Below are 216,308 nucleotides of genomic sequence, written 5' to 3'. Positions count from 1 at the left end.
GATTAGAGGGATCCATGTTTCGCAAACATGATGGGTGGACTCGAAGACCCAAAGTTTTGTGTGGAGCGGCAGACCAGGTGTAGCTTCCACACTGCGTTACTAGGCCAATGAAAAGTTAATGCCGTGTCCAAGCAAGACCATCTTTGTCCGTCTTGGGGACTTCTCAGCCACCTCTTTAGTATCACCCGTTGGTAAAATGACGGTGTTCGGCAAACGTGAGATGGTTGATATTGCATCCATGAGATTAATGACTTCACTAATGAACATTATGGCGGGACCCCGGGGTCCCATAAGCCCCCGGCTCTCGCATAAACTGCGTTGCGACGTCATTTTATGTCTGTTGAAGGCGAACGATACGACAATCTATTCCTCTCGACGAGCTCTACACGATGCGCTAATCAACGTTTCAAAGTTTTGTTTATTCTGCTCATTCGTCCTCGCTGCTGCGCTTGGACACGACACGACAACAGAACGATCCGCGCCAGGCGGGTCGCGGCGTTTATGTGCGTGGTGGGACGGAGTCGCTAAAAATAAATAAATTTATTACGATTTTGACTTTCGTTAATACTGGTAGGAACCACCTGGTTCCACCAGCCCACAGGGGATTATTGTGTCCGTCCGTTCGTCGTGCATCCAAAAATGGGAGGGGTGGGGCTGGGTGGAGAAGGGAGGGTAGGGAGGGGCTGGGTGGAGAGGGGCTGGGTAGGGTGGGGAGGGGCTGGGTGGGGGGTGGGAGGGGTAGGGCTGGGTGGGGAGGGGCTAGTCACCCCGTGGTGCCCTTATAAAACTCAACGTTTAACCTACTCACGCCGGCTTGTGCCCGCCCTCACAGTCGGCCATATTTGCGGAATACACCACGCCGCCGTTGACCCTGACCATTGACCGAGCAACCCAACGTTCCTACTAGCTCCCTCCGCAGGAATGTGTTTCGGGATCCCGGTGTCCCGCCATGAGATTCGTTTTTTCTCCAACCCAATATTCAGAAAACCTCAAAGGTCCCCGTGAATTAGTTTGGTGAAAGCGTGTCTGACTCGATGCAATCTCACTGAGGCCAGGGCAGTTGTAATGCTGTCCTTTTAAGGTTTCACTGAGACCTCAACCCAATATTATTTAATCTTTATATCTATATATTTTTATCGACATCAATAATAACTCGAATAAATGTAAGATTACTCTGGTGTGCTGAAGCGGTGATATCTCGGCCCCGTTTGTTCACGTGACGACTTTATTGACTGACTGTGTTGGGTGGAGGAGGGTGTACGACACACATTTTACTCACGCTATTATGACCCAATGCATCAATTCTGAATCATAACATTGATCACGAAAGCCTGCTACACGTGTTAAAACTCGTCATATCCGCCATATGTATATGTACTCATGTTGGCTGTAATAACTCAACTTTGTGGACTTACTACTTCGTATAAATATATTATTTTATTCTAAGGTTGCCTCTATCATTTAATTATTCATACAAATATAAACCCCCCACTTGTGTCTCTTGTCCGTCATGAACAAATATTGACTGTAATCCTGTAACTCGCTTGTTTACCTACTCTCTTACAGCTTATTGTGAGCGGAGGAGGGCTGTTAAGCCATAAAAACACGTTCCTTCGGAGTGGGCAGGTAGGAACTTGGTTGGACAACGCATTCGTGCACGACAGACAAATATGCACGACAGACAGACAAATCATCCCTGGTGGGCAGTGTGGAACCTGTTGTTCCTACCTGTAAAACGCCTCAATATTCAGCGACGCACAGGACCTGCTGGATTGATTTCAAGGCCACGTTGGCTCGCCACGTCAACCGCTGCTCCTCGTCTAAATCGCAGCAGAAACCTCCTCATATGGCTCCTCCCTCGTTTTAGTTGCCTGGATAGCTGGGACTCGTGGTGTATGGCCTTCATTATGATGAACGCTGCTCTACGTATTAATAGCCCTCAAACTCCACACGAATACAAATAAGACATCATGTGTTACTTGTATTAACCCCAAACTCCACTGGAGCTCGGAGCCATTGCATCTTCACCATAACCACTCTCTGCAATACGATTGAAATGATTCCTTATCCAAGTACTGTTACCTTGTCATCTTGGCTCGATTCCCATCTCAACTTCAAACCTCATATCGACAATTTGAATGCAAAATTAATCATGAAGATGGGGACTTTGTATGGAAACAAACACTCTTTCTGATCCTCTGTACGGGAACATGTGATAGCTGCTACCTTTTCGGCTCTCTTAGACGATGCTGAAATAATTTTACTAATATAACGAGCCAAGAATGTCTATGTGTAACGCGCGTGACGTCACTCCACGTCGAACAGGTGGGGTCCTCCACATGGACCCCCCCCCCCCCATCATTAATAATCATGAACGGGTGACGTCACTCCGCATGAAGAAGGTGGAGCGGAAACGGAAATGTGTTTAAGCAAATTAGCTTTCATTTTTACTGGTTTTTCCCTGGATTTTCAGTTTGCACATAGTCACTTTAAGATGTGTTCTTGTTCATGTTTTTGTTTGTTGTTTGTTGCGGTTGCACCCGATTCAAGAGCCGAATGGCTCACAGGGCTATATCTAAAAAAATAACTTGAACTTGAATTTTTACCTTTCTTTATGGAAAGTAAAGCTAATAAAGAAATCAACGCAGCAACTAAAATAACGAGCCAAAAATGGCTGTGTGTGTGTGTCCCGCGCGTGACGTCACTCCACATGCCCCCCCCCCCTCCCTCATTATTATTCGCGTGTGCCTCGATTTTTTGACGGACGCAGAAGGTCGAGCGGCTCCGGTAATTGTTTCACGCATCTATATATATAAAATCGTTCATGTCTGTGTGTCTGTGTGTGTGTGTGTGTACTGCACTTTCATTGGACGGCGGTTGCCCCTGGCAACGGCTAGCCACGCCTTCGCCGCTTTCATTGGACGGCGGTTGCCCCTGGCAACGAGTAGCAACTTTTCTCCGCGGGGTGGACGCCATTTTTAATAGCGCGGGGGGGGGGGGGGGGGGGACCGGCACCCGTACCCAGCGTTCGCCGGGTGGGAAAATCAGGCAAGGCGGGAGGCTCTGCACGGTGCTAGGCCTCGACACCCAACACGCCACTCTGCGGTAAATTCATACAAATTTCACGTCCTCTACAGAGTGGCGAGGGAGGCAGAGTGGCGAGGGAGGCAGAGTGGCGAGGGAGGGACTCAGCCTCAAAACGAGTAACTGGTGTGGCGTATTAACATCGCCACTGGGGAGACAAAGGCGGCCGGGCGTGGTGGATACAAGTCCCGGGCAAAGCCGGGTCATGACTATGTGTGTATGTGTTTATGTGTATGTCTGTGTGTCTGTATGTATGTGTGTATGTATGTGTCTGTATGTGTTTGTGTGTATGTATGTGTGTGTCTGTATGTATGTGTGTGTGTATTGTGTATGTGTTTGTGTGTATGTATGTGTGTGTTTGTATGTATGTGTATGTTTGTGTGTATGCATGTGTGTGTATGTGTTTGTGTGTATGTGCGGTTATGTATGTGTGTGTATGTGTGTGTCTGCAGCAAGCGCGTGTATGTGTACCTATGGACGCGCGCGCGTGTGTTGTGTAGGGGGAACGGTAGTGTAGTGCTTAGCGTACTGCCTGTGTCTATGTGTGTGTGTGTGTGTCTGTGTGTGTGTCTGTGTGTGTGTGTCTGTGTGTGTGTGTCTGTGTGTGTGTGTCTGTGTGTGTGTGTCTGTGTGTGTGCGTGTGTGGTGTGTAGGAGGAACGGTAGTGTAGTGCTTAGCGTGCTGCCTGTGTGTGTCTGTGTGTGTGTGTGTCTGTGTGTGTGTGTCTGTGTGTGTGTGTCTGTGTGTGTGTCTGTGTGTGTGTCTGTGTGTGTGCGTGTGTGGTGTGTGGGGAGCGGTAGTGTAGTGGTTAGCGTGCTGTCTGTGTGTCTGTGTGTGTGTCTGTCTGTGTGTTCTGTGTGTGTGTCTGCGTGTGTGGTGTGTGGGGAGCGGTAGTGTAGTGGTTAGCGTGCTGTCTTTGTGTCTGTCTGTGTCTGTCTGTGTGTTTCTGCGTGTGTCTGTGTGTGTGTGCGTCTGTGTGTGTGAGGAGCGGTGGGTGTAGTGGTTAACGCTACGCTGCGCTACCAACCCGGCGAACCGAGTTAGATTCCCGCTCATGGCCACCACCGATCAAGATTATTTGAACCTCACATAGGTCGACTCAGCCTCAAACGAGTAACTGGTGTGGCGTATTAACATCGCCACTGGGGAGACAAAGGCGGCCGGCCGTGGTGGATACAAGTCCCGGGCGAAGCCGGGTAGTACAGCTAGTCTTTGTAGAAAGTGAAGGCATCACGGTGACATTTGGTGCCTTTATTTCTTTCTTCGGCACGTCCAACAAAAGGTAAGTCGACTTTACGCTTCCAAATTATGCCACGATAAACATTTCTCTGCTACTTTGCAGACATTGTGTAGAATTCCAATTGTTTTCAACCGCAGCGAGCGAAAGCAGAAGATAAGTAAGTATCAGAGCAGTGAATTTCAGGTACTCTTTGGTTTTTTCGGTAAAGTCACGTAGGTAACAAATAAAATAAAATAAATGAAAACAACATTTCAAGTAATTGAACGTCCGCTAAATGCATTGCTACTGTGACATTACGTCAGGTTTTTATGACTTAGTTGCGTGCAACAACCACTGCCATTAATGCAGTGCTGCGGTCAAATGCTGCGAGGTGTTTTATGACTTCCTTTTGTGCAACATTCACTGCCATTAATAGTGATACAGTGAAATGCAGTGAAGTGTTTGATGACATTCTTTTTTTTATATTCCCTGCCATTAGATTAAGACAAGATACAATTATACTCAGATCAATTTATTCGTAACTCTAATGCTTCATTTTGCTCTTCGTTATTTGCTAAGTTACTTCAGACAGTATCACCACTCTACTTTCTTCGCTCTTCGCTATCAAGCGTCCATCGGTAAAGATACATTTGTCAGTTAACAGCTTCAGGTTATTTGAAAACAGTGCTAAAGTGAAGTTACGGGGTTTTTGTTCAAATTATACAGCCACAGAGATTGTTGTTCGCTTTTGCAACCGAGGCTAAATCGTCTTCATCCCAAGAATCGACCTCGTTCCAAGTGATGTCACTCTTCCTTTCGTATTGAAACGACGACAAATTCCCATAATTCCTGCGTATGCGATGACGATCAACAAGTCGCAGGGTCAGACTTTTGAAAATGTGGGTATTTATCTCAATGGACCCGTATTTTCCCATGGCCAGTTGTACGTGGCTCTGTCGAGATCTAAATATCCTCAACGGATCAAAGTGTTCATCGAGGAGAGCCAACTGCAGGGAAACCTTTGGAACAGTGATAAGAGATTCACACAAAATATCGTATTACCGAGAAGTCTTCCAAAGTCCTTAATTTCATTTAATAAGTTATGAAAATTTTATTATTCTGCTACATTTCCTAATAAAATTTACAATCACACAATAAAACGTTAATTTACATATTTTAATGTTACAGCTTCCGTTCAAGGACGGGCTTACAAGCTAGTACACGAATACCAATCTCAACACACTTTGGATTAGCTACATTCTCTTTTTAAATTTCGACTTACGTTACATCTTACAAACAATTCCACTCGTGACTGTGATCTTTGCGACAACACTGGTTATCATCTCCTGTCAAATCAGAGGGAGATTCATTGGGCAAAGTTCATCGTTAATGCACTCACACACAACTCAATCGGTGTTTATTCAGGATCCAAAACACGCGAGGTCCTAGCGGCTCCACTACACGGGAGTGCATTGTGCCTAGGACAAAACAACTCACAGGGCTCTCACTCATTCTCTATGAATGCCACCAACACCTGGAAATCGCTTAAAAAATGTTGATCACTCTCCCATCCTAAGGTCGCAATGTCATGCTGAGCTGTCGATTATTTGTGAACTTCACTTGCGATTGCATTTGACGTCGTCGTGTCCTCGTCGGCTGGTTGGTGTTATGTCTGTCACGGAAACGCGGTGTTGTTATTGATGAAAACCGACTCAAGAGCGTCTTAGCTCACAGAGTACTTCAAAATGAACTGAAACTGAACTGGAACTGGCACTCGGGCTCAGGTGACACTATTTAGTGGCAGGATCCAGATGTGGCGATCGCAGACTCCAGGGTTCAGGCTATATTTTTGCACGTGGTATTCACGTGCCAAACACAGGTCCTGCAATTTTCATATCGGGGCTTTGGGGCCGTCCATAAATGACGTCACGTACCTGGGGGGGGGAGGGATTTAGACAACACGTTCTACTTAATTAAATAGACTTTTTAATAAATGTTTTCACCTACAATATCAGAGTGCAGCGCCACATTAAATACGCACTACAATGACAATAGTTTAAATCGATTTTAAGCATGTTTTATTTTTAGGGGGGGGGGGCAGAGCTTTGTGACGTTATATTTTTGTGACGCCGTGTGACGAGGGAGGGGGGGGTCAAAAATCGTCCAAAATCGCGTGACGTCATTTATGGACGGCCCCTTTAGAACACATTCGGCCACTGTTAAGTCGTGACACAGCCAACGCGGCGGCGTGTAAGCATCGTGAAGTGACGACTACGACGCAACTTGTCCAGGAAGGATTCTTTATTTAAGGAGCTACGTGCTCTCCCTCGAACCGACAAAGACCCCACACGCGCATCTGCCTTATATACGGTGCGTGCCCCCCCCCCATCCCGTGACCACGCCCCTATTCCCGATCCTTCTCATTGACCCCAGTCCACTCGCTCTGCAGGTTGACTCTACTGTGCCATTGCATCACATGGCCACGCCCCTATTCTCGGTCATTCTCGTAGCCACTAGCCCACTCGCACTACAGGTTAGCTCTACTCTCATTACAATAGTATTGACAAGGCTCGAAAATTGCAACTCGCTACTATACGGAACGTCTGACAAAAACGCGAGTAAGCTGCTGCGTGTGCAACATTTATCTGGCACGTGTCGTGACGGCTCCTACAAGATCCGACGGTTTCCATCCGGTGCTCGCCGAGCTTGATCGCCTTGCGGTTGCTGACCGAATACGTTAGAAGGTGGCGCTTATTACACACAAAAATGCTTCTAACAGATGAATCACAATACTTTGGCCGATCTCGTCAAGCAGCCTAAGCCATCACGCGAACTCCGGTCATCCTCGCAGCGGATTTTTGCTAAACATTGAACAAAGACGGTCACTGCGTTGCGCGCTTTCAACTGCACTCATGTGGCCGTCTGGAACGCTCTTCCTTCCGATGTTAGGAAGCCACTGGAGCTATGCACTTTTAAATCTACATTTAAAACTAATTTCTTGAGCAATGCTTTTTTTTGTGGATAGTTTGCTATCCTTCCCCCGCACCTCCGATAAGCACGGTCGGCTACGTACGGTGCGATAGAAGTTCAACGTACATATGTTTGCCAATAAATTACATTTCTTGCGTTACCGTTGTGTTTTGCTTTGATTTCTGATCGCTTCATTGCTGTACTTCATTTGCTTTTGTTATTTCGATGACCCGGGTAACTCTTCAAATGCGACTGCCCCCTGGTCTCTTGAGTTCTCAGCTGGTTATACAAACTCAAGATCTCAACCTGGAATTCTAGGCTAGCTCCAGTCGGAGTCTATTATCGTGACCTCCACTCAGAGGCTCACACACACACGACACACCCATCATGCCCCTACACACTCCCTCATGCCCCTACACACACTACACTCCCACCATGGCACGACACACACTACACACCCACCATTCCCCTACACACACTACACACCCACCATGCCCCTACACACACGACACTCCCACCATGGCACGACACACACTACACACCCATCATGCCCCTACACACACACTACACACCCATCATGCCCCTACACACACACTACACACCCATCATGCCCCTACACACACTACACACCCATCATGCCCCTACACACACTACACACCCATCATGCCCCTACACACACTACACACCCATCATGCCCCTACACACACTACACACCCATCATGCCCCTACACACTACACTCCCCCATGCTGCTACACTTGACCAGCGTTCTCTTATAGCCCGCGAGACAACTGCTGCTCAGGCGACCCTATTGAGACTAACGACACGACATCCAGTAGCTGGGTGAGGCCAGAATTGCCATCTCCTCCCTCAATGCCGATGTTGAGATTCGGCACCAGGCCCCCAATTCTCAGCGCCGGTTTTCGTTCCAGCTACACGTGCGCAGCACCAGGGCCCCAAACTCTTTCCCGACGACGCACGCACACACACTGGCACCGAGACGTTTTAGCCTGGATTGACCCTTGGGGAAAAGTGATGTTATGCGAGCACGATGTAGGTCGGCATGTGGCACACGAGGCGCGCGTGGGGACAATGGCCGCCTATGACATCGTTCGCTATACGGGTGGCCCGGGGGCTAAGGCGAGCAAGAATGTTGAACCAGCAATGCAGTTTACACCGAGTGGATCTAGATTGTGGCCTGGATGTTAACTCGGATAGCGAAAACCAGTGGTGTACATTGGCAGGAAGCGAACCTGTAACGCTGAGATCACAGGACAGAGCACAATCCCACTCGCAACGCAAGCACGCACACGCCACCAACCCACACATATTTCCACTCGCCACACACAAACCCAATCAGACAGACGCGTGAACCGCCTCGGGCACACAAAAGCAGGTCTGGTAATGTGTTGCACTAAGTTGAAACATAAACCGCAGGTTACATTCTTTCTCATGCTTTGCACTAAAGCAGCAAACAAAGTATGAACATGATTTGGACTGTGAAATCCACAGCAAGAACATTTGAAAAAAATATTTCACACCTGATGATGATTGCTTGTGTTGCAGTCGAAACGTCGTGAACATTTTATTGTTTTATATTTTTATTATTATATTGTTTCCCTTCTACGTGACTTTACCGAAAGAACCAAGAATATGAATCCCTGCAGTCGAAAGCTCTAAATCTAAAAATGATTTGGACTGTGAAACTATTCTATGTTTTATTACACGAGGTAGACATTATGATGACGACGACGAGATTGGAAAGAGTAAAAATATACAACGCATTTATTGGTCCCAATAAATGAACTCCTCATCGCAACCCTGCCCCTTCACACCACCACCACCATCATCATCCTATCCCATAATCACAGTGAATTCCCCCACCCCACCGCGCCCAGCAAACATTTTCCTTTTAAACGTCATACGAGACAGCACACATTAGTGAATCAACTGTTAAACATGTGTATATATACACCCATTGTAAGTGTGTATAATGTATTCACTGCATTATTTGTCATAATCGAAAAGGCACTGAATATCAAAACGTGAAGTCCCCTCTGATACAAGGCACACTTGAGTAAGAATTCCATATAAAAGGATGACGTTAAAAACCCAGTAAGTCGCTCTGTCTAGAGAGGACATTGACAGTCAAGTTCCAGTGTTCGTGGGTGACAAGATGACTGCATCGATTTGAAATTAGAAGACGCGGTACGGCGAGAAAACCAGATCAATGCTATAGTTGGTACCCTGCCTTTAGAATGGGAACCCTTCATATAAGGAGGGCGTATCGTGAGGTAAATGTTAGTTCTGGGGGTTATGCCTGGTTAGGGGCCGTCCATAAATGACGTCACGCGATTTTGGAAGATTTTTTACCCCCCCCACCCCCACCGTCGTCACACGGAGTCACAAAAAGTCAGACCCCCCCCCCCTCAAATATGACGTCACAAAGCTCTGCCCCCCCCCAAAAAAACATGCTTCAAATCGCTTTAAACTACTGTCATTGTAGTGCGTGTTTAATGTGGCGCTGCACTCTGATGTTGTATGAGAAAACATTGATTAAAAAGTCTATTTAATTAAGCAGAACGTGTTGTCTATATTTATTTAAAGTTGCGCATTTTGATGTGACGTCACATTTCTCACCCCCCCCCCCCCCAGGTGCGTGACGTCATTTATGGACGTCCCCTTAGGTTCGTGGTAACGCTAAGGTTACGTTTTAAGACTTGTGGTCTTTTCGTGTCAGGATCATAATGGTTGTCTCAACATCGACATTTATTCATCATCATCAGCAGCAGCCATGATTTATTCACAGCTGGCTGAAGGCCTCCCCAATTCATCTCTCTTAGTCCCACAATGCAACAATCCCACACTCCTCCAATCATTCCCCTCTTACTTCTTTGGCCGCTACGGTCCTCGCTCCTAACAACATCGCCACCATCGCTGCGAGTGGTGTGTCTCCTGCCCAAGCCCACTTCGTTGTTAGAAGTTAGAATTATGTCCAACTTGCGCGATTTATCCGATCCGTGTGATCCTCAGTGAATTTCCCAGCATGCACCGCTCCACGCTTGTGTGTGTGCATTTTTGCTCTTTTTAGATATTGCCAGTGTCATTTTTAAGTACTGTAATGCCATACAAGGTATTACTTAGAAGATATTACATACAAGGTACAGTATTACATTGAATTTCCAACAGTGCTGCAACCTGCTCTCGTTCACCTCTTTATTTCACAGTTTTGATCCCAGTCCGACTCAATAGCTGTCCTCGGTACCGAGGCATACAACCTCTGGATGCGTTTCCCCTCTGACAGACATCTTCGCTGCTTAGCAAAGATTAAGCAAACGTTCGTTTTTCTCGTATTAATCTTGAGTGCGGCTTTTCAGTTTTCTTCATTCAACTATTTAATCATCGTTACACGTTCGTTTATGATTTCATCAAGTTAAATTCAAGGTCACGGTGAGAAATGCTGCCCAAGGGTATTACTATTAGGAGCTATTTCCAGGGCTCTGTTCGAGCTTGGGCCCCTCTTGTGAGCATAGTTGCGATCGCGTAATCACATTAACATGCCACTGCACCATCGCAGTCCATACCAAAAGCAGTGAGGGGGTTACAGAAAGCTTGCACAATCAGAGCGGGGTAATCGAAGAAACACAAAGTACACCATGCTCTAGGCAATAACTTTGTCCAGAATTGTGTCCGAGCCAGAACCACGCCACTCCGTGGACTCTCTCAGCTCCAGGAGCCGAGCTCGCTCAGGAGAATTTTGGGGGGCTTTTAAATTACGCCACTATTTCCAAACCCCTGCTTTTATCTCAATATTGAGTACAACATTTACAGGCAACTGCAATTATCCTCTCGCCAAACATATGATTCTGCTCTTGAGCTGACCATGTGTTATATTTGCCTTGCCGATGCTTTACACACGTATTTAACAGGTCACGAAAGTGCATCGAATGCACAGGAATCACGCGTAACTTTAAACGTGTGTACGGCACATTTTTACGGAGCAAAATTACTTTAAAATACCCATCTAATATTTAGAAAGCTGATATTCATAATCTTGTTTAATGGGGTAGCTTGATTCAAGCCCCACCATCAACAACCGTTTGGTCCACTTAAACTTTCAACCACCTACGGTACACAATCAACGCAAGCAGTGGATGGTACACGTACACAAAAACACAGGCAATTAGGCGATGTTTCAAATATCACAAATTCAGCGAGTGACCCTGATACGAAGACTAGCAGATATAAAACCCCACATGATGCCATTCACATCATTGCTTTTCAAAGTGATTCGATTACAAAAGGACACTCATGAGAAGAGCAGCCCGGCTGCCGCATTAAAACGAGGACATGTATGGTTGTGTGTTCATTGATTGTTAAAGCTCAAGTGCATATACTCCATTGATATGGCTCAGGGATGGGTGGTCCATGCAAGGCTGGACTGATTCTGCATGCATGCAAGGCTGCGGTTTTGTAACCAAGGGCTGGAGGAGCAGTCACACAGGCGAGCGGTATTTTGCGAGGGCTCTCTCACCGCTTGCCGTCCATGGCTTGAATGCATCTCTCGCAGCCAGTTTGAGAAACGCAGCGCTCTGCTGGGTTTGCCATCGCAATGCGAAGTCCATCGTGTCACACAACATGGCTGATTTACCGTCAGAAAGCCGGCGTGAATTCATATTATGTAAGCTAATTGTGGAACGTTAATCATGCCCATGTCATTGGGAGCGAATTAGAGTTCCGTGCACTCCAAAGCAAATTGAGAAGGCAGCCGTTTCATCAGACCAACGTCTCACTTTGACGATCGATTCGCGTCATCTAAAATGACCCGACTTTTAATTCCTACGTATTAAAAATATATTTTAAAACATGTACCGTGCATGTAAAACATCTACTGTTATAAAACACGTACTGTGATAAGAAATGGACGGCTGTTAAGGTAACTGTGGGTGCAGAGTTCGTTAAAATAAAATGGCTGCTGCTCCTGGCAGTATTTTAAGAAAAGACGATCGTGCCTGTACATTATTAACGATGTGCTACTTGAACTCGTGAACATGTCAACTTCGTGGTGCCAATTAGCACGAGGATGTGGAACTTAGGCATGGCAGATTAAGCTCACGTGCAGTACCACAGTTTTTATCTAAAACTACAAAAGCAACTGACAAAGTACCGAGTATTGCGTCCGATTCCTTACTGCCAAGAAACCTGTCCCAGGTGAAGTGTTTGGTGTTGGCACGTGTAGGTGGCAGCTACACTCGCTGTCACCGGCACCACGTGACGGCCGTCATGGCGACGGGTGGGGGGAGATCTTGCAATGAACTTGGCAGCAAACGCCGGTAGCCTTAGGCACGGACACAACTCTCACTTGAAACAATATTCGCTCAAGTCTCATCTTGAAATTAAAAAAATTAACAAATGGCATTGTTCATCGCCATTTATTACAGCACCATCCTACGTGTACATGCCTACATGAAATAAGGTATGGTATCCTGTTAAACTTCATGTGATCACTTGCAGGGAATCATGACGCATCCACACGGGAATATTGCCAAAAGTCTACAAGGCTTGGTTGGCGCTAGTAGTGCGTGCTGCTTCCTACAACACTAAGCATTGCAGCGGATAAGCAGATCTTTACTCATCCGATTCTCATTTCCTTGTTGTTTGGGTGCACACACTCAAGACTTTTTTTCTGTATACAGTGCTGCTTGGCACTACGCCAAAGTCTGCAGTGGACAAACAGACACGTGGACATATTTCATTCAAATATCTTGATTGTTGTGTGCATTCTTAAACCATCAATTTAAACAAACACGTGGGGCTCATTGTAAACAATGAGCAAACCACACAGGCATGCCTCCTCTCCCCGTGGCCTGATCTCACTCGGCCCCCCCTCGTCATAGGCTCGGAGGCCCAGCATCGCCAAAGCAAAACCCCTCCACACAGCTCTGCGCAGCCTCAGATGCAATCTTGTTCGCCCATGCGCCACGTTCACGACCAATGTGGCAAACGCCCTTGACAAGTTTGTTTGGCAAGGATTGAGACTCTACGACAGGACCACATTACACACACAGAGGAGAGGGGGGAAACCATTTATCATTTTTAGCATGGCTATTTGTCTCCCAAGCAACAGTCTGGTCCCCTTTGTGATTTGTGCACAAACTAAGAATAATGTACGGCCCCTCATTAATGTGCTGCTGAATTAAGGCCTTTCCATGCCATGTCGTCACGGGGTTTGTTTGACCATACTTCACCATACTGATCAGTGGACTGGTTAAGGGGGGTAACCCACAATCAGTTCCGATATCGCTCACCACTGACGTCAGCTGTGGCTGAGGATTGGGTTAATAGCACAGTGCGCTAACCACTATCAGTGCAACACTTTTATACACAGCACTATATATACATTTGTGTATTCATGTATTTTAAGAGTAGTGATCATTAAGGTAAGTCAATTGAAAGTTTAAATATAGGTTTAACTTTAGTGATTAAAGATTTTCAGTCATTTACACCTGCTATTTTGTTTCCCAGCTACTCAATGTATTCTAGTCATACACAGAGAATATAATAAGTTGATGCTTTAGTGACTTCACGAAAAGAAAACTCGTTCATCGGTTTTTGCATTGCGTGGCCACCCGCACACGTGGATGCAGCTTTGAACGTTGCGCATTAGACCACGACCCGGGTGTGCTAGCACTGTGGTAACAACACAGGCAAAGGGGACACACACCGGTGATAGACATTGGGAGTTTGGCAGAGGGGCCGACGTGGCAGGCCAAGTTGACCGTCAACAAGAGCTCAGCTTGAGCTCCCCCTCGGCGATGAGTTTGGATCGTAGAGACTGGTCGTAGCCCCTGGCATCCAAGCCGCCCGCATCATCGTCGTCGTCCTCGTCGCTGGAGATGTCCGAGTTGCCCATCAGCAGACTCGGCTGCAGGGACCTCTTCTGCCTGCGAATGGAGAGCGGCCAAGCGTGACGCGGTGCATAACAAGACAAGAGCGGCCACGCACGATGCCATGCGTGACCTGAAAAGCATTCACTCATGGACACCTGTGAGCGTCGACACTGAATTTTAATTTACTTATTTTGTCTGATGGATAATTGTAGTGCACTTGATAGGAGTAGAAAGGTCCATTTCTTGAAACCAAATACCAAATGGACGTGATGTTGCCACCTCACTCAACGTGTTTGCCTGTAATTATTTAAAATGCGAATACATTTTACGTCGATATGCAAATATACACAAGACGCTGAGCTGTGGCGGGTACACACGTGGAAAGTGCAACAGACTTCAATGATTGTCTACAAAAACTACTGAGTGGAATTGTATTGAAATGCAACTGCCAACTGCGTTGCAAGGAAAGAGAATGTTTCCGAATGTATATACTTAATTACTTAACAAATTTGGTTTGTTAGGTAAAGTAACACAGCTTCAAAATAAACGTTCTAAAGATATAATTTCAGCGTGCAACTTTATTGATGTCATTCACATCATGGGAATCCATCTACCCCTGGTGGGAGATCCCCGAGGGCCGAGGTGCAGCAAACACAGTAGACTCGGCATCTTTATTTAGACCGGACGAATCTGATGAGCTGTGAAGCTCTTTTTCACAGATGTCCAGTAGAGGCGGGTCAAAAAAGTTACAACAACAACAAACAATAGGAGTGCAAAAAAAACTGTCAAAGTGCAAATTAATTATCGGAAAGGCAGGCAAGTCACTTAACATAAATAAATCCTGCCGATTTTTTACACTAAATGCAGGCTTGGGCAAGGTCAGCAAAACCCACAACCAAAACACAGTCCGAGACCCCACCAAGAAAACATGCAGTCCGTCAGCCTCCACACAATGTTTGACAATCATTGTCACGCTCTAGAGACACACACACACAATGCACCTTTGGGATTCACGGCAGAGTGAGTGAATGTCCCAGTGCATTAGCACAAGACTGAAGTAGTGCATGGCCTTGAGAGGCACGAGCACCAACCCACTGGCTTCTGGCATCGTCATCGTTGTTGTCAAAGCCTGCCCTTGCCGATTGCTTAGAACCATCCATAAGATCGAAACGTCGTGATATTGTTATTATTTTTATTATTTTTTTCTATCTACGTGGCTTTTCCGAAAGACCCAAAGAATATTAATTCCTGCAGTCAAGAAAGCTTTAAGTTAAGATTCATCCCTAACAGGCTTTTTTTGGGTTAGATCGCGTAAATATATAAATGTGTCGTTAAAACCCGCCACCACCCGACACGGCCAACTAGTAAGGGTTGTCACGTAAACAGAAAGTGGCCAATTCGTCACGAGTACCACTTTCACTAGTACCACTTTTGCCGGATATGCTAAGTCTGCTCTAAATCTGGGGATGGGAACGATGCCTGTGAAAAATCTACCAGTTAAAAGGCAAAATTATTTACAAGATTTAAAACAAAATAAATTATATCTACGTGACTTTACCGAAAGAACCAAAAAGTATGGATCCCTGCAATAACGAAAACTTCAAATCTAGAGTTCATTTACAAGACTCTGCCAGAAACACGCCCAAAAAATGCTAACGGCTCCCCCCGTCTCTGCAACTGCAAGAGTCTGGCACCATAGCCCATCCTCCCCTCCAGGTATTCGAATGCATATAAATGATTCTAAACAGTCATATATCTCCTAAACACGTGATGAAAAGTACCGCTCTCCATTACCTATGGTAACCCTCGTTTCCTTTGAAAAATTGACGATGCAGCACAATGGGCTCTCACTTTGTTGAATAAAGGTCAAGTAACTTGTTGGAATACCATTCCAGATTATAGAAATAAACGCCTGATGAAGTTTGAAGATTGTACAAAAGTTACAACTGAATGAGATGTCATTAAAACTACACCGCCACCTACAATAACCCAATTCTTAATTTCAAATCGTAATCATGCTACGTACAATTGTATAATTTCTGTATAGCGCCTCGGAAAAGGCACTTTATAAATCTAGACAAGATTAGGTGAGTGGGCTATTTAACAAAAGGGTAGCATGCTAGTGCCAACAGATTAGTACAACAATCTTGCCGCAGCATTTTTAGAAACTTGCTAAAATCTACGTTGACATATTGCTCGGAAACTGTGATAATAGCCCACTCAGGCAAGCAAGAAAAACTTAACAAACACAGACGCTCGCAGCGAGCAATCAGGAGTTGCAACCTTAACTCCAACAACAAGATGGCTTCTTATTCCCTTGAAAGGGTGTGGCGACTTGGCAGGTACAATCCAGACAATGTTTCTCTGACACAAGTACATTAAGTGGGTGACAGCTCTTCATGCTCAGTCATGCACGCGCGCACCCCTCCCCAGATGCGGCGCAGCCAATAACCATGAAAGGGCCCCCTTTATGCTGAAGTGTTCGGCAGCCTCGCAACTCGCATGGCACGTATGTCCATATGGACCGTTTGCCTTTGAAGTCACCTCTGGTTTGGATTTAGACGGAGGGGGGGAAATATAATGTGTGTGTTCAGCAAAGTCCTGAACACTAATTGGAAAAGTCACGTAGGTGAAAATAAAAATAACTAAATTAAATCACGACGTTTCGGGCGCAACACAAGCTTCCGTCATCAGGTGGGACAACCACAGCAAAAAAAAAAACTGAATTACTACAGTATAAAAACAGAATTGATACAGTAATTCTGTTTTTTTGTTGCTGTGGTTGTCCCACCTGATGACGGAAGCTTGTGTTGCCTCCGAAACGTCGTGATTTAATTTAGTTATTTTTATTTTCACCTACGTGACTTTACCGAAAGAACCAAAGAGTATGGATTCTTGCAGTCACGAAAACTTCAAATCTAGAACTAATTGGAAACGCTCCTTTTAATGAGATCGGAGTACACTGGGCAGCTGGAACGGGAATAATTCACCATTAGTTTTAAAATGAAACCCTAGCTTTTAATGCACAAAGGTGTGCCGAGTGGCTAAACGTGGTAATGCTGTTCTGATTCCGTGAACTACACCCATTTATAATTCAGTACCTCGCAGTACTGTTAGATTATTCTGTGCAGTATTGTTATATTATTACGTGCAGTATTGTTATATTATATTGTGCAGTATTGTTATATTATATTGTGCAGTATTGTTATATTATATTGTGCAGTATTGTTATATTATTCTGTGTAGTATTGTTATATTATTACGTGCAGTATTGTTATATTATATTTAGCTTTTCAATATTAATCACAATACACCCCTTTCAGCACTTCAAGTACTGTAATCGTAATATGGGGTGCGGCGGTGACACAATGGAGAACGCGCTGCGCTATGAGCCCAGAAACCTGAGTTCGATTCCTGGCCACTGATAACGTCAGTGGTGAGTGTGGTCTAAACCAGTCCTGGGCCCCGCCGACTTCTCCACCCGGCACAGAGCACCGCGGCGAAGTACACTTACCAAAACCCCCATTGCCGGTGCGGCATGGGGAGGCCTTCATCCAGCAGTGGATTTATAAAGGCCCGGATATAAAATTATATTTATTACTCTGCAGTACAAAGCCATCGGCAACAGCGGGTGCGCACGTGCGAGCACTCAAACGGTCGGGCAACGTCGGTGAGCTCCGACCGTGGGCGATCGGGTCGGGGTGGTCGCGGCAAAGCGGAGTGTGGCGGTGCACGCCCGGCAACAAAGTCTCAAGGGAGACCTGGGTAACAAAAAATGAGCATGCAATATACGAGCTCAAGACAAAGCGCAAGAAAGAAGCAATGTCGTGCAAAATGAAGACATTTCCATATGAACAGAGCTCCATTGATAGGTAAATGTATGTCAACCGTGATTATAATTTCGTCCACAGATATCGGAATTTGAAACGTACAGTAAAATTGCGGCCAGCTGGAGTAATAGAGGACAGCCCTGGTTCGGATAGCTGAACCATTTGGTTAGCTCCAAACTAAATGAAAATTTATTAGATAAGTCTTTAACAATCCTATGAACCATATCCAGTATTAAAAACACAGCAAATTAATGTAACGCAGATGCGCTCGTGTTCCACGTGTTATGGGCAACAAATATTTTCCAAAATTAATAATGATTTTTCGAACATGGCTTAAAAGTTTAGAAGGTTTGCTTGTGGAGGATTTTGTTTTTCAACAGAGCTGAGATCCTGGCATTGAATCTCAGGTTCCCACCCAAGGCAATCCCATGTTATCAAGTGTCTCAGGTTCGATAGATGCAGTGCAGTCACAAATGGTGACCCCCACTCTTGCCAGCTCTGAGGAAATTAAGACATACATTTTGAAATGTGAGCTATTCTTTGGTTGTAATTTTTTTTTATTCAGTATGTTAATTGCAAGCCTGTGACATCACTTCTGGGGTTGTTCTGTAATGGAACATTAAGCTTAGGTATTTTTGAATCAACGTTCAAATGTCTTCAATTTCAAATGTGCATTCTGGTGGTGTACATCTCCATCACTGGTCCCTGAGTTGGTGATGGAAATTCCACATTCCAATGGTAAGGACCAGCCTCTATATGGGACAAATCTTGTTTATTTTATTGCGCCCGTTTAAAGGTGCAGAAAAGATGATGGGCGGAGTTGAGATCTCACCAGTATCTGAACTTCCAATGAGGCTCGTCCATAGGGGGGTACCGGGCCCAGGGTAAATCACACTCTGCGCTCCAACTTCGACGCCTTCAAACTAAAGCGGCAGTAATTACATCTGACACCGAGACGTCGAAGCGCCGGGCCCCCCAAAAACGCGGGGCCCGGGGCAGTCGTCCCGATTCGCCGCATCCTCAGGACGGGTCTGCTTCCAATTGTCAGTCACATGTTCTTCCATTCTCATCACCTGGACATTATTGGAGCATCCTAAATACGTTTAGCCCTGCATATGGATGCCAAAGGCAATATATAATGCAGACACATTTAGAAAGGGGTCATTTCATTAATTTAACTGAACATATAATTTACGTCGTGTGTCATGCCTCCCAAAGAGGACTCAAGAATGACTCAATCTTGGACTGCCTCTCAGAGAAAATGATCCACGTATCCCTCCCATCTCAAAAATCTCAACTGAGTTCACACCCAGACGCTGGCATGAGTGTTCTCCTCACAGTGGTCTGTGCGCAGTTTCAATTTGGCAAGACTGTGGAAACCTCAATGATGGCGAGGTGTGGCTACGGAGCGCTCTGTGGGGACATGCAGTTTGACGGTCGATGTGGAGACTCATACACAGTCTTATTCAGTTGGCTACACGTGGCAGCGCTCAAGTGTACTACAACGCTTTCGATGTAGGTTGATGGAGCACACAACCATCACCGTGTGTGTGAGAATCATTGCATCCTGCAGAGCTGTAATGCAGCCAGTGGATGGTAGCACCACACAAATAATCTAGAACTAAGCATGTGTTATTTTGAAATGACGGAGGGAAAAACCGGAGGACCAGGAGAAAAATACATATGACCACCACAGAGAGAGAGAGAGAACATCCGAACTTCAAATATACAAGCATCAGGGTCGGGATTGCACTCACAACCTCCTGCATAGTAGGCGAGAGAGAGATCATCTCGCCACAGCGACTTGGATATTAAACTTTTAATTGAATTGTATTTTTAATTGATGGGGTGTGTGGATAACACAGCGATTGATATACGTCGCCAATGAGCCAGGTTTTCCCAGAATTAGTCACCGCGCACCTGAAGCCGCCTTGTAATTATCTGGGCATCACACTTAGCGCTCCCGTCGGCGATGTGCCAGCCAGGTGCGGAATACTCCACTCGCCAGCCGAGCGAGCGAGGGACGGGACACAAGGTGCGCCTCTGCGTCGCGACGCCAACTCCCGCCACGGCGCGCAGTCCGCGAATTCTTGTCGCGTCTCCCAGGCCCTTCAACGTGCACCATCTACCGCTGGCAGATGCTGGAATCCTTCCCTTTGTTCACTCAGAAGGTGAAGAGGGACACCCCCCCCCACCCAATACTTGCATTTCTCGTGAACTTTGGGTCACGCCAAAGATTGTAAACAACTTAGAAAAACCTTCCTGTAATGCTATACTGACCTAGTGATCCTGGAAGTACTGATACCATAACTGGGCTATAGACTACATGGTAATGCAAATCGATTCTGACACCGTGACACGTTGAGACAGCCGATATCATAAAGTATCACTCAATATCGAGGGACAGCCCAGGGGGGTACATATTGTTGACACCTTGGCATTGGACAACACATACAGGAGATCTCCGCTTATCCGTGGTGATATGGGGGCCTAATATGGTGGATACTATTATATGTGAGGTTATCTGCCATGTTACTCTCATGTGGGCTAAAACATGCGTAGATAACCCATGGGCAAAACGAAGAATTCGCCACAGATGCCTCTTATCCACTTTATAGCAAAGCAGGGGTGCTTTAAAGACACGTGTCTCTGAAATCCCACGTGAGAAACAAATATTCCCGAAGAGCCTTAACAGACTGTTGGGGCAAGTGCTATTGGCGAGTAGCACCGATGAAGGCCGGCACGGCACGCGAGAGGATGGGTGGCCAGCAGTAGGCCCCCGCGTGAGCAAGAGACATACACACACACACAGGTAGATAAGGAGACACAATAACAGAGACATACGAAGGTGTAGATGTTTCAGTTCACAATTCTCTAAACTCGTGTAGGCGTTAGTTGGCTAGTGTCATGTCCTGCCTAAGCCCACTTACAGAAAAGGGTGTTTCCCTGTATCTCTCTGTCTCTTTCTTTCTGTCTTTGTGTGTATCCATGTCTGTTTCTGTGCGTCTTTTCTCCGTTGTCTCCATGTCTCTGCTGGTACATATTCCACCAAATTGTACAGCATCTTGACGAGTGGTTGCATTTAAACGGGCTGTAAGTCCGAATTGTATCGTATTGTATCTAAGGATTTGTATCGGTTCATTAACAAACTATGTATAATGAATAAAAAATAGGAGGCATGATATTTGGCGTGTCATTGAATATGCAAAGCATATTCATTTCACCACCAACTGATAAATCTGACAACGTGGCCATTACAAAAATCACGGTGGCATAGCAGCAAGGCGACAACAACAACAACAACGTTTCACCATAGGGACGCTCTTGGGCTGGAAAGGACGTCCCCTGGTTAACGACCATGGGCCCTAAACATCGCGATGTCAGCAGCTCACGGAGAGCATCAAAACTTCGCCGAGCCGTGCGGGAATTGCAGGCACGCACAACAACAACACCACCACCACCACAGGCGTTGTGGGCACAGGCATTGTGGCAAAGTCGGACGATCGCAGCGTGCGGAGGAGGAATGCCGCCTGCTGCACCGAGCGTCAGGTTACACGGGCGCACTGTGATGTGGATTATGAAACGGATAAAATGTGCTCGTGACTTTACAAACGAATGCTACCGAGCGCAAACACTTCTTTTCACGCCTTTTTTACAAAAGGACTCCAAAAACCTGGCCTCTCACTGCTGACGGGGCTCAGCTCATTTCACCAACAAACTTGAAATTGGGTTCGTCTCAGCTGGGAGCCCAAAGATTAACGCAGTGGTTGGTGCACTGCGCGATGAACCCCCGGCAACCCGAGTTGCATTGCCTGCCACGGCTGACATCAGCCTGCGCGCGATACGAACCGGTGCTGGGCCTCTTCCTTGGCCAACCCACGCAGATCATCGCGGTGGGGTACGGTCAAACAACTCGCGTAAAACCGGCACCATGTAGTGGGCGTGCAGGGAGCCTTCACCCAGCCAACGCTTTAGGGTGTCTATCAGAGGTCGCAATCGGGTACCCGATACCCGTACCCTACCCGATACCCGTACCCTACCCGATACCCGGGTACAGGTACGGGTACCCGTTTGCGACCCTGGTGCGGCCGGGTACGGGTAGGCCGTGAGTCACTGGTGAGTAACCGTTTGTCACTCATTTCCCAACGTCTTGTCTCTTCTCACAATTCAAGTTCCTAGAATCAACCCACCCGCGCCTGCAACATGGCTTCATCCCAGAGGTCGCAATCGGGTACCCGTACCCTACCCGATACCCGGCCGGGTACGGGTAGCCCGGTATCGGGTAGGGTACGGGTATCGGGTACCCGTTTGCGACCCTGGTGCGGCCCGGTACGGGTACGGGGGGTAAGGAATCAAAACCCGTTTGCGACCTCTGGTGTCTATCCACTAAACCAAAGTGGCGAGAGAAAACCCAAGCAACAGTTACTTGCCGGCCCAGTGCTCTTACATGGCTGTGGGGGTTTACAGTTTCTTGTAAAGCCTGCCGGGTCAACATTACCAAGACACCCACCCCCCTCCAGTCAATGTCGGCCAGCGTGCGGTGAACGTGAGTAGCGGGGGGGGTGTTGACCCGTGGATGTGCGGACCTCATCTCTTTGCGTAGGGTGTTGAGCTCGGCGCGAGTGCCCTCGTTCAGCTCCAGCTGCTCCTCCAGCTCCCGTTGCACCTTGCGCCGTTGCCCGTCCAGGCGATCGATCTCCTCCTCCGCCTCGTTCACCTGCCGCTTCAAAGCCTTGATGCGCAAGGACATCTGGGGGCACGCACGCAGGGTGCCGCTCCGTTAATCACGGGCGCTCTACCACACGCACTCGCGCACGGCCCTACGCAGCGACACGGAGACAAACACTCCCATCGCGGCCTCACCGTTGTTGCACGTGCCGTGAGCACGAACGGACGCGCACAGTCGTATGGAAACACACCATCACACAAATATGCACACACACAAAGCAATTAATCGCCTGACGCAAATGCAAAATGATGACATTTCTCTTTCACACACAGACACGCATTAAACTAGAACGTGCATCACAGCAACAACACGCGCTGAATAATAACTTGGGCCCATGCACACCCTCATTCACACGCTGTCAAAAACACAGACATACAATACTCTTATGTAACAAAACATCAAACACACCGTGAAAGAATGTCAAGCAGTTCAAACAAGCAACTCGCAGTCTTTGTTTCACATTTACGCAGGAGTCAAACACAACGGAAAATCTATCGCACCAACAAGCTCTGTAATGCACAGGGCCACACGGCAACACGACCACACGGCAACACGACCACACGGCAACACGACCACACGGCAAGCCTCGTAAAGCAACGATTCACACGTTCGTCTCTCCACATTTACCAATCCACATATTAGATTCTCCACTTTTTTTCAATGCTCAAGTGGTGTACCTATGGGGACCTTTTTTGGCAGTAACAAAATGATGAAACAAGAATAGGCTTTACCCTTTCTGGCAATAACACAGGTGTCAAGATGTTCAAACACCATGGCAAGAAATCAAGGTTGCATTAACCACACTTACTTGAAGTAAAACACACAAACATGCTCTGATAATATATGGCATTGTATTTGAAACTTATTGGCATAAACCAGAGACAGCTTTCTTTATGGCCGTGTCTCATCAGTGATAGACTGTGGAACGGCAAAAGGCAAACAGTTTTCAAGTCAATTGATTTCCTGTTCAAATGCTCATCTCCTGTTTACAGGCGGGAGCCAGGAGTGGAAATTCCACATTCCTGTGACAGGGGCGAGTACATTTCAAAGAGCGACTACTAGTTGAATTCCCCACACAGCGTACTAATTTTGTCAACCCCAGAGAGATTGTGGGTTGAGTCAATTCCCCTCTGATTGTGAGCCACAGTTCCTACTGATCACTGTTACATTGTTTTTGTGGCTTTATTTTGGTGATTTTGAGGACGGTTTGGTCTGGCCACGTTTGTTTGTTGCAGTACAGAGTTGGCCTGATAACTTTAATCTACATTGTCTTATGGTTGTTATTGTTTGACTTGCATCCCACTGGGATTTTTGCACGCAGCGTTGAAATGCGGTGTTTTATCTGGAAGACTTTGCTGTTTTTTCCAGGATTTTTCTGTTGCGTGTAGTCACTTTAAGATGTTTCTTGTTCATGTTTTTGTTTGTTGCGGTTGCACCCGAGTCAAGAGCCGCATGGCTCACAGGGTTATACCTAATACATGAAACTGAAAAACTGAAACTCGCTCTGCCACTGAGACACCAGGCCAACGTGCACAAGACACGTGACAACACCACCTCCTGGCAGGAGGCAAGATGCATGACAACAACACCACCTCCTGGAGGAGACAAATACCTTCCTGTAATAAGTACAAAGCACAGCCGAGGTGGACGTACCTCCAACACAAATTATTCCACTGTGTCCGAATTATAGGAAAGTTAGCTCTACGCCATAAACAGGACAGAACACTGACTGATGCTACCGAGCGCACACATCTACACAGCCGGCACATAACGTTCACGCCACGTTGCCCCCACCACAGCGACCGGCGCCGAAGGGTTCGCTCAATGAATCTATTGTTTTACTGTGAACATCTTGGGTGCAGAATCTGGTGCTTTGCAAGGTTTCTCTGAACCTGCTGAGTTGAATTCGACCGTTACCCATTCCTGATCTATCCACTGGGGGATGAAGGTCTCCTAACAAAGGCACAACGCCGCAGTTTTGTGATGCTTAGACTGCACAGGAGACAATCCCACCCATCCGTCTCTCAACACACAATACACAGAACATTATTAATTTAAAGTAAGCACTTATTGCACGTACAATTTGATATATAGATGGCAGGCTTAAGATTGTATTTTATATTGATTAGGCGATTGTTCAATGTCGAATTCTACACCTCAACCCAAGCTTACGGAGCACATACTCGTCACGCATCACTGCGACTGCTTATACAGCTGAAAACGTGCTGCTGGGTTTATCCCTACAGCTTGCACAGCAATCACAGCATCACAAAACAGTAGATCAAACCTCAGGTTCACAGCACGGACAGCACAGCATCATGGAACAGCAATCGCAGAAAACACAACATTACAACACAGCAGAGCATCACAGTGTAGCATGAAGAGCACACACACTGCATCACAGTGCTGTGTAACCCAGGGGAGCCCATTACTTTGCTCTATAACCCTCACTTCATGCAGTGACTATCGATTCAGCCGTCATTGTCGGAACACAGCTGATGATGATGATGATTATAACGAAGCCTCCAAGCCTGTGTGAGAGCCCACTGAGACAAGGTGGCACCTCTACGATGTGGACCTGAGGAAAGCGCACGTTTCTGTAACGTGAGAAGCGAGTCAAGATAACGGAGGGAAAACATTACATTAAAAAGGACGCAATGCAGAAAGACGATTGAATTGTGTTTAAACAGAAAGGAAATATAAACTGAAACAAATGTAATGGATTTCATAAATAAAATACTGTGGTAACTATACAAGCTGAATACCATATCGATGCGATCGTTAATCAATCTCTCAAAAAAACTGAAAATGATCCGTAACTTAATCGGTGCCATGACGTTTAATCGTCGGAAAGGCGGAGACAATACGGTGTGGGACTTCGTTGGTGAGAGACAACGCGGGGCCATTTAAAGATCGCAGAGCTCTCAGATGCCCACAACGGACACTCAAAAGTCCACGAAAACTCCTCACGAAATGTTGTACCCAACTCTTTTCACCAACAGAGGAGTGGACATTTCTCGAGGCCATTGCAGGATCGCTACTCCCCCCCCCCCGTCTTTCTCTCCTTCACAGGAACCCCCCCCAACTCCACCCCTTGCTCCCCGCCCCCCCACGGTCTGTGCAACACCCCCCCCCCACCCACCACTTCCTGCCCTCCTAGGGATTGCGTGGCTGCGAAAGCCGATAAGCGAATTAAAATAATCGATTTTACGCTCGCGTAGCCCCTCATTCCGTCAGGCCAAAGCCTGTCACAGTCTGGGGGGCGATCCGTGGTCCGTGTGACATCAGCACGGGCCTCAAGCATCGCAGCTGTGATGACAGAAATATTCTATTAAATCCCTCTTGTATGCGGATCATTACAAGTCACCAGACAATGGATATCATCACAAATCCCCATTTTCATAAATGACTGAGAGAAATTTAGTTACGCAATCTTTTACTCTTACCCATTGATGCTCCAGACACGCGCATGCACGCACAACAACAACCGCCATTCGCCACTAAGTGGCGGTGAAGTCACCACGACGCTTGTGCCAGGCCATGTGCACCTTGAGGCCAAGACAAAGACCCCCCGTATAGCCTTAACAGACTGTAGGGGCAAGTGCTGTTAGCGAGCACCTATGAAGGCCGGAAAGGTACACGAGGGGGTGGGTGGCCAGCACCACGCCCGACCGCCTTTGTCTCCCCAGTGGCGATGTTTACACACCACACCAGGTACTCATTTAAGGCTGAGTCGACCTAGGGGAGGCCCAGGACCGGTTCAGATAATCGTCACTGGTGTTAGCCGTGAGCGGGAATCGAACCCGGGTCGCCAGGTTCATAGCGCAGCGCGCTAACCGCTACACTACCGCACCTTGAGGCGCACAGGACACACACCCACACACTCAGCCACGGTCCCTTGCCTCTTCCTTCTGGTTGTCCGCCTGCTGGTGCTCCTCCTCCACCTGCATGAGCAGCTCCTTCAGCCTCTTCTCCAGCTTGCGCGAGTTGGCCTGCGCGTTGGCGCGCTCGCTGGTGCGCGCCAAGGGGGGCAAGGCGTACGTGTTAGGGAAAACCGCCGCTGGGGATGGCTCAACCAACACGCTCTACACGACCAATGAGAATAGCACCCTGTCAGCGATGATAACACACCAGCACACGTGTGTGTGTGTGTGTGTAAATAGGAATGTTGTCATGGTAATAGCAGCACTAAATATACTAGCACACAGTCCACATGACCTGAGCAACTGTGTGTATACCATATTCTTAGGTTTTTTCGGTAAAGTCACGTAGGTAAAAAATCAAAATTAATAAAAGTAAAATAAAATAAAAAATCACGACGTTTCGCAACACAAGCTTCCGTCTTCAGGTGGAACCGTCACAGCCACGACAGCTGTATCAAGTAAATGAGAGATTACAAGAGATACCACTCCGTATATATAATGGTTGAAGAGGGGAAGGGCCAAGTACGGCACACTTTTTATTGTGACTACGCCTAGCCTACATGTAGGCGAGGCGTAGTCACAAACCGCACCTCTCCATAACAAAGGCTCAGTCTTTTGTTATGCAGTCTATTCTTAGTCTCAAGCCTGACCTTACCATATTAATAAAAAGTGTGTCGTACTTGGCCCTTCCCCTCTTCAACCATTATATATACGGAGTGGTAGCTCTTGTAATCTCTCATTTACTTGATACAGCTCTCGTGGCTGTGACGGTTCCACCTGAAGACGGAAGCTTGTGTTGCCTCCGAAACGTCGTGATTTATATTTTATTTTACTTTTATTAATTTTAATTTTTTACCTACGTGACTTTACCGAAAAAACCTAAGAATATGAATCCTTGCAGTCACGAAAGCTTCAAATCTAGAATTAATGTGTGTATACCGCTTAACACGTTGGCTTTCGCGACGAGTGTTATCCATAATACAGGTTCTTTGGGTTAGATCGAGTAAATATAAATGTGTCGTTAAACCCGCAACTACCCAACACAGCCAATTAGTAAGGTTTGTTACGAAAACAGAACGTGCCAATTCGTTACTAGTACAGCACACCCTTGTGTTGGAGAATAAATCCAGACATTTACAATCTGGGTAGGATGTTTCGCAACTAATTACCACTAGCATCATCAGGCGACAGCCAGAAATCTGGCTGTGTCGGGTGGTGGCAGGTTAACGACACATTTATATTTACACGATATAACCCAATAAAAATAACCTGTATCATGTGTGTACACAATGTTCATTCTAACTTAGCTTTCCAAGCTCGATTCCCCATTTCACTACCTGATAAGAGATGAAAGCAGTTTGAGTGAAACGTCCAATGTGGATCTTAAGTTAAGTCATGGAAAGTCTTAGGCCACTGGTGAGCAGATGCATCGGTCAGAATGTGATCAATAAATTGGCACGTGTAAATGATAACTTTGCGAACGTGACAATTTGTTCGGGTGGTCGAGGGAACAACAAGAATTTTGGCATAAAACCACCACTTGGCCGAACCACACAACGAATATAGTTCAATGTTCAACCCTATTCCCGTCTGCATTACAAGCCTCTCTCCGTGCAGCGATCGGTACGTTTTGTGCGGTGTGCAACTTACCTCTCCTCCCTCTCCAGGGCCTCCTCCAGCTCGCGCACGCGCGCCTCCATCTGGGTCGCAAGGCCTTCGCGACCCCAGCGCTGGGAGCCCTCCAGGTCCGACACGCGGCCACGCATCTCCTTGATCTACACGTGCGCAGGCGTGCGTTCGTTCGTTCAGGCACGGGCAGGGAACACAGGCGGGTACGCACATACGGACGGACGCAAGCAGAGAGAGTCAGGGCGAGACGAAGCACTTGCTAGCACACTTGCCTGCACACAGAGGGCGTGGAGCCAACGTGAAGGGGCTAGGACGGTGCAATCTGGATGCATGAGCGTAGAGGGAGTCATGGAAATCACGGGTAGAAATCGAGGGACAAACGCAAATGATTACGGATGCAAGAGCTTGGCGCAGAGGTCATGATAGAGGAGACCAGGACGTGTGGGTGGGAGCTTGACAGTGGGGTCAGGTGCCTGAGGGGAGGTGGCCATGTCCGAGGGGGGCCGGGAATCACCTGCCGCTCCAGGGAAATCTTGTCGCACTCCAGATCCTGCCGCACCGCCTTCTCCTGCATGAGCTCCCCACGCAGCTGCTCCATCTGCAGGCACAGCAACCAGCACACACAGCTCCGGCAGTGCCCCCCCGCCCCAGGCTACCCATGCAGGCAATTACACACAGCCAAGGCAACAGTCCGCTGAGATTCAGAAGAAAGTTCCCTGTTAAGAGCCCATTAAAATCGAGCATACAAATGTTGTTTTGTCTAGGCGGGTGGCTCCTAACATTGTTAAACGAAGCACAAAGTATATTTCCATCCTGTTGCCAGTCTACTGCTGGATGAATACCTCCCCCACTCTGTGTCAGTCATGGGTTTTACTAACCATACTTCACTCGTGTGTGCAGGTTGGTGGCGGTGGGGGTTGCGTGGATTCCAGGACCGATTCTCATATATCACTTACCACTCAATCTAGATTTGAAGCTTTCGTGACTGCAGGGATCCATTCTCTTTGATTCTTTCGGTAAAGTCACGTAGGTAGAAATTAAAATAAATCACGACGTTTCGGGCGCAACACAAGCGTCCAGTCATCAGGTGGGAAAGCATGCTCTGCTGCTGAGGCAGACTGCTTTATAAGGTTTGAAATGGGTGTAGCTCAAGGGTCATAAGGAAGTGGCCGGGGCTAGTGATGTTATTGTGAGAAATTAGCATGTAACTGTGAGATAGGAGAGCGGCCTCCTCGACGAGGGCACCGGAAGTGGCCATGTTAATGTGAGAGATTGGCATGATGTTAATGTGAGAAATTAAACCCGTTGGGTTGCACTCCCTCGTCGACGAGGCCGCTCTTCTTCTCCTTATCTTCTACAGTTACATGCTAATCTCTCACATTAACATCGTGCTAATCTCTCACATTAACATAGCCACTTCGGTGCCCTCTAATTTCTCACACTTATCACTCGTGTTCGCCATGTTGGGGCCATCAAACGTAGGTCACCGGTTGAAAAGCCCAGCGTGCTTACCACTGTGCCACCGCTCCTCACTTTGGTGTTATTTAATCAGGTGATTGCTCATTGAGATTTATCGGCCAGGTATAATTTCATCAGGCATGAGCCCCACATTAAAATTATTTAACTCGCAGTTATTTAATCAGGCGAGGGCCACATCCATTATCTCCTGCCAGGGAGACTTTTGTAACTACAGTTACGCATGGACCGCTATTCTTTTTCCACCATTTAGTGGCAAGTAATTTCAAATATGACATTTGGGATACGACACTGGCACTTGATAGCCTATACCTCATAACCGATGGCGTCAGGTCTTGCAGGCTGCCTTTCTCGACACACAACTGCGCGCTGTTAATAACGCTGATCAACTGTGGGAATGGCTGTTGTCAACTCAAACTCTGGCCCGGGTACCATCATCATGATCATTATGATCATCATGATCATCATGATCAGCAGCAGCCATGCTCATTCTCATTGCAAGATGTCCTTGCAGCTAAGGCCAAACGGAGTCTATATTCACGCTATGATTGTATGACCCCCACCTCTGCGTAAGTTGTCCCCCTCATGCCATGATTGCCCTGCTGGTTGCCACTGTCGCTGCTTTGTGTCACGCTCGGTATTCGTTCCATGACATCACGGTCTGCTCAATCGGCCTCGTTTTTCATTAACAGTAACGCCTATAGCTTCTCCCACACACAACCACCACCGTAATCGATCGCACCCACAAGGGCTGCTTTATAGCTAGTTCTGATGGTTTGTGAGAAACAGCCGTGTAGTGTTGTCAATGTGACGTGCTGTTCACATGACAGCGACCAGCCTGGACAACGCTTGAACTATCAAGTGAGCCAAGTCAGGACCCTCCCTGCTCACACGAGCGTGGGGCACGGACCACGTTCTCACTGGTGGGCATTCCACATTTCTATGGCAGGGGTCAGTCCATCCATAGGACAACCACTCTGAACTCCTCACAGGGTGGTCGCGATTTTATTGAAGCTGGAAATATTATGGCCTTTATTTTAATTTCGAATATATTCAGGACCGATACGAGTGTTTAACAGACTGCGGATGGCCATGAACTGCCTCAGGCAAATGAAGCTGGAGTTATTGGCGACAGAGACTCAGGGCCAAGCTGTGGTGATCGTTTCACATGCACTTCCTAGAGAAGTGGAGGGACGTCCACAGTGGCGGGCTTGTTCCTTGATAGGGCAGCAAGCACAATGCCCAACCTATTCATTTCTTACTCGTATCTTCGGGCATTCCAGGAGGTCGTCTTCTCATTCATTACTCAAATCATTAGCTTTAGCATCTTGGGACTGTGAAATTATTGCGGCCAAACAATTAACAGCAGCAAGCCATGCCTGTACTGTGATTGATTGCCAATTAATGAGGGGAAGGGCTGTTCGCCGGGTTATTGTGCTCAGACACCGCACATTTTCCCAATTACAGCACTACCCAGCTGCTATTTGTGGTTTGCTCCACATCCAATTTATCGTGAACATAAACAGACTGCAACAAGACAAATTAAACAGAAAAAATGCATTCCGACCGCTACAAATTAAGAATATGTGTTTATCTGAAATCAATATTGCTTTCATTTGGACACATTACGTGTAACCTTAACAGGCTTTTGGGGCAAGTGCCGTTAAGCGAGCACCTGTGAAGGCCGGCACGGCACACGAGAGGGTGGGTGGCCAGCACCACGCCTGGCCGCCTTTGTCTCCTGAGTGGTGATGTTTACACACCGCACCAGGTACTCATTTGAGTCGACCGAGGGGAAGGCCCCAGGACTGGTTGATATAATCGTCACTGGTGGTGGCAGTGAATTAACCACTTCATCACTGCTCCCATACACAAACACATCCCCAGACAGCCGTGCACTGTACTTACTCGTATGAATATATATTTCATGATGTGCAGATGGATTATACGTGAAAAAAGACATTGTCTGCTTATAAATGTTTCTGTTTATATTCTCCACAACGAGGCTCACGAGAATTCCGAGTTACGTGCGATGGTGGAGGGGAAATGCTTGAGCAGATATGTAGGGCATGAGATAATGTTGGGCTATTTTTAGCATTGTGAACGATCGGTGGAATACCTGCGGGCTATTTTTTGGCGGGGGATATGCAGAATGTTTCCGCAAGGCTCGGCAGCACTCGCAGTGGACGGCATTTACCAGCCGACCGATTCGCACGGCCGCCGGGCGCCGCGCGATACCCGCGGCGGCGTTTCTACGAGCCAGACGTCCTCGTCCGCTCGCGAGGAGCACCTTCACGACCCCCCGTTCAGCCATTCTCGCGCGAGTAATGCATTGCGTCCCGTCGTCACCGCCAAAATCTCGTTTTGAAACCCACCCGCAAAATGATATCATTATAAAAGCTGTTAAAACACTGTCCCTACGGGCTCCCCTCGCACAAAACACGTCAATTCTCAATGGGTCCCCTATGAGTGGTTATTGCGAAATTATGCCAACGTTCAGACTAAAAGCCTCTCTGCTCAACAAGGAGCGTAATGGTTACACTGCATCAAATGGCATGTGTAAGAAGCAAACCCCGTGTTCGTATCCTCGCCCGGCACGCAGCAATCACCTTGACAGCCCTTGAGAGAGAGCAAACCCCTCCTTCGCTTTAGCACTGCTCAGTATTTCCCCACTTTCGTTGTAATGTTTAACCACTGAAATGGCCGAGTACAGTTGCAGACGCGGAATCCTAAGATCTTGGGTTCACGTCCAAGTCGGGGACATCGTGTAACGTTAATGTCATCACGTAATACGTATTAAATTAGCCGAAACCTCCCAGAGACAATGTCCTTGACTGACGGAGTTGCTCGTGCCTGCTGTTGCACGTATGATCCATCGTGCCTGAGTGAATCTCTGCGGGTGAGCGCTCCGAGATTTGCTTGGCAAATGGAAAGCTCTAAATCAATAAAAAATGCATGATGGTCATCCCTACAGAATTGGCGCGATGTACACGCCACTTCGTCAGCACATCTCGGTTTGAAACCAACATCGTAGGAGCTAATAATGGATTGATCCTAGATGCATCATTTACAGAGGTTAACCGCTGGCTCAAGCGCTTACGATCTCAATGAGCACCGCACAATTACTCGAAGGTGAGAGCAAGGGGGAGATTCCGTTTTATCAGAGCGAGTTCAGCTGAAGTGCACGCCCTGCCCATGGTGATTGCACCGGAGCCACCAACTGGTCTGTCTCCTCGCCGCGACGGCTGCTGACCTCACGGCTCTCGTGTCGGCACAGCGCTGCAGGGCAACCGCGAGCCATCCCCATTGATGGGCTACAAAGTGGGCTGCTCATCTCACGAGCAGTAAATGCCTGCCATAGCACGGCATCCTCCTGTTGTACGTGCTGAGCATTTCAAGTGTTCGATTGCAGCTTATATTCAAATTGCTGCGCTGCATATACTGCGCGCGTGTCTTCAGCAGAGACAGCGGTCTTCCATGAGGAGCGGTCAAATTATTTAAAGAAAAAAAACTTCTTTCAACACCACCGGCCTATGGGGCGAATCGATAAACTTAGTTAAAACTCACACGGACATTATTGTACTGGGCAAATAGCAAGGCAGGTCATTGCTTTTACTGATGAAGCAGTAAAAGCAATGATGGGCAGTGGTTCGCACACTGTGCTGTGGAACCTCGCTATGGCTAACATCAGTGGCAAGCGATCTCTAAACCAGCTTCCTGGGTCTCCCCACCTCACAAACCAAACCTGACCAGCGCGGCAAAGTATGAACAGACAACACACCCATGACCGACACGGCCGGAGGGGAGGGACGTTCATCCAGCAGCGGACCGTCACCGAGCTGTAGCTTGTATGTATTTGTTGCTACATAGAGTACACCCACGGATGTTGTACAATACACAAGAGGGAAGCCAACGATGGCAGAAAGAAGAGTCCGCCGTTTGTGGCGATGTGCAACCACGGTCAACGGTGGGGTGGGGGGGGGGCACGGAGACGGCACGCAGGTACCCCCCCATCTGCCCCTGGCACTCCCGAGCAAGCCAAAACGAACACATGGCTCCACTTCAAACGCAGCCACTCGAGTAGCGGTATATATATATATATAAAAATAAAGCAATATTTTTACAAAAACTTTTTTAAAAAACACGCTTTTATGAAATGTACTGGTAATGGCAGAACTCCACGACTCCAGGACTGGAAGTGGCCCCGAAGCTTGCCATAACGTAAGGGGGCCGTGGACAATTACAGCCAACGTCAGTTGAGCGTGGACAATTAGACCCAAGCCGAAATATAACATAAAAAAGATGGTTTATCTTTTTTATGCTTCAAAAGATAAGTGTGCAACTTGTTTACCTACGAATCACTTCACTGAGTGAATATCGCCACCTTCTGCACACATGAGGAAATTCAGCTTGAATTTTGGAAAATTGCGTTCATTCACTCCACAGGGTAACTAGTTAAGACATCGAGCAATGGAGCGGTAGAGAGGCAACGACACAGAGGGTCTCCCCGACTGCGAACACCGCGTGCCAGAGCACACATCAGATGAGCACGAAGTAGCCAGCCAGTCCATCGCCACGGCAACAGCAGTACACACGCAGTACAGGGGTCGCCAGGCAGTCCATCACCATGGCAACACACAGCACACACACAGTACAGGGGTCACCAGCCAGGTCCATCACCACGGCAACAGCAGTACACACGCAGTACAGGGGTCACCAGCCAGGTCCATCACCATGGCAACACACAGCACACACACAGTACAGGGGTCACCAGGCAGTCCATCACCATGGCAACAGCAGCACTCACACAGTACAGGGGTCGCCAGCCAGGTCCATCACCACGGAAACAGCAGTACACATGCAGTACAGGGGTCGCCAGGCAGTCCATCACCATGGCAACAGCAGTACACACACAGTACAGGGGTCACCAGCCAGTCCATCACCATGGCAACAGCAGCACACACACAGTACAGGGGTCACCAGCCAGGTCCATCACCACGGCAACCCCCAGCAGTGCAGTTGTAGATTTTACACTCCACAAACATCCCATCCCACATCGATGAGCTGTAGCGACACTCCCAGCACAGACACTCTGAGGCTGTACATGGGAGTAAAACCGAGCACCTTGCACAAACCCCACGTACATGATTGGAAAACACTCAAAGCCCTTCACAGATAGATTCAATAAACCATACCCGCACTGCCATCTCCTGGCCGCCTCGCATCACAGCGGGTTTGGGAGTTCCGAACATTTGTGAGATTCAACCGACTCTCACCTCCAAAGTGCTGGATAGAGGTGCGTGCCGCTGCTCCCAGAGATATTTTAGGCAGAATGGCCACTCTGCCAATATGGCGATATTCTCTATTTCTTCACTGTGTGAATGAGAAATCCATTTTTTTTTTACTTTCGTGGTCTGCACACTCGGTTCATCTGGCTGGACGCTGCTCTACCAGCGTTTGGCTCTGGTCAGGGGTCAACTAGGCATATGACCTCCCTGACGCCGATAGAAATGAGTCCCACATAGCGGGTCAGTAGTTGTCCAGTGGAGAAAATTGTGGATGTGGCAGTACAGCAAGTGGAATTTTAATTAATATGTTGTAGAACATTGAACGCCGATGTGCCAGCAGGAATGGGCCCTGCCAATTGCTCGAGTGAGTATGGATAAACTTCAGAGTTGCTACTCAACCCATACTCACTCTCATACATTACGTACGTAGAGAGCACACACGTAACAGTGCAAGAGGGATACGTTCACATAGAGGAGGCTCAGACACTAATTTACAATCTTTAAGTTCATAATGAACAGGTTAACAGCTAGAGAGAAAGAGTTCCAAGTGATGACACTCGGCGAGGTCTATGCCAGTTGAGCCGTTACCCTCGTGTAAACACATTCTGCCGGAACACATTAGCCAGGAAGCTTAATAATAATGATAACTTCAACTGGTACCACACGGCTCGGTATTTGCTCACTCTCGTAGAGAGCGAACGACTAGAGATGACAAGGAACCGCAGACAAGCTGGAAGGCCGCCACGCGGTGAGCCGGTGCCAACAACTAAGAAAGCTCCGTAGTCCTCGATACATTAAGGTACTATCGGCCAACTAATTAGGGTTTGCATGTGGGAGGAAATCCGATAAAAACCGCACGTGCGAGGGGGAAACACTTTCCCATACAGTCAGAATAGGTGGAGTTCCCATGTTTGCTATATTGTCTGCCCTCTCTTGGCAGAGCAAGGGTAAGGCACCTCAACGCCCACGGGAAATGAGTTATTGAATTTTGACCGATGGTCCAACCCCCACCTCCACAGCGCTGGATGACAGGCATGTGAAACAGATGCCCATCTTAATTCCTGTTGAAAATGTAACTGCCTAGGCATAGAAAATTCTGCCAAGTAATACTGTCCGTTCGCACAGATTAACGATCGTATCAGGGTTGTATACTCGATACAACAATCTCGGTTCACCCATAGTCGGCAAAAAATCCGACGAGGAGGCTGGTGGGTCAAATAAGGGCGCGTCCCAGCCCCGCGTGGAAGGTAGCAGGCAAGGTATTATAGCTCGCTGTCGACAAGCAGATCTGCGGCCAGACTCTGTAGTGCCCAGAGGCACACGTTATCGTGCATCTGACTCCGCGTGGCAGCTTTACCACCCTTGTCCAAATATCAGATCTTCACTGTACGCGCAGTGCGTGCAACGGCCAGTTGACAGGTACCCTCATTGAGATGACGAGATCATATCTGGGTTGACTCAGGCCCATCATATTCCTAGAGGCGATAGAAATATTGCGACTTTGTGGGACGTTAGCAGTGGCAGTTTTGCAGAATAAAACCTTCACAGCAGGGAGCTGGCAGCGTTTCCATCGCTCGCCAACGAAAATGTGCTCCCACTATCTCCCACCTCAATACAGGGACTCTACTATCTACGTACGTCATCAGCCGGTGGAAGGGAGGTCAAACCAAACATAATTTGCTGCTGTAACCTGCTGACCAGCACATACCGGAGATCTGGGGGAATGGGCTTTATAGTTCATCGGATTCCTCCAGTCTAAATAAAGATTCTGAGTCTGTTCTTGAATGGAGGCAGAAGAGGGAGAGTCCAAATTACGGATGGTCATGGGAAAGCCTTTCCAGAGGGGCTGAAGGGGTGACCTCTCATTGTGAAGACAAAGGCACATGACTGGGAAATAAGACATTATTTGAGACGAATCAATTATAGAAGGATCCTGTGCTAAATTAGGCTGGAAATAACTTCACCGTCATTGCCGACTCCATATGAAACCGAAAAACACATTCTCGGAAAGAGGGCATTGCTGGTGACGTTTTTTTTGGCGAAAAGGCAGCATTAGCAACGATTTTGGTGATGCAATCTCAGCCTCTCGCTATCCATCACTTCCCTAGGATTTATAAGGAGACACCAGATGAGAGAGGTGGGATGAACAGGCAGGCCCGGAGGGCAAGCAGCACACCGACGCGGCCACACACCCATGAATGCCAGCGCTCAGCAGCTATGATGAATCACAAGCACAGGCGGCTTACCGAGTGCACACCTCAGCCAAGCACCTGGCTCAAGGTCGCCGACTGGATTACCACACACATCGGCGACACGTTTCCATCAGCAGCCCGCAACCGCCTCAAGCCAAACAAGATGATTGATAACGGCACGAACACCGGAGCCTGCACGGAGATCAAGTATTCACAAAGTCGTTGCTCTCTCTTTACGATCTTAATCTTGGTAAACAATTTGACGATTGAAATTAAACCGATGTCCTTTATCAGCCGTGTTCTACAGCTGCAATCGTCAGCCCTGGAAAACTGTTAATAACACATTCCTGCGGAGGGAGCTGGTAGGAACGTTGGGTTGCTCGGTCAATGGCGAGGGTCAACGGCGGCGTGGTGTATTCCGCAAATATGGCCGACTGTGAGGGCGGGCACAAGCCGGCGTGAGTAGGTTAAACGTTGAGTTTTATAAGGGCTCCACGGGGTGACCAGCCCCCTCCCCACTTAGCCCCACCCCCCACCCAGCCCCTCCCCACCCAGCGCCTCCCCACCCCACCCAGCACCTCCCTCCCCACCCAGCACCTCCCTCTCCACCCAGCCCCTCCCTGCACGACGGCCACAATACTCCTCTGTGGGCTGGTGTAACCAGGAGGTTCCTACCAGTATCAGCAGGGTTTTTACCAATCCAAATGAACATGAGGGTCTGAATCTCGTTCCAACATCGACGAAGGGCAACCGGTGTGAAATGGGGTCCTGCCAGGTCACTTGAGGAAACATGTTGCCTGCAAAAGTTCTCAATCCCTGTTAAGCAGCATTGCTAACGTCGCCTGAACAAAGCATAATAATTGTCTTCGTACTATAAACGTCAGTAAAGCAATTATGCAAAAGGCGTTAAAATGATATCACTTGTGTCCTGGCACGCTTGCTAATACACTCGCAGATGTTCCCCGCACAACCCTACGACGATCAACACCATCAACACCATCACAACCACCGTCACCACCATCACTACCCGTATCACCACCACCATCACGACCATCAACACCCCCACCGTCACCACCACCATCACGACCATCATCACACTACCATCATCACCACCATCATCACCACCGTCACTACCACCATCACGACCATCATCACGCTACCATCACTACCCATATCACCACCACCATCACGACCATCAACACCATCATGACCATCAACACCACCATCATCACCACCGTCACCACCACCGTCACTACCACCATTACGACCACCATCACACTACCATCACTACCCGTCTCACCACCACCATCACGACCATCATCACACTACTTTCACTACCCATATCACCACCACCAACACCGTCTCCCAGCAGAGGGGGTACAGCGAGAGCAAAGCTGCACCTCCAGCACTGGACAAGCGAGGGCTCCCTTAGCGCATGCGGATCCGCTGCCGAGGGGGGACCCTTGCCAAAGGATCCGGCGTGCATCGATTTCAATTGAGTTGTGAGGATGAATAAGCAGCTCTTCACCTCTACCCCCAACAGCCGAGCTTTGCCCACAGTTTAAATTCACAATGCTTAGCGCTTCAGGCTGCGGATCCAGCGCCTGGCTGGCTCAGGGCATTCCCTGTGTAGTGACATAGAATCGGTCATGTAGCAGCACAGCGCTGGCTGCTGGCAGGGAAGGGGATCTGCAGCTCACAGCAGCCCCGACTGACAGCAGGTCACGTGATAGACCAGAGAAGGATGTAGGGGAAAGGTCACGGAAGGGGCACATCGAGAACCCGTTAGTAAGTTCCAGAAAGGGGACGTGGCCGGGGACGGAGCCAGGCCACGCTGACAGTATAAGAGGGGGCCCGGAAGGGGACCTCGGGGCTGTCGTTTGGAGTGGGGCCCCCGTCGTGCTGCTGCTGGAGTCTTCGCCGCCGTCTCCGTCTTCACCATCTCGGCGTCGCCAGTCAGGCAGTCTACCAGCTGCCCTGACTGGGAACCGTAGTTACTAAAGTGTGAACTGTTCAGAACCAAGAAGATGTTCAGGCCGTGTTAATAAAATACTCTCAGTGTCTCTGAGTCAGTCACTACACCTGCACGGAAGTTTATTTGGCAAAAAGGGAGCAGATTTTTCCTGACTGGGTCACATCCAGAAAGTATTTGTCTTCTCTCTTAACAACCAGCAATGAATGCCGCCTCTACACTGCGAGCCGCGTTCCTCTTCAGAGCTCGATTGTGAAGTCCACAGGGACTCAGAGGCCCAGGACTCGCTCCATCCTGCTTCACACAACACCTTTCTATTTGCCTTGAGAGAGGTAATGCGTGATGGTGGCCTGTATGTTTGTGTTAGACTTCTTTCGCACCGTACGTAGCAAACTGTGCTAATCAGAGGTGCGGGAGAAGGACAACCAACGAAACACAAAAAAAACCGTCTGAAAGAAATGAGTTTTCAATCTACATTTAAAAGTGCATAGCTCCAGTGGCTTGCTAATGTCGGAAGAGCGTTCCAGACGGCAGCAGAAGCTCATCTGAAAGCGCGCGATGCAGTGGCGGTCTTTGTTCGAGTAATTCTCAGGAGATCAAGGTTTCAAGCTGTTGAATGGGCAATACAGAGAAGTTTGGGTGACTGCATCCCAGCCAGTGAGAAGCCACAATGTTGTCACGAACATTCGCTCACTTTCCAGTGAAGTTTACGAACAGATTCGCATACACGCAACACACATTCAAAATGCACTCATCTACACTGCAACCACCGCCCTTTATCTGTGCGGCGGTGGCTACGCAAGTGGCATGTACGCCAGCACTGTGGAAGGAAGGGTTGGCGGACCACACAAGTGTTGTGACGCTTCCTTCCCGTGGGCGTCCAGGAGCCAAACAACACCCTGGCTCGCCAGGAGATGGCGGTACAGCAACAATGTGGACTTCATCTGTCCTTTCTGTATGGGACAGAGCAGCGGTCGGCAACTTTCGGGGCTCCAGAGCTTGGTGACGTTGTTTACGTATGTATGCATTCACGTGCATTGCGGCTCTTGAAGTAGAGTTATTTTTACTGAATTATAAAACAAGGCCATTTTTGTTATTTTGGTTGCCGACCCCGAGGCGAGTGTTGCCCCCTCGCCCGCGTGGGTTTTCTCTGGGTGCACCGGCTTCCTCCCACATGTAAATGCTCATTAAGTGGCCGATAACCCCTTGATATATAAAGTACCACAGAGCTTGCGCAGGGGGGGAATTTGGCGCAGGGTCAATGCGTGGGCTGCCTTCCCGCTCTCATCTGTGGTTCCTTCTCTGACCTCTGAGTCATTCTCTCTCTTCGAGATTATTATTCTTATTACACAATTAGATGAATACATTTATTGTATTGCTACCTACAAATAAGTTGCGCTGAATATAGTGTCTTATTATTATTATTTCCACAATGAGACGGGCAAATTAAGCAGGGAAAGTAGATCATTCTAAGAGTGACATCACTCCGTTTTGCTTTTCAAATTCGCAAGAAACCCAGTCGCCTCGTCTCATGGACAGTTTACGCCGAGTTGGTTTCTGTTCCTAGGCCTCAGAGGGTTGCCAACTCTCGTTCTCGAGCCTGCGCGCTACACGTCAGACCTTGAGACCAAGCCTCTTCTGCTGTGTTTTTTCAACATTATCTCGCTATATAAGTTATTCACCGTTATACACGGCCACTTCAAAAGTAAAACCACAAGGTACAGCTGCCAAACATCTCCGTGTCACAGATCCTGGGTGAACTCCCACAAGAAGAATTCTCAGCTTTGGTTATGCCAGCCGCGTTCGCTCGGCCCTGCACACTCTCAGACAGCTCCCACGATGTAACCTCGGGGCAACCTTCGGCCCGGGATGGTTATCTCGCACACATTCCTATCTCTACGGCCCTGCATACATTCCACTCATTCCCTCATCCAGCCTCCACCAACCCAGCCAGACCAGCAGCACAGCACAGGTCCCACTCTCCACAATGACCCCGCACTGTTGGTTGGTCACGTAATGAGCAGCTATTGTGAATGATATCCCAATAGATAACTGTACAAGCCTGCTGTATATCTATCTATCGGTGAACATGAAGTTGGTGGCAAACCTTAAATATTAACTGGGTCCGATTGAGAATTAGTCAGTGTTTGCTTTGACTAATTACAATGAACTCCCAGCAAATATTACGGGGCCAAATGCAACAGACCCTGACCGGGGGTACGGAACAGATCAGCCGACTCTTCAGCCATCACAAATCCGACTGCACCGTTTGTGGGTTGTATGTGTATGTGGGGATATTTGGCGCACATTTGTGTGTATATACATATAGATGTGTGGAGATCCGAGCTCAAAGCCAAAACCAGTGACAAATATCCGAACTGGTCCTGGGCCACCCAAAGGTCGACTCAGCCTTAAAGGAGTACATTTTATGCTGCGTCCACATGAGCACTGTGGAGACAGAACGGCCGGACGTGTTGCTGCCCACGCCACACTCTTGGCACGGTATGCCGGCGCTAACCGGCGCTCGCTAACAGGATCTTAACCGACCAGTCTGAGAGGGTAAAGGGCGAACTTTGTTTCTAGATTTGAAGTTTTCGTGACTGCAGGGATCCATACTCATTGGTTCTTTCGGTAAAGTCACGTAGGTATAAAATAAAATAAATCATAAATTAAATCACGACGTTTCGGGCACAACACCAGCGTCCGTCATCAGGTGGGACAACCACATCAAGAAACAATTGCTGAAGTGGGAAAAAGGGGCTGCCGTGACAAGAGGCCATATAGGCAAGAGAAGGGGGGAGGAGAGACAGGGAGGGTGGGGGTGTGGGGTAGGGGGAGTGGAGACTACAAAACTCAAGCACGGCAGAAAATGCCGGGGATGTGTTGCGCCCAAAACGTCGTAATCTAATGTATTTTATTTTATACCTACGTGACTTTACCGAAAGAACCAAAGAGTATGAACTTTGTTTCGTCTAAATGTGCGTGACGTTCACCCCAGCGTGCGGGGTTTCGGTGGTCAGCACACTGCACTCTGACCCCTGTGAGCCTCCTCTGAAGGTGGCCACACACACACAAAGTTACCCTATATAGCTAGTGCCGGATTAAGCTAGTGCGGGGCCTGTAGCATATGTTATAAAAGGGCCCTAAATAAAAAAAACATTAATATTAAAACAATTTTTTTACTTGCGTAGTAAAGTAATTGTATTTTTTCATTTGCTATACAGACAGATAACACGACAAATCGCTAACCTTAAACACCCAGTCGTTCATAAAAGTTGATGGCGGTATAGTGCTATAGTAATAGAGCAAGTGCAAAATCGCTGAACCGGAATTGATAGCTTGAAAGCATTTAGCGCAGGGCCCTTGAAAGTGCTGGGCCCGTAGCATTTGTAGCTACTTGTGCTACGAGGATAATCCAGCACTGCATGTAGCCTTAACAGACTGCTGGGGCAAGTACTGTTAGCGAGCACCTATGAGGGCCGACACGGCACACGAGGGGGTGGGTGACCAGTACGAAGCCCGGCCGCCTTTGCCTCCCAAGTGGCGATGTTTACACACCGCACAATTTAAGGCTGAGTCGACCTAGGTGAGGCGGGAATGGAAATGGGATCGCAGGGTTCGTTGCACGGTGAGCTCACGGCTACACTGCCGCTCCCCGCACACGCACGAGTGGCAACACGAACGTGAACCCGTCGTGGAGGTTCCACGGGTCACCCTCTCTGCCTAAAGCAAGCAGAGCGAGTGGCAGCTGCTCTGTCTGAAGCGTCGCAAGAAGGTGCCACTGAGCGGTGCTGCCAGCCCTACCACCGAGTGGTGCTGCACGCTGGACTCTCCAGGCTGTGTGTGCGTGTGAACGTGTAGGTGACTGTACATCCCATTCGCGTGTGTGTGTGCCTTGCGTGTGCCTTGCGTGTGCCTTGCGTGCGCCTGCGTGCGTCTGCGTGTGTCTGCGTGTGCCCTGCGTGTGCCTTGCGTGTGCCTTGCGTGTGCCTTGCATGTGCGTTTGAAAAAAACCACGAGCTCCCAAGCCGGAGCAGGGTGCATGCAACCTCAACAAGTCAGAGCTGACATGGGAACTGGCACACGCCATACTGTGCCAACATTCCTGAATAACAAATGTAACTTTAATGAGGACATTTCGCCATTATGTTTTTTTTAATCACATTTTGCCAACCCCCCCGACCCACTTCAATGCAACATCCTGGCATCGTGGCTGTCAGCGTCTACAACAACATTTGACGGCATGCTGACAAGAGTGATACCGTTTTCGAAGAAGGAGACAGAGCACGGGGCCGTGAACCCTGGCTGGACGTTCCCATGTGCTCCTGTGGGATCTTGTCGTGGGGATGGACATACGCTCACGCACTTACACGAGTGGGGACACACGAGTGGGGACACACGAGTGGGGACGCGCGAGTGCGTGCCGACACTCCCCGGTTCTCACATCAGCCGCGGGTGTTGAATGGCAAGCACAGTGGCTTTAGAGTTGGGAAAATATTAAATAGGACCTGCTGTTTTCAATGAAGGCATGGCCTGTAACCCAGATGGGAGTCTACTGAGATACAAGATTACGTTCACAAACAAAGACCGAGAAGATTGCAGTTATTCTTTGGTTCTTTTGGTAAAGTCACGTAGAGTATATAATTAATTAAATCGCGACATTACGGGCGCAACACAAGCGTCCGTCATCAGGTGGGACAACCACAGCAAGAAACAATTGTGCCCACTTCAGCAATTGTTTCTTGCTGTGGTTGTCCCACCTGATGACGGATGCTTGTGTTGAACCCGAAACGTCGTAATTTAATTTATTTTTTACCTACATGACTTTACCGAAAGAAGCAAAGAGTATGGATCCCTGCAGTCACGAAAACCTCGAATCTAGATTAAGAACTGTAGTTGCGTGAGCCCACATTTCGGTCTGGAGCATTCACTCGACAGCACGTGTGTGAGAACACCCGACAGTCGCTCGACAATACACAGAATACTTTCGTTATAACGCCGTACAGACAGCACCAGGCAGTTGTGGGATTTCACTGTGTGCCGACTGCGTCAGTGGTTACCCAGCCATCCATTTAGTCATGAAAATAAAATGGCTGAGACAGCGAATGAATCTCGCATGAAGGACGCTTACACGGGCATCTCGCCAAGACGTACGTGCGCACGTGTTGGTACGGCAGGATATGCAGCATGTTTGTTTTAACAGTTAGTGTGCGTTCAATGGCAATTGAGCAAAATGATAAATCTCTCCAGGGTGCTCGACACGCAGGCGAAGAGCTAAAGTCCCGGTCGGGGAGCGACTCGACCCATGGCCCTTCAGGCGTTATTAAAGCAGCTGTCGCATTGAGTAAAGTCAAAAGTTGACATCCTATTTAGGGAATTGCACCAACCACCATGGCACAGGGCCACCAGCTAACAAGAGCCCCCAGCCCAATGCTCGTTGGCGACCCGATTATTCCGCTTGCGTTTGCGGGGATGCAGCTCGGGATGGATGCGGACCATCACAACGCTTCTCTTGAACAACAACTGTCCAGGTGACCTGGAGGATCACGCATCGATCTGGAGGACCACACGGTGCATCTCGTGGCACTTTGACCCACGTGGGGTTTTCGTGTTCTGTCCTGGTATGTGAGTTTTCTCCAGGCACCAACGTCCTCACACGTGCATCCCGAGCATCACCCTCCTTCAAACGCAGCGTGCAACTCAGGAGGATTCCTGCACACGAGTGTTCTGTTTATATATGTCCGTACGACATCCGGCTTGTACAACTTCCCAAGGTCATTGAGGTACCGCTCTAAACCGGAAGGAGTGAAACACCTAGATTTGAAGTTTTCGTGACTGCAAGGATTCATACTCTTTTGTTTTTTTGGTAAAGTCACGTAGGTAAAAAATTAAAATAAATTAAATCACGTTTCCGGCGCAACACAAGAGTCCTTCTTCAGGTGGGGACAACTTAGCGAAATCACACCGCTTAAGCTTAAGAGCGGTGTGATTTAATTTATTTTAATTTTTTACCTACGTGACTTTTACCGAAAAAACCAAAGCGAATGAAACACCTGTTTTCACAAACAAAATAGCTTCCAGAGACGAAGTTGTGCCGCCACCGCCGCCGTGGCTTGGAATGGTTTGGTGCTCTTCACCGATGTGACGTCGTCTCACGATCGCGGGTTGAGACACGCACTTGTCCTTTCAAGCTGGATAGCATGGCGCGGAATACGCAAAGAACCAATCGACAAGTCCTGGGTAATGCAGGCAATCCCTTGACCAGATTGTGACACATTCTGAAACTTAGCGCGACACCTATTGGTGGTGTGGATATCGTGCGGGCAGTGGGCATCGCTTGGCAAACAATACCACGGTATTGCGATAAAAAAAGGTACTCAAAACACACCTATTAATAACATGGTGACGTTTCAGGCAATGGCTCTTCTTCATAGAGGTAAAGTTACTCAGGTTTGGAGACTGCACCAAACACCATGGGGCCTGATGAGAACCACGTAAAAAATATATTTTCTGATTACCAGTTTTTCAATATGCACATGAAGAGTTCCCTAATGCTAACCTTTGAGCACCAATAACTACTGAGTACCAGTAACTATTGAGTAAAAAGGTATATGGGTAACACCACATTTTGTCTTACACAGTGCTCAAAAATACCTTGGGATAGCCCACTGAGCTAAGACACTGGTAGACCTCACACCGAACTTAGGGAAACCTCCCCCTGGGTTTTACACAAAAGTCGAAATGTATCCCGCTTCTCAAATAAGCATGGGGTAATATTCAACTCCATTTGCAGTTTTGAGTCAGCGATAGAAATACCACATTCTTACGACAGGAAATACATTATTCAACAACTACGGACAACCCACAGAGGTGGGTACTCATTTACTAAAACCACAGGTGTGATGACTGGCCGAGTGAACTTCCAACAAGAATTTGAACTCACGACCCGCCAACTGTTAGTGGGTGTTCTTGTTCAAAACAAGTGAATAAATATTCCAAGTGCGTCAGTGTTTACATTAAACCCAGGCGCAAGGCTCCTAAAGTTGAAGTGCTCATATTCCATGAGCACTTCCAACGTAAATAAAGGTTAAATCTTGCACACTGCCTAAAATACTCTTTCCCTCGGAGGCGAGTGTGCAAGAGGCCATGCATCCAGAAGGTTTCAAACCGAATGTTGGGGCTGTCCGAGCGTTCGCCTGTCTCCTGTGTGGGTTCTCAGCCATTTCGTGGAATCAAAGCAAGTCCTCAATACATACCAAGCAAGGCCTCAATACATACCAAGCAAGGCCTCAATACATACCAGGCAAGGCCTCAATACATACCAAGCAAGGCCTCAATACATACCAAGCAAGGCCTCAATACATACCAAGCAAGGCCTCAATACATACCAAGGAAGGCCTCAATACATACCAAGCAGGGCCTCAATACATACCAAGCTGGGCCTCAATACATACCAGGCAAGGCCTCAATACATACCAAGCAAGGCCTCAATACATACCAATCAAGGCCTCAATACATACCAAGCAAGGCCTCAATACATACCAAGCAAGGCCTCAATACATACCAAGCAAGGCCTCAATACATACTAAGCAGAGCCTCAATACATACCAATCAAGGCCTCAATACATACCAAGCAAGGCCTCAATACATACCAAGCAAGGCCTCAATACATACCAGGCAAGGCCTCAATACATAACAAGCAAGGCCTCAATACATACCAAGCAAGGCCTCAATACATACCAAGCAAGGCCTCAATACATACCAAGCAAGGCCTCAATACATACCAAGCAAGGCCTCAATACATACCAAGCAAGGCCTCAATACATATCAAGCAAGGCCTCAATACATACCAAGCAAGGCCTCAATATATACCAAGCAAGGCCTCAATACATACCAAGCAAGTCCTCAATACATACCAAGCAAGGCCTCAATACATACCAAGCAAGGCCTCAATACATACCAGGCAAGGCCTCAATACATGCCAAGCAAGGCCTCAATACATACCAAGCAAGGCCTCAATACATGCCAAGCAAGGCCTCAATACATGCCAAGCAGAGCCTCAATACATACCAAGCAAGGCCTCAATACATACCAAGCTGGGCCCCAATACATAACAAGCAAGGCCCTCCTGAAGACGTGTCCAAGACGTCGTGGGAATTTTTAATTAAAGTTTTCAATCTTACAACTCTGGCCCTCACATTAAATCCTCTCCATAATCTAAGAACAAACAATAGCCATAGCCCTGGCACAAGGCCAATCTTTCAGCACGATCCCTTTTTACTAACCCGACCTCAGCCTCCTCGGCTAGACAACTCCGTTTCTCATCTTGAATCAACAGCCATTGACATTGAGACTGAACCTGCAGTCGTGATAAAGGATAGGGACATCAAACATGATATGAATGAATTTCTCCCCTCTATAATTTCTGTCATCAAAACATCACAGCTTTCCCCCTTGTATGTCCAATGCCCTGCCCCTAATACCCAGTCTTCCTGCAACAAAGTCTCAAGATACAGTGGCTATAAGTCTCCATAGTTGTTCAAAACCCATGGAGCTGAAGGCAATTAGCGGTGATGGAGTGAGATGTGGACAAAGCAATTGGCTTCCAGCTATGTCTGTGAGCGCCAGGGAAGGAATGCCATTCTGGGGCTTCAAATGCCAATTTTGAGACCTTTGACCTCATCACCAGGCTGGCCTGGAGGTCACAATTAAACTTGGCATAATACATCAGAGGGAAGCTGTTCTCAGTCACATTTTAATACGATATTTACCTACCCCAATCGTGAGTCATGGTTAGTTCTGTCAATTCCCACAAGTATTTACTTACGCACTACAATCTCACTCAATTGCAAGACTGCTTTGTAGGATGGTCCCGATTAGGATTTTTGCTCAACTTAGAGTATTTGGCAAGATGATGGCGCGCGCTCGGGGAAAACCACGAGGCGGGGAAGAGCACTCGGAGAGTGCACAGATATGCTCCTGGCTACAGCCTCCCACAGGCAGACCTCACGCTGCAAGCGGACGTCTCACAAGGGATACCGTTCCACCGATGGGCAATCCACAGACTCCTCTCCACCACCTCCACGTGGTGTTACGATACCACCAACATAATAGGACAAACTTGAACAATAACCCATAGATGGCATCACCACATAGCTGTGGCTTTTATTTGAATTAAATCAAATTTTGCTTTGAGAGATTTGCATTTAGTTTCAAATGTTTTAAACGGGCGCAAACACAAAAATGCACCAGGTATATTTCTACGAGAGGCACTATTGCTGAAGCACACAGTGTACACGAAAGCGGACATTAAAATCCTCGTGGCATCAGGTAATGCTTGACACTCGGTCAGCTGAAAGGTGACAACACCTGCATTTGCACATGGGCAGAGAGCTGGACCCAACGAGAGCAACGAGAAGGGAAGCGTTTCGTGTTAGCGAGGAAAGGCGCACGCAGATGGGGGCCAGGTATTGCACGGCAGGAGTGGGTTAGCAACTTCTAAAACTGGAATAGAACGAGGCAAGAACACACTGAAGACAAGTGAGGAAGAGGAAGAGGAGGCTGTGGTGAGTTGATACTTGTGCAGGGTGGAGGATGGAAGGCTGCCGACACTGGTGGGATGAGCAGCAGAACTATAGCCGGACGGGGCACGCGGTGAGATCCGGTGTGTGGGACTTGCGCGTGAGATGCTCATTGCACAACAGCTGCCGATCCAGCAGACGCAATGAAAGCAAACGTGACGTGTGGCGGCACCATTGGCCGTTGACCATGTGTCCAGCGACTTAGTACAAAATTATTAATTGTAAAAATGTGTTCATCATCCCAGCTGAAGTGACATGTTTTTATAAAAAACATTCCAGCATTTAAATCAAACGGACTGAACGTGGCGCTCACCCAACGTGCTGTGAGACAACGCAGAGAGCGCTCCTTGGGTGTAAAAAAAAACCATCCAAAACTACGCCGCGGCCAGCTCTCCACCGCAGGGCAGTGATGGCTGAGAGAGCGGCTCTGCGACCTCTGGGCGCACGGCACCCAGACCGATAGGGGACATTCGCCGCACCATCAACGTGGCAATTCTAACACAGCCACAGGTTTTGTCCTCATTACCCAAATCTAACATTTGAATCGGCGCCGCTTGAATGTTCAAGACACACACACACGCGCAAGTGAAGCTATAAATACTGTGACTAAACACCTGTAAAAGATTGGCAGGACACGCAAAAGCAGTTTTCATGCGAACATCATCTTTGCAGTCTCAGTGCCGAGTACGAGCAGCTGCGATGCACGAAGCAGCAGCTCGGTGCAGGCCAACTCAAGCAAGGGAAGGTTCCAGACCAGTGTCGGATACTAAACCGACACCGCCATGCACGCTGAGGAACTAAACCCATGTTTTTTTTTTACAGAAAAGTGACTAAATACTGCCCAATACATCACACACAGAGATCCCCGCCCCCCCCGCCCAAAGCCTTAACATGCTGTTGGGGCACATGCTGTTCGTGACCACCTATGAAGGGCTGGCACAACACGAAACGAGGTGGTGGAAAACACCGTTGCCTGGCCGCCTTTGTCTCCCCAGTGCTGATGTTCACACGCTGGACCGGCTATTCATTTAAGGCTGAGCCGACCTAGGTGAGGCCGGGGACCGGTTCAAATGTTCGCCACTGTTATTAGTCGTGAGCAGGAATCAGGGCTGTTGCACAATTTCCTCCCGATTAGTAAAATTAATGGAGATACACTAATACCATCAGTAATGATCAATTCAGATGATCATCGTCTAGCCCCTGGGTGAATGTATAATTGCTGCTGGTAAACCAATGATGGCGAGAAACTGTTTCATTTGCAAACAGGTGGGTGCCTATGTTTTATAGTGGAGACACAACAACAAAAATAATCATCAAGTGTCAACAAAGAGAAAATGTGAAATCTACCGCTGAATAATTATCATTATTGGCTAAATGTGGCAATGCCCAGCTGTAATTCAATGGGCCTGGCAACGAATTGGTAGATCACGCAGAGATGGAGTCATCATCTGCATTAAACACCCTTCCTCCAAGAGCAATGTACAGGGTGTTTCAAAAAGATAAACCAGATTTGAAATCGCCATATCTCTGCAACCACGAACCGCCCATGAATGAAACTCTTACCACTTGAAAGGGTGGGGCATAGTTTCCGCTCGATGCCTCTCACAGCGCACAAACAGCCCCTAGCCTCAATCATTCGGAAGATGGCGACCCCGCAACACAAAGCGTTTTGCGTTCTGCAGTTCAGCAAGACTGAATCCGTAATTGCGGTGCAGCGTGTGTTTCATCACACCCTGCGACTTTTTCTTGTGGGGATATGTCAATCTGGATGACCTCAAACACAGAATCAAGGCAGCGGTGACAACAGTGGAAGAAGACACTTTGAGAGGCATTTAGGACAAATTCGAACTATCGTCTCGATGTTGTCTGTACAGCAGGTGGAGGGCACATAGAGCATTTATAAAATGGTTAGTAAAACTTGATAACTCATTAAACCGTTTGTAACTTTTTGTGCAATTGTAACATATTGCTATCGTGAAATATACTGCTTTGAAATTGGGTCCATCTTTTTAAAACACCCTGTATTATGAGGATTGCTCAAGGTTAACTTCCACTTTGAGTTCTAGATAGCCGTAGTAGGAGAAGAAGAAGAGGCTGTTGAATGTGCGTGGAGTGGGCACGACAAACATTTGGCATATCTGTGCGGCGTCGCTTCACAGCAGCCTGTAGCAGTCTGGGTGTTTTCAAGATGGCAGCAAACAGGGTGTCGTGCGCTGCGGGAGAGTAGCCAAGGGCACTGACATTTACAGGATGTATCTGCTATGAAGAAGGGCCCATTGCCTGAAATGTCACCTATTAGATCTTGTTTTCCTTTTAAGGCCACAGTGTCGTTGATGAATGTGTTGAGGTTTCTTGTTAAGTGTGTTTGTGCACCACTCTCACAGCGAAATTCTTCAGAGGTGGGTAGTAAAGATCAGCGACGCGTGTCTCTCAAGCGGACGCGTGTCCGAGCGGCACACAAGGTTGTCACGTGGGTGCGAGTAGGTACAACGTGGTGAGAATGTGAAAGGAGATGCTTCTGAATTGGCAATGCGCCTGTTCTAAAGAATTTCACGATTCTGCCACCAGGCCATTTCATGACCAGTGGGAGAAATGTGTCCGCATTGTATATTCAAACCAACAGAGTAAGTTTAATAAACTTTAGTGTCATATATCCGTGAACCAAAAGCATAGGATAACAATTTTCAACGATTTTTTTTTACTTTACTAGGCAAGGCCTACTAAGCTCTACAGCTCTTTTTCAGAAGCAACCTGGTCACATGATAGCTCGACAAAGTGGCTTATCACGTGGAAATTACCGCAGAGAAATACTCTAAATGCATGTGTCTAAATGTGGAGGGAAAAAAACCCGGAGGATCCGGAGAAAAATCCATGCTACCACGGGCAGAACGTGCAGACTTCAAATATACAGGATTAAACCCACGGCTGCCTGCATGCCAGGTGAGGCACATAACATCTCACAACTGTGGCAGCCCTAGTTTATCTTTGAACCACACTCGTGCAACAACCACACAGGCATCAAATAATATCAAGTTAAACCAAGCGAGGACATTGCAGCAAATAGGAATTCTTTATGCCGACTCACAGGTAAGAGCTATCAGTTTAAGTTACTGAATACAATCGTGACAGAAGTGCAAACAACGGCAGATGAACCCTATCACACCTTCACCACGGTGCCACATTCAGTGACATGATGTCCAGTATCACCCTTGAGTTGCAAATGTTATTATTTAATACATTTCACAAATACATCTGCAAGTCATCAGGATGCTTATTCACAACTGTGCGGGCAAGTTGTAACTAAATGATCACGGATTTTTAAATATTTCCTCAGTAAAGTCTCCCTGGCTCTCTCCCAAGACTTTCAAGCAGGCTAACTGCTTGAGATGTTGGCAACTGGTTCTATCTGAGGATGTTTCGATGACACTGATGCAGTATTATTCTGGATAGATGAACGTTATATGGCCCCGTACACAAGGCTTCATTTATAACCGAATATTTTCGGGTTCGCTGGCAGACTGGAGTAGTAGGCACACGACGAGTTGGTCACAGCCATCGCAAGAGATATACTGGATGTGGTGTGCCGTGTGTAGAAATATTTTCCTGGACCGTTCCGGCTACAACTAAGCCCTCCCTATAACGTAATGAGGGGTGGTGGGGGTGCAATGGTTATGCACAGAGAACTCTGAACCCGGTGACCTCAGTTCAATTCCCAGCCATGGCTAAGACGAGTGGGGTGAGTGATAACCACACAGGTCCTGCCACCCCCCCACCGCCACACCCCCATCAATCCACAAACCCAGCATGGTGAAGTATGGCCAGACAACCCCCACGACCGACGTGGCGTGTGGAGGATTTCATCCAGCAGAGCATTGACAAAGGGCTGTAATTACACTGCTTTGCATGATCACTGAATGTAGAAGTTACTGTTCAAACGTAACAATAACTTACCTTAACTCTGTGAGCAACTGTGCATTGCAACAGACACATGACACGTGTGAAACACCCGTTCTCCTGCACTGTGCTAAAATAAACACATTTAATGCACCGATGGTGCACTCCTGAAGTACTGTAAATTAATAAAAGTGGCATTAGTACTGTAAGGGATTAGACATGGCGGGAGAGCACGGTGGGTAGAGCAGCAAGCTCCTGTTTGTTTAGATTCATGGTTCAACTCCTAGGCAGGGTCAGCTGAGTCACGTGGTGCTTTTGTGGGATTGTGGAACTTCCAGCACTGGCTCAGAACCAAGGACACAGATGAGTGCCACGGAACTCTGAGTAGCACAGCCAGATCCTGTACGCATGCTGTGTGTGCATGCTGTGTATGCATGCTGTGTGCGCATGCTGTGTGCGCATGCTGTGTGCGCATGCTGTGTGCGCATGCTGTGTGTGTGTGCTGTGTGTACATGCTGTGTGTGTGTGTCTGCTAGTGCACGCTCTGTGTGTGTCTATGTCTGCATGTGCTGTATGCACCCTGTGTGTGCTATGTGTGTGTGTGCACACTTTGTGTGTGTGCTATGTGCGTGTGTGTGCTATGTGTGCTGTGTGCATACTGTATGTGTGTGTGCTATGTATGCACACTGTGTGTGCTATGTGTGTGTGTGCACGCTGTGTGTGCGAGGAGATGGTACCTGATCCCTCGCCCACTCGGCTTTGTCTGTCAGGAGCTCCACGTTCTCCCTCTCCTCCTCCAGCTCGGCCTGCAGAGTGCTCACCCGCTCCTGCATGCGGCACACACCATGCGACCACCCGTTACACTCACCGCTCTGTGCCGATGAGTTACAGTCACCGCTCTGTGCCGATGAGTTACACTCACCGCGCTGTGCCGATGAGTTACGCTCACCGCGCTGTGCCGATGAGTTACACTCACCGCGCTGTGTTGATGACTCCCAACACCGCCGAAACCTGTATGGCACAGCCGGGCTTCTCTGCTGTCGCGATACGTGGCGGCGATCCCGACTGTAAGCAGCGATTTGGCCTAACGAGGCTATTTACCGCCAGTGCCTGTGGAGTTCCATAACGTTTTAGGAGCCTCAGGCCTTCTGTCTACAAAGGAGACTCCCAGTCCGTCTTGAATGTTGACCTCTGATGAAGTAAAAGTTTACCAAGTGATTCTCGGATCCTTTTCTATTCGGAGCATTACTATAAAAAGTGTGTTCTATTTACAACCCTTATTTTCTTCACATTTTTATGCTGGTTTGCAAAAAAAAGGTGAGCGAAAGTTGCCACGTTTGCACATATCCACAGCTGCTTTGGCCAATCCACTGCTGGATTAAGACCTTCCAAATCCGAGCGGGCCGTGGCGGTGATTTGCCAATACGTACTTCACCATGCGAGTTGGTGCTGGTGGGCAGAGGCAGGCAGCGTAGAATCTCAGTGCAACAATGGATTTTGCTACAGTGCCCTTTGCTAACCACACGTAGTACTGCCTCACTGCCATCTAGACAACGTAGCGTGCATGGCGATCACCCATCCAAGCACTATCCAAGCTCAACCCTGCTTAGCTTCTGCGATCAGTGCGTTCCGGGTGATTTGCTCAGATGCCATTGCCCATTTTTTCTGTACTCCCAGATTCTACCTTGCAGACTCTCACTGGATTCCCGCCAGCCTAGGGGGCCTCGGGGGCGCTGGGCCGAAGGGGCGCTGGGCCGGCAGGGACCACCATGGTGGTGCAGAGCGGATTGTGCGCTCAGTGCTGGGCCCTCTGCTCATGGGGTCGATGGGTAAATCTCAGTGGTGAGACGTACAGGGATGTGTTCAAGCAAGTCGCCTTGCTGCAGAGTGGATGATAATGACCCCCCCCCCTCCTGCAAATACGTGAGCATTTGCACGCACGCAGATTGCAACCCAAGCCTCAAGAGCGAAAAGTAAACATCACTCAGAGAACAGTGCAATATAACCACCCTTAAATAACTACGGTGACACGGACATAATTGGCAATTTATCTTAATGGACTTTAAACTGGTTACAAAACAGACATTGATCGATATATTCTGAAGGTCTCATTACCCTTCGCTGCAAGCCAGTCGCTTTGCCGACTTTACACGCACGATGTGTAATGGTCGAGCCTGGCACATTGTACAACACGGTAATATATTTTGAAATCATAAAATATCCTCATGGAGAAAATAAACTGGTCCGATACTGCTGTAGCTTACCCACATTGCCACACTGCACACGTGACCCGAGGGCAAACGACATCTTATGCTCCACACATGCAGGCAACGCGCCTTACCCCGTGCGAGCACAGATACAACACTGTGTTAGGCTGGGCTGTGGGAAATAAGCAAGGCGCTAATTTTTTTTTGTCGAGCGGTGCCGTTGAGGCTAAGAAATGTCCACACCCTGCAGCTTCAGAATAATGAGGTTCGATGTTTAACGGAAACCATTGAATGTGTTTAATCACAATATCGTCTTTCTTTTGATCAGATTGTGCAACACAGCAGAAGACAGAGAATGAAGCATTGCACACAAGCTCATAGTGCAGGGCGTGTAAACGAGGGTCGGTGGCTGTGCGTGGCCTGGTCCTCTCCAACAACCAACCCACACCGCTCCCTCTCCCTACACACTCGCTACCCCAAACCACTACCACTCCCTCTCCCTACCCCACACCACTCCCTCTCCCTACACATTCCCTACACACTCCACTCCCTACACACTCACTACCCACACCACTCCCTCTCCCTACACACTCACTACACACACCACTCCCTCTCCCTCCACAATCCACTCCCACTCCCTCTCCCTACACACTCCCTACCCACACCACTCCCTCTCACTAGACACTTCCACACTCCACACCACTCCCTCTCCCTACCCCACACCACTCCCTCTTCCTATACACTCCCTACACACACCACTCCCTCTCCCTACACAATCCACTCCCACTCCCTCTCCCTACACACTCCCTACCCACACCACTCCCTCTCCCTAGACACTCCCTACCCACACCCCTCTCTCTCCCTACCCACACCGCTCCCTCTCCCTCCACACTCACTACCCACACCACTCCCGCTCCCTACACACTCCCTACCCACGCCACTCCCTACACACTCACTACCCCACGCCCCTCTTTCTCCCTACACACTCCCTACCCACGCCCCTCTCTCTCCCTACACACTCCCTACCCTCTCTCCCTACGGGGACCGGGATGGGGAACTGGAACAGGGACACTGTGTTGATTGCGGTGGCGGCCGGGGGAGTCCCGAGCCGCGACGGTGCGCCACAGTGCGGTGCTGCGAGGTAGAATGCGAGGCTCGAGATTCGACCGTACGACAGCGGCCAAGTCTGGCAGAAGGGAAGAAGAGCGAGGAATGGTGGCATGACAGGCCGAGTGTGGCGAGTGATGCCCCAGCCCATGTTCAGCATGGGGCCAAGCACACCGAGGGCCCACAACACGGAAACGAGGCACCAGTTAATGAGGTCGTGGGTCAGACCCAGACGTGGACTAGTTTCGCCCCAGCGCAGCACCAGCCCGGCTCCGGTCTGCTGTACGGCGGCTGTGGCAACTTTACCTCGAGGGCCTTGACCTGCCGCGGGTTGTCCTTGCGCAGAGCGGCCGAGCTGAGTTCCAGGCGCATGTCCTGGAGGCTGCGGTCGAGGCGGCGGTTCTCCAGCTCGGCCGCCTCCCGCTCGCCACGCTCGCGCTCCACGTCCCGCTCGACCTTCTTGAGCTGCAGCCACGCACAGCACATGCAGCACACACACAGCAAATCAAGACACATATCATGCCCAGCACACACACACACAGCACATGCAGTACACATACAGCAAATCAAGACACACATCATGCCCAGCACACACACACACAGCACATGCAGTACACACACAGCAAATCAAGACACACATCATGCCCAGCACACACACACACAGCACATGCAGCACACACAGAGCAAATCAAGACACACATCATGCCCAGCACACACACACACACAGCACATGCAGTACACACACAGAAAATCAAGACACACATCATGCCCAGCACACACACACACAGCACATGCAGTACACAAACAGCAAATCAAGACACACATCATGCCCAGCACACACACACACACAGCACATGCAGCACACACACAGCAAATCAAGACACACATCATGCCCAGCACACACACAGCACATGCAGCACACACACAGTAAATCAAAACACACATCATGCCCAGCACACACACACAGCATCTCAATAACACAGCACATACAGCACATCAATACACATATCAAGGACCCAACACCCATAGAACATTCTGCATACAGCAATCATACACATCTAGCACATACAGCACATACGGACTCGCACAACTCAACAACACAAACAGCAATGAGCAAAGTCCAGCGAGGTCAGCATCACAAACACCGCAACAGGGAAACCACACAACACACACGACAAGGATAGAGCGCAGCAGGCCAGGGCACAGCCAGGATGCGGCCAGGACGCGGCACAGCAGGGCAGGACATGGCCAAGACACAGCGGGGCGGGATGCGGTCAGGACGTGGCCATAACACGGGACACACAGCGGGCCAGGATGCAGCCAGCACGCGGCACAGCAGCGAGGACACAGCGGGGCAGGACGCAGCCAGGAAGCTCTGGGCGCGGCGCCTCCGTTCCTCCCCAGTGGTACGAGCCATGGCACTCGTGCGACGCGAGACTGTTTCCCAAAGCGAGACACGCACGCCGATGTTTTTCCGCTCGAAGACTACACGACACTAAGCTGATAGGGACCGACGTGCACCGCATTGCTTGGTCGAGAATGAATACATTCACATTAAGATGGCTGGAGTCAAATTATGACATTTCTCGCCACTTAATAATTCACATTTATCAATGCCAGCGATGGCTGACATTCGTCGAGCAATGGTGCAGTGGTAAAGGTTGCTATAAAAGTGGTGATGGACGCATTTGTATTTTTCCCACTAAACACGTTTGCCAATGAAATCTACTACACGCGCGGCCGCCTCATTTATGCGGCTTCTCAAACGGACACGACCAGAAGACCGCACGCGTGTGAGTGGTCATCCCCTGCGATACATCCAAGTGTCTGAAACAACCATTAAGCTGTGCGCTCATCTTTGATGATGGCCCAAAGCCAGTGGTAGAAATTCCACATTTCTATGCTGGTGGCCAGTATATCATCCATCGGACATCGCTGTTGTGTTATCACGGAGCGGCACTCATTTCAGCAACTCTGGAAGGACGGTGGGCTGAGCATATTCCGAATTTTAGCTCACGACTCTCTCCTGCAGCTGCTGCAGATTAGTATTTATGAGGGACGTATTCATGATTTTCAGTTTGATCCAAAAACATCCAGAAATGGGGCCTAGATTACGACATTTTGGATTTTATTAATGTTTTGCTTTTGGATTCCTCCAAAAGGTGCCGTGACAGGGAGTAACGTCACTTCATTGGCGCCGATTTTCTTCTCTTCTCACCAAAAGTTCCACCACATAACGGCAATATGAGGACACGTGACATCTCTTTTGATGAAATGGTCACTCGGTACATCAGAAAAAAGTTTTCAGGCTGGATTCCTGCCTGGCTAATGCCAGGTGTGTGTGTATGTGCAGTGATGCCATTACCCGTAACACACAGCATTGAACCGGGTTCGTGCGTCGTGTCCACAGACAGACGGATGCGTTCAACGGCTGCTCGTTGCCGATGAAACTTTGCGAAAAAATTTAAAATACAATGACTAATATAGCAAAACATTGCAATGATTAGTTTATAAAGAATGCAAGTTAATACATGCGAATAAAAGTAAATCTAAAAAATATAAAATAGAATAAAATATATGAATAGATTTAACAGGAAACTCATTCCGAGTAGGCTTGGTGAGGCGCGCATGAAGCCACCGAGTTTCCCACAGTCCCGCGCGTTCCACATACCGCAGCACAGGCGAAGTGGCGCCACTGCCCAGTGTGCAGGCGGTGCAACTGCACTGCTGGGGCCCACGGGCAGGGGGAGAGCCCAGACGCTGGGCCACAATGAGGGGAAATTGAACAGGGGGCCTCATTTCATTCCCTGCACCAGGATGGAAGCCAACTGCTCGCAATCTGCTTCAAGCACGACTGCAATGCGTGTGCACGGCCGGGCGATGGAGGCTAAACAGACCGCCTCAGGCCGGGCCTCACCTCCTGCTGGAACCTCGTGTTGTGCTGGATCGACACCTCCAGGGCCTGGGCCTTCTCCTGCAGCAGCCTCTGCAGGTCGGCCGAGTCCCTCCGAGCCTTCTCCCTCAGCTCCTCAAACTCGGTGCGCAGCTTCACAGCCCTGGCCGATGTCTCGCTCGATTCGGAGAGCTAACCCACAGCACACGCACCCACACACACACCTTCGATTAGCACGGTTGGCTACGTATGGTGCGAAAGAAGTTCAGCATACACGCACACAACAAAATGACCACGTACACATAAAACACACACCACATACCACAAAGCAACCGACATGTGCCACAAGAGTGGCGATGACGACATCACCACAGTGCTTGTGCCAGTGTAGTTCTGGCATGTATCTGCTATTTATTTTAATCAGGTTAGACGCACCTTGAGGCCACGTGAAGTGTGTAAGGCTCTCTGCTGCTGGCAGGACGTCAAGGGACAGACCCAGGTGCCATGGGTTGACTAAATGAGATGGCTGGCAGGTGCATCAGCTGTGCTGCACCCACTGTGACACCTCGGTGCATTTTAACAACCCGGCTCACTTGCCGTGCAAAAAATCTTTGCATTATTGAGCCCCCCCCCAAAAAAAATACAAAAGTCTATTTTAATAATTTTTGTATGGTGTACAGTCTGGAACGTACCCACATGGCAAATTTCAAGTTTGTTGCATGTCGGGAAGTACGCTAAACATTTTGAACAGACACACATAATCACAACTTTGTCTTTTATATGTATGTAGATTATTATTGTTAATTTAACTAACATCATTGTTTTTTTATGTATGTTTGCGTCTTTCTCCGGCTGTGCCATTGGAGTGTGGTGCGCATTTGTACGTTAAATACAATATACTGTTTTGAAAAATAATTTCTTATTATAATACTTTCTTGTTTATGTTATTGGACTTTTAGACAATTCTATTGCGATTGCACAACACAGATCCAGCACGTATAGATGAAACATAAACATTATGCCATACAGTACTAAATTTAGATTGAAAGCTTTCGTGACTGCAGGGATTCATATTCTTGCTTCTTTCGGTAAAGTTACGTAGAAGGGAAACAACAAAATAATAAAAATAAAACGATACAATTTTCTTGCCGTGGTTTTCACACCTGATGATCATTGCTTGTGTTGCAATCGAAACGTCGTGAGAATTGTATCGTTTTATTATTTTATTATTTCCCTTCTACGTGACTTTACCGAGGAACCACAGTCAGGTCAAGGATTTTCTCTCATGCAGCACTCTCTGACAGCACAACCGCACGTCACAGGGAACCAGTAACAGCAGGCCGGGTCCGGGAGCATCTCAAGCAGCTCACAGGCGCTCATTTCAGCTGTGTGGGTGGTTGTTTTACGCCCCTGCTCAGCTGCAGCAAATACATTCTCTTCAGTCAGAACTCGTGACCGTACGAGGACCATCAGGCTTACTCGCCGTGGCCAAGGGTCTGGGAATTCACAAGCTGGAGCCAAACGTGGATGGTAGCCAGCCAAACGTGCTGCCTAAAAGCACTCACTTAGAGGGCAGTATTCGGGGGGTGAGGCCCGTAGTTTCCACCTATTTCATTGCGTGGCTTCTACCCTACACAACATTGTCATCGGTCCTGGAGACGCGCTTTGTCCTAGCCTCGAGACCACAAGCATCTGGCCATGAACGCAGAGATGAAGAGCTGCACGTCAAATCTAGGCACACGTGAACCTCGTATACAAAGACACATGGGACATAGCTACACAGATACACATCAAGTATCTCAACAGGCTTGGGTTTAAACCCGTTTAATGTTTCTCGCTGAATAGCGGCCACCAAACAAAACAATTGAAAAACGAGAATGGGTGCCGGCAGTATTGTACCCTTGCGTCTCCAGCCGGTAATGCGATCCGTTGAGGGATCACAGCAACCGTGTGTGACGTGTGTGGTTGTTGTGCGATTGGGGCTTGTGGCCGGCCTGCGTTAGGCTAAAACAATCGGCAATCAATTGGATTGTTTTTCCAAATCCTCCCAACACTCTCTGTGAATCTGCCCTCGTGTTCAAAAGCCTTCACGGACCTTGCCTCCTGTTACCTCTCGGCCCTTTCACCCGCTGCCTATTGGCAGGGACTCTGCTCCAGTGGCCACTGCGCAGACTGCAATGTCACCCACCCCAATTACCCTCCCTGCTCACCACCCCTTCCCCCCATCTGCACTGTCGACCTCCTGCCGTTCACGAGTCAAGTTTGGGACGTTCTGGGGAGTGAGGGTTCCTGGATTTCGAGCCCGCAAAGTCTCACGGAGACAAGGCTCTTGCTGAAGGCACACGTTGGGTGAATGCAAGTGAAACGCTTGCAAAAGCGGCACAACGGCGGAAGACGCACTGAATATCCACAACAGGAATTTGAGATATTTAGTGGATTTTATGACAGCGAGTGCAGAATGAGTGCTGAGTAAGGGGAGAGTGTGTAGAGAGTACAGAGCAAGCGCAGAGTGAGTGGAGAGTGTGTGGAGAGTGTGTGGAGAGAGGCGAGAGTGAGTGCTGAGTGAGTGGAGATTGAGTGGAGAGTGGGTGGAGATGGAGGGAGGGGAGAGTGGGTGGAGATTGAGTGGAGAGTGGGTGGAGATGGAGGGGAGAGTGGGTGGAGATTGAGTGGAGAGTGGGTGGAGAGTGAGTGGAGAGTGAGTGGAGAGTGAGTGCCGAGTGGGTGGAGAGTGAGTGGAGAGTGGGTGGAGAGTGAGTGGAGAGTGAGTGGAGAGTGAGTGCAGAGTGAGTGTAGAGTGAATGGAGAGTGAGTGGAGAGTGAGTGCCGAGTGAGTGGAGAGTGAGTGGAGAGTGGGTGCCGAGTGAGTGCCGAGTGAGGGGAGAGTGAGTGGAGAGTGAGTGCCGAGTGAGTGCCGAGTGAGTGGAGAGTGAGTGGAGAGTGAGTGCCGAGTGAGTGCCGAGTGAGTGGAGAGTGAGTGCCGAGTGAGTGCCGAGTGAGTGCCGAGTGAGTGCCGAGTGAGTGCCGAGTGAGTGGAGAGTGATTGGAGAGTGAGTGGAGAGTGAGTGCCGAGTGAGTGCCGAGTGAGTGCCGAGTGAGTGGAGAGTGAGTGCCGAGTGAGGGGAGAGTGATTGGAGAGTGAGTGCCGAGTGAGTGCCGAGTGAGTGCCGAGTGAGTGCCGAGTGAGTGCCGAGTGAGTGGAGAGTGAGTGGAGAGTGAGTGCCGAGTGAGTGCCGAGTGAGGGGAGAGTGAGTGGAGAGTGAGTGCCGAGTGAGTGCCGAGTGAGTGGAGAGTGAGTGGAGAGTGGGTGCCGAGTGAGTGCCGAGTGAGGGGAGAGTGAGTGGAGAGTGAGTGCCGAGTGAGTGCCGAGTGAGTGGAGAGTGAGTGGAGAGTGAGTGCCGAGTGAGTGCCGAGTGAGTGGAGAGTGAGTGCCGAGTGAGTGCCGAGTGAGTGCCGAGTGAGTGCCGAGTGAGTGCCGAGTGAGTGGAGAGTGATTGGAGAGTGATTGGAGAGTGAGTGCCGAGTGAGTGCCGAGTGAGTGGAGAGTGAGTGGAGAGTGAGTGCCGAGTGAGTGCCGAGTGAGTGGAGAGTGAGTGCCGAGTGAGTGCCGAGTGAGTGCCGAGTGAGTGCCGAGTGAGTGGAGAGTGATTGGAGAGTGATTGGAGAGTGAGTGCCGAGTGAGTGCCGAGTGAGTGCCGAGTGAGTGGAGAGTGAGTGCCGAGTGAGGGGAGAGTGATTGGAGAGTGAGTGCCGAGTGAGTGCCGAGTGAGTGCCGAGTGAGTGCCGAGTGAGTGCCGAGTGAGTGGAGAGTGAGTGCCGAGTGAGTGGAGAGTGAGTGGAGAGTGAGGGATTGGAGAGTGAGTGGAGAGTGGGTGCCGAGTGAGTGCCGAGTGAGGGGAGAGTGAGTGGAGAGTGAGTGCCGAGTGAGTGCCGAGTGAGTGGAGAGTGAGTGGAGAGTGAGTGCCGAGTGAGGGGAGAGTGAGTGGAGAGTGAGTGCCGAGTGAGGGGAGAGTGAGTGGAGAGTGAGTGCCGAGTGAGTGGAGAGTGGGTGCCGAGTGAGTGCCGAGTGAGGGGAGAGTGAGTGGAGAGTGAGTGCCGAGTGAGTGCCGAGTGAGTGGAGAGTGAGTGCCGAGTGAGTGCCGAGTGAGTGGAGAGTGAGTGGAGAGTGAGTGCCGAGTGAGTGCCGAGTGAGTGCCGAGTGAGTGGAGAGTGATTGGAGAGTGAGTGCCGAGTGAGTGCCGAGTGAGTGCCGAGTGAGTGCCGAGTGAGTGGAGAGTGAGTGCCGAGTGATTGCCGAGTGAGTGGAGAGTGAGTGGAGAGTGAGGGATTGGAGAGTGAGTGGAGAGTGAGTGGAGAGTGAGTGCCGAGTGAGTGCCGAGTGAGTGCCGAGTGAGTGCGGAGTGAGTGGAGAGTGATTGGAGAGTGAGTGCCGAGTGAGTGCCGAGTGAGTGCCGAGTGAGTGCCGAGTGAGTGGAGAGTGAGTGCCGAGTGAGTGCCGAGTGATTGGAGAGTGAGTGCCGAGTGAGTGCCGAGTGAGTGGAGAGTGATTGGAGAGTGAGTGCCGAGTGAGTGCCGAGTGAGTGGAGAGTGAGTGCCGAGTGAGTGGAGAGTGATTGGAGAGTGAGTGCCGAGTGAGTGCCGAGTGATTGGAGAGTGAGTGCCGAGTGAGTGCCGAGTGAGTGGAGAGTGAGTGCCGAGTGATTGCCGAGTGAGTGGAGAGTGAGTGGAGAGTGAGGGATTGGAGAGTGAGTGGAGAGTGAGTGCCGAGTGAGTGCCGAGTGAGTGCCGAGTGAGTGCCGAGTGATTGCCGAGTGAGTGGAGAGTGAGTGGAGAGTGAGGGATTGGAGAGTGAGTGGAGAGTGAGTGGACAGTGAGTGGAGAGTGAGTGGAGAGCGAGTGGAGAGCGAGTGGAGAGCGAGTGGAGAGCGAGTGCCGAGTGAGTGGGGGGCGGCACCTCGTTGCGGAGTCTCTCCAGGGCGCGCTCCTGCTGCTGGGCCTTCTCCCTCTCGTGCTCCAGCTCCTGCCTCAGCTCCTCCCGCTGGCGCTCCGAGCTCTGCCGCCGTGCAGTCAGCTCCTGCTGCTCAGCCTGCAGCCTGCTGCACTTGCGCTGCACATGCGCACACACGCACAAAAATATACACACACACACACAATGGAGTGCACACACACAACACATCACACTCAGATGGGTGCAAATTATTCTAGATTTGAAGCCTTCGTGACTGCAAGGATTCATACTCGTAGGTTTTTTTGGTAAAGTCACGTCGGGAAAAAATAAATAATAAAAAATTTATAGAAAAAATAATAGAAATAATAATGATTTATTATATTTCTATTATGTTTCTCAAATTTTTTTCTATTATAATGAAAAAATAATAGAAATAATAATGATTTATTATATTATTTCTATCATTTTTGAATATCTATTTTATTATTTATTTTTGGCCGACGTGACTTTACCGAAAAAACCTAAGAGTATGGGTGCGTACTATGTTTACAAAGACAAACATCCTCTCTCTAGCCTGCCTTATTGCGAGGGCGGGCGGTGCTTCCAGCAGGCACCTGCTCATGCCGGCATGGCACCAAGGGGTGGTGGCGGTGGTGGCGAGCGGCAACATGCCTGGCTGCCTTTGTCTCCATACGGAGAACGTTTACCGTGTAACAAGTGATCAATGTAGGCTCAGACCTTGCGAGCCCCAGGTCAGACTCGCAGCAATGAATGACTCGCACAACAACGGAGGGCCCCCCCCTCCCTGCGTGGCCTTGTCCATCCGTAGGGACAGGTGCTAAAAGTGGGCACGCCGCTGCACGAGGCAGCGCCGATGCCAGCACCACGCTCGTCTGGCTGCCAATACCACGGCAGGCTCATGCTGTACTCTTAGTTTTTTCGGTAAAGTCACGTAGGTAAAAAATGAAATTTAAATTAATGAAAGTAATAATAGAAGTGAAATAATAAAAAATCACGACGTTTCGGAGGCAACACAAGTCTCCGTCATCAGGTGGGACCGTCACAGCTAGATTTGCTGTATCAAGTGAGTGCCTTACTAATTTTCATTTCATTTTTTACCTACGTGACTTTACTGAAAAAACTAAGAGTATGAATCCTTGCAGTCACGAAAGCTTCAAATTTAGGCTCATGCTGACCACGGCACGGCAAGCACTGGTTTTAAACTCACCATTGGAACCTCCTTTTGCCAGTAGCGAAATCAGATAATTGGTTTTTTACCCTTTTATCTGCCAACAAAATTGATACTTTTTTTTAAACAAGGAGTCATATTTGCATTGACCACAATACCTGCGTTCGGAATGCAAACAAAAGTGCTATACATTATCAGAGTTGTGTTTTTTGTTTGCGTTCCGACCGCAGGTATTGTGGTCAATGCAAACATGACTCCTTGTAAAAAAGGTGTCAGTTTTGTTGCCAGATGAAAGGGTAAAAAAACAATTATCTGATTTTAAACTCTCGACCCACCTAGGGGTGTGCATGGCTTACGGTAAAACGTACGTCACTGGGATTTTACGTGAGGGCACTAAACAGGTGCTCATGAGTGTCAAGGGTCAGATGAGTTTGTGACTGGCGGGTGATGAAAGAAGTCTGATTAGGGTCTTCGTGCGAGTGCCACTTCAGCCTGTCCACGGGCCGGGCTGCCCTCTCGTGTCTCAGTAATCGATCATCTGAGATTGGAAGAAATCCGGTTAAATTGCTTCTAATTGCAGAACCGCACTTCGCCAACTTCTCAACGATGGGCTTCATCCATTCCAAGATGAGGAACTCACTGGCGGCGCCCACGATTGTGGAGGAGAAGCTCGTGTTCATCAAGACCAACCTGCCCGCCGCATTCTACGACTACCCCGTGCCCGACGACCCCGAGTACGATAGCAGCACCGACGAGGAAGCAGCCTAAGCCGAGATTCGTATTCATTAAACCAGGTTTTAATTCCCCGAAATCGGGTTTAATTGTATTAATGAAAAAACCCGATGCCTGCCGCTGGGAAAATCGAGTTTTTTCCACCCATGCGGTAATCCACTTGCGAAAAGATTCAGAAACAAGTTTGGGGCTACGCCTGCTGCCAGCGAGGCAGAACAACGGTGGCTTTCGCACCTCCAGTTCCTCCAGCTGAGTCTGTAGAGTCCGCTGGGCAGCCTCCATCTCCACCTCCAGGGCATCGGCCTTCTCCAGGGCTTCTGCCTTACGAGCTTGCTCCGCCTGCACACCGTACACACACACACGTGTCAGTGAGTACGCCCGCCACTCACAGAGAACACAATCAGCACCGCACTACTCACGTCTTGCGCAACACTCACAGACGACACCTGCACTACCGCACTACACAGTCTTACCCAACACTCACAGACAACACCCGCACTACACACGTCTTTCGCAACACTCACAGACGACACCCGCACTACCGCACTACTCGCGTCTTACCCAACACCCACAGACGACACCCGCACTACCGCACTACCGCACATCTTGCACAACACTCACAGACAACACCCGCACTACCGCACTACACACGTCTTGCACAACACCCACAGACGACACCCGCACTACCGCACTACACACGTCTTACGCAACACTCACAGACGACACCCGCACTACCGCACTACTCGCGTCTTACCAAACACCCACAGACGACACCCGCACTACCGCACTACCGCACGTCTTGCACAACACTCACAGACAACACCCGCACTACCGCACGTCTTGCACAACACCCACAGACGACACCCGCACTACCGCACTACTCACGTCTTGCACAACACTCAGACAACACCCGCACTACACACGTCTTGCGCAACACTCACAAACGACACCCGCACTACCGCACTACCACACGTCACACTCCAATCAGAGCGAGCATTCCTCAATAGCAACTGCACACATCGCGACACACTCCTAACACAGTGAACACTCCTCACTAAAACACCAGCACAGAAAGTTGTAACTGGCGTAACACCACGAGGAAATTTGTAATATTATTGTTGTCCATTCGTTGATTTTACCCTGTCCCAATATTTCACGTGACCACATGGTTACATCGTGGACAGTCTGGAGAAACACGCATTCAAAATGCTAACTAGTCCATGAAGGAAACATGACCACGGCCTGTGTAACTGTTCGCCAATCGACATTGGCCATCTGGAGGCAGGAGGCGATAAGCAGCAGGCAGGGATGTACACACGTAGGCTTTCGCGACCAATATTATTCATAATCAACGTTTTTGGGTTTAGATCGCGTTATTTATAAATGTGTCATAACCCTACTCACCATTCGGGCGAATTGCCCGATGATGCTGGATGCAATTACCAGCGAAACGTCGTACTCAAAAATTGTAAATGTTGTGGTTTCACGCTTCAACACACCGGTGGGCTAAAGCAGTGAACTATTTGTCTTTTGTCAACATGACACTTTTTTACTGATTGGCCGTGTCGGGTGGTGGAGGGTTACGACACATTTATAAATAACGCGATCTAACCCAAAAAGTTGATTATGAGGGATGGACACGTTTGCACAAAAATCAACAGGCCCCCCCCACGCCCCCCGTTCCCTTGCAAGCACTTGGCAGCGTCCGCTTGCGTGTGGCTATCCACGCGGGGGGGGGGGGGGGGGGGGGCGGACAGGGAACCAGCCCCGCGTGGTCAACGGCGTCCGAGCGAGGCGACGCTCTCACCTCGAGGCGGCCGAGCCGGCCCTTCCACGTGTCCTCGTCGCTGCGCGCCGCCTCCAGCGCCGGCCTCAGCTGCAGGAGCTCGGCCTGCAGCCTCTCGCGCTCCTGCCGCAGCTCCGACAGCTCCGCCTCGGCGCGCCGCGCCTGCTGCTCCGCCACGGAGCGGGCTCGGCCCGACTCCCCGGCACTCGCCTCCAGCTCCAGCACCCGCTACAAAGCAGGGACAAAGATCCTTGACGTGGCCCTTCAGCTGTTAGGGCACCTGTGACACGACGCACGAGGGGGTGTTGTGGCCAACATTGCGCCCGGCTGACTTTGTCTCGCCAGTGATGATATTTTCAGTCGACCTAGGGAAGGCCCAGGGTGCAGTTACAATATTTGCGACCGATTTGTCACGAGCGGGAATGGAACTCGTGATTTCCGGCTACACAGCACGTTGCGCTGACCACTACACACTACCAAAAACACAGCAACAAGAATAACAACAGGCGCCATTCGCCACTCAGTAGAGCTGACATCACCACGGCACTTGTGCCAGCCTAGGTGCACTTTGAGGACACGTGAAGTATCGAAGGTTTGCTGCTGGCAGGTCACGGGACAGACCCAGGTGCCATGGGTTGACTGACATGGCTGGCAGATGCACCACCTGTGCACTACTGTGCCAACTTGCTGCGTTTTTGCTGCCCGGCGCAACACACGCTAACCGAATATAGAACACTGTATTATGTGTAGACACGTGTAATACAGCACAAACTAAAACACAAAAACTACAAATCCCTTGGTTAGACTTTTGAAACATTAGCAGAAGTGCCATCAACAAACATCCAATAAAACCAGTGTACGTACGGCTCCACGCTCAGCTGCATCTCCCTCCCAATAGCTAGTGTAGGCCCACAACCACGGCTAATAAACTTCGGCCGAGTCAACCTAGAAGAGAACGAGGCCACGTTCGGACAACCGCCGTCGCCGCTGGGCACGGCCAGGAGGTGACGACTGCGGGTGGCCCGAACCGCAGAGCGGGACGCGAGGCCCCACCTGGGCGGAGGCCTCGAGCTTCTGCTGGGCCTTGCTGGCGGAGTCGGCGTGGCGCTGTCGCTGCTCGTCCATCTCGCGCTCGCGCGTCTCCACCTCCTGGCGCAGCACCGCGCGCAGCGCCGCCAGCTCGCGCTCGCGCCGCCGCAAGCTCTCCTCCACCTCGCCCAGCCGCTGCAACTCCTGCGAGCGGCGCACGCAGCAGTACGCGGCCTCATGCACACTCGCACGCAGCGCCACTCACACACAACGCCACTCATTCACATCCACACGCAGCAGCACACGATCTCATCCACACTCACAAGCAGGACCACTCTCACTCATATGCAGCATCACACACACACTCGGCACCACTCGCACTACTTATGCGCAGCACTGCTCTCACGCAGCACCGTGCATGTGCAGCAACACGTAGCAGCACACGATCTCATCTACACTCACAAGTAGCAGCACGCAGTCTCATTAAACCACTCATGCGCAGCACCACTCACACGCAGTACCGCTCACACGCAGTACCACTCAAACGCAGCAGTACAGTCTCATCCACACTAACGTGCGTGACGGATGCAGACCGATGCACCATCTACACTGCCCATTGTGCCAACTTGCTGCGCCGTAGCTGCTCCATGCGTTACGTGATGTGGTGAGCCCTCTATTTCTCACAGACGGCCACCAGCTGCCCCAGCAGCATCATTCACGAGCATCCTCCAGAGGCCTATTCCCCAGTACCACATCAGCCCATCTCCCGAACAAACTGCTCTCCAGTTGTGTTGTTTCCTAGTTAAACAAACTAAACTAAATGCCTGCACTTGCAACTAAAGTTATGAGCTGGTAATACGGCTAATAGATGTGACAATGCTTATACTAATAGGGGTTTTTCCACTTTCTTTTTTCTGGTGACAAAACTGAAACCTTTTGCAAGGAATCATGTTTACATTAACCACAATACTTGCAGTCAGAATTGCAAAAGAAAAACTCTGATAATTTATGCATTGTCCTTGAAACTGATTGGGCGTCATCTGGTCGAACACCCTATGAGACGAGGCTCGAAGGAAAGCCGTCTCTGGTGTGGACCAATCAGTTTCAAGGACAATGCATAAATGATCAAAGTGTTGGTTTGTGTTTGCATTCTGACTGCAAGTATTGTGGTTAATGTAAACATGATTCCTTGCAAAAGGTTTCAGTTTTGTCGTCAGAAAAAAGGGGAAAACCCCTATTATTATATTTTGGTGCTGGCAAAGGAGGCCTCATGATGTGGCGACAAAGCTTGTTTTACTTTTACACGCATGATCAATCTGGTCACACACACGTTAAATGATACCGCGCAAACGCACGTAAACAACAGCAAGCGTACAACACATCCAACCCTTGTGTAGTGCCCATGCGCACGCACACAGCGCGGTGCACGGCCACACACACTCTGGCCGTGTCGCCGCTCGCACGCCGTGGGATGGGGGCGGGCGCGTGCACGAGCACCTGCAGCAGCGTCTTCCTCTCCTCCTGCTCCGCCGCCGAGTGCTTGGCCTGGTCCAGCTCGTCGTGCATTTCCGACAGCTGGCTCTTCAGGTCCCGCATCTCGCGCTGCAGGGCCGAGCGCTCACCCTCCACCTCCTCCAGCCTGGGGCAACGTGGAGACCAACCGCACTCAGCCAACGCCAAACTCCACCTCACACTCGGGACCCACTTCAAACTCCCACTCAACCTCCCACTCTACCTACAATTTAACACCCAACACTACTCCCAACTCAGCACCCAAGTCAACCTCCCATTCAAATTCCAGTTCAACCTCTTACTAAACCTCCAACTCAACCCAACCACCAACTCAACTGCTGACAATGACCAGCTTTAACTATCACAAGCACCAACTCAACCTCCATTGCCACTCTCAACTTCCAACTCCACTTGCAATACACTCACCAACTCAACAAAACCTCCAAGTAAACCCCAAACTCAAAGATCCCCCGTTTAGCCTTAACAGACTGTAGGGGCAAGTGCTGTTAGCGAGCACCTATGAAGGCCAGCACGGCACACGAGGGGGTGGGTGGCCAACACCATGCCCGGCCGCCTTTGTCTCCCCAGTGGCGATGTTTATACATTGCACCAGGTACTCATTTGAGGCTGAGTCGACCTAGGGGAAGCCCAGGACCGGTTCAGATAATCGTCACTGGTGTTGGCTGTGAGCGGGAATCGAACCCAGGTCGCCAGGTTCGTAGGGCAGCGCGCTAACCGCTACACTACCGCTCCCACAAAACTCAACTACCAGCTCCACCAGCCTCCAAATGGACAATCAATAAACCCCCACCACACCCAATCTCAACTAAGCTACCAACTCAACCCACAATGCAACACTGCTGAATCGGCCATCATCTCGGCTCACCTCCAAGTCAACTGAAGTAAACTCAACCCACAACCCAACTGCAAACCTAATCCTCAATCCAACCGGCCTCACCCAACCGCCATCCGAACCCCACCTCAATAAACCCCACATTGCCAGGCTCCTCCGCTAGACAGCACTAAGCTCCAAGCACATGGATACAGCCTCATTGCTTCCTTTATCCTGGAGCACCCTGGGCAAGCTCACACCGAGTCTCCATACCCAGTCATCTTCCAGCTCGACCCTGGGCTGACCAGGACCTACAGCCGGGCCGTAGTGTACCCGTGGACTTGACCGTACGTGGACATCGCTTCGTATTGTGTAAGCTTTAATGTGACGCACATGCAGCGCCATGGCCAGGACACGTGTGTGTGGTGCGTGGGCTCTAGTGGTGTAGGACGAGTGTGAGTGCTGCACCAGTGTGGCCAGGGCACGTGTGTGCGGTGCGTGCGCTCTAGTGGTGTGGGACGAGTGTGAGTGCTGCACCAGTGTGGCCAGGGCACGTGTGTGCGGTGCGTGGGCTCTAGTGGTGTAGGACGAGTGTGAGTGCTGCACCAGTGTGGCCAGGGCACGTGTGTGCGGTGCGTGGGCTCTAGTGGTGTGGGACGAGTGTGAGTGCTGCACCAGTGTGGCCAGGGCACGTGTGTGCGGTGCGTGGGCTCTAGTGGTGTAGGACGAGTGTGAGTGCTGCACCAGTGTGGCCAGGGCACGTGTGTGCGGTGCGTGGGCTCTAGTGGTGTGGGACGAGTGTGAGTGCTGCACCAGTGTGGCCAGGGCACGTGTGTGCGGTGCGTGGGCTCTAGTGGTGCGGGACGAGTGTGAGTGCTGCACCAGTGTGGCCAGGGCACGTGTGTGCGGTGCGTGGGCTCTAGTGGTGTGGGACGAGTGTGAGTGCTGCACCAGTGTGGCCAGGGCACGTGTGTGCGGTGCGTGGGCTCTAGTGGTGCGGGACGAGTGTGAGTGCTGCACCAGTGTGGCCAGGGCACGTGTGTGCGGTGCGTGGGCTCTAGTGGTGCGGGACGACTGAGTGCTGGGCCGCCCCTGTTGCGAGCCGTACGAGTGCTGCGTTGTTGCGAGGCGGGCGTCCGCCCGCTCCAGCTGCTCACGCCAGCGCTGCACCTCCTGGGCTTTGTCGTCTGCGTCCCTCCGCGCCGCCGCCAGGCTCTCCTCCAGCTTGGCCAGCTCTGCTTGTGCATCCGCACGGCTCTGACACGTCGCAAACAACAACAACACATCACACACCACCCGCACCGTTACTACGTTTCACTTGCAGCCCTCGTATACAGCTGAGCGATGTGGCAGAGCAGGCAACTTGCCATCAGAAGGCTGCGAGTTTGAATCTGGGCTGGGGTTAACTCAGAACATCATCCCTCCAGAAATCAATCACGAGAGTTTTGGGAAGTTAACAGTGCTCGTGGTATGACTACTACCATAGAAATGTGGACATTCTACTTCTGATTCAAAACGACCCGGCACCCTTTCGGGATGCACTTTGACTCGTGACCCTGGCACCTGGGCAGTGGGCACACGCAGCAGCAAAGCATTCATTTGGATCCCTCACAACCCCCGAAAGGACAGCGCAGCCACACACTCCTGCGCTTCACCTACAAAGTCAAAGCACATCAGCAGAGGCCATGCATTACATCCCAAGTCCCCTTTAAGGGTCTATCTTATTACAACTGTTGTGGTGCAAATGATGACTCGGAGGCAGATCTTCATGTAAGGGCTTGCGCCGGATATTTATTAAGGGTTTAGATAACTCTTCCCCAGGGGTAAGGGGTCCTATACTGGGTCCCTCACACGACCCTGCACTCTGTCTGTTCCTAGCTTGGCGAGCTCCAGGGCTCTCTCCCTCGAGTCGGATCGGGGGTTCATCCAACACCGACCGACCGGGGAAAGCAGCACCTCCTATGACTACCACCGGCTTCTCTGCAGACTCCTTCATCTCTATCCCTGGCTGGCTCTTCAACCGTTCTCTATCCGGGGCTCCCAAAGTGACCCCGCTTTCATCACGGGGTCCCGCTTAAGCACCTAGAGGAGACATGACGTCATCGCCCCGCCCAGCACGCATGACGTCATGTCCCATGACGTCATCGCACTGGACAGCGCGCATGACGTCACGTCCCCATATTACTCCTCTACACAACCATGACACTTTACTGTAACCTCTGCTTTTTAAAAGATCATGATGACGTCACAAGTAATTGGGTGCGTGATATGTGCGACGTCATCGCCTTGGCCATGAAGAAGGCTTTTTCATTTAGATTGATATATTTTTTAACTTGATTTGAATCTTTCGTGACTGCAGGAATTACTCTTTGGTTCTTTCGGTAAAGTCACATAGAAAGTAAATTATTTATAATTTATTTTATTTTGTTTACCGACAGACCCAAAGAGTATTTTTTAACGGCCAAGTTTTGGCCAACTCTTTGGTCAATTTGGACATTTTCCAGATGACAAGGCTCTAATACGAACACAGCTTTGCAACTCAAATGTCACTAATATTGGATCACCTTTACGAGAGTTATCAAGACCCCCCCCATGCTACAGACAGATGGATGGAGATACAGAAAAACTGGCCACAGGTAATACGTGAATGCTTTCAATCGGAACGTGATACGAGCACATCAGCGACCAGGCTGAACGTGAGACTAGAGCCTCAGGGTGCAGGCTAAACGTGATACTAGAGATAAGTTCACCGTTGGCATGTGTCGACACATTAATCACGGTAAGAACCGATGCAAAAGCAACTTGTCGAGGAGGGTTCCAAAATGAACCGAAAGAAAATGGAACCAATCACACGGCACACCGACACACGGGGGGTGGAGGGCTCCGCGTTCGGAGTGGGGGGGTCACCGTGCATCTGCACTAGGCTTGCGCCTTGGTAACCTCTGCCTTTCGAGAACTCTGAGAGGGGGGCACATGGACACCGATATTCACTGCCGCTTCAAAGGCAGGGGGGGGGGCATCTGTGCACAGTCGGTCACGGCCATGTCTTTTTTTCAAATCCCTATACGTCCCCTCAAACAACACAAAAAAACAGCCGTCATTGTTTGAGGTCATGTTCGTGTGAGAGCTTTACAGTTCCCATTCACTCGCGGCGTGCGTAACAAAAGCCTTTTAAATCGTGGGGAACAGGCCGGACTGGATGTTCAAGCTGACATTGTTGTGGCCGGTGGTCATACCGAAAAGAATAACAGAAAACATCGCAGTTAACACAGCGCAGGATAGCAATGCTGAAAAGTGGAATAATTCACATTTGCTGGACCATAAACAATGTTGTTGATCTTACGTTTTAAAGTTTTCGTGACTGCAGGGATTCATATTCTTGGTTGTTTCGGTAAATTCACGTAGAAGGGAAATATAAAAAATATATATAAATAAAACAATAATTTTCTTGCTGTGGTTTTCACACCTGATGACGATTGCTTGTGTTGCAATCGAAACGCCGCGATAATTTTATTGTTTTATTTATTTTATTTTATTATTTCCCTTCTACGTGACTTCACCGAAAGAACCAAGAACAATAATGTTGTTGATCCATAAGGGCATCAACCAAAGTGCTATACGAACAAGGCCATCATCATCGGCCATGGTCCATCCACTGCTGGATGAAGGACTGTCCCACGATGCTACACAGTGCGCCGCCCTCCTACGGATCTCATCGTGTCGTCTCGGCAATGGTCGCCCTCTTGCTGTGACCGCTCCTTGGCTGCCATTCCGCCACAAGTCTCCTTCAGATGGCCGCAGAGTATCCTGCCCAAGGCCACTTGCTCTGCTGAACAGACTTTTATAAACGCACCGTCTCTAATTTGAATTTGCTCCCCGCTCCACGAGCTCTTATTTCTGTCGCTCGGTGCAAACGAAAGCACACGCCTCTCTATGCTTGCGCACACCTGGGTGACACACGTTTCCAGCTGGTGGAATTTCAGCTCATCGGAGTGAGGTGTGCGTTGTAACAGATAGAGGTGAACGACACCCTTTCAACGGTGATGTTAGCTTCCGTCTTCCTCTACAGGGCTACGCAGTGCACGTTTCTGGTCACGTCTACACTGCGCATGTACAGTGCTAAAGGCACACGCACTGCACCGTGTGCCGGGCATCCATCGTATACCCCACCACCTCTACTGCCAGTCCAAGCCAACAGGGTGGCGCCGTGGGTTCAGCACTCAACTCACAATGAGATGGTTGCAAAAGTTCAATCCCGGGTCGAGGTTGATGCAGCCTATCGTCCCTGAGAGGTAAATAACATACGTGCTCCTTCATGGGAAGTCATCAGCAGTCATCACTACGGATATAGTGGCCCCACACCATGGCAATGCCGAATTTCCATTACTCATCTGAACAGAGAAACACCTTCCATTTGACTGGATTCTTACCAAAACTGCCAACACATGCCTCCAGGAAACTTAAAGTGAGGCCTGTTTGTTTGACTTCTGGAACTTCACACGAAACAGAACTCTGCTGCTCGGCCCCTTCACTCGAATGAACGACAGTGAAACGTCACTCCCACTCCCACTCTCTGCACCGGATTCCAATCCCCTCCACAACTAAGAAATACCACCGCACTCCCACGGACACCGTCTGCTCTACCCAATCTCGTATGCTGCACTTACATTTCAAGAGTGATTCATTTTCTGTCTGTATTTCCAACTCCTTCCGCCTACGTTAAACCTATGTATGTTCAACTTATTTCTCACCGTATATAGCCAACCGTGCTAATAAAAGTTGCGGCGGAAAGACTACAAACTAAAAATAGTTTTGTTAATATTTAAAATAAAACCTATATCTTCTGTACAAGGGCATGTTTGTTGAATCTCTGGATATTAAATTCCGATATACAATATGCATACGGGTATTCATTAAAAACAATTAAAAGTGTCTCTCTGTCCCAACAAACACCGGAGTGGTGGTCAACCCTGCAAAAGGCCCTGAAGCTAGAAGTATAAACTCCACATTTCTATGACAAAGCCAGTCTATTAAAAGGGAAAAACACTGTTGGCTTCCCATTAGCGGCGTGCAGTCTATCAGGGCCTGCAGGAATGAAACTGAATAAGCAGCGGTGTAACGATTCGCCGAGTCATCAAGCTCACAAGTTGTGCCCCTAAGTGGGTGCTTAAGGGTCAATGATTCTCGAGACGTGTAAGTTGTTTTAAGGGGTTTCCTCCTTGGGTGCAACTCTATCGGGTTTACACAACACAAGGGGTGCCACCTGTGCATTACGAACAACGACCGATTTGCGATGTGTCCACACACACAACCACGATGCGCCTTTCACGAGCTTTGTAGCAGAGTGGAAGTGCCATCGCAGGTGGTCACAGAGTGTTGGCGCAGCAATCTCAAGCGTCTGCCGCGCGCGCACGCGCACGCACCGGCGCCGCCTGCTCTCACCTTCTCCTCGTGCGACGCGCGGCTGCCCACCTCTCGGAGTTGCTGCTGCAGCTGCGCTCGCTCCGCCTGCACGGTGTGCAGCTCCGCCACAGCCACGTACGCCTGGCAGGGGCACACAACAGCAGCAGCAGCAGCGGCACATGCGTACGGTCACGAAAGCACGCAGCAGACAATGACGAACAATATGCTAAACAAACGTTTTACTCTGTTTTCTGTTTGGGATAATCTTTTGTGATTGGGCTGAGACCGTCAAAAGCGATAAATATTACAACATAAATAGTTTATTTTGGGTTAGATCGTCGTGTACGTATAATGGCAATTTTTAGCTATATCCTCCCGACACGTGGGCAAATATGGCAACTGGTTTGGTTCCGGAAAAATCGGAACATTTAAAAGCGACCAAGATTTTGACAATGTTTTATTCAACGTTTCTGTGGCAGTTACATCGAGCATCATCGGGCCAAACCAACTGGCATATTTTCCCAAGTGATACATCGATTGATTTGCCGTGCCAGAGGGTATAGCTGAAAGTTGGCATTATACCTACACGATCTCACCCAAAAACAAACTAATCATAAATTATAAATTTGGTCGTGAAAACCTATGCATTAAATTAAATGACGTTTATCTTGACAAAGAGGACAGAATGTGCATTCATGACCTTTGAAACACAAAGTGCCCTGACACTGGCATAACATTACGATTATGCCACCCAAGACAGAGGGTCACTAATTATTAATAAATAAACAAGCCTCAGGCGCATCTACCCACGCAATGGCAACGCTGGCATGGAACATCTCACAGTCAGCCACCACTGACATTTGCCGCTCAGCTCCCACCAATCAGAAGACCTTGTGCGGAGGAGGTCAAGTAGGGACGTGGGAAACGGGAGCCCCTCTACCCACAATCGATCAATTACTGATGACACGGCACGGTGCGCTCGACGCTCAACCGCTGCCAATCCACTTGCGAGATGTTTACCTCGTTGATTAAATGAAGATTGCTATCGACAGTAAAGTGGCTGCACATAAAGCCGCACTCATGTTGAGCACACTAAGGGTCGGTCCATGCGTGCGGAAACCTCATCCAGTGATGAACACCGATTTAGGTTGTTGCTACTCGCTTACACGCACTCGGGGCACCCTGTAAGATGTCTCTCTCTACAAACAGACATCTCAAAAGAGAAACGTGCTCACAGGCTACCCACTGCCCTTGTTCAAACCCTTATCAAGGTTTACACAGCTAAAAGCTCAGCAAAGAAAAAATGCAAGTATAACTTATCATGTGCTCTGTACGTCCTGTACCTAAATCGAGCCATGCATGAGATAATGTGCTGTAGCAACACTTCCTATGGCAAGTGCCATTGCACTCAGCAGTGCTAAGTCTACTCTAAACGTGTTCACGATGTTAGTGTGTGTGAACACGGGGGAGGGTCTTCAAATCACTTGGGCTTCACTAGACGCGTACGCGGGAGCAGAGAGTGCGAGCGGCGACGCAACGCGCACCTCGCCTCCGCTGCTGTGCTCACCTGCTCGGTCTGCACGCTCACGCTCTGCGAGCGCTTCGAGCCCAGGGTCTGGATCTTCTCAAACACCAGGTTCACCTTGCGGTGGGTGCTCTCCGCGCTCTCGCTGTTCCTGTGAAGCACAACGTCCACGCAGACAACGAGCCCCGTGAGGCGGAGGGGATAGCATGCCGCGCTACCACCCTCCCAACACGCCCTTGCCTGCTGTGCAATGAAGCAAGATCCACTCGCTTTGTGGTAGCTGAACCTGGGCTTCCCCGAGGTCGACTCGGCCTTACATGAGTACTGCATGAACATGAATGGAGGGAAGACAAAGGAGGCTAGATCTAGCCGGTTCACTGTCTTGAGTGACACTCACTAATGTTCATACCCACATAAAGAGACCAAGACAAAGAACCCCCGTATAGTCTTTAACAGACTGTTGGGGCAAGTACTGTTTGCAAGCAGCTACGAAGGTCGTCACGGAACACGAGGGCAGTAGCGATGTTTACAGATCGCACCAGGTACTCATTTCAGGCCGAGTAAACCTTGGGGAGGCCCAGGACCGATGCAGCTAATCGTCACTGGTGTTGGCCGTGAGCGGGAATTGAACTTGGGTCGCAGAGTTCGTACCACAGCGCACGAACCGTTGCACTACCGCTAACTATTGAGTAGACATGCAATGGAACACGCGTACTAAAAAGATGTGCACATACCGCATAAAACTAAAACACACATACGCTTATGCAAATTATTGTAAGACGACATAGCAAACGTACATTGCGATGAATAAACGGAGTACTTGGGCCTTCAGAAAACACGTAAACTAACTTAAACAAATACCAGTAAGAAAACATTTATTCATGCACACTCAATGTAAAGCATTTGTTGTGAGCTTACTTGTTTAATTCATGCATCGTCACACCCCTACCCAAAGTTAGGTGGCACATCCCACACTTTGCTAAGTATGCCTGTGAATAGTTAGTTCCACCACCCAATGGGGCACTACGTACAGTGGGCAGAGTTGGCATGGCTCTGGGTGGCAGGCCCACGCCAGATCTTGGCTTCGGGAGCACGAGGCACTGAGCAGAGAAAGCCTGGGGGGGGGATGCTGTGCTCCCAGCCTCCCGGCCCGAGTGGGCAGGCTGCCCACTGCAGCTGTCATGAGCACTCAATTCAGCAATTAACCCCTCCAGCGCGATGGCACGCAGGCAGCGCCGGGGACGAGGCGTCCATCCCAAGCGAGGCCGCTCTGACCCGGCTCCAAGCTTCTGCTTGCTTCAGTGTTTCCTTTCGGCGCAGTCGTTTGTGCATCAAGAGGGATTGTGAGAATCTAAGAAATGGTGTAATAATTGTGCCTCTTATTCAAAGGGGTATAGCTGAACATTCCAAACGTCTATCTAGCCATGTGACTGATAGAGAAGTTACAGAGCACTGCTGCTGTGAGCAGAGTGAAAAGTCATCCAAGAATGAATGCACAGGAGAACAACAGAGTGAAGCCAAATGCGATTCAACACTGGTCTTTACAATCAGTAGGTATCATTATCCCGCGAGGGCCACTCTGGCAGAGGGCGCAGCTCGCTATTATGAAGGTACAAATTGAAATCCGGGTTGGCGGTTGACACAGCATATCATCCCTCGAGGTCAGGAGAAGCACATTCCTGCAGAGGGAGCTGGTAGGAACGTTGGGTTGCTCGGTCAATGGCCAGGGTCAACGGCGGCGTGGTGTATTCCGCAAATATGCCCAACTGTGAGGGCGGGCACAAGCCGGTGTGAGTAGGTTAAACGTTGAGTTCTATAACGGCACCACGGGGTGACCAGCCCCTCCCCACCCATCCCACCCCCCACCCTCCCCACCCAGCCCCTCCCCACCCTCTCCACCCAGCCCCTCCTCACCCAGCCCCACCCTCCCCACCCAGCCCCTCCCCACCCCCCCCTCCCCTCCCCACCCAGCCCCTCCCTGCACGACGGACACAATAATCCCCTGTGGGCTGGTGTAACCAGGAGGTTCCTACCAATATGAGTGCTACTGTGTGGACAGCCAATAGCAGTTGTCCCGAGGAGAGGCTGGCCACTGCCATACAACCGCGGGATCTCCTCCACGAGCACAGGTATTCGCCACGGAGATGAGTGTCAACCAAATGATAGAAACAAACCGACTATTTCCATTTTTTTTAAGTTAACAAACCGGAGGCAAATTATAATAATATTTTATACCTACGTGACTTTACCGAAAGAACCAAAGAGTATGGATTCCTGCAGTCACGAAAGCTTCAAATCAAGATTAAAATACAGTTCACGTTAGCTGGAGTTAAACATCTGAACACGAATAGTGCATTGAGCACTTTTGCAAATTGGAACACGACACACCACCCACTGGGAGTGTTGCCACTCACAGCATCAGCCCCACCGTGGCAGGCAACCTCCACGGCACGGCAGTTGTTGCGGGCAGAAATATCCACAACAATTTCTACTGCCAGCAACAACTCCACAGAAACTACAGAAAGTGCTGCCCCTCACACTCTAAATTTAATAATAATAATTACTTATTTATTTATCCAGGAAATCAGTCCAAGGGCTCTTTTTCAGGAGGGTCCTGCATTGGGTTTTTCTTCTTAGATGTTTCCACACCATAAATGATCATACAAGTGGGAGGAAATCGGGCACCTCGATAAAAATGCAATATATTATAGAAACAAAACAATTAGTAGTCATTGGTGACAATGCTAGCTGAGACCATTGGCTTACTGCACTTGAGAACGTGATTTCATCTCAAGAATCTGTCTCCTATCAAAGCCGACTACAGGTGCAGGCACGGTGCTTTCTATTGGACATTGACTCAACTGAACTACCCAGCCCCCCCACAGCCCTGAATCTGAGTTAACGGGGACAGCAGCGACGCTGCACCTGTGGCTTGCGTCTAAGAGTGCACGCGCGATGGCCGTATCGGTAATGACAGCAACATGATCCTGACAGCGCTATTTAAATCAATGCTTATTAAACCAAGGTACATTGTTAATATGAATACTAGGGTTGTTAAAATAGTTTTTTTCTTTCATAACCGGTAACCATATCATAAAAATTGGTTTGCCGCATCTACAGTAATGTAAACCGATGAAGATAAAAGTACAACCCTGTGAGTACTCTCTAGTTCTTTCGGGAAAAGTCACGTAGGTGAAAAAAAAACTAAGAAAAATAAATAAAATAAAAAAAATTGAAATAAATTAAGTCACGACGTTCCGGAAGCAACACAAGCTTCCGTCATCAGGTGGGACAGCCACAGCAAGAAACAAAATTACTGTAAATTACACCCTGTCAGTGTTTGTCATACTCCGTGTGGTGTACTGGTCGGCACACGTGACTTGCAATCCTGAGGGGGAGGGTTTGACGGAGCAGCCCTGTAACCAGTAACATAAACGGTTACCATTTTAACGGTTATCATTTAACGGCCCTAATAGATACCAATCACGTTCGTGTTGAATTTCCAATCTGGGATCTTCGCCATGTTCTTATCCAGCCGAGGTTTTGTTCAACATTTGTGACGCCATGCTGAAATGCAGTGCTTTCGAATTTTCATGCCATTCAAAACAGAGTAAGGGCTGTATCCATCTGGGGTTGAGTTACATTTCGCTAAACATTTGAACGACAACACCAGCGACGGATCCAAAGTAACTCTAGCAGACTAAACAATTAAACTACTTAAACTATTTTTTTTTATTTTACCAGGTAAGGCCCACTGAGCTATCTAGCTCTTTTTTCAGAAGCGACCTCGCCACAAATGATAGCTCAACCAACTGGTTTATCATGTGGACATTTATAGCAGCCAAATGCTCTTAACACGTGTTTATAAATGTGGAGCGAAAAACCGGAGGACACGGAGAAAAATCCATGCGACCACAGGGAGACCATGCAAACTCCAAATCTATAGGCGTCAGGGACGGGATGGAGCCAACGACTTCCTACCAGAGGTCGCAAACGGGTTTTGATTCCTTACCCGTACCCGGCCGCACCAGGGTCGCAAATGGGTACCCGTACCCTACCCGAAATGAGTGACAAACGGTGACTCACCAGTGACTCACGGCCTACCCGTACCCGTACTCGGCCGCACCAGGGTCGCAAACGGGTACCCGTACCCGGCCGGGTACAGGTAACCGGGTATCGGGTAGGGTACGGGTATCGGGTACCCGGTTGCGACCTCATTTTCCTACAGACCTCTCGCCACAGTGGTGGCCAGACAGCAGAAGGGTGGCAGCCCGACACCAACCACTCTCGCACAACTGGCATGCACCGCTAGAGTTCTCACGGTCCGCTCGCCGGGACGGCGAGAGGGCGCAGGAACGCGTGCGTGGAGCGCCGGGTGTCTGCGCGTGCGCACTCACCCCTCCCGCAGGACGCTGTACAGGAACTGCTTGGCGCTGGCCTCCTGGGAAACGTCGGTCTGGTCGCGCAACAGGTCCGGGGTGGTCACGAGCTGCACAGCCACAGAGGGGCACGCGACGGAGGCAGCCATGCGGGGGACGGGGCACAGCACCTCCGATTAGCACGGTTGGCTACGTACGGTGCGAAAGAAGTTCAACATTCGGCGACCGCGCCAGCCGACAGTGTTAAGTTCGCCGCCACCGCCTCCTTCATCCACGCGATCGCTAAATCTCTACGTCATCGACGACAAAATGTCCACATTTGTCTGCAATGTAACAAATGACAAATAACGCTCACATTTAGTATTACATCAGTTTCCTTCAAAACTATGGCATTGCTACTTTCCACTCCTCCTCAACTCGAATTTTAAACTTGCAAAAAGGTCACCTTTTTAGCAATGTCATGGAAACACATGGGTGACTCCGTAACGCTCTCTGGACATTTGATAGGCGAGTGGATTTCGACCGGGATCTGCCCTGGCCTAGCCCTCACTTCTCCCATCTGCCGTGCCCGTTTTTAAACCCCTCATGTTCCTCTCCCACCACGGCCCCTGCAGACTCGCACGGCCTCACCTTCACATCCATAAGCCTCGCTCTTCGTTACATTCTCAATAGCCGTCTAGTCTACGGTGCATTTATTGCATTAAACCCTCTGACCCCATCACATATTTAATGCCATGAAACTCTCCATTGGTGGCCGCATAGAAGGACTGGCTCCTACCATAGGAATGTAGACGACTCACAGTGGCTTAGGGCCTCCAGTAGAGATGAACATCACCCCCACTCTTATTCGAGCCTGAGCGAAGCTTTATTCCCTATGTCAACGTCTGCTCATTTCTTAATACAACATTTTACTCTAGATTTGAAGTTACTACTATCAAAGGTTTGTTCATGAAGCAATCCAGATATATAAACATGGACGTAACTTCAACCGAGAAGATGGATACAAATTGAGCAATCATTGGAAGGATGTTATCAACCAGTTAAAACCCTAACTGCTGTATAGTTTGCTCTGATATCCGTATATCCAGTCCTGCTCAGTCCCATCATTTAGAACTTTGCCTTACGTGTCCATGGACCGCCCCCTGCTCTTCAGGCTATCGACCCTCAATTTTTCTTCTGCGTCCTTTCCTCTCCACTCTCTCAATCCTTGGCTTCGCCCCCCACCTCACCAATATAACCCCCTGGTAATCGCAGCTCTTTTGCCCATTTCAGCAACTGTGTTTTGCTGTGATTTTTCCCACCTGATGGCGGACGCTTGTGTTGCATCCGAAACGTCGTGATTTAATTTACTTTTATTTATTTAAAAATATATATTTTTCACCTACGTGACTTTACCGAAAGAACCAAAGAGTAAACGACATTTGATGTTCAACTTGTCCGCTATTTACGGCTTTTGAAGTCAAATGTATTTCAATACAAAAATACTAAATCCATTCATCATTATGATCAATCGTTGTCTATTCACTGCTGGTTGAAGGTCTCGGTATGCCACCGCCATCCTTCTCTGGGTCTCGTGATGCCACAATCCATCTCACCTCCGGTACCACTCAACAGGGTGGTACGTGGCATACAAAAAACATAGCGCATGGCAAATATGGTGAACTGTAGTGGCCTGTAACAGAACACGTGCAATCATCATGTAGGTTGTGGTTGAGCAGGCATCATTGTACATTTCTTTAATGAGGATTTGGTACACAAACCAACAAATTTGCAGAGGTTGCATAAAACAAATATGCAAAACAGAGCACCAACAAACCAGAGGGGACCTTTGTCGCTGATTAACAGCTGGGCCAGTTAATGTAAAAACCTCGAGAAAATAATAATCACCCAGGCACACACCCTGGGCTTGCAAGGCACAGCTGGGTGGCACACCCACTGCCCAGACAGCCTGCCTATAACCACCAGTATCACCTGATGCTTCCTCTCCTGAGCCCTTACAACACACGGCACCCAACGCACAGTGCAACAGCAGCCAGCACACAGCACACAACACCCAATACACAGCACACTACACAACACACGGCGCCCAACACACAGTGCAGCAGCACCCAACACACAGCACACAACACTCAATACACAGCACACAACACACACAACACACACAGCACTCAATACACAGCACACTGCACACAGCACCCATCACATGGAACCCAATACACAGTACAACAGCACCCAACACAGGGCACCCAACACAGTAACAACAGCACCCAACACACCGTGCACTACACACAACACACGGCACCCAATACACAGGAAAACAGTACCCATTACACAGCACACTACATACAACACCTACCACACGGCACCCAACAGACAGTACAACAGCACCCAACAAAGGACACTCAATACACAGTACAACAGCTCCAAATACACACGGAATCCAACACACGGAACCCAACACACACAGCGTTTACATATGCAGCAGAAGGGAGTGTGTGTATTCCTGCTGCAAACGGCCCCATGGCTCAATTCTGATACCCCTGCAGCAGCATGGAGACCCGTTACCTTGAAAACTAGAAACCCAGAACAGGGCAGAAGGCAAGGAGTTTGCACCTCTGTACATTTTGCCCTCGCTGACCCCGAGTCTCGCTTGCAAAATGCTCTCATGTCACCGAGCCGAGAGATATTGGTCGGAGAAACAAATTGGAAAACGTTGCAGAGTAAGTGGCAAGTGTACCTAGGGGCAGCCGTGACAGGCGGCACTGGAATTAAAACGATGCAACACAGAGGAGGACGAGAGCACGTTCAGAGTGATTTTCACGGCCGAACTTACAATTTAAATGTAATGCAGCAATGTGCCGAGAGGAGCGCGCGTTTCATCACTGCTTGCTGCCTGCTTTGATACGGTTCATGAACACGGTTATGAACAAAACAATATCGAACAAAACCTGAATAGTGGGCAAAGAAGCGTAAAGAGACGGCTGCTTGGAGAGACAGAGAAAGGAGCACGTGGTGAAAACAGACGCCGGTGACTGACAACGTCCACTATGAAGAAGACTACGGAGGCTCGGGCAGGGCACGTCTAGGGCAGGACACTTCTAGGGCAGGGCAAGTCTAGGGCAGGACGCGTCGCTGTAAAGGATGACGGCCGATGATCAAGAGTAAATTGAGAGTGGCAGCCAAGGAACGGAACGTGTCTGAGAGGACGCCTACGTAGCGGCGTGGCGAGGCCTTCATCCAGCAGCGGATTGACCATGGCCGACGACGACGAATGAACGATGCTGCAGTGGGGGTGGCGCGCTTTTGTGGGCTGTGCGTGAACGTGATCAAAATGGGCAGAGTGCGAGACAGACACCTTGCCAAGAGCAGGGTGGTTTGGTGTGGCTGTAGCACAGCGGTGTAGATGTTGTGGTCCTGTGGTTGAGTGAAGCCGACAGTCGGGCGGGCGTGCGGAGGAACCCGGCAACATGAATTGGACCAAGTGAGTCAATACAAAAAGGGGTAGCTTGCATAAGGCAAAACCAAGCGTGCCCATAGCATGGCAACTTTACAAATAAGTCCACGTTTGCCGTTCGTGTTTACATTGATGGCCCACTGGGGGTCGGTCAACAGCAGCAACGGTGGGAGGGTGCCGCTTGATGACGCACAGCGGGGGTCAGGGGGAGCAGGTGGTGTTTGTGTGGGGAGCCGAGAATCCCGATAAGAGCCACCAAGCCAATGCCGCAGAAGAAATGCACTTCCATAAGAAGAAGGCCCTGTGGGTGGTGGGACGGGAGGTGTAAAAAAAAATTTGTAAAAAAAAATTGTAAACAAAAATAGTAAAAAATAAATCTGTGTAGGAGGCAAATATGGGAAGCAGGTTTACATTGCTACTCGATGATAAGAAAGAGTTCTCTTACCGTGGAGTCAACGCGTTCCACAACCACAGGGGTTGCCATGGGCGTGTGACTGACCGTGCGCGTTTGGAACCTACACGCTAGGGATAACACGAGCCCACAGGGGGAAGGCAACAGCAACCGCGTGCTCTTTGGCTTGATCAATGTCGCCTGGACCAGCCTTGAAGGTGAACGTGATGCTCGTGCAAAACTTCACCAGAGCTGAAGAAGGAAGACATCGTGCTGCTCGCAGCAGACATCGCGGCTATCGCGATTTTCACCTTTGGCTTGTGTTGCTATCGAAACGTCGTGATTTTTTTGTTTTATTTTCTACCCACGTGACTTTACCGAAAGAACCAAAGAGCATGGATCCCTGCAGTCACGAAAGCTTCAAATCGAGAAGAGGAAGCAATTTTTTTCTTTGCTTGCGATTACGTGCAGGTGCGCACAGCGGTGGCCAGAGATTGTGCACAATGTGCAAGATGCACATCAAACAAAACACACGCAGCAATTCCTGTTGCTTTATATATCTCGATTGTGCTACTGGCATCCAAGGAGCAAGTGAAGCATTTTACATTCATTCAGCATGGCAAGCTCCACTTGAATGTGCTGCACATGGGTCAGCTGCACTTGAGCTGCGCTAGAGGGAGCTGCTCTTGAGTAGAGCTGCTCTTGAGTGGAGCTGCTCTTGAGTGAGCTGCTCTTGAGTGAGCTGCTCTTGAGTGGAGCTGCACTTGGGTGGAGCTGCTCTTGAGTGGAGCTGCTCTTGAGTGGAGCTGCTCTTGAGTGGAGCTGCTCTTGAGTGAGCTGCTCTTGAGTGGAGCTGCACTTGGGTGGAGCTGCTCTTGAGTGGAGCTGCTCTTGAGTGGAGCTGCTCTTGAGTGGAGCTGCTCTTGAGTGGAGCTGCACTTGGGTGGAGCTGCTCTTGAGTGAGCTGCACTTGGGTGGAGCTGCACTTGGGTGGAGCTGCACTTGGGTGGAGCTGCTCTTGAGTGAGCTGCACTTGAGTGGAGCTGCACTTGGGTGGAGCTGCACTTGAGTGTAGCTGCACTTGAGTGAGCTCCACGCGAGCTCCACACGAGCTCCACGTGGAGCTCCACGCGAGCTCGACGCGAGCTCCACGCGAATGAGCTCCATGTGGGTGAGATGCTTCGTGAGTGAGCTGCTGCCTGTAAGTCCGCACGCTCACCACTGAAGCAGTTGACTCAATGTGGAGGTTAGATTATCTGCAGAAGCTAACGACTTCCACAGAGAATTTCAAAGCTGCTGCCCGATTCAGTGTGTACACGAAGAAAGCCTGCGACACCATTCACAGGCGTAGACGGAAATAGAAATGAATAACAGTCGGGACTAAAAGTTCGTAAAATAATATATTACTTTACCCAAAGTCTACCTTGCAAAAGAGAAAATCAAGCTTGGTTGGCTATCACCTCTTAAATAAATAATTGGGACTGTTCTGTAACATTTTAAGACGGCATACCTAGATGGATTAAAAAATTACCCCACGGGCCCTCACTTATCATCCTTCAAGGGTTAATCATGTGACCAATATGCTTTGCGGTCTTCACTTCAAAAGACAAGCAAGCGGTTTGACCCCAAGATGGACAGGATAGAAACAATCCGCACACCACACACACCTCACACGTTGATCATTAAGTGTTGGTAGCCAGCCAGAGACCATCACTCTCCCTACATGTGCGGACCTCGGGCTCGGATTCAAATAGAGGTCTTCAGTGGTGCTGCCTGAGTGTTCAGATGTGGGACCCCAAGTTGCCCGTTTTCTGCCGTCTTCCGTGGCAGAAGGATCCGCTTGCTTCATAGCGGAAAATTTCCCTAAACCATGGCTCCAGTGGGAAAGGAACGTTAACATTCCCCTGGGATCGCTAATCACATCGTGAAGCTCAAAGTGAAGCTGCGTTCATTTCCAAGCCATGTGATGCCCGCCCACAGTTTGACGTGGGTCATAGGATGAAGAAAAACAGCCACTAAATGAATGCCCTGTAATGAACCAGCACTACTAACCTGCCTCTGGCATTCCATATCAACCCCAGTGACTCACAATGGAAAAGTTAAGAGGTCAAATCCCAGACTGCTGTGGGTTCTGACCTTCGTTCCTTTTTGTGACAAGCCAATAGCAGTGGCCGTACGAGAGGCTGGCATCACCGTGTGTGTGTGTTCAATTCCCACCACCGGTTCTGGGCCCATTATCCATACGAAGATGGAGACTCTACATTTTAACGATTTTTTTCGCGATGTTGAAATCCCAGAGGTAAATTACAAGATGTGAAGAGAGACGGGTGTGGTCGCATTGCTCGTGTGAGCGAGCAGATGCTGCGACTCATTCTGCTGTGCCGGGTGGTGCCGATCCCACGGTGCCAGCTCTGCCGCCCTCCAATGAGGCCTCACGATGCCGCAGCAGCAGCAGCAGCAGCAGACGGCTTTGTTGGTCGCTTTAAGAGCCCTCTGAGAAAGTTAATAAACTTATTTTCTTTTGGCAACTATGGATGACTGCTGGGAGTTGTTATAAGGCCTGCCACTCATCCAGCAAATGACACCGTTAAACTGTCGAGGTGTTTGGTAAATTTGACGCGAGGGACGGCAAGTGCTGCTCGAACTGTAAATATTTCCCTGCTGTGCATCAGGTAAACACGTTTCCAGCAACAAAGGTGGCCATTTCCACTCAAAACGTTGAGAGTTCTTTATAAATCCAGCCGATGCGAATGGGGCGTGGATCACCCGTGCAGAAGCAAGGCCGTACAGCTCACCAAGTTAGTAGTTCAGTGGCTTTGCAACCAGTTCATTGTGAGAAAACATTCAAGGAATACCTTTATTTGTCTACGAGCGGCAGAATTATTCGGCTACATTTTTCAAGTGCAAACCGACCCCCACCTCCATTCTAACAGAATGGCAATAAGCTTACAGGAATTTCCCGTGGTATTGTCAGGGCACTCTATGAGTTTCCCATCATGGCTGGTTTCACTGCCATTACTCATTGCTCATCCTCGGGGTATCGCGTTTCAACCACACGGGGCAAATGACAAAGGCCCTCACAACAATGAGCTGGGCTGCCTGTGGGAACACACGGCGTCACACTACGTCTTGAAGCCCAGTTTCAGGGGAAAATGTTCAGACCGTGGTGATGGGCGCACAAGAGGGGCCCTCCCAGCCACACGGAATCGATGGATTTCCGGTGTGTGGATGTGCCTACTTGGTGGTGGTAGAATGGCTACACTGAGATGACAACACGTGTCGTCTTCATACTGCATAAGGCACAATAACCGCTGGTGAAACCCCTCGGTTTGGTATGGGGATTTGCCCATGGGTGGAGATCAAATGAAGACACAAGGCCAATGTACGATTTCTTCCGATGTCAATTTTTTTTTAGACACCTTCATATCTCTGGCCTCCTTTCAAAAATGCGTTGGGAAAAAATTGGAAAGCTACAGAAATGGACCGGTACGGACAGTCCTGGAGGAAGGGCATTAAGACTTTATTGGAAATCCGCACACGGCAGATTCAAGTCTTCGCCGCAGAACCTCATCTAATTTCGTTTCGTACGCGGCTCTCAAAAAAACCAACATAAGAGCTACGAATATTACATCTCAGAGGAGATTTTTCCCAACACACCCCCCAATGACGGTACACAGACATAGGGTCATGCTTCTTAGGATTGTCCTGAGGTACTTTCCTTATTTGGCAAAACGTTACAAACGTTTCATCGTGCTAGCGGACTAGCTTTGACATGATCATTTATGGGCAATCCGTCCATACGCATTCCGAGATATAATGAAATGCATTTGCAAATTAACATCATGGTTTTCCATCAAAAAGTGTTAATACATTGAAAATAACATGATTTACCCTCCCTGGGAGAGGCGATGTGCTGTGGAAAGTGCAGCTATTGAGCATCAGGGGGCACTGGCACACACGGACGAAAATACCACGAGGTACAGTCTCTCTCCATGATCATCTTCGGTCTCTTAGTGTTCCACCTGAGAGAAGACGTTCCTCACCCTTTCTCTTTCCCCTCTTGCGTGTTTTGTTTACTCTGTGCAACACCACACAGGATACTGTGCGCACCTGCACCAGAGATGTTTCACGAGGGTAACCAGGTCTGTGGGTTTATTTTGTTTGTTCGGATGTATGCTTAATAACACGTATTTTGTAAACGCCACAATAAACACTAATCCTGGTCTTCTGTTAACGTTTCTGGTACCCTCTCTTGAAAGTTCTACTTGTGATGGATGATTGAATAAAGTCATGCTCCCATAGATATCCCCATGAACGCTGATTGTGTTCTTCATTCCGACTTGTACACAATTCATTTCTGAACAGTGGGCAAGGTTGGCTGGAGTTAAAGCATCAACTGGCCCTGCCAATTCTGTTGTTCACACAAACATGCTCATGGTAATTCACAGCTGTTCCTACTCCCTGTAATGTTACCACGATTCACAGTTGCGACAGCGCTCACCGTCTTGACAACCTCAGTGGGCACAACACAAAGAGCAGCCATCTCTGATCATGTGACTTGTCTGCTACCTATCAGGAAAATAATATTGCACACACGTACTTGGGCAAGGCCTCAATCACTGTGCAATTTTTCACAAAATCACACCGTCACAGGTGACAAAATTACGAAATACATTACATTAGTTTAAAATCCCTAATATTTTGGGCTCTGATGACTCACCTATCTACCCAACAAATGGAAAAATATATAATTACATGCAAAATACAAGAGTCAAACAACACGACACAACACATTTGATTTAAGAAGCACTCAGACGTTGTACAGGGATGAGGAGGTGTGAAATCCCAACGCTGGTAATGAGTTTGGTGCTGTGATGAGCAGAATGGCGCACGTGTGAACAAGGCCAAGGCTCTGGCCCAGCGCGCGCGTGCACGTGCGGTGTGTTCTCCGCACCTGCTTGGCGCCGACGGAGCCGCCGCCGGTGGCCTCCGCTCGGGACGCCAACGTAAGCCGCATGGAGCTCGTCACGGCGGCGGTGGCCACCTTCGCGTGCGGCTCCAGAAGGGGGTCGTGACCGCCCGCGCTCGCCTGCCCCCACCACACGCCGCTCCTCGGGCCGTCGAGCTCCACGCGGCTCCTCTCGGTCCGATTCTCCCGCTCGCCAGACCGAGCGCTCGAGAAGTTCTCGAGGCTGCGTGAGCGCACGCGGTCGCCTGCCGAGATCTTTGTGCGCCTGCGGGGACGCCCGCGCACCGCCGCGCTGGCCTCGTCGAACTGCCCGATGAGCTCCTCGATGGACAGGATGTGTCCCGAGTCGATGTCGCGGCCCGTGCCCGCGCGGAACGGGATGTAGCGCCGGTTCTCGTGGCGGTTGGCGCTCTCCCCACGCAGCTCGTCGAGGCCGTCCTCGGACGGCGATCGAAGTGGCGGCCGCTCGGGAGATGCTCGCGAGCGCGAGGACGCGGAGCTCGCGTTGGAGCGCCCGAGGCTGTCCACGTCGCTGCCGGCCCTGCCAGACTCCTCGCTCATGCTCGACACCGACCGCGTCACCGGAGGTTTGTCCCCGCTCCGCCTTCCCCACAACTCCTGCGTCTTCCCGGCCGCGGGCAATGGGGGGCCCCGCACACTTGCGCTGTCGATGACTCTTGTGGCTTGACCTGCAAGCGCGCTTCCCACACCGTTGGCCTCCCCTTTCACCGCCGGCTGCGTCACCCCGACTTTTGGATTTTTCTCCCTCTCTTGCCCATCCACACATGATTGTGCCTTGTCGGCCGGCCTGTACGGCTGAAGGATCCAAGGTTTTTTCTGAAAGTTCAGCTTCTGGCTTGAACTCTGACCCTTCAGTGCTGTGGATCGTGCCTGTTCTCGCGCCCGCATGAATTCTGGCCTCGTGTACTCAGTTTTCTTGTGCAGAGGGTCTTCGGTGGTCACCGAAGAACCGTTTGAGTTGAGGGCCAGGAGGCTCTCGGCGGTTTTCGTTTTGGGCTCCGGCAGTGTGAGCTTCGGGGGGTCCGGCAGGCCGCCCTCGGGCTGCTCGCTCGAGTTGAGCACCACAAAGGGCTGGCCCTTGATGCCCTGGATGCTGATCTGCACGCCGTAGGAGGAGGAGGAATTCATTTCGCTCAAAGGGTTCCCCCCGCCTCTGTGAGCCGGCGCGTTGGCAAAGTCCTCGATGAAGCGAATCTGGAGCCCGTAGTCACGCAGAGACTGTGCGTCCACCTCCTGTCGAGCCGGGTCCATGGTGGCCGCGTTCTGAAAAAGCAAGCGATGCAGGCATTAAGCATCGGGACATACGGGAGGGCCCGGGAGGCTCGCGTGTAATGGTGCTGCTCCAAAGTCGAACTCTGTCCCCGACTCGGCATGGTCGCCCACGGCTGCACGACGCACACACAGGCTATGCGCATAATTGGGTTTTGTTTCCGAAATCAGCAAAGTTAGACGTGCAACATATGTCACAATCAGTTTTCATCAGTCTGACGGTTCACATGGCTCCTTGAGGGGTATCGAGCTCTCGAGCGGTCGATCCGGGTGGGATGCGTAGCTCTGCTGTTGCACGGCCTTCAGGCGAGCGAGCCTGCTTTACTGTGAGCCGGGACCCCACCAGCAGGGAACACACAGCGCGGCCGCCTCAACAGGACAGGAGTTCTCTTCACACACTCAGCAACACAACACCCCTGTTTATTACTCCTGCGTGGTTTGCGATTACCACTGCCTTGCAATTCACTGCGGTGTGCGATTAACATTGCATAACTCCAACCGGAGCGGAAACGTGTAACGTCAACAAGAGACCTGAGACAGAGACGCATCCCGCATGTAATGAAGACTCAACTTGAGGATGGACAAGCCGTACACAATACGACATTTGGTTACTCAAAATAGTAAAGTCAAGACCTCTCTCCGCCCAGCGCAGCAGCCTCAGCAGCTGCAGCCCAATCACCGACCCAGGGGGGACCTGGGCCAAGGTAAGCTCAGCCAGGAAGTCGTGGCCTCACATTTCAGAGTTTGCTGCTGTGCCAACTACAGTCGTCATCGCGGCAGCCGAGTCAGCCTCGACACCTACAAGTTTACTCTGCGCTGGTTACATGGCAATCCCACTGGACCCACACGCAAACTTCGTGCGGCGATACGGCGAGCGCAGCGTCACCGGGGTCTCCGGCCCAGAGACCTGGAACCAGTTTTACCTGCGGCAGATGTTCGGAATCCGTCCGCGAGTCGGAGCCACTTTGGCAAAAGACTTGAAACGGCGTTATTCCAAAGAGCTCACTGTGTGATAAGTGCACATTTGTGATGGACTGGGCTCATAACAGTGCACGATAGCAAATGTTTGAACTTGCTTACAAAGGTGGGAGCTACCTGTGACCATGTGTGTGGAACAAATATTTTGACATGGACCGCTGTATCACGGGACACGTCACGTTGCGTTGCAGTATCGGCATAACCTGAATCTCCCAGCATCAGCGGAATAAACCAGATCCCCCCAGTTTCCTCAGCGCCCTCTGGGTCTCGCGTCAAACACTCCAGAAGCACCGTGGCGAGCGCCCCCCGCTGTGGTTCTAGCCGGCAGCCGGGGCTCCCCTTTGTCGTGACAGGAGAAGCAGCACCCAGGCAAAACCACAGCTCCACGAACACCTCGCTACCAAGTGGCACAGTCCTGGGGAGGCACTACATCCGGGTTGGTTGCTGCACATGGACTACACTGCAGGCGGGATGCACGTCAAGCCACCTTCACCTCTTGTTAGTGACGTCGCCACGACATACGTTTGGCTCGAATGAGAACGTTCCCAGAAGGTATTGCGCATGCCACCAGGTTGCGGGGTCACACAAATACGATGCTGGACACCTCCCCGTTGGGCAGGGCGAGCTACCCGCGAGGGGCACGAGCGTCCGTCTGCGCAGGGCTGGCTGTGCTACGCACGCTCAGATTTAGTTTTTCTAGGGTCATTCAGGTTTCCTTCCGAGCGCAAAATGATAATACAAATTTTTGGCAACATATACCAAGCAAGGCCGCACTGAAAATCCTCAATAATCATCACGAGGTGTGATTTCAAACAAATACAATGTCACGTTGATCCCGTTAAGGATGGTGAAAAACAACACGAACGGCTTAAAGGGAACAATGCAGCCTGGATCTCCCCTTGCAGCAGCACCGCCATACTGCGTCTGAATGGACACTCACTGGTAGGCAGGTTGGAAGTAATGACGTTCAGAGTTTGTATTCCAGAATGGATTCCAACTGTGCAAAGCCAACAGGGCTTAGATAATAACCGCGGGAGCTGCAGACAAACACCGCGTGCCATTCCCTGCAAAGCAATTGACACGAAAAATGTTTCTTCACCAATGGGGATGAGGCCATAAAATCACCCGCCACTTGGAAAAAACTCCGGCCTCAAACCTGGTCTCCAGCTACAAAGCAGCTTTGTGTTACTCCAGCACTGAACGGCAAGTCCAGGTGAAATCCAAGTCTCTCCTTAAAATATACATTGCATATATGTAGATAAGTGTACGTTTTTATCAGATGATAAACACACCTCTTTGATGAATACATCCTTGGTCTCTCAGCTGTGTATCAGCTTGCCAATAACTCCATTCATTGCATAAAGCAACGTAGTAGACAGTGGTGAATGGCAGCTTTCCATTGCTTCAGTACTACGCTCTTGCAAGAGTTGTGTGCACAGTCTTTGACATGTTTAAATACTGGGGGGCTTTCACTCGTTTGCAACACAGAATTCATATTTGCCAATCAAACATTTGACAACCGTGATAGAGTACACAGCCATAATCAAACTTCAAACACCCCACTACCATTGTGCAGGGGACAATCTTTAAGTGTTTTATTCAACTTTTTGGTTCTTTCGGTAAAGTCACGTAGGTATAAAATAAATTAAGTGATTTAATTTCTTTTCTTTTCTACCTACGTGACTTTACCGAAAGAACCAAAGAGTATGGAACCCTGCAGTCACGAAAACTTCAAATCTAGATTTTGATTCAACTTGTTCATCGAATGTATCCCGATCTTGTTATAATCTGGCAGATTCGAAGAAACGCTTTTTCTCCTAAGATTCCTGTACAACAGCAGAGCCACATACAGTGACACAGATCACATACAAGGAAGGTCCATGGGGCAGCCAGGAGGAAGCCCACGCCATGCGCAGCGTGTGCAGATGAGAGATTAGGTCGTCCATTCAGAGGCACGTACTGAGTAGCCCCCAGTGCTGGGCTCCGCCGTATCAAGATAAAAAAAAGTCTGACAATGGGATTTTTGTGCAGTGGCTCGTGTCAGCAGAGACTCTCTTAGAGTCATGTGAGAACCAGGATTAACATTGAGTGGCAGCTTGCAACCTAAGCTCAGGGTCTTAGCGATGCTGACTCATTTAAGTCAAGTTCAAATCACCAGGCAAAATTATAATGAAGCTTGTTTTGTAATTTTTGTTGTTTTTGGATAAGATTTTTTCGTGGTTAGCGCAATCAACTATGAAGCCAGCAACCGCAGTTTGATTGACAGCCACGGCTAACATCAGTGGTGAGCATAATCTGAACAAATGCAGCCCTCAACTCCCCCACCATCAAACCACCTCCATGATCGACACGTCACGGAGATATGTTCATCCAGCAGTGGATTGACAAAGGGCTTCACTGAATATTACGATAACTTAATTTTAACAATTTTACTTCTTTTCCAAGTTCACTTTTATTTTACCTGGATTAATAGCTATGGAAAACACAACAAATACATTCGCTGTATGCCCACTAAATAAACTAGCATTACAGAAAACTACACACGATTTACAGCTGTGACCACACTTACGTGCACATTAGAAATCTGCGTTTAAACTTTGGAAGTGAGCTGGGAAAATGTAACTTTCATCCCAAGCATTTGCACTGAATGGATGAGTCATCTCTTTCGTATCTCTTCTCTACGATGCACACCATCGGCTTTCCTTCAGTGCCACTCCCTTCACACAATCCTCCTCCTTGCTACGCTCCATGACCGCGTTCCATCACATACGTCTTCTCACCACCCCGTGATCACACCAATGCCACGTACGCTGCACACAAAGCTCTGTATTGTGTTATAGCAATGTGTTGCTTTCTCTGCTACAACCACAAGTGAACACGATGTCCATTATCAATGTTTGCACAATACATCGGCTGCATGGGATTGCGCTGGATCTGCGCTTTGCTTGGCCATGCCTGGCGTCTTGCTCGCAGATTGAGGACCTCATTGAAGTCTCAAAATTCCCTGTCAATTTTTTGGTGGAAATTAGAAGAGGCCATTTGGCTCTTCTTCACCAAATGTTGAGTCCGCAACGACCAAGACTGGACGAAATTCGTCCAGCGTGACAATGACTAGGATCAGAGACCTGAACGAGCCTGACCATGGACGAGTAGAAATTAACTCGTCTGAATGCAGATGCAGAACTTAGATGCTGGCTACATTACCCCTGCAGCAGATCCACGCTCCGTGGACGCACACGTCGAGCAGCTCTGTGAAACAATCGCCGCCTCGACCACATCAATGTTCGTCTCGGCGCAGAGGATCTCGCACGTTGGGTTATTTTGGGTTATTTTATCTAAATGCACAGCAGTACATTTTTTGGTGTTACTGTAGCGTTTCATAAATTCTCATCAGGCCCCATTATGTTTGCTGCACAAATGTCTACCTTTCCCTAGTCGTTTTTTGTTCCGTTCCTTGCCCTTTTCCCACATGTGCCTCGCTAGCTGAAGAAATGTATTGTTGGAATGCCCCTTGCTATGCATGCAGCCTGCCCTACCTACCCACGTTCCTGGACATGTATGCAGAGAGTTGTTGACGTTATAGTTAATGAAATTCATAGTCCGAGCTGAACAATAATCGTCGTGTCCAATTTTCTGTCTTCTTCTTTGGCAAAAGCTCGGTTAGCAAGCAGTGATGCTGCCGTGCTTCACAGCCAAGTGGTCGTGCAGGGGGCGCACAGCGAAAGGCGCGGAAGACCGCACGGCGAGCCAAGGGGGGGCTCGTGTGGCAAGACACTGAACACCAGGAGTCCGCCCCGCGGCCATAGGCTTTGATATCATATCCCTCGTCGTGGCTCCAACATAGCGTTGCTTTGTGCTCGTGCTTGGATGGTATTGATCAGGGAAACACAATGGAGCGATGGCTTTAAATGCACCGGGAGAAATTACCAAATGTAATAAGTAATATTTAAAAAAAACTTTTATTAAACACGCTTTTATGAAATGTACTAGTAATGAAAAAACGCCGCGACTCCAGGAAGTGGCCCCGAAGCTTGCCATAACGTAAGAGACCGTGCCCAATTACAGCCGTCAGTTGACCGTGGACAATTAGACCCAAGCTGAAACATAACATATAAAAAAGAACGTTAAAATTTTTTTTTTTATGATAGAATATAGTATTGTCATCAGAAAGACATAAGTATACCAAGTTTGTAGTCGATACCACATTGTAAAGTGGGTTAAAATTGAGTTACAAGATTTGAGGATACAACAACAACAGAGTGAGTTAAAAGAAAGCGTGTAATAAAAAGCTACCGAGGTGGTTGGGTGGCCCACACAGCTAAAGCAGTGTTCAATTAATACGCCAGCACTTCTGAGAGCGCAAGTTCAAACCCAAGGCACCGGTCTAATGCCGTTTCCTTGGCCATTAGAAACCGTGCCCAAGCCGCACCACTTGAGGAAGGAGCTCGGCCCCACCACCACATCTCCCCCGCCCCCAAGACCCACTCCTTGCTCTCCTTGATTGGAAGGAAGTGATCAGACTTTTTTTATAATGTAACTAGCTTTACTACCCGGCTTCGCCCGGGACTTGGATTCACCACGCCCGGCCGCCTGTCTCCCCAGTGGCGATGTTCACACACCACACCAGTTACTTGTTTGAGGCTGAGTCGACCTAGGGGAGGCCCAGGACCGGTTAAAATAATCGTCACCGGTGGTGGCCGTGAGCGGGAATCGAACTCGGGTTGCCGGGTTCGTAGCGCAGCGCGCTAAGCGCTACACTACAATGCGTTACGCTTCCACATGCGCGGGTCACATGACAAATTTGGCGTCACAGCTCATTTGCCGTGCAAAAAATTTCTGCATTATTGAGCTCCTCCACCCCCCCCAAACAAATAAAAGTCTATTTTTTTATCATTTTTGCATGGTGTACAGTCTGGAAAGTACCCACATGGCAAATTTCAAGTTTGTTGCATGTCGGAAGTACGCTACACATTTTGAATAGACACACATAATCACAACTTTACCTTTTATATATATGTGGAGATGTGGAGATGTTCATCAGGCCCCATGGTATGTAAAGTGAAGCCTCCAACTCGTATCCACTCTCTCTGGACTCTCTATGCGCTGTGAAGAAGGGCCATAGCCCGAAACATCACCTATGATACACTTTTTACTTTGAAGCCAAGCGTTGTTGATGAATGTTGATATTTTGTTAAAACAAAGTTTAGCGTACGCTTTAGTTAGTATACACCCTCTCAAGCAAATATCGGTCAGTTGTGTCACTTCTGGTGTGCTTTTAAACGAAGCAACATCACAGCCGTGAAGCGTGGGGCGCATCGCCCCTCGGCACGATGTCACGATGGCTACCGAGCGAAGCTCCGGTTCCGGGTCAGACCGAGCGTTCACATCACATGGCGCCGCGGTGACGAGATGATAACTACCTCGCCTGGTGTACAGGACGCCGTGGGCACGATCTCGACCCTGACGCCTGTTGTATATTTGGAGTTTGCACGTTCTCCCTGTGGTCGCGTGGATTTTTCTCCGGGTCCTCCTGGTCTTCCCTCAACATTTAGAAACACGCGTTTAGAGTATTTGGCTGCGATAAACTTCTACTTGATAATCCACTTTGTTGAGCTATGATTCTGAAAAAGAGCTATGTAGAGTTCAGCGGGCCTTATCTGGTAAAATAAAAAGTTAATTTTGGTTTTAGATTCACTCACGTTGGTGTACAACGGGTCTCAAATGTGAATTTAACACCCTGTTCTATCACACGCACGTTATGTATTTCTTGGGTAAGGTATTATAATTACGTTCCAAAACTATATTGGGTTATTGGCGATGCGTGTCGGCAATCCAGCAACCAGCAGGCAGTCTGGGTGGGTCCCGCGGGGACGATGTTTGTGAGCGGGTGGGATGCGCGGCTGGACGTCTGTCTGGCAGACAGCGCAGGCAGCGCAGATGCTCCGAGCCCAACTTGGCATCGTTGCAGCCTCTCCCCACCTGCATCTTCACTGCAGGTGCCTCAACCAGAGATTGAAACCGCTGGGCCGGTACAAAACCAGAGTCAAGTACGGCGAGGACAGCCATGCCTGTGGACAATCTCATCATTCCAGCGACACCAATGTGCACGTAATCATTCTGGAAAACTAATCTTGACGTTTGACATATGGGGAGGGCATTACCAGTAACAAAGAGTTGTATCCAGGACACCACGGTTACTCTAGTCTGCTCTTAAGATAATATAAGTGTCCACATGATTAAGAGAACCTCAAGTCTCATCTGAAAGACAATACGGTAAGGCAACACGGATGAACGTATGTACCCCGCAGGCAAGCACCCCCGCGTGAGAGTACAAAGACAAAGATCCCCCGTATAGCCTTAACAGACTGTAGGGGCAAGTGCTGTTAGCGAGCACCTATGAAGGCCGGCACGGCACACGAGGGGGCGGGTGGCCAACACCACGCCGGGCCGCCTTTGTCTCCCTAGTGGTGATGTTTACACATTGCACCGGGTACTCATTTGAGGCTGAGTCGACCTAGGGGAGGCCAAGGACCGGTTCAGATGATCGTCACTGGTATTTGCCGCGAGCGGGAATCGAACGCGGGTCGCCAGGTTCGTAGTGCAGCGCGCTAACTGCTACACCACCGTTCCCCATGCGCGAGAGTACAGGCAGAGCAGCACGGAGAAGCATGAAGGCACTTCACAAATGCGGCCATCTGTCCCCTATTCACGGTTCATACATCTGGATGGATTTCCAAGCCTCTTGAAAATTAATCCACACGCAGATATCATTCGGAGGCAATTAACCAGCAGAAAAACGAATACTGCTCAAGGCTTTGGAATCCCTTATTGGGGGAGGGGAGGGGGTGCGACTGGTGACGTAATAGTGGATCAATTCATTGCGCATTCTTTTCAGTGCCTGCTCAAGGCACTCGGGCCTGGTCATGCATTCCAGAGCTGCTCCACCTGCTTCCATTCAGGGAACCTGGCTCCTGGTGAAATGCGTGGTGCATTGCTAATGCCTTGGGAATGTATGCGCCAGCATTCACAATCTGCTGCCCCCATTCCAAGAAACTCGTAAATCAGGTTTGGGGGCCCCGCGTTAATGTATACAAATGATTCACTGTTATTGAGAAAAGCAGGTTTGACTTTTGACGGCAACACCAAGTGATTTCCAGGGTTCGTTTTCATTCCAGGATTTCATTGCATTGCCATCGTATTGCGGCCGATGAAAACAGCGGTGGAAGAGAGGTCTCAGCGATAATCCTGTGAGGGTTCACTAAGCCAGCAGGGCTAACAACCTGAGTTCAGATCCAGAAACCCACGCATAACTAAAACAGATTAAAGATTAAACAATTGTACGGTCTCAGTACGTAACAACCACTGCATAAAAATACGACGTACATTTAATTTCTACTTGATTCCACCTAGCCCAGCTACGAGGGCTAAAATGTGTACTTGCTGCTGCCAAGAAAGTGCAGTCCAGTGTTGAATAGGCAACAGATTTTACTGGACTCCAGCATTAGCTCCGTGGTGTCATCTTTAAATGCCACTCCCTGGGACAATGGGAGCGCGTTCTGGAAGGACGTTTCGTTGCATTGATTTGATAAGCGAGGTTGGGATATACATTGTGAAAAAAACAACTTGAATATGTGAAAAGAACCAAGCAGCAAGTGAATATTCTACAGGCCAAAAAAATTAAAACATTTTAGGTGACATTTTTGTAAGATACCATACAAGCCTGCGATATTGAATGTTGCTATGGCAGCAGAAAAACAATTTAAACGTCAGCAGAGACCAATTTAAACGTCACCACATTTATAAACAGACACCCAGTGCAAGAACTACAACCACTCTCAAAAACTATGATTCACACACCGAATCACGGGTCCAGTGACGCGTAAACATGCAGATAGGGCCACGTCAACCTCCATGTGCCATTGTTAGAAGCGTGACACACAGACTACTCCCTCCTGAAAGCACGGCTCCAAGCCGCAAAGAGACTTTGGTTTCTGTTGATTGAATTTCTACAGCGACAAGACCAGCTCACAGGAGGGCTGAACGATTTGGGGAAAATATCTAATTGCGAGTTTTCTAATAGATATTGCGATTTGATTTGCGATTGTATTTTTGTTAAGTTAAGCTTCAGTTCAATATTCACTGTGTAATAGGTTTAAACATGTGATGGAGCATTACCACGTGATTTCATCAAGATATTAACTGCTCTATATGTGCAATGCAAAGATGAGAACTTAAAAGATATTAATAGCTTCCAACATGCATTTATTAAACTGTTCTAATTGAAATAAAACATGAGAATAGGTTTTCCCCTTTTTACTGGCAACAAAACAGCTGTGTTAAGATGTTAAGACACCAAACTGAAACCTTTTACAAGGAATCATGTCTGCATGAACCACAATACTTGTGGTCAGAATGCAAACAAAAAAGATGCTCTGATAAAAAAATGCATTGTCTTTCAAACTGATTGGTCCACACCAGAGACAGCTTTCTTTAGTCTCAAAACGGTGTTAGACCAGAGGACGCCAAAAGGCGTCATTGGTACTGGCAAAGGAGGTCCCATGATGAAATAGAACAATCAAACATAGAACAATGGTTAAGTTAAATAAAGTTATAATAATAAACAAATAGAACAATTCCAATAACAAAGTAATAGCACTTGTCAAATCGCAAAAAATCGCAGCCTTTGCGATTTGCTAATCGCATTGTTTCAAATTGCGATTTCGATTTTAAATCGATTAATCGTTCAGCCCTCGCCTCACAGCTGCAACACGGCCAAAGTCGAACGCTGCCGTCCCCCTCCGAGTCCTGCTGCCACTCGTGCCCCGTGCACTCACTCCGTGCCCACGCGCCGTGAGACACCGGGGGGACATCACCGCTCTCCCTCATCGTCACGCCGTGTGCTTCCTTCGATGCGTTGCGTTTCCATACGTGTAAAGAAACACCCGTTACCATCAGCAAGTACATCAAGTCCATTAAGTGAGCTGAATTTCTCAAGCTCGAGAGGGCAAATGAGGTTCCAATGGTGTAAATTCTTACCCCGAGCTCTCATACTCTGATGGTGCATTGTCTTTTGAGTTGTGCGCCTTTTGGCGTCATCTGGTCCAACCCATGTGAGACTAGGCTCTAAGGAAAGCTGTCTCAGGTGTGGACCAATCAACTTCAAGGCCAGTGCATACATTATCAGAGTTATGTTTTTTGTTTGCATTATGACTGCAGGTATTGTGGTCTATGCAAACATGATTCCTTGTAAAAAAAAAAAAGGTGTCAGTTTTGTTGCCAGATAGAAGGGTAAAAAAACAATTATCATATTTTTTACTGGCAAATGAGGTTCCAATGGTGAGGGGAGGAGCCTGTTCGGCCCTGGGAAACACTTCACAAAACTCAGATGGAGTCGACCCCATGCCAAACCCAAACACTGAAAACGCCAAGTCCGCGCTCAGCTGTGACGAATCCATTCTTTCACCGGCGACCGGACCCTACTGAGTGCCGGGAGACACAGGCTCAGAGAGAAGGACACTCCAAAATGTAACGTAATTAAACAGAAACGCGCGTGGACAACGTATTACGGCTATTATTCAGAACAGCAGGTGTGTGTCTCGTTTAAACAGACACCTCTGAGTTCACACAAGCAGTATTTATTTACAGCATGCACGAGCAGGTTATGCCAATCTTTTTCAAACACAAACCTGTCTCCAATCGGTAAATGTTTTACGATGTCGTGCTCTTAAGCAAGCGCCTCTTTGAAGCGGCGTGTTAACTAAGCTGTGATGTGACGACGCCATGTCTCCATAGTGCTGAAGACAGGCCCAAAGAGACGCTGCTCTTTTACATGCTTTTATTTAACTCACTCTGTTGTTGATGTTGTTGTTGTATCCTCAAATCTTGCAACTCAATTTTAACCCGCTTCTCAATGTGCTATCGACTGCAAACTTGGTATACTTATGTCACACTGATGACAATACTATATTCAATAATTTTAAAAAATTCAATTATTTTAAAACAATCTTTTTTATATGTTATGTTTCGGCTTGGGTCTAATTGTCCACTCCCAACTGACGTTGGCTCTAAATCACCACGGTTCCTTACGTTATGGCAAGCTTCGGGGCCACTTCCTGCAGTCGTGGAGTTTTGCCATTACGAGTACGGTACATTTCATTAAAGCGTGTTTAAAAATAAGTATTTTTAAATATTACTAATTTAGTCTGGGTTGGCCGAGAGGAAACTCCCCAAAGCCAGGTTTGGACACCAATTACCACGGTGTGCATGGCCAGGATTGCAGCCCAGGTCACCTGCCTTGCACTGCACATCAGTATGAATCACTTCTACACTCCAAATACAAAGGTCCCCCCCCCCGTATAGTATTAACACACTGTTGGGGCAAGTGCTGTGAACGAAGGGGTGAGTGGACAACACCATGCCCGGCCGCCTTTGTCTCCCAAGCAGCGATGTTTACACATCGCACCAGGTACTCAGTTGAGGCTGAGCCAACCTAGGGAAGGCCCAGGACCGGTTTACATAATTGTTCAACACGTAGGTTTTCACGTTGACAAAAGCCAAATAGTTCACTATTTTAGCCCACCGGTGTGTTGAAGAGTGAACCCACAACATTTACAAATGTTGTGGATTCAATATTGTGGATTCACTCTTCAACACAGCGGTGGGCTAAAGTAGGGAACTATTTGTCTTTTGTCAACGTGACACATGTTTTACTGATTGGCCGTGTCGGGTGGTGGAGGGTTACGACACATTTATAAATAACGCCATCTAACCCAAAAACGTTGATTATGAATTACATAATTGTTACTGGTGTTGGCCACAACACCTGAACACCCACGTAGTCCACAACCTACCAACAATCTGGAAACGACAATTGTTCAATTAACGCCTCCCGCTAAGCAACCATTACCCACACCCACGGGGCACCATGAACCAAGCCTGCATTCCTCACATACTCACTGGTCAGTCATTCTTTTATTTGCTTTAGCTGTCAGGAGAGGCTTATCTACCGAAAGGTATCATTTACAAAACAAGACATTTTTTTCTTTTAAACTGTCCCATGGAAATGCATAGGCATTGGTATCAAATAGCATGCAATGCATGGCCTATTGGCATGACCTCACCCGCGCACAATCCTGCTGTGAGAGAGCTGCAAGGCCTGCCACAGCTCACCCGAGCAACTCCGTTCTGCTGTGGCCTACGAGGAAGGGCGGCCCATGGCAGTCAAAGCAGTCAAGGAGTGAGAGGTCCCAGCAAGCGTGCGCAGCTCCTGTGCCGCTGGCCATGTAACGGATGCAGCGTGCCACACGCTCTCTGAGACCGAGTGCAACCTGGTGTAACATGCCTGGCAGCATGTATATTATAAGAATAGGTTTTGCCCTTTCTGGCAATAAAACAGTTGTGTTAATATGTTAACACACCAAGCTGAAACCTTTTGCAAGGAATTATGTCTGCATTAACCACATATACTTGTGGTGAACATGCACAAAAAACATGCTCTGATAGTAACACTGTTTGAGACTAGGCTCTAAAGAAATCTGTCTCTGGTGTGGACCAATCAGTTTCAAAGACAATGCATTTTCTATCAGAGCATGTTTTTTATTGCATGGTTAATGCAGATATTTCTTGCAAATGGTTTCAGCTTGGTGTTTTAACATCTTAACACCTGTTTTATTGCCCGAAAGGGTAAAACCTATTCTTATATTTTGATACCGGCAAGGGAGGTCCTAGGATTCAGCATGTATGTTGAACTTCTTTCGCACTGTACGTAGCCAACCGTGCTAATCGGAGCATGCCGATTCCAGCCATTTCAAGTGGCTGTCTTGAAATCAGAGGCAACTCTCTTAGCTTCATAGACTGGAACAAACAAAATAACGATCAAGGGCTGTGATCAATTTTTTCAGTTTCCAAGAACACAGGATGAGATGTTACTATCCTTTGTGCAAGCACTTCCAAAAGTTCATGAACAGTGAGCCTGGTGAAATTTGGGGAGCGCATCGTCAGTAGTGCTGGATGAAAGCCTCCCCGAGTTGCTTCGTGGTCCCACGATGCCCCCATCCAGCCGGCACATGCACACAAGCACTGGGGTACATGCGCTGGCAGTGTGCAGGGTGGGTGTGATGGCTGCAGTGAGGCCTACCGACCCAGGACCTCATGTTTGTTGGCTCACAGTCTGACGCGTTATTATCATTATCCAACCGGCCACATGTCCCTGTTTTCATTGCATTTAAGGAAAGGTTTTAAACATATTGGAACGATTTAGCAGTAGCATTTTCCCACTGCATTACTGTATAACCAACAGACCAAACTTTTCACGTCTCTACCCAGGTCAGTTCCAGTTGGTTGAGGATGAACCACACAAGGTCAAAGTCACGCCCACGCTTGACAGGAAACGTTGAAGTGGTCGGTTCAAACCACACCAAGCAAGACCACAACGTGAAAAGTCAGCAACATGAAGAGGGTGTCCCAGATGGCTGGGAACTGAAAACCCCAGTGTCACAGATATAGAAATGTCAAGTAGAGTTAAATTATCTTTTATTATGTTTGTTTACCCAGGAAAGCTTCACCGAGTCTCATGACTCTTTTGCAGGAGGGTCCTGCCAAGTTTTCGCAGCAGGCGATGATTGCTCTGTACATTCCAAATGAGGAATTAGTAATAAACATAAAACGAGTAACTTTCTGAGAAACAAAGCGTCACTGCCGTGCTGGAACAGTTAGCACATTGGCCATGTCATCCAGAGGTTGCTGGTTCGATTCCATCTCCTGGCATGGCAGTTAAAGCAATGGGGACACGTGTCTTTAACACCCTCTTTTCTCTGTTCGTACAGCAGTACAATGGAAAATTGGCAGGTAGCGAGTGGTGGGGTAAAACACATTCCTGCGGAGGGAGCTGGTAGGAACGTTGGGTTGCTCGGTTAATGGCCAGGGTCAACGGCGGCGTGGTGTATTCCGCAAATATGCCCGACTGTGAGGGCGGGTACAAGCCGGCGTGAGTAGGTTAAACGTTGAGTTTTATAAGGGCACCACGGGGTGACCAGCCCCTCCCCACCCAGCCCCACCCTCCCCACCCCACACCCAGCCCCACCCTCCTCACCCAGCCCCTCCCCACCCAGCCCCTCTCCACTCTCCTAGCCCCTCCCCACCCGCCCCTCCCCACCCTCCCCACCCAGCCCCTCCCTCCCCACCCAGCCCCTCCCTCCCCACCCAGCCACTCCCTCCCCACCCAGCCCCTCCCTGCACGACGGACGGACACAATAATCCCCTGTGAGCTGGTGTAACCAGGAGGTTCCTACCAGTATTGTGGGTTTACCTTACCTTACTCATTTCTGCAGAACCCGTTTGTCAAGGCTGGTTGGGTTTGGTATTTAACCGGTTTGCTCAGTACACGACATATTTACACACACACAATGTATGCTATTTTAATACAACTCTTAAGACTTTTTGTTCCAATATTGAATACCACAGTCAAACAGGCTCCCGCCGCAACCGCCAGCTTACGCCACACAGGTATCATGTGCTTTTCGTTATTTTACTTGCCGAGGGAGAGACCATGTCTCTTGGCGGCATTGCCTAATACGGCGTAGGGTTTGTGTGCATCTCAGTAGGGAGCGCAACTGCGAGTGCTCTCGATTACGCTGTGCGCACGTTGCGTGTGCGAGAGAGCGCACATCACACACAGGCATTGGTAGAGAAGGGTTCTGAGATACCGGCTCGACTGGTACGTTCCGGGGCCATGGGCTGCCACGAGCTCTCTGAACAAAACCAACGTTAAATATTCTCAGGATTCAACGCAAATGCACATTTGACTCCGAGACTCAACAAGTATACGACCTACATTGAACGTCATTATTAAGATTATTTGAGAATTGGGGACCCACGCCAAACCGCCGGGCTACCTTGTTTTTGTTGCTGTGAGCACAATATGTACCGTACACTCAAACAGCCTCCTAGCAATGGTAATTCTGCTAAAGATTCACGTGGAACTTCTTTCGCACCGTACGTAACCAACCTCGCTAATCGAAGGTGTGAGGGAAGGATAAAAAAATCACATAAAGCAGTTCTAAAGAGATTAGTTTTCAATCGGAAGGAAGAGCGTTCCAGACAGCCGCAGAAGCGCATGTAAAAGCGCGCTACGTAGTGATCGTCTTTTTTTCAATGGGTAGCCAAAAGCTGCTGCGCGGATGTGTTATTGGCGAAAGCCACTCATATGCAGCAGTGGTTTAAGCTGCATTACAGAAGCTACTTAAATGGTGTAAAGGTTGTAATTTGCTGTGGTATCATCGTGCTATGAGTTAAAGCTGCTATTATCTAAGGACACTAACAGTGCTATTAAAGAGTTGCTAAAATCAGTGATAGTTATGGTTTATTTGAACTGAAAAATTAGCTGGTAACTAAAACAATCATATTCTTGGTTCTTTCGGTAAAGTCACGTAGAAGGGAATAACAATAAAATAATAAAAATATTGTTTTATTTTTAGAAGGGAAAAACAATAAAATAATAAAAATAAAATTTTTATTGTTTTACCCTTCTACGCGACTTTACGGAAAGAACCAAGAATATGAATCCCTGCAGTCACGAAAGCTTTAAATCGAAATAAAAAATAATATTTGAAGCTTAGTTGAATACAACTTAAAAAGGAACAACATTGTGAACAACTTACAAGACATGGCAACAGTTCAATTAGTCACGGGCGTGACCGGCTGTGCGATGACTCGTCCAGACCGCCGTGGGACTGGCCACGTGTGGGCTCTGTGTGCCTCTGCGTGGTTCTGCGTGGCTCCACATAGAACAGCGAGCGGCGCTCTCGCAGCTCAGCGAGGCTAGCCGGACGCGGGGACATCTCCCCGGGCAAGGTTTGACCGAGGCCATGGGTAGCCAAGGGTGGTCGAATTCTTGCGAGTCCGGCTCCACCTTGCGCCACAAGGAACTCTCAGCATGGACAGGCGGTGGAGATGTGCCAACAGCAGGAGCAGCAGCAGCACTCGTCCGGAGCGTGGAGACCTCGTGGAATGTTTCAATTGTGGTCTCGTTAAGATGTCTTCTTGGTTCTTTCGGTAAAGTCACGTAGAAGGAAAATAATAAAATAATAAAAATACAACATTATAACATATTTGTATTTTATAATAAAGCATAATAAAATATTTGTATTTTATTATGTTTATTTTTATTATTTTATTATTTCCCTTCTACGTGACTTTACCGAAAGAACCAAGAAGATGAATCCCTGCAGTCACGAAAGCTTCAAATCGAAATTTCTCGTTAAGATGTTTGAGGCTGCTATGGATCAAATCTGCTCAAAAGCTGCTAAAACCTTTGAGCATTTCCACATGAAGGCTGATCCAGGTTAAATCTACACATAAGTCAAAGTTGCTAAGAGCTAAGATTGCTTTGATCAGAGGTTTTACGTATCAATGTCTCCAGGGAGCAAGTTGACATGGGTTAAATCTGCTGTGAAATAATTAATCTGCCGTCTCTACAAAGTGCTATAGATGTGGCTGCTGCATGTTCAAGTTACTATTGATAAATGTACAATGAATCAGTTGCTGTATGATAAAGCATGAAAGCATATACAAGTTTATGACGTCATGAGTTTTGTCTAGATTAACGCTTTCATGAAGCAATGCGTGCAATGCATTCAAGCTGATTCACATCCCACAACGAGGTACTATCTAATATTTTTTAAGTCTGTACCCACCGAACATGGAATTTGCGATCACGGCAAAAACAGCTAATACGGTATTCCCCATAGTAGAGGTTTTTTGGGTTAGATCGCGTAAATATATAAATGTGTCGTTAAACCCACCACCACCCGACACAGCCAACTAGTAAGGGTTGTCACGTAAACAGAACGTGGCCAATTCGTCCCTCGTACAGCACGCCGGTGTGTTGGAGAACCAAGCCACAACATTTACAATCTGAGTACGACGTTTCGCCAGTTATTACAACTAGCTTCATGAGGCGACAACCAGATTTGTGGAGAAGTACACCTGTTTCGTTCCTTATATGAAGGCATAGAATATCATTCCCGGTTGCAGGTCGAGTGAGCTGCCAAGAATACGCACAATGTTGTCACTGAGCATTTCCGCGAATAAACTTAGCATGCACGGCAGACCCCGGCCATGATGTGTGGCTGGCACACACCAAATGGGTTTTCATTTTTCATTCCAGCACACAGAGCGAACATGTTCCCAGAATCACAGACGGGACACTTGCACGCTTGACTAGTTTATTCATCATCAGCCACGATCAATCCACTGATGGATGAAGACCTCCCCAAGCCGGTGCAAACTCATATGATCCTGAGATGCAACGATCCATCCAGCACCTGCGCACGAACTGATTCCATCGCTCCATCTCCTAGGTGGACGTACTCTTGGACACGCTCCATACGATACGTTGTTATTCTTGACCACCGTCCGTCATCACTTCTAGTGACGTTTCCTGCCCAAGTACTTTAAAATATAGTTTGGGACAATGTTATTAACTACTCTAATCCATGTATAACCTCTTTCTCTCAATGTAATTACAAGCATGCGTCTATCCATGCTACAATTGTGCACCGTTCAGTGTTTTTGTTCTCCAGTTTTGTTAATGACCATGTTTTCTAAGCCACGTTAGCAGGTAATGTACATCCAGCAGCTGTCAAATAAAGTAAACATTTAAAGCCCTCAGCCAATCCACTGCAGGATTAAGGCCTCCCCCCAAGCCTTGTCAGCCATGGGCGTTTGTTTGACCATCCTTCACCACGCTGGTCAGCATGAGATGGGGGGGGGGGGTGGGGGGGTAGGACAGTTCAGTAATCATGGCCAGGAATCAAACTCAGATCGACAGGTTCACAGCGTATTGAGCGAACCACTGTCTAATACTACGTCCCATAGGATAGCAGGGCTGTCTCTCACCAGCAGACACAAGTGCTGAAGCATTTGTTCAATGACTCGGTACACTCAAATAAAATCAAATTTGGCTCAAATGGTGATGAAAATATTATTCCATTGGAAAATTAAATCTTATTCTCTTTCAGTGATTATAACAAACTTCCCTATCCGATAAGTGTTTTATTAAAGATATTACCATAGTTTACAACGGATATACTGCAAACTCATTCCCATTAACAAATATTAAACTTGATTTTACCATCTAAATCGTCAACTGAAAACCTATCTTTTGAAACTTCCCACAAAGGGCACAGCCTCAAGTGTCACATGGTCAACAACGCTGGAAGACAACTCAGAAGCACTGCCAACACCTCTTCCATAGGGCCTTTCTCTCCACAGACGCAGCAGTGCGCTGCATCCTGCTGTGCAGATGAATAGGCCATTTCCCACTACTCGGTAAACGTTCTGACACATTAGTAGGCATCGGGTGGCATGGGGAGGATTTGCACAGCGAACAGCAGACTTACAATGGCACACCCTATACCCACCGCAATTCCACGCGGTGTTCATCAGATATGCACAGTAACACGATGCTCCGACACCGGCTAACGAGCGCGCACGCAGTGGGCACGGGCTCGTCTTTCCACACGGCAGAACACTCCAGAGCCCAGGTGGCTCGAATCCCATGCCTCCAGCCAGGTAGGGGTCTACAAACAACTGGCACCACGCCTGCAGCTGGTTGGCCAATCCAAACGACACCCCGCACCCATTCCGACAGGGTACCTCTGCCACAGCGGTGCTCACAAGGTAGCCATGTAAAGTTTGTTTAAGCAGGTAAACAACTAAAGAGACGACCTGGATCCCCAAAAGAATACAAACATAACAAATAAAGTCCAGCTGCTGCATCAAATAGAAAACCTAAATTATTACTCAAAAAATAAATCAATGTTAAGTAAAATAATCCCCGCTAACATCAGCTGCTGCGGCAAATAATGGTTAGGCTTCCAATAAGACAATTACAATTTTACCAGTAACTTGCAATCAATTAAGAGCCCATTGAGAAGATCTCTTTCACAGGGGAGTTGTGGAATCTGTACAAACGTGTACAGATGTCTCATCAGTATGATGTCTCTTCAGTATGACTGGGTGTGCTTATGTTATAGGCCAATAGCCTCCTGTGCAAACGATGGAGCCCATCCAGTGCCGTCTAGCAACATTGTACGGAATGTATTATTTACTGCCTCAAATTGTGGGTCATACATAATAAACACAAACAAGTCTCTCTCGGTGAAGACTTGTTTCATCAGCTGATCGGCCTTGGCCAAGATGCAACAAGCGTATAATGTCACAGCACTGCGATCTGTAGCTCATGATTATTGGAGAGAACTTTTCACTCTGCTACAATTTTAAAATGTGGAATTTCCAAGGGGTGGGTAAAGTTAATGTTCTAACATAGTATTTACTTGTGCACAGAATTGCCTTTTTACGATACATTATAATTTTTTGGGGACTAAGTCGTGTAGGTATGGTAGAGTATTGTTTTCACTCTAACCCTCCCCCCCCACCTGGCAGAGCCAATCAAATCAAATTGTCAGGTCATGGGCAATTATGTCAACTGATCTGGTTTTTCAGAAAACCAAAGGAATGTTGAAAATCAAGATTTTCTTTGATTGTCAAAAATTTGCTTGCTTTTCAACATTCCAATGTTCTGATAAACCAAATCAAATGACATATTTGCCCCCGTGACAACTCCATTAAATTGGCTCTGTAGGGTGGTGGAGGGTTGTAAAAAGAAAAATTACACTCTACCTATACGACCTAGCCCAAACAAACTAATTATTAACTACAGTGGTTGTGAAAGCCTACGTATAAAACTAACGAGTTTGTGAATTACGTTAACCCACATCTTTTCGCTATTAATTTATGTTAATTGTGTCTTTTGTTGCGGATGTTTAATCTCGCTACCTCGTGATATTCAGAACTGTAGCAAAATTGAGCATCATTGATTTATTTTAAAAAAACACGTATCGTGCAAACTTTCCGTGAACGCTTTGATCGACTGCGGAGTCCGATGGGGTGAATGTTCAACGTCAACACTTTGCAGACCTGGCCTTCGAGTCACCTACGTTGGTGTGGACACCTACAGTCGTCGTGGCACATGATTCGCGAACGGCGAACGGGCTCATTGCATCTCCCGAGACGTGAGTGCAGAAGCAGTCGGTAAACAACACTGCAGTCATTCGTGAACGTTGCCATCGAAAGCAAACAAAATTAGCTGGTGATATTATTTGGTGAACTCTCTCGCCTCTCTGTTGTTGGTGCTGTGAAGAAGGTCCACTGCGTGAAATGTCACCAATTATATTCTTAGCATTTTTATGCCACAGTGGTATTGACGAATGTGTGTCTTGTGATTTTGCCGTCACACCACTTGAGGGATAGGTTGGAGCATACGCATTCATGTTATGGAAGACTATATTGAACATGTACCGTTTGATCCTGTCGAGTTTTATTCAGTGCCATATTCTATTTTTTTTTACAACGGTTGTCGTGTACGTGATGCAACATTATTTAAAATGTGGTAAATATTGTTTCCATCAAAGCATTAAACCTTGCGTATTACAAATTAATTCACTGTTCATTACTTTGCAAGATGGGTCAAATGACATCATAAACTTGGTTCGACCTGGACTATACTGGTTGTAGGGAAATTCGAGGGCTGATAGTCACGTGTATTAACTTCCAAAGCTCTTTTAGCTTCAATTAAATTGCCTCTACCAACGAATGGCAAGTCTCTAACATCCATTTAACAGCGGAGATCGTCCTCAAACGAGCCAGCCTCTAAAATGTAAACACCTGCTCCATCAAGCAGCAGTCAATAATGCGCAGTTGGACCCGCCCAAATATAAAATTGCTTTCGTAAATAAGCTTTAGGTATTTATTTATAAATAACTCCTTGCATTTGCTTTACAAAATCAGTCGAGAACACCACCACCACCGTCGATTCGAGCACGTGCTCTCACTCACCTCAATGTACTGGGCAACGACTCACTGCGTGCACTCTATCGGCTCGACTGTGCAAACGAGGAGGCACCATCAATCTTGATTTGAAGTTTTCGTGACTGCAGGGATCCATACTCTTTGGTTCTTTCGGTAAAGTCACGTAGGTATAGGCACTATCGTTACTTCACAGAGACGCCAATAGCTTCACAACTGATGCGTTAAAGAGCCGCCGATTGACACAAGGTGCCGAAGGAAAATGAACGCCAACATTGTGGAAGGAACCCTGAAGAGTCTTTGGCAATGCCCAAAGATTCAAGAGGCACCAGATGCCAGGTGAAGGCAGCAAAGAAAGAGAAAACCCTAGGAGCAGCCGCAGTAAGGTCCCGATCTTGCCTGCGAGGCTGCCTTGTGGCATTAAGCGTCACGTTTAGTTTTGCGTCAGTTTTATTTAAGCGTTTTCGGTCACGGTTTTTAACAAAATAATAACTTCTCATCATCGTATTACCTCCTTTGAATTAATGTTAGTTTAATCACTGCCACAGCTGGTTTGACGATACATTTTAAAACGCTCACACAAACTGGTAAGAACAACAAGGGACTGAAACGTTGTTCACATTGCTTAAATAAATGTATTAACCTTTGTTTAGTGTTGGCCGCCGAGGTCACCACAACACCTGTACAGCTGAGCTGTTTTATAGGCCTTCAGGAATGCTCGGCATTTTTATGGGATTGTTTTTGAGAGCGTGAAACGTGTTCGCAACGTTTCGAGTGTTGCATGCAAGGCAACCGGTTCAAGAGCTCTTGTCTGCCAAATCCAGTTGATAGGCGTCATCTCATTTACAGTGCGGCCCCGGTGTTAGCACCGGTACAATTCCTACACGTGCACATTCATCTTACTACAATGAGCGAGGTAACTTGGCAACTCAGAAGACCGATGCAGCTGCAAAAATGCAATGAAACATTAAGTAACGCTTTGCTTCCACGATCATTCCCAGGTGTACAGGACCTTGATCTGGGTAGGAGCTGGAGTGCTCACTGCATAATCTACGGTGTCACCTATTGCTGCAGAAATATTCAAGATTACTCACAAACCTCTCCCAGTCACACCTCCGTGACTTCAACATTCTACACTCTTCCTCGACTTCCTCCACTCCCAAAACCACTGCGGGGGATGTAATGTCACCACCCCCCTAAACCACAATTTTATAAATTGTCACAATAATGGGTCATGATTAATTTTAGCCAGGCGGTGGTGCACGCCTGCAATACAGCACTGTGGAGGCGAGCGTTGGTGGCTCACAACAATGGCATTTTTGAGCATGAAGGTGCCATAGCCTGGCTAGTCTGAAAGCAGTACAACAAATATGGACTTCACCTGTTCCATCTGTATGGGACAGAGTGTTGGCCCCTCTACACGTGGGGTTTCTCCCGGCGCTCCAGTTTGCTCCCATATGTAAACACACACTAATTGGCCAATAACACTTTTCCATATATGTGTGGTTCCTCCTCACGCCAGAGTCATTCTCTCTCTTCCAGAGTGAAAAAATACTGTGCTGCAGGCGCATTATAAGTGGAAATTACACATTGTATATAGGTTGTGATGCATGCGTAATCCATGACGGTTGCACGGTTCCCATGACCACACCTCACGCGACAAATGCGATTCATAAATAATGTTACGAGACCAAAACAACCAATTTTAATGAATTCATCCACGAATCGTTAAATCCTTGCAGTCGCTGCGCAAGCTCCACCTCGATGGGCCAGTCGCTCCGTTCCCCTTTGCTGCCTTCACTGCAGAGCGACCCCTGTCCCCCCCCCTGACCACTCACGTAAACATGTACAGCCACACGCTGAATTCCTACGAATGCCCATTGAAAAGGAGGAATGTTACAGTGTGGTTCAAGTTAAACAGTTATCCAGCACACATTGATATGAGCGGGAAAACAAAGGCTGCAAAAACTCGGATCCAGGAGAAAGATAGTTTAAAACAAACGGTCAGATGCAGCGAGTTCGCTAAACAAGTGGATGCATCTGTGAAAGGGACAAGTGGAAGACACAGCAGAGGACCGTGTACCTCGGACAGCTACTTAAGGCAGTTCGGGATCAAAATGATCAAGTGAAGAGGTGAACAAGAGTGGGTTTCATTGCCTTGGCGAAACAAATGTAAACCAAACTATATTATTTACCAGGTAAAACCCATTGAGTCATACGCTCTATTTCAGAAGCGACCTCGCCACAAAGGATAGCTCAACGAAGTGGCTTATTGTGTGGAAATGTACAGCAGCCAAACACTCTAAACGTGTGTTTCTAAATGTGGCGGGAAAAACCGGAGGACCTGGAGAAAAATCCACGCTACCATGGGGAGAACACGCAAACTCCAAATATATAGTAGTGGCGTCAATGCCAGGATCGAACCCACGTCCCTCCTGCATACCATGCGAGGGAGAAAATATCTTGCCACCGCGTAAAAGCAACGTGCCATTGTGCTAAATAACTTCGGTTTGCTTCCTGCTATGAATCAGACATTAACAGAGACGATGATGAATTTAAAAACGCGTGCAGATGCATCCAAGCAAAGAACACCGCATGGGTTCAAGAATATACGCAGGTGAATGATACCATTGCAAGTGGTAATAAAGTGGTCTCGGGCAGGAGACGCAGCGAGCAGGACCAGTGGCACGTGGTTTGAGTGTGTCGGCCACAGGAGGGATGGTGCACAAGAGAACGCGCACCTAGGAGATGGAGCGCGGGCGCTCGGTGGAACTTCACATTGCAGGATCTTTCGATGATGGTGCCCTTCATCCAGTAGTGGATTGATCATGGTGGACGATTAAAGTGACCGCAATGTCTAAAAATAGCATTGGAAAGCCCAAACGTGGACGTGCGCCTGTGTTGGAACGCTTTGAAAGCCAGTGCCAATTAGTGCATTCATTTTTGTAACTTGCACGGGATTAGATTATCGACTTTATGACTTCGGAAACCAATAACCGAGTTATACAGTGACAATGAGCTTACCGATAAGAGATTAACGTCCCTCATCACCATCGCATTGCAACAAGTGAACAGGATATTTCCCAACAGCGTTGGCAATATTTAACAAAAAGAACCATTATCTCCATGGAAAAAAGGCATACTCCCACAATTGCACCACAACACAAGATTGTATGTTAACAGCCGCAATTGCAGAGTGGTTAAATCAGCTCTTCCAGGATCACGTCGGTGGTATCTGGTGCCTGTTATCACAAGGAACAAAGTGAGGAAGGCCACAAGGGGGGTAATTAAGGGCCGATAGGAGCCGTGGCTTTCTGCTGCATGGCGGATAACACTGGTCAACACACTTTTTCTGGCATAAGGTATTCCAACGGGTTTAAGGTAATTTTGGGGTGCTGATTCCAAATCTGGCATCAGTTTTTGTCTATCACAGGTTTTTCAGATATCAAATATTGCATTTTCAATAAAAACTGCAAAAGAAAAATATTAAATAAATGTGGATATCTACATAAAATGATATTATAAACACACTATCCTAAAAATACAGCACCATATTTTAACACTAAAGCAGTCACTGACTCACAATAAGTTGCAATCATAAGCGACAGAGTTAATTTCGGGTAAAATCAATGAAAATGGGGAATGCCGATAGCATACAAATGAGATGTGATAGAGCAAATCTGAGATCAGATTTGGAATCAGCACCCTGAAATTAGTCTAAAACAGCTGCAAAAGTCCAGGCCAGAAAAACATGTTTGTTTTTTGTTGACCAGTGTAATGCGAGGCCCTGACGGGAGCCCGAATTGGAACGTGAGCAGTGTCCGTGTTGGAGATGTGGAGCACGCCGAGTGCATTAAAGAGCACGCTGAGGAGCAGGACACTGAGGAGCAACAGAGGAGCACACACAGACAGGGCCACGCGGCTCGTGTGAGCTGCAAGGCCCCCCCAGGTGGTGAGGGCTGCCCCCACTGCGACTGGACACGCGTGGGGCCCTCTCCACCTCCTCTCCATTCTCCTCTCTACGCAGGACAATTCACGGATATCGCCCTCTCCCGTGCCTCGAGTATTTTTAGATCTTCCTCTCTCTCTGTCACACCTCCCAAAGTCTCGGCGTGTAAGATCTACAATACTCTTTGGTTATTTCGGTAAAGTCACGTTGGTAGAAAATAAATTAAATCAATTGTTTCTTGCTGTGGTTGTCCCACCTGATGACGGACGCTTGTGTTGCGCCCGAAACGTCGTGATTTATTTTAATGTATTTTCTTTTTACGTGACTTTACCGAAAGAGCCAAAGAGTATGGATCCCTGCAGTCACGAAAACTTAAGATTCTCTCCCCCCCTTCCCCCACGCTGCACTCTCCAATCTCTGAAAAGCGCGACGTTGACGCTGATTTGAAGATTTCGTGACTGCAGGAATTACTCTTTGGTTCTTTCGGTAAAGTCACGTAAAAATAAAATACATTAAGTAATAGAGTACGATGTTTCGATTGCAACACAAGCAACCGTCATCAGGTAGAACTACATTTGAGAGAGACAAAACACAGACACGGAGACACACAGACAGACAAGCAGAGAGAGACAACACAGAGACACACAGAGAGAGACACACAACATAGACACACAAGCAGAGAGAGACAGAGAGACACACAGAGAGACACACAACATAGACACACAGAGAGAGACACACAACATAGACACACAGACAGACATACAAGCAGAGAGAGACAACACAGAGACACACAGAGAGACACACAACATAGACACACAGAGAGAGACACAAGATAGACACACAGAGAGAGACACAACATAGACACACAGAGAGAGACACACAACATGGACAATGTGTCTATGCTGATATAAAAAAAAACATTACAACTCCTTAAGAGGGAGACTACAGCCTGGACACTGATCTCTGAAAAGTCAATAACCAAGTCGCAAGGACATCGTCTCTGAAAGTAGCAGCAGTTCACTGCTTTGTATTTACGAATGGATGCAGTCGCTTGTACGAGACTGTAACAACCACAACAGCTGCAGTATTACATTGCAAACTAATCACAGTGGTTGCCGAGCACGAGGTGAATGATGGTGGTGGTGGTTTGGTTGATGATGGTTGTGGTTTGGTTGATGATTGTGGTTTGGTTGATGATGGTTGTGGTGGTGATGATGGTATTAGTGACGGTGGTGATTCGTGTGGTTGGTGGTGATGGAAGCGATGTTGGTGGTAATGATGGTGGTTGGTGGTGATAGTCGTGATGGTAGTGGTAGTGATGGTAATGATGGTGGTGGTGATGGTGGTGGCGATGGTAGTGGTAGTGCTGGTGGTGGTGATAATGGTGGTGGTGGTGATTGGTGGTGATAGTCGTGGTGGTGATGGTGGTTGGTGGTTCGTGGTGGTGGTGATTGTGGTGGTGATGGTGATTGTCGTGGTGGTGGTTGTTGGTGATGGTGGTGATGGTGATTGTCGTGGTGGTGGTGGTGGTTGTTGGTGGTGACGGTGATGGTGGTGGACCTCAGCACGTTTCTCGGCGTCACCCGCGGCTCTGACCCCGGCGTTCGCTGCGCGCTCCCCTCGCACGCGGCGCCGCTGTGAGGCGGAGGGAGGAGAGCACGGAGCGAGTCGCCCTCAGCGCGAACCACGCGGTGAGCAGCCTGCGAAGTCGCCCTCACCGCGTGTGAGTGGTGGTGAGGTGGTGAGCAGCCTGCGAAGTCGCCCTCACCGCGTGTGAGTGGTGGTGAGGTGGTGAGTCGCCCTCACCACGTGTGAGTGGTGGTGGTGAGGAGGTGGTGAGTCGCCCTCACAGCGTGTGAGTGGTGGTGGTGAGAAAGAGGCTGAGTCACCCTCACCGCGTGTGAGTGGTGGTGGTGAGCAGCCTGCGAAGTCGCCCTCACCGCGCGTGAGTGGTGGTGGTGAGGAGGTTGAGTCGCACTCACCGCGTGTGAGTGGTGGTGGTGGTGAGGAGGCTGAGTGAGTGTGTGTGGTGGTGGTGGTGAGGAGGCTGAGTCGCCCTCACCACGTGTGAGTGGTGGTGGTGAGGAGGTGGTGAGTCACCCTCACCGCGTGTGGTGATGGTGGTGGTGAGGCTGTGAGTCGCCCTCACCGCGTGTGAGTGGTGGTGGTGAGGAGGCTGTGAGTCGCCCTCACCGCGTGTGTGGTGGTGGTGGTGAGGCTGTGAGTCGCCCTCACTACGTGTGAGTGGTGGTGGTGTTGAGGCTGAGTGAGTGTGTGTGGTGGTGGTGGTGAGGTGGTGGTGAGGTGGTGGTGAGTCGCACTCACCGTGTGAGTGGTGGTGGTGGTGAGGAGGCTGGGTGTGTTGGTGTTGAGGCTGCGAGCGCCGTGAGCGCCCTCAGGATCGAGCCGACGGCAGCCGCGGCGCTCACCGAGAGCACGGGGCGGAGTGACGTCACTCCGCGCGTGTGTACACCGACCTGGGTGACGTCACTCCGCGCGTGTGTACACCGACCTGGGTGACGTCACTCTGTGTGTCGACCTCCGACCTGGGTGACGTCACTCCGCGCGTGTGTACACCGACCTGAGTGACGTCACTCTGTGTGTACACTGACCTGGGTGACGTCACTCCGTGTGTGCACCACCGACCTGGGTGACGTCACTACGTGCGTGTGTACACCACCCTGGGTGACGTCACTCCGTGTGTACACCGACCTGGGTGACGTCCCTCCGTTGTGCATCACCGACCTGGGTGACGTCACTCCTTGCGTGTGTACTTGAACTTGTGTACACCGACCTGGGTGACGTCACTCCGTGTGTGCACCACCGACCTGGGTGACGTCACTCCGTGTAAGCACCACCGACCTAGGTGACGTCACTCCGTGTAAGCACCACCGACCTGGGTGACGTCACTCCGCGCGTGTGTACACGACCTGGGTGACGTCACTCCGTGTAAGCACCACCAACCTGAGTGACGTCACTCCGCGTGTGTACACCGACCTGGGTGACGTCAGCCTCAGGTCGGTGGTGCACACGCGCGAAGTGACGTCACTCGCGTGTTACGTGCAACATGCGTGACGTCACTGCAGTGATATTCCTCTTTCTTTTAAATAATATCCACGATAATTGATATAGTCTGCTTTTAAAAAAAACGGTATATGGTATTCACCGTTGTTATTGTTATTTTGCTTGAATTGTTTTTATTTCCTGACAAACTTTTTTTTTATGGCGGTATACCCGGGGTACCAAATAAAACAAAATTTCAGTTTCATGTATTAGGTATAACCCCGTGAGCCATGCGGATCTTGACTCGGGTGCAACCGCAACAAAATAAAACCATGAAACATCTTAAAGTGACTACACGCAACAGAAAAATTGCCGAGGCAATTAAATATTTTCTTTCTGGAACACTTCCAGGGGAGTTACTTAACTCCGAGACTGGGGTACCAATCAATCCGAAATCAGTGCTCCTCCGCGATGTCGAAACGCCAAACATTAGCATAACAAATACGTTATAAAAAAATCTACTTTGAATAGTGCATCGTGTAACAGCTCGTCGAGATGAGTCGATTGCCGCATCGCCGACCAGCTGGAAGGATCTGTGGGCCATGGAAGCGAGGCGGTTGAGCTTTTCCATCAGAGCAACATATGACATCCTTCCAACACCAGTTAATCTTCACCAATGGTATGGTGAAGATCCGGATTGTGCCCTCTGTTCCATGCCAGCCAACCTCAGGCACATTCTCACAGGGTGTAAAACAAGCCTCACCCAAGGACGCTACACTTGGCGTCACAACCAAGTCCTTAAAAACCTTGCGTCCGCCCTGGAGGACAAGCGAGCTGCCACCAACTCCCTACCACCCCCAGCAGCATCACACCCCTTACGGACGACCTTTGTCCGCGAAGGGGCTAAACCACCAAAGAGCGGCTCTACACCAATAGAGCGAGACCAGCTGCGCTTGGCCCGTGACTGGAAAATGCTAGCTGACATTGGCCGGCAACTTGTGTTTCCTCTGGAGATCGCAACCACCACCCTAAGACCTGACATGGTGCTCTGGTCCCGTTCGCTCAAGACGGTCTTCATCATTGAGCTCACAGTACCCTGGGAGGACCCAGTAGATGAGGCTTATGAGCGAAAACATCTGCGCTATGCCGATCTAGCTGCCGAAGCACAGCATCATGGCTGGAACACAGAAGTCCGACCAGTTGAGGTGGGCTGCAGAGGTTTTGTGGCAACATCTACAACCAGACTGCTTAGAGACCTGGGAATAAAGGGCCAGAGCCAGCGTTCGGCAATCAGAGCTGTATCGGAGGCGGCAGAAGGCAGCAGTTAGTGGCTCTGGATGAAGAGGAAAGACCCCAGCTGGGCCCCAAAGTGAGAGGGCCAGGAGGTATGCAGTCAACAATGCTTGACTCAGGGAGGAGGACACCCCTGCCATGCATAGTCCCATGGGATGTTGGCTATCAACAACAAGGCAACTCCTATGACTAATTGGGAATGGGATGCAAGCGTAGGATTGATTACCCTGTCGTTGGCCGCCTTTGGGGAGGGTGTACAGTATGAAAGGCCGAAACACCCTAGGAACCAAAGGTTCACTACTGACGATGCGCTCCCCAAATTTCACCAGGCTCACTGTTCATGAACTCTTGGAAGTGCTTGCACAAAGGATAGTAACATCTCATCCTGTGTTCTTTGGAATCTGAATATCTGGACTTGTCCAGTGACTGCTGAGAAAGATCAGCTGACAACAGGGGAAAGTCCTTGTGGCGGCACGGAGAGACGGCTGACAGGAGAGAATAGACCCCACTGGGTCAGTCATGAGTTAGCTTCCCATTTCTGTAGTTTCCCATGCTTCGCAGTATGTTGGAAACACCCGATTTAGCTACAGAAAGTCAACATACGAGAATACCCCTAGAGTCTGCGAGAGCGGGGGCGGAAGATGACTCATCGACTGACAACATGGTAACGACTGGACCGGAAACGACTACGAGTAATGAGAGCACAGCACAAGAGAACACCACAGCAACTGTCACAAGTTCCGCTGCAACAGCAGGCCACAAACAGATGCAGGTATGTGTCTGTGGTTGGAGGAAAGTTACATCACACCATGGGTTGAGGATCCACCAGGGGAAGAAGGGGTGTTTGGGTAAAGAGAGACAGAGGCCTCGCATTGATTACTTTCTGCGAAAGCGATCAAATCAGTCGAATGAAGCACAGCAACTGGACGCAAACCATAGTTTGCAGTGCATCAGTACCACTGTCATGGAGGACGTAAACTCAAGCACCGAAGTAACAACTGAGGTGGAACCAACAACAGGAGTGGAACTCACCCAGCCTCCCAGACCTGCAGTCGAGAGGAGACTACCAGGGCACAGACCGTATGTGAAGTGGCCTGGCGCCAGTGACAAGAAGTTGTGGGAAACAGTGAATACTGACCTTACCTTGACCCTCGAGAAACTTCGAGGCACAGTGGAGAAGAAGTTGGAGAGGATGGGGGACATCATCTATGAGTACGGGGCAGAAAGCTTTGGAGTGCAAGAGGCAAAAGGCGGGAGAAAGGTTCCAACCCCACCAGTTTCCAGGAGGCAACAAGAAATCAAGCGCCTCGTTCAAGAAAGGAGACAGCTTAAGAAACAGTGGAAGAAAGCCTCGGAAGTGGAAAAGGAGGGCATAGAGGCACTTCAGGCTGACATCAAAACCCGGTTGGCATCCCTCCGTAGAGCAGAGAACCTACGGAAGCGCAGAAGGAAGAAAGAACAAACTAGAACTCGATTATATAAAGATCCCTTCAAGTTCTTTAAAAGTCTCTTCACGAAGGAAAAAAGTGGAGTTCTAAAAACAACAAAGAAAGACCTAGAAGAGCACCTGAGAACAACAAACTTTGACTCAAAGCAACATAAACATCTGGCCATCCCATCAGATATCCCACCCATTGAACCCCCGGAACATCATATTGAGACCAGCCCTCCGACATGGAAAGAGGTGGAAAACACAGTTCGAAGGGCAAGAACAGCATCAGCCCCGGGGCCAAATGGAGTCCCGTACAAAGTGTATAAGAACGCACCAGACGTCCTGAGGTACCTCTGGAGGCTTATGAGAACAGCTTGGCAGAAGAAGATAATACCCAAAGTGTGGCGTAGGGCAGGCGGGGTCCTGATCCCTAAGGAGAAGGATGCAGTGAACATCAGCCAATTCCGCCCAATCTCCTTACTGAATGTCGAGGGTAAAATCTTCTTTAGGGTCATTGCCCAGAGGATGGCCGAGTACCTGCAAAGGAATGCGTACGTCGATACATCTGTACAGAAGGCAGGAATATCAGGGTTCTCTGGCTGCTTGGAACATTCCAGCATGATCTGGCACCAGATCCAAATGGCCAAGGTGGAGAAAAGGGACCTCCATGTAGTCTTCCTCGACCTCGCCAATGCATTTGGCTTTGTGCCCCATGAACTCCTGTGGTCTGCCTTCAGATTTTTCCACATACCGGACACCATCACAACCCTGGTGAAGTCGTACTTTCAGGATCTGCAGTTCTGCTTCACCACCTCAGAGTTCACCACCTCATGGCAATGCCTGAATGTAGGTATAATGGCGAGATGTACCATTTCTCCATTGGCATTCATAATGGCAATGGAGGTTATCATCAGATCCTCAAAATGGGTTGCTGGTGGACAGCGAGTCGACTCTGGTTTTCGCCTCCCTCCACTCAGAGCCTACATGGACGACATTACAACATTGACCACCACTGTCCCATGCACCAGGAGACTGCTTAGAAAACTCGAGGAGAACATCAGCTGGGCCCGTATGAAGATTAAACCATCCAAGTCACGCAGCATCTCGATTGTGAAGGGAGTACTCTGTGACCTGAAATTCTTCATGATGACCAAATCCCAAAAGTGTCTGGGTACGAGCCAATCGGTGATTGGCTCGTTAAAAACTGGGTGGAAGCAGGTTGACCTGCGGCAGGGTTCTTCACTATTTTTGGAAGGGAGGGAGGGGGCACTTTCGCCAATAAGACATCAGCGTGAGGGCCAGCCACACATTTGAAACCATTGGGTTTGACAGCTTGATGGGTTGTGTTTACATGTATTTAACACGTAGGCTTTTGCGACCAACAGGTGGACTTCTCCACAAATATGGCTGTTGCCTGATGAAGCTAGTTTTAATTACTGGCGAAACGTCGTACTGAGATTGTAAATGTTGTGGCTTGGCTCTCCAACACACCGGTGAGCTGTACTAGTGAGGAATTGGCATGTTCTGTTTACGTGACAACCCTTACTGGTTGGCTGTTGCGTGGTGGCGGGTTTAATGACACATTTATATATTTACGCGATCTAACCCAAAAAACCTATTCTGGATGTTGTTTATTGTCAGGGGCTGCACGTCAGGGGATGCGCTAAAGGCCACCAGGGGTCGACAGTGGCCCGCGGGCCTTGCAATGAAGAACACTGACCTAAAGCCGATTTAAACAGCGATCGGATGGTTCAGGGCGTTCGTGGCTGTGGGTCGTGGCCCACGTACGTCAAGTCCCAGAGAGCAACATGGCAAGATGCGCTAACATCTCATCTCGCTCATCCTCCGATAGACCCTACTCGATATAGTTCTGCAGAAGACTGTCCAGGTACAGGCGCTTCTCAGGTATGAGTTATGCTCATGCATTGATGTAAAATGTGTCAGTAGATTACCTTTTGACTTGTTTATATGATTGTGTGCAGCCAAGCAAGTTCCTACTGTAATAGGAGTTAATAAATAAAGACTCTCTCATTCGAAGACAAACAACTGGAAGTGCCTCTGTGTTACGTTACTCTATGCCGCATTGAGCCACCCACCCGACTGTCGCTACTATGTTATACAATCGGCGTGCCATCCCACTGGTACACAGTCTGGATCCTTGGTGACATGGCTCAGAGGTAGCGTGTTGCAGAGGATTGCGTTTGAATCCAGTGACTGCTCTGATCCAGTGGCGGCTCCTGCAAAATCTCTCAGGGGGGGCAAATGTCTGGATGATTGATAAGGATAAGGTCCACCCATGCAATGGATAAATTAACAGCTTAAGCATGTAAAGGCAACTTCACTTCTTTAATATTAATGAAAAATAAAGTGACTCTTACAATACATCTTGTTTGTTTCTATACTCACTATTAAAACAAACCACTCAAGTTTTTTTTATTAAAGATTCCACTAGGTGGCAACAAATTATATTGTTGGATGAAACGTGCTTACGTATGATGACGTAAGCACGTATGATGACGTAAGCACGTTAGGGCGAGCCCTCCCGGAAGCCATAGAGAATGCATTGCAGCGCCCCCGTTCGAAAAAAAACATCTTTGAATGTAAGTCTATGGGACCACTCGGGGCGATTCTCAGCTGGAGGGAAATCGCCCAAAAAGAGGCGGTACTCCACAGAACGTAGCATGACGCTGATTGGACTATATCCAGAGGCACAGCGACGGCTAGCGTGACTCTGTGGTTGAATGACATTGGTGGTGCGTCGCCCAATCGCCCTAATGAAGAAACCGCCCCTGCTCTGATCAATACTGTGGGTGCATTCACCGTAAACATATGCACCGTCTGTTTCACAGTGGATGTTAAATATCCTGGTAGGTCATTTACAAGAGTTACGCCATTGTGTGCCAGCGTCATGGTCCAAACTTTTCAAATTAGAAAAATTACAGTACTGAATCGGAATCTATATGGCAATCATTGTCCCCGACTTTAAAAGCTTGGCTGGACCTTCCTGAAAAAAAGATAAACCAAGTCTCGGTGAGATTTCCTTGAGTAAACAAGACAATTTATAAAAACGAAAGGCATGGAAAACGTCTGGATAATTTCATTCTCGCAGTTAAGGCAGTGTGGGCTCTGTTGCAGGATATTTTTTGCTCTGTACTTTTTCACACGGTATGAACCACGAATAAAGCGGAATTTGGAAAGCCAAAGAGACTCGTACGCAATGCCTTTGAATGTTGAATCCTAAATCTGGGGCCAATTCGTCACCAAGTCTGAGCCCACACAGTGCCAATATCCAGTATATGCTTACATTGGGGCAAGGGCATATGGATGGAATTTTCATATGTGACAGCCAACGTTGGCCTTAAATTGTAAATGGAGTAAAACCTCAGCTAGCCGTTTTAAGTGGGGACTCTTGGTCCGGCTATCGACCATGTAGAGTCATGAAGTCGATACTTCTGCGGGCATCTCAACCCGTTCTGTTGTACTGCCCGGGTAACCCTGCGAGAAGCATGCTTCTGCGGTAGACTCTGACACCGCCTGCGAACGCCATGAGGTGGCGCTATTGCGCTGCATGCGTTTCTAACGCTACCTTCCCAACACTGTATACCCACGCTGGGGCATGTAGCCTCCTGCTACCATTAAAGCAAAGATCCCCCAAATAGCCCTCAACCGCATAGCCTTTGACAGACTGTTGGGCGAGTGTTGTTAACGAGCAACTATGAAGGCCGAGGGGGTGGTTTGCCAGCACCACGCCCGACCGCCTTTGGGGCCGTCCATAAATGACGCCACGCGATTTTGGACAATTTTTGACCCCCCCCCATCGTCACAACAAGTCAGACCCCCCTCAAATATGACGTCACAAAGCTCTGCCCCCCCCCTCCCCCAAATAAAACATGCTTCAAATCGCTTTAAACTATTGTCATTGTAGTGCGTATTTAATGTGGCGCTGCACTCTGATATTGTAGGAGAAAACATTTATTAAAAAGTCTATTTAATTAAGTAGAACGTGTTGTCTATATTTATTTAAAGATGCGAATTTTGATGTGACGTCACATTTCTCAACCCCCCCCCCCCTCGTCACACATCGTCACACATCGTCACAAATGTCTGACCCCCCCCCCCCCCCCCCCAGGTGCGTGACGTAATTTATGGACGCCCCCTTTGTCTCCCCATCAGCGATGTTTTGCACACCGCTCCAGCTACTCATTTGAGTCTGAGTCGGCCTAGGGGAGGCCCAGTATCGATTCAGACAATTGGCGCTGGTGTTGACCGTGAGCGGGAACCCAACTTGGGTCCCCTATGTTCCTCACTCACGCTCGTATCCCGCACCTGAGTGCCGCGCGACTCGCGTTCCCTCTCCCCACGTGGGCCACCGGCACCTCAGGTATATTCACGCTGACGCGGTGCCTGTTGCCTGACCCCCAGGGGCGGCCCTACGGTAGCTGCTGGCAGCAACTGGCACCCGAGGTGAACCACGCAATCGGCGCCCCCCCGACACCCCCCCAAACCCCCCAAGGGCAGATCTAGGCTGAGGTTTTGGGTAAACTGGGAAACTTTTGCCTCTTTTTTCCGTTTAATGTTTTTTAAAGCTTATTTATTTTAAACAGAGGCACAATTATTCGGTTTGCCCGTCTGTCCAACCAATACATTCTCAGAAATGTTGAGATATTGTAATTCATATTCCCTCTGTACGCGCACGGGAATTGAAATAATGACATCTTCGTAATTGTATTCGTGTCTTTTTCCTCGAATTTGGCGCTCAATGCGACCACCTAGTTTGCCTATATGGATGGGCCGCCTCTGCTGACACGCCTTAACACGTTCCTTCGGAGTGGGCAGGTAGGAACTTGGTTGGACAGCGCATTCGTGCACGACAGACAGACAAATAATCCCTGGTGGGCAGTGTGGAACCTGTTGTTCCTACCTGTATTATCTATTTCTAAGCCGCCTGCCCGATCCTAACACACAACCCGTGCATAGAGACAATAACACTCGCTTACGGATAACAGGATTTAATAACATAAAGTCGTAAAGTACTTACTGATGTGTAATTCACACTAAGTTACACATCAACACGTGCACATATCTCATAACACACATTGACGCGGGAAGAAGCACACAGAGGCAGTGTAGGGTTTTAAATTTTCCGTATTTATTTTTTTACAAAACATTTCTAACGACTTGTTGCTGGTCCAGGCGCTGTTACTGCTGTCAAATGGGCGCTGGCTCTGGGTTGGGTCTGCTTTCTGTCACTGCGGTTTTGGCTGTTGCCGCAGGTCTTCTTCTTTCTCCACAGGCCCTGGTGAGGCCGCCCAGTTGTGACATTCACATTGGCAGGCAAACACAGGTGGCACATCTCCGAGTAACGTGGCCCTGCGGTTGTCTGCCTCCTTGGACGGCCTGTTATGAGATTGATCATCAGCATCCGCTGCCTGGCTCATCCACCCTGTCGCCGTCTGGCTGACGTGCCTACTGTCACATTACCGGCCCAATCTCGAACCGTGCTTCGGTTCGGAATTGGCTGTGGTGACTGCCAGCTCACCACTAGGGCTGACCATCAATCTGTGCCTACCTGGCTTGTTTCAACCGTCTGGCACCGTTGGGGCAAGGTCCTGTTCTTACACGTGTGCAGCTGCTGCCACCACTACTGGTGCTGTCTCCACCTGGGTTTTGACCTCCAGGCTGCCTTGGTCATCGTGCTGCTGACCTGCTGGTCTGGCTGCCTCATCTGAGTCGGCGTTAGCGGGGCCATATCAGGACGGCACCTGTAAGTGGTTCAGCTGGGGACCTGTTTTTGTATGGCCGTAACATTGCTTACTTCAACTGTGCTGTTTGTGCGGCCATCATTCTGTGGCCTGCCCGGGCCTGCATGCTGCATTGGACGCCATTGTTTGCCCCAGTGACTCCCACTACCATGACTAAATGGCCAGCGCAGGGCTACTTGGTTGTCATGCTCTAGCACTCAACAAAGCCACGAGTGTTGGACCCCGTGGCTGCCATTTTCGCCTCCGATTGGCCCATCTAGGCTGTGGGCAGGTTGGCCACAACAACTTTTGCAGAGTTTACAAATCTGTGGTCGTCTGCTTTTTTTTAATCTACGTCGGTTGTCCACTTCATGCTGCATGTGATGCTCCCTGGCGTTGTTTTGTATGGCTGTGGGCCTCCATCTTTTGGATTTCGCATTGTCTCTGCTCAATTCTGCCTCATCGGTTTACAAACATCACTAGTAGATTGATGTAGTCATCATGGGGCTGGTCGTAGCAAAATCATCAGTTCACTCTAAAATCAGGTCATAACATCAGATCTGTTTTGTCATAGCCGATTTCCATTGGTACCTCTTCCATTCTTTGCCCATTGCAGCCTGCTCAACAATCATCATTAAATGGCCCCATACCTGGTTGTACTCATTTAGCATTACTTAATGTATGTTCTATCGCAAGTAAGGCGTTTGCGGTGAACTAACTTATCACAGACTACTGTCTTGACTTCCTATGTCTGGCTGAGACCTGGCACAGGCCTCTTGAATATTTTTCACTGAACGAGGCAACTCCATTTGGTTTCTCTTTTTGTGAGAATCCATGGTCATCAGGTAGGGGGGTAGCCTGGCTTTGTCATGCAAATTCTACATTTGTAAAACCTGTCCCATTGCCAACATTCCAGTCATTTGAGCACCTCGTATTAGATTGGAGGCCAATTTGTACCCAGCCGGCATTGTTAATATTGCTCGATCACCCTCCAAGGTTAATGTCCACATTCCTTTCAGAGTTTTCCGATTTCCTCTCGGTGGTGTGTGCTCGTTCGATTCCTTGCGCGATGCCCTCGTGAAGCACCACCCTTGGCCTACCCTGACCTCTCTGAGCCATTCATACTGGATACTGACGCCAGCAACACTGGAATTGGTGGGGTGCTCTCTCAAAATATTGGTGGCATCAAAAGGGTGATCGGGTATGGTAGCAGAGTGTTGTCTCACGCTGAGCTACGCTACTGTGTGACCTGCCGTGAGTTGCTGGCCATTGTTTTCTTTATTCAGCAGTACAGGCCGTACCTGTACGGTCGGCATTTTACCATCGGTCCGACCATTCCCCGTTACAATACGCTTTGCAGGTAGACCAACCATCCAGCCAGCTTTCCCGGTGGCTGGAAATCCTTCAGGACTACAATTTTACCGTCACTTACCGTAAAGGTACCCGACACACTAACGCCGATGCGTTGTCTCATCTTCCGCCGGTTCAAAAATGTGCTTGTTTCTTGGGGTCGGGCCGTTGCAAGCCACCACTGATTCAGTCTGTCGCGCTCCTCACGACGGTGGCTGCTGCACTTCCCTCCGAACCGGCTCCGTTAGACGACCCCGTCGATCCGACGGCCTGTGGTGACCTGCTAGGGTTGACACTAGCGGAATGGGGTCACCACCAGTTAGAAGACATGTCCTTGCTGGCCTTATGCCATCGCGTCGGTGATCTGGCCAAGCGCCAGAGCTGTTTCGCTTCCTTAATTTTACGCCACAGCCTTCTCATGCGGGACGGTGATTCATGCCAGTGTAATGACATAAGAGGGGAGGGGCTGCTGGGGGCTCTGGGACCCTAGGCAACCCAGACGCTTAAGCCCCTTGGCGCCAGGCGCTAGGTTCCCAGGCAACCCAGACGCTTAAGCCTCTTGGCGCCACCAACGGGGGGGGGGGGGGCTGTGTGTGCTCTGTGGGATATCTGGGGGCGCACACAACCCCCACCCCTCGTTGGGGACGAGGCATAAAAGGGCAGCTCCCTGGACGATCGGGGCCAGTTGTAGCTCAAGACCCAAGACCCAAGACCAGCCATCTCAGGACCCTGGGACGCTGTGAACGCCAGTGGTGAGACTCTGGAACTCCCGGCTCTACGTCCTTGTGAGGGCGAGTTCCAGAGCGTAGCCAGAGTAGTGTATCTAGGCTGTGTACTTAGGCTGTGTACCTAGGCTGTAACAGAGTATCAGGACTGTTAGAGTGTTGGATTGTAATAAAGAAATTACCTCTACAAGTGTCTCCGGAACCAGTATAAAATTGTTGTACCCTCTGCCCTACGGGCTAAGGCCGTGTGGGCGGCACATGAACGGTTGTTGCACCTGGGCGCCCACAAAACCCTTGGCATGCTGTGTCTGCAATTCTTTTGGCCGGGTATGTTACATGACGTGACCGACATCCTGCAGGGCTGTACCCAGTGCGCACGCCAGAAACCGCCAGCGAGGCCTGCGTGTCCGCCCTAGCAGCCTATTTCTGTATCTCGCGTGAACGAGCTGGTGGCTCTGGACATTTTGGGACCTTTTCCTACTACGCCAAGAGGTAATAAGTACCTTCTGGTTGGGGTGGAGTATTTTACTCGTTGGCCCATGGCCTGGCCTCTCCCCAACCAGTCGGCAGCGGCCGTCGTGGACGCCTTTGTTCAGGGCTTTGTCCTGGACAAAGGTGCTCCTGAACAGCTGCTGACCGACCAGGGAAGGAAATTCTCGGGTGCCCTTTTGCGCGACGTGTGCCGCCTGTTGGGCACAAAGAAGATGCGCACTTTGCCCTACCACCCTCAAACCGACGGCATGGTGGAGCGCCTGCACAGAACTCTCACCTCTATGCTGTGCCACCAAGTTGACTAATCACACCTCGACTGGTTCTCGCCGCATACCGGATGGCACCACATGCATTCTTAATGTATGGTAGGGATGCGGTCCCCCCTGCCGACGTTCGTTTGAACATAGACCAGCCGCAGAAGTCTAAACTCACGGACTATCTGCGGTTCAACCTTCATAAATTGGCGGAGGCACGCGAGAATTCTGCCTCTCGCCAGCATGCCAATTTGCGACTGCGTGCCCCTCGGACGTCCACGCACGCGTGGACGGCGGGGGACAAAGCCTGGCTCCATTGTCCCCAGGTGCAATTGTCCACGTCGAAATTGTTGAGGTTGTCCGGCCCCAGTGCATTAAAGTGTCGCTGGTTCGTCCATCCCACCCGGTTGAAGCCTTTCGTTGCGCCACACATTCCTGCATCACACACGCATCACGGGGGCTGAGTGTGCGACGCGTCCGACGAACCGAGTGATGCCTCCCTGGTGCCTAATCCACAGTGCAGTCGTGTCATCCTTCCTACAGGCGACGCGGGAGTGATGGAGCCGTGCAAAGTGAAGTCGCCCGTTGTGGACACCGAGTCGTCACGGGCCTTCCCAGGCGTGCCTGCTGACTCATCCGTCCCATTTGCCGACTCACCCACCCCGCTTGTACCACCAAGGAAGGCGCCCGTCCCCTATGATGGGCCAGCGACACGCACTCGCGCTAAAACTTGGGGGTTCTCATGAGGGCCTCGTTCATTCCCTCACACATGCGCGGTCTTGTTGGTCGATGCTTTGCACCACGTTTTGCTGCGTGTCCATGGGGGGGGTACTTACCTTCCCTAGCATGGAGGTCCCTTCACGATTCTTTTCTTCCCGTTGCCTGTTGGCTTGTTGTTGCTACATCCCCCGTGATCATGGGTTCGTGTCCGCTCGATATCCTCGGGTAAATATGTATATATGGTGTGTACTTGGTTGTGGGGGGTATTTATGTCGGGATGTTCTTGTTGCGTTTTTTTGCGAGGCACACGCGTTCGTTGTTCATGTCTTTTTAGGATGTTCGTTCCATTGTTACAGCCGGGACGGCTGTGGCCTGCGAAGGGGGGGGGGGGGTGATATAGGGGTGATTGTCACTCACCATTCAGCAGACCGGTAGTTCCCCTTATTGTCAATAGAGGGCAGAAGCAGTACATCACCATGGCAAATGTCCATGGGCCAGAAATGGGGGGGAACTGGGGGAATGATGTCACCTTCCAGGATGGCCCAGAGTGTTCCAAAAGGAAGGCGTGCCTAGGGCGGAGCAAGCCACGAACGAGTATATAAGCCAGAGCACTCAGAGCTCTGGCTCAGTTATCTACACGCTAAAGACTGAAGACGGGGCTGGAGAATAGGACCTTAGACCCCAAGCTCCGCAGTCCTTCTAAGGGCCGGAGCTCAGTGAGGCCAGTGGTCAGGACCCACGAACCAGGAGGCCGGGTCAGTTAGCCTCCCCTAGGTCCCATCCGGAGGATGATAGGTTACGGGTTACTCAGTGATAGGCCCCGTAGAGTCCGGAGGCCAAATCTCCCCAGGTATCGGGCAAGGAGAATGATAAACCCCTTGTGTCAGGGACCGTGTGGAAAAGACATTAAATATTGTGTTGCCTCAAAGAAGTTTATTTATCAATATATACAACACTACAAAATCAACATGTCGCAGGGACAGACGTTCGATTATGTTGGTAAGCGCACAACTTTATCTGTCTATGATGAACATGATGAACGCTTGAGAGAGAGAGAGAACAAGGCGATTTGGTGTTGATTCTCAAAATCGATTCCCAGAATCGACTTGGCCCCCACCGACACGACTTTGCCATTTGTTTTGTGACGACGACAATTTCCCATTCTCCCCGTATACGCTATCACAATCAACAAGTCACAGGGACAGACGCTCGATTACGTTGGTAAGCGTACTACTTTATCTTTTTATGATGAATATGATGAACGCTTAAGAGAGAGAGAGAAGAGCGAGGAGAGGCCAATGAGAGGTAGCCTGCTCTTTTCTCTCTATTTACCTTCATAATGTTCCTTAACATACTCTTTGGTTCTTTCGTTAAAGTCACGTAGGTATAAAATAAATTAAATCACGACGTTTAGATCGCAACACAAGCGATCGCCATCAGGTGGAACAGATACAGCAGCCACCTGATGACGGTCGCTTGTGTTGCGATCGAAACGTCGTGATTTAATTTATTTTATTTGATACCTACGTGACTTTAACGAAAGAACCAAAAAATAGGTATCCCTGCAGTCACGAAAACTTCAAATCGAAATGTTCCTTAAATATCTTTTCACTTCCAGTAACAAATTATGGACGAGGACGAATATCCCGTCGCAAAAAAACATCGAAAGGCAAATAAACGAAAGCAAAGATGGTTGCCAAGCAAAGTCAGGAGTCGCTTGAGATAATTCGTGCAGCACATTGTGAATCTCAACAATGTTACATCAATCGACAAACTGCTGAGCAATCGCAGTCACGGTGTGAAGCAGATACCGCAGCCCATCGACTTCGAATCGCGGCAGAAACTCCTGAACAATCGCAGTCACGGCGTGCAGCGGTCGTTCAGAGTCAGTGCTTAGTTCCAGAGTGTCAGAGACAAGCGATCCGCAATGAAGCCATCAATTTCGATGACACTCGTGTAGAGGCGCATAATTGCAGTCCACTGAACATCATCTGCCAGTTCTGCGGCTCGAGGAACTTACTCTCAGAACGCCCTGTTGATCGGAATTTCACTTCGTGCTGCTGTAAGGGCAAATTCAAGTTGCCAAAGCCAAAGGACTAAAATGGGCTTAGCCCAAGTGTCAGAATGGAGTGGGCAGGGCACAAGAGCCCTGGGACAGCATGAGCGGAGGAGCTTATGTTAATGTGAGGGATTAAAAACGGTGGGCCTCGGCATATTGAGCATAGAAAGTTATGTTAATGTGAGGGATTAAAAAACTGGTGAGCAATTGACTGCTAAAATAGAAACATTACAGCCAGATTGCTGAATTTGTACCATTCCTCTCGGTTTAAATTGTGTCGATGTCTGTATATATGGATGGCTTCATGAACAAATCTTTGTTGATAGCCAGTGGGCTTGCAAAGTACCTTTGTCTTAGAGAAATTAATTTAGTGTGAGCCAACCGCATTAAAACAATGACGTAACATAGACGCACTTCCAATTATTTGTCTTCTAATGCGAGAGTCTTTATTTATTGACTCCAATTACAGTAGGCACTTGCTTGGCTACATACAATCATATAAACAAGACACGATTCTCTGGTTATTTACGATGACCATACCCCGGAGTTTGCCGTCGGTTCAAATACTGACTTGTATGATTTTAGGTGCTATTTCTATCGAATATTTAGCTCATGTGGTTGATTACCTAGGACCAATTATGGGCCAACATCCTCCTCTCATCTTTTCAAACGTGGTGCATCCAACGGGTCAGCCTGAGTTCATTCCTGGTTCTGGCTCCGTAGACCTCCTGGCAACTGATGCTGTAACCCCTATACAACTCCCTCCTACCGGATGCCATCCCAAGGTTGTGTGGGCACAGACCCACTTAATTGCTACTAGGTGTGGTGTGTGTGTCTGTATCCTTGTTTATTGTGAAACTGCCTTCCTCCCTTCTTAGGTTGACTCAATCTTAAAATTGATTCCTGCTGCAGCATGCAATGACAGCCACTGGGAAGACAAAGGCAGTCGGGCAGGCTTTGGTTATACCCCTGGAATACATATTATTTTTGTCGTGGAGAACTTTATGTAAGTTCTTCACAACCTCTAGCAGCAACCTCCACCATCAACAGTGTGAGTGTGTAAGGCGAGGTGCAATGATTACTTGGCAGCCCTTTAATTGGTGGAAACCCACCACCAGCGCCGTCGTTGCCCTCTACGAGTACCATAACTTACATTAACATTAGCTGCCCCGCCCATGCTGCTGACACTTGGGCTATGCCCATTTCAAACCTTTATAAACAGTTTGCCTTTAGAGGCTAACCCCCTTTTCCTGATGAAGACCGTTTGTGTTGGGATCGAAACGTTGTAATTTTTTGTTATTTTCTTTGAACCTATCTACGTGACTTTACCGAAAGACCCAAAGAATTTGAATATCACACTTAATATACATTTTTGGAAAAGCCATGTATACAACAAGGCGGCAGCCATGCACCTCAACCACCAACTTTTTACGTATGGAGGTTGGCATGACGACACAGTAGGACTGTGTGTTGAGCTCCCAAAGTATCAACAGCCCATTGTAATCTACAAATGTCAAAGCTGTTGGAGGCCTGTCCTGTTCTGGGCTGGATTTAGCTTTGGCATGAATGGGGTCAAGCATCTCATTTTCCCCTGTAAACGATTCAATTCCTCTTGATCCAGTCCTAAATCACGATCGGCCAGGGGAGGCTCTTGTTTGCCTTCCCGCATGTGCACAGGTGCTGTGAGACACGCCTAGTCAGGTGAGAGTGGTTTACACCTGGGTGACCGCTTAACACATGCACAAGTACCTGCCTCGGGCAGACGCGATAAAGCATCCACATTGGTGTGGCACAACTCCTACCTATGGACCAACTCATAGGATAGTTCTTGCAGCCTCTCAATCCACCTGTCCATTTTACCAGAGGGTTGATCGATACGTAACGGGTATTGCAGTGCTGCGGGATCAGTCCGCATCGCAAATTTTCGTCCGTACAGGTGTAGTAAGTTGCAGGAGGCTGGGACGACGGAGTCGGAGGCACACTTATTTATTAATACCAACTTGTGTACAGTAACGGGAATACACAGCACTTGAAGGGGTATCGTCCCCTTCACACTTCTAACAGGGAGACACCACGTCTAACCCCGCTAACCTACGCCCGAGTCCTCCATTACGGAGCTAGGGGAGGCTACCTATCCCAGCCCTGGTCAAGCTGGGATCCCGGCACCCTGAGTCTCCAGACCGGCTCTTATAAGAACGTCAGTCTGGGCTCTCGGGGCCACGCCACCGGCTTGCCCTGGTCGGCCCTGACAAGGACAGCGAGCCAGGGGAGCTCCGGCGCCTATTCTAGCTGGTCTTCACTCTTCGCTGGTTAAAGCTAACACTCGACCTCGAGCCCTCCGGCTCACCACCTTTTATAGCACTCGGCCCCCGGGAGGGGCCCGTGGGGGATGTAGGTGCGGACGTCGGTGCGAGCACCTCCTCCCTGTACGGCCCTAACCACGCCCCTTGTGTTTGTTACCCATCCGTGCCCATACATCTACACAATTACACCTCTACATCACCCCCCCCCCCCCCTGTACAGCCCGCAGCCGTCCCTGGCTGCAACAAAATCACAATAAAGGTGCATCTCCCCCCCAAACCATGTGTGCCTCGCGTAATTTTAACAAGAACAACAACAATAACAACAGGAAACAGGAAAAAAATAACCCGACGCACCCCCCCTGAATAAATACCCCATTCCGCAAAACCAACATATATACACGCACCCCGGACGCCTCCCCCCACCTTCCGCAAGGGCCCCCCAACGGCCGACCTCACAAAAGTCTGCGCATTTTGGCGTGCGTTCTCGCGGCGGGCCCGTCCCAAGGGCCCGTCCCGGCACCCCCAGTGGCGGTTGTCAACAGTCCGGGTGCGAGAGTGTCTGGCTTCGCTGCTGAGTGACCCCCGACCCCCCCAGGAGGGGTTGGCGGTCGTGGACCCGTCACTCCTGGTGCACCTGAAGATGGAACAGTCGATGTCAGGTTAGGCGAAAGCAGCGAAGCCGGGGAGTCGGCGGACCCCTCACACGTTTGGCCATGCGTGTGTGTGTGCGAACCACGGGGCGGCGCAATGAACGGTTTCAACCTGGAGGGGTGCACGTACCACCGACGCCTCCCCTACTTGACGCGTACACATTGCGGCCGTAAGACCTGTACGACCTCCACGGGCCCCCGCCACGGCCGCACGAGCTTTGACGAGGTCGCCAATGGCACCTGGGGACAGTGCAACCATGCCCTGTCCCCCGGTTTCCATTTGAACACATGTGCCCGCCCCAGCCTAAGCCTCTCGTTCGCCTTCTGGCGGAGTTCAGAATTTTGCATGGCCGCTTCCCGCACCTCAGTTAATTTCCCGATGTTAAATTTAACGTGGTCGGACAATTTAGACTTCGCCTGAGGCGCCGAGAGCTTCAGCTGAGTCGTCACAGGCGGGTTAGCCTCGCGGCCATACATTAAGAAGAAAGGTGAAAATCCGGTGGCCGCATAGGGAGCCATCCTGTAGGCTTGCAACACACCGGCAATGCGAAGGTCCCAATCTGTCTGAGATTCCGATACCTGCTGGGACAGCATGGACGTGATAGTCCGATGCAGCCGTTCCACCATCCCGTCAGTTTGTGGGTGATATGGGGAGGTCCGAATTTTCTCCGTACCCAAGAGGTCGCACACCTCGCGGAGGAGTTTCCCCGAAAAATTCTTACCCTGGTCAGTCAGCAGCCGTTCCGGAGCACCCTTGTCGAGGACATAGCCCTGGACAAAGGCCTCCGCGACGGCTGCTGCCGACTGGTTGGCCAGGGGCCAGGCCATGGGCCATCTCATGAAGTATTCGACCCCTGTCAATAAGTACCTATTTCCCCTGGGTGTAGCGGGAAATGGCCCGAGAATATCCAGAGCAACGAGCTCGTTAATCCGGGAAACCTTTATGGACTGCAGCGGAGGGTTGGACCCCCTCGCCGGTGGCTTCCGCTGCGCGCATTGCATGCACGACCCCAGGAGATCCCCCATGTCCTTTGCCATGCCCGGCCAGAAGAAATCTAGCTGGAGCATGGCAAGGGTCTTGTGAGTCCCCAAGTGCAGGAGCCGCTCATGCGCAGCCCACACCACTTTACCCCTCAATGCTGCAGGCACCACCAGCCGTTGGCGGCGGGATTTCCCGTCCCAGTGCATTATAAGCCCCTGGAACAACCCCCACGAGTCAACGTTCGCCGCCCCCTGACCAACCCCCCCGATGCGACGGCGCAGAGCGAGGAGGGAGGTGTCCTCCATTTGGAGGCGTCCCCACTCCGCAACGGACAACCCCAGCAAGGAATCCCTCCCTTCTTGCTCGATAGGACCCGAAGCTGAAGGCGCATCGGCGGCGGCCACAAGGACCGAATCCGTGGTCACGTTCGGGGGCCTACAACGCCCCGAACCCAAGAGGCAAGCGCACTCTGAAGTGGGCGGCAACCGCGACAGAGCGTCAGCGTTCGTGTGGCGGACGCCCTTACGATATGTGGTGACAAAGTCGTAGTCTTGGAGAATCTCCAACCATCGAGACAACTGTCCCGATGGTTGTTGAATCCGCAGGGCGTACTGCAGAGCCGCATGATCTGTACGGACGGTGAAACGTCGACCGTACAGATACGGGCGGTACTGCTGAATGAAATAAACGATCGCCAATAGTTCACGACGGGTAACGCAGTACCGTTGTTCCGCCGGAGACAACACCCGACTACCGTAAGCCACCACATGCTCTACGCCACCAATGAGCTGGGACAGCACGCCCCCAATGCCCGTGTTACTTGCGTCTGTATCGAGCAAGAAGGGTTGTGAGAAATCGGGATAATTCAACGGCGGAGCCCCCACCAGGGCATCCCGGAGGGAGCGAAAAGCAGCCTCCTCCTCCGGCCCCCAACGAAACCTGACTCCCGTGGACGTCAAGGCATGCAAGGGTTTTGCGATCGTAGCGAAGTCAGCCACAAACCGTCGGTAGTACGACGCGAACCCAATGAAACTCCTGACCTCCCCCACCGAGGTGGGAGTCGGCCAGGAGCTGACGCATTTCGTTTTGGCGGGATCAGTGCATATCCCCGAGCGTCCAACAATATGACCCAAATACCGCACCGATTCGCGGAGCAAATGGCACTTCTGCGGTTTAAATTTCAAATTGGCAGCCCGCATTTTGAGAAAAACGGCACGCAACCTCTGGAGGTGTTCATCGAATGTTTTTCTAAAGACGATGACATCGTCCAAGTAAATTAAACACGAATCCCATTGCAAGCCCGCCAAGACCAGTTCCATTAACCGCTGAAAAGTTGCCGGCGCAGAATGTAAGCCCATCGGCAAGCGGTTAAATTGGAAAAGGCCGTGCGGTGTACGGAAAGCAGTCTTAGGTTTTGATTCGTCATCCAGAGGAAGCTGCCAGAATCCAGAAAGTAAATCCAGGGTGGAAAAGAATCGCGCCCCCGCCAAGGCATCGAGCGACTCATCCATTCGAGGAAGCGGGTACGCATCGGCTACTGAAATTTTGTTCAACCGCCGAAAGTCGACACAAAACCGCAGTGAGCCGTCGTGTTTTTTCACCAAAACGATCGGTGCGCCCCACGGGCTGTTGGAAGGGGATATAATATCGGCGGCTAGCATGTCATCAACGGCCGATTTGACATGATCCTTTTCGGCGGGACTCAACCGAAAAGGATTTTGGCGGATTGGCGCGCTGTCACCCGTGTCAATATGGTGTCGCAGCAATTTAGTGCAACCAATATCAAATTTGTGTTGACTAAAAACGTCGGCAAACTCTTTCAGGAGAACTCGCAGCTTCCCACGCTGTGAGTCGGACAGGTCCACTGATCCCGCGCAAAGCGTATCCAGCCATCCGTCATCACAGTCCGAATGCGGTGGCGACGGAGGATCGGTGCTGACCTGACCCACGAGTGGTTCCTCATAGGGTGCCGGCGTTGCGTGTGCAAGCACGGTCCCTTGAGGAACCACGGCCGTTCGCGATCCCACATTAAGGACTGCAATGAAGGGGTCCCCATCCCCTTTCACCATGGTCTGAGCCGCTAGCAAATCGGGTCCATTGACCCCGGCTCGAGATGGTCCCAACAAGACCCCCCGATCCGCAACCCCCTCAGCAAACGGCCGACGCAACCTAAGAGGGACGAGCATCTGAGCCCCCGGGTGTACGCGTACAGTTCTCGCCACGAGCGCCTGCACAGTCGCAAACGCCTGACGCTCCGTAGCGGGGGAAGACAAAAATGTTACACGTCGGCCCGACAGGAGCTCGATGCACCCCTGGTCGATCAATATACGGATAGGCATTTTGGCCAAGAAATCCGTCCCCAACAGGCACAGAACCGCCAGCGAGGAGGAAACCAATACAGGGCCGGATAATTTAATGTCCCCAATGCAAATTTTGGCGCGGATTTGCCCAATGATGCCCAGCGAGCCCCCGTTAGCAGCATAGCATGGCACGTCAACGGGGAGCAAAGGACGACTTTGAACGGGAAGGATGTTATAAATCAAATCAGATATAATGGTCGCCGATGCTCCCGTGTCAATTAAAATCCGCACCTCAACCCCATCAATATGACCGACCACGACCGACGACCGTGCCGACGCTGCAACGACACGATGGGCGAGCTCCGACCACTGGCCCGGTTGGAGCGCTCGCCGCATTTCAGAACAATCCGACGCAACGGCCGGCGATTCGCGAGCCCTGTTCGTTTCAGCGAGTGAGTGTGTGACAGATGTGTGCATGGGCCAAACGTGTGAGGTGCCACGACTCGCCGTATTTCTCTGCTGGAGCTTTGGTGGAGACGGCGTGGCGTCCTGACGAGGTGTCGCCCCGCACTGACGAGGAGCCCGGCATCCTGAAGCCACGTGGCCTAGAAGGCCACAGTTGTAGCAGCGTGTGAGCGCCCCAGATGGCCTGGGCTGCTCCTGGCGGCTCGGTCCGTTCCGAGCCTGTGGTCCCGCAGATCTCCATTCCCCCCGCCGCTCCACCCCGCAGACCTCCTCCGATGGGAGGGCGGGAGCCGCCATGACATGGCCGACCATCCCCTTGGCGGCCTTGCGACGCAGGGACCGCAAGCCCCCGTGGATGGTGCGCGCGACCAGCAGGGAAGACATCTCTGTGTCGTCTTGAGCCAAGACGGCGACGTCCAGCTCATCAGCGAGTAGCAACAACTTTTCCGCCACCATAGCGTCCACTCCCTCCTCATCCATCCGCGGAAAAGCTGCCTTCGCCAGGGCCAGGAGAGCCGTCCGGAAAGCCAGAGGCGATTCGTTGGTGCCCCGCTGGCGATCGTGGAACAGCTGCCTGCAGTCCGAAGGCGGGCCGTAGACAGCGGACAGTAGCTGCAGCGCCAAGTGCAGCGTGGCGCGCTTTTCCTTAGGCGCCGAGGTGAGGATAGCCAGGGCGTCGTTGTCCAGCATCGCCAGCAGCGCGCGTAGTGCTTCACCGTCCGTCCAGTTCGCCATCTCCTGATGAGCGAGGAACCGTCTCTTGAAGCCACCCCAGTCACCGTCTGCGCCCACAAATTCTTTGAGAGGCGGCAGTCGCTGCTGTAACGCGACGTCCGTGGTCGTGGATCGCGCTCCGTCGTTCCCGGCACTCGTTACAGTGCGGGCGGGCTGCGAGCATGGCATCGCCGGTCGCTCCGTTGTCGACGCGCTGGCCGGTGTTGATGATGTCACGGCTTCTGCTTGGCCCTCGGCAGTCACCTGACGCGGGCCGGCCCCGCCCTCTGCTCCCACTGTAGCGATGGCGGGAAATTTAACCGCGAGCCGCGTCGGGGTGGCGGGAAACGGCGCCGCGCGTCGGCTGCCGTCGTCGTCCCGCGCAGCCCCTCCAGCCCCCAGCCGCGTGATCTCCTCCAACGTGGCGGCCGCAGCGTAGAGCAACTCCGCCAGGCGGGAGTGAGCCAGCCGAAGTCCCTCGGCTGATGCATCCCACCCATCCTGTCGTAGTGGCGCGGGTGTACTCGGCCCCGGCTGCTCGGATCTGACCTCGGCCATCTCTGGTGCCGAGTCGGCCGAGGTGTCCTCTATCTCCGACTCCCTGGTACGCATGGTCCCTCGTGTGTCCATCGTTGAACGATCACTTCTGACCCCAGATGTAGTAAGTTGCAGGAGGCTTGGACGACGGAGTCGGAGGCACACTTATTTATTAATACCAACTTGTGTACAGTAACGGGAATACACAGCACTTGAAGGGGTATTGTCCCCTTCACTCTTCTAACAGGGAGACACCACGTCTAACCCCGCTAACCTACGCCCGAGTCCTCCACTACGGAGCTAGGGGAGGCTACCTATCCCAGCCCTGGTCAAGCTGGGATCCCGGCACCCTGAGTCTCCAGACCGGCTCTAATAAGAACGTCAGTCTGGGCTCTCGGGGCCACGCCACCGGCTTGCCCTGGTCGGCCCTGACAAGGACAGCGAGCCAGGGGAGCTCCGGGGCCTATTCTAGCTGGTCTTCACTCTTCGCTGGTTAAAGCTAACACTCGACCTCGAACCCTCCGGCTCACCACCTTTTATAGCACTCGGCCCCCGGGAGGGGCCCGTGGGGGATGTAGGTGCGGACGTCGGTGCGAGCACCTCCTCCGTGTACAGCCCTAACCACGCCCCTTGTGTTTGTTACCCATCCGTGCCCATACATATACACAATTACACCTCTACACAGGTATGGCCTAAATTGCTATACAAAATGCACAATGGCCAGGAGTTCTCTCCTTGTTACACAGTAGCATTGTTCGGCCGATGAAAGTACCCGGCTGCCATATGCTATCACCATCTCCCTGCCCGACTGCACCTGGGATAGATGGCTCCAATCCCTACATCGCTCGCATTTGTATCCAGTATGAAGGACAATAAAACATCTGGGTATGCCAATGGTAGCGCCTCCGTAAGGAGTGTCCACATATTTTTAAAAGCCATGTCCTCTTCTGCACCCCACTGAAATTTCTGCCCCTTAGCTGTAAGTGCATGTAGGGGTTTTGCGATGGCCGCAATATCCTGTACAAATCTGCAGTAATGTGGAACAAGGCCTATAACTCTTCTAACATCCATTACGGATACTGGGGTGGGCCATTCCCTAACACACCACGTCTTTTCTGGATCAGTAGTTACCCCCGTTGTGCTGATTATGCGCCCTAAATATTTGACGGAGGGCCATGCTGTTGTATATGTTGGTTATCAAAATTTGTTATGTTGTATGCGTGCGTGGGTGAAATTATTATGTTGTATATGTGTGTTATGAATATTCAGTGAAAATAATAATAATTAAATGAAATTTGGCCAAATGTGTAATTATCCGGAAATATGTTAATTTATGTAATTACGCACATTTTAATTATGCCAATTCGAGAGGTAATCGTATTAATTATGCGAGTGGGTGTAATTATGATAATGCAAGTCGTTATGATAACCAGACCCCGCCTCGGTGATGAGGGTGGGTTATCGATCGGAATAAGGCAATTAATTGTATGCAGTTATGCAGGTGTGGTGTAAGTATGCAAGATTAACTTAGATTAACTCGGCATCGTTGTCTAGGTTCGTCTCATTCTCGCTTTAACATTCCCAGAGTGTGTATTCGTGGTTATATTTTAGGTCCCCGATTCACCCTGTTATCGCTTTAACATTTACTGAGTATGTGTTAGTGTGTTTATTAAGGTCACCAAGTTCAGATCTCAACGCAGAAGCAGATCTTATGCATAGATTTCAGGAAAGAATCACACAACCACTTCTGTATTGATCAATTTATTACTAATTCAACCTTAACTATGATATAGTATGCGAACTCTCAATCCCGGAACGTCAACACGGCATCAATACAGTATCATCAACGATTGTCTGATTTCACTTTGGCAACGGCACATGGATCCCGCATAACGCGATGGTTGTTAGTGAGAGAGAGAGTCGTTAAAATATGCAAATACTATGCTAAGAAAACCTTAACGTTAATGAATGATTATACTCAATATTGTTCATGCAGTACCGCACTCCTTATTGATCATACGCAACCCTTATCACGTTGTTAGCACCTTGGGTCACGGGACAGTTGAATATTCTGTAGAGGATGCGAGTACGTGCGGCGATTATGACTGAAAGATACTTGAAAGATTATACGGCGATAAAAAAAACACAATCAAAAACAGTTATTATTCTTAAAGGCACCAATCTCAACAGATACATCGGCAGGTTATCTGACAACAGCACGGCTCGGAGTAAGGGCCTGCGACGGTGCTCCTTCCGAAGATCGTTATCTTATACCAAGTTTACTAATTGGGGACCAGATCACCTGATAAGGATCCGGTGGGCCACCACTCCCCACGTGAGCGTGGCTCGGCGGAAGGAGGTGCCAAGAATCAGTTCGTATTGATGGATCTGTTGGGAATTTATGCGATTAAGAGTACAGCCCACTAAATATTAAAGATAAAAATTACGAATACTTTATAAACGACGGATGGCCATCACTCGGTCTCGTTGTGATGCCTTCCCAGCCACAGATGGCTTATGGGTTCGAGTGTGTTTGAGTGGTAAGAGTTGTCTTGAATAGTCAGTGTTCGGAGTCGATTCTTTATGTCAAACAGACGCCTGGTGGTCGTGTGGTGAGGGGGCGGTGCGCGTCATACGTATCAGTCGCTCCCCTGTCACCGTGGGGAACTGGTTCGGATGCCCGTTGATACGCTGTCGCAGTTCGGAACCCGGTCGGTAGGTGGCGCCCACAACTCGCTCGCAGCGTGCAGTGGTGGGGTCGTCGTGTGCACGGAGCCTCGTCGCCAAAACCGCGACCCTCACCACTCCGGCGGCAGCAGAGACCTCCGACTCGGCAGAGGTTGACCCACGCAGGCCGAGTTGAGCTGTCAAGCGGGTCTTGCCCGCCTGCAGAGGAGATGGGGAGCCGCTTGAGTCGAGCCCCGAGAGCCGGCTTTGGCAAGCCGATCGAACTCGGCTGAGTCCCAGACGAGCTGAAGATGAGTCGAGCCGACCCGCTGGTCGCAGCTCGTTCCTGAGTCGACCCGCTGGTCGCACCCCCCACGTGAGCCGACCCGCTGGTCGCACTCCTGAGTCGACCCTCTGGTCGCACTCCTGAGTCGACCCTCTGGTCGCACTCGTTCCTGAGCCAACCCACTGGTCGCACTAATTTCCAATGCTCAGGATCCTTTCCTTTATGCCGAAAAATCCCCCTGGATCCCGCCCACAAGGCGGGGCTTCTTTTCGATTTTTGCTGTGTCAGGATCTGTCCGTAGGCAGGTGTGTCCATGTGTGTGTCCGTACGTCCGTATGTCCTTGTGTGCATCACTCACGGTATTCCGTTGTCCCACTCCCTCCATAAAACCCACGAGCAAACAATCAGATGTTACAAATTGCCTCGAGGTCGTCTCTCTGTCTGGGTGCAATATTATCTCTTGTCTGGCCTTCTTCATGAACCCAAAACACAGACGTTACAAATCGTCTCATAGGCGTCTTTGTTCGTGTTGCACCACCTGGAGGGAGGGGCAACACTCTCTCCGACCCGGCGCACAAAGAAATGGTTAAGAAGTTTTAAGTTAACATTTGTCCCTTACTATTTCACAGTTATGATTCTGTATGTAACCTAAGGTCTGTCGTTTCCCATCGTGGTGCTTGACTCAAGTGGAGGTGTTTCCCCGAGCGTATACACACTCCTATCCCGCGCTGCGGAGATACAAAGACGGCCGGGATCTCCCTTTCTCTCCGACCCTGGGTTTAACATCGTTTTTTTATTATGTATTTATATTCGACCTGGTGGTGATTCATCCCGTTATCCTGGCTTTTCATAAGTTTTACTTTTGTCTTTTCATGCATATGCTTCGGGTCGAGTTGTATAGAAAGCATTAAAGTATGGAAATAACATTTCATATTGACTTAATGATGGTGATGGTTCAGTAGGCGTACTTGTGACCTGGTTTAATTGGAGTGGGTGTGAATATCAAACTTTAGCCTACCCTGTTGTTAAATTCCGACTTTAACGTTACTTTAATAGCAATACAGAATAATTGAGCTTTTTGTCTTAACTAGGCGAACGCGAACTTCTGGTGACCCCCGCAGCCTTGTTGTTCAGCTGGGTCTGCATCCTTGAGAGATATACAACCCTCTTATTCTCGTCTCACCGTGTATCACCTTCTGCTCTGGGAGTGTTATTCTTAATTTCAGGTCCAGGGCCCCCTCACGTTCAGACGTGCAGGGTTGTTTAAATCAGCTCCCTCCCCTGTGCACACAGCCTTGAGCTGACCCACTTAATTTAATTTCTTGGCCTTCTTGGGTTTATCTTTGCTCCCTCAGCTGCAGGAGGACAAGGCGTACTTCTACCTCCCCCCCTGTGTGCACGTGTTCCAACTAGCTCGGAATCCCTAAACACACAATCAGTGATGATTCCTGGCTTTCTGTGGTTGTGATTTAGACAAAGGCGCCTCTGTTTTCTTCCATTGCCTTTGAGTCGACACTGCCCTATTATTTGCCCATGTGCTGAGGTCATAGAATTCGTTTTGACTTCAGTAATATTAACATTCAGTATTGGATTAGCAAATGGGCAATGGTTCATTGATGTAGCTCGCAGCCTGGTCTCCAATTTGAGCGAGCGCGAGGATCGATACTTTAGCCTACTCTGTTGTTGAATTTCGAATTTTGACGTTACTTTAAAACCATGCAGGATGGTTGGGCTTTTTTTGCCTTAACTATGTCTGGCTGACACTCCCACTGTCTCTGCCGCCTGCACGGGTGACATGTGCCCGTTCATCAGGCCTTATCTTTCCTTGAAGCAAGGTTGCAAATCCTGCCATCCTAGCCCTCCTCCAGTTCATTACTTAACAACACCTGGTGTTTTGCAGTTTGCTGCGCTTTTGGTGTGTTTCATTCATTAAAAAAACAAGTAAAAAGATAATATATAAAAATATCAAAAAAAATATTATTAATCTCAATTTTGGAGGAAGGGTTAGTATACAACATTGCGAGGTGGCATTTAGAAGGCTTGAGTTTTAAATGCGCTTCCCTGATACGTGAGAAAACCAGCCTCAACCGGTGTAAGTGTTCCTGGAAGGATCGTCCGATCACAATTACGTCCAAATATATCCGGCAAACATCCCATTGGAGACCCGTCAGTACCAGCTCCATGAGCCGACATCCGGGTAGCGTTGTCCAGACGTAAGAAATATAGATGTTCCCCTGATGGCATTTCGATGTACCCTTGGTCCGTCACAATTTTTATAGGGAGCTGGTTCAAATAGTCCATCCCCAGCAAACAGGGAACCGTCAACGTGCTGGAGACGAGTACAGGGCCGGATATAACAAATTCTCCCACTCGAATTTGGATCTCCAGCTGCCCCAAAATCCCCATGCTTCCCCCATTTGCCGCGACGTATCGTGATTCAACGGGACACAAACACTGAGCTCTGTGGGGAAGCATATCAAAAACGTGCAGGGAGATAATATTCACTGACGCTTCCATATTTACCAGCATCCGACCCTCAGTTCCCCCCACCGAGCCTACCACCGCCGACGTCCCCGCCGTGGCTGCTACTACCCTCCGTGCCAACTTGCGCTATTGTGTCCCTGAAGCTGGCCACCATTGTGGCTGTGAGTGTCAAGAAGTGGCAAATGCATTGACAGTCGATGTGTGTGCGAGGTCTGCGATGGGAACTTCTGAGGTGTCTGGGGTGCCGTGACTCGCCTACTGGTTGTACATAGCAGTGGAGAGCCGCCGTTGGCTTGAGAGTGGCCCCAGTGGGGCAGCATTGATGCGACACCCATGTGCGATGTGGCCTGTGTGGCCACATCGGTGGTCGGTCAGCGGATCCCAGGTCCGGCTGGATGCTCCGAGTCCCCAGGGCATCCAATGACAAGTCCTCTGGGCCGGTCCCCGGTATGTCCCCCTCACAGTGTTCAACATTTCCTCCCCAGGCAGCCCCTCATCCATTTCTTGTTTGGCGTCTTCTCTCACATTCCATTTTCTCTGAACCCCTTCCAGTCCTTGATGGGATGAGGGGTCTACCATTTGCGCAACCACACATTGTGGCCTCATCACCTCCTCATGGGATCTTATGCTCTTCGCAATCCACAAGGTCTGCTTGTCCTAATCAGTGACTGGCAAAACTATTCTTAAGGCCTGTGCCAGTGCTAACATACGGTCAGCAACCATACATTCCAGGGCCCCCGCATCCAGGCACAGGAAAGCAGCCTGTGCCAGGGCCATGAGAGCGCTTCTGCAGTGTCGGCCCCACTAAGGGTGATTCTCCCCCCTCCTGAGGGGATCCTTCCCTGTCTTGTTGTGGTCCCAGTGCTGTCGGTGGTGGTCGTGCTCTGCCGGCGCTGGCTCCTCTGTCTTCTGCGCCATCATCTCCAGCGGTCCGTTCTGGGCAGCAACCACCTTGGCCGTTACTGCTGCTTGTGGCATCCCCACAGAAGGACTTCCTGCTTGTACAAGAGAAGCCGCTGTGGACGCCAAGGGCGGTGTCGCAAGGATTAGCAGCCACCCTGTCCTCCCACAGCTGTTACAGGAGGAGCGTGACTGCCTCTGTTAGTTGGTCGACCCGGTCCGCCAAGGGCCTCCTCTCACGGGGTCGAGGGCCCTCCAAGGTGTCGCTCCTTGCTCCCTGCCATCTTTTCATGGTTCGGGAGCCGTTCCGACCCCGTCTGCAGACTGGGCCGTCTCCGGATCACGGCCGTCTGGGGTGCTGTGAGTAGTGTCGCGTTCCTCCCCTTCTTCGCTGGGATCTCTGTTGGGGTTCTTCTTGTTGCTGCATCGAGGCTTCTTGTTATCCCACAGTTACCACCAGTTGTAGAGAGTCCACCAGACGAAGCATGAGGGTTGACACTTTATTTTTCCGTGGGCTCACGCCTTGTTTGTTCCTCTCCCAGAAGCAGAACGATCGCCCCGCCTCTCCTGATGACGTCACCTCTCTCAAATAAACGCATGCCTATTAAGCTCACCATACGTCAATAGGGATTACCTGTTGGATGACTAGAACAGGTACTGCTCTTTTAGTGCATACAACTGACAGGAGGTACAAGAACAATGTGCATGCATAATGTGCGTGTATAATGTATGTTGATTACCATATGAATAACCTAACCGGTAATGTATACCCATTGCAATTTATATGCATTCATTAATTCCATCCCTTCGCAATTGAAGGGCTCACAACTGACGTCATCACATCTATCCTTCTATTTAAGGAACGAAACAGGAGGATTTCTCCATAAATCTGGCTGTCCACCTGGTGATGCTAGTTGTAATTACTGGCGAAACGTCGTACTCACATTATAAATGTTGTGGATTTGCTCTCCAACACACCATTGTGCTGTACTAGTCTAATAAAGTATTTCCACGACGATGCTTGTTGGGTACTTCTTTATTCACAATGGTACAGCACAGCTTCGCTTCCCTTCCCGATGGTTTCACTCTCCCAACCCGTGGACGAGGCGCCTCTCTCTCTCTCCGCGTTCCCGCAAGGCTCACTCCTCTCTTCCGGCCTCGCCGCTGGCTGACGGCGCACTGGAAGCGGAGGCGAGCTTCGAGGGAAGATTCGCCACGTGGCCCGTGGCGAGGAGGAGAAGGGCATCGCCACCGTCTGGAACCCAGGCTCCCATACCGACCCCGAACCTTCCCTCTAATCTCCCTTATATCCCCCTCGGCGGAGCTAAGCCCCGCCTCTGGCTACATCCCCTCTGGGAACCTTCTCAAGGGTTCCCGAACGTCTCACTGGCCCGATCATATCCCCCCTCTAGGATTGGATCCCGATGACATCATTGTGCCTGCACTCGTTACCCTCTGGTATCCCCTGGATGGCGCTCCCTCATTACATCACCCCCCCCCCCGGCTAGAGATAAAACCCAATAGGAGTATTGAGGAGACGGAAGCGTGGGCGCATGTGGCATGTGTGCAGAGGGTAGCACTGAATAGGCCGAGGCCAACACAACATAGAACATTAACAAGAGAACAACATTCAATGTTAACAAGAGAATCAACGGAAGCGAAGCGTCTTGGAGCGAGTCCATGACGCCGGACTAGTATCAGGAACTGCCCCCTGCTGGCCCTTGGACAGCACGCCAGGTGGCAGGATGAGCGACGGCGGAGCGGAGGGCTCTATCGCAGGAGGGCCAGCCTCGGACACTGTGGAAGGTAAAACAGAGCCCTTCGGGTGGTCATCATGTAACCGCGCCCAGTTCGTCAGACACGTCAGACTTTGGCAGGCCAATTGGTGGAGATGAAGGGGTAAGTTGAGGAGGAACAAACGGCTTCAGCCGCGAGGGGTGAACAAACCAACATCGGCGGCCCGCCTGGATGCGCACACATTGTGGCCGAAGGATTGGGATCACTTCCACTGCAGCTTAGGGGAGGTGCCAACGGGAACTTGAGGGAAATGCAACCAAGCCTTGTCCCCAACAGACCATGGCACCTGACGGTCAGACCTGCGAAAAAGAGGTTCACTTTGCTCTTGTGTCTTGGCGGTATTGAGTTTGGCTGCCTCTCGTGCATCAGAAAGACGTCGCAAGGAATCACGGACATGTTCAGGCAGTCTAGACTTAGAATCAGCAATCGGTACTCCCAATTGGGTATCAATAGGTGGCACGTTCTCTCAGCCGTACATAAGGAAGAACAGCAAAAACCCCGTAGAAGCATGAGGGGCCATCCTATATGCAGTGAGCACACTAGGATCCAAATCAGCATGGCGGACAGGGTCCTGTTAAGGCGTTCGACCATACCATCCGTCTGAGGATGATACGGTGACGTCCTGATTTTCTTAGTACCAAATGCATCACAAACCTCGCGCAACAACTTAGAGGAGAAATTCCGGCCTTGGTCTATAAGTACAGTAGGTGCCTGGTCGATCCAGGATCTATTGTTGAGAAACATGTTATCTAGGACAATGTTGTGATGCAGTAGTGTTCATGAATTGTGTTGATGTTTCCAAGTGTTAACAAATGGTGTATCTGTGCTGTGTTTTTCTATCAGTTTTACCTCATTCAATTCAATAAATTACGTTTGGAGTCGGATGTTCACCCTGGCTCTGAGGGTTTATTGGATGCGAGGTTAACTACTCGGATAGCGGTGCAACGCAGCGCACAGCAAGGCTGAGACAGGTACTGTACATGGAGAAAGTTAACGTGAGGTACTGTACAATGTGAAAGTTAACGTGAGGTACTGTACAAGGAGAAAGTTAATGTGATGTACTGTACAATGGTAAAGTTAACGTGAGGTACTGTACAAAGGGAAAGTTAACGTGATGTACTTTACAATGGTAAATTTAACGTGAGGTACTGTACAAGGGTAAAGTTAACGTGAGGTACTGTACAAGGGGAAAGTTAACGTGAGGTACTGTACAAGGAGAAAGTTAACGTGAGGTAATGTACAAGGGAAAAGTTAACGTGAGGTACTGTACAATGTGAAAGTTAATGTGAGGTACTGTACAAGGGGAAGTTAACGTGAGGTACTGTACAAGGGTAAAGTTAACGTGAGGTAATGTACAAGGGAAAAGTTAACGTGAGGTACTGTACAAGGGTAAAGTTAACGTGAGGTACTGTACAAAGAGAAAGTTAACATGAGGTACTGTACAAAGAGAAAGTTAACGTGATTTACTGTACAATGGAAAAGTTAACGTGAGGTACTGTACAAGGCAAAAGTTAACGTGAGGTACTGTACAAGGCAAAAGTTAACGTGAGGTAATGTACAATGGAAAAGTTAACGTCAGGTACTGTACAAGGGGAAAGTTAACGTGAGATACTGTACAAGGAAAACGTTAACGTGAGGTACTGTACAAGGGGAAAGTTAACGTGAGGTACTGTACGAGGAGAAAGTTAACGTGAGGTACTGTACAATGGGAATGTTAACGTGAGGTACTGTACAAGGGGAAAGTTAACGTGAGGTACTGTAGAATGGTAAAGTTAACGTGAGGTACTGTACAATTGGAAAGTTAACGTGAGGTACTGTACAAGGGTAAAGTGAACGTGATGTACTGTACAATGGGAAAGTGAACGTGAAGTACTGTACAATAGGAAAGTTAACGTGGGGTACTGTACAAAGGGAAAGTTAACATGAGGTACTGTACAATGGTAAAGTTAACGTGAGGTAATGTACAATGGAAATATTAACGTCAGGTAATGTACAATGGTAAAGTTAACGTGAGCTACTGTGCAATGGTAAAGTTAACGTAGGGTACTGTACAATGGGAAAATTAACGTGAGGTACTCTACAATGGTAAAGTTAACTTGAGGTACTGTACATGTGGAAAGTGAACGTGAGGTACTGTACAATTGGGGAAGTTAACTTGAGGTACTGTACAATGGTAAAGTTAACGTGAGGTAATGTACAAGGGGAAAGTTAACGTGAGGTACTGTACAAGGGGAAAGGGAACGTGAGGTAATGTACAATGGTAAAGTTAACGTGAGGTGCTTTACAATGTAAAGTTAACGTGAGGTACTGTACAATGTAAAAGTTAACGTGAGGTGCTGTACAAGGGGAAAGTTAACGTGAGATACTGTACAAGGAAAACGTTAACGTGAGGTACTGTACAAGGGGAAAGTTAACGTGAGGTACTGTACGAGGAGAAAGTTAACGTGAGGTACTGTACAATGGGAACGTTAACGTGAGGTACTGTACAAGGGGAAAGTTAACGTGAGGTACTGTAGAATGGTAAAGTTAACGTGAGGTACTGTACAATGGAAAAGTTAACATGAGGTACTGTACAAGGAAAACGTTAACATGAGGTACTGTACAAGGGGAAAGTTAAAGTGAGGTAATGTACAAGGGAAAAGTTAACGTGAGGTACTGTACAAGGGTAAAGTTAACGTGAGGTACTGTACAAAGAGAAAGTTAACATGAGGTACTGTACAAAGAGAAAGTTAACGTGATTTACTGTACAATGGAAAAGTTAACGTGAGGTACTGTACAAGGCAAAAGTTAACGTGAGGTAATGTACAATGGGAAAGTTAACGTGAGGTACTGTACAAGGCAAAAGTTAACGTGAGGTAATGTACAATGGGAAAGTTAACGTGAGGTACTGTACAAGGCAAAAGTTAACGTGAGGTAATGTACAATGGAAAAGTTAACGTCAGGTACTGTACAAGGGGAAAGTTAACGTGAGATACTGTACAAGGAAAACGTTAACGTGAGGTACTGTACAAGGGGAAAGTTAACGTGAGGTACTGTACAATGGGGAAGTTAACGTGAGGTACTGTACAATGGGAATGTTAACGTGAGGTACTGTACAAGGGGAAAGTTAACGTGAGGTACTGTACAATGGGAATGTTAACGTGAGGTACTGTACAAGGGGAAAGTTAACGTGAGGTACTGTACAATTGGAAAGTTAACGTGAGGTACTGTAGAATGGTAAAGTTAACGTGAGGTACTGTAGAATGGTAAAGTTAACGTGAGGTACTGTACAATTGGAAAGTTAACGTGAGGTACTGTACAAGGGTAAAGTGAACGTGATGTACTGTACAATGGGAAAGTGAACGTGAAGTACTGTACAATAGGAAAGTTAACGTGGGGTACTGTACAAAGGGAAAGTTAACATGAGGTACTGTACAATGGTAAAGTTAACGTGAGGTAATGTACAATGGAAATATTAACGTCAGGTAATGTACAATGGTAAAGTTAACGTGAGCTACTGTGCAATGGTAAAGTTAACGTAGGGTACTGTACAATGGGAAAATTAACGTGAGGTACTCTACAATGGTAAAGTTAACTTGAGGTACTGTACATGTGGAAAGTGAACGTGAGGTACTGTACAATTGGGGAAGTTAACTTGAGGTACTGTACAATGGTAAAGTTAACGTGAGGTAATGTACAAGGGGAAAGTTAACGTGAGGTACTGTACAAGGGGAAAGGGAACGTGAGGTAATGTACAATGGTAAAGTTAACGTGAGGTGCTTTACAATGTAAAGTTAACGTGAGGTACTGTACAATGTAAAAGTTAACGTGAGGTGCTGTACAAGGGGAAAGTTAACGTGAGATACTGTACAAGGAAAACGTTAACGTGAGGTACTGTACAAGGGGAAAGTTAACGTGAGGTACTGTACGAGGAGAAAGTTAACGTGAGGTACTGTACAATGGGAACGTTAACGTGAGGTACTGTACAAGGGGAAAGTTAACGTGAGGTACTGTAGAATGGTAAAGTTAACGTGAGGTACTGTACAATGGAAAAGTTAACATGAGGTACTGTACAAGGAAAACGTTAACATGAGGTACTGTACAATTGGAAAGTTAACGTGAGGTACTGTACAAGGGTAAAGTTAACGTGAGGTAATGTACAATGGGAAAGATAACGTGAGGTACTGTACAATGGTAAAGATAACGTGATGTACTGTACAATGGTAAAGTTAACGTGATGTACTGTACAAGGGGAACGTTAACGTGAGGTACTGTACAAGGAAACAGTTAACGTGAGGTACTGTACATGGCGAAAGTTAACGTGAAGTAACTTTTAATTTGAGTCTGAAATCGATTATTCGTTTATTGATAATCGTTCAACATCTCAAACCTCTTCATGGTGATGAATTGGTCATGACCACAGTATCTTATTTAAACCTTTAAAATTAACCAGCTTGACTATTCTATATCGTTGATACACTCTGAAGCCCTTAAAGTACAATCTTGATTTGAAGCTTTCGTGACTGCAGGAATCCATACTCTTTGGTTATTTCGGTACATTAGTCAGCGGGGATAAACTGATACACGTGTAATGACAATAGAGTCAACTTGACTGGTGGCCGCGAGAATGGATATCGCCTGATCAAACTAGTTGTAATTACTGGCGAAACGTCGTACTCGGATTTACGCGATCTAACCTGAAAAAAACCTCTTACGGATGATATTGGTCTCAAAAGCCTACGGAATAATTTAAGTATGGATGTTGCCCAGGTCATAGTCCTGAGACTGCATTATAAATACTGAGGACTCAATTCACCTCAACAATCCATGATCTGACATCACACAACCCCACTGAGTCTCTCTAGCGCATTTAAGGTCCTATCTGTCTGAAAACATTGATAGCAAATAAGTCCAAGTCTGTAGACTTAACATGACAGTAAAAACCCTTTATATATTTTATGAACATGTGTTCTCTGTAAAATAGCACACGTTGCAAAGATATATTGTATAAAATTGTAGATCTTAAATAAAACAATTGGGACAAAATTGGGCCATTTTGCTTTTTATGTTGGTGCTATACACTATTGTGGTGAAACATTTTTTTATTTGGCCCAAAGAAATATGGTATCAAATATGTTTTTTACTAAGGCCTACGAACGTTTGCTACTGCTACTATTAATCATGACAATAGCGATGGTGATGGATGCTGCAGTTGATGTTATTTATCCAGGAAAGCCTTACCGAGTTTGAAGACTTTTTAAATGAGTGCTGTCAAGACCAACCCAGCATGTGATTGACAATGTAGGGTGCATGGCTGCAACGCACTGATTTTTAAGCTTGCGTCTCACTCCCATCGCCTTACTTCGCTGCATGGCAGATATCGGCATCGCGCAATGCGAGAACTACTCATTTTTGGGGGCTGCTGGGCTATGGAGCAGGGAATTTGGGATTTGAACGGGCTGCTCAGAGGTCGACTGTGCCCATGAAGCACACACATTGCGCATTGCACGTGTGCCACTGTCCTGCACACACTAGCATTGCCCATTCCAAAGAAAATGAGACTGGACATGCAGGAAATGTGTGGGCACATGCGAATCTGTCGGATGATGCCTACGTTTGTTTGCAGACCGGGGACGCTTTCACAGCATCGGCTCTTCGGAGAGCAGCAACACAACTTAACTGCGAGTAGTACAGCCACACACCGGAAATACACATTACATGTTTTAGACTGGAAATACACGTGAATAATTAGTTGTATATATTGCTATCTAGCATTAAACACAAAATGCATATATAATAATTAATTTATAATACATGTTATATACTGATTTATAGTATTGTTTGTGTTATCTTTATGACTAACAGGGGCGTTTAATTGTTGTAGCCGCTAACCAGACTTTTCAACGAGTCGGACCAGTGCTCCCCCCTCATTAGTTCGGCTCGCCGGGGTTTTACTGCACGCGTAAATGCTGCTGTGAAACTCGTTCACTGTAGCGACTTGGAGTTCAGGTGGATGGATCGCACAGGAATATTATGCCGTTGACCAGTTAGAATCCAGAGGCAGGCCACTGTGACACACGCACGTGCTTTGGCGCTGCGCTGCTTGCAGGAGGCAGTACAAAGTGGGTTTGTGACGAGATGTCTCTGGGGCGTGTTGAGTGCTCTCTGGCATGCATGTAGTTTCTCCGGTTTCAAAGAAAATAATGCAAAACAAATGGCCAAACATCCCAAGCAGGGTGTTTATAATAACACTGCAAAAAACGAATTGAGGGCAAATGTTGTTTAAAAGCACATTAATATGGTCCAACATTATCATTGACAAGTGCAAAACACATTTCACACCAAGCTTTATTGAAATAATTGTAATTACACCAAGAGTACAAGCTGCATTATTGTGAGAATTTTAAGTGTTTACTTCTATTTCTTATTTATTACCAATGCTATTAGAACTGCTCTACGTGATTTCTGAGTAGATGCAACAAAAACGTAAATGTTATGGATAACATAAATGGATAATATAAACCACTCTACAGATAACAAACCACAAACTAATCATGACACAGAGTTAACATGCTAATTATTGTCTCTGCTAGAATGTATAATGGCAAAGGTTAATTATAATGTTGAGCTATGAGTAGGGTATATACGTAGAAAGCCAGAAGAATAGCGATTCCATTATTTAAAACTGGGCTGCATAATGGCCGCATCTATAACAAGTGCTCTGTTTTAGTATCCTTGGAAATCTGACAATGGAAGTCACTGGGATTGCGAATTATGAATGGTCCTTATTGTATAGCCACATTCAAATAACGATGCAATTTGTCCTCATCTATTGCACGTGTTCCTGTGTCGATTATTGAGATTTAAAATCTTATCCTTTGTATTCATTAAACGTCACTCGAGGTAATTTAAAGTACAAATAGATAGCCACTTAACCATAATAATATATTCAAAATGTAATTCTCACACTACAAATATAATATATAGTCAACTTTTTATTATGCGGGGTATTGAGAGGCAGGGGTGGCCAGATAATAAAAGACACATTTTTGATCGCGGATGTGAATTAAGCTCTAAAATCTATGGAGAGTGGAGGCGATGACACAATGTGTTGTCCATATTTATTGCAATCGGCTTTCCTGCATGTTTGTGGTCATGCAGAAAACATGGTTAAAGGCATCCCGGATATTTACCTCACCGATAATTGAGATAACTGTATACGTGCATTTATAATGACTCAATAAGGTTGTTGCGTTTTGCTGTATAGCTGCAATGATTGAGAAAAGTTGCTGCTTTGTGCATTGGCGCAAGGTGCATCACATGGCTTCCTTTGTGGTGGTTTACTGACTTTGTTACATGGCCATAACATAACTAGTAAGCTATATTGTTACAGAGTACAGTGGGCTTGAGAATCTTAACTACTTAAAAAGATACGACTTAAAACTATGAGTGTATTTTTATGAATACCATGTCTAAATGTTATAATTTCCCAAAATCAACTTAAAAACTGTCAGAGTAAACATAACCTTCTAATGTATCCCAAAATTTGCAAATTTAAGTTTCAAAAATATTAATGAGAAATAAAATCAGGTGTTTTCAGTGATTGATTGTTGTATTGCAACAACAACCCATCTTAAACATATTCAAGAGAAGGTGTTTAGTTTTCCTCCATAGCCTTTATGATCTCAAGAACAGTTTCCATGTCCAAGTCTGAAATGAAAAATCAACATGTTCTCATTAGAATGTTGACACTTCTGGTTGGTAAGCAGCCATGCATGTATTTAAATATCTCCCCACATGTATGCTCATACATTTCATCTACCACAAGACTTTGCACTTGCTGGTTTATGATGTACATAATTGACTCACATGGTTAATAAGCACCATATTAATTTATTGATCATGCATTGACAATGTCTATTTTCCACGTTAATTTGGCAACAGAGATTTACAAAACATTAAACTAAGCATTCGCAAATCATGTCCTTTGTTTTGGTACAGCTACTACTAAAGAGTGCCACTGAACTACTGGGTACAGTTGGTAAAGTGCTACCTGTAACATTGCTGCTGTAATATATAGTCAACTCATAACTGGGTTGATTTATGCATTTGTTCTGAATATGCTGGTGTAAAAAAAAAAACTTTTGTTCTGAACTATGTAGGATAAATAAAAGACTAACTTTAGTTTAGTCAAGGCTGTTGAAATTGGAAAAAGCTAATGACTGTCTTTGGTGCTTCAGAAAAAAACCTCATCTGAAAAAAGTTAATGCATCAGGCTAAACGAGACAGCCAAGACATGCAAGACGGTAAACAGACGAGAAAGGCAACAATGCAGGTTAAGCAGCACAACATGGAAATATAGGATGGCAGATGGAATCTTGTAGCTGCTGATGATGTATAAAAGGCCTTCATCTGGCCACTAGACTGAGAATGATAGTGATTGAGGCAACCTTGTGAAGCGGCGTTAGCACTGGCAGCTAATAATGTACACATCCAGCAAAAGATCATGTTTGTTCATAACATAACAACATGGTAATGTAATCACATTTTAACGTGTAATACCATGGAAAACTAAACGGGGCATTGCTAAGGATACATAACCTCACACATATAAAGATCATTAGGTAGGAATTATTGCGTTTAACTTGGAATACTTTTACCACCAGTCTGACACCTGGCTATTTGTGGAAAGTCTATAATTACTGATACGTAATAGGGTTTTGCACCCTTTTTCTGGCAACAAAAAAGGTGTGAAGATGTTAAAACACCAAACTGAAACCTTTTACAAGGAATCATGTCTGCATTAACCACAATGCTTGTGGTCAGAATGCAAACAAAAACATACTCTGATAATATATGCATTGTCCTTGAAACTAAATGGTCCCTGCCAGAGACAGCTTTCCTTAGAGCCTAGTCTCAAAAGGCGTACAGCACAAAGACAATGCATATATTATCAGAGTATGTTTTTTGTTTGCATTCTGACCACAACTATTGTGGTTCATGCAGACATGATTCCTTGTAAAAGGTTTCAGTTTGGTGTTTTAACATCTTAACACCTGTTTTGTTGCCAGTAAAAAGGGGAAAAACCTATTATCATATTTTGATACTGGCAAAGGAGGTCCCATGATGTCTATAATTACTGGTTGCTAAACAGACTTTTTATCTGATGAAACATGTAAAGTAAAACTAGTTGGACTCAGTTAAGGGTAAGATTTAAAGGCTACCTGAAACTAAAACGGAAATAACTTTTAAAAATAAATGTAACCAAAAAACATGGTCTGGAATAGATCGCATGGGAAGTAATAATCTGTATGATGTGGCATTTTGCAATGTGTACTTCTGTAAACTACGTGGTCTGCTGCTAATGACATGCTATTGTTTTTATAGATTATTAATATGCATAAATCAAACATTAATTTAATAAACATATATTTAAACAGTCAATTATATGCTTCATTTATACAAACTGGAACAGATATACCAACTTCCTGATCACGTAAACATCAAAAGTGAAGGCACTGCGCTTGTGTGTGCCTAGCCAGTATTGTGTTTGAGTGATAAGCAAAGGAAACCTGGTTTGCAGGGATTGATGCTTTGCTTAATACTGTTTAAAGAACACTCCCCATTCAGGGCAGAGGTGAACCAATGCTGCACCACGGTGGTGCCAATTGCGAATGCAATGTACTTAATTTTATGTGACGGATATCCATTTACCTTGTATACATTAATTTAATTTTTTAAGCCTTTTTAAAGAGTAATGGGACGAATCTAGGTTTCACAAAAATAATTAAAGTACTTTTAAATTACCCGATTGTGTTCTGCAGTAAAAACGTGACCCATATGTAAGTGTTCTTACGTAACTTCAAGTGAATAAAAACATTTAAAACAGAGCTACAACTACCATTAACTGAAATTGCCAACAAGACTTCAAATAGTTATTTTCTTGAGTAGAGCCAACTACACTCTCGCAAAAACACAGCTTACCATCGTCTTGCTTTCGTTTTGGGGGACTGGAAGCTGCTCCTCCTGCTGGATCTGAAGAACACAGTGCAGAAGTCAGCAGGGAAATGTAACCTCAACCATACATTGTTACGTAGAGTCGCGCTAAACCCAATCTATATTTGCAATAACATTTGCTAAACTGTCTGTCGCAACATTTATTTGAGTAATTCACATCATACAGGTTCCAGGCAAGGATTATTCTGACCAGAGGCATGTATGAACATATGGTATTGAATTTCTGGTGATTGACAAATTGTGGAAAGTATAAATGGTGAGTGTCAGGTGGTACATAACTGGTGAGTTTTTGCTGGTGTCTGTGAGTTGTTAAGTGAATTTGAGTAGCGTCAGGTGAGTGGTGAGTGTGGTGACTGCCGAGTTGTAAGTGGCGAGTGGTGCTGTGAAAGTGGTGACTGGTGAGTGTCAGGTGACTAATGTCAGGTGTGCATCAAGTGTGGGGGGTCAGGTTTCACGTCACTGTCTATAGGATGGGCTTCCCTCGAGTTGGAAATAAAAATTATGTAAATCACACCATTGACCTACAGATGTTATTATGAGTAATGTAACATTAATTGTAATCTCTATCGAGTTATATCATCCATTGGTTAAAGTAAAGATCAATCTGTGGAGTGGTGAGTGTAAGAAATTATTTGACCAAATCCACACCACTGCAAGAAATCATGTTGATGAGGTCTGAATTAAACCTTGCGCACTTAGCCATGTTTACCACATCCCATAGGCCATACAACATTTAGCTTGAATTATGCAATGTATGTATGTATGATACCTCCGCTGCATTGAATATAATTGCAACTGTTGCTATATTTGCTTTAGAGAAGATTTTGCATTGAAACAATACCAAACATTGTTGGAAATATTTCAGAAGCTTACATGAAGGCAATAATAGGAATATGTTTCACCACAATGTATTATTTGAAGAAATTATACTTTAAATTAATACAATGCTGTTTTCATTTACAGTAGCAAATACATGTTTTTAGTCAAACTTGCTAAAGATGCATCTCAGGCTCTGATGCTGCTGAAACCTACAGCTACACATGAGTGACAGTGGTGTATGTGGGTGGAGCTGCCTTGTCTACCAAGCCTAACAGAGCAGTACACCGTACCATTCTGCTTGCGTTTTGGAGGGTGGGAATCGGCTGCCACTGCGAGATCTGAAGGAACAACAGAGAGCTTGTCAGCGAAATGCAATCTGGATTAAAGCATTAAGTCATAATCACTATCATATTTCATGGGATAAACCTGATCAAAATAGGAAACAAAATTGTCATGATTTTTTTAAATCACAAGTATGCTGAAGTTAGTCAGCTTGAAGGGAGATAAAAAATATATTCAGAATTAAACAACTTAATGCAGCTTTTGCAATGTCTTGTTTTCAAATTATACCCACAACAACCAATGGAAGCAAATGCTCACAAAATACAGGACAACTTGAACTGCTTTACGAATACTAATTATTACATATTTATGAAGCACCTTTTAGTGACAAATCACAAACAGGATTCCCACACATCTGTTTTTTTCCATAACTTCTACATTCCAAATTTCAAATTTTCTATGACTAAATATTTCAATGCATACAACAAAAAGGCCAGAAATTTGGATTTGTACAGGATCGGAAAGACAACCACAAAAGCAGCTCTTTTGTCAAGACGGCCTCCTCCCCTTCCAGCCATCCAAACCACCCACGTTAACACTACATACTGATAATAAAGTAAAAGAAGATTTAACGAAACAAGCCACCAGCTACTAATAGTTAAAGAGTACTCAATAGTGTAAAGGAAAACTCATGTTTTGCAATTGGTCTCATGAAGACTAGTCTACTTAAAATACTGTGGAAGAACACTGAACGCCAGATTTAGAGAAATCACCTAAATGGAAGACTGCCATAACCATGATTCAGAAATTCCACCAAATTGAATGGCTACCTGGAGTTAAAATTCATGACATTTAAAATGTTGGCTATTTTCCAAAAAAAATTCCACAGAATTTTCCATGACCGTGGGAATTCTAAGTCATTAGAGCACTGTACAAGTGAACATTTCAACACTTACGAAAGTATATATATATAAAAAGTGCTATGCAAAAAACTATCAAACAGATTGCACCAAGTGCTTGGTCTAGTTCTCCAAAAGCAATGGTATTAATGAAACGTTTCAATTGTGACTTAAAAACATTGACAGTGCTCTTGCGGTGGATATGGTTGGAGAGACCATTCCACTTGTGGGGAGCCACACAGCAGAAGTCCCGGTCTCCCTTGGACCACTAGTGGCAGCTCTCGACAGTAGATAAGAAGAGGCAACAACCCCAGGGTGGGTTTGCAAACCCAAGAAGGAGCGTATTGGGTGCGAATTCCTTGCAACTTGGAGTCAGTGCATTGAAATGAACAAGTGTCGGTCATTCCCTGGCGTTACAACGGTTATAGGAGTGATGGATTCTTCATGTTATAACACCTTTGGGAAATATTCTTATGAATTCTCTGCCATAGTATTCTACCATTAAATTAGCTATATACACTTGTCACTTTATAATGATAATTGAAACTCAGAAGCAAGATCTATTGCATCTCTAAGTTTAATGAATATGCTGCTAATGCCATTAGGCAGCTATGAATTTACAAATTATCTCATATCTAGATGACACAACAAATCAATGAGAATGTTAATAATGAATTGTTATGAACACCACTTTAATGACTGATGCTGCAAGAGTTAATTCGAATCACTGCCGACACTGACATGCTGGACCATACCTTTGAAGTCAAGGAGGCCGTCGAGATCGTCGCACATGCCTGCTAGAGCTGGAGCTAAACGAGCAAGAAAGGAAACAGGTTGGAAGGCAGCTCAGCCTCATGACTTGCATATTGCACGTCTCCTCACACACAGGAGCAGAATATAAATTCAAAGCCAAAGTGCATGTCCACAAATGTGCAATAGAGGGGCACTGCGCAAGTGGTGGAATCTACAATCCTAAGATGGAGACCAATCACTCAATCGGAAAACGTATGTTCACTTCCCAGAGATGATAAGCTAAGATAACTCAAACTCACAATCTTCTGATTGTAAATGAAGTGCTCTAACCAAAGCAACAAAAGCAGCCAGACATACAGGAGTAACATACACAGTAGTTAACATGTTCAATGCAAAAAGGAAAAATAGGAAATGTTTGTTTTAAGTGGTAGTTACATTGTGACATTATTTTCAACAGTAGCAGTGCCATCTTCTTGGTTCTTTCGGTAAAGTCCCTTCTACGTGACTTTACCGAAAGAACCAAGAAGATGAATCCCTGCAGTCACGAAAGCTTTAAATCGAAAAGTAGCAGTGCCAGTTTAATTCCCAAATGTATACACCTCCCATGATAAATCATTTGTGTACACCTGTATTCTTCCCTTGTGAGGACTGGACTTCCATGAAAATGAGATGCAACTTCTTCCTGGATCAAATTATTTCATATAGTTTCTAAGTGTGTGTGTATATTACAAATGAATACGTTTATTGTACGAAGGCATGAAATGTAGAATTGTAAAGTTAAGTATGGAGGTTATAAGAGTAGGACACAATTTTAGACACAATTTAATGTTAATCTATTGCAATCTTTCCAGACCACAGGATGGACACTCCGTAACATTACTCAACACTCCATAAAACTACGCATGCAATCAGGACGCTGCATTAAACATGAATGTTGCTAAATAGGTTAAACCCGGCGCTGTATGTAGCCGAGCAGCCTTGGGTGAAAGCTATACGACTAAAGCAAAACGCTCAATACCACGAGTATATGTTTTGACGATTCATGTTAATGTAGTTTTGAAGTCCATTGACTTTGCTAACCTTAAATGTTTTTTTCGTATAATTACATGAACTCCTGTCAGATTTGGAAGTACAGTACTATGTTCATATCTCAGCACAGTAAATGTAATGTTTACGAGGAAATGAAGAAGTCCCTGCACTACTATTGAGCTCAGACTATACAAATATAAACTATTTTTATTTTACCAGGTAAAGCCCACTGAGCTATATAGCTCTTTTCAGAAGTGACCTGACCACAAATTATAGTTCAACGAAGTGGCTTATCATGTGGACATTTATAGTAGTTTCTAAATATGGAGGCAAAAACCGGAGACCGGGAGAAAAATCCACGATCATGGGGAGAACATGGAAACTCCAATTATAAAGCGTCGGGGTCAGGATCAAATCCACTACCTCCTGTATACCAGACGAGGTAGTGAACATCTCGCCACCGTGGCGCCTCAAATACACATCAATATAATGGATGTACACAAATATTTTAGCAGTAGTTGTTTTCAAACAAGATCAAATGAAACATGACTTACTCTCCTTTGCAGAGAAATTCATCATCATTGTCAAAATATCTGCCATGGCTTCCTGCAGCTTGATTCCCAAGCTGCCTGGAGGAGGAAATTGCTGCAGAGACTTGAACAGATCTGAAAAATGGAGTCATGTGGGGTTACAGATCACACACAGAGGCACACTTTCTGATTTGCTTGAAAGCAGTGTAATGTAATGCTACATTGATAAAAGAAATAACAAAGTAACGTAAAGTTCGTACTTAAAAAGGCCAGTGATGGCACTCGTGCAATGTTTACGTACCAGCACCTCCTGCCCGCAGGAAGGCTGCTTTTATGTTCATTTTAACCTCCATGGGAAGGTCAATGTTCATGATGGCAGGAAGGGTTTTGAGCACTTCAACTGTCTTGCGCTCAAAGCTGTCAGAAAGGGAAATGCATATAAGTTAACCACATTGTCTTTTTCCAAATGTGCTCGCTTAATTACAGCCAATAGGCAAACATACTGCAACAGTGAGCAAAGAATGATTGGAACAATGCTGTACTGGTACTGGTGCCACCATGGCGTTTGCGACGTAGTTCAGGTGCAACAACACATGCATTGCTCTATACAGTTTGCTTCTCTGCTCTCTGTCAAACTATCCTAGGGTAGATGCGTTAACGTGTTCAGACGAGCAGCACTAGCATTGCCTCCAGTCCCAAAAGTAACTCAACGATCAATTCAGACTCAACATTAAATCAGAACAAGTTAGTTTGAAATAACTTTTTTTATGATTAGCTATTACATAAGGCTCAGGGACATTGTCATTTACAAATAAAATGCAAGAAAAGCTAAAAGTGCACAACAGCGTAGAGAGTGCATGCTTGGAATTGTATGAAAAGATAGAGAGAGGAACACATTGAGTGTTAAGGAAAGTAAGGGCAGGTCACTGAAAGGAACTCGTTAGCTTGTAGCTGCATCTGCAGCAGTTATAGGACACGACAGGATGGGAATGTGCAAATTAACAAGAAAAATGATGGCCAGTGATCAAGAATAACGACAGTGGTCAGACAAAGGAGTGAACGTACACAGGAATACATCAATAATAAAAGGCTGAGATGGTTTTAATTGCAAGACAGTGATATATGTTGATGGCTTGGGGAGGCCTTCATCCAGCAGACAATAGATCATGGCTGCTGATGACTACTAGGGTTTAAAGCATTAAAAATGCACGTGTGTAGTTGCTACTCACCAGTATTCCTTCTTCAGGTGAGTTACGAGTTTTATAATGGGCTCAATCGCACCTTCATCCCATTCTGAATCTGTAACAGTACAGCATAGAATGCAACATATGCTTTAGATCGTTTATTTAAGCATCACAGCAAGCAATGCAATCATGCAGTCCGCAGTCACATACAAGTAGGTAAATATATAAAATTTTTGATAACTGGTTTTCCGTTATATTTAAATAAACTAAGGATAGTAGGTTTTTGTATTATAGACCACAAACATGGAGAAAAATGAAAATGGAGTAAATTAAATGTAGACATTAATGAAAATTCTTCAAATCTGTCGGCCAACAGCAAACAAGTCAACTTCATTATATGGGCAGTTTTCTAAATGCTCTATGGCACAACATTTATCTCCGAAACTGATTGGTCCACACCAAGGGATGGCTTTCTTTTGAGCCTCGACCCAATTGGTGCTCGACCAGAGGACAATGCATATATTATCATAGTGTGTTTTTTGTTTGCATTTTGACTGCAAGTATTGTGGTTAATGCAGACATGAATCCTTGTAAAAAGGTTTCAGTTTTGTTGCCAGAAAAAATGGGGAAAACCCTATTATTGTTATAATGTGGCTATATGTCAATATGATATGGAAATCACAAGATGAGACAAGACAGAGGCATCTTGAAAAAAGAACCTCCCCTGAGGCAGCAAACTCAAGAAGACCACCGATTGTTTTTCTTACCAATTTCTTTTGTGAAGCTCATCAGTAGCTCAAACAAGAGCTCAGTCACCATCTGGATTGGTGCCTCTGAGTCGTCTGGGGAGGGAGACTCTTGCATCTTCTTGAGAAGTTCTGGGAACCCCACACAGATTCCATGAGACCATGAATAAGCATAGTAATTCACTTCATTCATTTTCATCCTCAGACTGTATCTATATTACTCCGGGTTGTTATGAGATAAATCTGAAATAAGCCTACACAAAAATTGTCAACGTGTCAGCACTCACCTGCGCCACCATCCTTCACAAAGATTGTTTTCATGGCGATCTTTTCACTCTTTGTGCTGTCAAATGTCATCATCTCAATCAGTCTGTTCAGAGCCTGCACTGTAGAGTAGTCAAATCTGTCCGTGGAAAGGGGTTAAAATACATTAGATGGCAATGCTGCTGGTGTAGTGAAGAAATCTTGGTTGGTAATGATCTGGAAAATGTGAAAGTTCATTTTATAGAGCCTGAATAACATCTCAACAGTTTTGTATGTCTGTAGTAACACTTGAGTAAGGTGCTGTGGGATCTGTTGTGAGTTTTATGTGAAGCACACAGTAGCTGTAACTTGAAAAATGCCACCAGAAAACTCTTTCAAATTCCAGGTATCCTCATGTTTACCATGGTTAGAGAATCAGAATCTACCCAGCTTGCAGAGCACAGCAAACTTTCTATGTCAAGTCGAAGAAACTTAATTACATTTTAATATAGTGTAACATTTAATATTTTAAACACAGTTCTTTTTATAATTGTCCAGCAAAGTATATGTACCAATTAACCTATTTTATTTTATTTGTTTTAAAATGTAGCAATGGCTTTTATCAGGATAGTATCATCATCTCCACTATTGGATGAAGCCTTCCGTACCATATGCTGTTGCCATTCATCACAGTCTAGTCTGTTAATTTCCATATTATTCCTGCACCTAAGCTGATCTCATTGCACCATCTTCAAGGTGGTCATTCTGTTGGACACGTTCTCTCCTTGTCGGCCATCATCCCATCTAGCACTGTGTCCTGCCCAAGAGATTAATGCCAGAACATGCAAACCCCAAAGGAGGCCACTGTAACCATCATTGCAAGTCCCTTCTCTGGCTGCAAGGCATGCACGTGCTTAACAGCAGCCACCGGCTTCTCACCTGGACAGCTTCTTCAGGTCTCGAACCATCTCCCTCACTGGCTCCAGTTTCTTCATATCCAGGCCTATAATAGACAAACACCACCGTGACGTTTATTAAACACAAGCAAGCACTATTCCTGTATGTAATGTCAGCAATGGCATTCTTAAAAATACAAAGTAAAAATTCCAATCCATAGATCCAAATTTAGATTTTTGTAATCATTATAAAAAACAGTCATTTTCCAGTCCACTGTTGGATGCAGATTTCCCCCACACCTTTCATTCAGGGTAGTTTGGAGCATACTTCTCCATGCTGGCCATTGTAAAGGGTTGGGTGAGGGCCAGGACCAGGAGCAGTTCAGATATCGCTCACCCCTGACTTTAACCGTGCCTGGGAATTTAACTCGGGTAGTCAGGTTCATTGTGCTAATCCGATCGTGTTGATTACAATAACATAAAAACAATCGTAATTATCACGCAGAATGAGTGCCTTTAGAATGTTAGCTTAGAGTAGCAGGACATATCACTCGAACACAATGGCCAAAGGAAGAGGCTGGTGACCAAGCGGCAGCCAAAGTAGAAAATGCACCACAGAGGATGACTACTGTGGAGGTGGAGCAATAGCATTAGTCCATGTGCAGGAGTGACATGCATCATAGGACCATGAGGGAAGGTGGAGTCTTGGGAAGGCCTTCAGCAGTGGACAGATGGTGATTGAAGAAAAGTATGACTGACTTGTGTTTAGGAAAGTACTATAATGGCAATTGGTATTTCCACTACACACAGACAACAAGACATAATTACTTATAGACTTGCAACATTAAAAATATATACTTTCAATAATAAAGTTACCATATTTTGTTGCTATGAAACTTTGCAGCTCCAAAACACTGAACCAGGCTGAGCATCCACAATTCACTTTGAAGACAGTCACCCCCAAGGCCACGAGTTGGAGACTAAAGGACTAAAAGCAAGCCTGCTCCTTGTCGAAGCAGCTGGCACTCACCCTGCTCTGCAGCTGTCATGGTCATGACCTCCAGAATGAGCTTTGTCACCGTGTGCAGGGCAAACTCCGAGCCGTCCGAGCACGGAGACTTCCTGATCTTCTCAAACAGCTCTGTGAGAACGAGACGTCTTAGGAATACCAAACACGACGTGTGATTGTTGTTCTATAAACTGAGTACCGCATAAGATATCTGACGTATGATCATATGCAGCAAGATTACCAACCCCTCAACAAATATGTGTTTTAGAAATAATTGCAACTGCACATTGTTGATCACTTCCATGCATTTTCCATAACCTTCCATTGTAATAACATATACCTCTTAGTAAGTCTACTGAAAAATTAAAAATAGTTGTTTTTACCATTACAGGCAGTCCTCGGGTTACGGAAGACCAACTTACGTTACCCGGGGACTTCCTGTATTTATCATTACATTGTTTTATCCTGATACATTAAAAAAATACTGAATGCTAAATTTACCATATGATGTGTGGTGCTAAATTGAATACAATCAAGTGTTATTCAGATGATAAGAATTGGTATTTCATAAAATTACTCTTGAATTATTTTATTCCGCAAGACTGAACGGTCAGTAAAGTATAATACATGTGTACATTAATTAACTAATACTATGTTTAGTGATAATTTTGTTGATACATTATACCATGTAATGTGTCAACTAAACATTATTTGCTCTATTATGAACAAAATAAGAAGAGTGTTAATTAAATGTCACCATTTGACTTAAGCAGACATCACAGTTAGTTAATACGTTGTCAGGGAACAACTTTCTAGTAATGATGGGAAACAATTATTTGTAACTCTCACAAGCAATTACAATTATGTTTAATGTGCGAATAAGATTAAATCCTGAACACATTCGCTAGTACAGGCGCACAGTCACATATATATAATCCACACACCTGGGCCACCAGCCTTGACAAAGAATGTCTTTAGGGCAACTCTCTCCTCCACGTTTACATTTGCAATTGTCAGTGTCTCATGCAGACTGGTCAAGATGTGCACTGCAGAGTCGTCAAAGCTGAAAATACATGTACATCATGACTGCAATTGTAAATAACACTCCAAAAACATAATCTTTTTACGTTTCCTCAGACAAAACGTGACAACTTATAATAATTTACAGGTGGGTGAAGTTTATGATATTTGTGATTTTTAGCAGGTATGTTTTCTTGTGGGAGGCAGGTGCAGTTTATGAAGAAAACGCATACAGAGGCTGCTTCATGCTGTTAAATTTTAACGGCAATTAGTCACCTTGACATTTCAAAACGGTTCCCCTTAACAGTACCATACATTTATAAAGCACAACTGCAAACCATTCACATGGTATGTCCGAATCCAATTTTACAACTGGGTAAACATGTTTTGTGGTGGTTGTGATTGAGTTGCTGTTAAGTGTTGAACTAGATGCTGATTAATTTACTGGTGACTTTTATTTTATTGCTTTAGTTAGAAAAAAATTTGGTTTGTAATTGCTACATCGTGAATTTGATATTTACAGCATAGTATACAAGGTACAATTGGAAACTCTGCCCATAAGAACCTCTCTAAATGAAGTCTTCCTATACCCTTCTAGTCACTGCATGCACATACTCTTACTGAATTAATGTATTGCTCAAGATTGAAACTGCTCAGAGCTATATTAATATCTGACAGCTTGAGGACACAGTGACTGGAACAAAAAAATCATACAGCATACCGGGATCGCTTCCTCAAGTCATTCACAACTCGTGCCATTTCATTCATTTTGTTCTTCATTTCTGTTTCTGTTTATGGATGAAATTACAACAGAAAAGCAATGGCTGTCAGCAAAACACGTCTGGTCACTGTAGCATGCTGTATTCGTGTTGATCACCTTCAAACAAAACATCTGCTGATATGACGCATCAACGACTGTAAAGATACCTTGTGATTCTTTGCCCAGGGCTTCCAAAAGCTAAAGAGAGACAACACACGTATTCGTGTTAATAGAGAACCAATGCATTGAATCCACACAACAAGATATCGTTTTTATAGCGCGTCATTCATACACACTTCCTGTACCGTGTTCTCCTCGTGAGCCAGAGTATGGCACCACCTCAACGCCCACGGGAAGGGAATTTCACTACAATTGTGAGATCCACGAACCCTTGCCTCTACAGTGCTATATTGCAGGCATGAGCCACCACTGCCCGGTGGAGACAACTTTTAAATATGAAAAAAAAATTCGGAATAGGTTGAACATAGGCTATTTTCTAGCTATTTTTAATCTCGATAAAAAATTTTTCCAAGGTATCCAACTGCCAAAACATCTTGGTTTACCTTTAGAAAACTCCCTTATCTAGATTGAACAAAGATGTAAAGTCAGCTCTGTTGAACCTCTTGAAATAATGTAAAATTGTAATGCTTTCTTCCAACTTATGAATTGTGTATTGTAATTAATGATTTACATCGGATATCTTCCCTTTGAATAAACATTTTTCTATCTACCCAGAAAACGTGAATGTCCAAATCCCTGTAGAATGCAAGAATATTAATAATTTAATGTTTCCCTACTGTAGAATATGAGAATAGTAAAACTCCACAAGTGCCACTGGCAAAGAATAAGAAGATAAAAACGCAGTGTCACTGCAGTCGCACCATGTATAATGCTAAACAAGTGATTTGGTGATACTGCATTAGCAGTGGTGTACAAGCACAACTAACAATCACTCAACACATTCGTCAATAACACTGCATTAAAAGGGAAAAAATATATAATAGATGACATTTCTGATAAAATGGCCCTGCATAGTACATATTTCCTGAAGTATCTTCATTTTGGCATATGTGCAATGAAGAATAATTTCGTGCTGTATCGTGCAATAGAGCACTAGTATATTACTATGGTGTGTCACGTCTATAGAACACTAGAATGCCAAATAGAGAGTTGAGTAGTGGTGAAGCAGCACAGACCTCTGAAGGCAGCTCCTCCACCGTCTCCATGAGTGCGGCCGTCTGTGAAAAAACGACAATGTAATGTGAACCTGGATATACCACCACCATACATCAATATGTTATTCCTCTTGTAATGAAACACTTAGCAATAAAATTTACATCATCGCCAGTACCGCTAATGAGACAACATTTATCCATCATCTCCATCCATCGACTACGCTTCGTAGTTGCGATAAGGTTTGTCCTGACAGTGCCCCATCAACTGGCTTCAAGTCTTCTCTGTGGTCACCACCTCTAGGTTCCACTGCAATTATATTCTTGGTAACCTTCCCTCCTCCATTTTAGACACAAGTCCTATCAAATGTCACATTTTCCTAACTACATCTACTTCACATTTTTCCCACGTTCAATCATGAACTTTCTAGAGGCTTACCCTATCCCATAGGATTCCTAACATTCTCGGTATGCACCCTTCATATTTTAATGTTGCTTTGATGAAGGATAAGTCTCGGACCCACACGGAAAACAGAGACATCACCCTTGCCTCAAACACCGTCTCAACTTTCGATCTCTCTACTATTCGAAAGTGGTTTGTGTGGTCCGCACTCTCACTTCTGACCGACACCTGTGATACAGGAGCATGGGACCCATCGCTAGCCACTGCCATAAGCTCCATGCTAGAGAAGCTCACGTTAAGAGCCCAGTGTCAGACTTGGCGCCCATCACTGCCCAGAGCTGCACTACCCCAGCCAAGTTCCCTGTGAGCAAACCTGCACTGACTGCACACTCCACGTCTCCCAGGTTTAAATCATCCATTGTGAGCCTTCAATGGTTTTCTATCTGCTCTTCGTGGGTTTAATGAATGCATAAAGTACCATGATGCTGAAAGAAGTTGGAGAATATATCTGCTTAATAATGGTTCTCACTTCAAACCACACTGATGTTTCTCATAGTAATATACATGTCTTACAACCTAGCAGTTCCGATAGTGTTTTCTTCACATAGATCAGATGCTTGCTTACATTTTATAAACAAATCTAAAGCATCTCTGTATATTTCTATCTCAATAAAGTTATCCATAGAGTTTCATTTCCATTTTCGAATTTAATGGAATGACAATGGTCCTTTCTAATTCTGGGGAAACTGCTCCCTGTTCCTGGCATCTGTCAGCATCTCGTCAGTACTAACACGCCCTCCTGCTCTTGCTTGGTTTTAGCTGTTTCATTTAAATTTCAATCTTTCTATGGTTTCTCTTTCTCTTCAAAATTCTATATCTTTTGAAAGTGACCTCTGCTATTGCCTGATGCTCTCAGTGAATCAGTTGAGTCTCGTAATTCCTCCTTATTCAAGTTACAAAACCAAACTCTTCGTCACCTCCAGCACTTCCTTTGTGAGCACGCTCTGCTATACGTAGTTGATTCTAAATATACCCTCTTTGCGCTTCTCTGGTCAAAAAAGTGGATAACCACAGTGTAGAGAACATATTTTTCCTATCTCTCTTCTTATTATCATTTTGCATTCCCTCTGCCTGCTTTTGCCAATATTCAGTTCCATCCTGAGCCAGTCTCTCACAATTTTTTTGTTATTTCGCCTGTATGCCCTCCCGCTCTTCCTGAGTAGCATCTAAAGCAATGAAACAAAGGTGGTCGGGCATGGTGCTGGCCACCCACCTCGTGTACTGTGCCGGCCTTCATAGGTGCTGGCTAACAACCCCTTGCCCTAATAGTATGTTAAGGCTATACAGGTGTTCTTTGTCTTTGTGTACACATGCATACAATAAAAATGTACATAACATGTATCCTACTATGGTGAGACTGAGTCTCTGACACCAATTTCAGCTATCTCCCTTCTGTTAGTCTATTCAGTGTTTTTTGGGGGATTTATAGCTTGTGCCCAAGTTAAATATAATACATGTTGTCAAACAGTAATTACTGTACGAACGTGTGTTGTGGCATCTGGGTCCAACAAATAGTTCCCATGCTCAATAATGCTGTGATGCCTCCATTTGTCGTCCTGAGTCACTTGAGGAAATTCCATGTTGCTATGATGGAGACCAGTCTATGCAGAGGACACCTGCAGCTGAATTCTCATCTCATGCCACCAGGTGGTGCTCGTGTTATTTGCCTCCGAAGGAACCCTGCTGATCTGTATCGCTTCTACTTTCTTACATGGTATATCCCATCAGTGTACATTTTGGTTCATACATGTAAGCGACTTTCTGTTGTTTTTAAATATTACACCTACAAATTAAACCGGGATCTGAATCCTTCAGGTAAAAAGGCTTGCATAACTGGGATACTGGAACGTTTGGAAGGAATGTCTGTCGCAAATGCTTAGTGCTTTAGTGGACAATACCTGTAGCTGTAGCCATGGAAAAGCACACGTTGCTTTATGATTATCTTGTATTGTACTGTGAGATCATGCGCCCATTGTTGTACTGTACTCACCTCTCGAACAGCTTTTTCCACATCCTCATCGGATCCACCAGCAGCTGTGGAGGGCTAAGAAAATGACAGTGTATGTAAGTTATAGTTCACCTCTCCATCAGCCATTATTCATTTAGATTTATCGTTTATGTATGATTCAGCTGAACATTCATGCATGCACCAAATTTTACACAATGTAAATTAATCATCGGTTAAAATCCCATTCAATAACATCTCCTGTGATCTACCCTCAAATGCTTATCAATAACACACATTCCAGTCCGGTCTCTGTGAAGTCAGTAGTTTTTTTCTTGCATGATGAGACAATGTTGGCCACAAAAGCAGGCCAGGGCTTGTTCCAAATGGACCACAATTACATGCAACTCATAGATGCAATGCAGGTTGCAGGAAAATACTGTTATATAGTGTGATCTCATTGGGTTCTTACATTGACTTAAAATAAAACAATAATTTAGCAGCATTGAAGCATAACATAGGAGCTCTTTATAAATGGGGAAAAAGCCCATCAGTTTGAGAATTTAAATGCCCTGGTTCACAAGCAATGTCAACTTGTCAACCTTATTTGAGTTCATCAGTACAATATTATTGTCAGGTGGCATGGTGAATTGAAGCTTTGACCAAGTGATTAGAGGACCCATCAGCCTGACTCTCACAGTGAGCCCACAAAATACAATTCATGCCCTAATTAAGCTCCAACTCATTCTATCTCTCTGGGGTTGATAAAATTGGTACTACTTTGTTGACAATAGTGGATAGACTAACCCCCACCATGGGAATGTGGCACTTCCACGCCACGAAAGCGCAAAAACATAGGGAAAATGACTCCATCTACTCCTGCGCAATTGGATGTGATTTAACAGTTGCTTGTGCACAGTGATGGAGTGCGACAGCCTGGCAGGCCGAGTCCTGGGTATTCGCCACACAGCACAGGCTCATGGGCCGAACGCCACCCCCATATGCAGCCATGAGCAGCTCACCCCATGGTACTTGCGGTGCACTTTGAGGACATCGAGGGGGCTGAGGAAGCTGCGCTGGCCCACGGGAGTCTTCCCCTCCCTGGCAGGAACGATGGTTGGGCTGACGCCATCCAGCGACGCTGCGTACCTTCAAAACGGAAGATTAACTTCATCACATTGGTCTATCACCTTATGGCACTTTGCTAATCAAAGAAGCTTTGTTAAATTAATATTCATGCAATTGTCTCAAAGTCAGTGTGGGATGGTGAGGTGGAGTTCAGATATCACTTCGTCATGGATGTTAACCATGGCCACGAATCGAACTCTGATTGGAGGATTCATAGTTAAGTGCCGCACCCACTGCACCAACGCTCCAAGCAGCAGGGATATAAAGCTACATAATCATTGTTGTACAAGCTTAATACTTGGAGAACAGCTTAAGCAGTGCAGAGTGGAGCTTCGCCTCAAACTCCATAGTCACTGCATCAGCAGCACCAGTTCAACCGGTAACACTTGCGAGCATGAGCAGAGGGTAACTTAGCCAGGTATTAGATATATAGTAATAAGCACAGCTACTATAACAACTTAGGGAGGCCTTGGTGCTGTGTAATTTGATTGTGACAGCACTGTCCTGCAGGAGCTGTACATGTACCTGCTGTAGTGTGTGATGGAGATGTAGTCATAGGGCAGCCCATAGTCACTGTTGCTGTCTTCCATGCGGTTGAACTGACACAGATCATCTGCAAGTACAAAGACAGTGCTCACTTTACTGACACCGACATGGAAACAATGCTGCAATAGGGTGTACTAACTATTTTTTATTTTACCAGGTAAGGCCCACTGAGCTATATAGCTCTTTTTCAGAAGCGTCCTGGAAACAAATGATAGCTCAATGAAGTGGCGTATCACATGGAAATGTATAGCAGCCAAATAGTTCAAACATGTTTCTAAATGTTGAGAGAAAAACCCGACGACCCGGAGAAAAATTATGCTACCACAGGGAGAACATGAAAACTCAAAATATCCAGGCGTCAGGGTTGGGATGAAACCCACGACCTATATACCAGGCGAGGCAGATAACATCTCACCCTTAACTTAAATAAACTGACTGGCTTGCCCAGCACACAGCACTTGGAAGGAAGTGCAAGTGTTTGTTTACTTGTTCATCACTGGTGTTCCGAATTAAAGTCACAGTGTCTCCAAGCTCATACAAGCGAGAGGACGGTGCTCATTCCGATTGACTGCCCTGTGGAAATTGTATGTTCTCATGGCATGATCAGACTTTTCATAGGATAAACACTGTTGACTACCCTTAGGTGGTACATATATATTATCAACCCCAGAGGGATGATGAACTGAGTTGACCGCTAACCAGGATTTAACTCTTTACCTTACGATTGTGAAATCAATGCATGGTTACAAAGAGCTACACAAACACTGCTTACTCTGCAGTTGTCCATTTTCAGACAAGACAAATTACGTTTGCATGAACAATCTCTATCAATTAAAGTATTTTTCTCGTGATGACTTAACCATTTAAAAGCTACCAATTTCACAAATGTCTACATCTATTTTAATCAAAATCGATTTTCACCCATTTTGTGAAAACGTTCTCTGAGATTGAATGTCTGTGCGAACCATTACTCATAAACGTTTCCCAACCTGAAGTGATTCCTTTCCCACCTACATAACTTGACAAGCCTCTCCTGAGAGATATCAGGAGAATCATAGCATCAATATCCACAAGCACAACAGTCAGTGTGCTGTACAAGAAGTTGAAAATCTTTAACGTGCCTAAATTAAGAATTAAGCCACCTCCAGTTTCCCCATCTCTCAGCATGCATCTCACTGCCGCTGGCAAAAGCCACGAATGCATCGCGTCAAGGAACGTACCCTCCTTGATGTTGTCCTCTTTGATGTGGACGTGCTGGTCACGGTCATGCCTGCAGTGCTCGTGGTGGTAGCCGAGCGCGTGCATGAGCTCGTGCAGAACTGTGCCTTTCTCCACCTTCCCAGGCTCCAGGGACACAGACTGGGCCCCTCCCTTCTTGCCCAGGAACGACCAGCTCCTGCTCACACAGCACCCGGCATTCAGCAGAAAACCAAAAACATTAAACATGGATACTACAGAGACAGAAAATGCAGAAATGATGTAATCAAAAAGGAGATACATCTCTCTTGACCTGCCCTAACCCAAACCAGGATGAAGAGGAGTCTCTGTGATGCTTCTCACTGGAGCTGCTCACCCGCCCAATGCCTGGAAGTTGATGTAGTCATCGGCACGCTTCCTCGGAATGAAGCGCACGCAGGTCTTCTCGTTAAACTCCTGGATGGCTTGCTCGATCACATCCCGGTCCTTGGCAGCTGCCATTCAAAAACATGCATAGCAAATATTTATAATGTAGCAAGTAATATTGACCATTCATTGTGTACTGCCGGATAATCATGGTTGCATTTTAGAATGAGGTAAACACAATGACACACTTCAGGAAATTCATTTTAGCAATATGAACCATGGTGAATGTAACCCCACTGCTAGTGCCACGGTGGCAAAATGGTTAACTACCTCGCCTGGTATACATGATATTGTGGGTTTGATCCTAACCCTGACACCTGTATATTTGGAATTTGCATGTCTCTCTCCCTGTGGTCGTGTGGATTTTTCTCTGGGTCCTCTGGTTTTTCATTCACATTAATAAACGTGTTTTAAAGTATTTGGCTGCTATAAAAATGTCGACAAAGCCACTTTATTGAGCTATCATTTGTGGCCAGGTCACGTCTGAAAAATAACTATATAGCTCAGTGAGCCTTACCTGGTAAAATAAAAAAAATAGTAAATTGCTTTTTATATCCGAGATAACATTATGCATGCTTGTTCACGGGGTTGATTGATGACGCTTCTGCCATGTGCAGACAACATCCTATAGATGGAGCCAGCAAGCTGCAAGCCAGCTGAGTGAGCAGCACACGCAACCGCAGGTCAAATGCCAAGTCCCTTCTCGAGGAAAAGCAATGTTTATAGGCGTAGTAAGTTTAATATTTTCTGCCTCGTCAACAATGCCTACAACTATTGTATTTTACTTAATGTGGTCAAGTCGAGTGCAGACTATTTGGCAGATGTGGTCTAATTAAACCACTCAAGTGCACAGCTCACCGTGCAATACAGGGGTTGTATGATTGCTGAACATGGCAATACAGGGGTTGTATGATTGCAGGTTAATTCGTGACCCAGGTTAATATTACAGTCCTGTGTCTGTACTGTCATTGGAAAAGGGAGCCCAAATGTCAATGTGTAAGTGATGGGTGAATAATGCACAGAAACCAAATTTGGCGGCAGACAGAGCAGTTCTTACGGAAAGCGATGGAGATGTTGTAGGGGATGCGAACTTTTCCGTCCGGTTGTTTGGGCCAATCCACGACTTTCTGTGACAGATCTCCAGCAATGTCGCCTGTTCTCATCCCATCTTCCCCTGCACCTGAAATAGGGGAGAGAAAATAGAGAGTGCAGGCATCAGCATACCTTCCAATAAAGCTTTACTTTCCTCTACAGAATGCAAAGTCAACATGAATTAATCTGAGGAGCACTTAGCCTATATCCAGAGAAACTAGGACACATTATGAAGTAAAAGTACCACACATTTCATTGAATCTAAAAATAGTATAAATTTAATTATGCAAGTTACTTAGTTTAAATTAATTTGGCATTTCATGTTCAAAATAGCAAAGCATTTCAAACATTTCAGAAAATTGTAGAAAGGAATGTTTATAAAAAATGTATTTGAAGAGTTTATGATTATGAGTAAAACATTTCGTTTTAAAATCAGTATAACAACATTCGTTTTTTTTTTTAAGTGTAGTGAATAATATAAAATGCATTCTCTTTAAATCATGCAAAGCCCTATGAAGCACATGGCCAGTGTTCAGTGCAAGGAGACAAGGATAGAGGCCACCTTCAGTGACCAAATGAGTTTGATATTTAGCGTTGTCATTCTTGGTGACTTGTACAATCTTCAGACGGCAATCACATACTCTTTCTGTTTAGATTGGTCTGTAACTGTGCCTTAGGATGATTTTGTGAAATTACACACTAATCTGAGATAGCTGAGAGGAAATGTATATCATGTTTTGTATTTGCTGTTTTGCCCAAATGCAAGGATCAAATGCAAATCACTAATGTTAACTTCAATTATAAAAAAAAAATGGGCCTGGGCAGGATACATCACTGGAATAGACAACAGTGGATGCACAAGATTAGTAAGGAAATGGCAACTAAAGAAGAGAATAGAACCAAGAGAATGCCCACCATGGAGGTGGAGCAATGAGATGAGTTCACATCTAAGAGATTGAAAGTGGCATCGCAGGACTAAGAGGGATGGCTTGGACATGGAGAGGTCTTCATCCAAGTGGACCGGCTGATGATGCTTAAGCAAGTCACTTGTATCATGTACTTATGAAGGCCTGTAAACTGCTCCTAGACTTCATGTTCCCTGATCCATAAGAACTTTTCTCGTGAAGTGCCTCAAATCTATTAAACTGGCATAGTGTCACAGGTTTCCCCGTGTTTCTGCCGAGACCGACTGAAGCCACCAAGATCTCCTGCTTCTCAATCCTTGTAAAAACTGTGAAACTTTACACATGAAACACTTATGCTCACATCTACAACCTCATACACGCTTATAATATGGTGTGCTAGACCATAGCCAATGTGAAGTCTCTGTACTGCTAGCGAGCAAAGCATGAGAGTTAGCTGATGAGGGCGTACAGCAGTCCTTACCTTTTCCTCCAGTGTGCATTGACATGGCGTTGGAGACCTTTGACAGCATGTCCAGCAGCGCGGTGCGCACCTCTCTTTTCTTGGGCGCATCCATGATGCGGACGAGCAGATCTAAGAGAACACGCGTCAAACATTATCCATTATGCGCGCAACTCACATTTTTGCACAACTTCTATTTCTGCTTTCTACTGCGGAATTAAGAGATACATTTGCATTAAGGAACTTCATAAAGCCATTGACCACCATGGCTATGTGCTCAGTGGCAGAGCCAGAATTTCCAGGTAGGGGTGGTAACCCCTCCAGCAATGAAAAATTATAGGAGTTGTTAGTAAGTAAGGACTTGTCCCTTGCTTTTAATTCGACGCGTGTGCGGCGATGGCGCATAGCCTGGAAGTATGACATGATTTGATCGTGATCGGCATCGCGCTCGCTGAAGGTATGCCTTCAGGGAAGTCATGTACTGTTTATGCAACTGTGCACAATTCTGAGTCACTTATGACTGCTTTGCAGTTGCTTATTTCCAATTATGGACTCAGACTATTGTCCATCATCTCATAGAGTTCCTGGCACGTAATAATATGCTACACAGTGGCAGTGGGGGTCGCAAAATGCCGATTTATTACTAACTAGCTTTACTACCCGGCTTCGCCTGAGACTTGGATTCTTGTCTTCGATTAATACACTGCCTACGCCGCGGGGGGTGGGGGGGGATGCGTGACGTCAGCAGGCACACAGCGTGACGCTGCCGCATGCGGGTGACATCACAGATGTGACGTCACCGCTCCCTTGCCGTGCAATATACAGTATATCCATTATTGCGCCCCCCCGCCCCCCAAAATAAAAAAGTATATTTTTTTACGTTTAGCATTGTGTACAGTCTGGAAGCTACCCACATGCCAAATTTCAAGTTTGTAGCATGTTGGGAAGTATGCTAAATGATTTAGGCAACTCAGGAAGGGAATGACGTGAGAGCTGAAAATTGTCTCGTTCCCTTAGAATTTCCAGACAGCATAAGCTGTGCAAATTTCATGACGTCAGAGTTTAGCGTTTGAGATTTTTTGCTGCTTCACACAAACAGGTGTATTTTCTGCTTTATATTTAAGAGCGAGCTGAAAATAGTCGCGTTGACTTAGAAAATCGAGACAGCTATGCTGCGCATTTGTGCGGGATACACGCCTACGCGGAGGGTTGGTGGGGGGGATGTGTGACGTCAGCAGGCACACTGCGTAACGCTGCCGCATGCGGGTGACATCACAGATGTGACGTCACCGCTCGCTTGCCGTGCAATATATTTCATACATTATTGCGCCCCCCCCCCCCCCCCCCCCAAATACAAAAGTCTATTTTTATACTTTTTGCATTGTGTACAGTCTGGAAGCTACCCACATGCCAAATTTAAAGTTTGTTGCATGTCGGGAAGTATACTAAACATTTCGAACAGACAAACATATTCACACATTTCCCATTTATATATATATATATAAACCCCAATGATCCGATCTAAATCAGGGATTTCAATTAGATCATTGGGGGGGCAGTGCCACCCCTTCCCCACCCCCACTGGCTCCACCAGTGTATGTGCTGCCTAAAGGCTTGATGTGTTAATGTTGTATGTGTGCTGCTTGTAGTGAGCCTATGTCTATGTAACTGCTCTCCTACAGGAATGATTGTCAGTCATGTCATCGCCATCACAAGTGTACACAAGTGTACACATGCCAAGTGCACGCATGCCAAGAGTGCACGCGACAAGTGCACGCATGATAAATATACACATGACAAGTGTACACATGATGACAGTACACTTGTCAAGTGTACACATAAGTGTGCGCATTAGTGTACACATCACAAGTCTGCACGTGGAAAGTGTACGCATGCTAAGTGTACACATACGTCCGCCTCCATGCTCCTTGAAAGCTAGGTGCAGGGCTGCCTCCTCCTCCTCGGAGCACTTGGCTGTCAGGATGTCAAGCAGGCACTGCAGGGCTGTGATTGTAGACTCGTCGAAGCTGTAAATGAACAGGAAAAGTAAACAACAATGTTTACAATACTTGCAAACAGCAGTGCACAGCAGTGATAGCTGTGAATATCTACTAAACCCTGGCTCATTAGCATGCATTACCTTAAAAGGAGACAAGGTGGATTAGTGCAAATTCAACGGTGACAAGAAATCCTTATTAAAAGGATAGAGTAGTTCTGCAGTTCACTTATATAGATGGCTCCAGAAAACAAGGTGGCAAGCCAATCCATTGATAGGTTATATTCTTTCATCTGAACATTCATGGAATCCCAGTGTTAGAGGAGTTTGAGTCATCAGATGTTTACCAACAGTCAACAAAGAGAGGGAAATATGGGGAGATCTGGATTTTTTTGTAAACTCTATGCAACCAAAACATTCTGTTTAGAGGAGGACTATGGAAGCTTCTAGGTTTGTTTAGCACTACTCCAGGTACCCAATTGATTAAGGATGTATATGATGGGACTAAAGCCTGTGTTATCCTGTGGTGTGATATGGTGCGAGATGCACCTCCGATTAGTACGATTGGCAAGACCATTTGTTATCCACAGAGTTCAACATAGTGATCGACTATGTGCTTAATACAAATATTGATGGGGTAGAGAAAAATGCAAACCCAGGAATGGAAATTGATAATTTACACCTAGCGAGGACCTCAAATGGGGAATTTCAGATTTTGGCAAATTAAAATTTTCATTCTAGAGAACTGGGGCCTCAAGTGAGCTCTCCAAACACAAAAGTAGTAAAAGGGTTTAGAATAGGAGCTCCTGCATCTCTTATCGCATGCAGGAGTAGAAAGTGGGGATTTGGGGGTAATTGTGTATCTTGGAAATATTGTAATAAGCAAAACAAAAGTGGCTGTGAGAACAAAGTCGAAAGACACCTTGCACTCGCAGGGCAATTTTTTATGAATTGAATATACCATGAAAGAGCAGAGGCCCAAGCGATGTTAATAGGTCGAATTAATTTCTGTTAATGCACGAGTCAGAGCTGGTCTCTGATAAAGCATTTAAAAATTCACGGAATTGTATCAGAGGACAAGGTAAGCAACCTGTTGGAGCAGAATGGATCAGGGAAGCAAGTGAGGATCAATCAGAAGGAGGCGCTTGCCATGGGTGGGACACGCTGTTGCTGGACGCTTGGCGTTTGTGTAACTTTTGGCTTGTGCACAGCAACCGTGATATAAAATAATTACTCCATTGAATAATAGATGTAATGCATTACAATGCATTGACATCAAGCTATAAAAATAATGATCCTGGAAAGATGCTAGAGACAGTGCGTGGCCAAGTGGTCACGAGGGATAATTACAGGAGGGACCATCGGGGATGTTCGGGATTGGCTGAGACAGTTCGAGAAGGGGGGGGGGGCGTGGCCGGGGGCGGGGCGAAGTCATGCGGGGGGGGGGGGAATATAAAGCGGCTGGGAGAGCTTGGGGCTGCCCGGGGATCGGGCTGGACTGGTACCATGCCGTCGTCGTCTTCCTGTCGTAACTGTCTTCATGTCGTCGCTACTTGGGCCCCAGTATCTGTTGTTATCCTAGCCTAAGTATCTGTTGTTATTCTAGCTCAAGTACGGTATGCTAGTCATAGCTAAGTACTGTAGGATATGAGAGGACGTTATCTGCGCGATGCACCTTAATAAATAAAGAACGAAGACAAGAAGTTGTCCGAGTCGCTACACATGTTATTCACTTGTATCTGTGTTTCTATCATCACGTCACACACTTCTCACCTGGACTGGCGTTTCACCTCTTCAATGATGTTTTTAATCATATCTGCTTTTGACTTTAGGTCCATCTCTACACAGAGTTCATCAACATATGTGTTAGTGGAACATATCACGTTAAATACACAGTGACTATTGCAAGAGTCCTTGTACAGAACACTGCATCTGCCTAACATATGGAGGTAATGAACAATAATGCAGCTTTGGTTATTTGATAAACTCATCAGAGTACTTTCCTCATGTGCTTTTCTGTTAAAATCTTGCCATTATTTACATGATATATTGTAATTAGTTTTCCGTAATCAATTGACTGAGTCAAATTCTTAGGTTTTTTCGGTAAAGTCACGTAGGTAAAATCATTAAAAAGTAAAATAAAATGAAAATAAAATAAAAATCACGTTTCGGAGGCAACACAAGCTTCCGTCTTCAGGTGGTACCGTCACAGCCACGACGGCTGTATCAAGTAAATGAGAGATTGTAGGAGCTACCACTCCGTTTATATAATGGTTGAAGATGGAGTGGTAGCTCCTACAATCTCTCATTTACTTGATACAGCCGTCGTGGCTGTGACGGTACCACCTGAAGACGGAAGCTTGTGTTGCCTCCGAAACGTCGTGATTTTTATTTTCATTTTATTTTACTTTTTAATGTTTTTACCTACGTGACTTTACCGAAAAAACCTAAGAATATGAATCATTGCAGTCACGAAAGCTTCAAATCTAGAATGACTGAGTCAAATTACATATAGAAACACTGTTTATTTTCACATTGAGTCTGGTTAAATAAACATGATGCAAGTGTTAATTTGCCATCCCACCTTTCTTTTCCTTTTCCTCTTTGAATTCTTGCTCCGTCTGCGGCAAAATTTGCGATGTAAGAAACGAGAGTTAGTGGGGAATACAGTCCCTGAGGGCAGAGCCACAACTCAGTTGTTTCACTGTGGCACACGCAGGGCAATCAACCACAGTTAGTGGGCGTCCCTCAGGACACCAGTAGTACACCTCTACTTTTCAGGCCATGCAAGCAACATTATTTGTTTAAATTAAACTACATACTGATTTTTTTTTACAAACTATTATAGCTGCTGAGCACCAGGCCTGCAAACCTATAAGGCGAATCGAGCAGATGCACAGGGCATGAATGATAGGACTGCAGGGAAGAACCAACACAACAAAAAACTATTGTAATTTTACCAGGTAAGGCCCACTGAGCTATATATATCTTTTTCAGAAGTGAGCTGGCCACAAATTATCGCCCAACTAAGTGGCTTATCATGTGGAAATTTATAGCAGCCAAATACTCTAAATGCATGTTTCTAAACAATCAAACTGGTATAATGAACCTTTTCCGTGGCTCGAGGCATAAAGGCATGACGTTCATGAGAACTGACCATTGTGGTGGTAAATGAGTGATACGAAACTGAACGATTTGTGAGAGAGTAATTGAATAATTCAGCATAGCAACATCGATAAACTGAAATGGTTTACGTGGGATTCAATCCGGCAAAGTTGGGTAGGAACTAGGAGCTCCACCGCAGAAGTGACAAGAACACAACAGCCTCAGATTAGTGCTTGTAAAGTAGGAACATGTAGTGAGAGGTGAAGGGTTTGGTGCAGAAATTAATTCGGACTCTATTAGAAGCCTCCTTACTCAGATTAGCAATGAAAATGACCCAAGGCTGATCAGTTAAATTGTTCATGCCCAATTGAATAACGTATTATGGATGAGATCAACAGTGTTAAATTACATCAGAGGAAACAGTATTGAAAGCCTTCAGTGACATAAGCACTGACGGAATTATGTTACGGTTGATAATGACCAGCTTCCTCTAAGCCCACTCAATGACTGTTTCAAGCCAGTCATAATTGATCAAGCCAGTCGTGAAGTGTCAGTGCACTGGCCAGCTAAGGAAGTTCTACTTTATGCTTGTTATTGAAATGAGTGTGGTGTACAATTATCAGCAAATGAGTTGATTAAATTGTGAGTAAAATATAAATAGTAATTTATGAAAATAAGACTGTCAGAAAAAGAATGGAGCCCTACATAATGTCAGAGCTGGTGCTAAAAGTGTCGGTCGGACTGGTTACCTTGAGCGTGTGTCATGATTGGTCAGTAAGAAACGCAGAGACCCATGCTCGCAGGTGAGGGTGAACGCTACATGATGGCAGCAGGGCAAGTGGTGCTCGGTACCCCACAATCAAAATCCTTAGAAATGTCAAGAGCCATGGTCATGGACTATATTCAACATTTTAATGATTGACCTCCAGAAATAAGTCACGTAAGCTGACAAGTCACCTGTAGAATGTGCTTTCTGCGAGCCATGTTGATGATCATGAAGAAGCGAAAATGTCTCTAGGTGATGGTTGATTACAGACTATCACTTTGCAGAGTAATGCAGTCAGGGCAATATGACGGTATATTCTCATACACGAAGGACTTTTATATTTTGGAATTGGCAAGACCTGAGCTACCTTCCAAGTTGATGATGCCATGTGTGGGAGCTATATTAGAGCTAACTGCTCCAAGTTCTGGGGCACATCAGATTTGACTTGATGTCATGTCACAATATTACAACTCTAAATATGTAATGCAGAATATAATAAAACGTGTTATATTTCTAGGATCTGTTGTATTTATCTTAATATTTGATTAAAAATTGTATATATATTAGTCAATCAGGCAAAGTGGTACCTATTTTAATGACCCTGCAAGATTTATGGGCTGAATCAACATCGCACCAAGATTTGAAATTGTGAGCGCCTTCTGATTTTGTGTTGAGTGCTTTGTCAGTGTTACCTGGATTCATGATACAATTGTTTTATTTACAAGAACATAAATGTTTACACAAGCAAACAAAGAGCTGCGCTCAAGTTCATGGCACCATTGCTCACCTTCTTTCTCCAGGCACCAATCAGGTTGTCCAAGGGCTCGGTTCTGCCTCCAGCGCCCTCCTGCCCAGCGCCAGCTGCACCACCCAGCACACAGCAGTGAGCAGGCACGCAATGGTGCATAGATCCACCCAGTTGGATTGATTCTTACGCTCACGATACACGCACACACGTGTGTTGAACAGCTGATTATTTACAAATGATGCAGAATATATGGCAATGTACTTTTAGGATCGTAGAACAAATGAGACAGATGGTTCGAAAGAGGCAGAACAAATAAGTAAGTGTAAAACAAGACAATATAGAGACAAATAAATATGAATTCTTAAATGGATTCATGAGCATAATTTTTAATGCTTAAATACTTTTAAAATATTTACAACTATGCCTATTAGGTGAAATAATTGCATAATATAGAATAGTTTCAAACGATATAGTGGTTCATAAGAGATTTTTTTTTGTAAATGTTGTGGCTTGGCTCTCCAACACACTGGTGTGCTGTACTAGCGACGAATTGGTATGTTCTGTTTATGTGACAACCCTTACTAATTAGCTGTGTCGGGTGGTGGCGGGTTTTAACAATACATTTATATATTTACGCGATCGAACACAAAAAAACCCCTCTATTATGGATGATATTGGTCGCGAAAGCCTACGTGTTAAACTATATAGTGGTTGATTCATAATAATTTCAACTCGTAAGGCGCATTATATTCGCTCACTCTCGAAGAAGGAATGACTCGGATGCGCAAGAAAGCACAGACAGGTGGGAAGGCCGGCAGGTGGTGAGCGGGCGCCAAAAATTGCCCACGCTCTTTAGTCCCCTACATATTAATATGTTTTCGACCAATTAATGAGTGCTTAGATATGGGAGGAAACCAAGCACCCAGAGAAACGTTACTCCCTCGCCTGGTATGTAGGGAATCGTGTGTTCAATCCCGACCCTGACGCCTGTATATTTGGAGTTACCATGTCCTCCCCATGGTGGCATGGATTTGTCCCCGAGTCCTCCGGTTTTTATCTCCACATTTAGAAACATGCGTTGTTGTTAGAAATATCCACATAAGCTACATCGTTGAGCTATGATTTGTGGCCAAGTTGCTTTTGAAAAAGAGCTGTATAACTCAGTGGTCCGTATTTGGTAAAATAAAAATAGTTTATAGGTGTTTCATGTCACAAAATAACATGTGAGGATTTTACAAAGGACTTCAAACCCTAATTACAATAGAAACACTGCTGAAACTGCATTTACCATTGTATTATTGCCAGTTCCCCAGTGTGCTTAGAAAAAAAGATCTATGATTTACATTTGTGTACATTATCCAATAACTCCACATTGCCCTTTCTTTGAAGAACAGAGATACATGAGTCAGTGTTACTATGATGCTAAGATCAAATTTACGTCTTGTGTTATACAATAACGTATTGTGACACGAGTGTTGATGCAAACAACACAAAGCAAGTGTACACGGGTAGGCACACTGTATCCGGCGCAGTGACTCGGCAAACGCACCCGGGGAAGGTTTTGTCTCTGGAGCCGGGAGCTCAGCGTCGTGGCCATACAGCTTCTGCACCTTGACCACGTCACAGGGGCTCAGGGCGTTGCCGTGCCCCATGTGCAGCATGAGGAGCGGGTTCTTGGGGATGATGGTCGGGTTGCGCTCGTCCACTGAGCCCGCCGTCCTGGACACAAACAAACACAGACACTCATATATGGAGCCTGCAGTCCTGGGCAAACACAGACTCGCAGTGTTCCATCGAAGCTAAACGTCGGGACAAAATAATCTGTGTAGTCATCATCGCATGCATCTGTATTTATAAAGAGTGGTCTTTTATACACACAGATGCATAAGATGATGGCGCAATGCACAAGGGACCCAATTTACATGTGGGTAAATGTTCCATTTTGTGGAAATTTTGGCAACTTTCCGAGATTATATCTCCATTACCAACGAGGCAAACAGTCGGTTCAAGATTTTTTCAAGTTGGTAATTTGCCCCTTGAACCCTGAATTCCACTTTACTTAGCAAGTGTGGATGGCAAGACACTGCAGAAATAAATAGGTTTGGGGGGAGCAATTCAGGCCCAAGTTGTTTGTTTACACCCTGAAATTTAACCAGGAGATGAAACGGATCCATTGAGACGCGTGAAACATTCTCTTTTGCAAGTGCAACCTGGGTTACTTTAAGAACAATTTAAACATAATTTTTTTTTACAAATTCAGTCTAAATTTTAAAGTTAGTTTGCTTGTCATAAAATAAAAAGTATGAAATAGAACTTTTGGAAAGGAAAGTGACAAGATGAGGCAAGTAGACGTAATGCAGAAAATTGCATAAAATGTGATATGTGAACAAAATGGCTTGGGTAATCTGGAAATATTACAACAGCTAATAAAATGTTTACAAAATATTTTATCCAGCCTATTAATCAATTCTACTTCAAACTCAGTTTTGGTTAGGATTGAATTTAGTTGCAATTGGGATGCCAAAGTGATTCCATAACTGAGTGTCAAGTGAAACTTGATACCAGATCAAACCAATTATTCACAGGAGTATGGGGTGGCAGTGTCACATCTAAGGTTGTGATGATTTAGAGCTGGATATAAGCAACACAGTTGTGGCATTAACTTATTTGTAAATGCATTGAAGACATATTTTTTCCCAATATTTCTTTCCTGCCATACACAACACACAATGTGATTCTCATTCAGCTGCCATAAACAGCAGCAGCAGGCAAGTCGTCGTTCAGCAGGAATGTCTGTGTCATCCACAACGCACTTTTGGCTACATGTTAAACAAAAAAATTCGTAACTATGCTGATCAAATGCAAGTTATATATAAACATTGTGGATACTTTAAATTTTATTTGCCCATCATGAGCTTTCTTATTGTGGATTTGACCATTCACGCTGAATGTATTGAGGTATAGTTTGCCAATCGCGCCCCTGTGGCTCAACCATTCGAAGTTGACCGTGAGAATCCTGTACAGTCTGTATCGTAAAGAGACTGTACTCTTTAACTGCTCTCTGCTCGAGGTGATGATGCCACGGAATAATACACATGCCATCATCATCATCATTCATAGTAACTAAGAGAGTTTAGTTTATCAATTTTTAACTGCATATTTACTGCACATGTCATTAACCTTATCTTTATTTTCAGGTTTACTTTTATGTGTACAGTACAGTACTGTACACTCCATTATTTTTTTCCCTTTTATACATTTGTAATGCGGGCGTAAACGACCTTCCGGAAGTGACGTCATGGGGGGAGGAGTTACGTCACGTGGGGCAGAGGGTTCAGGTCTATAAGGGGAGAAACCGGAAGCAGTAGGGAGTGATCAGAGACTGGGGAAAGTGTGAGGCCACGCAGGGCGGAGTGAGGAAGAGAGAGAGTGGCGAGATCGCCACACACACAGACCCCGAGGATCGGCACCGTCGGCCAACGGTGACCGACCCCGGGGCTGAAGGAGCAGCGAGGAGACTGCAGAGAGAGCAGCGGGTCTGCAAGGGTGGAGTTGGGCAGCTGGGGTCTGCACGACGAGACAGCAGCGGGTCTGCAAAGAGAGAAGTGGGCTACGTGAGCGACAGCAGCCTGGGGGCTGCAAGAGCGAAGAGTATATAAGGGAGTGCTGTGAGTGGGCTACGTGAGCGATAGCAGCCTGGGGCTGCAGAGCGAAGAGTAAGAGGGAGTGCCGTGAGGGAAAAGAGATCGAACCCAAATAAAGGACACAGGACAGAGAGAAGCGTCCGAGTCTTTTATTACACATTGACTGTACAAGTTATATTTAACTATATATTAAACATTAATATGTTACGTAAAACATACTTCCTGTCTCATGTTTGGGTTAATGTAGGGTAACATAAAAGGAGGGGGTGTGGTATTACGAAGAGAGAACCAAACCATATTTTTGCCATACACTTTTGAGTTTCGGACCGCGGATTTGTGATTGCGACTATTTTCAAGAACGTAGCCCCCAGCGATGTGCAAGGTTTCGGTGTACTGCAAGATAATTTGCTGTGATACACAGGATTTCTCACCACTAAACTAATTCAGAAATACACCTATCGCATGTGGGTGCACAGACAGCTTCCTGGTTTATGGCTGGATATTGCTTATGAGCAACAATTGTAGATGGTGTAGTGTGAAGTGTGGTTACACAGCACATGCCACACACATACATGCTGTAGTGCATGATGGAGTTGCAGTCGTAAGGCGCTGCCAGGTCCTGGGCAGTGGATTTCATGTGCACGATGTCTCGCTTCCATTCTGTAAAAAAGAAACGTAAAAAGTTTTGTTTTTATTCAAATTTATTTACATTGCGTCCACATACAGCATCACTTAATTACGCTGGTTTGAAAGCTCTTTGATGATGATGTCAATCAAGGAGAAAATTACAACTGTGAAAATATGTACCTGGAAAGCTTCTCTCAATTCCAGTGTTTTGTGATGAATGCGTATCACACCATTCAATCCATGCATTCAACAGCAAAATGACAGCCTTCACAAGTGCAGATCAACAGGACTACTTTATCAGTATTACCCACACTTTGCATAATGTGTTGCAGTATATCGATGGAAGGTAACAGGCCCTGAGCTACCAACTGTGAAGCATGTGGGGCCCCCCTAAGAGGCAGTACAGAGGGGAGTAGGGGGTGGGGCGTAGATGGCAGCACAGAAGGGGACTGTATTGATGTGCGACTCCAGAACTGCCTCTCCTATTGCGCAAGCCAACAGAGCACAGCATTAGCAGGGACAATACTCGTCACTGCCAGGACTACAAGAGGATGGTGATGGTCCACTCAGGATGTTGCTCTCACAATTAATGTCAGTGGGGAGATGGTATGGGAGATTCGGAGAGTGTTTAAAACGCGGCAGCTTCACAGGCTAAATAACAAACGACACTGATCCCAAATGACGCCCAGAAGCATATCTGGCAAGCACATATATGTTAAGATATAAGCACCTGAATGCATGCATCCTTATGTGTGTGCAATTTAAGGAAGGGCCTGGATTTCCTTTCACTGTTTGTATAATGACATGGATTACACATTTCAAAGTATCATAGTCAAGGATTCACATGTAATTTGCAATATATTTCATTTACAATGTATATACTACAGGGCATGTCATTAAATATTTTAAATTATTTTTGATCAATACATTTGATAGCTGTGTGTTCCTGTGTCTGAGACTATGTAGTTCAGTTTCGGTATGTCTCTGGGACTCATTCATCTACTGCTTTCTTTCCACCCCCATTCCTTTCCCCTGCGTCTCACCATCTTTGACGTTGTCACTCAGAACGAAGACGTGCTGGCCACGGTCGCTGCGGCAGTGCTCGTGCTGGAAGCCGAGCGCGTGCATCAACTCGTGCAGAACCGTGCCCTTGGTCACCTTCCCAGGCTCCAGGGACAGCGCCTGGTCCCCGCCCTGACGGCCCAGGAATGACCAGTTCTTGCTGGGATGCCTGGAACAGAGAGGAGCATAATAGCTATGCACAAGCTGCAGATTAATGGCCCAATACCTGCCAATTCGTAAACCAAATAAAAAATACGATTTTGTGAGCACCCATTTACAAGTTTGGCCATTCTTTAACTCAGAAGTATAACTAACCATCCTAGTTCTGGATTTAAATGGTGAAAGTAAAACACCCTTACCCGTCCAAGGCCTGGATATGAATGAAGTCTCCTTCAGAGCCAACAGGGTAGAACCTGACACAGGTTTTCTTCTCAAATTCTTGCACCGCGCTGTTGATGGCTTCAACGTCATAGTCATCTGTCAAGAGGGAATGTTTATGAGCCCCTTCTGCAGTTGATCATGCACTCACCAATTAACCATTCCACATAACAAGGGTTTCAATCCTACAGTTGCCCCGTAATCACTATAGCAGTTTACAAGGTAAAGACACCGTGTCAGCCTTCACAAGATCAGGAATCAGTGCGTCAATTACAGTCAAAGTGCTCCTAACCTTAAACCAGCAACATGCTCATCCAGTACGATATAGAGAGTTCCACATTTCTCTGACAGGTACCAGTCTCGATGATGCAACAGCCATCTCCAACTTCCCACCATGGCCAGGATTAGAACTCATCCCCAGAGTAATGGTGAGTCAAGTACTCTGCCAGAGTAAATTCCAGGTATATTGTGTCAGCTCCATAGCCAAAATCCCAGTTGAAAATTACCTTCCATTAAAGAAAATCGCAACTCTAATCAAGGAGAATGATTAAGTAGAGACCTACCTATACCATAACCTAAGCATTTGAACATCAATTTTAAGTGTCATTGACGAGAAAAGTGAGTTTTTTACATTTTCCAAAAACGAAGACTGGGAGTATGCATGCATCAACTCTGTTCGTCCATCCGTAACATGGAGTGATGATAACCCTCTCCCAATGTAAGTACACAATTTGCATGAAGTTGTTATAGGAAAATTTGCCCAAAACTTGCCGATTAAAACAGCACTAAATTTTTCGCTTTTTAGCCAAGCTGATGACATCACAAGCCGTGCAGGCTTCCCCCTCTGATGACATCATGATGTGTGAAGTTATCTCATATCAGTCATGCAAACATCCTGCATTGTGGCTCAGGTTATATTATTATTGCTAATTAAATACTTCCACGGACTATCCATGTTGGAAAGTCTGACAGAGACCATGCATGTTTTTTCTCCCTTGATGAATTAAATGTTGAGGATGGGATGTGCCATCAGCCTGCCCTTGCCATAATGCCACCGTGTTTGCATGCAGATGGGAAAAGTGAGTATACTGCTTTGATTTTAGTTTGACTGTGTTAAGCGTGTAAGCTGTACTGATTCTTTACTTATGTCTATCTTAGAAAATAACAATTTAGAGTCAATGGGCTCTTACTTGGACACAAAGGTCTACAAGAAAAAGAAAAATATCCCCCGTATAGCCTTAACATACTATTGAGGCAAGTGCTTTCAGAGAGCACTTATGAAAGCGGGGATGGCAAACGAGGAAGTGGGTGGCCAGCACCACGCCCGGCGGCCTTTGTCTCCCCAGTGGCGATGTTTATACATCGCACCAGGTGCTCATCTGAGGCTGAGTCGACCTAGGGGAGGCCCAGGACCGGTTCAAATAATCATCATCGATGTTGGCCGTGAGAGGAAATCGAACTTGGGTCGCCGGGTTCGTCTGTCAGCGCACTAACCACTACGCCACCACTCCCCACACAAAGGTCTACATACACTCAGGTGTTTATATGCAATCTAATTTTGTTCTATAAAACACATTCCAGCTTTACAGTAAGGCATCGCCCCAGCCTCATACTCCTCCATGCTCACAGTGAAACTCTAGAGAGACTTGCTGAACTTCACACACTTCCATTCTATTTTACTCTTTCATATGGCAATATGTTCAGGAGGTAAATGGCAATGTCAAGGTCTGCTAGCTACGAGAGTGCTTCAGGATGTAGTTTGTTTAGTTTTGTTAGTCCTAGAGAGGTTTTCCATATGGTCCATAGTTTGGGTTGCATGGCCACAGTCGCACTGTCGTTGTCTTTTATTTTAAATTTCTGAAGGAGATGTGTGCATCGGCCTGTTTATCTTCTGATGCGGTTGTTACACCAGTGTCTGCAATGAATGTCAAAGCCAGGAGGTGCGATGTCGGACTTAAAAATTAAGCGTTTATTCTGGACGTCCGCTGTTCATCAGCATTTTTTTTTTCTGGGTGAGAGTCTAGGATCGTGACAGCACGATCCCAGAGGGGGGGTCATGACTTGAGCGGCGTTGAGGAACATTGTTGAGGTCTTGGTTGATGGGGAAGTTGTCATTGGCAAGAAAACGTTTAAACTAACCTGCAGTTTGCATGCCTCTGCAGATATTTGGTGGCATAATGTTTGACAGAACAGGGAGGCAGGGAATTGGTGGTAAGGCCATGTTTAGGCTGGAGTATGTATTTATAATCTGAGAGAATAGTATTATCAATAGGTATCCATGACTACCTAGGTCTCCCTTGCAAGGAACACTGGTGCAGTATTAGAAACAGGGTATTGAACACGTTTCATACAATGTAGAGTACATAATGTACCATGAATAGCACCTGCAGGAACAGTAGAAATTAAACAAGATACAAGTGAACAGCAAAACTCACAGAAGGCGGCGGAGACCTTGTAGGGGATGTACGCATTGCCATCGCTGTGCTTGGGCCAGTGGCTCACTTCTTGTGAAGAGGAATTGTCTTTGACTCCCCCACATTTAATGGGAGGGTCTGTCAAGCGCACACACATACACTGGGATCAGAGGCCGGTGTAAACATGTGCACATCAGATGTGTGGCGACATGCACGCCCGGTGAACACACTGTGCATGCACCAGGGGCAATCCTCTGACCGGGTTGCGCTGTGCCAGTGCCACTCTTACCATCAAGAGGTGTGAGTTTAAATTCTGGTCACGGGTAAACTCTGCCCACCATCTCTCCAGGGTTCATAAAATAATTACCACTACTTTTTTGAAGTAATCAATAACTGTCTTATGTAGAGACTAAACTCTGAAGTGGTAATGTGGGTGTGCAGACACACTGAACTTGGCTGTGAATTCCACTGCGCAGCTTGGGTGCAGTACCATACACAGGAAATGTACCGCATGTTCCCTACAGCTGTGCATATGTAACTGATAAGATAGTGGAAGTAGTACTTTTAGAATAATCTGGTAAAGTCAAGTGCTCAATGACTCTTTTGCACCAGAATGCTCTCATGTAAAAAAAATATTTTTGTTATAATTTTAGTATTGTATGTATTATATTTGAAGGATATTAACCTCCTGGAACATGTTGACTTTCCTTTACACATTCATGTGAGTGCCTTACTCTCCATGAATCCTCTATGGTCTACCGTGAAGTTGGAGCACACTTAAAATCAGAGGTTGGTTTAAAATGCTTGAGTAATTTTCATTACTTTTGTTATTGTGCTGCATATGATGTATTAATTCAGCCAGAAATCTTCCAAGTTTGGCATAAAAACACAAGAACATACAATACATACCTTTCAACTTGTCTCCAATATCTTTCAAATTGGACTGTGAATAATAAAAAAAATACAATCAAACATGTCCAAATAACACAATTGGGTAATATTGTTTCATAGCACAATAATTTTTCATTTCTCTTATTGACTCTCTTATTGACTCCATTGCTTGCTCTCTCCCTTTAGTCAGATGTAGTGCTTCTCTCATGGCTTCCTCCCGGCCTATCCTGCCAACTCCCTCATCTCTACCCTGCAACCTCTGCTACGCCGCTCTGAGTCTTCGTCAATGTCTCTCTCCGTCTACTTTGCACACGAGGGTTGTTCTCACCTGTCCTGCTCCATCACTGCATAGGATGTGACTATCTATATCCAACATTTAGTCTCATGAGATGAATGTATGGTACTAACCTTGGCAATTGTATGTGTAGATTAATTGCATGTTTGGCTCTTGTGTGTGATCTCACTAGCAGGATGACAACAATGAACGCAGAACTCTCTAGTTTATAGCTGGGCATTGTAGAGAGTCCCAGTACTAAGCCAATGTAATCCCACCTCCCCGTGCCCTGTTGTCAGCCTCAAGGCCCATGCTGGATATTCATTCTCATGTATGAGTGTGAGAAGTCTGGATTCACTGCGGAATGTTCCTGTATCCTGGTTTTCAGGTTAAGCACGTATATTACATGTGATTTATCTAAATATGTAATTATGAAGATACATGCTCTATTTATCTTAAAGTGACCTGGCACTGCAAACATTCTTTAGGTGTTAGCAGAGTTTTTGTTTTTATTATACATGGCAACAATGCAGGATGTAACAATTTATCAATAACATCATGCTAACAATACACGCATTAAATCACGTGTGTAAAATCACCTTATTCCAGACACCGACCAGGCTCTCAATTGTGGACTGCTCCAGAGATGTCCCTGCATCCCTGTGCGCCGTGCTGGCACCTGAGGTCACGTGCACACGGGGGGGTCACTCCTGTACACGTGCACGGTGACGAGCTGCTCCTAACTACACGTCTTACCGGCTTGCGCATTATTAATGCCGGTCCAGCAATGTACAACTTACACTGTGTTTTGTATGAGTGTGCACAGTGTAATATAGCTGTGAAAAACTGATTGGTAATTGAACCTGGCCATACCATTTCAACTCTCTGAATCGAGCGACTGAATGTGGACTATGTAGCCATGAATCCCTCACCCGTGGCTGGGCGAGTCCGCGCTGGAGCAACGTTGCTGGGTCCCCATGTTGCAGGCTCGCGGTCGAACATTTTCTTGATCTTCTCCACATCGCCCTCACTCAGAGTGTGGCCACCTCCAAAGTGACGCATGGTGCTCCTGTTCCTGGGCACCATGGTCGGGATGTGCTCGTCTTTTGAGCCGGCGGTCCTGAGGCACATGGACCGATTGTTATCAGTGCAGTTTTAATGCTGAGCGACAGTCGCACACCAATAGCTTCATGACATTCCTGTCACCACTCCGGGTGTGGCTGCCTTCAAAGTGACGCATGCTGTTTATGGGGACTGCTGTGGGGTTGACAAATTTTGGCCGGAGAGCGATGGTGACAGAGCACTCGACCTGTAATTGGAAGAATACGAGTTTAAGTGCCGGTGAGAAGTCGACTCAGGCCATCACTCCCTAGGGGGTTGCTAAACGGAGTAATCCTCATTGTGAAGCCAACATGAGCACGAGGAATTTAAACCGGAGACTCATGGCGGCAAACTGAGATGTACGAATGTGCATTTGAGCCTGAACACACTTTTATTTATTCTTTTGACACATATAATATCTGATTATACACAGGTAGGTCAAAAGCATTAACGTTTAAATTTGAAAGTAAAAAGCACGTGAATGCCATTATTACGTTAAGCCGCCAATGCATCACCCTCTAATCTCGGAATAATTTTTTATCCAGAGAGGCTGCAGATTCGTGATTGCTGTCCTGAAGCTGGGCGTGTCCAGGGACGCGTCAACTCAGTGATGCACAGGCCACGCCCCTCAGAACCTTAGCAGCACAGCTGCACCGCCACCCTGTGGTCATTGTAAAAGCCCCTACATTGCCCTTGTGACCACGTTAGATGAGGGGGGGGGGGACTGCAGTGATAATAGTGAGTCACCCCTCCCCTTTCAACCCTAATAAAACCCATCCCGTCCATTCTGTGTGGCTCCTCAACACTCATTCTACATAGCTCCTCAATAACGGCATTGCTCCGTAGTCGAGCATGAATCTAAACAGCATAGAGACGGTGCTGCGTAAAGGTTGCATCGTTTGACTTCACTGCTTATGCACTTTGGCAGGCCACTGTTACACCGGTTGCTTACACTAAAAACACCCAGCTTGAATTCACTGAGTTCTGAATAAAATAAACCCTGATGGTGAATGACAAAATAATTATATAGATATTGACAAGCAATTTAATAAACACTAAGTCTCTCCATTCTGGTAGTGTTAAAAAGCATTTATGAAATGTATTTTGAGTCAGGTGGGTTGCACACGTACACACACACACACACGTATGCACGTACATTCACCAATTCCCTGTCTTAATTTGAATCGGCGCTGTCTACATCACATATGACATGTTTAGCAATGATCAGGTGCGTCCAGAATATGTTGCGATCGAAACGTCGTGATTTTTTTTTTCTACCTACGTGAATTTACCGAAAGAACCAAAGAGTATGGAATCCTGCAGTCACGAAAGCTTCAAATCAAGTTTGTATATGATGGGAAGTAGATTGGAATGTGTAACAAATGAGTTGCGGGACCTTGGGTTTAAAAACCCTGCACTCGCAGGAATTGCAATGCGTGACCACAAAGTAGTAAATTACCCAACTGGAAACAGCAAAGGTGGGTGATGCATCGTTTATTTGCCAGGTCTAGAAATTCAACAGCACTTACCTGCATTTATCAATGTCAGTCATATACGTGGTGGAATCACCAAATTAAAAAGCACAAACGTGTCATTTATGAGAAGATATTCTTATAAGATGCTAGCACTTACCAGAGAGGAGTGGCAACACAATAGCATCACACTCACAATCCCTGCACCACTTACATGCCATAGTGAGTGATGGAGCTGTAGTCGTACGGGGTTGTTAGATTGTGCTCATGCGACGTCTTTTTCTCAATTGCATCCTTCCATTCTGAAAAGGAGATATCCAGTGCACGCTTTTCAAGAACCCACGTGCATGTTTTGTGAATATACTGTAGGAAGTTACGTAAACACACAGCTTTGTCCTCTCTCTATTTCTGACTGATGCACACACCGGGCTTGACGTTTTCACTCAGCACCAAGACGTGGTCGTCACGGTCGCTGCGGCAGTGCTCGTGGTGGAAGCCGAGCGCGTGCATGAACTCGTGCAGAACGACGCCCTTGGTCACCTTGCCGGGCTCCAGGGACATCGCCTGGTCCCCGCCCTGATGGCCCAGGAACGACCAATTCCTGTATAAACAACCTCAGTGTGAGCACAGAGCCCCATTCACTCACAACTCATCACACACAGACAACCCCAGCCTGAGCACGGAGCCCCATTCACTCACCACTCATCACACAGAGACAACCCCAGCCTGAGCACAAGAGCCCCATTCACTCACCACTCACCACACAGAGACAACCCCAGCCTGAGCACAGAGCCCCATTCACTCACCACTCATCACACAGAGACAACCCCAGCCTGAGCACAGAGCCCCATTCACTCACCACTCATCACACAGAGACAACCCCAGCCTGAGCACGGAGTCCCATTCACTCACCACTCATCACACAGAGACAACCCCAGCCTGAGCACAGAGCCCCATTCACTCACCACTCACCACACAGAGACAACCCCAGCCTGAGCACAGAGCCCCATTCACTCACCACTCATCACACAGAGACAACCCCAGCCTGAGCACAGAGCCCCATTCACTCACCACTCATCACACAGAGACAACCCCAGCCTGAGCACAGAGCCCCATTCACTCACCACTCATCACACAGAGACAACCCCAGCCTGAGCACAGAGCCCCATTCACTCACCACTCATCACACAGAGACAACCTCAGCCTGAGCACAGAGCCCCATTCACTCACCACTCATCACGTACAGACAACCCAGCCTGAACACAACCAGTCCGTGTATCTGTAGTAGCCATGTCTATAGTGTCCGCGTCTCTGTAGTGGCCGTGTCACTGTAGTGTCCGTGTCTCTGTAGTGGCTGTGTCTCTGTAGTAGCCATGTTCATAGTGTCCGTGTCTCTGTAGTGGCCGTGTCTCTGTAGTAGCCATGTTCATAGTGTCCGTGTCTCTGTAGTGGCCATGCCCTGTAGTAACCATGTCTATAGTGTCCGTGTCTCTGTAGTGGCCATTCCCTGTAGTAACCATGTCCATAGTGTCTGTGTCTCTGTAGTGGCCGTGTCCCTGTAGTGGCCGTGTCTCTGTAGTAGCCATGTCTGTAGTGTCTGTGTCTCTGTCTTGGCCATGTTTCTGTAGGGTCTCTGCTGTAGCTGTGTCTCTGCCGTATCCGTGTCTCCGTGTCTCACCCCTCCCACGCGTGGATGTAGATGTAGTCGGTCTCGTCGGAGCGAGGGATGAACCGGACGCTTGTTTTCTTCTCAAACTCCAGCGCCGCCTCCTCGATCTTCTTGACATCGCCGTCATCTGCAGGTCACACGCCGGGCGTGAGCTGCGGGGCCGGCGTGAGTGAGAAGAGCGCACAGCGAGTGCCAAGTGCCAAGCGCAGCCAACGGCGTGGGGCACAGCGTGGGGTGGAGCGAGGGGCACAGTGGGTGGCACGACGTGGAGTGGAGCATGGGGCACAGCGGGTGGCACGGTATGAAGTGGAGCGTGAGTGGCAGTAGCGCTGTGCTCCCGTGGAGAGGCCCCGGGGGCTGCTCCGCCGCCTCTCCCTGCTCTTCCACTCGGCAGCAGGAGGCGTTGCTCATTCAAACCACGGCGTCGCTTTATTTGAGTTGATAGAGGAACTTCTCGTTCACCGAGAGCTGCTTCTCTTACATGGACACTGCTGGTCAGGTGCTGCAATCTACTCATTGTTCTAGAGTAGCGTCATGGTTACCGCTGCCTTTGACTGGGTAGCATCACGTGTAGCTTATTGACTTAACACTCATTTGCTGGGTCCCCACAACATGTTTTTGACAGCAGATAAAGAACAAACATCGTTATCTGTCCATTCTAAATGGTATCCATCCCTTCTAATGTCTAATCAAGCTGTGTTGAGTGAGTGGCACTGCTTCAGATAAAGCCCGGAGCGGAGTCCCTGCGTGAGTGAAATCTCTGCCCCGCAGTCCCCCGCCAGGCGACGCGAAAAATCTCCACGATCCGCGGTGGCGACGCGAGCCTCCCTAGCGCCGCTCTGCGCTCTCCGTGTCGTGTGCACCGCTTCCTCTGCTCCATTGGCCCCAATGCGGCATTCCCATCACAGTCACATGCGCTGGGTACACGCTGCACGTCACTGGCTCCTACACGCACGGTGCCTTGCGTGTATCACGAGTCACGACCGATTTAAGTCAAAGACTCGAGGCCTGATTACAGGCCTCCGTGCATGACGATGCCGTGTGTATATAGACACTTAGATTTGTGTGTCCACTTCATCTGTGAGTGGTCTGGTTCCTTGGCTATGTGGATCTATTTACAAAGACAGCTGCAGAAAATTCCCCCAATAATCTTTAGATTATATTTCAATCATGAGTTCTGGTTCCATCTTTCACCCTCAGGATGACCATTAGTGAAATGTCAATCAACATCCTCATTTTGCTGCAGCTATTTCAATAGAGCGTCAATCATTCAGCACTTGTGGATGTGGCTTGATTCTCACGCTGATTCAAGTAACCAGGCGACATCTTACAGGGACTAAGACACCGAGTTGGGTTTCTTCTTCAGGGACAAACCCTGTCCCTGACTCTCTGCTCACCACCAGCTTACTACAGCCACCTCCACGCCCAGTCACGTGATTATCAATCCACACAGAGCACAGCTTTGGATAATTTACATCCTGATTTACATCGGGCCCTGCGCTTCATTCTAGACAAGGGCCACGCTGTTTATGTGATCTGGTCACCTTCCAGTCACAGGATGGACAAGGCACAGGATGAGCAAGGTACAGGTGGAACAAGGAATGAGTAGGGGGAGGAGGAGGCGACGCCACTCACAGAAGGCGAGGGACACTTTGTAGGGGACGTAGATTCGGCCGTCCTCGGCCTTGGGCCACTTCTGCATGGAGCGACGCGTGGGGTGGACGGCGATGTCTCCCCACTCGAGCGTGTAGTCTGGGTGAGACGGGACAGCGTCACTCATTCACTGGCACTCTCACACTGACTCACTCACACTCACTGACACTCTCACACTCACTCACACGCTGAGTGTAACTGACACACACGCTGAGTGTAAGTGACACACACTGAGTGTAAATGACACACGCTGAGTGTAATTGACACACGCTGAGTGTAAGAGACACCGCACGCTGAGTGTAAGTGACACACGCTGAGTGTAAGTGACACCGCACGCTGAGTGTAAGCGACACACACGCTGAGTGTGACACACACGCACTGAGTGTAAGTGACACACACGCTGAGTGTAAGTGGCACACACGCTGAGTGTAAGTGGCACACACGCTGAGTGTAAGTGACACGCTCAGTGTAAGTGACACGCTGAGTGTAAGTGACACACACTGAGTGTAAGTGACACACACGCTGAGTGTAAGTGGCACACACGCTGAGTGTAAGTGACACGCTCAGTGTAAGTGACACGCTGAGTGTAAGTGACACACACTGAGTGTAAGTGACACACGCTGAGTGTAAGCGACACACACGCTGAGTGTGACACACACGCACTGAGTGTAAGTGACACACGCTGAGTGTAAGTGACACACGCTGAGTATAAGTGACACCAAACGGAGTGCTTCTTACCTCGTTTCTCAGTCTCCACCTTCAGCTTCTTTTTCAGCTGCGCTCACAGCGAGAGACAGGGAGACAGAGTGGAGGGGTAGAGATGCACGCACGCCGCTTGCTACACTCGTCTTCACGTCACTCTCGTGATGATCGTCGTCAATGTCGCTGCCCATGTCCCACTGCGTGTGCCGAGCCGTGCTCATTGCCAGGGCACCCGCATCATTCATCCTCAAGAGCTCCGTTAAAGTCACCATCTGACTACCTCCATGCTTTGTGGCCGGACGTTGCACACCTCCATCACGATATTCTGGTGTTTTTCAATGGCACGTGGCACTAACCTCTTCCCGTCGGTCGAAGAGACTCTGTGGGGCCTGAAACCCGCTACCGTGACGAGACAGCAGCACGCCCTACTCCAACCCTTTAGCATCACAGCCAGGAAGACGACTGGGCAAGTGGAAGCAGCACGAACCCCCCCTTCATGGAAACGGTGGCACAACACCCCCCTGGGCACAACACCCCCCTGGCACAACACCCCCCTGTCACAACACCCCCCTGTCACAACACCCCCCTGACACAACACCCCCCTGACACAACACCCCCCTGACACAACACCCCCCTGGCACAACACCCCCCTGGCACAACACCCCCCTGTCACAACACCCCCCTGACACGACACCCCCCTGACACGACACCCCCCTGACACAACACCCCCCTGGCACAACACCCCCCTGGGCACAACACCCCCCTGACACAACACCCCCTGTCACAACACCCCCCTGGGCACAACACCCCCCTGGCACGACACCCCCCTGGCACGACACCCCCCTGGCACGACACCCCCTTGGCACGACACCCCCCTGGCACGACACCCCCCTGGCACGACACCCCCCTGACACGACACCCCCCTGACACGACACCCCCCTGGCACGACACCCCCCTGGCACGACCCCCCCCTGGCACGACACCCCCCTGACACGACACCCCCTGACACAACACCCCCCTGACACAACACCCTCCTGACACAACACCCCCGACACAACACCCCCTGACACAACACCCCCCTGACACAACACCCCCTGACACAACACCCCCTGACACAACACCCCCGACACAACACCCCCCTGACACAACACCCCCTGACACAACACCCCCTGACACAACACCCCCTGACACAAGACCCCCTGACACAACACCCCCTGGCACGACACCCCCTGACACAGGTGGGCATGGAGCACTTGAGCCACAAGAGTCAAGGGAGGGAGTGGGAGCTCGAAGTCACGTGGTCTCCCTTCCACCAGAGTCCACGATGAGCGGGGCGGACGAGGAGGTGGGGAGGTCGGGACGGGAAAGAGAGGGGCAGAGACCCTCGGTGGTCAAGCGGCAGCGGAATGAGGAGTGGTGGAAGGCCACCTGCTCAGCCCACCAGCCGCGTGTGGGTCAACTCGTCTGTTAGGGGGTTCGCTGTCCCCCCTTCCCCCTCTCCCTGGCTTTTCCTCAGCCTGCTGCTGATTCCTCCCTCTCCCTTCCCCCTCCCCCTCCCCATGTGAATCTTCCTCTCCCCCCTAACGCGAGCTCCCCACTTGGCTGGGGCAGGGGGCCTCTTCCCCCCCCCCTCCCCCTGCCGTGTGGTGCCGTGACGTCACAATGGTTTACCGCCGACGTTCTGTAGCCCGTTACTGGGACGTCTCGGCGTGTTGCATCGCGGTCGCGTTTTGTTGTCGTAAAGAAAATTCGTCGTCTGAGAATTGTAGCTGGCAGTGTGCACATGGACGTGTGTAGGCCGTGTCGTCAATCCACTGCTGAATGAGGGCTTCCTCACGCCGTGCAGGTTGGGGGGGTAATTTGACCATACTTCACCACACTGGTCATTGTGGGTTCATGAAAGTAAGCAGTATAGACATGGGAGTATTTATAGCACGATAATACTTCTGCATTGCCCTCTCCTCCCACAATGCAGCTCCAAGAAATTTGTATTATTATTTAATTTGTCGATGTTTAGCTCCACGGCTGTTTATCAATACAAGGAGCGTGGGATCCCACTGGCCACGTCCGGGTGTAACGACGCAAGACTGCCGTGTAAGGAGCGCAGCGTGGAAGCGTGGGGCGCGGCGTGGACGCGTGGGGCGCAGCGCTGCAGTGAGTGCGGTGTCACGTCACTCTACGAGCGGCAGGCCGGGCGTCTCGCTCGTCGCATCGCCCCCCATGCACCGCGCGCCACGCGGCACTGCCGGAGCGCCGTGCGCGGTGCCATGCTGGAGCCGAGGGGTCCCTGGGAGCCGCCTCACCTCGGGGAGGATTTCCTGCAGCGCCTCTTCATCCAGCTCGGCTCCCGGCTGCAGCGTCTGGGGGCAAAGCAGGGACGGGTCATCCTCTCACTCTGGTGCAGTGATACAGCACGCTGCACTGTGCACGTGTGGCAATACAGCACGCTGCACGGTGCTGGTGTGGTGATACAACACGCTGCACGGTGCAGGTGTGGTGATACAGCATGTTGCACGGTGCAGCTGTGGTGATACAGCATGCTTCATGGTGCTGGTGTGGTGATACAACACGCTGCACGGTGCAGATGTGGTGAACAGAATGCTGCACTGTGCAGCTGTGGTTATACAACACGCTGCACGGTGCAGGTGTGGTGATACAGCATGCTGCATGGTGCAGGTGTGGTGATACAGCACGCTGCATGGTGCAGGTGTGGTGATACAGCATGCTGCATGGTGCAGGTGTGGTGATACAGCACGCTGCATGGTGCAGGTGTGGTGATACAGCATGCTGCATGGTGCAGGTGTGGTGATACAGCATGCTGCATGGTGCAGGTGTGCCGCAGCGGTGCCAGCTCAGAGCTGTGATCTCTGAGCCACCCAAAAGACAAAGATCCCCCGTATAGCCTTAACAGACTGTTGGGGCAGTCGTTAAGCCATGAGAGGAGCCGCTCATTGCTGCTGTGAGCCGGCTGCCCTCTCAGCCACACGGCGCTCTCCACGCCGCTCCCAGAGGACCCCGCAGGGGCTGCCCAACCACTGTGCGTGGACTCTCGCCGGTTCCTACGGCAGGGAGCTTCACTCGACGCGGAGACCGCGAGCGGTGCCGCCGCCTGCGCCAGTGAGAGTGCGACGAGGGCTGCGTGGTGAGCGGGGCAGGGCCCTGCTACGCTGTGTGCAGTGCGGTGCAGGACTCTGCCAGGCAGTGCCGGACGCTTCACGAGAGACTTGGCGCTACTACACCGCTGCTCTCCAGAACGCTCTCCTCTGCGTTACTAATCACAGCCCCTATACACACGGGGTGTGGGTAATCTAGAAATCATGAATAGCCTTCATGGAAGGTCTGTAATAAATCCGGTAAACATTAGAACTCTCTCCAGGAATCCTATAATAAGACCCGTGAAAAGTTTGACCATTTAGAAGCTATTGCAGATAAATAAAATATAAAGTGAACAGAATCAGAATATTTTTTCAGAAATATAATTTATCTATACTGGAGGAATCCTATGAGCTAAAAAAGCTTTTTTGACAGATGTCCAATAGTCCAGAGCAAAAAGTGTATCTGCCTGTGTTTAAAAAATATATACATTTTCCTAAATAGGCACGGACCACACGGTACGAACCAATAGGCACTGACGAAACAGTGATGAATAAACGGTGCTGATAAAACGGCGCAAACCATACAGCACCGAGTGGAAGAGGCCACCCCGTGCCCTGAACGGTGCCTGGGCCATGGTGAGAGAGGTGACACCTGCGCCTGCACTGCAGGTGATACACAGTGGAGAGAGGAGATGCATGTAGAGGGAGGGAGAGGTAGAAGTGCGGACAAAGGAATAAAAAAAGAGGCAAAGCGAGATAGATTGGGATATCGACGATATATAAAAGGGAAATTTGTGCATGTGTGTGTGTCTGTTCGAAATGCTTAGCATACTTCTCAACATGCTACAAACTTAAAATTTGCCATGTGGGTAGCTTCCATATGGGGGGGGGGGGGGAATAATGGATGTAATATACTATTAAATTCCGTGCGAATAACGGGTACACCTGCTAGTACAGTTTCAAGAAGCAAGAGAAAGGTGGAGAGATCTGCCTGGGATGGACGGATGGTCAGGTCCAAAGGACGTGTGGGTTGCTAGTTATATTATAAAACAAATACACAGACTTGTAATGCACAGTTTTTGTTCCCCCTCAGAATGATTTAGAGGTGAATCAGAAGGCACCCAGAAACGGTGCAAATAATTTTCCAAGCTCTATGGTTCTATATTGACTCAATATATTGATTTAGTGTGCTGATCTTAAAGGTGCATTGAAAAATGTTGATACTCCGACTGATGCTCCTACTGTTGTGGAGTAACTCATGCAGCCAGCTATGGCTGCAGAGTTTGGTAGTACATGTTGTTTACGTCATTTATTGTGAAAATTCGGTCACAGTTCCTAAGACCACTGTTTCATAGCTTTTATGGCTTTATTTTGGTGATTTTCGAAAAGTTTTTTGGTTTGGCCATGTTTGTTTGTTGTAGTACAGAGTTAGACTGATGGCATTAATCTAAGTTGTCTTGTGGTTGTTGTTGTTTGACTTGCATCCCACTGGGATTTTTGCACACAGTGTTGGTGTACGGTGATTTTTCTGCAATATTTTGCTGTCTTTTCTTGGATTTTCTGTTTGCACATAGTCACTATAAGATGTATTCTTGTTCATGTTTTTGTTTTTTGTTTGTTGCGGTTGCACCCGATTCAAGAGCCGAATGGCTCACAGGACTATACCTAATACATAAACTTGAACTTGAATTAATGATGTATATATGTGGGTAGAAAACGGGGTACCCAGAGAACGCCCATGCGTGCAAGGATGGAGATGAATCCATTTGCTGTACTGCCATCATACCCTGCCATTATGCACTTTATTTTTATTCTTATTTTTCTATCTATGTGACTTTACCGAAAGAATCAAATCATATGAATTCCTGCAGTCACGAAAGTTTTAAGTCAAAAATCTACATGAAAGTTAATTTATGAAATATTGAAAACAATATTCAATTATTGGTAACCGCGTAGTTTTCCCTGGTGTTATGCAGCAAACAGAGAACAACCCTGTACTACCTTTAAATACAACTAAATTAGTTATCCCCCCCCCCCCCGAAGGATTGTAACCTTATCGTCGTGGTGGGGTTTGTGTCTTAAAATTACACTCAGAGTTATGTCGCCTGGAGTCTTATACTCCTGGTATGGTCTCCCTTGGTGAACAGGGCTGCAGGGAGGTTCCAGACAAATAACGGTTCAAAAGAAATCCCCTAATGAATGGTTAAAAATACTAAAATCTGAAAACCTCGCCTAGACAAGGGATACCGGGACACACCCCTGGAGCCAGGCCTGGGGTGATGTTCGCCGGTAAAAACCTGGTGGCTGGGTGAGCCACATAACCCGGTTGGCACTGTCCTGGGGGCCCACCATCCGCAGGAGAAAGGGTAAGGGGCAGGTGCGATGCCAATATGGCAGGGAGAGGGATGGTCTCAGACGGACTGGACCTTGGCGGTGGACACGAGCTATTGGGAACACTCTCTCTGATTAGGAACCAGGCTACAGTCTACATTAGTGTTTTTTTATTCACTTTATTTTTTATAATTATTTTTCTATCTACGTGACTTTACCGAAAGAACCAAAGAATATGAATTACTCATGAAAGTTTTAAGTCAAAATTTAAACAAAAAATAATCAAGGCAATGTCATACCACGTCAAGTCTCTGTCTGGTCCCAAGTCAGGCGTTACAATGTGTGTTTTCATGCGGCGAGTTCAATCCGGGCACGGTTTATGAGAGGAGCATGAATGGTCAGTGGCTCAATGCCTCATCCGTGTGACTCGGCACAGCAGTGATTGGGCAGTAGATGATGTGTCAAGGAGACTTATCATGGGACCTTTTTGTCCAGTACCATATGATGAAAAATAAGAATAGTTTTTACCCTTTCTGGCAATAAAACAAGTACTCTTTGGTTCTTTCGGTAAAGTCATGTAGGTAGAAAAATAATAGATCACGACGTTTCGATCGCAACACAAGCAATCGTCATCAGGTGGGACCACCACAGCAAGAAAAAACTTTACCGAAAGAACCAAAGAGTATGAATTCCTGCAGTCACGAAAGCTTCAAATCAAGAATAAAACAAGTGTTACGATGTTCAAAAAATGAGAAGAGTAAAAAAGCCGTTCAGCGTTCTCTCGTCTGAAAATGGTGAGACTAGGCCCTAAAGAAGTATGTCTCTGGTGTAGGCCAGGCAGTTTCAAAGACAATGCCATCTATTATCAGAGCATGTTTTGTTTGCATGTTCACCACAAGTACGTGTAGTTAATGCAGACGTGATTCCTTGCATAAGGTATCTATTTGAAGTAGACTTGTTGCTGGAATGATGCTATAATGTTGCTGTAATACTGCTGTAATGCACCCTGGAGTTGTTTTCTGGCACAGTATAAACGTGATTCTTAAATAATTTGTGTTTGTTAGAAACTTAAGTTGCTAGCCACACCTTCCTGCGGATGCCAGCTGTGATGGAGATCATGGTGAGAATCTGCACCAGTCTCGCAGCTGGGCACAGGATGTTCTCCAGTGGTGTGTAGTTCTTGTATGAGGGCCGGTTCACCATGTCCGTCAGCAGGGAGATGGCGCCTATTTGGATGACACGAAGGGGACTTGTAATCGTCTTATTAGAACACTATCGTACCTTTTCAATAAACAGACAATGTGCCTTAAAATGTACAGTAAAACCTTGCCCATCGTGGAGGTTACATTCTTTTAAAATAGCCACAATCGGAAAATCAATGATCCTCAAACTCAAAGACAAATGGGAAAACTAGAATTTGGTTGATGGTTCATAATACAACACCCCCACCTTTAATTTGATGTTACCGGACATCAACCCAAACATTACACAGCAAGTATGTTGAATGTAGTGTTAAACATAAATTGTACAGTGCAGTTAACGGGTTGTGTAAGACATATTTGCATTTTTTGTGGAGAGACTGATAGATGAGACTTCTCTCCACAATGACACTAATGATTATTTTGTGTGATGTATAATATAATTTAGTATCAAACTAGGGCCCATATATAACAGAGTCCAATAACTATTCCACTGTACAACACCATGGATTCAAGCAGGCCTGACTCTGCTGATGATTATTTTGTCATGTGCTTATGTTTATTTATTTGTTCGTTTCTCAGTCTGTTTGTCCTGGTGAGGATCGCGGGTGCTTATTTTAGATGTGGATGAAACCCAACTGAACGACCCAACCAGAACACATTGTGGCCTCTGATACTTTGACCAATTGACACGATGCGTATGAATTATAAAAAGCTTTATCCTTTCTGGTGTAAATAGAGGCGTTAAGATATTCCAACACCAAACGGACACTGATGACAAGGCATCGAGTCTGCATCACCCCACATACTTGTGGAAAGAAATGCAAATATCCTTTGATAATATTTATACTGTCGTTGAAACTGATTGGCCTGCACCAGAGACAGCCTCTGTATGGCAATATCTCGCCAGTGCTAGACCAAAGGCTGCCAAACGGCAACCAGTACAAGGACGATGCAAATACCAAATCATTAATAGTTCAGGTTAAGCAGTTATAGCTGCCCATACAGGTCACCACACGTTAATGGGCATTACCTGTACGCAGACAGTAACAGATACTGCTATTCTATTGCATGCAAACAACAGGATGTACAAGAACAATGTGCATGCATGTTGATGCATAATGTATGTTGATTACCATATAAATAACCCAAACGGCAATGGATAGCCATTGTAATTTATCTGCATTCATTAATCCCCCCCCTTCGCAAGTGGAGTGATCACAAGTGACGTCATCACATCACTCCCTATATTTAAGTAACGAAACAGGAGAATGTCTCCACGAATCTGATTAAGCTAGTTGTAATTACTGGCGAAACGTCGTACTCAGATTGTAAATGTTGTGGATTTGCTCTCCAACACATGGGTGTGCTGTACTAGTAACGAATTGGCACGTTCTGTTTACGTCACAAACCTTACTAATTGGCTGTGTCTTGTGTTGACGGGCTTATATTTACGCGATCAAACCCAATAAACCTATATTATGCATTTATAGCTTTGAGGACTCTTCATCAACACCATCGTTATAATGATCATCTTCATTATCGCCATCATCATAATTCTACTATGATTGTCCCAAAACAGTGGAACACAGAGTGAGTTCTGACAGTGAGTCGCCCCGACATCTTGAGAGGATCCCATAGCTATGACATAAGATGAATAATACGACTCAGCCATTTTTCTTTTACCAGGTGAAGCCCACTGAGCTATTAGCTCTTTAACACGTAGGCTTTCGCGACAAATATTATTCATAATAAACGTTTTTGGGTTAGATCGCGTTATTTATAAATTGTTCGTAACCCTCCACCACCCGACACGGCCAATCAGTAAAAAAGTGTCACGTTGACAAAAGACTAAATAGTTCACTACTTTAGCCGACCGGTGTGTTGAAGAGTGAATCCACAACATTGACAGTTTTTGAGTACGACGTTTCGCTGGTAATTACATCCAGCATCATCGGGCAATTTGCCAGAATAGTGAAGCCCTCCACTTGCTCCCGGTCTTAAATAGAGCAGCAGGGTGCCGTCATCATTAAACTCATTCAGGTGCAGTGATTTGAGGCGGAGGGGGGTATTGTATACTAAATTAGTAATCAGTCAATTGTTATGATAAGTAATGAGTTGTAGATTAGTAATTAGTTGTAATGTGTGTTATTTCATAACTGAACCCAATTACTACAACCAAGTTGCTTATCAAGTGGAAATTTATGGCAGCCAAATACTCTAAACGCATGTTTCTACATGTGGAGGGAAAAACTGGAGGAACCGGAGGAAAATCCACGTGACTACAGGCAGAACATGCAAACTCCAAATACACATCAGGCGTCAGGGTTGGGATCGAACCCACGATCTCCTGCATACCAGGCGAGGGAGATAACATTTTGCCACCATAGCACCCCAAATACAGTTCATGCATACCCACTTAGTCCAGTGCACACTACAATACAGTATATCATATTTAATGCAATACACGATGCAGTAATATAATACCCACAATGCAGTACGCAACATATTAAATACAACCCAGTTAATGCAATATACAACACATTCCTGCGGAGGGAGCTGGTAGGAACGTTGGGTTGCTCGGTCAATGGGCAGGGTCAACGGCGGCGTGGTGTATTCCGCAAATATGCCCGACTGTGAGGACGGGCACAAGCCGGCGTGAGTAGGTTAAACGTTGAGTTTTATAAGGGCACCATGGGGGGACCAGCCCCTCCCCACCCAGCCCCACCCCGCCCTCCCACCCCCCACCCAGCCCCACCCTGCCCACCCAGCCCCTCCCCACCCTCCCCACCCAGCCCCTCCCCACCCAGCCCCTCCCCACCCTCCCTTCCCCACCCAGCCCCACCCTCCCCACCCAGCCCCTCCCCACCCAGCCCCTCCCCTCCCCACCCAGCCCCTCCCCACCCAGCCCCTCCCCTCCCCACCCAGCCCCACCCTCCCCACCCTCCAATCCCCACCCAGCCCTCCCCATCCAGCCCCTCCCTGCACGACGGACGGACACAATAATCCCCTGTGGGCTGGTGTAACCAGGAGGTTCCTACCAGTATAATGCAGTACAGTACATAATCCCCACTTAATGGCACACAATGCAGTACATCAATTCCAGGTGGGAGCCTAAAGGAGTGAGAACCTGAAGGGGTGAGAACCTGAACAGTTTATAGGATTAACAGGTGAGAGCCTGAACATCTGAGAGCCTGGACAGGTGAGAGTCTGGACAGGTGAGAGCCTGAAGAGGTGAGACTGAGCAGGTGAGAACCTGGAAATGTAAAAGCCTGAACACGTGAGAGTCGAGAGCAGGTGAGAGTCTGGAGCTGTCTCTCGAAGGTGAACTATGGTGCTGGATGTTGGCTCTGTGCTGTGGGAGAAAGTTCCAGGTGGCCGGTGCGGCTACGATGAAACGCCACTCAGCCACGGCAGTCCTGGCTCTGGGTATGATGAGTGCGTTGTGAGATCCATGTACAGTATGTTGAACTTCATTCGCATCGTACATAGCCAACCGTGCTTATCGGAGGTTCTGGGGAAAGACAACAAACTAGACACAAGAAGCGATTCAACTTGTGACCGCCGTAGGACGTGGCGCTTTGCTGTGGTCAGGGGAGTGAGGAATCGAGAAAGAGAGAGAGGTGGCATAGCGGAAGACCTTGAGAGACAGAGAGAGCTCCACGGCTCAGGGCATCCACCGCGTGCTGTGCCCCTGACGTAATGGGGAGAGCAGTGCCCGGCGTGCGGCGCAGCCACGGAAGCCGTTTGGCCGCGTCTCATGCTGTGGACGGCGCCGTTCTGAAGGCGCTGTGGTTTGCCGAGTGCGCCATTTACTCGCGCAGCGAAAACATTGGGGGCGAACGTGACTGTTTATATCTCTCTGTATCCCTTTTCATAGGTACATCTCTGCATCTTTTTATGTGTCTATATCTCTCTATGTATCCCTACCTCTGTGTCTGTCGGTCTCTATGTCTGTATTTGTCTCTCTATCTCTGTCTCTTTGTGTCTGGACGTCTTTCTGTATAACTCTTTGTGTCTATACTAGATGCATCCCTATTTTTGTGTCTGTCTCTATATGTTTGTCACTGTCTTCTTCTGTCTATCTCTGTCTATCTCATCTCTGTCTGCCTGTGGCTCTCTTTGTTACTTGTCTTTGTCTGTCAACCTCTCTGTATCTCTCTCTATCTTTCTCTATCTCTGTGTCACTGTGTGTCTGTGTATTTCTCGGTATCTTGCTCTTTGTCTATCTATTTTTCTCTCTTTGCCACTAACTCAGTGTGTCTATCTCCCACTGTGCTGGTATCTGTGTCCACCCCTCTATCTTGCTGTATATGTGTCTTTCTCCATATCTCTGTGTCTATCTGTTCTCTTTCTGTATCTATCTCTTTGTCCCTCGGTGTATATCTCTGCATCTATAAATATATTTGCATGTCTATCTCTTTGCCTTTGTATCTGTATTGCTGTGTCGGCCTCTAACTTTATGTCTCTGTGTCGCTCTATCTCTGCCACTATCTCTTTGTCTCTGTATCTCTCTGAGTCCCACTGTCTGTGTGTGTCTGTATCTCTGTTTCTTTGTCTGTATCTCTCTATGTATCCCTATATCTGTGGCTGTATCTCTCTTTCTCTTTGTCTCAATCTATCTCTGTGTCTCTCTGTCTATTTATCACTCTCTGTGTTTGAATCTCTATGCATGCATGTGGCACTTCTTTCGCACCGTACGTATCCAAACGTGCTAATCGCTGCCTGCATCTCTCTCTGTATTTCTTTCTGTGCCTCTGTCTCTCTGTGTTTATATCTCTCTCTGCATCTCTATCTGTATCTGTGTGTGTCTTGTTGTGGCTCTCTCTGCATCTGTATCTCTCTTGGTCTCTTCCTCTCTGTGTCTATCTTTCTCTGTGCCTCTCTGTGTCTATTTCTCTGTATCTCTTTATCTGTCTCCATCTTTCTCAGTCTCTATGTTTTTAACTCTGTGTGTGTCTGTATCTCTCTGAATGTATCTGTGTCTATCTCTATCCATCTCCCTGTGTCTGTATCTCTCAATATCTGTCTGTTTATCTGTCTCTCTGTGTCACTATCTGTCTCTCTGTGTGCCTCTTATCTCTCTGTGGTCTATCTCAATCCATGTCGGTATCTATTTCTCTCTGTCTGTATCTCTTTATCTGTGTATGTATCTCTATCTGTGTCTGTAATTCCGTCATTCTATATCTGCATTTATCCCTGTGTATGTATCTCTCTGATCTCACTCAGTGTCTATATCTCTGGCTTTGTCTCTCTCTGTCTCACTCTGTGTCTCTATCTCAAACTGTATATCTCTCTATCTGTGTCTCTATCTCTCTCTGTCTGTATCTATCTCTGTGTGTGTCTCTCTCTGTATCTCTCTGTGTCTGTATCTCTCTGTCTGTGTACCTTTCTGTGTCTCTTTCATTCTCTGTCAGCATTCGTCTCTGGCTCTTACTATCACCACACCCATCTGGTGGACTATCACCCCTCTGGTGTAGAAGACGCCGGCAATGAGGCCAATGCCGGCACGTTCCACTGTCTCAATGAGTGCCCCTGCACGCGTCCCCACCTGCGCCTGTGCGGTCAAACAGCACAGCGCGTTTCTCCTCTTGGGCATCAATAAATTATTCGTGCAGGCGGGGCTGACCCATAGCAGTATCCTACCGTAAGCACATTCATGGAAATGAATCGCCCTCTCTCAGCATCGCCTACGGGTGGCCCGAGGAGGACAAATGGTGCCCGACATCCCGTTACCTGGCGCTGGGTGCTCACGGATGAGCTGACACTCACTTTGAGCATTGCAGATGATGTCCAGATCCTGCTCCTCAGCAACCGTCACGAGAGCGGCCAGGGCCGTGAGCTTGCAGGGCGCGTCGGGCACGTCCAGGTAGCAGGCCAGCACGTCCGCCGCCTTCTCCTGCCTGAAGCACTGCTTCAGCTCCGGCACTATGACCAGATTGGCCAGCGTTGTGACTGCAAACCGCAGTGTGTTCCTCGACTCCTAAAACAGATCGCCACTGTTTTAACTTTCAAAAGCGTGGCTTGATAACAGGCAAGGCATTCACAATGACGAACCACAAACAGCGTCCTCCACAACGAAAATGCAGAACGTCGCCCACGACACAGGGCAGCCATTACTGTAAACACCACACGAAAGACAAAGATCCCCCGTAAAGCCTTAACAGACTTGTGAGGCAAGTGCTGTTAGCGAGCGGAGCCTATGAAGGCCGGCACGGCGCACGAGGGGGTGGGTGGCCAGCACCAGCCCCGGCCGCCTTTGTCTCCCTTGTGGTGATGCTGACACACCGCACCGGATACTTATTTGAGGCTGAGTCGACCTAGAGGAGGCCCAGGACCGGTTCAGATAATCGTCACTGGCCGTGAGTATGAATCAAACCTGGGTCCCTGGGTTCGTGGTGCAGTGAGCTAACTGCTGCACCACCACTCCAAACTCTTACATACACACTCACACTCATCCAGATACAAACACAGCCACTATCTCACACACACTCACACACTCACTCAGACATTCACTCTCACGCACTGTTAAGCACTCACTGACTCACTCTCACTCAAACTCATACTCTCTTACTCTTTCACGAACTCACATAAACTCACTATCACAAACTCACCAAGTCACACTCACAATAGCACACGCTCGCTCATTAACTTAAAATTCACCAACTCACTCACACTAACCATTCACTACCCAATATCTCACACTCACTCTCTCATTCACTATCCCTCACTAACTCAATCTAATACACTCACCTAATAACTCACTGACTCACACTAACACTCACTCACTAATTCACACACTCTCAATCGCTCACTCTCATTCACTCTCACTCATTTGCACACACAGTCACTCACTGTCTCTCACTCACAGTCACTCGCTCATTCTCACTCACACACTCGCGACAGGTGCTAGTAAAGTACTGATTCTTGGTGCTGTATGGCTAAGTAACTGACTACTACAGTATTTGATGCTAGATGGGACGGTAAATTATACTTGGTACTACATGAGATAGTAACTGACTGATACTTGGTAATCTATGGCTGATTAACTAACGCACACTCACCAAACTCTAACTCACTGGCACTCATTTAAGGATTCACCCTCTCACTCACTCTCCACTCATTCACTAAATCACACAACCACTCATTCTCACTCATTCACACTCTCAGTCACCCACTCTCATTCACTCTCAATCAGTTGAACGCACGGACACTCACCGTCACTAACTCACTGTCACTCACTCACTGTCACTCACTGTCACTCACTCACTGTCACTCACTGTCACTCACTCACAGTCACTCACTGTCACTCACTCACTGTCACTCACTGTCACTCACCGTCACTCACTCACTGTCACTCGCTGTCACTCACTCGCTGTCACTCACCGTCACTCACTGTCACTCACTGTCACT

General features: G+C 47.7%; 2 protein-coding genes across 3 annotated transcripts in view; both read right to left on the bottom strand.

Moving 5' to 3' along the window:
• Nucleotides 1-5,183: 5,183 nt before the first annotated feature.
• On the bottom strand, nt 5,184-119,564 carry LOC133359158 (cingulin-like protein 1). Of its 2 annotated transcripts, XR_009757153.1 has the most exons (20): nt 119,440-119,564; nt 91,017-92,315; nt 82,236-82,327; nt 77,881-77,989; nt 76,353-76,454; nt 72,019-72,167; nt 70,064-70,205; nt 68,591-68,770; nt 67,559-67,765; nt 65,986-66,090; nt 63,837-63,989; nt 58,907-59,074; nt 56,296-56,454; nt 53,413-53,502; nt 28,787-28,870; nt 28,294-28,418; nt 26,623-26,731; nt 22,578-22,741; nt 13,996-14,215; nt 5,184-6,237 (listed from the first exon to the last, which is right to left on the bottom strand). XR_009757153.1 is itself a non-coding variant. In XM_061577561.1 (19 exons), exons 2-19 carry the CDS (start codon nt 92,301-92,303, stop codon nt 14,053-14,055), a joined length of 3,588 nt encoding a protein of 1,195 aa, XP_061433545.1. In that variant the 5' UTR covers nt 92,304-92,315; nt 119,440-119,564; the 3' UTR covers nt 10,496-14,052. The 2 variants fall into 2 exon arrangements, 1 of the variants encoding a protein (XP_061433545.1); XM_061577561.1 differs by lacking the exon at nt 5,184-6,237 and having other exon boundaries at nt 10,496-14,215.
• A 37,013-nt stretch (nt 119,565-156,577) lies between these two features.
• The window catches only part of LOC133359281 (uncharacterized), a 74,025-nt gene continuing 14,294 nt past the window's right edge, over nt 156,578-216,308 (bottom strand). Inside the window, exons 2-43 of the mRNA XM_061577771.1 lie at nt 214,668-214,878; nt 208,783-208,922; nt 204,574-204,630; nt 202,307-202,343; nt 201,551-201,667; nt 199,925-200,042; nt 198,672-198,847; nt 198,461-198,548; nt 196,606-196,793; nt 196,273-196,352; nt 195,418-195,451; nt 194,530-194,646; nt 192,076-192,193; nt 191,698-191,885; nt 190,600-190,687; nt 187,933-188,102; nt 186,423-186,496; nt 184,349-184,385; nt 183,538-183,604; nt 181,680-181,795; nt 179,790-179,900; nt 178,369-178,491; nt 177,262-177,379; nt 176,909-177,084; nt 175,668-175,755; nt 175,037-175,163; nt 174,060-174,113; nt 171,631-171,672; nt 170,602-170,632; nt 170,396-170,462; nt 169,599-169,717; nt 168,676-168,786; nt 167,689-167,752; nt 166,794-166,909; nt 166,528-166,638; nt 165,806-165,875; nt 164,878-164,993; nt 164,601-164,711; nt 163,020-163,073; nt 161,374-161,421; nt 160,232-160,282; nt 156,578-157,957 (exon numbers count right to left, since the gene is read on the bottom strand). Coding sequence (XP_061433755.1) covers nt 157,905-157,957; nt 160,232-160,282; nt 161,374-161,421; nt 163,020-163,073; nt 164,601-164,711; nt 164,878-164,993; nt 165,806-165,875; nt 166,528-166,638; nt 166,794-166,909; nt 167,689-167,752; nt 168,676-168,786; nt 169,599-169,717; nt 170,396-170,462; nt 170,602-170,632; nt 171,631-171,672; nt 174,060-174,113; nt 175,037-175,163; nt 175,668-175,755; nt 176,909-177,084; nt 177,262-177,379; nt 178,369-178,491; nt 179,790-179,900; nt 181,680-181,795; nt 183,538-183,604; nt 184,349-184,385; nt 186,423-186,496; nt 187,933-188,102; nt 190,600-190,687; nt 191,698-191,885; nt 192,076-192,193; nt 194,530-194,646; nt 195,418-195,451; nt 196,273-196,352; nt 196,606-196,793; nt 198,461-198,548; nt 198,672-198,847; nt 199,925-200,042; nt 201,551-201,667; nt 202,307-202,343; nt 204,574-204,630; nt 208,783-208,899 — 3,948 coding nt within the window. The 5' untranslated portion in view covers nt 208,900-208,922; nt 214,668-214,878 and the 3' untranslated portion in view covers nt 156,578-157,904. The remainder of the gene's footprint in view (nt 157,958-160,231; nt 160,283-161,373; nt 161,422-163,019; nt 163,074-164,600; nt 164,712-164,877; nt 164,994-165,805; nt 165,876-166,527; nt 166,639-166,793; nt 166,910-167,688; nt 167,753-168,675; nt 168,787-169,598; nt 169,718-170,395; nt 170,463-170,601; nt 170,633-171,630; nt 171,673-174,059; nt 174,114-175,036; nt 175,164-175,667; nt 175,756-176,908; nt 177,085-177,261; nt 177,380-178,368; nt 178,492-179,789; nt 179,901-181,679; nt 181,796-183,537; nt 183,605-184,348; nt 184,386-186,422; nt 186,497-187,932; nt 188,103-190,599; nt 190,688-191,697; nt 191,886-192,075; nt 192,194-194,529; nt 194,647-195,417; nt 195,452-196,272; nt 196,353-196,605; nt 196,794-198,460; nt 198,549-198,671; nt 198,848-199,924; nt 200,043-201,550; nt 201,668-202,306; nt 202,344-204,573; nt 204,631-208,782; nt 208,923-214,667; nt 214,879-216,308) is intronic.

The sequence above is a fragment of the Lethenteron reissneri genome, chromosome 64 (genome assembly GCF_015708825.2).
Source record: "Lethenteron reissneri isolate LAM-NWPU_2019-01 chromosome 64, ASM1570882v1, whole genome shotgun sequence".
Lineage (NCBI taxonomy): Eukaryota > Metazoa > Chordata > Hyperoartia > Petromyzontiformes > Petromyzontidae > Lethenteron > Lethenteron reissneri.
This window is presented reverse-complemented; position numbering and strand designations above follow the sequence as displayed.

Coding starts and splice junctions, on each gene's coding strand:
- LOC133359158 (XM_061577561.1), bottom strand. CDS start 92,303: ATGGACCCGGCTCGACAGGAGGTGGACGCACAGTCTCTGCGTGACTAC. Junction 72,168..76,352: donor GCGCGTCGCACGAGGAGAAG/GTGAGAGCAGGC, acceptor GCGACGTGTCAG/AGCCGTGCGGATGCACAAGC. Junction 56,455..58,906: donor ACACGAGGTTCCAGCAGGAG/GTGAGGCCCGGC, acceptor GCGTGGCTGCAG/CTCAAGAAGGTCGAGCGGGA.